Source organism: Besnoitia besnoiti, chromosome II (genome assembly GCF_002563875.1).
Source record: "Besnoitia besnoiti strain Bb-Ger1 chromosome II, whole genome shotgun sequence".
Lineage (NCBI taxonomy): Eukaryota > Apicomplexa > Conoidasida > Eucoccidiorida > Sarcocystidae > Besnoitia > Besnoitia besnoiti.
Genome location: NC_042357.1, coordinates 981,046 through 1,196,126, shown reverse-complemented (window position 1 = coordinate 1,196,126; position 215,081 = coordinate 981,046). Strand labels below are relative to the sequence as shown.

Sequence of the window (215,081 nt, the reverse complement as noted above, 5' to 3'; positions counted from 1 at the left end):
CACGCACGCAGCTGTTCGAGGAGTGTGCGCGTTTTTTTTTGGCTGTGCATCGACTCAGACACGGGAGGAGGGAAAGGAAAATAATGCAGGCGCCAAAAGAATCGAAAGATCCGGGGACGAAGAAACGCAAAACAAGCTCGTTTCGCTGAAGAGGCCGAGAGACATGGGGTTTCCGGAGACAAAACGAACTCGGTGTCTCGTGGCGAGGGCATGCATGAATCTGTTAAGGCAGGTTGAGTGACGCTCTCACGCGGTTTTAGCGGGTTTCACCGAATCCGAAAAAACATAGAAGCGATCGAAACAGGGGGGGAAACCGAATGCCACGAGGAAAGGATGGCGAAGAGAAGACACTGAAGACAGAGGCAAGCGAATGCATGAGAACCAACTGCATGCGCACACGGGGCCAGGTCGGAACCCCCGTGTCTTCACATCGACGCGTGTACCTGTCTTAGGCTGTGAAATAAAACCTCGGCGCTCATCGGGAACAGAGTCATTCGATGCGTCTGCAGGAATATGGCGCAGACCCTGCGACGCCGACGACGCAAGAGAGCGAGATACCGCGGCTCCGCGCTCCGTTACATCGAACCGAGCGCCAGCCCCGCGCTGTTGGTTGACGTGTGGGCTCTACGGGGCTTCGATTGCAAAAGAGAGACAGCCTCCTTTGCATAGAAACGTCCACAACTCACACAGCCTCAAACGGCGCGCAAGCGATGTAGCTGCCGAGTGCAGCAAGCAACCGAGTGCAGCAAGCAACCGAGTGCAGCAAGCAACCGAGTTCACGTCCCGCGTCATATTTGGGACTGCGAGTTTCTGAACACGTTAGCACCAGCGCCACATGCCCTTTTCTCGAAGTGGGATGGGAACGCAGACGGAGCCCAACCCTGTTGGAGAGCCAGATGCGGATAACTTTGACAGGGGGGATACGAACGCAACTCTTCCCGGGGGTCTGTGCGGGATAGCACCCGGACTGACAGGACGAACATAAACTGGCAACTGCAGTCACTGCGCGTGGCATAAGCAGATATTCAGCTCTCAACGCCCGAATACGCAGTTCAGCTGCGACACACACGACGGGAATTAGCTCTCAACTCCATTCCTTGCGCGCAGGGCCTGAGTCTTCTAGAGCCTACCTGATGAGCGCAAGAGTGTTTAGCAGGTCACCAAGCCTGCCGCGCCAGAGGCGGCCCGCCTTCCCCCCCCCCCCCCCCCCCCCCGCTCCCTCGCAGCTTTTGCCAGGAAGTGATGGTCGAGGCGTAAGCTCTAACGAAAGTACTAAAACTAAAGAACTCGCCAAAGTCGCAGCATGCACCTCTGGAAAATGTGCAGCCTCTCGCAGTCTGGGCCGTAATCTCCTGTCGGAGTGCAGTTACGGCGAATAAGAACTTGAGTTGACTAGAGCCTAAACAGCACGAGCATATGCAGAGATTGATCTGTGTATGCTCCCTGCGTCGTTTCCGTGCTTAACTTATAAAAATTAAAAAATATAGAATTAAATATCTAATAATAAAAAAACAAAAAGCTTAAATTTTCCCTTTTTTCCTTGTAAAGCAAAACAATTTGGCGTTGAAGGTTTAGTTTTTATATTTAATAAATTTTATTTTAAAAATATTATTTTGTTTCTTAGATATTTAAGGCCGGGGGAGCAACATGTTGCAGGCGGTCACTAATTCCCAGAAAGGGCGGGCGTGAAGAGCTTTTATCTGCGCTAATCTCTTTCCACTTACTACCGGACTCCTGGACGCAGACGGTGCCCTCTACACGAGGCTGAAGGGGTGTCGCTTCGAGAACGTTCATCTGTGCAATGGAGAATCGCTGATTCACTGCGCCGCCCTCTCCTGTCGCGGGTTTCGCACCTCACTCGCGCAGTCCTCGCCGCGAGATTTAGTGCCAGATGGAGCCAGGGGTTCCCATGCGGATGGACAAGCTAAGGCGAGAACTCTGTCGCATCTAGGTACATGTGGTTGTCCATAAAAAATTCTGCCATCTGCCCCCGCAAGACACAGCGCTGAGTTCAATGTGCCGGTCCTACCACACTGCAAACTATCTGCTTGGCGGGCCTGTTCGTCTTCCACCAGATGATCCTGGTTCTCCGAAGAAGCTACCACCCCTTTCTCATGATCCCATCGCCGGCTAAGCTGCCTCTCCACGACTGCTGCAGTGTTCGAGCCCGCGTTTTGGGCGTGCTGTGACGCGGCGACTCGCTGCCACTTCTAGAACGGATATGCCGCTTGCATCTGAGAGCGGGTTCCCTGATCCAGCTCCCAGGCTAGGTCAAGACGACGCTGTAGGCAAGCAAGTGACGCAGAAATCTGCTTTTCATCACAAGTGAGAGAAGGAACCATGCGCCATGGGCCAAGCATCTCCAGCCCCCTGGGGCGTGTGATGAAGCCTCAGCTATTTCCTGCCTTTTCTTGCTGCAGTGCAAGAACGTGTATGCAAGGAAAAACTGTAGGGTACAGAATGCGCTCTCAAATGTCTATAGTCCCCGACGAGGCGCCTCGATGTCTCCTGACCGTGGGAGACACTCTCAGCAAACTTCGGGAAAACACATCCCGCATAAATCACTTGCGTTCTGCAATGGCGTTATTCAAACGGTTGATGCGTGAAGGCTCCAGGGGTTGGACGCAGACATGAACTGCCGGGTTGACTGACGCTGTCTCACAGCATGCAGGTATTGACAAGTATCCGGAAACAGATAGCAAATTCGAGCTGAAAAAGCTGACGTGCAGAGATCTGTTCTTCATATAGAGATTGCTTATCGCTGAACTGCTCTCAAACAGAGGAGGAAATAGTCGCGCGATTCTCTTCGGTGTCTGACGGGGCTCCAACCGCACTATCGGCTCACGTTAAACAAGCCTTAGTAGGGTGGCATGGAAAACCGGGAAGCGCTAAACAGGTTAAAACAAACTCATGTTCCTCTCCTTTCCTTTCTGAGGCACCCGAACCATTTCCCTCTCGTACGCATCAGCTGGGGATGACATTTCTTGCGCAACAACTCACCGTGGTTTTCGGCCGCCTCGCGCTGCATGCTCGCTTCTCCGTCATAGCGGGGGACCTCTTCTAAAGTTGCACACATCGATATTCGTCTCTTTTCCTTTTTCTCAATTACGCCGCGCCTCGTCACCGTCCTGATTCCTGTTCCCGGCCTCGTCTTCGTCGTTGCGTAGTTTTCGCCGCGCTGCTTCCTCCTGTGGCTTTCCGGTGTATCGCATTTCGCGAGGCTCTTCTGTGTGGCTGTGTCTTTCGCAGACCATTCCGTCGTCGTTTTGTGCACCTGTGCCGAAGACAGGAAATACGGTTCACCGCTTGCCTGCATTCTTCTCACCCCCTAGTGTTCCCGAGCTTCGCCAGTGATGCACGAGAGCCGGGGGCAGTGACAAGAGATTGCCGCCTCGCCTTTCGCCGACTCGCGAACTGCAGCACAGCATTCTTCAAAGATGGTCACTCCAGCGCGGACTGGGCTCCTGCGGAACGCGTGGCTCCGCAACCGCTCGCCCCTATTTTCTCTTTCCTTCTCTCCGTCTTCTTCTGCGTCTTCGAGCCCCGAAGGCGCGCGTCTTCCGCTACGGCCCTTGGCAGGGCTCTCTCGAGCGCGCGACTTGGCGCAGCGAGTAGCAGAGTCGCGCCGGCGCTCCTCCGCGCCGGAGGGAGGAAGCACCGACTGCTGTAGCTGCGAACGTGTCTACGCTGTGGCCTCTGAAGGCACGCAGACATTGCTCTCGCAAGGCGGCACTGTCTTTACCTCCTCGCATGCGTGGACGCGCGCAGCGAGAAAGGAAATGCAGAGAAGCCGTCCCTCCGCGCGGGGCGCGCGGAAGGCGGCGTCTCCACTGGGCGTAAGGAGACGAGCGAGAGAGGACTGCCAGGTCTCCGTCCCCCCCCGGTCGCCTCGCTCGCTGTCCGTCCTTAACACACCGGCTCCGAATTCGTCTGAGGCTTCGTCTCCTGAGTCTTCCTTGTCTGGTTCGCGTCATGCGTTTCTCTTCTGGTCTCCGTCGCGCGCTGAGCAGCGCTGCAGGTGTTCGGTGAGCAGTGTTGTTTCGAAGACCCCGTCGCTCTCGACGCCCTCTGTGTGTTGCGCGTCGTCGGAGTCGCTGCGGCCGTCGCTTCACCTCGCTCTCTTTGGTCAGCGGCGGACGTTTGCGATTTCGCATTTGAATCCGTCGATCAGCAAAGGGAAGGTTCATTACCGCGTGCCGAATCCGTTCATTCCGGTGCTGCTGCGTCAGTCTGTGCCGGGGTTGGGGAAGCGCGGCGAGCTGAAGCAGGTGCGGCGCGGGACTCTACGACACTTCCTCGCGCCTAAAGGCCTCGCAGTTGTGGCGACCTGGCAGAATATTGACGAGTTTTACCTCGCGGAGAAGGAGGCGGCAGCTGGCGACGCCCGTGCGCGAGAAAACAAAGGGGCCTCCTCGGTGCATGAAGCGAGAGGGGGAAAGGGAGAAGGCGCCGCAGGTCGCGCGGGCGGCTGCGGGGTGCGCGATGGCGCAGCGGATGAAGAGGAGGGAGAGATGACAGAGCGCGAGAGACTCGGCGAAGACGAGGCACACGTGCCGATTGCGGCCTTTCTCAACAAGTATACGGCGAAGTTTTTCGTCGATACAGAGGCCGCGGATCCCACCAAGATCCGCGGCGCCGGCGTCTCCGTGTACGACATCCTCAGCAAAGTCAGCGAAGAAGTCGAGCTCGACCTTCTTCCCTCGCAGCTGACCATCGGCAGACGGCAACAACCGGCGACCGACGCGCAGGTCGGCGGCGGCGAGCTGCGAGGCGCGGGCGCCGACGAGAGAGACGAAGAGGAAGAAAGCATGAGACAGGACGGAGTCATCTCACGATGCGGCGTCTACACCGTTCGCGCCGCGATTCCCCTAAAGAACCGCATTGCCCGAAAAACCTTTTGGGTCGAGGTCCTCAGCAAGCAGGAAGCTGAAAGGTAGGCACGAGAGGCGAAGGAAACCTCACGTGGCGGACTGCACACGCTTTGCAGGCTTTTTCCATGCTGGACTATCAAAACATGTTTGACTGGCCTTAATAAATGCTACATCCGGTGAGATGTTTTCTAGTTGTGCTACGCAGAGGTCGAAAGTCGAGTGCCAAACGAAGCGAGGTTGACTCTCCCTTGACAACGCATATGGCGCCGTGTCTCTACAACTATCGAGTTCCATTGCCAGCTTGGCAGGAAATATGTCGGTCCGTGGATGGCTAGGGGAGCCTTTCGAGAGTGCTGCGCGATAGAAAGACTTCCACGCAGTTGTTTTTCTGCACGTCTCTGTTTAAATTCTTCCGCACGCTCTCCTCGAAGAGCCGGGATGACTTGCCTAGTGAACTGGGGGATATGAAATGCGTCGTGTCCATGCTCTGGCGTGCGGCAGCGTTATTTAGACTCGTTCGAATAGCGGCACGCGAGGTGTTTGCACATTTTCCACGGTCGAATCAGAGTGGATGCTCCTTTCCAAGTCACAGCCGATTCAAGTTGAGTGCGCTGATGCGGCGTGTGTGCCCAGGCTGCTGCAAGAGAGACAGAGACGCGAAGAGGAAGAAGCAAGGCGCTCGGAGTTTGCTCTGGGAGAGGCGTAAGGAGCTCTCTGGATCAAGAAAGACGCACTCTACCGACCGTCAGTCTTTCGATGCCTCGCGCTGAACAGTCTGAAAATCGTGTCAGCGGGAGCGCCGTTGCTGGTCGTCGAAACCCGTTTTGTGCAACTTTGCTGGCTACATTCGATCGGTTTTCTTTCATCTTCCAACTGCGTGTTAGTTTACGAGGATCAGTGACGTCAACTGGCAAATACTCCCGCTACATACACTAACCCCCCAGAATAAAGTAGACGCTACACATCAGATCTTTGGCAATAACTCGCTTCTGCATCACGGGAAAGTGGGCCTAATTCACGGTTTCTCGTAGACAAGCGTCGCATGAGTTGACTGCGTCTGGGAGGGCTTCTAGGCGTCTCTTCCCCACCTTCTCCGCTGCGCCTAGCATTCAATCCAGCTGCAACATATCACACTGTTTCTGCAGACCTGCACCACAAGAGAGGAAGGCGTAGTCGGGCCCTTGCATTGATGTAAGAGGTGAATTCACGCCCGTACATTTCTGGCAGGCACCGTTCCTCAATTTTGCCTGGGCAGAACATTTGATCTGCACACGCTCGAAGGAAGCCACAGATCATGCCTTTTGCTTTACTCCTTGCAGAGTCGGTCGCACAGACACAAGAGATAGCAACCTCCCAGCAGCTGTAATCCGTCGACTGTCTAGCCACACCACACGTAATGCCTGTATGGCTCAACAGAGCCGCGGTGGGGATATTGAGAGAGCGTCACAGTCCACCTTCTGCGAATGGCTACGGTAGCGCCACCCAGAGCCGGATTTGTCGAGCAAGTACAAACTCAGGAAACCGGTCTCTCAGAAAAGGTGATATCGCATACAAACCGTGCAGCTAGGTGTAATCATTCCCGTTCTACTCACATGACCCGTTAGGGCCTCAGTCAGTATCAGTTGGAGAAAGGTGGACGTGATTAACTGTCGGTGAGACTGCTCTCACGTAATTCTTTGAAAGAAAGCGAAAATCGTACGCCATCTCCCTCCAAATACATTCGCATATCCTGGTTGTCTCTGAACCCATTTACTTTGTGACAGTTCTCCACGTCAGCGTCAGCGCAAACTCTACGAAGTGCTACCTCTGCTCCTGAGGAGAGGCGCTCGGAATGAATCACGACAAATAGAATATTCATACACACTCGGATCGACTTTCCGTTCTCGATCGCGACGGGAGAGAGAACTTGCTTCACGTACACTCGGACGTCCACTATCCGCTTTGCTTTTGTGTACCCGTCTCCCCAGTCTGGTTCCGCTCGTGGAACGTAAGTTCGTGGGCACTTTGGTCAGAAAAGGGTCTGCATTCTGTTAGGATGGCTCGTAAATCTAGCTCCGGGGTCGGAACCTAGTAGCCAAACCGGCCTCCTAGGATAATGTTTCTTTGCAAGAGTCCGCAGACCGAGGGTTCCACGGCAGCGGTCGCTCCTGGTTCCACTCCATCACAGAGAGGTGGTTCTCCGTGCCGCAGCGCGTAGGTGGGCAAGTTCAAATTTAAAGTTTTCCGGGGATGAATGCTGTCTGTGGGAACGTTGTCCTTCCGGCAGCGCGTAGGTGAAAGGTGCACTATCAAGAAAACGCGTTCTTCTTCCTTCTAAATCCAACACCATCGTCATGGATCTCGCTCCCCACCCATGTACATGGACCGCGCGTTGCGGCGCGCAAGAGGGAAATCAATCGGCGGCAAGCTCACTCAGACCCTCCGAGAGCCGCTTTCCAGAGTCAGGGAAAGGTAGTCATTCGTTTGCTTTCTGGATGGCGTTGGCACCTACACTTGGGCCGCCTATGTTCTACAAAGGCCTCTAGTCGCCATGCTAGGGAACACAGAGTGCGAGTAAACGCAGGATGGATTCACATGATAACGTTGCAGTGCTTGCAAATGTAAAATCGGTCACTCTCACTGGTCATGAGACACTGAGGAATTCGACGGCCGTAAGCAGCAGTAGAACGCTCACGGCCAACCAGCTCAGTCCACAGCGGTGGAAGACTCTTCGGAATTTATGTGCCTTGCTCTAGTCCAGTCTGCTGCGTAGTTTGAAGAACGAGCGTCTTTATGGTCAAGGGCGATGTCCTCAAGGTGGCACTGAGCATGTAGCAGAATAAAGCGATGGAAAATATAGGCACACCATGTAGATAAGGGTAGTCTCGCCGTTTCAGGGACGCCTTCATCATTTTTTCTGCCATAGGCCAGCCTGAAAGTTCACACCTCTCAGCACTAGGCATCATGCGTATGTCTGCGCGTCTCCTCTGCCAGCTGACGGCCACCTCTTCCCTGATGAAGAAAATGCAGGCGACTGGCTTGTCTGTTCTTGCTTGTCTGCAGTCTTCACCATTACAAATCGCACCATCTCTAGAGAAGACATCCGGAGCCTTGTACAAGCTTTGCCGAAAGTGGCGCACGTCGAGCTCTGCAATGCAGATTTAACGCCAGCCTTGCTCTCTGAGATCACGTAAGGAACAAACAGAGAAATGCATATCGTCCTCCCACCTTCTGCTTCCTGGCGGTCGGGCTGGGCTTTTTTTGCTACTTCCATGTGGAATGGAATTAGAAGACAGGGATCGCAGCCAAGACAGAAAGATAAGGGGAAGCAGGAGATGCAACGTTTCAGAACGAGCACCTTGTTTTGCATCGTATCTTGGCGCAAAGCCTCAACTCGACTGGTGTCAGAATAATCGGGTACTTCTGCTTTGCCGCAACTGTGATTGCTACTGTTCAGGCAACAGGTGGAGCGCCTTAGGGCGCAGTGTCCTGTTGCCGTAACACGCTTCAGCTTGGATGATAACGCGATTGGCGAAAACCTGGAGGGAGAAACGTCTCTTCTTGCAGCTATCAAGGAGTTCAAAGGTGTTGAAGTGAGCGTTAAGCGTCCCTTTAGAGGGATTCGCACTTTTCTTTTCCGTATGGCGACCCCTCATCACAGCTGCGTGCGGTCATTCCACACTGTCTCTCGGCGTCACGCGCTGACTCGCCTTGATCACAGTTCACGCTCGGCGCGTTGCTCCTGCTTTCTTCCATTCCTGCCAGGAATTATCTCTCCAGAACACGGGGATTCAGGACAGGTTCGTCTCGCGATTGGCGGCCGTCATTCTACGCCTGGATGGGTCCCACAAGCTAAGGAAAGTAAGCAGCTACGCTATGCATTCTGCCGACGAGAAGCTGGCAATACTCAGAACACTGGAGTGAGTCACTTCTTCAGAGCCTGACTGGGTGTTCTCCCTCGCGCTGACGCCGATATACAAGTGTAGCTATCCACCGTGGGATGCGTCAGTATCTGCCTGGGACTCCTGTCTCCAGATGCATCTGTTCTCGTGCTCGTCTTAGAGGTTCATGGCAAGCTTCTGCCTTCCAATACAGATGCACGACTCTAGGCGTATAGACCGCCCACTGTGTTTCCTCCCGCGCCACCGTATGGTGACCGCGCGCACCTCCGCATCCAGTCGGCCCTTCTCTATGCTCCGAAGTGTTTCGCTTCTGCGAACATGAGAGTGTTGGCTGCTGGAGCCGTGCGATCCTCAAAAGGAGGTTGCACTGGCCTCACGGTCAAAGTGAGAGTTTTCAATTTTTCGGTAGTTCACGCCATATGGTAGGGGAGACACTGGGCACCCACTCAGGTCCCCTCTCCATCGATGAGCTGCATACAGAGGGTGGTTCCCAAAAAAAAGCTTTTATGAGGGGTACGAGGGACGGCAAAAAACAGGCGGCCACCCCTCCCGCAGCATGCTCGAGAGAAACAAAAGAAACTGCAAAACCTCCTGCTAGCTTCAAGCGTGCTCTAGCTCCCTCTTCTGCGCCACATGTTGTTCGCACTTCTCGAGAAAAACCGACAGCACTCGGGTACAGTCGTGCGCCCTGGAACCGCCACCTCCGTTCTGCAACCGGCAAACGAATCAAACGCTGTTGGAGGCAGCAGCATGAAGCAGATCACAGACGGCGAGAAAGCGACGCTTCATCCTTGATACAAGGGTGAAAGCCACCACGCGAACAGACGAATTCCCTCCTCTCCGAGCACGCAAGGCCGCCAGAAGGAACCAAACTGCGGCGAAAACACGTTTTCAGACATTATTCCACATTTGCTTGTGTTCACTCAACAGGTCGACCTTCGCAACAACGGGCTCTTGACCTCTGCGACTTTGGATGCCCTCGAAGCGTTCCAGCGCCTTTCCACCTCTCGAAAAATATCTTTTTTGCTCTCCTAGAAGAGACGAGCGAAACAGAAACGAACGCGTACGACTTGTGTTTACATGCACGGTACAACTGACGAAAGGCGAATTCAGTGCAAGCAGTAGTTCCTTGCCAAATTCTAGCGATCACTCCCAAACAATGTGTGCCCGTGTGAAGCTCTCCCAAACGAGGCGCACACGGAGAGAAGTGCCTCACATAGGGCCCTTCCTCCCGTCACATACGGCGAACTTGTAGAACTGGAAGAGACGCAAAGCAAGTGCAATGCATGACACAGGAAGCTTTATTCCCTCCGTACCCCTTTTCTCGTCTGAGACACACCTCGAAACCTACGTGCGGTTCACCCGCTCCCAACGAACGAAAACCAATATCCTTCCCCTCCACATTCACATACGGCGTACAAAAGGACTCTGCCTACACGCGAGACGATTCGTCGTCTCCACCTCTGTCTACGACACCCGAACTTCGCTCCGAGAAACACCAAAGCGCTCAATGTCGTGCCGCATTCCACGCAACTGGCATCCCTTCCACGTCCTGCGTTACAATCCCCTTCCTTTTCAACCACAGTGCGGTACGACGTCCGTGGTCAGTCTACGTCCGCTCACCAAACCGCGAAGCGCTGCAGCACTCGGCGACTCCCTTTCTCTCCCTTCGCTTGCCCTCGAGTCCGTTTACGCGACGAAGAGAGAACCTCTTGGCAAAATAGAAGATTACAGGGTTTGAACGGTAGGCATATCGCGCGGCATGCACAAAAAAAAGCTCTCCACACCTGCAGCTGCGATCCAAACGGAAAGACTCGAATGGCTTCGTCGCACGGCCGCACCAAACAAACCCGCTCGCCACGACATACAAAACTCCGCTCGCCTCCCACTCCGCTCCCAAAGGTACGCGCTCAGATGCGCAAGGCCTGTCTAGCACGTTTGCGCTCTCCTCCCTAACGCCGCCTGCTGCGTCCCCCCCGTTACTGGAGGACGGCTAGTACCCCGGCGGCATCTGAATCGAGTCTCGCGAGAGGAGTCGGCCCGATGGCGCCTGGACAAAGCTCATCCCCGAGGAGACGGTAGAGAGAGGATGCATAACGTAGCCGACTCCAGGATGGACGGCGTAGGCGGCGGCGTACCTGTCGCCGCCGTGCGACGGGAGACGCACAGCCGCCGGCGCGAACGCGTTCATCTCATAGGGCCCAGGCGTGGGCGGCGCCCAGTAGGCGGACGCGGCTGAGAAGCTGCGCGACCCCGTGGAGGGCGGAGCTGGCACGGGGGGGAGAGACGCAGACCGCGTGTTTGAAAGCTTCTCAGGGCCGGAGCACACGAATACATCGGGGACATTACGGCGCAGCAGGCGCCGAGTTCGGGAGAAAACGTGCGCCACGTCTGTCGGAGACGGAAGAGCCTTCCAAAAGTCTGAAACTGCGGAGACGAACGCAGCAGCACCCAAGGCGTGTGGCATGCAAAGACAAGAAGCGGACGGGAGGCTGCCAGAAACCGAAGTTCGCCACAAGGGACACGCACAGGGAGTGTACTGGCGCGGTGACGCTGACCAAGTCTCTCAGGTTCCCCGCACGCGCCACAGGCCAGAAACAGGACGCAGTGAGTGGCTTCTCTCTGATACCGTGTGCCGGCCTGCGTCTGTGCGCGCACACGTCTGGGTAACGAAATCCAACGCCGCTTCTGCGCTTCCAGCGCGGCACCTGGGTTACCTACCCCGCGTCGGGAAACCACTTACTGCAGGTCTGCGTCTCGCTGTCTGCGGTGCGAGGGAAGAAGAGCTCGTTGAACGTCGGCGCGGAGACAAGTGACATGCTGCGAGCCGTGTCGGGGATGTCAGTTTCTTGGCGCAGCGAAGACAGAGCTCTGTCGACGTCGACCGAAGCTTCCTGCGCTGCGGCCGAGTTGACGCTCTCTGAAGCCGAAGCCATGACTGCTCGGTCGCCGAGACGCGCCGCTTCAAGGGCCTCTTGGCGAGCAGCGGCAGTTGCTGCGCGGCGCTCGACGGCAGCCTTCGCGGCCTGGGAGCTGCCTTTGAGCCAGGCGGGTCGCGGAGTCTGAAGGAAGTGCTGCGGCGTGATGGGCATGCGCTTCCGCGGCAAGGCGATGATGTCAATGTCTTCGCCATCTTCTTCCTCCTCCGGAGAAAACGACAGTGTCGTCGAGTTCCTGTAGGAGTCGTCAGTGAGCGCCGCGCGGTACGCCGGAGCCGAGGCGTCTGCTGTTTCAGCCACAGCGGTGAACAGTGGGGCCGGGGGGGCGACGCGCCGAGAGAGGAGGCACGAGGCGCCGTTCTCTCTGGCCTGAAGCAGCTGCACAGGACGACTCTCTTTGGACTCCTTCTCCAGTCTAGGCGCCTCCAGAGAGACCCCGCGAGAGGGTCGGGCGAACGTCCGAGATGTACCCGAGTCCAGGGACGCAGAGCGGCCGCGCCCGCCACTGCCTGGAAGGAGATGGGGCGAGTACGGAGGCCGCATACGGCTCAGTTCCGGCAGCTTTTCCGCACGGAGAGTCTCCGACACGGACGGCGAACGCACAGCGCGCCCTACCGTTGGCGCAGTCAAGCATTTACGGGACAGTGCCCCCGGGGCTGCGAAGGCCGCGGGCGCGTCGATCGCGCCTCCCTGCACTGCAGCCGTGCAGTACAAGCCGGGCACATATCCGTACGATCCCGCCCACGCGAGCCAATCTTGGAGGTCTTCCGCCCGCTGCTCGAGGAGAAACTTGGCCTCCAAGGTCCTGCTGCCTGGAGACGACGCACCACTGGTTAGGCTGGGTGCGCCGGCCTTCTCGTCTCGTTCGGCTTCCTTGCTTCTCAGGCTCTCTGGCGTCTGAGACACGGCCAAAGTCGGCGCCACGTCGCGAACGCTGTGCGCTCCAGTCGACTCTCTGAGGGAATCTCGACCAAAGACATCAGTCTGAGATTCGACAGACGACCGTCGGGCGGCGCTGAAGGTGGGCAGCGGCGTCTCCACAACTTCTGCACCCTTGCCAGGGCCGCCGGCGGGGGCCAGAAGGGGCTCTCCAAATGCCGGAGGAGAAAGCGAAACGCGAGGCTTGCTGAGTCCGCCCTCGCGCCTCGCTTCTGACGGGAGCTCCCCGCCCCCCGGTGAATGGCGAGAGACGGCGAGCGGAGGGAGGCTCGCCACGCTGCCAAATCTGCGGGTGAGCCGCGACACAGGGCCACCCGTTTTCCCTTCCTGGTCAGCCGTGTTGCTCAGGCTCTGCTTCCTCTGGGAGCCAGCTGCGACATCGCTGTCCCGCGACGAGACGGAGCGTCTCCGCGGCTGTGCCCTTGCGGCTGAGCGCGCGGCCGTCCCTTTTTCCGCCCCCTCCCTCCTGCCCTGCGCAACCACCCCAGCGCCTGCCTCTTGCTTGGAGCCGCGTCGCTGCAGACTCGCCTTGTTGGAGCACGTCCGACTGCCGAGCGACGCTTCCGAGAGGCGCGAAGAGACGCGGCTCTCCTCCCGCGCGAAGGCGTTTTCTCCAGTCGACAGTCGACGCAGCGGCTCGAGAGACTCCAAGACTTCATCCACGTTTGCCGTCGGCAGCGCCTGCAGCAGATCATTCAGCAACCCCAAAACGACCGCCCGATTCTTCGCCCCGTGGCTGCGACCTGAGCTCTGGCGCTGCTCGCCCCCGTTCTCAACTGAGGACGCGGGGGAGACGTGTCCCGCGACCGCGCGGCGGCCCCCGAGCGCGCGGGTCGCCGGCGCAGGAAGACCGCTGTTATTCAACTGCATCGCTGCGGAGGCGCGAGTGGGAGCTGCAGAGGCGAACGGCAGAAGGGCTTGGCCCTCGTTCTTGGCGGCGGCGGCAGAAAATGAAGAAGGGCGCGAGGCCTGACTCGTCTCTGCTCCTGGGACGGCACTCGTGGCCGGCAGACCGGAAGCAGACGAGAGACTCGATTTCGCAGGCAAGACACTGCGCCGCTCCACGCTGCCGCTGGGCGCTGGGGCCGTGTTCGACTCCGCCGGAATCTGCGCATCTCCGCCCTCGAACCCATCTTCCCACCGGAGCTTCCTCTCCTTGCCAGAGGGACTGAGTCTTGTGTCGGCAATGCAGGAGAACGTGCCGGAGGAGCGTTGCTTATCCAGAAACGCCTGCCGGCGTGGAACCTCGACTTCTTCCCCGCTCTCGCAGCTGCCCGCATCGGATTTCTGCGCCTCGTCTACAGAGGACGCCCCATCTGAAGACGACCAGTAGTACGTGGACGTGCTGGAAGACGCATCGAGCGACGCGCTCTTGCACATGAGACCTGCGCCGATTTTCAGTTGATCGTTGTCGCCAGGCGCTGACGCGGCCGCGGGAAGCTCCCGCTGCCAGGTCTTCGCGGGCGTCAGCCCGCAGCGCGCCGCCTCTGCAGACCTCGGGGCCACCATGGCGAGAGGCGTGCACGCGGAACGCAGTGAAACAAAATTGAACGCCAGAGGGGACGCGGAGGATATGACCGCGCTGAAGCAGGTGAAAGGCCGAGAGCCCGTCCAGCAGAAGACACGAGTGAAGCAGGGGGTCCGTCCGCGGCGGCGACAGTCAGCAAAGGTTGCGGGCTCGCGTGTTTCGCGAAAGGCAGGCTTCGCCTGGAAGAGTCAAAATTCGATTCCAGAGAGAGAACGGAGAAGGAACGCGGCAGGGCTCCCCCGTTGCAGCAGCCTACCGCAGCAAACAGCGCGACGCGCCGAGACCTCTGCGCCCCTTGAACGAGCTTCGTTCGTGTTCTCCTGCGCCAAGAAGGCAGAATTTCAGAGAGACGGGTTGACGCGACCGAAAGGAAGGTTGCGAATGAGGTGGGAAAGGAGCAAACAGGGTGGGGATCGCTGGAAAAAGTGTGGAGAGAAACGAGCCACGTCACCCGGCGAGGACCATTTCGCTAGCTTACGGAGTCGAGAGGGCGCGCCAGACGTACCACGCGTGCTTGTTTCAGAGACGACGCAGACTTCTGCCCCCGGCTGAAAAATTCTCGAGTTCACGAGAGGTAGAGCTCTTCTAGGATTTCTCGAGCTCCAAGTGCCGCTCCGAGCGCATTCCCTAAGGCGACGGCTCTCGGTTTCGCTGGCCTCAATTGGCGCGCGACCAGTCGAGTGCGACGGCTGGAAGAAGTCGCCGGACGTCGACGCGCGCTGGGTGGAGAGGCGAGTCCGACTCACTCACGGGAACTTGCTTGAAATGGCTGTGCGGATTTGTCAAAGAACTGTCGATTCACCGCCCCTCGCCACAGAGCTGTGCACGAGGTGGAACGAGCCGCCGACCCGTCGCCGTCGCACTCACGCGTTTCTACTGCGAATCTGCGCGCTGCCAGCCTCGTGGAGCTTTCTTGCTCAGGAGTCGTAGCCGGAGGACTAGAGAAACACACGGTCCCTCAAAGCGCCCATGACAGAAATGCGGCAAGTCGAAGGGCGCGGAAATCCGTATACGGCGGAACGCGTAGAACGCGGAGGGGTGGTAGGAGTGAGGGCAGCGGATACCACACAAGAACTGGCACAGACCCGCGCCGAGCGGACGAATCGACGATGCGCCGCGGTCCTCCTCCACCCGTGTGACGCGCGACAAGACGACGTTGTCTGCGCCCAGTGGGGGAGCCGCGCCGTGGCGAGTTTGCAGGCTGTCAGCTCTGCTGCGCCAACACCTGCCCTTAACCATTTCCTCAGCCTTTCGACGCGATTTTGCGAGGAATAAGCAGAAAACGCCGGCAGGTTCTCATCCCGCCTGTGTCCCCCAGAGAGGAGAGAGCGGACTAAAGCGGACTCAGCCTTTGCGCAGGGTAGCCAGGTCACTGAGCTGCTGCCCGGCACCTGACGCGAGGCACGTCCGCCGCCGCCGTCAATTAGCCTTCGACTCGCAGGCTAATTGACGGCGCTGCAATCTCCGCGGTCGAAGTCTGGCGTGTAGCGCCGTCAGATCTCCTCGAATTCCTGCACTGACTTTCTGAAGAAGGCGCACTCAGCCATCTCGAGCGTACCCCGGGTGTAGCCTGCGGGTCCCACTGACACTGACTCGTTCTGTTGTCCGAGCTTGGGGAAACGGTTCCACGCTTGCCCACACACCCTGTGCTAAACACTGAACCCTAAACAACCCTGTGGCTGTAGTGTTTCCGATGCCTGGCCTCCGACCGGTTAGTCTCCGTCCTCCTGCGGGCGATGGGCACGACGCGCCCGTCTCGGAAACCGCACCATGTACACAAACGGTCGGGCCCTCCTGGCGCCGCATATTCCCCGGCTGATGATGACTCCGAGCCACTCCGGAAACGCAGCGTGCCCACCCCTCCCCCTGGAAGCCAAGCCGGAAACGGAACTTGCCACGAGGGCACATGATGGTACAGCTACCAACACATGCACAGCGCACGTACTGGCCTGAGTCGAGACGAAGGCCACTGCGTGTCCAAGGCACACATGCACACTTTCTGCCTTGCGAGACACTGATCATGCATGGGGACGCTTCGGACAGAGCTGACAGAGCGCTATCGGGATGCACATCGCGAGTTCTCTTCATCACGCAGACTCATGGCTCGGTGCTGAGAGGCAACTGCGATGGTATATTGTTTTGTGAGAGGCGCGGTGTTAAATGTGGGGTTGCTTCCATGAAGAAACTCTCTTCCGCTGCGATGTCGAGCTGAGGAAACACAATGCTGAGACTGGGCGTCGTGATTGTAATGCGGTAGCCCGATGCTTGAGATACGCCTATCTTTTGCAACGGATTCACGGCTGTGTGTGTACCGCGGCTCCTCACCTACGAACTGCTCAGAGTGCAAAGTCTTCCGCTCGTTTCTGTTAGCGGGACGGTGCGGGCTACAGAGAAAAGGGTAAACCGGCACGCTGAGTTTGATCGTGCGCGTGACTACAGAGTGTCCAGGCAAACTTTGAGATAGGGCAGGTCCTGCCGCCTGTTTCGGTAGTGAGCTTGCCTCTGCCTTATAAATATCTAAATGCCTGTACAGGAGACACGCGTAGCGAGCTTCGGAACCGACGCCGGGCTTGCGCGAGCTGTGACGAACGTCTGCCGGACTTTTCGGCTGCGTTCAGATTGTTTTCATGAGTCAGCCCGCACCCTGAGTCGCGAAAGCTCAAACGTGGGTGCGCCTCAGCAGCCCAAAGTAGGCGACGGTACGCCACCACGGGTCTGGCGACGTGAAAACTGGGGGTCCCACCCCGACCACTCCCACATCAGAGCAGCTACTTTGAGTAACGAATACAGAACCTAACTGCTCTCAGAAATAGGAGATCCGGACTGCAGAGAGAGCCGGAGGACCTGCTTCGCAGATCGGTTCGAGGAGAAGAGCAACTGCTGAAAACGCATAAAACAACGGTCAGGGAAAGCTAAGACGGCATGCAGCAGCGGAGCCGACAGCGTTCTGAAAACACGAAACACCCTCATGCTTGGAAAGCGTGTGACGAGAAGAACAGAAAACAGAATAGACGAGTCAACTGACTCGAAAAGCACGACCGAAAGCACGTGTTGGCAAGGCGGAAGAAACTTTTGCAGGTCTTCGCTGCTTTCTTGTCGAGAGAGTGAGGTAAGCGCCGCTTCACGCAAGAAGAGAGTTAAGGAGAGTTAAGGCCCTTTAGTGTCCTCAGGAGGGAGGACTTCGCGAGAGACTACGGGGCGCGCCGAAAGAGTCTCGCGCCGACAAGCGTCAACACGAAGACGAAGAGATCGCCGACGACGCGCATGTCGCGGATTTCCAGCGCAGCCCAGCGTCGCTCCCACTCCTCTGCTGCCTCCTGCAACAGAAACAAGCAGAGAAAGACGGTGACAATGACGACAGAAGTCGTCTGTATGGCGCACAGTGAGTATGTGATTCCCTTCCTACCTGCCACCCCCTTTGTTCCACCGGCGGAGGTTCCATCGGCGCAGGGGCCCTGCGGCCGGCTCACGCCCGACCTTCCTCGCCCGCTCTGTCGCCTTTGTCTCGTTGCCCAGTGGAGTCGATTCCGCTCGTCTCCGTCCGCACAGAGGCCCCCTATCGGCTGTCGCCCCGTCGCGCCCGCAGTTGGTGCTTACCTCCGCCCCCAGCCGCGCTCTCTGCAGCTCTCTCGAGACCATCTCTCCTCGCTCGCGCTGTCGCTCCAACGCGGCTGCAGCGCCCGCAGCCAGCGCCGCTTCAAACAGGACGCGTTCCTGCACGCTTCCGGCGTCTCGCAGCTGCGAAGCGCGCTCGAATGAAGAAGGAGACTCCGCAGAAGAGGGAGAGAAGCCGACCTCGCCATGGCTGTGATCTCCACGCGACGCGACCCTCAACGTCTGCAGCGGGTCGGTCGCTGCCTCTCGCGCGCTCGCCGAAGCAGCTCCGCCTTCTGCTCCTCGCTGTGTCTGCGTGTGCGTCTCGCCAGCGAGCGACAGACTCTGCCGTCCGCCTTGGCCTCGCTCCTCGCGTCCTGCCTCAGCGCCTGCTTCTCCTGCGGCTGCTGTCCCTTCTCTGCGCTGGGTCTGCTGCGCGCGGTAGGGCTCTGCGCCGCCAGCCGCGTCGCGTCCCCGCCGTGCGGGAGACACGTCAGCCGCCAGCAGACTCTCGAGGGCCTCCGGCGCCCGCAGTGCGAGCTCGAAGAAGACGGGAACGGCGAGTGCGGTTGCCGCAATGGGGACTCTGGGCAGGACGCTCACCACCCTCTTTCGGCTCGCGCCTCGCATCGCGCCCCCCGCCTTCGCCCCGGCGCCGTCCTGCGGCCGCAGCCCGGGCGCCGCCAGCAGCATCGCGGAAGTGAAAAACAAGGCGCCGTCGGTTCCCGACACGTGGAGTGAGGAGATGCCTAGTTTTTGGTAGGCGAGAAGAGAGAAGAGCGACGAGCCGAGGGAGGCGCCCAGCAGGCCCGCGACCGTCCTCGCGCCGCCGTAAGTCCGCTGGAGCACGGCCGCTGAGAGCCCGAGGCAGGAGGCTTTGAGAACCGACGCCGCCAGCGAGACGTCTGTCGGGAAGAGCGACGGCGCCAGCAAGCGCCAGACGTCCGCGCAGAGCGAGAGAGGCGACACCGAGGGGGGGGACTGCGCAGGCGGCGACGAGGCAGCGGCAGTCGTGTGAGAGAGGGGCTCTTGGTCTCCCGAGAGAGACGGGATGAGAGTGAAGAAGGAGACCTGATTCGCGGCTGTTGCGAAAAAGAGCCTGAAGCGCACAAAGGCGTGCGCGGCCTCTCGCGCCTCCTCCTCGGTGTTTGCCGACGCAGGGCGACGCTCAAAGAGCCAGACACTCCAGAGAAAAAGAGGCAGATGGAACGCAAACAGCGCTAGAGCAACAGACACCGACGCGCACGCCTGGACAGCGAAGGAAGCATACGAAGCAGGAGAAAAGGAAGAAGAAAGAGAGGGAGGGGAGGGAGACGAAGCAGATGGATGACGAGACGCAGAGGACGGAGACCCCGGGTAGAAGAAGTGGCGGTCGTAGTACGCCGAAAACGAGAGAAGAAGCTGAAGCAGGACGGGCAATCGACACATGACAACATAGTGGGTTTTCGCAAAAAAACTTCATCGATCCTGCATGCGTTGGCATCGCCTCTCCCGTGATTTTTGTGGTGTCTTCTCTGTATCATCAGTGTCGTGCGGCGGCTCTCTGAGTCCCATATCTTCCTTTCTTTCGCGCGTCGCCTCTCCCACTTCTGTCCACGCTGCTCCCGCTCCCTCATCTCTCCCGACAGTCGATTCGTTTCTCCTCACGATCAATCCAGATGCGCCTAGGCGTGTGCAGACTCCGATCTAGAGATGTCTCTGTTAGTCGCATCTTTGACGCCTTCCGCTCCCTACAGCGTCAGCGGACCTCGAACTAGCAGAAACGATTCATTTATGTGGCGAAGCGGGGCATACGACCGAACCTGCGAGAGATGAATAGATCTTGGATGCCTGTATATTAGCCGCTTAGCGTCAGTCAAACGTGCTGTGAAACACAGTAGAGCGTCTACATCTCAAAAAACGCTACCTTTCTAAGCAGCTCCTTCTGCGTCGAAAAGGGCGGCGCCGCGCTCACAGAGGCTGCAGACGAGACGCTTGGAGCAGCCGGCTGTGAGCGGCTTTGAGGCGGTCCGCCGAAGGCAGCGGCGGCCTGCTGCGAACCGACCGCAGTCTCGCTGAGCTTCTCGCGGCTGCCTTCTTCCTCCAGGCGAGACAGAAGCTCGCGGAAGGGCTCTGAAGCCTTTGAGGACAGAAAGCGAACGCCGCGGAGACCGGGAGACGGAGAAAACGAAGACGGAGACTCGCGCGCATGCCACGCATGCAGACGAGAAGCAGAGGAGAGAGAACGAAGGAAAGCTGAGCGACAGGAGCGGAACGCCGACGACTGCAGGCACGCCGCAGCACACGCAGTTTCTGGGGGAGGCGCGGAGACCTGAGAGACGTGTGGAGGTGAAGGGCGCGGAGGCGCCGCGTGCGGCGCAGGCGCTCGCGGCGTCTCCCTCTTGTGAAGGAAGGGCCTCTTGCCGCGCCTGCTTCCTGCAAACAGAAGAGACAGGCGTCCTCCTCCTAGGGAGTTCGCCATAGTCCTCAGCGAAGAGAGGGCGGCGCAGAAGAGCGGGGAAGAGAAGAAACGCGAGAAATGTGTAGCGCCTGTGTGCTGTGACGAGCCCACTAGGCGAGTCGCGAAGGAGAGAAGAAGACAGCTGGAAGGAGGAAGGAACTGGCGAGGCCCCCGGGTCGGCGACGAAGAGCAGAGAGCCGGGGGAAGCCTTACGAAGAAGTGAAGAAAAGGAACAGCATCGGCAGGAGTGACCGCCGCGCGAAGCAGCTGAACCCTTTTCCTGCTTTCGTCCTCCCTTCCGAGGGAGCGTTGAGAGAACAGAATCTACGAGAGGAAGACCGATCGGTAAGCGGCGCTTCCGCGTCGTTGTGCCTGCGGGCAGGCTGAGGAAGGGGAGTTGCCTCTTCTTTCTCCTTTCTGTGGCTCGCCCCTGGCGACTGGTGGGCGCGGAGACAAGAGAGACAGCGGAGCGAGGGCCTGCGTGCTTTTCTCGCCTTCTTCACTCTGCGGCGCCCAATCGAAAAAAAATCGAGAAGGGCGGGTTGAGGAGCCGAGAGACGGGCAAACGAGAAAGCCAAAGTGAAGGCAGATGCAGTTCGTTTGTTGCATGCGGTCCCTCCTCGCGTCATGCAGCGAGCGATTTGCCGGCGCGTCTCCCGCGAGCTAGCAGAAGAAAGAGAAGACACAATATAGAGACCGAAGGTCAGATCTGCTTCGGCTCTCGCGCCTCTCACTCCAATCTTGTCTCTCTCCGCCGCGGCATCTTCTTCTCTTCTTCAGTCCTCTCGATCTCTCTCTCCTTCACTGGCGGCGATCGGAGTCGCGCGCTGCCGGGTTTCTACCTCGCGGAAGGCGTCCTCGAGGGTAAAGACACTCCCATATTTCTTCGATCTTTCTCAGATCGGCGCCGTTGGCCTACGAGGAGAGCTTCAGCAGACTCAACGCGACTCTCTACGAAACGCGTTTCCTCCTGCAGCCTGCGCCGCGCCGACTTCAGTCCCGGTGAATTACGTTCTGCTCACACTGAGGAGTCAAGTAGGACAAACCGTGCAAGGATCGACTATGGTTATCAGCGCGTGTAAGTTGAGACTATCTCTTTGCGTATCGCGAATCCTTTCTAGTTGTGGAAGGCCCGCTTGTTGCCTCAGGAACGCGTAGCGTGCGTGGAGAGAACGCCGCGGATGAGAAGCCGAGAGACGGCTCGCCGGCAGGAGGCCTGGCGCCTGAGGAGAGAGGCTGAGTGCACGCTCTACACGACCCATCTTCTGTTGTAGCTCACTTCCACTTTGGTCTCTCTCTTGGTGCAGGACTCGCTACGCCTTGCAGCCCTGGGCTGCGACCTGCAGGGGCATTCAGGCCGCGGAGATCTGCTGTCAGTGTTTCAGGTTCCTCTACGCTTATCTCTCGCGTCTTCCTGTTCGCTTTCTCTGCACGCTGCGGTTTTTTTCCTCCCATCTCGTCTGCATGGGCTTCTTCTCGTCGTCTGCAGCTGGGACACTATCTTCGCTATCCTCTGTCTCCTTGTGTGTGCGCTTCCCGTGAGTTTTCTCGTCTCCTTCTCCTCCCGTGGCGCGCGGTCCCTTCAGATCGAGAGGATGAGGGCGTCCTTCGCGTCTTCTTCGCGAGCTGAGCTTGCTCCCCGCGCCAAGCCTCCTTTCCCCGCGTCGTTCTCCTTCTTCGCCTGCGCCCTCCCCTCTGTGTCGGGTCGAGTGCTCCCGCGCCTTCTTCTCCTCTTGTCTCTCTTCGCCGCCGCGGCGCTTCTCCTCCTCGTTCGGCTGCCGCTTCTGCCGCAGGCCCGCGTGTCGCCGTCACCTTCGTCGTCGCTGCCCGCGTCAGTCGTCCTGCTGCATCCGGCGCTTCTCGCCTTCTCCGTTAACGACCCTGCGGCCTCGCCCAGCGCGGCTGCGCCGCCTCCTTCGCCGACCTTTTGGTCTACGACTGCCTTCCTTCCCCCGCGCCTCCTCGCGACCGCCTCGCGGCTCTGGAGCCCTTGGTTCCTCGCCGCAGGACGCGCATGGTGGACTACGTGCCCTGCGGTAACTGCAGGGCGCAGCGCGGGGGCAGGTGGCTCGCAAGGCGCCAAAAACGACGGGTTCCACGGCAGCCCGCCCTCGCCTGAAGCGCCAGGGCGCGAGTCGCCTGCGGAGGCGGCAGACGCCGACGCGCGGTGGGAGTTTCACCTCCCTGAGCGGGCGAGAGAGGCGCTGGCGCGCTTCGCCGCGCCGGGGGGGACGCCGCTGCAGGCCGCAGAGACCGGAGAAGATGAACTCGGCAGCGCGAGAGGCGCCCTCTCGAGCTGGCTTTGCGATGACTCGCGCGCGGGCGGCGCGCTCTATAGCGCCCTGAAGGAGGTCGCGTACGCGAACGACCGCTTCCCGCCCTTCCTCGAAGTCTTCCTCTGCGTCACGCTCCTCTGGGTGAGCACAAAGAGTCGACCCGCGAGCCCTGCGAGAGAGCCGCGGCGACGGGAAGAGGAAAACTGGCGACAGGGCGGTGACGCATCGGCGCTGTCTATCCGTCTCAACTTGTATGGATTCGTGGGTAGCGTGTTGAGGTGTGTAGCGCTGCATCTCCAAGGAATAGACAGGGCAGTCTGTTGGGGTGCAGAGGTATAAGGCGTAGGCGGTCGGCAGATGTCTGCGCGTATTCCGTGTATGTGTGCACTCGTGCGCACATGTATAGGGGAAGCGAAATGTATGTATGCAGGTTTGTCTGTTTTCATTCTGTCTTTCGCTCTCTCCGTGTCCTGCCTTTTTCTCGCGTCTCGCGGCCTGTGCCCTTTCGCTTCCACCTTGACACCTGCCTGAGCTTATTCGGCGCTTTCCCGCCGTTTCTGTGCCGTGTCTGTGTTACCCCGTCTCTCTGATTTCTTTTCGCCCTCTCGCGTCTTTTTCAGTTTGCTTTTTGGCCGTTGTCGTCGCCTCCGGGTTTTCACGGCTCCCTCGTTGGCGTTTGGAGTGGTGCGTAGTCTTGCTCGTTTGCCGCGTTCCTTCTCCGCTGCGTGCAGCTGAGTGTGTTGATGTATAACTCGCTCCGCGTCTTCTTGCTCGCGGCGGGTAGGCTTCTTCGCGGGCTTTCCCGTTCCCCCTCTGCGGAAGGCGCGCCCTGTGGGCCTTCGTTTCTCTCCTCAGTCGGCGATGGAGCGTCCGCGGCGAGGCAGCGCGAAAGCAAGTATGCTGTCGCCAGCGCCCACGCGCAGGCGGGAGAGGAGGCGCCTCGCGCGTCCTGTGAGCCGCGCTGCCGCTTCCTCCTTGCGCTTCTCGCGATTCTGCCAAAATTCGTCTTCGACTTCGCGCTCCTCGTCCTGCCGGTCCTCGCGGGCGTCTGCCTCCCCGCCTCGCTCGTGCCCGCCTCCCTCGTCGTCGGCTCTCTCACCGCTGCGTGGGCTGTTGGCGCTTGGTAAAGAGAAGTCAATCCAAGCCTGCATCCGCCTGCGCGCGGCGTGCGCCTCTGGCCTCGCTTCCTCGTCACGATGCGCCGCCTTTCTTTCCGTTGCCCAGGAGACCGGCACGCGGCAGCGCAGCGCGCAGCAGACTCTGCGCGAGGGGGGCAGTGTCGTAAAGAGAGAGTTCTGCGTGATTCATTCTACAGAGACTTTCTTCTCTGAACTCAGGGCGAAGACCGAAGACCAGAGACCGCGCGTTGTCGCCAGCGCGTGTGTCTGTTTCACGAGATTTTTTTCGCTTCGTGTTCAGATGCTGCATCAGATCTCTTTTCTTTCCGTGTTTCCCTCCCCCCACTCCCCCTCTCCTTCCCCCTCTTCTGGCAACCAGGGTCTCCCTCGCTCAGCCGGTCGGCTTCACCTACTCCTCCAGCTGCATGCCTTGTGCTTCTCTTTTGCCTCAGGGTTCTCGAATTCCCTCATCGTTCGCCCTTCAAGCGAAGCGAGACTGGCGCGGTGCACCAGGCAGTCTTCGCCACCGACGAGCGTGGGTAGGCTCTCAGGGCATGCGCGCTCTCTTTCTAGTTCCGAGGCGTCAAGCGTTTTGGGTTTTCTTTCGTTGTCCTTCTCATCCTTCTCCGTCGCTCGCGGCTTCAGATTCTTTGTCGCCGCGGACCGCTCGCCTCCAGAGGATGCCGTTGACTCTCCTTGGGACTGGCAGTTCTTTTTGAATGTTTTTCTGACGCCAGCATCCGGCGTCTCGTTTCCTCGCCGGCGTGTGCATGTGTACGGTTTCTCCAAAGCACATTTTTTTCGCCGGATTTTCCTTCGCAGGCGCGTTTTGGCCTTGGAGGAGTATCGCGGCATTTTGATGATTGCCACGTGCATCGGTAGGTCTTTGCACTCCAGGCGCAGGCAGAAACAGGAAAAAATGCTGAAAAAAATTCAGAAGACAGCAGGAGGCCCCCCGGCACTAAAGGGCAAGGGGCGAAAGGAATGCAGAGGGGACGGAAACGATGAAGCTCTACAGACAGGCAGAATCGCGTCAAGGCAGCAGTGAGAACGGCAAACAGAAGCGCACATCTGCCTCTCGGATTCCACTCTCAGCTCTCGCAGCTCTGCGTGTCTCGTTTCTTTCTGTGCTTGCGCCGCTCGCGAGCCCCGTGTGTCTCTCCGCGCCTTCATCGTACGGCAGGAAGCGAGGAGACCGGTCTTTCGGACTTGCAGTTCTCTGCTTCTGCGTTCGCCGGCGTGCCTTCTCTCCTTCGTGCTCTGTCTCACGCTCTCGAGCACAAAAAGGAGTTTTTCTTCAGAGGCCGGACATCTCGGGGTCCTCTGTCGTCGCCGCAAGTCGCGGTGTAACTCGTTTTTCCTCGCGTGCTTGAGGACTCTGTAGGCCGAGGTGAAGGGACAGCGGCGCTCTGTGCGGAGTTTCTGAGTGAAGGAATGTGAAATAGTGGAAACGGTGAAATATCCCCCTTTTTCAGCGATCTTCGGCGTCGACTTCTTCATCTTTCCCAGAAGCCTCGCCAAAACGTCAACCTATGGCGTCTCTCTGGTAAGTCTTGAGTGGCTTTGTGCCGGACTGCCTTCTCGCTGAGAACGTATCTGCATCTCCGCGTTTATGTCTCTTTTCCGTACGCACGACTGGCGGCAACGCCGTGTCTCTCGCTGTATGGTATCTGGTTTTATCTCGGGATACGTTAAACCCTACGTAGAGCATTTCCTAGTGTGTACCCTCGTATGCATATATATACCTATATACATATATACATATACATATACACACAGTACATTACATACATGCATGCATATATCTGGTCCTGCGCGGAACTGAGGCTTTGTCAAACGGAGGGAAGGAGGCCAAGCGGATAGCGCAGATATCGCTGAGGCAGCCACGGGTGAAGGGGATGGGTCTGCAGGTATCAGCGCGGATGTGCATGTGTCTGGCTGCATGCATTCGGTTCGCAGATGGATCTCGGCGTCGGGTGCTTTGTCTTTGGTGGCGGCCTTGTGTCTCCGCAAGCGCGAGGTAGGCGATTGTCATCACCCTGCTTTAGAGCGTGAAACGAGCTTCAGGTAGAGGAACTCCTTCGCGGTGTCTCGGCGGATCTTTCTCGTCTGCTCCATTGGCCTCAGTGAGAAGGCGCGGGCTGCAGGGAGAGAGGGAGGGAGGAAAAAGACGATGAATCGAATGGGATGGCGGAGATCCGGGTCCGCGGGCAAGGATGAAGCAGAGAAAGAAAGACGAAGGCAGTTGTAGTTGGATTGCGGCTCTGAGAGAGGGACAGAAGGACGCGGAGAGTGGATTCGGCGGCGAGGCGAACCCAAGTCGGGAAGAGGAAAATGGTGGATCACAGGAACCAAAACGACGTCGTAGTTTCTTTTCTGGAGGCTCGCACGTCCGTGGGTTTAGAAAATCCGACGAGTTTCCTTTGTTCGCTTTTTAGCTCTCGAGAGGTCGTTTTTCGTGTCGCGACTCACGCGGCTGAGAGCTCTGCAGCGTACGCGACAGGAGAGCAAGTCTGTCAGCTCAGATGCTAGCTAGGGTCGTCGAGTCGAGATGCGTCTGAAATGACCTGTGTGCGGCTGAACGTCTTTTCAGTGCACGTGTCCCTGCGGAGACGCAGAGGCTCTCCATCGCCTCCGTTGCACTCCGCATCTCCCAGAGGCGCGGAAGCGGACTGCAAGCTGCGAAGCGGCGCAGAGAGACGCGATGAAGGCGAGCCACGCGAGTTGATGTGCAAAGATGCCGAGACGCGCGAAATCGAGAAGGAACGAGCCGCTACGCCGCCCGACACCGCATTGCACGCAGAGAGCTGCGAACGAGATGGAAGGCCTCGTGATGAAACCGCCTCGAGAGAGAAAAATAAGAGCTTCAAGGCTTTGGGAAGCGAAGAGAAAGCTTCTCGAGGGTACCTAGGCAAAGCCGGGCGAGCGGTCCGGAGGAGCGGGCTCCTTGCCATCGTGGGCGTCGGGCGCTTCGCGATTCTTTCGTTCCTCAACTACTACGTGAGCTGCGGATTGGAAAGGCGACTCAGAATCAGAGCGAATCTCTAGTTGCCCTCATAGCCTGAATAAGCTGTACTCTAGGGAAAGCGCGCGATGCATGAATGCATATTCATGTAGAACTGCGCATGTGTTCAAACGTGGATGGCGCATGCACATAGTGCCTCCTTCTGTCCGTCGGCTGGATCCTCGAAGCTGCGGAAGCAGTGTTTGAGCCAGAACCGCAACTGTTTCTTTACGACGTGCACACGTTAGGGTCTCTTCGGCGCCGTCAGACGCTTCGCCTGAGAGCCGCGCACACACTCGGCGTTCAGTTTTTTTTTTTCGATTTGCAGACGCCGGTGACGGAGTACGGTAAACACTGGAACTTCTACGTGACGCTGATGGTCCTGTATCTTGGTGAGTTCCTCTCTCTGTTGCGCAGGCCTCGATTTTGCTTCGGACGTTGAGCGGCCTTCTTGCAGACGGACTGCGCGCGCCTTTCGTGGAAGTCGCGGTTCCGAGTAGCTGTCGTGGAACGAACTCGTGGCTGATTGTCCGCCTGCCTTTTCTGTTCAGCTGCCGAGCTGCTCCTCTCCGACCTGCCGGTGAACCCCGTCCTCTGTGCACCGCTGGGCATCGGCCTCGCTGCAGGTAGGCCGCTTTGTTCTCCTTCGTTTCTCACGAGTGCGCAGGACGAGGAGCCTAGGTGGCTCACGGGGGATCTGCGTCTCTTGTGTCTCGATGCTTTTTCAGTTTACCAGCTTCTTCTGACGGCGACAGACGCGGAGACTTGGGTGCTTTCGGCGAGCAGAGACAGTAGGCCGCTGGTCCTCCGCGCTAGCGTTTCGCTAGTCTGGTCGTTTGCCTTTTGCTTCTTCCTGTTCGCGCGTTTCGTCTGTGAGTCGTCGTGTTGCTCTTTTTCATCTCGCGCCAGGTTACTCTATCCGCCGTATGTGCCTTCTCTCCCCGCGGTTCTCTTCTCGCCTCGGCGCTTGCCTCCCTGCCGGTGGCGCGTGCTGTCAGATTCTATGTGGCTAGGGCGCGGGTTGGGCTGCAGCGTGTCTGCGACTCCACTCTGGTCACCCCGCGCGTGTTGCGAACCTCCAGTTTCTTTCGCGGTTTCTTTGCGCGCCCGCGTCCCTCTCTGGCGCTGCTCCCTCAGGTCTTCTTCATTTCCTCGTCTAGCCGCGTCGCTCGCTGTCTCTCCATTCCTTCCTGGGCGATCTCATCTCCTCTTCGCTCTCCGTCCTCGGTCGGCTGTTTATTTCTTCGAGTGCTTCGCTGTTTCTTCTGAAGACTTTGCGCGCTCGCAAGGGACGACTGTCAACAGGCGTGTTCGTGGTCTTCGCCGCGGGTGTCGGCTTGTCCTATGCGTTTTTCTCTCTGGCACGTTGCAGATTAATCGCGACAAAAAGAAGGCTACTCCTGGTGTCCGTGTGTGCGTCTCCATCCATTCGGGGTGTCGTGTTTGCTTCATCAGTGCGCGCGGGCATTCGTGCTTTTTTTCAGATTTGTTCACCGCAAACAGGGAAGGAATTCTGGGCTGCATAGGTGAGTCGCCCCACTCTCCACGGCCTGAGTCTCCTAGTGAACACCGCAAACTCGGATGTTCCTGCATTTTTTTCTCATATCATTTCGTCATCGTCTTTCTGCTTCTGTCATCACCGTCATCTGTAGTTCCTTCTCAGGCAGGGCGGTTGAGTCAACTCTCGTGCTGTATCTTCTATTCTGAAGGAGCTCGCACGCCGTCTTTTGCACCTCGCGCCAGCCGTGGGAGTTTTCGGGGTTTTTCTCCTCCCGGCTCTGGGCTCAGAAACGTCTTGTGCACGGTTTTCCGTTCATCGCCCATCGTTTGCCAAAGCCGGCATCGTGATCTTCGCGTCCCCCTCTTTGTCACGTTCTTTTTTTGTTTTCTCGCCTTTTTTCTTTTTCGTCCAGGCTTTTTTGCCCTGTACATGCTCGGCGCGGGCGTTGGGACTCTCGTGTTTGACGCGACGTCTTCGTCTGCACCGAGGTGAAGAGGGTGCATGCATTCTTGTTTCGTTTTCCCAGGGCTCGTCGTACGGAATAGTGTTGCGTTGCTTCCAGGGAACAAACTGGCAGGTCATAGTTGAGTCCATATATATATGTATGCGTGTGTACACGTGTATGTGCGTGTGTGCCGTGTGGATGCGGCATACGCATGCCCCAGTGCGATACCGACGGAACGAGCACATGAATCCGTACTTCTCAGATATGCGCTCCTTTATGGTTGTGAAGTGGATAGAGGCTGTGTTGCCTTCATCGTTGTTGGGAGACGCGCAGGAACCGCTTACACACGCACACAGAGAGAAACCTCCAGGCACACGGACTAAGTTCACAGAGTTTGAATAAAGTTATATTTGTATGTGAAAAGATGCAGACAAGCTCACTCAGGGTGCTCAGTTTCATGTGTGGGGTCCAGTTTCTTGAATTTTGTGTGGGCGTCTGCGGCGGTGCTTCTGGCCTGTGTTCTGAGCCTAACCCGCGTCGCTCGGGGAGACCGTCGGGCGCAGGACTGACAACGTGTCTCTCGATGTGTTGTTGCCTGCAGCGCGACTGACGCGAAAGAGCCAGTCGAGGGAGAGCGAAGCACTCCGAGCAACGCCTCCTCGTCGTCGCGATTTCTTCTCATCGCAGTGATACTTCTGTAGGTCTGGACCGCGGGTCCGCTAAACCCTAAACCCCCAGAGGCACACACTCTTCCGGTCTTGGACGAGGCAGCTCGACACGCCTGTCATGTGTGCACACAGTAAACGTCGTTGAAGCGTGTTGCGGCTGTAGGCGCAGAGGAACCGCGCAGCGTTGTTAGTTCTCGAGTTTAGTTCAGCTGCTCACAGAGGATTTTTTTCGCCTTGCGAACAGAGACAAGAGGAGACTCCCCAGAGGCTGGCGGGCTGCTGTATGCGCCGCAGGGTACTTGAGGACAGGCTCGTTTCTGCTTTCGTGGCAAGCTGCGTCGTCGCCTTTCCTTCATGTGTAGGAGTGCCTCGCGCGGTACAAGCCTGGCGCGCTCCCGCTGCTCGTTTGTCTGCACATTCGGCGCCATATATCTACCTTTATGTATATATTGGTGCATCTGTGTGTGTATTTGACGCGTCTACTCCCTTTTCAGCGGCGCGGTGTGCTGCTACCTCGCGGCCCTAGTTTTGGCGTTCTACTTCAACCTGCTTCCGATGCGCCGCTTGGTAAGTCTTCGCCTTCCCTGGTGTCTTCGAAGCCTGACTGTTTTCGTGGTTCGTTCGGTTTTCTGGTATTCTCGAGCTTGCGCAGCGACCCTCGTCGACCGTCCAATCGCAGGCCTCCAGCGCAGAGGAGCATTTTCTCGTCTTTTTCAGTTTGCCTTCTGCTCACCGGTCTCTGCTCGCCGCGCGTGCTTGATGCCGCGCTCGCGTGTCGAGTGTGCTCACGGGATAGCGTCGGCCTCTCCGAAAAAGCGGTCCCTATTCACCGTAGTTAATCGGCTCAATTTTTAACAAACGGCTTGGGTATCCGAAGTCCGCAGTGAGCTACCTAGATGCAACGAACTTGACAAGCCTGCTGTTCGCGGCGGTGATGGAGACTGCGCGTATCGGCAGCCATGCGTATGTTGGACGCGTGTTTGTCGGGAAACTGACAGTCTGCTTCGGTGCCTCTCGCGTTTGTCCTGTAGATCAATCTGCCTTGGATTCTCCTCGTCGCTGCGCTAAACCTCTACGGTATTGGGGGCCTCTTCTTGTCTGACGCAGTGATTGGTGAGTGAATTGCCATGCTAAATCCTCTTTGTACAGAGTCGCAAGCGCACTCCCGGTAGTCACGCCGTGCGTTGCCGCGCACATCTATGTGTAGACAGGAACAAAGCAGCACGAGGGAGAGACAGCGAGACGCAGGCAGGCGCGTCAAAGTAAATGGCAATGGATCCGGCGGCGCGTAGCGAAGCTGGCGACGGGAGCGCAGAGAGGCCGTCGGGGCGAAAGGCAGGCAGACGAGGAAAGGTGAATATGCCTACGCTCGCACACAGGCAACCGTTAGGTCTCGCTGCAGCTCAGCGTACAACTCGACCTTTCCTCCTGCTGTTTTGTTGCAGCGTTTCGGTCGTTTCACCTGGTGGTGATGTATAATGTGCCGCTTTCCGGTTGGGTGCGGCTCTAGGTGCTCGCGTGGTTTCTTCACCCTGGTGGCGGTCCGCGGCCACAAGCTGTATATCGGCTTTCTGTTTTTTGTGACTGTCATGGCAGGCCGTGCAAGCTCGCGGGCGTCGTATCTTTTATCCGGCATCTCTCAGAACCAAATCTTGATATTTTTGGTCGCCAACGTGCTGTGTGGGCTGGGGGGGTTGAGTCTGAAAACGCTTCTCGTGTCTCCTTTGGTGGCATTTTCTCTGCTTGCCCTCTATGCTTCGGCGTGGTCGCTTCTGTCTTTTGTCCTCGGATACTTCAAAAAACGAATTCCTCTAATGTTGTAGGGGTGCTCCCTCTGTCGCGTTCGCGCTCTGTCGCCGTTGCTCTCAGTCTGCAATTCCTGGCTGTATAATGTGGGCGCATGACGGGAAACGACGAGATGGTGAACGAGCCTGTCCCTTCGGTACATCGTCGTTTTCCCTGATTTTCCCGTTTCCTTGCCTGTCCTGCGCGGCTCGTGTGTAAAACAGACAATGTCTGCTTGCTTCAGTATGAAAGAGCAGTGGAATGCGTTTCCCGCAGTGTATTTGTGGGCTGAGGACGGGGGTTCACAACGCTGGATTTCTCGAGTTACTTTGGGAATAACGGCGGCATAACGTCTGCGTGCAGAGCCACGTCGTCTTCCACGTCAGGTGTCCTTCTATGCATCATGTATTCTCTCTTAGCATTCCCGTTGGACACGACCGTGGCTCCCTGCCTCCAGGGGTTCGTGTGCAGCGGGGGCCTTCTTGGCTGCCCCTTTCTTTTCAATTCCACGGACCTGAGACACAGGTTCCAGTGATGTCAGGAGGAAGGTTGCCTCTTTTTGGCACTGAGTGTTTCGCTGCGTGCGGTCCCCTGTGAATTTCGTTTGCTCGTCTGGGCTCCCGACAACGTGGGGTTCCCGTGTGCGCGCTCTTGTCAAACCAGTGTGAATTTCAAATCGCACTGATGTTATTAACGGCAATATATCACCTCTTAACCTTGACCTGGACGCTTCCTCCAGCAAACGTCCTATCGACGCACCTCAGAGAGTAGCGGCTTTTGTGGTGCGGCGGAGATCCCCGTAGAGTCACAGAGCGTCTCCTCTTCGCCTGCGAAGAAGAGGAGGCTGCGAAACGCGCAAGGACGCGCATGCGTGGCGTCCGGAGGGGCACCAGGCTCGGGGGTGGCTCAGGTGGCTCACGAGTCGGAACAGACAGCTGCAGAAAACACTAAACTCCTCTGCTGCACACACTCGTTTTCTCGGAAGTGTGGGTTTTCGGCAAAGGCGTGCATATATATATATATATATATATATATATATGTGAAACGCTTTCGCCCCCCCTTCGCTTGTCTGTCTGCCCTAGCGTGTGTAAGTGTAGGCCCTGCCGCGTCTGCGCCGCCACATAACCACGGTTCTCGAAAGCAGGCCTAAACAACAGTGTGGGGAGGCAGCTCTGTGTCCTGTCTCGGGCTTTGGAGCCGTGGAGGGTCGCGGCTCCGCCACTGACTAGAAGAGTCCGCCGCAGGGCCATGCGCGTTGTGCGCTCCAAGCACCGTGTTTAGCTCTGCTGAACTGCGTTTCCACTCTTACGGCGGGCTGCGGAAAGCTGGAAAAGAGGCTCGAGCTAAAAAAAGGAAAAGTGTGCTGAGTCGGCAAACTAAGTCCTGCTCGTGAACACACTCAACAGAAGCACTAACGCGATGCCCTCCGTGGTGACGCGCGCTACACGTGCGCTGTCTCGCCCGAGTGGAGGCTGTGTACGTGGCGATAACACGCAGAACGCGCGCTGCGTCTCGGATCGTTCGCGCCGCCTGGGCACTCCTGGAAGCCACACGCGATGGCTGACGGAGAGAGAGGGAACTGCTTCCACAATTCAGTGTTGAGGAAAAACGAAAACCATTGTACCCGCAAGGGAGGTTGCCGACGGGAGAAAACGAAAAACAAGAATTCTTCCAGAAGGAGAAAGCCTGTAAGGGAGAGAATAGCAAGCGAGATCCCCCAGTAGCTCGTGTCGGGAAAACGAGCTCCACAGGATCCCTTCAAAGGTCACGTCTCAGCAGCCCGCTTTTCCTGCATCTCGCGTTTGCGCGACTCCCCCCCTCCGTTCCACTCCCCGCTTCCTCCACCTCTTTGCTCTCCACCACCGTTTGTCGATTCGAAGCATCAAAGACAACGACGACACACGACGCACGACAAAGGCACCTCGGAGAGCCTCGGCTGGGGGAGACGGGCGGAGTGGGCGAGGAATCTCGACGACACAGAAGGGGGGGTAGGTGCATGCATACATCGGAGGAAGCCTGCACCTCCCGACAGGAGTGTTTACAGTGGGACGCGCGATAGGCGAACGTCGCCTTCCTGTATATTTGTGGGTGGCGCGTGCCGCCGCGCACCGAGTCGCGTTACGGCGCTCTAGTTGTTAGTGGTCGCGTAGGGAGAGAGAGCGAAGGGGTGTTTTTGGTCGTACGAAAAAAGGCGCGCCTTCATCCACAGGCTCATCAGCGTCTGCTTCGGATCCTTCTCATCGACAGGTCGCGGGCAGAGCGCTGCGTAGGCGAAGTCAACCCGGCGCTTTTGTTCGCCGCGGCAGTTGAGGTACTGAGGCAGCGCCTTCAGCACTTCCGCGTCGTCCCAAGAAAGACTCTGGAACGCGCTCTCCATCGCCTTCGGCTCCTGCCAGCCCGCCGCCGCGTCGTACGCGGCAAACAGTTTCAAGTCGCCCAGCAGGCGATCCACGTGAGGCGACGGCGTCAAAGCCGGCGCTGCCGAGGCAGAGGAAGCAGCAGAGGGAGACATGCTGGGCGAAGCGACGTGGGAGTGTAGAAAACGAACTGGCAGCCAGAGGCAGCGGCAGAGACGCAAACGCGAGGCAGTCGGCACGCACGAGAATCCGCGGCCTTGGACTCGCGCCGCAGCACCAAGTGCGAGGAGGCGGAAACTACGAGTCCGTTCAGCGGGGCCGCGAGGCGATGTGAATGTGCGTCTCCCGAAAAGAAAAAAACGGGGAAAGTGCAGAAGCAAATCCGGCGCGCACGGCCGCAGAACGAAGACGAAATCTTCAGTGCGTGTATACACGGGCGGCTTGGCCTGACAGAGTGTCTCCTGTCCGCACACGTGGCGCATGATGATGCATCAGGTTTTTGTGCGAGCAGTTTGCATGCGTTTTCTCAGCGGTGGTCTTCCGGTTCACTGCATGCTGATCCACCCCCCGCCGCTGCCACCGCCCTGCCACCCGCGCTAGCCTCCTGTAGCTGACAGCAGCAGGAGCGGGTGCAGCTCGCCTGCTCGCTGCGGACGCAGTAAAGGGGGGTCCGTCGCCACGCGTCGGACGGGTTGGAGTGGCAAACTGCAGCTAGCAGCGTGCCTGGCAGGGGTGTTCGCCGTCGCTTCCGCAACACCGTCCATCGTAGCGGACCACAACTTTCCGGATTTGTTTATTTGTTATCGAAGCAATTCAGTGTTGTGTCTCGCGAGCCAAGCGCACGACCAGCAACAAAGATTCTTCACGCGTCGCGATAAACTCTCCTCGTTGTGCCGTCTCGGGAGTTCAGCCGCCCCCCTGCTGATCATCGCGTGCTCTCGGGTACCCAGATATCGATCGTGTCTCTGTCGATGACCACCCCGACGACCATCCGCGAGTAGCCGCAAAATCCTCGTCCGGCTTCGTGGCAACTGGGCAGCCAGTGCGCCCAATGTTAAGTGCCATACAGTTCATATATCTGTTCCTTGCAGTTCACTTCAAGTTTGACGTTTTCTGCTCAGTTTGTACCTTCCCGAGGCCTCGTCTCCTTTCCAGGATGGTGAAAATTCGTCTCTTTTCCGCGGCTACGTGCGCGGCAGCACTCCTCCCGGCAGTCGTCTCTGCGCGCAGAGGTACGAAAATGCTTCTGCCTTAAGAAGAGGCGTCCATCAGTCACCGCACGCGTCGGACCCTCTACGTCCAGGAGCTACTGCGCAGAAAACTCAGTGACATGACCAGTCGCATATGATGCCAGCCGCGACAGCTGCGGGGCGGGCGGACGCGCAGTCGTTGCGACAGCAGCCTAGGGAGTTGTGCCGGAATGTGTCGATTTCGTTTCTTTCCTGTGCTGCTTTCGCTTCTCTTGCAGCGTCCAGCTCGCCAGGCCGAGGAGGGGTCCTGAGCAACGAGCCTGTGATCCTGGCGCAGTTAAGCAAGGGTGAGTGGAGGCTTCCGCTCCATCCCACGCGTTTGCAAATCCTGCGGCGTGACGTCGAAAGGGCGGTCGTGGCTGCCTGTGTACGCGGTTCTCGCGCCGGAGGTGCCGCCTCCGCTCCAGTAGGGGCCGCGCGTCAGGGGGGCAAACGGCGCAGCCCGCGTAGTTTAGGTGACACGAAGCTGTGTGTAGACGCTTTGGAACGCCGAGTCTGGTGAATGAATGCCTCTCGTTGGTCATGTTTCGGTGGTGCAGCCATGTCTCTCACGGAGGTGGACTGCGACACGGTCAAAGTCGAAGGGCCGTTGCCTGAGGGCGCGGTTGTGAAGCTCACCGCATCAGGCTGGGGCGCAGGTCCCCTGCAGATGGATGTAGGCCAGGCGCTCGCCGACCAGAATGGTGACAAAGGCCACAGTTCAGTGGCAAGCATTACGTGTCACGGTCCAGATGCCGTGGAGTCAGACCAGGCACGCAAGTGCTACCGGACAAAGGTTGGCGCCGAGGGAGCCGTTGAAGAAGAGCAAGTGTCGCTCCCCATCACAGGCCCGGGAAGTGCATTCATGTTTGTCTGCGTCAGCACTGGACAGGCGGGACTGAAGTGCGACGTGTACGGCTACGACAACGCGTAAGTTCCGCCTAGCTGCAGCGTACTCAGTAGGAGACTCTCCTTTGCAGTTGAGGGCGGCGTGGCGCTTGCTGTACTCAACTCAACGTAGCTGCTTTGCTGCATCATGCGTGGGCAGGAAGTGGCGCCGTGCTGTGTGGTTGCTTAGCGTACAGCGAGCTTGTGGGAGCGTGTGACTTCTTGAATGGATGCTAGTGTGAGGGCAGAGTAATTTTGTGAGCCGCCATCCAGTTTCCTCTGTATCGTTTGGATGCTTCTCAGAGCCAACGATGGATGGAAGGTCAACTCGCTGGAAATCCCGCTTCCGGCCGACGCGGAGAACTTGAGTTTCCGTCTCCAGGCGACTGACCTACACACACGCAAGGCATACGTGAGTGAGGACCTCAAGGTGAACCTGACTGACCCCAGTCTGGGATGCCGCCAACCACCGGAGCCGGAGAAGTTTGTTGAAAACGAGGAGGCACTGGAGATCTAAAGGTCCGCGAGCCGTACTTTTGAAACAAATGCAGATAGAAGGCCGCTCGGCGTACGGGTGAACGAAAAGAGTGATGCAGTTTGCCGCCTGTGCCGGTGTAACCATTCAGGACTATATGTTTTATCTGATTCATGAAGAGACGGCAAGATGATGTATCTGTGGTGATTTCTGATCGCCATGAGCACGTGCTCTCTCATGCGGAGCAGAAATGAAGTGTATAGGGTTTGAGTTGGTTTTCCTGTGAGCGGCGCTTGTTCGGGGAGCTGACGCACTGTTTTTAGATTGGTGATTTGCACCGAAGCGCGGACGAGCGATCAGTGGGATAGTGCTTCTGTGGCACGGGTGAAAGTACCCGCCGAAGATGACTGTGGTGCGCCCGGTTGTCCCTACGTGACAAACGCGCAGCATAAGGAACATGGGACCCGTGGCAAAGTGCCAGACTCCGTCGGTTCACAATTCAGATATCTTTACGTGTTGGAGCCCATCGTTTCAGAGTCTCCTGCTGTCACGTCAGCTGCGGCCTACGGAGGTAGCAGTCCGCCGTACTGTCTGGAAACATGGTAGCTCCAGGTGCTTTTCAGCACAGAGCGTGTGAGGCTGTCGAAGGATACGCACAGTCACGAGGGCAAGATACGTAGGAAACGAGCAGATCGGGACCTTAACTGTAGCCTTGCAGCGTGCTTTCATTCGGGCGGTGCGTGGAATAACACAAGCAAAGCCGACTCCACCCTGCTGTGGCAGCAATGCTGCAGTTAGATTTGGGCAGTGGACGCGGTGGTATAAGAGTTGCGCTCCGGCAGTCGCAAACTACGTCGAAACCGTCGGGTGTAAACCCGGGGTCAACGGGCTGTTAGTTCAGGTTACCAGATGCCACTCATATTACACAAGGCAGATTTTCCATTATCAGCGGCTCTGCCTCTGATGTTTGAGACCCAGACAGAGTTAACCGCGTTCTTGTCGGCACTCGAGAATGAACGTTTTGTGACACTGCGGGAGGGTCCGCAGGCCTTAGCAACCGCACCGTCGCACGTCCTAGGCCTCACGTCGTAGCTGTGTACTGCTGTCTACGGTAAGTCTGTGTAGCGGTGAGACAACTCGCTCTGAGAGTGCAGTATTGTTTTGTTCCGATCCTGAGTACGCAGTGAGCCAACTAGATAGAAGGAGCGTGACAATAAGCCCTCATCGATGGTCAAGAACACGCGCTAAGAGAGCTCGCGATCTCACGGAGTGTGCCGTTGTCTCGTTTGCTTTCCACGGGTTACGCACGCGCATCCGGGCACTACCCGCGGCGCATGGCCTGCGAGGTTCTGCGCAGAACGGAAGTCACCGGGTATGCGCGCCAGAGTTGATATGCTATAGCCTATTCTAAAGCTCCGCACAATTCTCGCGCGTCTCTTGGAAGCCCCTGTTTCCCGTCGTGTCCACATCTCTGTTCTGTGGAGCTCTCTCTAGCGCTCTTCCTCTCGGCGACTACCCGAAGCCGAGAGGCGCAGCGGCGGATAGTCGGTCGGCTGCTGTGCACTGAAACACATACCGGAGGACGAGGCTCGGCGTGTCCTGGTGGTGCGCTGCGGGTTCTCTGAAAACCCGCGCTTACTGTGCATCACCACTTACTGGGTTCACCCTGCGTACGGTTCAAATATGCAGGAGGGGAGGCTAAAACTAGTGCTTGGGCAGTGCGCTCCCTGGACGAGGGGAATGTGCTCGTGACCGGCACTCACGGCACATTACACGGCACATTACTGCCGACCCACGACGACAGAAAACAAACATTCTTCCAGCCCCTTGGTCGGCAGCCTCTACGTGCGAAGCACCACCAGGTCGGTGGGCTGCTTCACCGGACTGGCTCGCGAAGAAACAAGGCACGTTGGCTCGAGCGGGACACCCGCACTGCTGCTGTGGTGTCGACAGGTCGCAGAAGAACCGCTGCTGTCCGTGGAACTGCTTTGGCTGTTGCGTACAGATAGAGGCCCCCGAATGACACCCTGTGCTGGATAAAACGTGGCGTGTGTTGAATGCCGCCTGCAAACCTCCCGGGATAGCCTCCGGGAGGAGGCCATGGACGAACACGTGCCGCGCACCCGGACACCAGGGCGACGCTGCAGCAGAGGGCAGGCGCAGGCTCTCCCTCCTCCTCCCGTCTTGCTGCCCGCGTTGAGACTGTCCTCCGATTTGTGCGCAGTGGCGCGCGGCGCCCGGAATTCGAAGACAGGCTGACGGTTGACGGAAATAAAGGCCCTTCCGCAGGACGGAGGGAGTGGGCGAACGACTTCCGCCGCTCTGTACAGGGTCTGCTTGCCGCGCGCTCTTCGCAGGGTGCCGTCTGTGGAAGACTGGAGGAGGAGGCCAGGCGCGAACGCAGCGCGAGGCAGAGAGTGCCGGTCGCGCGCACGCTCTCTCGCGGTGGCTCAACTCGTTCTCTCTGGTTCTCCCGCCCCCTCTTCTCCGCCGCCTTCTTCTGCACTCCGGGAGTCTGCGTGTATCTCGCTGGATTCGTTCCCCGGTTCCCGGACAAGCCGCTTTTGCCGTCCGGAAGTCATGCAGCTAACTTTTTCGTTTTTTCCCTGGACGTCGCGTTTCGCACCCGTCGCGTGTAGACGACAGTTGTGGATCGACTGTTTGGTCCGCCTCGTTCCGCCGTTTCCGTCGAATTCAGCCGCTTTTCTAGAAACGCACTCGCGCGCCCGCGGGTACGCCAGAGTAGCCGACCGGACAAAGTCTGCAGGCCATCCTTGCACACAAGGTATGCTTGTTCAAACGTCGTGCTGAAGGGGACGAATGCCCGCCCAGGAAGGCAGCTGGAAGACGTGCTCAGGGGTGCAAAGTACAGACGATTTCTGCATTCGCTTTCCCGTATACAAACACCTTCCCTGTCCTGAAGACCATCCCGAGGAGAGGGAGCGCCGGACGCCGTGGTGGTGTTTTCCAAAGTTTTCTCCCGCCGTTCTACTGCGAAGAGTAGGAGCCTGACCACCGCAAAGAACGCGGTATTCGCAGGTGAGGAAACAAGCACTTCTTCTATCTTCGAAGTAAAATCCCTCTCTGCCGTCCGCTGCAAGTCTCCATCACCTGTGCCACGAAAAGACGGAGAACTCGAGAGAGAGCCAAAGACCACCTGCGGCGTCTCTCAGTGTCCGGTGGCGGGTATTCGTTCCGGTCTCGCGTCACCGGTATATTGGAGGTGCTGTCCGCAGAAGTGACTGTTTTTGGTCTGCCGCCTCCTTCAGCTTGCAAAGCCAGCAGGAGCGCCGCTGCCGCCAGTTTGTTCTGCTCACGGGTGCGGCACGACTGACCAGGACCAGCGACCCTTCCGGCCCGCTCCTCTGAGAGCAGTTAATCAGTTCGTCCCATCCGACGCCTGAGGCAGTCTTATGAGAACGGTGGCTCATCTGTTTCTTCCGGATTTTCGAGGGTTTTGCGTAGCCGCCCCGTGGGGGTCACCGACAGGGCCGCGACGGCAGTCGCACAGCCGTACGATCGACGCCGAGGGCAGAAAACTGAACATGAAGGGCTGAAGAACTGCTGGTCTGCTATTCGGCTGTCACGATCCGTGCCGAGGGTCTTCAACGATAGGCAGAAAACGCCGGTCCCGCTTCAGCGCCTACTTTTCGTATCAGGGAGAACACAGGAAGAGTGAGCGGAAACACAGACGGGGTTTGATTTCTGCTGTTTCGTTTTGCTGCGCCGTTCCATACGACAGCTCTTGCGCGTCTTTTTTTTCTTTGTTCTCTTCCCCCAGATTGCTTCGTGCGCTCCATCCACGGAAGACGCCGTTCAGTCTGCTACGCCTGCATCGACAGTTTTCCGGCGCCTCCTTCGGTCTGTCGTCGGGCGTCTTCGGTGAGCCGAGCCGCCGTTCGTGAAGAGTCCTGCCATTTTTCCAAGTAGTCTCCCGCACTCAAAATGCGCGCCACAACAGCTCCCGCAGAGGAGGATCCCACGCAGAAAGCCGACAAGGTTGCGGCGGAGCACGAGGAGGACGAAGTTGATGGTAAGTGGCTTTGGATACGCTCGCCGAGCGGCGGCGTGCGTCCAACTGCACGGGTCTGCTCGTGTAGAGACCGCCTCAGCGGTGTGTTGCAGTTGCTGCGAAGGAGCCTGCAGGGCTGCGGGGGCCCAGTTTGGGGAGCAGGCGGCAAGCTCCGTCATGGTTCAGGGAAGCACATTGCTACCAAGTTTTACAGTCGCTTCCAAGTCGGCAGCGGGGATAACCGTGGTGCGGTAAGTGGTGAGCTGCGGACTTGCTTTTGCGATGCGTCGGCGAACGTCTCTTCGTCGGGTGGCGTTGTCGGCGGCCGCGCGCCGTTCTCCATGCCGGATCGATCCGTTTCTGGCGCCTGCAGAGATTTTTCTGCTCGCCGCTCACGCGGTCGTTCAGGGCTTTCAGTGGGTGGCGGGTCCGTTCTGTGGCGTGGCTGGGGGTTGTCCGTCGAGTTGACGACGCGTGAACGCGATTTTTCGCGTTTGCCGGATTTTTTTCGTCTGCAGAAGTGAGCGATGACGGTGAGGCCTACGAAGAGGAAGATGCCGAAGATGTAGGCGACGAGGAGGTTGAGGAAGTCGAAGAGGAATACGTGTCTGACGAAGAGGAAGATTTCGATGCGGCGGCTGGGGCGGACGGCCAGAAGGAGCTCGGGAACGCGCACGGGGTGAAGCGGCGGCGCGAGGAGGAAGAGGACGAGGAGGAAGAAGAATACGTGGATGACGATGAAGATGACAGCGAGGATGAGGACGAGCAGGGCGCAGAAGGCTCCGGTGACCCTTCGTCCGGCGACGACGACGAGGACTACGAAGAGGAGGAGGCTGGCGACGACGCCGAAGCGGGCGAGGGTTCGCGGTCGGAGAATGCGAATGCCTCGTTGCAGGATGAGCTCGACGAAGAGGACGTCGATGAGGAAGTCGAAGAAATTGAGGACGACGAGGAGGAACAGGGCGACGAAGAGGAAGACGACGACGAAGGCGGCGGTGACCCCGGCCCCGCGAAGAGAAGACGCGCAGCGTGAACGACGCAGTGACGTCGAAAACGCGTCTCCTCCTGTCTGCGAAGGACTTAACCACAAACGTCCAGCGCTCCCCCCTCTTGGCGGATACCTCTATACGTTCTGTCCACGTCCCTATGTAGATGCATGCGCAAGTCCTCACGCGCAGAGAAAACGTCCACCCGATAGCTTGAAGCCCCGAACGTCGTCTGCTCGAACTCTTTTCTGTCTTGTTTTCCCACGGTGTGTGCTTCCGTGGTGCTCGCGCTGCGTCGTGGTGTTCGCGCGGCGTGCTAGCAGCACGGGGGAGCTCCTGAAAGCTGTTCTGAATTTCCTCGTTCCTCAAGGTTATGGCGGGTTTTTGAGAGTCGTATGACGGACCTTGTTCCATCGGGGATTTCTGGTGGGCAATCACGCCCATCCGCCGTCTGCCGTGGCGGGAAGTGCCTTGCTTTCTCGCGGGAATCCACTTCGTCTCAGAGGACTCTGTCCGTCGGGGCTTCTGGGAATCCGAACTTTTTCCTTGCTCTCCTTTGTGCGTCCTCGCATCTTCTGCCGTCCTTGCCCGTCCCCTGTGGCTCGCGGAAACGTGATGTGTTGTTGTCTTTAATCTTTTAACGGAGAGCAACGCCAGCACCAGGAACACACCCTGCGCGCGAGACAGGTGCACACGTGAGGCGGCGCACTGCCCTGGGAACGCGGCGGCGGACGCAGGCGTTTCTGGGAGTGCTGACGCAGACTTCTGCCGGAAGCCAGTCAACGGACACGCAACGGAGCCGCTCGTGTCATCTGATGAATAAGCGGTATTGCGCGGTACCGAGACTCGACGCCAGTTTGTACCTGGGAAACTGCCCGCACACGCTGTGACTCGGCGCGGCTCCACAGCCGTTTTAGTTTCGAGCGTTTGCATCTGCGTACGAGCGTCAACTCAGCAGGTGTGAATGGGCTGGTGCAGCCTCGTTTCCATACACTACACTTTCAACTGAAGGGAGAGAGACGCCGCGTGGCGTGAGGCCTGTAGGGTGCATGTAGCATATGATGAGCCTGCGATGAGAGGAGCTCCGCGGAGATCTCGATGTCCACTGTAAGTCAGCGGAGGAGTCGGTAGTATTTGGCACACACTAAGCGACCGGCCGTGATGCAAGATGGCAACCGCGGGGCAAAGGGACAAAATTGTTTTTTCGCTATGCTTTTGTGAACTCCGGCTTTTCTTTTCAGTACGCACCGGTGCGTTGGCGGCTCCGCGCTTTCGACAGCGAGCGATGCACTTGCCGATATGACAGCTATTAGTGCAGTGGGAAGCTGAGAACTGTTGCCAGGATGCACACCAATGTGTCATGAAGAGCCCAGACAGAGTCACGCGCGAACGCTGGCATCGCGATTTTGTTGGAGCTGGCACTGCTGCTTGACATGTTACTGAAAAAAACTGACGGAATCTTGTCTAGGGAGCCTGCGAGATCAAATAGCATCCACCTGAAATCTCTTGAGCAACAGAGTTCTGCGACAGGTGAACGCCGTGTTCCACATCTGCAAGCGACTCACGCGAGGTTCAGCTTGTGGACGTCTGACTCTCCGCGAGTTTCATGGAAGTCCTAGCACTCCTGCAAAGTCGGAAGCCCTACAGTTTCTACAGATGCCAAGCAGCTCTTCGCAGTTTGGACTTGTGTCGCTCTGGAATCCGGACAACTGAACAACGAGCAACAGCTCCCGGCAGACCGGTCGGATGCAGCAGCGACTAGGCTTCGCTCACGTTGAGTTGGAGAGCCTGCGTCCGATCAGCTGCACAGAGACGACACTCGCTTTCTGCTGTGGTCGCAGCCACACCTGGTTTAACCCTGAACTGTACGCTTTTCCTGGGCTGTTTTACAGAGCTGTGGAGGTCACACGCGGCGTTAGGGCCCGATGGAGCCAGCCCTAAGCCGGAGCACAGCGTCGTACAAACGCGCGTGTAGCGCCTTTGAAGAAGATGCCTAAAAGTGTATTTGGGGTAGACGGAGGCGTCGCCCGCATCTGTGGAGCCGTGATGCGTTACAGTCAGCGAGAGCGTGACGAGGTGTTTTGTGGGAAGCCACTTTCGTCTCGAGGGGGGCGGTCGATGCAGTTTGCAGCACCACAGCTCTATCGACGCCTGCAGATGAACCGAGCTAGCTCCAGTCGCCTCTGGCTAAAATCCACGATCGAGTGACGCTCGCCTCCGGCCTGGCGAGGAGGCTAGTCACGCGAGCAGGGTTTCAAGCTGGCGAGCTCAGAATCAAGACTGCGTCATTTCGAGCCACAGCTGCACGCAACTTGTGGTTCATCATCATCTACGTAGTGTACCATGCGCTCCGACGAATCGCGAATTTTCGGTGCTCGCCAGATAGCTTGGACGATCATATCTGTGGGAAACTTCTCCACTCGGAGAATGATCGGAGTGAAAGAGGCTAGTGGAGCGACCGTCGAGGCGACGTGTAGCACTGTGCGACCTGGAGTAGTCAACCGCCCAGCCCGACTGCAGGTTCACTTACTGCTCAAGGGCAGGAGACGAGAGAGCCACGCGACCTGCGCCCAGATTTCGCTTGCTCAAGTCTGCCACTTCGCATTTTTTTTCTCGCGGAAGCGCTCTTGCCGTCCGCCGCCGGCACTGCGCCCACGTGTGCTGCAAACCCCAGCCCTCAGTGGACTGCGAGCGCGTTCTCCGGGGCTTTCTTTTTGGCTCCGCGCTGCATGCGCAGCAACGAGATCTAGCAGCACGAGGGTCCTCAATCACCGACCCCCTCTTCGACGTCCGCGGCTCCTGCGGCTCTCGGGCTCAGCGCGAAAAGTGTGTCTTTGCTCTTCTTCGACTGATACGCACTCTTCGGCTTTGGACTTCCACGCCCTCGCATCTGGAGAGAGCTCCAGCAGTTCTGAACGAACCTGGCTGGCAGCGACCGCGCTGCTCGTTCTTTGGCCCTCGACATTTTGCTCCCTCCACAGGGTGTCGACTTTGGCCAAGGTGTCCTTTTCTCCGCATCTTTGCCAGTGTGTTGCATGGATCTTCATCTCTACAAGGCCAGACTGCAGGGGACCACTGCGAAAAGACGAGGTCTTGGGGACGTCTTCTTGCGCACTGCTGACACCGATGCAGGCGCTAACTTTGTTCGTGAAAGCCTCTCGAAGTACGTTTCTGTGCGCCCTGTGCGACGCGGCGACTTCAAGCATCTTTTCCCGTCCGCTTAGTTGGAAGAAGCCGGCTACCGTTGTTGCACGCGCAATCTTGGGTCTTTTCCATTGAATCTCCAAGTCACGAGGTGTTCGATGAGACGCGAGGTCTCTATCTATCTAGCCTTTCGGCTTCTTCCGTCCCTGACTAAATACGTACCCCCCAGATATCGCAGCCTTTTGACAGAGGGGGTCTTTCTGACCTTGTGCTCGAAATCAAGGTCCTTCAGCGTTCCTTGGGCGGGTGAGGTGTCGGTGCGAGGCCGAATCCCCCTCTTCCAACCGGCGCCTTCACTGGGACTTACTCGGCGGGGGCAACCGCGGCATTCTCCCTGCCTCGAGCTTCTCGCCTCGCCCGCGGCTACCGCGCCAGCGCTTTCTGTTTGCTCGATTCAGCAGCGTATGCTCGTCTCTCGAGCCACGGCTCTGCGCGCGAGCTTTCGGTGCGCATTTTGGCAACCGTCTCCGTCGAGGCGCTCCTCCAGGCCCCCCCCCCCCCCCCCCCCCCCGCCGCCCTTGCCTCTGGCCGCCCTTTGTCGCTTCCGACCGAAGGCAAAGCAGAGACACTCATGCGCCGGTGCTCGAGTGGAACCTCCCTTTCTCCGCGGAGCCCCGTTCGCGCTCGGCGATTTCCTTCGTCTTCTGCAACTCGGCGCCAGAGGCCTCCACGGCCGCGGCTTGGCGCTCTGAGCCCAGCGGCCCTGTAGCCACCATGCGCTGCTTTTATGGTCGTCTGCGCCGTGCGGCAAGCCTTCCTGTGTTGTTCCTCTGCGTCGCCATTTCGCTTTCTTATCCGCGCTCTCCAGCGTTCCACGCTTCAGCCGAGGCATCGCCGTGCGTCTCTGCCGTTGTTTCTTCGCCCCGTCGCTCGCTGTTTGTTTGCTGTCGCTCGCGCTTCCTGGAGCGGTGAAGTAAGTCTGCAAACGCCGACGCGGGCGCGGAGGACAGGCTCGGCGTTTGCTTGTTTGGCCTCGCCTCCCTGTGTTTCGAGCACGCACTCTCGGGGCGCGCCGCGCGCTGCTTCGCCGCTGCTGACCAACGCGTCGGAAGCAAAGACTAGGCGGAAGCCCCGGATTTTCGAGCAACTGCCCGAGTCCTGCCTATGCCTTCTGGCGGGTCCTGGGTGCCTCTCCCGCCGAATCGACTTTAACGGGGCTCTCGTGTGCGGCGGGAGGCCCGAGAAAGCGAGACCGCCACCGTCCCAAGCTGCGCAAGCGGATTCTGCTGTTCCTTCAGAGAGGCGAGAGTAATCGCAATCGCGGAGGGCGAGGGCAGCCGCCGAGGACGCCTGGCCTGGGACGGGCACCTGACCCGCGAACCAGGCGCCCGCGTACCTGAGCCCGACAACGACCCGCGACTTTCCCGGCGCTGACCAGCGGCAGGGGCTTCGTTCTATTTCTGACGCGCAGACGCGCTGCGCATCTCGCGTCTCCATTCCGCCGCCCTGCCTCTCACCATGGAGTCCGAACGGAGAGACGGGGGACCGCCTCGAGACCCCATGGACTGGATGATCTACCTCGCCGGCGGCAACGTCGATGGATCCGGAGGACAATGGGACAATATCACGCGGACGTCGTACTTCTCGCGCATCACGGGCGGCAGCGTGGATCTTTGTGCCTCGCCTCTGCTCTGCCGCGGGTTTTCGATGGCGTCTCTCCCGCTGACTCCGATCGAAAACAGCGCCGTGCCGAGTCCCGCGCGGCTTTCGCGGCGCGTGTCTCCGTCGCCCCTCGCCCGAGAGCGCGCGGGCCTGGGCCTCGTGTGGGGTGAAGAAGGGACTCTCGCGGAGACGCGGCAAAGCCGCCTCCTCACGCGGCCACCCGGATTCGATCCGCCAACATTCGCCCCCTCGCCGGTGCCCTCGCTTCTCGGGAGGCGTCGGGTCGGCGGACCCCGTCTCCTCGGGTCGCCTACCCCGTCTCCGCCGCCCGGGCTCGGGTTCGTCTCTCTCTCCAGGGCCACATCTCCGTTCTGTTCGCTGCAGCCCATGCCTGTTTTGGCGGCGCCGCCGGAAGCCAGCCACGCGCCTGCGCCTGCGGAGGTGATACCTACGCCGGCTGCCCCCGGCACCTGGGGAGACGCCGAGCACGTCTCTCAGTGGCTGAGCAGTCAGGTCCCTGACCCGCAGAGCGTCTCCTGCTTGCAAGGCGGCGTCGAGCGCGCAGTCCGCGCGGCCTCGCTGTTGAATATGGGGACTGGCAACGGGCAGGGAGAGGGCGGAGACGAAGGAGAGGGGGCGGCGCGGAGCCGACAGGGCTTCGCGGATTCCGCAGCAGACGGCACACAGCCAGGCGACCATGCAGAGGGGACCGACGACCTGCGGAGGCGTGAGCGAGAAGGGGTTAGTGGACGCAGCGCTGCCTTGTCCCCCCGTGATGACGGGAGCCCCCGAGGTAGCCGCGCTATCCAGCGACCGCTTTTGCCAGCCCGCCTTGCATCCGCGGTTCAAGACAGCCGAGACAACCTCAGCTGCTTGACAGGCGCCCTCGCAGCATCTCGGCTGTCTTCGAGAGAGTACGAAAGCGACTTCGATCTGCCCTTCTTCGTCCAGTCTCAGCGGACTCGCGATCGATGCCGCCGGAGGTCTCTCGATTTCCAGCGCATGTGGCAGGAGAATCGGGCGCCCTGCTTACCCGCCCACTTGCGGATACCGGGAGTACAGAGATACATGAGGACAGGGAGCGTGTCGCCGAATCACGGTTCTGCTGAGTCTCCCAAGGAGCCTGCCGACGCTTCGGCTCGGGCCCCGCGACCTGAGGAGGCGCCCGCGGCGAGCAGCGAACGGGAGGCGGCAGCAGCTGAGACAGGGATCACCGAGGAGTTGCTGTTCAACGCGAACGCTGCAGTGGAGGGGACGACGCTGTACAGTACCCTCATGTACGAGCTGGAGACCACAGGGACTCTGTCGATTTTGACTGCGGGTTCGCCCCTCTTCAAGGCGGCCCCCAGCCCGATGGGACTGGGAAAACGCCACACTAATCCGTTCCTTCCATCTACGTTGCCGTCGCCCTTGTTTGGCACGCCTCTTCCCCAGGAAGCGCACACTCCGTCTGCGGGCTCGCCCGCCGCTTCTGCTGCAGAAGCGGCGTGCAGCAGCGACGATGAGGGAGAGAAGAATAGAGCGGAGACTGGAAGCCAAGATCATAACTCAGTCTCGAGTGAGGGCCTGCGAGCCGCACGACCAGGGAAAAAGGAAGGCAGCGACAGCCACGAGGGTCATGCAGACGAGGATTCGTTTCTGCGCAGAGCGAGCGGCAGCACCCGCGCGGAGGACGACAGCGGCTCGTCCGGAGGCGCGGGGAAGGACACGAGTAGCCGAGAGGGTTGGTCGGAAGCGAAGGAAGAAGACGACGACGCCGAGGATGAACGAGAGGCCGTAGCGGGCCTGGGCGCCCTTGTGCGCGACCAGAATGTAACCACACTCCCAGGTTTCATGGCGGTCGGCAGGTATGAATCGGGTTTGCTTCCGAGACTCCCCACGACCTCGGCTCAGGGGGCGGCAGAAGCTTCTACAACGCCTTTTCCTTCGCCCCTGCTGCCTGCCGGCGCGGACGCAGCCCACGCCGACCAGCTGGCGGCAAACGTGGCACGGGCACTGGGGCTGGAAACCAAGAGGAAGAGAAAACTCAGCGGGAAAATCGACGCAGCCGACCTGGACTACAGCGACCTGTTGGAGGGCTCTTTTTTTGCTCGGTCCGTCCACAGAGGCCGACAGATGGTCGCCGACATGAGGGGCTCACGAAGAAAACACAAGGGGGGACGGTGTCCGTCTCCGCCGCCTTGCTCGCCGGCTGCAGACGACCTCTCTTTGATCCACTGGCCTCGCAGACACAGTGGCAAGCCGAACGGGAAAGAAGAGACAGCAGTGCGGGAGACTGAACAAGGCACGGGCACAGCAAAGTCTCTGTCTTCCTCTAGTGAATCTGCAGGAGCGCTTTTTGGTTCTCTGGAAGAGAAGCAGGCGGACGGACACGAGGGAAGTCTCGGGCTGGGGGGAGGCTGTCCGCTGGCCGTCAAGAAGGAACAAGCCGAGCCGCAGGAAGGAGAGAAGAAAGATCAAGAAAACGCGGCGACTGCGGGGGCGGGTCTCTCGTCAGCGGGACTCGCTGAAGAGCTCGCGTCCAAAGGCTCGCCAACACAGACCCCGGGGCAGTCGACTGCCAACGAGACGGCGGCGTCTGCATGCAGCTCTTCCGGCCCCGTGAAGGCCTCGGGGACAGGAGGGGGCGTGGATTGTTCCCCGGACGAGGAGGGCTTTGTCGACACGACGGACGGGGTTGAGGGTTCGGGCTGCTCTGAAAAGTGGCCGCAACTACCTCGGTCTTGGTTTTTCCCCTCCTTTTCTGTCTGGCAGAATGCCGACGATAAAGGGGACGGAGGCACCTGGCGAGTCGCGGGCGGCATGCACAACGGCTGGAGGGGAACGTGCGACGTTTGGATCTACCGGAAGCTGCCGGAGGGCAGGGTCGAAGGAGACGAGAAGAAGAAAGACGGCGACAAAAAGAGGTCCGGCGGGAAAGGAAAACACGTGCTTCCTACTCTGCCGCAGCAGCCGGCAAGCGCCAGCAGCAAGCAGCGTCCTCCTGGAGCGGACGCGACCCCTTCAACCGCGGGGCGTCTGCCACCGCCCGCTGGATCGACTGGAGTGGAGACTGGCGAGGGAGGCGGCCGGGCCGCCGCGTTGCCGGTACGAGAGGAAACGCCTGCTCCACTTGCGCTCTCAGGCCGTGACAGCTGTGTAGGCGAAGCGAAGGGAATGACGGAGGGTGCCGCGGCACAGTCCTCCTCGTCGCCCCTGCTCGACGCCCAGACGGAGGGGGAGGCAGCCGGCGAAGGCGAGGAGAAGAGAGAGGCTCTCTGCGCGGCGAGCGCCGCGAGCCGAGCCTCGGAGGGCGTGGCGCGGAGTGGGTGCGCCCCTGGAGGGATGGGAGAGGGGGACAGAGAGCCCAGGGGTGCCAAGAAGGACGAGGGGACCGACGCGCGCGCCGAGAAGAAGAGGGACCTGTCGGCGCTTTCGTACGAATTGCGCGTGAAGCGCTTCTCGTTTCTCATACACGGCCATGAGAGGGCCGCCCTGCTGGCCTCCAAGTACTGCGCATATTTCGACGTGTTCGGAAGGACACGAGGCCGGCTCTCCGTGTGCGTCAACTGCTGCCGGGAGGACTGCCTGGGATGCGCCCTGCCGAAGAAGAAGGGCTCGCCAGGCGGGTCGGATGTGTCTCCGTCTCACTGCAAAAACGCGAGAGACGGGGGGACCACGTCGAGTGGAGCCGGGAAAGTCGCGAAGCGCCGCCCCGCGGGCAAGAAGGGCGCTTCCGGGGCCGGAGGCTTCGCCGGCACTGGCCTCTTCAGCGGAGACAAGCGCAAGAGAGGGAAGACCGAAGAAGAAGAGCTGGCGGGCAGGAAGGAAGACGGGGGAGCCCGTCTGTCCCCCCTCAAGAAACGCGCAGCGCCAGAGCGTCGTTCCTCGGCGAAGGAACAGAATGAGAGGGGGCTCCAGGCAAACGAGGAAGTCCGAGCGGGCTCTGAACAGGAAGAGAAAAGACACACCACGGCATCGTCGCCCTCGGCCTGCAGCAGCCTCGAGCAGCTTCATCCGTCTCCGGTGCCCGCCTGGTCGCCGCCGTCGGATGTGGATTTGAAGGACGCTTGCGCAGGTCCCAGGGGTCGGGCGCCGCCATCGCTCTCTGGCGTCTTCGCCAGAGACCTCTCTACGCGTTCGCGCTGGGCAAGCTACACCGCCTGCGGGAGCTCGAAGAAAAGCGTGAAGGCCAACGCTGAGGCTTCCAGGCCCGGAGACGCGCAGAGTCTGGCTGGGGCGGCAGACAAGTGCGACCACGGTTCCACAGAGGGGGAAGAAGAGGCGCATCTTTTGCAGCAAGCCTTCGAGGTCTACTCCGACGCAGGAGAGCCGTGGGAGACTTTCACCGCGCCTCTTCTCTCGCCTCGTCTCGGCCGCGCCTCGTGGACTATGCTGGGATTCGTTTTGAGAGGCAGCCAGACGACGGTGATCGCGCGAGCGGGCTCAGGCCGGCTGCACGAGGGCGGAAAAAATCGACTCGCGTCGGGCGCTTCGAGTTCGGGGGCCTCTGCGACGCCGAAAGGGGGGGGCAGGGGGTTGGGCGGCGCGGGAAGAAAAACAGACAGCGTCATTCTCTCGTTCCTCGCGCGAGTGTGCCGGAAGCTGAAACTCGCTGCGCTGCTCAAGTCGCAAAACCAGGCGATCGCGACCATTTTGAGCGACCCCATGAGTCTCTCAGGCCCCGCGGAGCAACTCGCTGGGGACGCTTGGCGCGATTGGAGAGGCGAGCAGACAGGGCCGCAGGCTCCCGTTGCAACGCACGACTCCGCAGCGCGCGACCAGGCGCTAGAAAGAGGAACGGATCCGCGAACCGAAGTACGCGCGGACTGCGGATCACTCAATCAAGAGAATCCACCTGTCTCGGGGTGGGCTCCGCCACCCGGAACAGCGAACTGTTACGCGCCTCCGCCGTTTCAACAGGGATCGACTCCCAGCCAAGGAGTCTCAGCGGCGAGTCCTTACGGGCTTCCGGCTTCCGTACCCGCCTTGCAGCCCAGTGACAGTGCCCTGTCGCCGCGAGCGTTCGTTGCGGGAATCCGGTCCTTCTTCGAGCCTCAGTCTCGATTGCGTGTGGCGGAAGAGTCGCAACTTGCCTCGGCGGCACAGCACTCCGCTTGGCTCTCTCCGGGTGTCTCGGCGGACGGCAGGCCGTCAGCCTCTGCGCCCGGTGCCTCCGCATTGGGAGCCTCCGCGACGGCTCCGTACGCAGGCGACGGCAGAGTTCCCGAAGACGCGCCCGCGTCATATTCTTCGTCGCTTGCCGCTGCAGCGTCTGCTCAGAGCGCAGCGTATCCGCGCGGTTCAGTCCACTCGGCGCACACGGGGACAGATCTGGGGCCCCAGTACGACGGCCGCCGTCTTGCCTTCGAGGGACCAGGGCCGACCGGCGCAGGATTCGGGGAGCCGGCTTGCTTAGGCCCGCCTCTGTCTTCGCAGGGCTCTCCATTCGTGTGTGGACCCCAGGCAGGCTTCCCGGAGGCACGCGGAGTGCGCGCTGGCGGTGTTGGTCGTTCCGCGCTGGCGGGACGCGCCTCCGCGCCTCTGCATGATCCCTCTGGCTGTCCTGGGCAGCCAGCGAGTCTCGGCTGCGGCGCGCTGCCTGGACTCGGCGACTCGAAGGCGCTTGTGGATCCCAGCGCGCGACACTCAGCCGCGGAGGCGGGCGCGTGTAGTCTCTCAAGCCCAGCGGCCGCGGCTGTCGGCGGCGGCGGGGGCGCCCGGCTTTTCGACGTGCCCGCAGCGGCGGCGTACCCTGGAGTGGACGGCAGTTTCTGGTCGAGCGCCCAGCACGAGAGGAGCGGCGCGCCGGAGGAGGATGAAAGACGGAAGGTGAAGAAACCCAGGAAGAACTCGAGGACCGCAGGGACGGAAGAGAGGTTGGCGTGGGAAGAAGTTTACGACGTCGCTGTGGAAGAGGACGCGGACGAAGAAGCAGCGAGAAGGGCGCAAGAACAGAGCGCCGCGGCGGAGGCAGGCCTGGAAGCGGAGGGTCAGGGCAAGGAAGCGAACGGAAAGGGCCTTGACCAGCCCACACAGGGCTCCGCTCAGGAGAAGGATATTCTACGCGGCTATTTCAAATCGCGCGTCCGCAACCGGCGCCTGCGAGACGGGCTCCGGCTGCGTATGGTAGGCGACGAGATTCGCATAGGCGCATTTCGTGGACGCACAGCTCTGCGCTGGTGTCGTTCCCTATTCTTTTTCGCTCTTTGGGCTCGCCTAGAACACTTCACACGCATTGACAGGGTCGCTAGCTCGTGCGAGTCGCCTGTCGTTGTATGAAAAGATTGATTCGGAAGGGTCTGTGTGTAAGCTGAACACGGGGATGCCGGCAGACACTCTTGGCTTGTGGGAGCGTTTAGTGTGAAGCAGAGACGCTTGGCAGCCAGTCTGTTTTGTCTTTCTGCCTTTTCACACAGGCTGCCGTGCTCATGTGCAAAGGCTTCTACGATCTCGAGTCTGTCGAGCCGGGGGGCTCTAGGCGACGCGGCGTGAGGGAGGACCTTGGTGAAGAGGAGGAGGAAACGGAGGAGAAGTGCCTCTTCTCGAACCCCATCTCTCAGAGACCTTGCGACTTCATTCTCTACTTTGATACACGCGAAAACCGGGTAAGCTAGTCGCTGCTTCTGTAGCAACCTTCCCTGCTGTCGTCAGGTCTCCCTCACCCCTGTTGCTCTTTCCGCGTGCGCTGTCTCCTTCGGAGTCGTGTCCTCAGCAAATGACTTCCGGCAACCACGTTCCGCTAACTTCGGTCCTTTGCAATGACCACCCCGGCTCCAGTCCGGCTTGCGGCCGCGAATTTCACGCTATTCTTTTCATATGCCGTGCAACATCGAAAGAGAACGTGTTTATTATCATTAGATGCTACGAGAGTCGGTATTTGCTATCTGGGACGTATTCCTTTCTGCTTCAAGGACAACTCAGTGGCGACTCTAAACCAGTCGTTACCGCCTCCACCGCCGAAGCTTCACCCGAAGAGTGGCGAGTCGCACTCGCGTCGCGCGCTTCGCCAAATTTATGACCACTTTCTGGAGCCCAGATGCCAAGTTCTAGAGGATGTAAGAAACGATGTCTGAGACGATTTTTTGGCTGTTCGAGTTCGCTACTAGACCGCCGTTCCCTACTCCCTGCTGCAGCCGTTCCCACTTCCTGTGTGCATGCGTTGTCTGCTGTGGCTGGTGACTCTTGCGGGGGTGCTCTGTTGCCATGCGGACCTCTTGTCTGTTTTCTGACGCTTCCATTTCGTCGGATATGAACGAATTTGGTCGCTTGATTTCTGGATCGGTAGTGAAGATGCGCGTTTGGCGTGCCCCCTCTGTTTGCAGAAATCGCTTAAGGTCAAGCGCGGCGTCATCAACCTCTTTGGCTTCCCTCGTTTCTACGTCAAGGTAGGACGATCGCAAAATGCGCTTGGTGTTCCGGGCCTCGCAGGGCTCTCAGCTGAAGCGAGGCGATCCACGGGACTGCGTGGCGCGCGCTGCGGCTTCACTGGTTCTGAGGGTGGCGGCACGTCGCGTCTAGGCGGCCGCGCCCACAGTTCCGTGGAGGTCGAAACTGAGCACACATGCTCGTGCGCATATAAATCCGTCGCAGACGTCACTTCTACTGCCCGAGCTTGAGTATGTGCCGCGGTCGCTTTGGCATCCGGTGCTTAGCTGCTGCTGGGATCTATCGCTGCTTGAGCGGTTGTGCGTGTGGCGACTGGGCGAAATTACCCAAGTCACCATGCCCGCAGCGTGGCGAGTCTGCGTATTCAGACCGTTCAGAATGCGCTGGCCTGTGCCCCCTGCGTACAGCTTCACTGCAGTTTATCATGGGACGAGCGCCTGGCGCTGTTTTCCTCGTTCCTTCACTGGCTGGGGCGTGCCGACGACTCCGTTCCGCCGCCGGTAAGACCGATCTGCGGCTTAACAAGATGTGTAGGCGCGACACCTGCATCCAAAGCTTCGGCTTGGTTATGGAGCTAGTTTTTTGGTCGCTTCCGTTTCGTAAGCGGGCGCGACAGAAAATCCGGACAGATACGTAGAGATCCTATTTCCTGATTTGTTTCCTTGTAACTTTCGTGTGTCGCATTCTGCCTTTTTGTTCTGCGCCCAGCGTGGGTCGCCTTTGTGTCTATCGTGTCTCCGGCTCGGCTGCCGCGCGACATCAGGGGCTTCGCGTGGAGTCTTTCATTCGTGTCTTGTCCATGTTCTTCCCTCTCCTCTCGCGTCGTGTTTGTCGGTTCTTCCTTCTCCGTGCTTTCTGCATTATTTCGCGTGCTGTGTTTTCTTGTATGTTTCGGTGTCTCAGTGGTCGCCTTCGGAGTTGCATCCCGAGCTCCTGGCGTATTTAGTGGACTTGGGCCGGAGGGGCTTCGCAGGCGGCGGCTCTGCGACGACCTCAGTCGTGAACGCCCCAGATCTGCCGCTCGACGATGCCGCGCTTTCCAAGAAGAACGCCGCACTCATTCGCGCCTACATGCAGCAGGACGCTGGAGCACAGGCTTCTGCCTCACCCAGCGCCAATGGAGGCGAAAACTGTGACTTGCCACGGAAGGAAGAAGACGCAGACGAGGCAGATCGCGAGGAAGGAAGTCTCGGCACAGACGGACTAGGCAAAGACAACCGAGGCGCCACGAGGAGCGGGGAGGGAGCAAAGGACGAGGCGGACGATGAGAGGGGGCAGCACGAAGAAGGCAATGGAAGCGCGCCGTCGCGCGCTCGGGAAGACGACGCCTCCAGTTCTGCGAGTGGAAACGACGCCAAAGGAGAAGGCGGCACGGCCGCAGGCTCTCTGCTTCGCCTGCCGTCTCTCGGTGCCTTCAGCTCGCAGGGAGTGGACTCTGAGCATGTGCAAGGTTCCAACGCGGCGACGCCGCTTGGAGCGGAATGCAGCAGTGCGCCCTCGCCGCTCGCTACGTCCGCAGGCCTAGACCACGTCCGAGCAGCTGGCGGCCCAGATTCCTCGCCGGCTGTCTCGGAATTCGCTCCACTCGCGTGCTCCCCGTCATCCTCCTCGACCCGCGCCGAGATATTGACTGTGCCCGGCGTAGGGCTGGTAGACTTCTCCCTTCCCGATGGAGTGAAATTCGACAAGAGCAAGCTTGCGTTCCGATGCTACTGGCGCGAAGGCCACGGGAACCTGCTCAACGCCGGCACAGGAACCGCCTTGTCTCCCTCCTCGATAGGCGCTGCAGGAACTGCAGCGGCAGGCGCGCGCCAGTCACTGTGTGTGGCGCAGAATAAGAGCCGCACCTTCAGCTGCCGCAAATACGGGCTCTACCAGTCCCGCGTTCTCGCCCTACAGGCCCGTCTCCTCTCCGAGCTCCTCTGGCCACAGCCGCCGTCGCCTGCCCGCGTCAGAGTCTCCGCCATTGCCGCGCTCGTCTACGGGTTGATTGCTGCGCCTGTGCCTTACCCGGAGCCCTGGCTGGCCGTGTGTGGGGTGGCTGTCTCCGAGGACGTACTGCGGCAGCGACGAGAAGTGTGGAGAACGCTTCTGGAGCCCCGTCAGTGTCGACCGCCGCCTGCCTCTCTGCAGCAGCTCGCGCTGCCTCCCCCGTCGATGCCGGCTGCGTCACTTCTGTGCGGGCGGACACCAGAACTGCCGAAGGGGCGCGAAGGAGACGGCGAGGGGGGTTTCTATCGAGCTGTGAACCCGTCGACCAAAGCAGAGCTACCTTACGGCGGCGAGGGAGCCTCCGCAGAGTGTGCATCTGCTTGGCTGAGGAGGCCGCCAGCGGACAGACACGTGCCTGAGCAGCACACCTTGTACCCAGGTCAGGGGGGTGTGCCAGGACCAGGAGGGGGAACTAGCATGCATTCGGCGCCGTGGCCCCAGGGCATTCCGGCGGACGCAATGGGCGTCGGATCGCGCCTCGCTCCGGCGGCCGGCCTTCAGCATGCTCTGGGGCCCGAGGGAGAGAGCTGGGGGCGTCGACCAAGTTACGGGCTCCCGCACCCCGGGGGGACAACGTGTAGGGCTCCGGCAGTTCCCGGCTTCCCTTTCCCAGGACTGCCTGATTCGAGGGTTGTTTCGCATCAGGGTTGTCCTCCTTTTTCGCCTTTCCCGACCGCGCATCGTCCTCCGTTCATGCCCGTGAGCGGGGCCGAGAACTCGGCGCCGCGAATGGACGGCGTTGTCGCACAGGTGAAGACAGAGGCGTCTCCGCACTTGGTGGAGACGTCTACGGCGTCGTTGTGCGAGCTGGAGAAAACGGACACATCTCAGGAAAGGAGGAGGAAACCTACTTCCAAGGCGAAGAAAGTGGATGGAACGAGCGAGCCGCCGTCGCCACACGTTTCCGCCTCGATGGGTCCCCCGGGCCTGCCGCCTTTGCACGGAGGTAATGTAGAAAGGCAGGGCGGCTCGAATGCCCGACAGGCGGAGACTCTCGCAGGAAGGCCTGTGGACGGCGCCCGCACGGAGGTGGGAGGCGCAGCCTCATTCGCCCCGCGAGACGCCCGTGGTGCAGAGGGAACGGCTCCAGCTTCTCAAGGAGCTAATTCTATGGCAAGAGACGGCCGCTTTGTTGAGCAAAGCGCTTCCTTTGGTGGCGCGTGCGCTCCGAGAGGGGTGTTTGCCTCTGGCGCGGCGTTTCACTCAGGCGGCACGCCTGGAAGCTCGTCTTCGTCGACTCCTCATATGTCCCCTGTCTTCGGGTGCGCTCAGAAGAGCGCCAGCGACTCGCCCTTCGCGCAGGCCTTGCCTGCCGGCTACGGTCCACAGGTGTCCCAATCGCCTGCGTTCTCACCGCGACATCCTCCCGCCCACCCGCCCGGCGACTTGGAGGACGGCAGGTTCGCCATCCCTCCTTCCGCGCGGCCGTACCCGAACCAAGGAGGGGACGCGGCTTGGGGCAGCGGCGCATCTGACGGAATGCGAGAAGGCGAAGGAGACCCTGCCGAGGAGAAATCGAGAAAGCGAAGGAAGAGCGTCACGTCGTTGTCTTCTCGCGGAGGAGAGAGTCAAGTCGCTCATCCGGCGATGCAGCCCCTGGCGTTCTCCGCAGGCGGCGGCCCAGGCGTCATGCCAGGTGCCCGGTACATGCCGCAGCCAGGCGCGCCTGTGGCGCACCTTGGACCTTCTTTGATGGCGTCGCCTGATGGGAGAGCGTCGGGCTTTCAGCCCGCGGCGTTCGTGTCGCCTCCTCTTGGACCCGGCGACTTGAGACGGCGACGCAAGTCGTCGGGGGGCCTCGAAGAGGACATCCGCGGGTCGCGCGCGCCCGGCGACGAAGGCGACATCGCGCTCGTGGGAGACGGCTCTAAAGCATGCGGTGGCAGGGAAGGCGCTTCGAATGCATCGGCGCAGCAGCTGTCAGCTGAAACCTTGACTTTCCTTTTAGGCGCTAACGTCCTGTGGGAAGAGAACGAGAAACGCTGGTGCGTGCATGTGCGGCCGCCACACGGAATGGGAGATGCAGACGGGTTATCCGGAGACAAAATGCGGAAGAGAGACAGTACCGCTTCGGGTGGAAACCAAGAGCGAGCGTCCACCGGGCAGGATCAGGAGGAACCGCACAAAGCCGGCACGCTAGAGTGGGTCTCGTACTTCCAGCTTCATCAGGCACTGAAGCTTCAGAACCAGCTCGTGGGCAAAATGGAAAGGGGAAAGGGTGACGGTGGCAACGAGGAGAGGGTGGGTGGCGACAAGAACGGAAACATCTTTTTTGACGCCAGCGACGCAGATGAGAATGCGAAGAAGGCCGCCCTTCTCAAAGCCAGACGGTGGCTCAGGCGGCGAATTGTGCAAGGGCAAATCCTCGTCACCGGCTTATCTCGAGACGGTGTCTTTGCATCTGCCGGTGGCGAACCTGAGAGGAGCAACACCATTTCGTCTTCGTCCTCATTGTCTTCTTTCCAAGGCGCGCTTTCGGGCGACAGAAGCATGCACGCCAGCGAGGCGCATCCGCCCGTTTCCACGTCCTTCTCTTCCGGCACGCCTGCAGGGCCTCATCGCTCGTCGCTCCAGACGCCCCACCCACAGGCGCCGGTCCCCGCGTACCAGGGAGGAGGGGGGGAGTGCATGCCCTCTCAGACGTTTCAGCCTCAAACAGACAGTCGCGCCTACGGGGCGATCGGCTTTTTCCTCGGGACCGCAGCGGGCCAAGTGGACCCAGCGGGGAGACGGGAAGACCCGGAACTCGCCCGGAGGCCCAGCACAGGAAGGGAGCAAGGCCACGCCTTCGCCCTGCCTGGAGACGGACATGGAAGGGGCGAAGCGGGTTTCTCTCCAGGGCAGAGCCAGCAGCTCGGCAACGAGCGCCAGCCACATCCGCAGCACGTGTCTTCGTCTGCCGCACACAGTTTCGCCGTTCCGCAGGCTGCTTCCTTTCTGCCGCGTGGGGACGTCAACGCGTCCAGAGGCGCGGCGATGGCACCACCGCGTGAGCAAGGGGTTCCTCCGGGACCGTACTACGTTAACGGGGGATTCTGTGGAGTCAGTGGCTCACCGGCCTTTTCCGCTGCTGTCCCTCGCCCTTCGGCGTCACTGTTCCCGTTCTCCCGGCAGTCACCTGCGAGTGGGGCGGGAGACACGCCTGTGTCCCCAGACCGGCCGCCACAGGGCCAGGGCTCCGGACCTCAGTTTTCGGGTGCAAAGACCTCGCACGGTCAAGAAATCCTCGCAGAGCCGCCTCGTTCGCTCGAAGGCATGCCGCCGCCTTACCAGCCTCCGGTTTTCTTTCCTCCAAATGCCGCTAGAGAAGACAGACAGATGCCTGCGTTTGGGGGACCGGGCGCGCCGCCCTCTGGCCGTGCCGCCTTCTCGTCTCCTCCGTCCAACGTGATGTTCATGGGAAGAGGAGGCAGAGAGGGCCAAGAAGCAGGCGATTCCGAGCGCCTCTCCGGGCTAGTTCAGACCGCTTTCGGCGGCCCCCGGGCCCCGGGTCCGGCGCCGATGTACGGCGCGGGCGCAGACATGGCGGTTCCACCTCCGGACGGTGACGCAAGAGCGAGTCGCCCAAACACTGGGATGTCTAATTCGTCTGGCCTTTTCCTCGCAGACAACGATGCACGGCCGCAGTCCTCCGAGTTGCTTGTGCCAAATGCGTGCTGGGGAGCGGCGCCGGCGCCGTTCGCACCATCCGTGGGTAATAGGGACGCAAGTGTGGGGTGGCCTGCTGCGCACGCGTCGTCAAACAACTTCTATGACTTTCCGGGCGAGAACGCGCTGGGGCCGGGACTCCCTCTTCATCCGGAGTGGAACAAAGTAGCGCGAGGGACGGGGTGAACGGAGAAGGGGCAAGGGGGGATTGAGCGAGCGGGGGGGGGTGGGGGGGGGGGGGGCGGTAGCGGGACGCAGTGTTTCTGTCCATTTGCCGTTCCGTTTGCTTGCAAATATGATGATGTCGGGTGCGAGAACCCGGAAATGGGGATCTGGACTTGGGGATACTGGCAAGAAGTGACGCTTAACGTAGGAGGTGGAGACAGCGGCAGTGAAGCTCGTGTTTTCAGAGACGTTTGCCGCGACCGGAGAGAGGCAAAATAAAGAGGGGGAGGCCCGAGGCGCAAGGAGAGCGGACAGGGCCGGAGGGGAGACAGGCAGGAGCGATACGGGGGCTTGAGTGAGAAGTACTGGGAGAGTTGAGCGTGAGGTCTGTCGCGGAAGCAACAGAGGCAGAGATGGTAGCCGGGTCAAACGAACCGCGCGGTAGGAGACGTGGCAGAAGGGAAGGGGGTGGCAGGGACACTAAGTGGGAATTCAGCACAGAATGCAGGGGAGCTGGGGGAGTTGACGAGTGGAGATGTTAAGAAAATATCGAGGAATGCCAAGCAATGTAGTCATATGAGTCACTTTGCAGTGGCTTTCGGAAAACGAGGCGGAAGACGGTGAACGGCGGTTTGAGCTACGGGGGTTTTTAACGTCAAGGAGGGGGAGCAAAGTGCGTTAACGACGGAATCAAATCATGAACGTGAGTCACGCTCTGAAAGGCGGTCCTCTCGCACCGAAAGGAAGACTCGCGAAGTAGTGTTGAGTCATAGATACAGTGACAGAGAAGAGCTATGACAGTGCATTTAGCTCGTTTTTTCTGTGGCTGGAGTCCTTGGCGAGCACGCCTGTCCGGCCGTTGTTTCTGTGAATGTGTAGATTTCCGAACTGATTTGTAGTGTGTGGAAGCGCATGCACTCCATTGTGATCAGCGGTATATCGCCCGAGATGGGTTTTTTTCCAGCCTTTTCGTTAGGAAGTTACATTCCCTTCGTGTTGACGCGAACGCTGAGCCGAGGTGAATTGGGAAGGCCGCACGTAGCCTTTGGGTCGGTTTCCCGCTCGGATTAGAGCTGTGAAGGAATATCTCGTACATGCCCATATGTGCTTTTAATAATCTCCACGTGTCGTGTGTCTCGGGGGATTGAAAGGCCCTGAATTCTCAGACATGGCTTCGCAGCTGGTCTGTCGTATCCGTGATGAAGCTTGAGAGACACACAAGGGGAGTTTACTGTGCGTTAACGACGAACCAAAACGTATTTTCCGTTCGTTGAGTAAGTTAAGGAATGTAATTCCGTATTCCCCCGCGTGTCCAGTTGTTGGCGGACTAATCAAAAGCCAAAGGTAGAGTGACCCGTACGAGAAACCGTAGTAGCAAACTTCCATATGTATATGTATATGCAGGGGATGGATAGCCACAGCGTTGACGTTCGAAGAGGAGGCGCACTCACTGAGAAATGGCGGAGGAAGCATCCACATCTTTATTGTTCCCGTCGATCCAAGCGTAGCCGCATAGCTGGTGTATGGCGTCGCTAGCGTATTTGAAGGGTAAGTCCGCCAATGTCACTTCCGACCGAGGAAGAATATTGGTCATTGTCCACGGCAAACGAATTGCCTTGAAGATTAGAGAGATATTTTTCGTGATCGCAAAAGTCTGTACTACGCCCACAACCCCTCTTGTTCCTTCCTGGATCCTTTCGCATAGAGGGGGAGGCGAGGCAGAGGACAGAGCCAGTGTCTCAGGCAGGGCAGACATTTGTTTGGTGTTGCTCTGGAGGGTGACCGGGTGCGACGGAGCTGCGCCCGTTCGATCGTCTCGGGCTCCGCTTGACCTCCGGTAAGCCCAGCCTTCCGCACGATAGAGTCTACACGTGGAGAACGCGTCCCTGCAATCTCTGCTCACTAATCAGCACAGTCGGCTTTGGCTGGCGAACCTAGCTGAAAGAAGACAACGCATTAACGCACTTCAACAACGCTTTCTGTACGAGGCTAGATGTATACCAGCTCACCCCGCTGATGAAACCTGGGGCGCTCCACACAGTTGTCGTTTGCACGAAACTTACGGCGCGAGAGTCTGCTCTTCTGCCATCCGCTTGCGGCGCTGTACTACCGAAGGAGCATGCAACTGCAGAGAAGCGCGTGTTGCCTCTGCTGCATCGCACAGTCGATTTGTGTAGTGTGGAGGAGAGGCAGGTGTTACGCGTCCAAGGAAAGTCTAGGGAAGCCCTTTAAGGACCCCCCTGTGGGTACTCCATACACTGTTGGCAAGCATTGCTGTGGTCTGCTGACCCTTGAATCGGCAGAGTATGGATCTGTCATCGCCTGTGCTGGCTAGGAAGGCCCCTCGTACGCACCAAAGATCATCTGCGCTGCTTGCAGCAACGTGAATACGTCATACAGTCGCTACCGACTGTGCCGGTTGCCATAATGAGCTTACTTTGTGACTCCCTCGGATCTGCATACCTACGGGTAGACGACCCTGTCATTGCGGTAGCTCGCTGCACTCTCTATTCCGGATGCTTTCTTCCCCGTGACCTGTTTCGATGCGCGCCGCGAGCCGATCGTCAGTTGATACACCGGCTTGCCTGCGTCATTCCGTTTCAATTAGCATTTTCACGCAAAGTCAGCCATATCAACACATGCCGAATCCGGGCGTTTCCTCTCTTTTTTTCTCCGCCTCCGAGCCTCTCCCCTCTCCCTCTTCTGCCCTTGCCTCTTTGCCAAGCCAGCCTGCAAACCGAGAACGTACCTTGCGACGTCTATCGGCGCGTCTTCTCTGCTATCGAGGAGAGACGCGGCGGCGGTGCCTCTCCGCTCGCCGGCGGCTTGGTCTGCCGTCTCTGTTCTCTCTTCTCTGCCCGAGCGGAGGGCCCTGGTTCCAGGATGGAGGAAGAAAAGATGCGGACAGCCTCCTTCGGTTTCCGAGGCCACTGGGCACTTGGTTCACACACAACGTGCTTGCTGGATTAAGAGACCCGGATAGTTTCTGTTTCTCTCTACGCACACGCCTTGCTGCCGGGCAGTGCACAGTCGAGAGGGTGTGTGAAACGGCACTTCCACGCGGCCTTCCGGCGCGTCGCAGCCTCTGTCTTCTTCCGGACGACGGAGACTGGAAGTGCTCAGTCGCCTTGCTTGACGGCGGCCGCTCCAAGAGACTTCTTCAAGCGTTCGAAGCTCCGTCTGAAGGGCCTCGTGTTGAGTTGAAGAGGTTTGCAGAGCGTGAGAGAGCAGCTCCGAAGGTCCCTTCCCTACTGACGGCGCGAGGAAAAATTCAGAGTAGCTCCGCGACGTCGCTTCCGGAGGCGCGACCCCCCGCGCGTGTGTACCGTAAAAATTCAATCCAGCCACCCCGCGCGCACACGCGCGGGCCATTGCTTGATCAAAGTCTCAGCTTCTTTGCTTTCTTGCCTAGTCTCGGGGGTGTTCAGGGCACGCCTCCTCTCTGTAGATCCTCTTGTTTCTCGCGTATTTCCGATCTCCCCGTTGTCTCCGTCTCCGCTTGAGGATTCGAACCCGTGCAGTGTCGCTGGACGAGAGAAACCCCACTTCCCTTCTGTAGTACGCCACCCGTCTGTCAGTCTCTCGATCCACCGCGCTTCGCTCCCTTTGCCTGCAAATATCTAGTCTGGTCTCTTGCTTCGTCTTTCTTCCTCGCCTCTGTCCTTCACTATTCTGTTCTTGTTGTTTTCGTCTTTTCCTCGTGTGGTTCTGCTTCGCGACTCGCCCATCTGCGGTGCCTGGCCTGTATTCGTCCGCCGCCAGAGGACCGCCGTCCGAGAGACAGGAGAACTTGAAGCGAGAGAAAAAAGGTCCAGTGGCTGTGTATAACATCAGATCTCCTTGCTCCTCTTCTCCTCCTCGTCTGATACAATGGTAAAGTTCACACTCGCCTTTTTGTTGGCACGAAAAATAGGTAGATGCCTTACTCGCACGCTGTGCCAAGCCCCCCGCGACTTCGTGTTTTCCGCTTTGCCCTGAACCTTTTCTTTAATCAAGAACTATCATAGGAAAAAATAGACACTTGTGTCCTGCTGTTGCGATGGAATCCTCCTTTCCGCGGTCTTCTCTGCGGATGCACCGCCAGCTCTGCCTGCGTTCTGAATCCCATCCTTGTCCTCTCTCCGTCTCGCTCGCCCCCTTGTCTGCCGTGCTGCGTCTACGCGCCAGATTGTTTCTTTTTCCTGGTCGAGTGTGTGCCTCCTTATCGCCTGCTTCCCTCGCCTCCTGTGTTGTCTTTCGCGCCGCCCTCTTCTTCCTGAGGGTTTTTGCCGTATTCACGCACACTGGCTCTCCGCCCCTTTATTCTCCTCTTTCCACCCCATCTCCGCCATAATACCAGTTGTGTGTCTCTCTCTGGTACTCTTCTGTTCTCTGTCCTTCCTCTTCACTCTTGTTTACGCGCCTGGTGTGGGGGGGGGGGGGTGGGGGGGAGGCGGTTCAATCGTAGCAGCGGGGGAGGACACGGGTTCTGCTGTGCGTTGTGCCTCTTTTTCGGGATATGCCGGATATCTCCAGCAAGCCAATCGTGCGTATTCGACAGGGGTGTGCTGGGCCTCCCCTGTCGAGAGAAAGCCACGAAGCTGGAGAGGCGCAGGAACCGACAATCTGGTCCCTCCGTCACCGCCTGCCGTCAACACACACGTATGTTTTCTCATTTTCCCTGTTTTCTTCAGTCGTCGGGTGGAGCAAGAGGGCGCGGCCGTGCATCCCAAGGGAGCTCGCCTTTCCGCCGTCGTGGAGACGAAAGCGACCAGGAGGCCCCCGTCGACGGAGGTGAGCAAAGAAAGGTGGAAAAAGGGAGACAGGGTGGAACGGAGGTGAGGCGAATAGGCAAGGGGAGGACGGGGGGAGGACACGGGGACGATGTTTGTCGCGTTCGGAGGTTGTGAAGCGCGTGCCTTTGTGAGGCTCAGTTTCCATAGACCGATACACTGCGTGCGCGCACTCCGTCGTCTTTTCGCACCCCGCAGGCCCTGCTTCTCCTCGGAGAGCGGCTGTTCGTCGCTTTCCACGCGTTGCCTGTCTGCATGAGAGCGGGCGGCGCAGTGTGTCAGTCGGGTCATGCGGCCGCGCCAGGCCTCCGTTCTTTTTCAAAATTTGCCTTTTTTTTCGTCGCCTGTCTGCAGAGCAAGGCGTGGTGCTGTCTGAGGTCGATGAGGAAGATGACGACCAGGGCAGACTGCGCGGAGGCGTCCTCGATGAGAACGTCGACTACTTCCAGGGAACCCGCGAGCTGGACGTGGAGGAACGGAGGGCGGAAGAAGAGGGCGAGAAAATCATCGATGAAGAAAATGCGGACGACCTCGTCTATGGCATGCGGTACGCGCTCGTCGAGACAGAAAAACACACAACCGAAGAGGGACTCTCACGCTCGCGAAGTGCGAGGCTTTCTCCCTGAGTGGCCGCTAAACTGCACATGCACACGCGGCGTTGCCGGAGCCTTCCTGTATCGCTCTAGATACATCTATTTACCTATCTATCTATGTCTATATTTACCTGTACCACTACCTCTACCTCTACCTCTGTCTATATGTCTATCTATCTATCTATCTATCTATCTATCTATCTATCTATCTATCTATCTATCTATCTATCTATATCTACATGTATCTATGTCCGGCTTCATGGAGATACGTGTGGCGGCGGCCTGCACCTGCAGCAGTCTTCTCTGAGGCGGAAGGTCCGTTGCAGGCGTTTTGTCGAGTCTGTTTCGCTGTTTTGTGTCGTCCGCGAAGCATGTGAGACGCATGAGAGTGCGTCTGCGCGCACGTCGTTCCATGAGTGGGGTTTTCTGTGGCCTCAAAAGTCCACCCAAATTATTCAGAGGCCGAATTTTCATGTAAGTGACTACGGTTTGGCTCACGAGAGCGCCGTCTGCTCCGCTCTGCGTTTCAGCGATGACGAGCGCGAGCGCGAGGCGTTCCTCGCGGCGGGCATGGACGCCGACGCCTTCGACGCCTCGCTGATTGACGACGAAGGGCTCGATGACTTGGATCCACATCTGGAAGAGAAGGCGCGCAGGGCCGCTGAGCGCCATTTGGCTGCGCGCGAAAAGGAGGCGCGGCGGCGGAAGCGCGGCGACAGAGCCAGAGGAGACATCTGGGCTCAGCTCCTCGGTAAGCGGGACACGTCGACGACGAACGCGCCCCTGACTCGCAGAAATCGCAGTCGTTCGGTCCGGCGCCGGCGGGGCTGCCGTTACCCGTGTGCATGCGCGCCTCTGCGATCTGCGAAGGCCTGTGGAGTAGAAGGCTCTCACGGCGCCGTTCTACTCAATGGCTCCTCGTTCCTTTATGCTGACCTATCTACTAGTGCAGAGGCACATGCATACGTGCGTAGAGCGATATGGATATATCTGTGTGGACGTAGAAAGGCACTGCCGCTCCAGGATCCGCCCGACCTCAGCTGATGTGTGGTGTTCGAGTTCTTTCTCCGTTTCTGCATGCCGGTTCAGAGGAAGATGACGAAGGCGTCTCGGAGATGGACCGCGTTCTTCGGCGCGTCGAGGAGCGCCGGCGCCGCTTCTTTTCTGGCACGGGTGTCGGGGGTCGCGGCATCGAGCACATCAACCTCCACGACCTCAATGAAGCGAAAGTGAGGCAACCTAGCGCCGTCGCCGCGGTAGCCAAGTCGCCCCCTGCATAGTCTGTCTCCGTTTCCATCCCCAGATGATTCTTTTCTTTTCCGCAGCCATCGCTAACAGTACAGCGCGCGTACGCAGATACGCACGCATACACATATAGTTTTACGTATATACGTATATATAAAGTTGAATGCATGTGCAAGAATCTGACGCTTTTCCACACCCCCCTGCCACCGAGTCTCGCGCAGTGGAGCGCTTCTGTATAGATTTTTGCAGCGGAAAACAGAGGTGCGACCGTGAGCGCTGCCCCGTTTCCTCCCACAGCTGCGTTTTGGTTCTTCGTCTCTGGTGCGCTCAGAAACTCCTGACAGAGTCGAATCCCGCACTCGTCCCCTTCGGCGAACAGCACCAGCAAGCCATGGACACGCTTTTCAAGTATTTTCTATACAAGTTCAACTTGTTCGCCTTCCGCCGCGGGCAGCAGGGCGGCGGCATGGAGGAGGACGAGGGTGACAACAAGAAGGACGACAAGGCGCTGTACTACCTCGACAAAATTCAGGAAATGATTCGCGGTAAGACGCAGCTCCACGAAAGAAAGGGATTCACGCATCTGCACATCCGTTTCTACTTTGTCTCCACCGATATGCATATCTAGGCGGCGTGCCTGGAGGTCCCCGGGTGGGGGGGGGGGGGGGGGCAGGCAGGTATTCTCCAGCGCCGGGCTTTCGAGGCTGCGTGCGTGACGGAGAGGCTCGTGCAAATTCAATACTTGGAGATATCCAGTTTTCTTCCACCGGAGGCGCCGCGATGGCTTGTGCGTGCTGTGTGGCTGCGCAACTCGCAGAGGACCGCGCGACCATGCTGGTCGATACTCGGCATCTGATCTTCTTCTCGGATCAGCTAGTCAAGTGGATTGAGGCCTACCCGCTGCCGTCGCTCCAGGTGCTGAACGACGCAGTCACAGTCGAAGCCGAGGCCTCCTGTCCTTCGCTGTACGCGACGCGAATCTGCTCAGTCGTGCTCACTGACTGGCCGTACAAGGAGGAGCTCCGTCAGCTGCGGTGCACCCACCTGAACTCGCTCATCTCTGTCTCCGGCGTCGTGACCCGGAGGTCCTCCGTCTTGCCAAAGATGCGCCTGCTGTACCTGAAATGCAACAACTGCTTGAACAGCATCACAGACATCCCCATCCAACTGGTCCAGGGCAGAAAGAACGACGCGATGCCGAGAAAGTGAGGCCGCGCTCGCCGCAGGCGCCTCTTCAAAAGAGAGGAAGAAAAAGCCGCGAGGAGGCAGGGACGCGACACTGCAGCGCTGGTGGAGATTCGACGCCGTTTTGCTCGGAGCCTGCGAGTCAAGGCCGTGCGCCGCGGGTTGAGGGAGGGAGGCGGGGTATTGGGTCGACTGCGCGATGTGCAGTCTATTCACCCGCGCTGTGTAGCCTCCGCGCAGCTGTATTAGAGGCTACCCGCGCAGTCTGTATGTCTGCGTGCGGCGTATGTGTTTTGAGTGTCAGGTGCCCGCACTGCCAGGGCTCGCGGTTCATCATCGACCGCGTGAAGACGGCGTTCGTCGATTTTCAGCGGCTGACTCTGCAGGAGTCTCCGGGAAAAGTCCCCCCGGGCCGGCCTCCTCGGCAGCGCGAGGTGATTGTGACGGGCGAGCTGGTCGACAGCATCAAGCCGGGCGAGGAGGTGGACGTTCTCGGCATCTATCAGACCAAGTGCGACTACTCGCTGAACGTGAAGACTGGATTTCCGATCCTAGCCACGGAGATCCTCGCCAACAACATCGTGCGGACGAGCGACGCGCGCTTGACCGAGTTCACTGAGGACGACCTGCGAGAGATCAAGCAGCTCTCTCGCGACCCGCACATCCGCGAGCGCATCTTGGCGTCGATTGCCCCCGCCCTCTGGGGCAACCGCGAAGTGAAGACCGCCATCGCGTACGCGCTCTTTGGAGGCGTCGCCAAGGGCCGGAACAGCGGCGACAAGGGACAGGACGGCGACGCCGCCAGTCTCCTGATGGGCGCCCACAACGTGCTTGGAAAGTCGCACCTCGGCGGCAGCTGGGCTGGCGGCGCAGATGCGCGAGGCGGCGACGAAAACGCTGCCCAGGGCGGCACCCTCGGCTCCAGTCCCCATGCAATCAGAGGCGACATCAACGTCCTTCTCCTCGGTAAGAATCCGGAACTCCGCAGGTCGACGCAAACGCCGAGCCAGAGGCGGCCAGACGTCGACCGCCGGAGACTCCACCGCGCGGCTGGCTACTCTGGCTGGTACGCCTTCCGCCGCCGGAGGTCTGGAGAGGAACCCATACGGAGATGCACCTGCGTAAGGTATATGTGTATATATATGGATGGATATATGCGTACCGTGGTTGAGAGGGATCAAACAAAGATCAGCTTTTTGCCGCAGCGGCCCGGTTTCTTGCAACCTGCGGGGGAGCTGGTGCAGGCGCCTCGCCGGTGCCCGTGTGCAGGGAAGACTGGAAATTCTGGAAGCCTTGCAAACGGTTGAAACCCGATGCCTGCGCGTACAACGCAGAGGTGGATTTGCACGCTTATCCGCAGGGACTTGCGATCCCTGTGGCGCTCGCTTTGGCGCAGAGCCTCGATTCGTGACCATCGCAGAGTTGCTGCGTCGACTCACGCCCGGCCTCTGCATGCGTCTACATGTGGACTCGTGAAGAGCCGGCGACGGTCCCGACCGGACTGTGTGTGTGTGTGTGTGTGTGTGTGTGCAGGTGACCCCGGGCTGGGGAAGTCGCAGGCGCTGCAGTACGTCGCCCGAACCTTCCCGCGCACAGTCTGCACAACCGGCAAGGGTGCCTCAGCTGTCGGTCTGACGGCCGGCGTGCGGAAGTAAGCTTGAAAACTTCCCAGCCTTACATGCGCCGTGTGAGGGCGCCAGAAGTGCCTCGCACACACGTAGAGAGCTACGTGTGTATGCGTTTTTGGTTGCATTCATATAAGCCGTCGTTTGACGGGGCGGACTAAACTGGCGCCGATGACGCGGGGCGGGCACGGGATCGGGTCGTATGCACGTTCATGCATATAGATGTATATATATATATATATGTTGAATATGTGTGTGTGGTACCTCCCCGCGCCAGAGGCCTCGAAAAACGTACATGTACATGCGTCGTTATACAGATGTGATGCGTCAACATGCTGACCAGCGCGCCCTCTGCGTGGCGCACCTATACACCGCGGTGATGCCTTTCACTGCATGCTTCCAGAGACCCGCAGACTGGCGAGTGGACGCTGGAGGGCGGTGCCCTCGTGCTGGCAGACGAGGGCATTTGCCTGATTGACGAGTTCGACAAAATGGTTGACCGCGACCGGGTGTCCATTCACGAGGCGATGGAGCAGCAGTCCATCTCGATCTCCAAGGCCGGCATCGTGACGACGCTTCGCGCGCGGTGCTCGGTCATCGCCGCGGCGAACCCGAAATTCGGTACGGAAAAAACTCCTGCTTGACTGCGGAGAGAAGCGGTGCGAGCCCCAGACGCAGCAGAGCGGCCTGCGCGGCCGTGGGTTCGCGGGCAACAAAGGGACGCTCGCGGAAAGCCGTCCACTCGACAGTCGCAAATCTTCAGAACACCGCATTCAACGGATGCCTGGGCGCAGAAGAATCATAACACCAAATGTTGCTACTTGAACTGTCTTCCGGTTCCCTGAGGGCGTGGAGCAAACGCGGGCAAAGCACAGACTAGGATAACCAAACGCGTGGGACAGATGCGTGTAGACCAGGTCACCGCCGAAAAGAAACACTGAGTGAGACGACTCTCAAATTGGAATGCGGGCGAGCAACGAATCGAAGGCGAACGGCGCGGAAGTGTCTTTGCGCTGCGTTTCTTCTCCAGGTCGCTACGTCCCTTCGTACACCTTCAAGGAGAACGTGGACTTGTCGGATCCGATTTTGTCGCGATTTGACCTTGTCGCGGTCCTCAGAGACACGGTGAGTGTCTCATTCAAGACAGACGACAAGGCACCCACTCAACTAGTTTCACTCGGCACACCGCCGTATGCACGCCGCCGGAAGCTAGCGCTGCACACGTCGCACTCCAGTGAATATGTCGTCTACGAGTATATGTAGACACGCAAATGGAGGTCTGCCTCGCCGGTAGACGGACGGAAACGCCTTTGCAGTTGCGTGAGTGTATATATGCACATGCACATCTTATAATTCTCGTCAGCCCGCAAAACGTTTCCGCGCCTTTCGTGTGTCCGCGATCCTATCGCGCCCTCGCATGCGCTATGCACGTGTCTGTGTTTATGTTTATGTTTGAATGGGGGCTCCAGCGATTGTCCATGTACGTCTGGACTGCGTTTGGGCTGTTTTGTTGCATGCGCAGCCGGACGCCGACGAAGATCACTACCTGGCGGAGTATGTGCTGACGCACCACCAGCTGGCACATCCGAACATCTCTCACTTGGAGAATTACCAGCAGCGCATGGAGGAGCTGGAGCACATCATGCTCGGAAACCAAGCCTACGAGCCGATTCCTCAAGACCTGCTTCAAAAGTATATCCTCTACGCAAGGTGAGGCGCGAGTACTATCGAGCGGCGCGCAGAAAAGTCGCAGATATCTCTCAGGGGGTGTTGAATTTTTCTGTCGGCCTCGAGTGACGCGCGAAGCAACCACCTCCTGGGCTCTCTCTTCAGCAGTCGTGCTGCCATTGAATCGGTCTCCTGGCTAGAGACCCCCCAGCGATCCTTCGATGGCGACTTGGCGTTGTTACCGGTCTCACCGGTTGTTGATCGACTCGTCCTTTTCTCATCTCGAGTCTAGCTCCGCGTGTTCGTCTGTCTCTCGCGCGCTCAGGGGCTCACGCCGCGCGAAACAGATACCACACATGCATGCATGTCGCTCAGTGAAACATTCCTGCCTGTCAAGTTAGTAGTTGAGGTCGAATAGAAGCGGATCCAAGTGCCTGTCGCATTCGCAGGCATCGGATCCCTAGACCTTAAACCCTAGGCGTTGCAGGTTCGTGTTTTTTGTGTCGCAGAGCCAACTGCCGCCCGGTCCTTGATCCCTCGCTTCCCTCGCTGGCTGCCAAAGTCTCATCCTTCTATGCGCGCCTGCGCCGAAGAGCCGCAGCGACCGGCGGGCTGCCTCTCACGCTGCGTCACGTCGAGGCCCTCCTCCGCATGGCTGAAGTAAGGACTGGAGCGCGTAGCGTCCCCCGGCGACCTTACTCGCCCTCAGCACAGCCGTGTCAGGGACCTGTCTACACGTACATACATATATCTATATATATTGTATGTACATAACTACATGGGGATTTGAGATGTCGACCAGACTTCTGCGTATCGAGAAATGCTCTTGGAGCATGCGTGTGCGGGGCGCATTCCTTTGGATAATCTTCTGCGAGCTCGGATAGAGAGTCCTGCATCGTGTCCATGCATATAGTGGGGGGGGGGGGAAGGCTCTGCAGTTCGACACACATATAGAGACGCATACCTAAGTGCGGATGCGGAGTGTCTACCTAATATTTTTCCGTCAACATTAAGCGCACTGGAGGTAGGCATTAGGCCGCGGTAAAGCTTTTTCTAATGTCGCCTTCACTTTTCTGTCCTTTATGCTTCAGGCGAACGCGAAGATGAGGCTCTCTCCCGTCGTCAGCAACACAGATGTTGACTTCGCGATTGCGTCGCTCCTGGACTCGTTCATTTCCTCCCAGAAGTTTGCCGTTCAGCAGCGCCTCGGCCGCGAATTCGCCAGGTCGGCTTCTCAGCTCCCGGCGAAGAAAAAGTGAAGCAGCAGCGTTCGCAATTCCGTATAGACCTTCCTCGGGGATCTGACATGCGCTCACACCCTAAGATATGAAAAATTTTTTCTCATTCCATTCAGCCAAATTCTGCGACAAGTCCCTGTAGCCGCGGGTGACACGTATCGTGCGAGGGTCGTATGCAGTGAGCTGAGTTGCGTGTCTTCGTTAGAGCTCCAGAACGCGCTTCGAAGTGCGACGTTTTTCGAGGTTCACGTCTTTGCGTCGAGTTGAAGGGCCAGGGAGTATCCAGTTGTTTGTTCCTTTTTCGCTTTTCTGTTCAGGTACCGCGCGCTGGCGCGGGGCGGCTGGGCGACGCTCGCGGCGTTGCTGCGACGGCTCATGCAGCAGCGGCTCCAGCGGGCGATGCTGCAACGCGCGGGCGGCATGGACCCCGACGCGATGGAACCGCTGAGTCAAGCCGATCTCGATCGTGCGCGGAGAGTCAAAGTCCACGAGTTTGTCAAGGTAAGTCCAGGGAAAACAACGCGACACACAGGCGTCCGGTCCTGAGGCCACCGGCTTTGAGTCAGGTTTATCACTCTTGTCTCAGCGTCAGCTAGCAGCGCCCGCACATCGTGCTCAGGAGGGAGGCTGTGGGGTCGTCCTCGTCTTGTCGCTCCACTGGCGGGCGCCGTGTCGCTTTCGGCTTGTCGCAGGTTGCCGCCCAGAACAAGTTCACCGCCTATCAAGTCGAAGCCTGGATGGCCTCTTCGCATTTCACCGAGCAGTTCCGCATTCTCCAAGTACGTCTCTCGCGTGACGTTTCGGTGCTCTCTCTCTTTCTCGCAGTTTCATGGTCTGCTGCACGTGCACCTCAGCTGCGTAGCTGCCACGCGGATGCTGTGTGAATTCCACACCATTACGATCGCGTGGGTTCAGCCGGGTTTTCATAGCAATTATGCGAACTTCCTGTGTCCTCCACTATGTGGAAATCTGCTTATGACTGTCTGTCTATATGTATACATGCATGCACGCTGCTTCCTAGATTCACGAGTCTGCACGTTTCTACGCCATGGTGGATACACCGTGGCACACGAGTGCCTTCAGGGGAGCGAGGAATATGTATATATATATATATATATATATATATATATATATGTCTGCGCACACCCACATAGATAATCCAGAGCGCAGGGCGCTCTTTCCCCCGATGATATCTGTATCTGTGAGAACGGGAGTTGATGAAGAGCTGTGTTTTTTCACGTGTCACGTTGCGCAGGACGGCGACGAGAAAGTTATTGTGTCGCTCAACTGGAGCCGGCCGGGGGCGGTGGCAGCCGAAGCGAGCAGCTAAGGCCGGAAAAATTCGAGGCGAACACGGTTCAACGACGAGGGCTTGAAAGCGACAGAGAGCCGAATTCTTGACCCCGCGACGCCTCTGCATGTCAAATGGCGCACGGGACCTCTTGTGCTGCTCTTGCGGCTAACTTGCTTTTTGCATTTCGGAACTGTTCCAGAACCCCGCGGCCTGCATGCAGCCCTCAGACTTTTTTTCTGGCTGTGGCGTTCTCTTTTTTCTTTTTCAATCTCCGTGGGACGTTTCCTCTCGATTGCCACGAGTCGTGCTTTGTTTCCGTTTGATTCTGTCTTCGAAACGAAGTAAGTGAAGAGTGGATGAGTGCCGGTGCCATAGTGCTGTCGAATGCGTATTTTTGTGCCTTGTCTGGCGAAGCTGAGGAGAGAGCGCAGATCCTCAGCTCTTGACTGCTGCTGTGTGAGGGCGTGGAGGCCCTCGCGGGCCGCGGTTTCGCTGCAAACTGCACGTAAGCGTTTTCATGCACTCTTAGGTGAAAGGGGCTTTCGCATGTGAGCTACACTGGTGGCGTGGCGTCTCTCCTCTTGTTCGCCGTTCTGAGAGAGCGCCCTGCGCACTAAGCCCATGCGCCGCTTCGCTAGGCCGCGTCGCCTGAAAAACAAGTAGCCGAAAAAGTTTTAGACGCCCTTTCCAGGCGTTATATGGCACTGGACGCATGCGCACAGGAAGCCCAGACCATGTTGGCACGCCGAGAACTGCCTCCGAAAGCACAGACGTACACATGCGTGTGAGCGACCCCAGGCGCCGTCCACTGAGAAGGACTGCGCCCAGACTTAGTTTCAAACATTATGCTAAGCCAACGAAGCGCAGGAAGCCTCTGGGTGTCCCGCGTGTTCGTAAGAGCCGTCGCACTGCAGCATGCGTCTGCCAGCGGATCGGAGCTCCTCGGCTACGCAGCCTCTTTCGCCGGCGCGTTTTTTCTGCGTTTCTAGCAAAAACACTGCAGCTGCAGAGCAAGACCAGTTTCCCTCTCTACACAGCGGGAAACGGCGCCGGGGCGACTCCATGAACTCGTAAGCCCCAGCGAGTGTTTCACTCCCGTTCGGCTTGAGGGCGGAAAGATAACCATAGGTGGCTGCTTGCCTGCAAGTATTTGGTGAAGCGGGCGCCTCGTCCTTGCGTTAATCTCCGCTATATCCAGCGGCATTCAGAGGCAAGCGTCGCTGGGGGTTAACCTGCTGTCGTAAGGCAGTGGCGTTCCCCCCTTGTGAGGGTGCTACCTGCCGCACACAGCCACTGCCAAAAATCACAGTGTTGCCTGTGCGGCGACGATGAACAATGATCTACCGTTTGCCTAGTTTCTTTGCATGCAACTGACTATCCAGCTTCGAGACCTTGTGCTCGGCTGCGAGTCCCCACCATTCAGGTGCGAGAGAGACTCGCGCGACTCTCCGGCGCGCGGAGACTCGCCCCGACTGCACGCGACGATCTGAGGATCTGCGCTGCGGCGACAAACTGCGGACGCGCGAGCGAAACGAAGGCGCGGTTTTCTCGGGAGGCAGACAGAGCCTAGCGTCGAAACTCGGCGGTTTGGAGACAAGCACACGCGTATGGAAAGAAGAGGACGAGCGGAATTAGGGCAAAGAAATGGAGAGACTCACTCTCTGCAGCATCAGAAGACAGTTACGGGTACAGAGGCAGCGGCACCTGCACGTTTTTCTCTGCGCCACGAAGCACATCGCGTATGCGCTCGGGAAAGAACACGACCATGGCCTTTGCAAATCGCAGCCGAGTCACAGTCGTCCCAAATCAGCAGTCTTCTTTCGAATTCTGCATCTCCTCTCCGCACTCCATTGTCGCATTTCGATTCTTCTATTGACGCCCGCGTCTGTTCTACCCTGCGGTTCGTCGCCTCTGGTCTTCGGCACATTATCAGCCCTCTTGTACGTCCACCGTTGTATTGCTTTTGAGCGTTTTATTCCGTCGTTAAGTTCCGGCTATGTGTTTCTCGACACTCTAGCACGGAAGTGTCTCGCTAGACTGCGCGAGGCTTCGTATTCAGAGACGCTTGCTCTCTCTGCTTCCGCGCCCTTGCCCCTCTGCGTCTCCCTCCCCCCGCTCCATTCCCGCTCCTCGTCTCTGCACAGCAGCTTACTCCCACGCTTCTGGGCGTCTTCTAATGCGCTGCGGGCACCTTGAATGACCGCCTGGAGCACATCCCCTCTCAGGCCTTTCTCTCCTGAGAGACTCGCACCCGCTGTTTCGTCGTTCTGTCTGCCCCCTCGCCTCCCCTTCGTAAGTCTTGAACGCGGCTCTCCCCGCGCTGCTTTGCGTTTGCTCTTGCGTTCCTTATCCCTTGACATCCCTGGTTTCTCTCGGCGCGCCTTCTCGTCTGCCTTTGACGCCCCAGCCAGGCTTCACTCGGCTCGTCACGCTTCTCTGCTGCGCGCCCTCCTGCCTCTCGCGGGCGGCTCACGCCCCCGAAGCACATAACGCGGTGGCGGCCGAGCCGCAGCTCTTTGAGTCTCAGTTCACTGCAGAAACACGCAGCCTCAAATGGCTTTGAAAGGCTGCCTGGCCTCTGCGACTGAAAACTCGAGGTGCCTCTTCCCGGTTCTCCGTGGAACGGCGCGAACCTGCCTCGCGGCCCCGCGCCGTCTATTTACGCACAACTGAATTACATCATGTGCAGGAATTCGAATACAGATATGCACGTATACATATACATATATATGTATATACATATATATATGTACTATGCGGGCTGTAAGAGCTTCGTCTACGCACCCGTGAAGACACTCAGAAGCGACCTGGTCGCCGGTCGGGCGCAACGGCAGAGGCGGAAGGGCGGGAGAGCGCCGCTCTCCGCAGCTCCTCCTCCCTTGGTATCGCCAGCGCGTCTTCAGCGGGATTGCTCGACAACCCAGCCACGTCTACAGCCGTTGGGCATCGACCGACGAGCTGCCAGCAGGGCTGCAGCTGCCAATATCTCAATCTCTCGCTCGCCGACCGCCCTGCCCCCCCCCCCCCCTGAGAGTCAAGCTGTACCCGCTTGACACGTATTCAAGTCCGTAATGCAGGGATCCTGCGTCGCGAGGCGACACCCGCTTGGCGAGAAGACGAAACGCTTCTCGCCTCTTCTGCGGCAGCCTCTCCTCTGTGCCTCTGTGCATCAGACACTTGATCAGCCAGAAGGATCCACCTTCGTGCGGGGGCGAAGAAAGCACTGCAAAAACTAACAACGATCACTGCGCCGCAACCCTGCGCGTGCTCGTGTAGGGGCGCTCCGGCCGCGACGACGCCTTCACGCAGAGCGGCTCTGCTTCTCCGCGCCTTACGCGCAGACGCCAGGCGTCTCTCGTGGGCGGCCCGGCGAGGCCGCGACGTCTGTGCGGATTGTGCTCTCTCTACATGCGGAGGAAAGGAGGCGGCGGAACCTCGTGAGGGAAGGGAATCGCCATGAACGACGGCGCCGCGAACTCTCGCGCGCCGGCCTTTGTGGCCAAGACGTCGCGTGGAACGGGTTTCTCCGCCTTGCCTTCTTTCTTCTTCGAGAGGCGCTCGCGGGCCTGCGCCTCGCCGACGGCCTCCACGCTCGTGCTTCTTCGCACCCCGGCGCGGCGCCTCTTCTCTTTGCTCGCGTTGCGGGCCTCGGGCTTCCCTCCGGCCTTCGCCGCGCCAGCGCCCAAGCGCCGCTCGCACCTTTCGCGCTCGCCCAAAACAAACACCGAGGAGGAACGCGACGAGGACGACGGCGAGGCGACGGCCTTCGCACGGAGCAGCCGATCCAGCACCTCCGCTCGGCTGTCCCCCCCGGCCTCGACGAGAACGAGCCGCGGAAGGAGACTGCCAGCGGCCGGGTACGCGCTGGCTGGCGTCGGGACCAGCGGCGCGACCGCCGCATGCGCCGCGGGGGCCGGCGCGGACTTGGTTCGCCCCAGAGGTAGCCCGAGCGTCGCCGGCGGCGGAACCTGGAGGCCTGCGATGGTGTGGTGCGACCGCAAAGACGAGGCGTTGGGCGGCGGCACAGCCGGCGGCGCGAGAGCGGGCTGCAGACGCGCAGAGGGCTCCTTCAGGTCCGGTGCGGCGCCCGCGGGCATCGGGCGAGCAGCGTGATGGAGCAAGGCACGTGCGGAGGAGCTCCCCGCGAGCGCCCCCGCGGCTGCGTCGGCGCTTGGGGTTCTGTCGAGGCGCGCGGGGAGAAGCGAGAAGTCGGCTCTTTCTTGTCCATCGACTCCGCAGGCACGCGGCTCCGCCGGCTCTGCGCGCGGCCCCCCTCTGGAATGGGGCGAAGAAAGAAGAAGCGACAGGAGAGGCCCTGCCGCCGACTCCGTCTCGCCTTCAGCCCCGCGCCCCTGGAGGCGAGCGTCACCAGGCTCCTCGCCTCCCGGCCTCGTGCCGGCGCCGCGTCGCGCCGAGGGCCGCGTCAGGAGCCCAACCAGCAAGCTAGTTGGAGATACGGCGGCGTCGTTTGCGGCCGCCTTCGCTCGCGCCCGGAGGCCTCCGCCCTGGTCCTCCTGTGGCTGCTGCCTGGAGGGCGGCGAAGCAGAAGTCGACGATAGAGAGGAGGAAGAAAACGAAGACGATGAAGACAGACAGGCAGTAGAAGACGATGAAGCGGCGCGAGTCACAGGAGGGGGAGTCGAGGTAGAAGACGCCGAACCGAGGAGAGAGAAGAAAGACTCCAGGGTACCGTCTTTCCGAGAAAAAACCAACGTCTTGCTCCCCTTCTCCCTCTGGAGGTCTGCTTTCGTCTCCAAAGCGCCGCCAGCAGCTCCGGTGTGGCTCTGCGCCTCCGCCGCTACCGCGGCTTTCGCATCCCGGCCTTCCGGCGGCCCTGCGCTTCGCTGGGCGTCGGCGTCTGTCGGGCCCGCGTCCGCGCGCGCCGGGTCCCCAACGACAGGCCCTACGGCGGTCGTTTGGGCTTCATCCGGAGACGCCAAGACGCCGTTCTTGCTGCGTGCCTTCTCCGCATCGGCGCAGGCACAAGATGCGGAGAAAGCAGATCCCCTCTCGAGGACCCTCAAGTTCCGCGCGGCTTCGCGGCGCTGAAGCAGCGTCTGGAGCAGGAAGCACGTGGAGACGCTGAGCGCACTCGGCATGCCGCCGAAGCGAATGGAGCCCAACGCAGAGGGCAGGGACACGGTCGCGTGGGGCTCGCTGCGCCGCGAGGGCACACAGGGCGACACGGCGAGGTTGCACGCCAGCGCGCTCTCCTCGTGTCGCGCTGCCGCAAGAGAGTTCGACGATGACGACGCGGGAAGGGAGCACGATGACCTCGAAGGAGGCAACGACGCACCCGTGGAGTGCAGAGAAGACGAAACCGAGCGGGCCGCGCACACTTTCGCCTCACTCGTTCGAACTTTTGTCTCGCGCGAAGTCGCTGGCGGTTTGTCGGCTCCAGAGGCCTTAGATTTGGACTGAGCTGCAGCTGAAGCAGGCAGACCCGAGAGATCTTTCTTCTTTTTCTTCTTCTCCGCTTGTGGCTCGCCTTCCAAGGTTGCCGAGGACGCCGCCTGGGCGCTTTTCTTCTCCTTCAGCTTCCTCTCCTTCTCCCTCTCCCTCTCGTCTCCCGGCACGCACACAGCCTTGTCTCTCGCCGCAGGTTCACCTTTTTCTTTTTCGTCGGGTTTCGGCTTATCGCCTTTTCGCGCCCGGCCGGTGGTCACTGGCGCGGCTTCCTTCTTTGCCTTTTTCTTTGGCTTGTTTTGCTTCTCCTTCCCGCGTTTCTCCCCCGCGTCCCCATCTCCCTTCACTTGCTCTACACCTTCTCGGGGCTCGCTTTGAGACGCCTCATGCGCCGGGATTTTGTTCTCCTCTTCTTCCTTCTTCTTCTCCTTCCTAGAGGACGCGGCGACCGGTGCGGGCGACGGCGAAGACGCGGTTGAGGCCTCCGCTGCCAGGGCGTCTCCGCCCTGACCCTTCTCCGCTCCTCCGCCCGCGCCCTTCTTTTCTTCTCTGTCTGGGCCCGCGCATCGCTTCGCCGGCACGTCTTTCTTGCCTTTCTTCGGTCTTCCTCGCGTCTCCCCCTTCGCGGCAGCCCCCTGAGAGGCTGCAGCCGCGTCAGCCTGCGACGCGCATGCGGAAAGATCGACGACCGAGGAGGAACGCACACGTGCGTCTCCTTCTGTGATGAGAGACGCAGCGGAGGGCGTGCCTCGCGTTGTTATCGTCCGCGAGAGAGACGATGGCGAAGTCCGACGAACTGCGGCGCCCGTGTTACCAGATGCTCGGGGGCTGCTCTCGCCTGCAGCAGCAGACGAGGCCTCTACGCCGGCCTCGCCGCCGGCTTTCCTGTCCTTTCTGAGAGAACAAGACACAGAAAGGACGAACGCTGCGCGTGGGCGCACACACGCTTTTTTTCAAAAAATTAACTCCCGCATGCATGCAGCATGAAGGCATTTGTAGGGTTTAGGGTTTAGGGCCACGATTGCCTTTTCTTCGCGGCCCACGTCCCAGGAGAGTTCGCGATCTCACGCTGAACAACTACCGTTGACTCGCACAATCCTCCTAAAGGGAGCTACAGACAAAAGGCCGAGACAGACATGCATGCGCTACAGCAGTGAGAGCGCCCCGTGGCATTCCCTCTTTCTTCTTCGTTCTCTCCACTGTCGCCTCTTTTGTCCACATGCCTCGTCGCCTACAGAGTGGTCCTACGTCACCTCTTTCTTTTCTCCAACCTGCAAGCGCCTCGCATCCCGCTCTCATCCCACGCCGATCCACGCTTCGCCTCCACCGCTTCCTGCGCTGAGCTTTCTTACCTTTTTTTGCTGTCGAGAACTGTCCCATGTCCCTGCGGCGAGCTCCTGAGAGTCTCATGACTTCGCTGAGACTTCCCCACTGCCGCGGAGTTTTTGGAGGTTCTCTTCTCAGCTTCCTCCTCTCTCAGTCCAGCTCGGCCTCCGCGAGGCTCGGCCTCCTTCTCTCCATCGCGGCGGCGCGCCGAGCCCCCACGCCCAGCCGCGCCGCCGGAGGCGTCGAGAGACACTGTCTCCTCTTCGTCGCCTCCTCCTCCTCGGGGGCGGCCGCGGCCAGCTGGCGCCCGTTTGGAGGCCGCGCCAGACGCCGACATTCCCTCAGACGAGAAAGAAGACGAGGAAGCCGGAGAGGTAGTCGCGCAAGTCAGGCGCGGCGCGTCGGCAGCGTCGCCTTGCACGCTTGGAACAGAGTGTGGAGCGCCTGTGCAGGTTGTTCCGCGGCTCTCGCAAGGCGTTTTCTCCGACACGCTCCGCGGGTCAAGAATTCTGGCCGGCCGTGCCCGGGCGGACGCGGAGAAGAGCATGTCAGACGCGAAGGAAGCGGAGCAAGGTATGAAGTCCGTGTGAGCGAGCACCAGCACTTCGCCCGCCTCCATTCTGCGGCAAATATCTCACAGTGCGCCTCGATGTGCTCACACACGCCCCACAGGGATGACCCAGCCAAACGGCACGACGACGGGCGACAAATAGACACAAGTTAAGTGAAAACGGCCGAACGAGATACCACTTCTCCCGTGCCAAAAACAGGCCAAAGTAAAGTTACAGGGTTTGAACCGGTGAAGCGTCAATCGAATCCCGCAAAATCACATGCAAGACTTCACAGAGGCATGTCTCCTCCTCTTCCGGATCTGCTTGCAAAGCCTCGAGGCCAACGTGAAGCATCCCTGAATCTCCTGAGCCCACCGGGCCGCTGCAATTCGAAAAAGGAGCCTCGACCCGCCCTCCGCCAGGCGCATATACACACCTGAAGGTGGACGAAGGCTCGCAGCTGAGGTCTTCCTACACCCGCGAATTCGGCAGGTGTCTTGCCACCTGCGACGCCGTCTCGGCTTCTTTCTCGTTGGGGCGTGCGCCAGACGACAGAGACAGGCGTTCGCAAATCGGCTAAACGACGGTCGACACGCCGAAAACACTGTGGAGGCCTCGTCGTGGAAAGACGGCGAGGCTGCGCACATCAGCAAGGCAGAGCGCTGCGCCTCCCCTCGATGCACAGACGGGAGAAAGTACGCCTGAAAACAGTCCCCAGGTTCCTTCGTGGAGACGCGAAGCTTTCAAACTCGCTTCTTGACACGCGCGCCCACTGCGCCGCCGAAAACAACCCCGGGGGAGAGGAGCCGATCTCCAGTGGACTCTGTAGGGGGAGGTCGCAACTAAGAACGGGCCGTCTCACAACTGCGAGGAAAGATCCTATTCAAACAAATGAAAAAGCGGACGCCGTCTACTACAGCCTCCCAGAACTGTTCCCATCACTTCGGCTGAAGATACCAGGCAACTCGGCCAGATCACGCCACTCCGGATCGGAAGTGGCGCTTTCGAGTGAAGGAAATCCGGACGAAACGGAAGAAGCGGAGACGGCAAGCAGCACAGAGAGGACATGGAAATATCTCTCGGAAGACAAACTGCAAAATGCAGTGCGCGCAGTACCCAACCCTCCGCCGCTGACCCGATCGAGCAGCGAGCCTTCTCCCTGCACCTGTGCCGCCGTGTCAGCGACAAGGCACGGCTTGAAAGACAGGCCGGCGACGACCGGTGCGCAAAAGAGGTATCACAGTAGACACAATACAAGGGAAAGCCTTGCGCGCATCAATACCCAGAAATCTCCTGTGAGACTGTCGCAGTTACACACACTGTCCCGCGAGGAAACCAAAACCGTCAACGCCGCACATAGACTCCAGGCGAGCTGCGCGTACACCCGAGAGAAACGGAGTGGCTGATGAACTGACTCACATTCACACAGGAAGCAGCCTGACGGAAGTCAGCGGGTTGTTTGGAGAGAGAGAAAAAAGCACACCTGCAGGCTCGCGTGAATGCGGATGGACACAGTGGAATACGATGCTGTCGGACTTAAATTAAGGGGGCCCGTCTTTCGCCGGCGGAGACTGACGCAAGAGAGAAAGCAACAGAGAGTCCAGGGCATAGGCGTCTGCACACTCTTTCTGCGAACCACACAAAACAATGCAGATCCCAAGCCTCCTGCGTCGTTCACTACCCTTAAGGTCGCTACCCGCAGTCCGCAAGCGTAGAGACCGGTGAAAAAAAGAGAGATGACGCCATCCCTAACGTGGTTTTTCACCAGCACGCCTTCTCTCCGACAAAGAACGACATTATTCCGCCGTTTTTTCCGCGGGTGGTTTCTCCGTCAAATCCTCGCCTGCGACCTGTAAAGGAGACTGTTTACGGGGCTCTGAAAAGAAAGACTGCGATTGACAAGCCTTGTGAAAAACAGACGGAGTGCACCGCATTCGGCAAAAAAGCCGCGGCGAACTGCTTCACGGAGATCTGGGAACAAGACTCCGTTAACTGAGTTAAGGTCAACACGCGGTCCAGGTTGGAAAGTCGAAAAGAAAGGGAACGGAGCCCGCAGGTTTGTCAGGAAAGGGCTGAGGCAGCACACGGCCAAATGGGGGAGAGGAGGAAAACCGCGCAAAAAAAATCGTAGCAGCTCTCTGCCTGCAGAGATCCAAAAGATGCTGGCGTATGGGGGTTGTACTGTTCCTTCCTGACAAAAGTCCCCAAGGCAGAAGACACTGCATGTATCCGAATCCGTTTCCGGGTATCCAAAGAATCAACGGTGGCGGATTCCCCTGAGGACGACCGTTGCAGAAAGCGATAGGGCATATACATAAAGTTGCGATACTTTGGTAACGCACGCAAAGCCGACAAAACGCGTTCGTGGACACAAAGGGTTCAAGCCCTCAGTTCGGTGGGCGGCGAACGGGAGAAAACCAGTCACGGCACCGAACAAGCGCGGGCGCCGGCGCACGTAAAAATGGGGAAGACTTGGGCGATTCGCTGGTTTTCGCCCCTTCTTCGAAAAGACAGCGCGCGGACTGCATGTCCAAAAAGAAGTCTGCACTCAAGCATTCGAATCAGGAGCAGCCCAGAAGAAAACCCAAAATGGGACCAAGGAGAGCTCGGTTCATATCGGCGCCATCGCGACGGCACACCGTACAGAAACATGTCCCCAGAGAATGAATGCCAGTCTCGTTTCTCCTCCTCCTCTCGCGCTTGCCAAGTACGCGTGCCCGAACGATTTCAAATGTCAGGAGCCGTTTCACGTGTTTTCTCTTTTTGGGAATCACGTTCTCAACCGATCACGTTCACAAACCTCTCGTCTCTCCCGAACGCTTCGCCGCGGCGCATGCAGTCAACTAGAGCTGACCACGAGCAGCCTCGAGCCACGAGCGTTCCGGACCGGCAGAGTCTAGAGAGGCAAGCGTCGCCGTAGTCAGGCGGAAAGCAGGGAGGAGGACACAACCCGGGCAGAATCTTGCCTCTGTTCTACAATATAGGACTAGTCTCCTCGTGCGTCGGCATGCAACGTCTGATGAACACGAGGCTCTTGACTGGCTTGTCCTCCTTCGGAGGTGGTGGAGAGCGCAACGCGGCGCAGGCCGGGCTTCGGAACGGCTCGTCCCGACTCTAGATACTGTTTTTGATGCGTTTTTGTATTCCGGAGAATTCGATTTGCCCGACCAGCGACTGCACGCGTGGGTATAAGCGGCGATCCTGACTAGCTCGTCTGGCGGGATCCCGCAACTGGCTCGCACGTTTCACTGACCACGTGAAACGAGCATCCAACGGTGGCTACTTGAGGGCACCGGACGCCCCCTGCTGCGTATAGTCCAAATGTAACGATTACCGAGGATATCGCTCCGGAGGCATAGTCCACTAACAGCAACTGTGACAACTGCACGAGGAACTGCTGCGACGGCCTCCAGCTACGGCCGGGCTCAGCTCAGAGTCTCTCCGTCAAAGGGGAAGTCAGCAGGAGGCTTCGCGGGAGAGGAAGGGGGGGGGGGGGGGGATTTTTCATAGGGTAAGATGTAGGAATAGTGATTTGATAATGCGGGCCCCTGCTTGGGGTCACCTGAGTGTGGTGGCGGACTAGAGGACAACGCAGTTTACATGACATCGGGGTGCGAGTGGTAAGTGCGCAATCTGTGGAAATTGACATGCCCGCTCGGCCGAACCGCGGTCGTCGCCGCATTATAACTTCTCGCACATCACCGAGAACACGTCTGAACCAATAGTTATCACAGCAGTGGCTCCTCCGTGTACAAAAGGCGGAAGCAAGCTTTATAGGGTGCTCCCTCCCTCAGGTGCGCTGGCGGGTAGGCTCGCGGATGAAGGTGATGTAGTAACGGAACTGGAGTCGCGCTGAGGCGTCGGCGTGGTAGTGATGGCTGCTACTACTTTGATGAGCTCAGGCACGAAAACAATTCAGCCTTGTTCTGAAGCTGCGGTTCATGCGTGCACGCATGCCAATTCTGCTTCCACCGCTAATAGGCGAGTCCGATTTCTCGGTGCCCTACGACCTTCGCATCTCCAATTCATTCCTCGACCAAGAGAGCGAGCAAGAACCACGCGGAACTATCCCTGACAAACTCCTCTCCTGTCTTGGGGAGGCTGCTGCCATATCCCTAGCGTACCACGGCAAACACACCAGTGAACGCCTTCAACATGAGGTTTTATGATTTGACCCAAGGCGGTTGATGAGGCCTGCTTGCGCAAGCTGAAGTTTAGTGAGTAGCGAGTCTAAGTTGCCTGCAACCGCATACGCGAGTTGCGGATGCTTATCGCAGGCGCAGCACGTCGTCTAGCGGGAAACCAGGAGGAGAGAGTTCATCGTTGCATAAGGAATGTCGCCGACTGCCGAGCCTTTCTGCTGGGCTGCACTCGGATGATGCGAAGACATAGCGCTCGAATGAGCGTCGGGCATCTCGGTGAAACGCACATTCCGTAATACGGAGACCGGCGTTGCGTTTTCATAGGCTCCAATTCTGGAGCTCGGAACTATGTTCTATACATCCGGGCTGGGCCCCGTCACAGGGAGTCTAGCTTCAGTATTCGCGGAGCTTCAAGGCAAACGCTACTGCTTCATTCCACTGCGGCGTGATCTGTTCGTTTCTGGTGAATGCCTCTTGGTTGGAAACGGGTGCGCCTGCAACCGCGCGCAAGCGACGGCCCCTTTTCTGTTCTCCCCAGACGCCAGCGAGCCCTCGACAGCTGCAGATAAAATGCGATACTGATTCCAACATGAACGTTATTCGACAATGCACGTGTCCTGACCTGTGTGGTGTCTTTCAAAGAGCACAAAAAACAAGCGGCGAATCGTTTGCGGGGAGCCGCTGCGGTGTCGAGCGCACAGGGGCCCTGCCGACCGGCACCTTGGAAACTACGGAAAAAGGCACAACCAGAAACGCGTGTACGCCACCACACAAGTCGAAGCAAGAACAAAACAGGTGTCGCACGCCCAGACCTTTGCAAACCAATACGAACAAAAAACTCACGGAAGCAGGAGCCTTCCCGGCGGGTCTTGAAACCAATAAAAAACAACGGAAACGGAAACATAACTGCAAGGGCCCTACTCCTCACGAGGAGGCGCCTCGCGTCCCGACCGCCGCGTGGCTCCCCGTGCGGCTACCCGAGGCAGGAGAACGACGCCGAGAGGGGGTATGAGGGGTTAACGAAAGAAGGCCAAATGGCGAACGCAGTTCCCCTCCGACCTTCACACACTTTCGCCCAATACCTGTGTTCCAAACGTGAAAAGGGATCTTGCACGCCACCGCACCTCCGCTATTTCGCGGAGAGTCTTCTTTTTGCATCTCTCTTTCTCCCTCTTCTGCGGACGCGGGGAAGAGCGCAACCACGGCGCTCACAAGTGAAGGCTGAGCTGAGGGAAAGACCGCCCGTGCGTTCGCCTCCCTCCTTCGCTTGCCTTCCACTTTCCCCCGCCGAAGTCTCCATGCATGCGTTCTGCTTCACCCTGTCTCGCTCCTCCTGAATGCGTTTCGAGAGCGTTTCTGCATCTGCCTCTTCCTCGGTGCTGCGTGTGCGGACGCGGTACGACAAAAAACCGGATGCAGGACCCAATTCGCATGCCTTTTGGCAGCTTCTGCTTTACCAGCCCGCCTTCGGTGCGAAGAATAGGCGCCAGTCACAGAAAAAACGAAACACACAGAGAAACGACGCACTGAGAAAAACGAAACAGAGGGAGAAGCAAAAGAGCCAGGGAGACGGGAGACGACGCGGCGAATAGGGAGCAAGCGATAGAGAGCTGCAGGAATCACCCCTCCTCACACCCAAGGGCCTAGGATCGGCGTCGCCCGTTCTCGTCTCCAGAGACACATCTTGCCAGCGGTTCAGGCCCCTCCTCGCCCAGCCGCGGGGTCTCTGAGCACCGGTGGGCTCACGACCTTCCGCAGCAGACAGAAACTGCGGAGCGAAGAACTTCTCTTCTCTTCGCCGCCCCAAGTACACAGAGTGAAGAGCGGCTTCGCTGTCGCTGCGGAGTGCCTTGCGATGACGAATGCGCGCCTGCCGCCAAAAGCCCGCTCGCGGGGCCTCCCGGCGCTGCAATCGAGGGCGAGAGCCCCTCTCCACGTTGGGTGCCGGCTCACTGCTTTCCACGACCGCAACACGAGAGAGAGCGGACGCTCATCCGACTCCAGCGCCAGGGGAGTCACCTGCAGACCTATCGCACCGAATCCCGACCGGAGGGAGAGACAGAGCAGCCCGCCGTCCAGCCGTCCACGTTCTGGGCCGCCAACACTGCGCCCGGTCGGAGACGAGACGGCGTAGAGCGAAGAGACCCGCATCCGCAGCATCGGCGCCTACGAGGGGGGAGGCTGGGCAGCACTCGATCCAGAAGAAGCCTCTATGGAAGAGAGCATCTGAGGGGGAAACGCAGAGACAAACGTGACACGCGTAGTCGTTCGACTCGCTCATGCGAAGCAGCAAACGATCCCCACCTCTGTGTACCTTTGGAGATGCATGCGAAGGCTCCCTGTTAAAAGCTACTACAGTTCACTCCAGTGCCGCCCCTAGGGCCACAGCGTCCCTCTACTGGAGAGATCCGAGGAAAGTTATCTCCTCCCCGGCGAGCGCGCACCAGAGATTCCAGTCGTGAACACATTCTGTTTGCAGCCACCTTTTTTCGCTGTGCATAAAAAACAACGTAGGCGTATAATCACTTGGATGGCGAATTAGAGTTTGCAACGATCTGTATCTGCTGGACAAGCGACGACATACCCCAATGAAGGATTCGAGAGAGGCGAGCTGCCGTTCGACGCGCCGGTTTGTTGCGGAAGCCTTTTTCTTGTCTCTTTTGTTGGTCGCGGTCTAAAGGAAACGGACACACGCACGAATCGTTCCATTTCTGCCTTCGCCTTGCCCCCGCCACCTCAGAAGAAGAGTCTAGACGTTTCACAGCGTAGAATGGCTTCTGCCTCGCGCTTGACGTAGTCTTGCACCTCTGCGTGCGCTGCTTGGCTGACACGGCTGGGCCCATTCCAAAGTGACTCTACATTGTGTCAAGTTTTGCGTGTTCATGTTCTTCTCTATCTGCATCGGACGCTACGATTCCGCATTCTGGTTGCCTATCTACATCTCAGCACTTTGAGCGAATTCGACAGCTCGCTTCTCTCTCTACACACTGCCGTTACTGCCGCGGATGGCGCCGTCTGGCTCCACCGATGTGGAGATGTCACGTCTTGGGTCGACGCTAACGACTCCGCAACCCGCTCTCGGGGCACAATGACAGAAGGCAACGCGCTTACGGTCCACATGAGGCTCTCTTGGAGTTCTGCGAGTTGCTGTCTGCTCTGCTCGAGCTCCGCGCGTCGCTCTTCTGGGCTCATCGCAGACAGCACCTCGGGCCTCTGCAGCAGCGCCTCACGCGTCCACGAGCCGCGCACGAGCCGGCCCTGCGGACTCGTCGGCGAGGGGCCGTCGTCTCTCCCGTCGGCGTCCACGCCCCCTCGGGTTCCGCCCTTCTGACCAAGCTGGAACGAAGACGAACTCTTGCGCCTTCCGCCGCCTGGTGCACTCAGTCCGAACTCGGCGCCCGCGCCCGTCGCGGTCCTGTCGGCGAACGCAGAGGGGGCTCTCCGCATCCCTTCGCTCTGCCGGCGAACGTCGTCTCCCTTGCCTTTGGAGACACTTGTCTCCGCCCCCTTGGAGCCCAACGCGCCCATTTTGGCGACCCCGTGGTCGCTGCCGAGGAAGGAGCGCTTTCCTTCGTCCGCGAGAGAGAGCGACGCTCGCGAGGGCCCCGCGCCACCGCGGGCCGCCTGGGTCGAGGCGGTGCTGCGCCAGTTGATGTCGTCTTCGATATCTCGGGACTTTGCGGAGAAGAAGGCCTTCCGCGAAGACGCGGACGGCGTGCGGTTTATGCCCTCGCTGCGCCCCCAGTCCACGCCGCGCGAGCCGCCATTCGGGCTCACTGCGTTCTGAAGAAAGACCTGCTTGCCGAAGCTCCCTGTGCCCCTGCAAGACGGAGTAGACCAGGAGCCGTCGCCGGGCTCTGCGCCGCCGTCGCCTCTCCCGTCGTCCTGTTCGCTTGGAAAAAGCGACAGCGCTCGCGCGTGTCGGTCCCTCTCTCCCCGCCAACTCTCGCCCTCCTCTGCGCCCTCCTCTCCGCGCACAGACGAGGGCGAGTACCCCGCGGAGGGTGCAGCCGACGGAGAAGGCGCCTGGTGGACGGACCGGGGTCCCACACGCTCGGCTTTTCTCGGCTCGGCCTCATTAAGGGGCCCAGAAGCTGAACGCCGCACAGACGAAGCCCAAGCATCTTCTTCAGGCTTCACGCTTGACGTCTCGCCTGCATTCCCTGGAGACGCACCCGCAGACAGCGAAGGAGAAGCTGAGGCCGGAACAGAAGCCGGTCCGTCACGTGACGACGCGAGGTCGCAGCTGGAGTTTTGGGGCCCTGGACTCGACGCGGGAGACTTTCGCGGCTCCGATTCTTTCGCGGAAACTGAAGGAGAAAGCGCAGACGCCTTGGGAGAGCCTGACACACGCGAGAGAAGCGAAGGCCCTTTCGTCGCCCACTGCCCTGCAGAAGCCGGGGATGAAGCCTGTCCTCCATTCTCTGCCGCGTCCTTTTCTCGTCGCCTGTCTTCGTCCTCGCCTTTCCCCGTGGTGTCTCCTTCCGATAGACGCTGGGACGCTGCGCTCGAGCCCTCGTCGGCCGGGACCGCAGACGAGCGAGACGCGACAGCCGCAGCCCTGCTCGACATCGCCGAGCCTGTCGACGCCAGAGGCGGGTCTCCGCCGGGTCCCGCGGGTGTCGCCTTTGCCGCGCGCGCCTTGGAAGTACCAGAGCCGGCAGACCCCCCCGAGGATCCCTGCCTTTCGGCTTTTCAAAATCACCTGCTGAATTCGCTTTGTCTTTGAGAACCGCGGAAGCGGCTGGGGCGTCTCTCCCCTGCGAGGCCTTGGAGGGCGCCGGGCTCGTCAACACGACGGCAGCCCAGTTCCGCTTCGGCGCTTGAGACGAGCCGGTCCCCTCAGGCAGCTGCACAGACCCCAAAGACACCTGCGCGGAGAACGACGGCGGAGACGAGAGAGTGGAAGTCTGAGAAGAAACCGACGCGCGACGCGTCGCCGAGGACGGCGGACGGCCCTCGCGGCTGGACGTCTCATGAACGCAGTCCGCTGAAGCAGCTGATGACGCCCTCTTCTCGCGGTCGCCTCCGTCGAAGGCCGATCGCCCTCCCTCTGGAGCCCCACCATCTCCCCTGCGCCTCTCTCCGCTCCGGTCGCCCCCAACCGGCGTCGCCCTTTCCTCCCTGTCTTCAAGCCCGCTCGCAGCTCTCCCCCAGGCTGCCTGCCTGCGGCGCGACGCACCTTCGTCGCCGTCTGCAGACGCCGCCGCCGGGGCGGTGCCGCCCCGCGTCCTCGCGCCCGCACCCCACGGGAAAGCGGGGCCTTTCGGCGCGGCCTCTGGGCTGCTCGGGTTCGTGGCGGCGGCGGCGGCCGCCGCAACCGCGGCGAAGGACGGAGCCACAGGGACCGCCGCGGGAGATGCCGCGCCAATCGAGACGGCCGCGGGCGCGGAGACGAGTCCGGAGGGGAGAATGACGGGGACGACAGAGCCGGGCTTCTCCTGATATCCTGAGGACGCGGCGGGCAAACTTGGGGTCGCACTCCCTTTCCCGTCCTTCTGTATGCCCGCCGTTCGCGCGCCTCGTCGGCCTCCGTGCTGTGAGGCGCCTGTGCCCGCGGCTGGGCTCGCATCGGTGAGAGACGAGCTGCCCTTCTCAGCTGCGCTCCTTCGAGGGAAGGCCGCCTGGTCAGCGCTCTCGCGCGCAGCCCATGAACCCTCCCCTGCGTCCCCTCGCTCCCGATTCCGGACGCCCCCCCCACGGCCCAGCTGCTCGACTGCCGCCTCTGCGACCAAAACATGGCCTGCCGCTGCGTCGTTTTGACTGCGAGCCTCGCTGGAACGCGGAGCCCCGCAGTTAGGCACAGGCAACCTCAACGCGTTATTACGCTCAGCGGAGCCAGGCTGGAAGCAGGAGGGCCTGTCGCGGCTCCCGAGCTCCTCTTCACCTCCTGTCTCGTCCCCCGCCGCGCTCACTGTCGCCTGGGACTCTCCCTCGGAAGGTGAGAGCGCCTCGCAGGACTGAGACCGCCAACCCCGCCCGCCGCGCTCGCGGGCATTCGCCGCATCCTGCGCCGCAGCTTTTTCGAGGGGCTTTTCCGAACGACGGCCGCTCGGAGACGCGGCGGCGGGCGCGCTAGCGGCAGCGTCGAAGCTCCACGCGTTGGGTATGCAGTCGGCGCCCCGCCTTCGGTGGACCGGCGACGGCAGCTGCACAGGCACGGCCCAAGTCGTCTTCTGGGGCCCCTCGGCGTCCGCGAGCTTCTCCGCGGAGCCTGCGCGCGAATTTTGTTGCCCAGACATGCTGCTTGCTTCGTGGTATTTCGGCTCCGCGGCGCGACTCGACACTGCGTCCCCGGCGCTGCTACGGCGCTCCTTTTTGGGAGCGGATGCAGAGGACGCGCCACCCCCGCGAGGTGGCGTCCGCGACGCAGACGCTTCGCTCGCGCCGCTCACCGGGAGAGACGGCCACGAGAGATTGTCGTGCTGACTGAAGTCGGGAAGCGTTTCTGGCGGCCCCCGACTGGAGAAACCCCGCGCGACGTCGACCCCGAAACCCTTGTGAGCCCCCAGGCCCTGCGGGCCGCTGCTGCGCAGCAGCGGCCGCCTGCGTGGCGACGCGCCTGGCTTCCGCGGGAACAGCTCGGTTGCGGGGGGGTGGGTTTCAGGTCCACTGGAGGCCGCGGAGCCTGTCGCTTTGTGTGAAACCACTGCACCCGAAGAGAACGAGTGCGGCGCCTCTCTGGCTTTGGCGACGTCCTCAGCCCTCTCCGCCGCCCGCAAGTACGGCACCGACCGCGACCGTGTGGAGCCCGACGTCTCGGCACCTGTCGAGGGACTCAAAGAGAGCCCGCCGTCTGTGCCGCTCGCGTCGGCGTGGGCAGCCCCCCTAGGGCCCCCAGCTGCGGCGTGGAAGCCGCCGCGACCTCGCACCCCCGGCGCCCCTTCTGGAGACGCGTCGAGGCCGCTCACCGGGTCCCTGGCCTCGGCGTGTGCACCGCGGCAGGACCTCCCGTCCTCCACATGTTCTGCATTCTTCTGCGGTAGCGCCCTCGCGCTGCCGCTTTCCGAATCCGCCTTGCTTCGATTTCTGTCGTCTCCGCCACCACCCGGCGTGACCTGGGCGCTGCGCTCGAGGCCTCGCAGGTGGAGTCCCGCGTCTCGCGCCTCGGCCGCAGTCAAACGCGCGTCTCCGCTCCCCCTGGATGCCCCTGCCGCGCCTGCTCCTGCGCGAGCCGCGAAAGAGCGAACAGCGACATCCGCTGTCTCACCTGCTGAGCTCGCCGGCGGCGCTAGGGCGACACCCGCGAGACTGCTACTCCGCTGTGAGCGGGGTTTTAGGGCCTTTCCGTTAACAGAACTGAGGGACGCCGACCCTGCGCTGCCTTTGCCCGAGCCGGGTGACGCGCCCCCCGCGTGTAGATCTGCGGTCGCCAAAGCCGCTGCCGCCGTCGCCACAGAGGCCCACGACCGCCCCCGCGTCGAACTGGCGCTGAGGCTCGCGCGACTGTCTCCGTCACTGCCGAGGCCGTCACCGGACGAGAGGCAACCGGTGCTTGCAGCGCTGGTGAGTGCAGGCAAGTCAGAGTCCGCGCCGAGTTCATCGTAACCGCCACCCGCCATCGGGGGCGCTGTCCCGCCCCGACTTCGCGCTCGCTCCTGTCCCCGCGCACCGGGGCCGACTGTCTGCCGCCCCAGCCCCACATCACTGGCTGTCCCCGCCGCCGTCCGGGCCCCCACGGCCCCGCCGCCTCCCGCTTCCTGCCCCGCGTCCGCCGCCACGGCGCCCCCCTCTGAGCCTGCGTGCGGGGCGGGGCCGTGCCGCGACCCCTGAGGGACTCGCCAGTGGAGCCCTAGGGCCGCTGGCTCAGAGCCTGCAGCAGCCGGCCCTGGCGGATGCGCTCCGCCCTTGTCCACCACGCCTGCGCCGCTCACAGCCTTCCGTCCATCTCCACAGCGGCTCGAGCCGTACTCGCTCTCGGAGCTGCTTCGGCGTTGCGAGGCGCTGCGGCCAGGCGTCGCGCCTTCGGGGCCTCCTCCTCCCGCCTCGCGCTTAGCGCCCTCGGTGCCGCCGCCCTTGTCGCCGGCAGCAGCTCCCGTCTGTGAGCGCCGCGCGAGCGGCGCTCCTGCCAGCACGGAAGAAGGCGCCCCAATCACGCCCGCAGCGTGTGAGACAGTCCAGCAGCGGGTCGCGGCTGCCGAATTGCGGCCTGCGTGACCCCCCCGCGGCGCAGCGGCCTCCTCGCTCGCAGAGCCGCACTGGGTCATCTGCTGGGTGCTGCTGCTCCGCCGGCGGGAGCGTGGCGGGTGGGCGGCTGCCAGCGAATGCGAGACGCCGTGGGCAGCAACTTGAGCAAACGGAGCGGCGCGGAAGTGCCCCAAGGACCCCGTGGAAGCCGAGCCCGCCGGCACGCCTGCGGCTCCCGCCGAGTCGCCGACCGAAGGCCCTGACGAGGCGAGGCCCCCCCCGCCGTGAGTCGAGGCTCCGCCCTGGGCTCCGCGGCGGTGCCCGTGAGCGTAGAAGTTCCCTCCTGCCGCCGGGACCGAAAGCGACGCGTACACGCCGCCTCCCGCGTACGCTGAGGCACCGGGGCCGAGGGACGAGACGAAGCCGCGGGCGGCAGAGGACGAAGCGAGCCCGCTGTGCACGCTCCCTGCCGCACCCCCCGTCGACCCGCTGGCGTTCAGAGCAATCACGCCTTGCCCCCCCCCCAGCATCGTAGCGGGGCTTGTCCCCGCAGCGGGGCCGTGGCGCCCTAGAGTGCCTGCTCCGAGCGCGGCCGGAGCCGCACTGCCAGCTCCCGAGGCCCCTGGGCCTGCCGGCGCGCCGAAAAGGCCAAACTCGGCCTGAAGCGAGTGGCGGGCGCCCAGAAGAGAGGCGTCCTGCCCAAGAGGACCGCCTGCCTCCCCAGAAGCAAACCCTGACGAAGCACTCGAGCCAGTGTAGGGCCCGAAGGGATACAGGCGTGGAGAGGACAGAGGAAGCAGGAGCTTGAGACGGGGGTGAGGCGGTCGAGGGGCCTTCAAGGGCGAGGCACTCGCATCAGGAGGAAGAGAAGTAGAAGCGCAGTACGGCGCAGGATCGCTGCTGGCGCTGCCCTGCCGCCGATATTTCTCGCTGCGCCCTTTGTCGTTGTCGCCTTCGCCTCGGCCCTCGGCCTGGCGCGGCCTGCCTTCGCGTGGCCCTCGCGACGCAGCTCTCCGCCCCAGACCGCTTTGCTTCTCTTTCGACATGACGGGAGCAGAAAAAGAGAAGATCCGGTCCTCCGACGAGATTGCTGAATCTGCCGGTTGGGCTGAGGAGGCCGGAGGCCGCGAGGCGCAATCTGGCGTTGCCTGCGAGTCGTTTACGTCCCGCTTCTCGTTCAAATCGTCAGCCGCCGATTCCTTGTCTGTCGACCGCTTTCTGCCCTTCCCTTTTCTCTCCCGGCGACTCTCAGAGGCATGCCTCCCGCGTAGCTCTTGCTGCTTCTGTTGGTCATCACCCCCGACCGGGGCCGTCGGGCGCGGCGCGCCCTCAGGCCCTTCGTCGTTCGTCTGTTTTCCGCTCGGTTTCTTGGAGTCTGCCACGCAGACGACGCTCGCCTGTTGGAGCGGCGCGCGGGTCCGTTCACCGTTCAAAAACCCTGCAATCTGTTCCAGGCGCCGTTTCCAAATGTCGAGACCTTCCTCATCGGTCCGTCCGTCCCCTGCCTCGCCGCCTGAGGCGCCTTCGACCGCGGTCGGAGACAGGGGCAGCAGGCCTTGCTGGCTCTCGCCGGCTGCGCATGTGCCGGCTTCAGCCCCGTCGCGAGAGAGCTTCGAGGGACGCGACACAGGCAGGGACGGCGACGCCGCACGGGTGCCGGTCACCGCTGGGACCGGGCACGAAGGAGACGCGGACGCATGCAAGAAGTCCGGCGGGAGGCAACTGGGTTGACGCAGGAGCTGGCAAAGATCGAGGAGGTTCGCGACCTCGAGGTCACCCAGCGCCAGCGCATCCTCCAGGTTTTCATCCTCAACGAGGGTGTCCTCGACGACCGGCTCTTCCTCTGCGCCGTCCTCCTCCCCCGTGCTGGTCTCGCCCGAATCGCCGTCGCGCCTCTCACACTCTTTGCTCGAGGAGACAGGCGACAGGGCTCGCGCCCCCGCAACGTCGAGGTCGCGCGCGCGCGACGCCGCCGAGCCGCTCGCCTCCGCCGCCGCACGGCTCTCTCTCTCACCCTGCCCTCCTCCCTGCCCTCGCCTCTCCTCTGCGCTTCCGCCTTGACGCTTCCCGCTGTGTGAAGCCTTCTCGAGGTGCCCTTCGGCCGGTGCGCAGCACAGCGACAAACTCCTCTGGCGAGGTCTGCCGGCGGCGGACCCAGCCGACGGCGAGCCCTCGCCTACCCCTGGTTCCCCTCTCTCCTTCTCCGCGAGGGTCTCATCCTCGGCACGTTCTCCACCTGCCGAGACAGGCGTCTCCGCTTCACTCTGCTCGACTTCGCCGATCTTGCCACGGTGCTCGAGGCCTCGCAGCGTCGGAAAGTCTCCCTGCTCCGCCCCGCTTGGCTGCCCTGAAGCAGCGCGACCGGACTGAGGCGGCTCGACCGCGCCAGAAGGGCACCCGCCCGGCGGATCGGGGCGCGCGTCTCCGTCCTCCCTCGTCACAGCCGCTTCGTTCTGGCGCGCGTCTGCCTTCCCCCCTCTATTGCGTGACCCTTCTCGCTGCGGGGCGCTTGCCGGCGAAGGTGGCGAACGCAATGGGGTCGACGGCGGCGCGCGCGGAGAGGACGGCGAGGCGTGCGTGCGGTCTTCTGCGTTCCTTTGCGCGGCGTCCTGTGGAGTATCTCGCTGCGCCGCCGGACTAGGCGACCGCCGCTTTCCCCTCTCTCGCTTGCCTTTGGGCTCTCCACTGCCTGCCTTCTCGGTAGCGCAGGCAGCTGCTTTCGCAAATTCCGGCCCCGCGGCGCGATCCTTCCTCCGCTCCTCCTTGGCGTCTCCCCGCTCCGCGGCAGCCAGCGCCTGTGCGTGGCGTGCGCATTGACACTCACAGGGGGCGCCGGACGCCGACGGCGGATGCCTCAGACTCGCTGGCTCCCTCCGGCCTTCCTCGCTCGCCCGCGTCGTCGTCGCCGCAGCGCCCGCGGGGCCTCTGCGGAACGCAGATGCCGTAGGCGACGCAGAAGCGCTCGGGCCTGCGTGAGCCGGCGCCCGGTGGCGCAGATCGCGGCGGGACGCGCCAGGAAGCGAGAAACACATTCCGGGCGCGGCGCCGAGGCGCGGCGGCGGCAGGGGAAAGCAGATGAGCGGGCGCAGCGCCGGGTAGGCGACGGTGGCGAACATGATGCGCTCGAGGAGGAGATACGAGTTGGGCAGGAAGAGCGTGCGGAACTGCGCGGTGTCTCCCGAAGTCAGGATGCCCGTGAGCGCGCGGAGGCCCTTCTTCATCGCGTGCAGCAGCCGGTAGAAGGCGGTTTCACTCACACTCCTCGCCAGATTGTTGCTATTGTGAAGTGGGTCCACGACGTTCATACTGCGAAACAAGAAAGGGCACCTCCTCCGCCCGTGAGCTCCCGCAGGGGCGCCGGCCCCCGAGGCGAAGCCCGCGCCCGCGCCGCCGCCTCCCGCGCCCCCCGTTTGCGGCTGCGCGCGTTTGGTGGCGAGACCAGAAAACGCAGCAGGCCCCTGAGAAGTCGAGTGCGACGGCGTCGACGACGCGCTCGCCGCCGCGCCGCTGCCTACCCACCACGGCGCGGCGGACGACGCGCCTCCGCCCGCAGCCGCGGAGAACGGCCGCAGACCGGCGCCCCGCTGGGCAGCCGCGGCGGCGCCGTACGCGCCGTACGAGTGGCGAAATCTGTACCTGCACTCCTCCACGAACTCGACGCTCTCCATCATCCTGGCCATGTTCATCGAGGGGCCCTGCGGCTGCAGAACGACCTCCGCAGGCGCCGACCGCCCAGCAGCGCCGCGACCGCCGCCGTGCAGCACTCCCGAGGTGGCCTCCGGGGTGCCCGCAGAGGCCGGGAGGGCGAGAGGCGTGGGGTGAGGGACCAAGACCATGTTGCGCTGCTGCTGTTGCATCAGCAGCATCAGCGCAGCTGCGCGCTCAAGCTGCAGGTCGTCATCCTGGCTGCCATTCTCTTCTTGCTTCTGCCGCTGCCGCGCGACCAGCCACGGGGCCTCGCAGCCCTCGTACTCGACGCCGACCCAGTGCTCGCCCATGAACCGCCCGCCAGAGGGCGCCGCGGCACTCGCGGCCGCTGGAAGCCGCCCCCCCGCCGCGTGCGGCGGGGCTTCCTCTGCGCCGTCTGGACGCGGCGGCGCGAGGGAGGACGGGGAGGCTGCAGACGGAGAAGAGGAGGGCTGAGGGGGGACAGACGACGCAGGGGCATGCGAAGCTGAAGAAGAGAAGGAGGTGTTCCCGACCCCCGGCACAGAGCGGCGAGAAGACAGAGCGGGCAAAGGCGCCGCCCCCCCTGCCTGTTGACGCCGATCTCCAGAGAGGGAAGGGGAAGACGACGAGGAAGCGGCGCGAGTGATGAACGTGAGAGGCAGCGCGCCGCAGCAGGTGACGGCGTAGCGGTCCCAGTGAAAGGAGGAGTAGTACGAGAAGAAGTGAAACAGCAGATGCAGCGGCGTCGGGAGCAGAGAAGCGGGGAACACGTGAAACAGATGGAGCACAAGGGTCTCCACGCAGTACGTCGCCAACAGCCCCGATCGGCTTCCAAGCAGATGTGACTCGTAGGCGAACCATGACTGCGAACGCGAAAAGACGCACACAAGGGAAAAAAAAAACAGTGACGCACCAAGCCGGCCGCTCAAATTTCAGGCCGACAAAGAGGCTCGCAGAGAAGTCTTCCAAAGGCAGACAAAGGTGCTTTTACACCGAGAGGCAAGCGGTCGAGAAGAAGACAGCCAATCGCGAAATATAGGAGGTAGAAACGGAGTTGCAGCAGCCGAGAAAGAAGGAAGGGAATCTCGACCAGGGGTGAGAGAGAACAGACAAATACGCGGAAGCGAGAGGTGAGGAGTGAAGACCCACGAGGGGGGTCGGCAGAGACAGAGGTCATCGCCCTTACCTTGATGAGAAGCACAGAGCGCTTGAACAGGTGATCTCGCCCGATTCGCCTGTCTGCCAGCTCGAGGAAGACGAGCGAGCAGCACCCACCGACCTGTGCGGCAGCAAGAAACGCAGAGAGAGGAACGAAAGGAGTCTCACTCAGGCTGTCTACGCTGTCTGTGTTTCTGTGTGCGCACTGCTGGCTGTCCATGCCGCCTTCGCCCCCGCTCTCGTCTTGCAGCTCGGTCCCTTTCCCGCCTTTGCCTGTCCATCTCTCCTCTCCGTCGTCGTCGTTCGCCGCCAGCTGTCTCGTCGCACCCTCCCTTTCCTGTGTCCTCGCGCCTCTGTGTGTGACGCTCTGGAGCCCTCTCCTGGTGTCTCTAGTTCATCGCCTCCCGCCCCCAGGCCCTGCTGCGGAGAGGATTCCGGCCCCCGTGCGGGCGCCCTTCCGCCCACGTTTTCCGCGTACCTTGTTGACAGACACGTCAACCGCGATCCCGGCGACGATGCATTTGAGGATGCGGACCTCGGCGTCAACGAGTGAGGCTTCGCGGACGGGGAACTTCTTGTTGTTCTTGACGCGCTCCTGCTGGAAGGCCTCCAGGAGCGCGGCGAGCAGCGCGTCGCTCTCTTCTTCACCCTCGAGGACGCCAGTGTGCCTGTTGAAGGTGATGATGCCAATGTCCAAGTCGCCGTCGGGTAGGAACGTCCGCAGCGGAAAGGAACCGTAGCGGTACACAGCGACGCAGATGTCGTCCTCCTCGGGTTGGTACTGCGCGGCGCGCTCAGCCGCCTTAGCTGCCGGAAGGCAAGGCGAAGAGCCACACGAAGAGGAAGAAGAGGCAGAAGAAGAGGAGCAGTACACACAGGGAGCGAGAGAGAATGAGGAGGCACACGTCGACGACGAGGCCGTCGCCCCGCTTGGCTTTTCGCCGCAGCCCCCAGACGTCTCGGGCGCGCCTTCAGGCCACGCCGAGGACGACGACGGGAGGCAGGACGAGGAGGAGGAAGAAGATGACGATGCAGGCACAGTTCTACTCGAGCTCGTGCGCCTTTCGCGCGCGCTGGGGTTCTCACGCGGGCGCGAACCACCTAGGGAGTCCCCTTCGCTTCCTCGTCTCGCCCGTTCGCGTGCGGTGTGGCTCACGTCGCCGCCGGCGCCCGCTGCGCGTTGGCAGCAGTCGCGGGAGCATGTCTCCGCGGGAGTCTCTCCAGCGGCAGGCCCTGAGGGGACGGCGCCCGCCGCTTGGGCTCCACCTGCGGATACGCCGCCGTCTGCCGCAGTGGCCTCCGCGCATGAACACCCTTCGCCGCTTTGACAGTCTTTGGCCGCCGAGGCGCCGCCTTCTCCATCCTTCGGGCCTTCGCTAGACTGTGTATCTAATTTTCCACTACTCCCGCGAGAGGAAGAAGCGCCAGCGTCGGCGTGCGCCTGCCTGTCTCCTTCCGCGGTCCCCTCTGCCCCATCTCCCGGGCGCGAGGCGTCGTGCGCCACGTCAGCGGGGGCAGCGACCCATGTGTGTGCCTCGCCACTCTTCTCGCCCTGACAAGCTCCGGGTCTTCGCGATCGCCGGCATCGTGTGCAGACCTCGGTCGGCACACCCCGCCGTTGTCCCTGAGTCGGTCTCTCTCCGTCTCCTGGCGCCCTGCGACGGCCTTCGCAGCACCGACAGCTGCAAGCTTCGCCTCGCTTTCGCGCATCAGCAAGCGGCGCCTCTCCAGCGCAGCGGCCGCCCCCTGCCTCCGCGCCGCCAGAGTCTCCGCGGTGGGCTTCTTCCGCACGCTCTCCGTGCGCTTCGGACCCAGGCTCGGAGGCGCGCGGCGGCGCAGCGGACGGCGCGACGGACGACGCGAGTTGCGCCTGGCGCGTAGCTGCCCACTGCCGCGATCTCCACTCGCGGAAGGTTTCGAGTATGAGGCCTCGCAGGTGACGAAAAACCTGGCGGCGGCACGCGAGGCGCTCTGCGTTGGGCCCTGCACAGACGCGACACAGCAAAGAACACACGGGCGCGGTTAGAGGAGACACAATCATAGAGAGACCCAGTCGCGAAGACGAGGAGACGCGAAACAACAAGCGCAGCTTCGCCCTTCAAGAGAGAGAGCTTCAAAATTTGCGCTACGGACGCACGCGCATCTTGGATTGCACACGAGGCCGCTTGCAGACGCAAAAGAAGCGATTTCGGGTCGAGGGTTGCCGCGTCGTTCAGAGACTAGAAGGGCCTGCGCCCAAGGATTCAGCGGGCTACTATCACGGCGTCTGCAAAGCGCTCAGTCCAGAGACGACGCGACACGCTGTATGACAAGTCCTGCCACTGCTTTTTCTGTGCAGACAGGCCCCGTGTTTCAGGTTCAGCACCAGACAGAAAAGCCTCCAGCCGTCTGGACAAACGCCAGAGCCGAGCAAGGGGGGTGAGAGGGCGGGGGGTGGGGTGGGCACCACGAGACGGCATCGGAGCGAGGAAGACGGGAGTGAGGGCACGGAAAACGCAGCCAGGAGAAAGGCAGCCCCGACCCAGAGAAGCGACGCCCCACAAGCGGCACTCTCGTGGCGACACGGAGTGAGACTCCACGGCCAGGCCTGTCGGCGGCTGCGGCGGGAACCCGCAAGTGTGTCGCTTCGAGACGGTACCCCTTACCGATGTCGACGATGAAAGTATCAGTAAGGCTCTCCAGTCCTCGGGTGTCTGCAGGCTGAGGCCTCTGCATTTTTCCACCTGAGGCCGCGAGACCCCTTCCCTGCTGCCCCCAGACGACAGCAGCGGCTTCGCTCCTCTATCCTTGCACACGCCGCCTCCCTCCTCGTGGCCCCGGGTCGCCTCTCTCCCTGCGTTTTCCTTCTGGCTGTCTCCGGCGGGTTGGGGGTTGCAGAAAACCTGTCTCTGTGGCCTAAATCTTGGCGACACAACGCTGATTGACCTGCGCGCCTTGCTGGGAGCCTCGCGGGTCGCTCTCGCTGCGAAGGGCTTGGGGGCGCCAGGGGGAAAGGGTGAAAGCGGGGAAAGCGAGAAGAAAGGAGAAGCAGAATTGTGGAGAAACGCTCTGCGCGGAAACGGGAAGTTGGTTGCATGTCAATGCGATACGCGGCAGACGCCAGACGACGCGAACTTGCCACGGACTGCATGTGCGAGAGGCGCGACGGAAGCACGCACACAGAAATCATACGATGGATGACGCCGGAAGGGGGGCAGCACAGCCTCGCTTTCCGCGGAGTTCACAAGTCCAGAATTCAAAAAGAGAAAGCGCGTCAGACAAAGAAACAGCAGGCACAACAACGCCGGGAAACGGCTCACAGCACGGACCAGCCTAGGCCGCTGCGAGAGGGGAGGGGACGAGACAAGCAGGAGGTTCAATTGATAAGATAGTCAGGGAGTGGGGATTCTGGAAAAGGCAGAATGTGGAAGCGGACATACAGCAGACACTATGCGAAAACTTCTCTACTCGGCGAACCTCACACTCCAGGTTCGCGCGAGCCGAATTCGGCTGACGTCCCGCGCTGGCGACGACACGTCGATGAATTGAGGCTTTTTCCGGCGGAAAGGGGCGGGACATTGGGAGCTCCAACAAGGTTCGCAGCGTTAAAATCCGTTTCGAAACAGGAGTGTGGAGGCGCGGTCTTTGCTCGCGAAAAGTGCATCCCAAAAAGCGATCCAAGGGCGTCAGACAATGCGCATGCCCCGCATTTGAGAAAAAAAGGAGCGAACACTGAAGGACCCTCCAACTGCATGTCACCTCGTCCTTCCTCAATTGTCAGCGCCGACTCCTTGCCGCTTCGCAGAGCTTCGCCGCCTCTCCTACCTCCTTCGTTTCCCTCCAGGCAGCATGGCGACTACGGAAAAATGCTGTCTGCGTGTTTTCCTGGTCACATGCTGGTCCCCATTGAGCCGCACGCAGTGGACGGGAGAGACCTGCCGTGGCTGCAGGAAGCGGCAGCGTGGTGCGCGTCCGCCGTTCCTGGGAACGTGTGCAGCGAAGAACTTTCCGCTGAACTTTTTCGGAGGAGGCAGAGGGGGGGCGCGGGGGGCTTGCTGCGTCTTCTTCCTAGGCTGCTGAGCACCGCAGTTAGATCTCTCCTCACTTTTAGATCTTTCTTTCCGTGCGCGAGCGGTAGCGTGTTCGCGGCGGAACAAGGTGGCTGTGTGTGCTGCCAAGGGCGAACTTGACGACTGGCTTACAGCAGAGAAATAGAGCGAGACACGCGGTACCGCTCAAACACACCAAACGTTTCAAGTCTGCGAGTCGACAAACTAGCCTGTCGAGCCAGGCCTATATCAAGCAGGCGGAAGATACCTTAGGCCGCTTCAGTGGAGCGCTAGCAAATGCGCCGCAAGCTCTCGGCACCCCAGTCAACGTACGAAATGGCTCTCTATGGGTGCGGGAAAGCGAAAGACAACGTGCCTATGGCATGGAGGTCACTTCCACGCTTGGTCAACACGGAACAGGCATCTTTTCCGGTTCAAACGAGTAGCTAGAATACGTTCTGTGTCGCGCGACACCGCGCGTACATCAGTGCCTTCTACGGAGGGAGCCTGCCGCATGCTGCCTGACTGGCGCGCGTGTGTATCATTTTCCTCACAAAGATAGCACATTGCATGGCAAAGAGTGTGGAGTAGTCTTTCGCGGGTAGGTAGTCCACTAGAGGATGCCGCCGCAGTCCACCTTTCCCCCCCCCCTTTCCCCTCTAAGGGACCCTGCATCGTTCTAAGGACCCTGACGCGCCATGCACCACCGACACGTTTCCCCCTAATAATATTGGGTACGTTTTCTTCTCATTTTCGTGAGCGAGCGTCAACGACACCTCCCTATCTCGTAGAGGTGTCTACGTAAGCGCACCGGCGCCCTAACCACTAAAGCATACATCGTCGGGTTCGTGTAGGGACGAAGTCTCGACGCTCCGAGTGGGCGGTGTGCGAGAGATGCCAGATGACCAGACAGGCGGGGTGTTCGCCCACTACTATTTCTCAAGGAAAGACAAGCTTGCCTGGAGTGTTCAAAGCGTCATGCTGCTCGCAGCGTGGCTTCCTTGCTTATCTGCTATGAATCCGATCCCCGCCCCCTCCCCCCAAAGCCTAGTGCGCGTCTGGTTCTGAGCTGGACCAGCGCCACTGCTTTTGTTCAGTGATAGCCTCGCCTTCCGTCCGTGTGATGGAGCTATTTCAAGAAAGCATGCTGACTTCGGCGTGCGGGCAGCCTGTCAGCATTTCCTCGAGTAGCTGGCAGCCCAGAGCGAGCGACAGACGCGCTCGTCGAACGATGCCTGCATGACGCCATTGTGCTACGCTTCGAGTTCGCGCCTCATTTGATGGGATGCGCCTTCCTCGTGTTCCTTCCGGCTAACAACAAATCTTCTGCACGTTCTCATTCCTATCGACCGCAGTTGGTTCCCAGTAAAGTTCACCATCTGTTGCGGTGGCTGCCTGCAGTACGTCGGAGCGGAGACTTTACTGAAAAGGACCCCGTCCTGGTGAATCTGCAGCTTTTCTGTCGCATCCTTGCTTGAATTTTGAATCCGCGTGCTTGCCGTCGTCGTAGGTCTAAGGGGCTAACCCATATCACAACGAAAAAGTGACATCACGCGCAGCCGAGCAGCGCAGCGGAAGCCAACGCTGCTGTGTTGGCGAATCGGCGGTAAAAAAAGAACGATCGTGTGCCGCTAGCATCGCAACATAACTCTTTTCAGACAGTGGCTAAGGACCGTCTTTCGTGAAGACACAGAGACGCGGAACCGGAGACAGTTTGGTGAGGAAGACACGGCGAGAAAAGCGGCGAAGAGAAAGAGGCAGGAAAGTGGCGGGCATTCAGGCCATCGGGCTCCCAGGGTTTGTCTGGCACATAAATGGAGCCTTACCGTGGACAGAACCCGTTTTGAATCCGTGGATGGAGTTTTCTATCTCTTTTGTGCCTTTTTTCCACGGTTGTTCCCGTCCGTTTCTCACTGCATCTTCGTCCCCGTTGCCACGTTGGGGTCACTCGAGCCGCTGCCTCTCACCTCATGTTCACTCTGCAGCCTCTGCCAGCCCGCCCGAAATTGCTTTTTTGTTTTCCCGGCACGTCAGCGTTCTGGCTGGCTTCCGCGCGCCCCTCGTGCGTCTTGTGGTGCTGAGTTTTCTCGCAAAACAGTGAACCGAGTTTGCGAGGAGAGACAAGATTGCGGATGCGTATAGGCGTGGAAGACTCGCTCTCCGCGCGAGCTTTCACCTCCCTGCCGGAAGTGCACAGCGCCCGGCCTCTTGACTCTCGACCGCAATCTTTCCCTTTCAACTCCTCCTGCAACTTTTTATAAGATACAGAGTGGGCGTTTTTTGTTTTTTCTCTGTTTTCTGTCTTCCCGTTTGAATCTGTGCTTTTTTGACTGCTCACGGCAAGCGCACGCGCTGTCGCGTGCGCCGCGCCTTTGAGCGCTGCTTGGTGAAATTTCCCTTTCGCGGCTGGACTTCTCCAGCCGCCTCCCGTAGGCACACCGCCTTCCTGGTTCATCATGCGCAGGAGTTCATCGCCAGTCTCCTGCGGAACTCTGGCGTCCCACTGCCGCCAAATACATCCTGAGCGACACGGCGCAGACGCGACGTCTCTCTCCTGACGCGCTCGCCAGCGCGGCCCTGCATTTCGCCGTCACACAGAGACTCTCCTGCTTTCTGCCTCTTGTCGTTGAATCCGTCGGTGGCGAGCATCGAAAAGACTGCCGAGAAGAGCTCGCGTGCGAGGCGGGCAGGACAGGGGAACGCGACGAGCCGAAAGTGCAGGGGCCGGCGAAGGCATATGAGCATAGAGCATGCAGAGCCAACGCCTTCTCGATCTCACTCGAAGACAGCAAGCTCTGTGTGCGCTAAAGACTGAATCGACCAGCTGGGAGACTCTCTGCCTTTTCCTCCTCTCCCTCTGGTGCATGCCTAGCGCTCGCTTCATCTCGCTGAGCTGGGCTCTCCGCTTGTTTTTCCGCATGTTTCGACGCGCTGTGGACGTGGGCATCTCACGCCGCAGCTTGTCTGACACATGAACGGCCTGAGTACTCTGCGTATACCACACTGTTGATCGTGTACTGCCTGGTGTTTCCCTAATTTGTTTTCTGAGCTCCGCGACCAGCGCCGTTGGAAACTCTCATCGCTGCGGCCACGTTCCCGCCCTCCGGCTCCCCTCAATTTTCACTTCCTCTGAGTCGCTTTCTGCACTCGCGGCGACCACCGTTGTTTTTACTCTCTTTTTCTCCTCTTCGCTGTTCCGTCCGTTTCATGGAGCGCCGTCAGTAGTATCTGCGTCTTTGCCTTCTCCGAGGTTTGTGTTCCTCCTCGCGTCTCCGGCCTCGCTGCTCCTCTATCACCATGCCGGCTCTGGCTGCGCATGCCTCGCCTCCTGTGTCGCTTCCTGCTTCTTCTCACGCGCTCTCCGAACCTAGGTCTTCCGCCTCTTCCTCGTCTGCGGCGCGTCCGGCCGCCGTGTTGCCGACCTTTTCTGCATCTGGAGCCCAGATGGCGGGCGGGTCTGGGTCTCTTCCGACCCCGACCGGGCCCGAGCCCGGAGGGCTGTCCCTGCCCTCGTACGCCCCCGTGCCGTACGCTCCAGCTGTCTACGCGCGAGCGGGTGCAGCGGAGGCCAGTGGTTCGCCCGTTGTGGCGAGGTCTTCGTCGGAAAATGGCGGCGCGAGCGTGGGAGTTGTGGTTGGTCGTGAGAGGCGCGAGGAGACGGTCCGCGGGTGTCGGTGCTGTCTGCACACGCTCTCTCCGATGCTTCTCGTGACTGCAGCTTTCTGGGCCTGGTCTTTCAGGGGTGCGCTGGCTGGAGAAGTTGTCCTCTTCATGGCTGTCGTCCCTGCGATGGTGTTCGTCTACGGGTGAGGCGCTGCGCGTTCTTGGAGAGCCAGCCAGAGCGATTCATTGATGTATACCTCTAGCCACACAACTCCCACTTATAGAATTTTCTCCTGCATGAAACATGCACATTTCTACACGTGCGTGCGGTTGGGTACCTTTCATGTGTGTGGACGCAGTCGAGGAGTTACATATGCGTATCTATCTATTTTTATAGGTATATAGTCATATTCAATCTACGTGGCGGGTTGCGTCTACCGGCTGTATTTGTGTGCGTCGGTATCTCCACGTTTGTCGGTTCCGGGGCCTTTCTGTGGGTTTTTATTTGTCTCTCGTGTGTCCGCCTTGGTGTCCTGCCTTGTCTCCTTCCTTGCGGCAACAGGTGGCCTCGACCCCGGCGACAACAGTCAGATGGACACGTATACATCATATATACATTTGTATATATCTTCTATTGTGGGTGTGAATGTTGTGTGCGTGCCAGTGCCTGAACTCGCGTCGTCTGTTCCTTCTAGCGCGCGGCCGTCTTGTATGTTTTTTCTTCTTTCAGGCTGCATACGTCCGTGGGACGGCGAAGCTTGCCAGGCGTGACATTGTTGGAGTTCTTTTGGCTGGGCGCCTTCCTCTCTGTCTTCATTGCCATGTGTCTGGAGCTCCTCGCGAACGCTTTGTTCTACACGACATTTCTCTCCTGTCTGCCGCCTCTTCCATCTTCGTCGTCTTCTTCTTTCGTCCCTTCGTTCGCCTCTAATGACCTTCTGAGCGCGTTCTTGTCGTCTCAAGCTCCAGAGGTGCATGCGACGCCGGAGCCGCCCGTTGCATCCTGGCTGGCGACGCCGCTCTTCGCGCCCCTTTCCCTGCCCTTTTACCTTCCACTCTTTGGGTCCGCTCAAGGCGCGGGGCCCTCGTGTGTTCAGAAGCGCCAGGCGGCGCTGCAGACGGGGGTCTCGGCAGCCTCCTTCGCGGTACTTTCCCCCCTGTCTTCGTCTTTCTCTCCGGCGACTCCCTTCTTGTCTCCAGAGGCCGAAGAAGGCGGCTGGACCGGGTTCTTGCTCAAGGTCTCCAATAGAGTCTTCGAGCCGGGGGCATTGCCCTCGGTGTGGTGCTCTCTGGGCCTCCTCGCATGTAAGGAAGTCGGCGGACGCTTTCTCGTCCGCCTGGAGGTCTCGCCAGTCTTTCTTCGGTGGACCGGCAGGCAGCTCTCCACCTGCGCATGCGTGCCAGGGGGTGTGTACCTCTCCTCATGTCGATGCAACCTTGCCCGCCTCTGTGTACCTGCGTCGGCGACTCAAACACACGTGGTACTCGCGTGTCTGCCTCGCCGTGTGAGTCTTCAGAGTGCTTTTCTCGTAGCGTGCGTCGCGCAGCATCGCAGCTGTATATGGTTATTTCTTGGGGTGTGCCGGGTTCCTTTTTTTTTGTGTGTTTGCAGTCATGATCTTCTGCGTGGGCTTGGTCGAGGAGTTCGCGAAATTCGTCGTGCTCCATCGCCTGCGCATCCTGCCGGCTGCGGCGGTCTGGGCAGGCGCCGACGAGGTTTTCGCCTCCGAAAGCGACGAGGGGGGGGAAACGCGCGCGGAAGACGCCCGCCCGGGGGGTTGCTGCGGGGGCTTCTGGACCCGCTACGTCAAGTACCCCGTGGGCATCTGCCTCGCCGGATGTGCGGCTGGCGCGGGGTGAGAGGACCGGGGAGGGAAAAAGAAGACTCGCGTGTCAACCAGAAACTCCCTCTTCGTGCCTCAGCGAGTCTTCAGAAGCGCACAAACCGCAGAGGGGAGGAGCAAGGAGACGTTGGATAAAGCTCAGATGAATGCGTTTGGCGACGGCAACTCCATATACATACGTGCTTATGTATGGATATGTATGCATGTATCTATGTATGTATACGTTTATATTCAGTTGTGGGTTCAGTAGTACTCAGGAGGTCTCGGCTATGGGTCCAACGTGTTTCAACCTGGAAGGAAATTCGCGGATTAGGCGTTTTTGCGTGGGGTGCGTGACGGCGGCCTCGAGCAAGGCGAAGGCCAGCGTGCAGCTGTCGCAGCTGTCTCGGCGTGGGCAGCGGACCGGAGGCGCGGGCGTAGAAGAAGTCTGCTCTGAACGCTCTCTTCTTTCGTGCGGTCGTGCTCCCGGATTCCTTCAGATTCGCTATGGCTGAGAATATCAGCTACACCCTCGGCAGCAGGAGGCCGCTGGTGGAGGACTTCGTCGTTGCGTTTGTCCGGTAAGACCCGCAAGGGGCCTGGTGACCCGGGGGCAGTCTAGGGTTTACGGCTTCTCGGGCTTCGACGCGAGCATGCGCCGAGCTTTCGAGTTCTCCGCGTGGTGGCAGGGTTCGTGTCGGGCTCCCTCTCCGTCCGCAGATCGCGGGAAGGCAGTTTTTGTTCCCCGGACTGGATAGAGCCGCTGAGTCGAAGCTGGTCAAGGAGCCGCCATGCGCAGCGAGCGTCGGGCCCGCCCCTCTCTCCCACGCGCAGCTGTGTCTGAAGGCTTGATCTTTTTTCTTTTTCAGGACTTTCACTGCGGTGCCGTCTCACATCGCGAACACCGGGATGGCGGCGGCGAACCTGGCCGTTGCTCTGCATGCGGCGTACGCTCCGCCCGCGTCGTCCCCTGCGTTCTTCTTCCCCTCGCACTTGGCGCCGCACCAGCAGCCGCTCATTCCGTCCTCGGGGGCCTTCGCGGCCGCGGCGCCCGCGGGGGAGGGCCGCCCGCCTTCTGGCGACTGCTTTTCCCCTCGCTGTTTCTGCCCTCGGTCCTGCATGGCACATACGACGCGGCTCTCCGGCTTTCGGCGGCGTTCGCGCAGCCCGGCGCGCCGTTTGACGAGAACTCTGCGGTCCTCGCCTCGGTCTTCCTCATCGTCTCCTTCGTCGCCTGGCTCATGACCCTCATCGCCTTCTGGCGGCGCTGGCGCTGCGTGCGCGACCTCCCGGCCTTCGGCGCCGACGCGACCCTCCGCGCGGTCCTCCCCACGCCGGGCCCTGCGGCGGGCGGCCCGCTGCGCCACGGGCCTCCTGCCCCGTCCTGGGCCGGGGCTGTGCCCCCGGCCGCCATCTGCGTGTACCACGCCGCGCCGGCCTCCGTCTACGCGCCCCTGGGCGCCCCCGCGCATGCCTCTCTTTTAGGCGGGCGCGGGGGGAGCGCAGTGGCGGGCGTCCGCGCGGACGTGCTGCTGTGGGAAGAAAGGCGCCGAAAAGAAAGCGAGCGCCTCGCGGGGGCCATCGCTCAAGCCGCGACGGCGCCAGCCGAGGCCTGAGGCCCTTTCTGCGGCGGCGAAATCAGAAAGGAGAGAGCCGAGCCGCGAGAATGAGCGGCGCAAGGCTTCTTTTCTGACCTTCTTGAGACTTCTGCTCCCCGCGTGCGTCCAACGGCGCGCGCGTGGGGTGTGCGCTGCGTAGGCCGACGCGCACATGATCTATGAGCGCATGCATGTTTGTAAAGCTTGCGTCGCCAGCGTACGCGTCTGTAGTCGGAGTTTCGTCTCGCTGCAGGATCTCTGGATACGCATCTGCACTGCAGCCTAAGCACGCTTCAATGCCCCTCCTCAACGAAAGCGCGTGCCCGAGCTGTAGCTCTTTTGTGAATGTTTTGTCGCTTGGAGCCTTCAGTAGGCTCGGATGTGGCGTTTCCACCTGCCGCGACGGAGAATCTGTTTTTAAGGGACTCTGCATGTCTTACCCCTTTTTCGGTTACCGCACACTGGCCGAAGACCTTTTCCCCACAAAGTGCCGCAGACAGCGTCCCGCCAGGAGCATCCTTCGGGCGGTGGAGACCGCGTCGGCTGTCTGCTTGCGCGGAGAGAGACTCCAGCGCCTTCAGACTTCACTCAGCTATCTATCCCGCGACTCTCCGGTATGGTGGCTCCTGTTACACCGAGGAGATGTGCATTCATTATCTATTTGTCTATATCTATTTACGTTCACGTACATATATCTCTCTACAGATGCAGGCTCTTCGCAGACGTTGAGGGGCTGCAGAACGTAAGACTAGGTGTTCCGCTTCTTCGATAACAACACGCACTCGCATATAGACGTACAGGTACACGCTTGCGCTTCCTGCTCGTTTCTTTCTGCCACTCCCGCAACCTAGCTGTTGAGATTCGCCTTTTAATTTCGAGTTCCGACGAAGTCTGCTAAGACGTCGATGCTTTCACTGAACGAATCACTACACTTTTCCCTTGCGGGCCTGTCGCACCGAGCGCGACGTGGAAGCGCGGCGGCGAACCGAAACCGTACGCCACTGCTGGTGAAGAAGCAGACGCGCCAGCGTCTCGCAGAGAAGAGGCTAAAGAAGGAGTCGCAGCGCGCCTCCACGCAGGCCACAGACTCGCTGTGGGAACTTTTGCGTTCAGTAAGTTGCGGGGTGAAAGGAAACTGAGGAATCGCAGAGAAGCGAAGAAAAACCAATCATGCGAGAGCGATCCCAGCGGAAGCTTATCCGGCGAGTCAGTCCGGTCGTACACGCAGTCCGCGGAACGAAAAGAAAGGGCCGGACACATCCGTCCGTGCAAGAAACCAAAAGGCGAAAGGGCGAACCTGAAACAAGAACTCGCCAGAGACGACACGCGCGCCTTCGAGTGAAGTGCCGGCGCGCGCGGAAAAAGAAGATGGCTCGCGAGCGCAGCTTTCTGCTCTCGATTCGAAAATCTAGAAGACGACTTTGTCGGTCGGGTCTATCCAATTCATCACCTTGATCTTGGCTGTGTTGTGCACCGTCACGTCCACGTCAACTCGCTTCGGCACAGGATCCCTGAAATAAAGAAAATTTTCAAAAAAAGCAGACTTCGTTCTCCATGTATTTTCTTCACTCCACACCTTCACCGGGTCGACCGCAGCTGAATCAGCAGCTGAGGCAATTCGGTTCGAAAGGCTTCTTCTCAAATAGACAAATTCGTTCAGCGCCTGTCTCTCCTGCGAGATGAAGTGTCGGGAATGAGGGAAAACCAGAAGGCCCTCCGCGAGAGCCTCGCTAGAGGCATGGAGCGCTGTTTTACCGCTTCACTCCCTTCTGGCCTGTCTTCACTAAGAGTCGAGCCGTTCGGATGAAAGGTGTTTTCTATCTTCTGGGACGCTTAAGCTGCAAACGGCTCTGTGTCGAGCACGCGAGTCTCTCTTTCTTGGCGGTTCTCTGTGCCTGCGTGGCGGACTCGAAGCCCACGTCTCAGCCCCCTTTCAAGGCACTCGGCAGGACGAAAGCGCACGCATCTGTAGTCTGTGTGATGCGGAAGCAAGGAAGAGCACCGGCCTCGCAGAAAACCAGAAAACCGTGTCGTCTGTGATTATCGCCCCCCCCCTTCCCGTCGCGAACCTTTTGGCCGGAAGAGGAAAGGCGGACATCATCTCGACTTCGATGTTCTGGCGCTGAATCCAGTCCTGCGTGCTTCGGAAGCCTGAGCAGAGGCACACGGGACAGTACAGCTTGCGCGAGAAAGACCCGAAACCAAAAAGCCAAAATGCGAAATGACGAATCGAGACCCCGAGACGGGGAAGAGACACCGGAGCGCGACGCCGAGAAAGCGCAGGCAGACGCAGAGACAGCAGAGAGCCTCGCGATGGGGAGAAAGACACGAAGGAAAAGGCCCGAGGAAGGCGCGGCGCATCCGCAACGGGCCTCTGAGGGAAGAAACGAGACAAAGAGGGCGGATGACGAGCGGTAACTCGAGGCACTCACAGAAAGAAAGCAGGAAAGACAACAAACTGCGTAGGAGCCGGAGAGAAGAAAACAGAAAAAGCAAAGTGAGAAGAAACGCACCTCTGAATTCATGCTCTTCCTGCTCATCGAGATCCTGATCCCCCAGCTGGTCGTAGCCTGCGTGACGCAGAGAGAAAAAGTCAAACGCCCACGCGCGTCACAATCACACGAAAGCGCGTCCACAGCGACAGACAGCAACTCATCTTAACACCGAGGTGAAACGAATACTCTGTGAAAATTTGTAACTCCGCATCACATCGGACATCCGCGACAAACTGCAGCCACGCGACGACCAGCGAAACAAGAAGCCCCGACTCGAGAGGGCCGCACAAAGGCACGGAGGGAGATAGCGCGACTAGAAGTCGTGTATGTCCTCAGGACTGGGGTCAGTTCGCCAGCTTTCCAGAGGACTGCAAATTCCGAAACAGGACACGACGCGCAGGAAAAAGCTCGCCCGCGCGGCACCACTTCGGCGCCCCGGTGTTCACCGGTTTCGAACGAAAAGCAGCATCGTCCTCGTGGTGTCCGCGGCGTGCGAGATGGGCTTGGGGTTTTATGGTTCATGGTCGCAGCCTGCCGCCTCTTCCGCAGCCTCAGCCCACAATACATCGCGGCGATGAATGAACAAACATACTGGAGTTTCGGTGTCGGTGTTTGCCGGAGCCGCCTTTCGTCCTCCCTCTGTGCTTCGCCCTGCAGCTTACCAAGCTTCAAACTGAAGAGAGCTTCCTTCATGCGAAGGACAGCCTTCTCGCGACTCAGCCGGCGGGTGTAGGGCGTCGCCAGTCTGCGCACAGATCGGGGCAGAAAGCAGTTTTCCCTCCGTTTCCGCGTGCGAACTTCGATTAAGACAACACCTCTGTTAGTTTGCACTCAGCGACAGCATCTCCGCGACACTGGAAAAAGAGAGATCACGCTGCCGGCCGGCTGGGAAACGCCAGCGCATGCATGGGGGAAAGATCCGCTGCACGAGTGCGGAAGGGAAATGAAAAAAGAAGTCGGCAGATCCGCTCCTTTGAGAGGACGCAAGGCGAAGCAAAGAAAGACTGGCGATCTACGCGGCTCTGTCGGGCTTACTCTGTGCGGCGAAGGAACTCCGCGACGGAGAACTCGCGGCAAATCAGCTCAACGGTCCGCTCTCGCAATCTGAAAACCAGGGGCGAGCAGGAAACAAAAATACGCAAACACATGCAAAAAAATACACAGATGAAGGGATTTTCATGCGCGCCCCGGCACACCGCCGCGAGGTCTCCTCTTAAGGCTACGTTCGTCAGCGCGGCCGCCTCGCAAGTTGAAACCGAGGGATTGACGCACGCAGCTAAGCTGACAGGGGATGGATCCACACGTGCGCCCATGCATGCGCGTAGGCATGGCAAGGATTGAAAAAATTATGCGGATCTTCTATATATATTAAATGTATATGTATATATGAGGTATATGTATGTATACGGAAACCATATACATACATATATATAGGGGACATTTACATATAGTTACGGATACAGATACATAGATAGATACCTATGGACATGCATGCATATGCATACAAATACTTAAATACATAGAAACGAACCGTCGAGTTGCGAGTTCAAGGACGCGCTTAGGAGTTTACCCGTATCTTTCGCCGAGTTTTCGCGGAGAGAAGCGCGCAGGGTCCATGGAGTGGAGGAAGTAAATGTATTCTCGCAGCAGCGGATCGATACGGCGGTGCGCGGGCAGTTTGACAGGAAAAACACGCGGGAGCACCCTGTCGAGGCCGCGATCCTGCGGAAACGGCAGGAGAATAAAAAATCCACACTAAACCCACGAAGCAAGGGCTCGCGTGATGAAACGAGATGCAAACGCAGGAAGCAGGGAGATGCAGCTATCCATCTCGCACGCAAAAACTCGCATTTCTTGCCTCTCAGCACAGGAGCGACACCCACTGACGGACTGTTTCTACTTCTGCTTCAATACAGAAACGCATGCACGCGGGAGGGAGGTGAGTATATGTGAATCACGCTTGCACGCATGCGTGGCGCAGGCTTTCGTCGCGCGTCCCCTCGGCATTCTGGCTCAAGTCCGACCTTCCAGTAGCGGAAGTTCTCTGCGGTGTTCAGGACGGGGAATCGATTGTGGGAGAAGTCCACGTAGCGATCGCCAGTCTGCGTGTTGCGGTTCAGCGGCCCAAGGTTCTTCGGGACTCTGGGAAAACAAAAGAAACACCACGGCACATTAGCAAACCTTGAACCCTAATCCGCCTTGAACCGCGTGCACAGCATGCCTTCCGAGACTATTCTGCGGGTTGAGGAATCCGAGAGAACGCCCTCCTCCCGCGGCGCCTCTCAGTCAGCATGTCTTCCCGTTATCTAGTTCTTTTTGGGCACTCCGTTTCCGCGGCCTTCTAGAAGGCGACGCTCCCATGACCAGTATCTATGTGTATATAGCTATATATATGTTTATGTATATATGCATATATATGCGTACACATATGTCTAGGAGTACGCCGTCGTTGCGCGGTCGATGCGGGAACGCGCGCCTCGAGTTCGCCTCAGCAGGCACTCGCGAAAGCCATCGGAAGAAAACAGAAAATCGCCGCGAAAATGCAACTCTATGATCCAGCTGGCCGCGACGCGGCCGCTTGCGGCTCGCCACTGCGTTCCTCCTTGCTGGCGAGTATTCCGTGGGCGTTTTTTTCCCTCCAGATTTTGTGGCAAATCTTACGATTTTGCGACTGAGATCGGGTCGATGATGCGGAACTTATACGGCACTGTGTAGCCCGCCAGATGCCGGCTCCGGTTTTGGTCAACGACGCGCCCGACGGCGAACCAGTTCAGCTTCGCCTCCTTCTCGCGCGTCTCGTCGGAAGAAGAAGAAGAGGGAGAAGACGAAGAGGAAGAAGACGGCGAGTCGTACAACTCAGCCAAGTGACGCGTGCCGTAGCCCGTGAACGTCGTTCGCCAGCTCTCGCCGCCGGCCGGCAGGCGCGGGAAGCGCCAGACGCGCCTGACAGTCGCGAAAAAAGGCACGCAGACATGAAGACGAGAGAGGAGAGAGGCAAGCAAGCGGGAGGCAAAGCTCTGAAAGATGTGAGGCGAGAAGACCGCGAGAGAGTGCGACGCGAAGACGATCGACAGGAAGCAGCGGCACACGCGACGGCGGCAGCGAACGAGCAGACGCACACAGACACGGATATCTGACCCCCACGTGGGCAGATAAATCGACACATACGATATATATCTCCTTCTATACCTATCTATCTACATAAAACATATATATAAGTTGTATGTCACGAATAATATGTACGGAGGACGGCGAACCTAAGTCTTCCACTTGGGAGTTGAAAGGGGCCCTGGTGAGCTTCGCGCAACCCCATCGTTCTCCCTTTTTCTCGAGGTCTCACCTGTCCTCTCCGTTGATGTTTGCGCGGAAAGGCTGGTCGCCGTCTTCGATGACGGTCCCGCCTTCCGCGCGCCTCGTCTGTCGACCCAGGCGTCGCCCTCGCCCCTCCTGAGTCTCTGAGAAGGACGAGAAGAAGGCCTGAGAAAAACGTGGAGAAAACGCGCCAGCCGACACCGAAGGAGAAGCGGAAGCCGGCGGAAAAAGGCTGCAGGTAGACCGAGAGAGAAGACGAGAAGAAGCGGAACTGAGAGAAGGGAGAGAGACCGAACGCGGGGGGCGGGGGGAGGGCGCCACCGCCGCCGACCCGCCGCAAGCCAGGCCTCTACCGGGCAGCGCCCTTCGCACCATCACGTGCCAAGAAGAAGCGAAAGGGAATAAAAAAGAGAGAGAGGAGACGAAAGGCAGCAGCAAGAGTCCAGTGGAGGAAGGAGGCGCCGGTCGGCAGTGCCGCTTCCTCCGCTTGAGCGAGGGCGAGTAGCCGCAGGAAGGGAGGAAAAGGCCGAAATTCGTTTTAAAAAGTTAGAACACTTTTACGTGTTGATACAGAGTCACACGTTCTCGTCAGAGCGGAAGAAAGCCAGAAAACGAGAGAGAGCTACTCCTCTCTTCTGGCGATTTCATTTTCCGTCTCCATGCATGCGCAACGAGAACACGAGGTGCGCATATTTGTGTCTTCTCTCCCTGATTTCACTCCTGAAACTGAGTGAGAAAAGAAAAGAAGAAGAGATATACGTAAAGAAAGGAGGAGAGAGAGCGAAGAACAATTCGCTCTGACGCAGTCGAAAAGCGGCCTTGGTTGATTCGGCCGCATGCAGTGTGTAGTCAGGAACGCACACTCGCTGGCGCGTAGGATCCGCGTGACGTTGTCATTTATTTTAACAGACGTCTCCTCTTGTCTTCCTCCTTTTCGCTCTTCGCAATCTTGCTTGGGTGCGGCCTTTACTCTGGAGCTGGCAGCGCCTCGATTTCACTCGTTTTCTCGCCGCCTCGGTTCCAGGGTTTCGAGTCCTAAAACAAGGCTTGCGCGAAGGCGTGCTGCCGCGGTCTCCACGTTCTCTCCTTCCTGCTTCTGCTTTTCTGTTGAGTCTGCTAGGGCCAACTCCCCGTTTTCGCTTCTCTTCTGTCGCTTTCCGCCTCTTCTGCTCGCAGGGTTGGCTCCCTTTCCTTCGTTTTCAAGGACAAGCAAAAACCATCGAGTAGTGCCTTCGTGCCCCAGCTGTCGCTGCAGATCTTCTCTTGTCTCCGTACATCGTTTGTGTCTACTTTTTGTTTGCTTCACTTTCCTCCCCTTCCTGCTCTCTTGTCCGAAGTTGCTATGCGGGCTCGGCGCCGCTGTTCTTGGGCTCGGCCTCTCTCTGCGCGTCTCTCTGTCGCCCTGTCGCATTCTTGCGCGCCTCCGCTTCATCTCGACTCTTTTCCGCACTGTAACGCTCTCTGCTCGTCTTCGCATTGACTTTGTGAGTCGTCTTCGGTCCCTCTCTCGCCGTGCTGTGCTTCTATGGGTCATTCTGACTTTTCCTTCGGTCTCCTTCGCAGTTCTCGACACTCAGAGTGCTGCCACCTTCTCCTTTTTCTCCCAGGTGCGCGCGCATGCGCTCTGCGCGTCCCTTTTGTTCTTCTTCGGCGCAGGTTCGTTCCTTTTCGACCGCCAGCTTGCCGCGGGCTCCTCGATGTCTCCTAGGCCTCTCTCAGCTGTCGCGGCGTGCTCTCCTCGCAGCTGACGCGCGATAGAGCTTCGCCGTCTCGCGCTTCGTCTTCACTTTTCACTCCACTCTTCCTGCCGCTTCTTCATCTTCATCCTCTTTTGCGTTTGTTCGTTCTTTCTCCTTTTCGAGACATGCGAGGAGGGACGCGAGGCGGAGGCGAAGATGGAGCAGCCTCTGCGTCGTGAGCCGAGGGGTGTGGTCGGCCGGGGCTTCAAGTATCCCCTCGAGCGTCTCTCTGGGCGATTCCTGCCCCCGTCGCCACTTGCAGAGAACCTCAGCCGCGCCTTCCTCTTCGCTCTTGCCGCCCGCCGGACGCTGCTCCTGCCAGGGACGGCCTCCGGCGCGAGCGCGGGCGGGCGCAGCTTCGTTTTTCTACCTTGGCTCCTGCTCGAAGCCAACTGGGGCGACATGCGGGTGCCGCAGCTGCCGGCGCCTCCGTTCGTTTGCGAGGCATGCGCGCGCGCCGAAGCGAAACGCGCGAGCGACCCTGCAGCCAGCGCCTGCGGCACTGGCACTGAAGCGCGCAGCGAAGACGGGAGTCAACGCAGCGGCGCACGGCGCGGCTCGTCACCCCAACGCGACGCCACAGAAAGGCGCGTCGACCGGACTCAGGGAGGGACGGGGCGCGCGACTTCGCAAGAAAAAGCGTCGGGATCCTCTGCAGCCTCTGCGGCGGCCGTCGCCGCACGAGAAGCCGCGACACGCATCGAGAGACGTCTGGGGTTTTTTCGGCGGCAGGACGCAGTCCGCGAGCGGGGCGAGGCTTTGAAGGCGTCGCTTCGCGCGTCCGCGCGCCGCCGGGGCCTGTACTCAGGGTCTCCGGCCTCATCGTCTTCTTTTCTATCTCCTTCCTCGCCAGCGCTTTCTGCGTGCCCTCAGTCCCCTGACGCCCTCTCGTCTCTTCCGTTTCGCCCTGCGCCGCCGCTGCCGTCGTTTCCCTTTCTCTTTGCTGCAGAGGCGTCGCCGGCGCCCCTCCGGCGCCAGCGGATCGTGGTCGCGCTCGAGAGTCGCGCGACCGCGGTCGCGGCGGCGCAGGAGGTCGCACGGGCCCGCGGCGTGTCCCTGGGGACGGAGGTGGGCGTGGCGGTCCGTCTGGGGTTCTGCCTCGACCCCCAGGAGACGCGCCTGCTTTTCACGACGACGGCGTTGCTGCTGCGCCACCTGCTGCGCGACCCGCTTCTCCTCGACTGCAGTGTGTTGCTCGTGGAGGTCCCTCAGGTTCGCTCGACAGCTGTCGAGCTTCTCCTCGCGGTTCTGCGAAAAATCGTTCAAAAAAACGTCTTCCTTCGACTCCTCCTTCTCCTGCCGGACTACGCCGCCTGCGAGGACGTCGTCGAGCTCCTCCGCGCGGGATTCGATGGAAGCGACTTCGGCGGGGCTCCGCGCACGAGTCTCCCCCTCAGGCAAGCCTTGCGAAGCGAGCCGACTCAGCTCGATGAGCGCGAGAGTGCACAAAGAGGCGTCCGCGTCGCGGCGGAAGAGAAGGATGAACAAATCGATGCAGGCCGCCTCGAAGGACTCGACGCGAGCCGCGCGCGATGGCAGATGGCGGGCGCGGAGCAGCCCTCTGTCGTCCCCCAGGTGTCCTGCGCGGGGCCTGCTTCGTCGCTTTCCTTCTCTCCCTCCGCTCTTTCTTCCTCTTCTTCTTCTCCGTTTTCTTCGCCGTCTGCCCCCCGCGCGCCCGCGGCGGGGCTTCGGCGGCGGCGCTGGGATCTGCGACCCGACGGGGTCTGCGTTTTCGGCGCGGAGGAGATTCACCGCCTCCATCAGCTCGCCTATGGCAAGGACGTGAAAGTGGATTTGCGCGTTCGCCCGGCGACTTCCGCGGCGGCGTCTTCCCAAGCTGCTGCCGTGTCTTCTGCGTCTCCATCGTGTGCAGCAGCTGCGTCGCCGTTGTCGTCGGGCCCCTCTCTCTCGTCATCTTGGCTCGCTGCCTCGAGGCAGACTCCCCCCCCCGTGGCTGCGGAGGTGGAGCGCAGGGCACCTCCACAGAGGGAGGTGGCGGGCGAGCGAACGCGGAACCGCCTGCGGGGCGACGCGGCAGACGCCTCTGGAGCCCAAGAGGCCGGAAGCGCGGTGGGGGATCAGGAGTCCGCAGAGGGGGGCGGAAGGGGACAGCGAGGCGGCGAGCAGAGGGGGGAATGCGACGCCGAGCCCGTGCAGGAGGCCTCCGGCGGCGTCGGCGCGGGGGGGGGAGAGGCTAAGCGAGAGGACGTGAAGCGCGAAGGCGCGGAGGAGCCGCGAGGAGTGGACGAGGCGCGGGTGCGGGAGACGGAGCAACAGGTGGAAAAGAAGGAGGCGAAGGAGAGCTCAGTGAAGAAGGAACGCGGCAAGCGGCTCAGGTCGCCCCGCGCGATGACGTACGCCGTCGTTTCAGATTCGTCTTCATCCGAAGCGAGAGACAAAGACGACGACGTGTCGGTTATTTCGCTCTCAAGCTCCGAGTCAAGAGGCAGCGCGACGTGGGAGCGCGAGCTCCGCGCGGCGGACTCAGCGTCTCGCGCCTCGGGCGACGACGACGGAGCCAAGCGACACAGGAAGAAGAAAGCGAAGCGGAAGCACAAGGCGTCGAAGAAGGAGAAGGAGCTGAAGAAGAAGAAAAAACGCGGAAAGTCCCCTCGGTCCACGTCGTCTTTCCGCTCGCCCCCAAGAGAGGCTGTCGTTCTCTCCAGCAGCAGTGAAGACGGAACGCCACAGCACCCTGGCGCTTCTCGCGGTTCTGACCATCCACGCTTGCTCACTCGCGGCGACGTCCTCTCCTTGACCTCCAAAGGACGCCGCGACGCCTCTCTACCGGTGCCCCCGACCCTCGTTCCTCCGCCGCCGTCCTCTTCGGCGCTCTTTCCCTCCCTCTTCGCCTCCTCTTCTTCTTCCTCTTCTTCTTTCTCCTCCGGTGCTGCCATCTGTGGCGACCCCCGCGCAGAGGCTGAGGCGGCGCTGCGGGGGGCGATCGACGAGACCTTTGTGAGCCAGCACGGCTGCGCCGAAGAGGCCCCGCGGTCGCGCCGAGGGAGGCGGAAGAGCAAGCGAAGCGTCGCGCAGCGGCGCGCGGTGGTGAAGATGCGCGAGCGCCGCATGCAGGCGCTCGAGGGCGAGCTCCGCGCGGGAGCCTGCAGCGTGATGTTTGGCACGAGTCCCTCCGGCGGTGGAGACTCCGTGCGGAGACTGCGTCTGGGCTCGCAGGCCGGCGACGACGCGTCCGAGGAGGACGAAGATGTGCCGGGGGCGCGCCACAGAGCCAGGCACGAAGAAGCCGAGGCACCGACGCGGAGACGCGTTGTCGAGTTTCAAACCGCAGGCCTGCACCTACGGCCGCCGCTCTCCGACGGCGACGCCGACGCAGGCGAGGCAGACGCCCGCGATCCCCCGGAGTCTGCGGGAGGGGGAGGAGACTGCGACACGGAAGGACGCCGAGGCGGCGGCGCGGCGACGGTCGCTTCAGTTGCTCGTCACGGTCAAGTGCCCGCTTCGCAGGAGAGTGCCACAGACACGGTCTCGCTGCGGGGCGCCGCTTGCGCCCCTTCCTCGCCTTCGCACGCGGGCGAGCGGCGGAAGGCGGAGACCGCGACTACTTTGGCGTCGTTTCTGCCAGCGGCGTGTCCGCACAAAGACCGGTGGCTGGCGCCCTGCGTTTTCTCGTTCGAAGAGCCGCTGTTCCCCGTCGACATCTACTACCTGCGTAGAGGGAGCGCGACGCTCCTTGACTCGATACTGCAAACAGGTAGGCACGCGAACTTGGGCACTTATCGATGCGCAGGCCCCGTCATGCTGTAGGGGTCACGCGGCCCGTGGCGCTTTGAGATCTCGCATGCCTGGGGACGACGTGCGTAGGGCTTGCTCTACACACATGTGCGTGTGGAAAAATGGGTTTACCCGGCTCGGTGTGGCAGCGCAGGGTCCTGCTGGCATGCGTGTCGCCTTCTTTGTCTGTTGCAAAGCGTTCCTGGGGCGGATGTGCGGCGCGCTCGCGGGGGGCGGCTTAGGTGTCGAGGCTTCCGCTGACGCCTGGTGCGTCTGCTTGTGCGGGCAGCGTTGCTGACGCTCACAGGATTTTCAAGTCTCCGCTGTATTCCGTTGTCCTCAGTCTTGGCTCTTCATGTCGCCGAAGGGAAAGAGGTGACCGGCGACTTTCTGCTCTTTCTGCCGGCGCCAGAGGACGTACTGCGCCTTCAAAAGTCGCTCCAAGAGGCGGCGGAAAACCTCCTCGCCTCCAACGAGACAGCCACAGCGGGACTCGACATTGTTCGTCTCTCCGAGACAGGCAAGACAAAGATTATATATGCACGCATTCTGGGATGCAGGTGTCTATCTCCTTTCCCACCTTCACGTGCCTACAAGGATGTGTATCTCGATTGGAGCTTGTGCAGAAAGAAAGAAAGAAAAAACACTCAACTCCTTGTCAGGTTGCCCTAGTTCGTATTTTCACCGTTGGATTGCGGAAGACGCTTCTTGCTACAAGATTAAGCCATGGCGTTCCCTTTACATCCATGTGGACGCACTGATACATTCAGGCGGATGCGTCTGCATGATGAACACGTTGGAGGGCCTAATCCACGTGTATGAGGACACAGATACCGCCTTTCACGTGGGGACGTTAACTTATGTTTCAGGCTGAAAGCAGCCACGGGCGAGGGTTCAAGCGTGCGCACGTCGCGTGGGTATCGGTGTTTGCAGCCTTTTCGCTTCATAGATATATATATCGAATTGTATCACTAGAGTTTCGTAAGCGCGTGCGCAGAGAGATAAATGAGACGTGTCTGTCGCTGTGCCTGGCGCGGCAGCCGTGAGGCCCGAGTATTCCTGCGTGTTTCGTCTGTTCTATTCGTTTTCTGCGCTAACCTCTTTCTGGTCGTGGCCTGCGCTGCCGTGGCCGCATGCTCTCGCGTCGCTCTCACTGTTTTCTCGCAACTCAGCTGCCGAGGCACCCTGCGTTGCGTTCCCCTCAGATCCCACGCTTCCCGTGCTGCCGTCCTCGCTGTCGGTTTCCTCGTCGGTGTCTCGCCGCGTGTTCCTGACTTCGGCGCTGCTTCCGCCGCCGCTGCCCGGTGCGGCGGACCTCGCGCGGCTGCGCGAAGTCGACGAGCTGCGCGACGCGGTCTTGCCGCAGATCACGACTGTCGTCGACTGTATGCGCACCCGGCGGGTGTTGAGCCACCCCGCGCACCCCGAGCTCTCGCTGTCGCTCAGCGTCCCCGTCGACGCAGGCTCCGCACTGCTGCGCGCGAACGCCGCTGGGCACCTGCGGTCCGGGGGCGCCTGCTACCGCCTGATGGCACCCCCCCCCCGCCCCTCGGCGAAAACCCGCGGGGGGGCTCGGGGGGCGCGAGGCCCGCGCGAGGCGCCGAGGGGCGCGAGGCCCGACGAGGCGGGGGCGCGCGGAGACGGCGAAGCGCCAGAAGCCTTGGAGACGGCGGCGCCGGGGAGAGAGCTGGACGCGTCCTCAGGACTTTCCCTCGGGAGCGAGGAGGCAGGGGTCGCTGCGGCCGGCGCCGATGAAGGCCGGGAGAGTGACGCGCGCGCGACCGGGTCCCTCTCCCTGCCTGCCGCCCCCGTCCCGGAGCTTCTGCTGCAGCCACTGGCGCCGTCTCTCCTCTTTCTGCTCACGCTCGGCCTGTCCTCGCTCGCCTCGCTCCCGCTGCTCTCGCCGCCGCTGCCGGGCGCAGCGCGGCGCGCCCTCTCGCAGCTCCGCGCGCTGCAGATCGTCTCTTGCGACGACGCGAAGGATGCGGAAGACCGGAAAAGCGGCGCTGCGGAAAGCGGCAGCAGCGGCCCCGCGTGCGACGCGGGGAAAAGGCCGGGAAAACGGAAAAAAGAGACCTGGCGGCTCACTGAGCCCCTCGGCCGGATGGCGGGAGAAATCTCGCTCAAGCCCATGGTCGTTCGCCTGCTCTACATCAGCAGCCAGGAGGTGCGCATGCGTGCGTCTGCAAAAATGTCGCACGAACAGTCTCTGCCGGCGTCCTACTGAGCCGAGCTCTGAGACGGCACGAGTTACCCCTCACGTAGTCACGCTTATCGGTGTCAAGAGCGTCCGGCCTCGAAGAGCGTAGATGGAAGCTGTTTCGGTCCGAAAAACTCGTTCCCCTCTTCTTGCGCTGTGCATCCGCTTCACTCACGGCATCTATCTAGATGCGGATCTCAGTGTGTGGGGAGTTCACGCCGCTGCGTAGAGAGGAGAGAGTGTACAAGAGAGACATCATGGAAGCGAGAAACGAGCCACACGTTCCGCCGCTGGATGCCACTGTGTCTGTCAATCTGCTGAGATGCGTCATGAATCATCTGTTTGTCGTTTCGCTCTTGTCTCGTCCGCATCTCTCGCGCCTCTCAGCCCTTCAGCTGCTCGGTGGAGTGCCTGACGATCGCCGCTCTCCTCTCCTTTCCGTCGCCGTTCCTTGCGCCGGCCGCCGTCGCCGTCTCTGGGCCTGCGCAGGGCGCAACCCCCGCGGCGGTGCGGCGCGCGAAGCAGAAGCTGCGGCTCGCGAAGGAGATCCTCGGCGTGCTTGCCGGCGACGTACTGACGCGCTACAACGCGTTTGAGCAGTGGCGTCTCCACGAGGAGGAGCGCGGCTGGGCCGCCAAGCACTGCCTCGACACCGCCGTCCTAGCAAAGGTCCCCGCCATGATCGCGTACCTGCGTAGATGCATGGAGACTTTCCAGCTGCCTCTGGTGAGGAGCGGAGAGGCGTGCGGAGACCGGAAGCCCAGAACAGATGCTTGGCGCGGCGCGTTTGGTGCCATTGGAGTTGAGGGTTGTGACAGCACAGTCGACGTCTAAGTTTCGACTTGTTCCCCTCTCCTTTGTGGTTCGCTTTGCATGAACTGTCTGCCTTCTTCATCTTCTGCTAGAAGTCTCTTGGCTGTCAAACCCTCTGAGGCGAGCGTCGCCTCCTCCGCTGCGTGTTTGGAGCGGCGTCTCAAGTTCCGTGGGGTGTACTGAGTGTCCTGTCTCTCATCCGGGCGAACAGTTAGATATCCTTCAAAAGCGTCACAAGTGTCGCGGGTTCGCGGCTTGACGCTCGTTTCCCTCTCTGCAGGTGAGCTGCGGCGGCGACGGCCTGCGCGTGCAGAAGGCGATCTGCGCTGCGTTCTTCCTCAACTGCGCCTTTCGAGAAAACTCTGGCTTCTACTCGCTCCTCTCGCCGGTCCGGGCGGCTCGCCACGGGCTGCTCCTGTCAAGGCAAGTCCCTCTGGAGGAAATCCACCAGCACACAGAGGCCGACCGCGACGGCGTGGGCGCGCCCCCCTTGACGTATTTCGCTGTGCATGCATGTGTGACTATAACGGTGTGGGCACACATGCAGAGAGCTGTCGCAGTGTGTCATGGACGCTTTGGTCTTTGTGTATATGTCTATATGCGGATGAGGCTGCAGGCGTACGGTGGCAGAGCGGAGTGCAGTTGGCGTTTGTGTCGAGCCAGTCACACTGGGCGCCGGTCGTCTGAATCCACGGAGAGCCCGCATGGGGTATTCTGTTCACTAGACGCATATGCCTATATATATACATATATATGTGCATGTGCAAACGTGTGTGTGTCTACCCGAGTCCACTCACGTGTTTCTACGTTTTCCCTCACCATGTGCTTTCTCTTGTTTTCTGCCGTTGATTCTCTTGTCCAGCACTGCTCGCGCCGCTGAGGGGGACTGTCAGGCGGCGTCTCCGCGTCTCGCGCTCCATCCGTCCTCAGTTCTGACCAACAGCCCTCCGCCGTGTCTGGTTTTTTTCTCGGTAATGCAGACGAGTTTTGCTTTGACTCTGCGCACTCTTCGCGCCTTCCATGGTTAGATGTCGCCTCTCGCTGACAACTCAGTGGAGAGTTCCTTCGCGCAGGAGAGCACTTGATATCCAATGTGTTTCCTCCGCTGAGAGTGCGAGGCTGCATGCGCGTGAAACGCCGCGCATCTTCCGTGGTTCACACATGAATGCCCGTGTCTCGTGTTCACTTCTGACGCGCACCCCTCAGCATTCCCATCGTGCTTCTCAGGGCGTATGAATCAAGTTAGCCGAACTCTGTCTTCCCAGCCCTCGTCACGTTTTCTAGGCGCTGCCGCCTACCTGAAACTTTCTGGCAACGCAGCGGAGAAGGGGGACCTTCTGTGTGCTGTCCCTCTGACTCCGCGCCTCTTGTCTTCAAGTTTGCTTTGCGTGCGTTTCGTTGCTTCGCTGTGCGTTCTGTCAGGCGTTGGGGAAGAGAAGTGCTGACGGCCAGCAAGTCTTCTACATGCGCGACGTGACTGCGATCGAGCCCGCGTAAGCTTTTTGCTTCTCTGCTGATGCACGCTGCCGGTTTCTTCCGCGGCCGTCCCGTCCTGCGCTGAATCACGGTTTTTGATCGCCAGACGCGGCAGAGCGAGTCCGCACTTGAGTTCGGCCTCTGCTCGTGCGGGTGAACCTGCGAAGGCGTCCGCCCGGCGCAGAGAGAGTGGAGGTTTCATGCGCGCGCTCTGGGTGCGCGCTTGCGTAGCGAATGTGTGAATGCGAGCCCATGTAGACTGCATGCACTGCGGGCTATCGATATATATATATATATATATACATATATACACATGTATATTCATCTGTATACGTATGTTTGGGCCGGGTGTGCGTGCAGACGCGAGTAGATGTGCAAGTGTTCTGCGTGAGTGGACTGAGGGATGTGTTTGCCCAGAAGCTGACAGCCTGCCGCGCTGCGGCTGCTGAGGCCAAGGAGGCCTCGGGACTTGTGGATTTTCGCGTTCCTTTCTCCGTTGCAACGCGCCCTCTAGCCTTGCCTGCGCCTGCAGACGAGGAAACGTTCTCGCGCAAACAGTCCAGCGGTTCCAGTGGCAGCTGTGTTCGGTTCCCTCTCCTGCGCAGGTGGCTGCCGGAGGTCGCTGGTCACTGCTTTTGTCGACCCGCGGACGAGTGGTGAGCGAGGCAAAAGGACAGATGGAGGTGGCGGCAACGAAGTGCGCCACGTGCTGCCGGCCCGGGCGAGCCTACGGGGTTGGATGGCGGCTGCGAGTCTGACGGCGCTTGGACCCCGGGTTCTCTGCTGCGCGCCTCAGGCGAGCGGAATTCCGTACCGCCCGCGAGCCGTCGTGGCCGCCTCGGCACTGGAGAAAAAAACGCGCAAGTGTTTCTTGTGTGCCGAGCGCGTCCGGATTTCTGTGCGGCGTCGCGGCAGCACTTTCAGATCGCGGAAGTGTCTTCTGACAGACCCTGGCTCTCTCTGCTCGTCTCAAACCGGCGACGCTGGGGCCGTCGTGCGAGGAGCGTCTGTCGTGATCCCGCCCTCGGTGTTGACGGACTGGGCAGTTAGCAGACGCGTAGGACTTGCCGCGTACAGCCACTAAGCTGAGCTTGGGAGAATGTCTACGCGGTCCGCAGCGATTGATACAGGGGACGCGAGTCACGGTATCAGCGGTCGCGCGCCATACCATCCGATGAGAAGGGAAGGTGACGCAGAGCTGTGAGCGCTTGACTTCCGACCCGTAACGCACGCCACATGCGAAGCTCGGTACAGCGCGCCGCTGACGTGTTTCTTGTTGCAGCGGACGCCACAGAGTGGGGAAGCGTAGCGGCGCTGACCCGTCACGCCTGAAAGCAAGCACTGAGCTGGCGCTGCCCTATTCTTGAATTGCGGGCGTCTCTAGAAACGCTAGCTACTTGTTGCTCCACGCCCGGATATGCCCGTGACAACATAACAGAGGCATAGGCACGTGCGTGTTGACGCTCGCTTCTGAACCGCACGCCAATGCTCCGGGAGTGTTTCTTCTTGCATCTGAACGGAGTGCGCAGTGCTACGGAAATGCTGTCAAACATATCGGGTATGCGAGGCGATAGACTCATAGTATTATCTACGCGATCCTCTGAGACAGGGCAATGCGCATGCACGTACCCGGACGCTCTAAAGGCTCTCCAGGCGGATGGAAGGCGTCCCCGCCTGATATAAATGCATTCACTCCGCAACAACAGCTCTGCCACTCGTACGACCATTGGGGAAGTCTCAGATAAGAGGCCTCGTCTAGCTTTTCTTCGAAGAGTCAAAACCACGGGTGTGTGAGAACGTGATCGTTGTCGTAGCAAACGAACGCTGAAGCAAGAAGCGAAGAGCAGGCTAGCCGAGCATGCGTAGCATATGGCAACACACGCTGACAGACGCCATGACAAAGGCCGAATTGGCGCAAGGCACATCGCCTCAAAATGGTGGGCACGGCCGCGCGGTACAGATAGCGAAGGCACCGTTGTTGTCAGGCTTTCTTGCGAGCAGCAGGTGCGCAAGGAGCTGCGCCTGTCGCGGTCCCTTGCACTGCTGAGTCCTCGGTACGAGCGACACGATTTGTGTCTCATTTAGAGTTGCAGTGGCCAGCACAATCCAGACAACGAAAGGAACGAACGCAGCATGCTTAACGCCATTGTAGTCAGCCTCGGGAAAACTGTCAATGAGCAGAAGGCAGACGCCACTATAGCGCCAAAACCTAAACCGCACAATGACTACTGGTTAATTCCAGTGTCGCTGAAGGTCGCATGCTGGAAGGCGGGCCGGAGGCTGCGTGTGGGCGAAAGTCCGCTGTGAAACACATACAGTGCTTCTATTTCGGGTCCACGGGTGATACAGTTTCTTTGTTTACCCTTCTATCAACACTGAGTGGGAGACCAATACATGTCTAGCGCAAGAGCCCACTCACCCGCTCCCTCCCTGGGATTGCCGGCTCTCTCCCCAGACTCAACTTGTTACTTGGTACCTCAGCAGAAAAGCAATCAGGCCGCCCGCAAGCACATGCCTACTACTGACTGCGGAAGGGAGATTCAACACGGATGTGTGATCAACTGGGTAACAGCCTCTCGCGCCTCATGCTTCGAATCAGCGCTTCCCGACAGAAGCACTGGCCGCCTGCGGTTGAAAAAAGAACGCCCCGTCTGAGACGGGTAAACACGGAACGGTCACGCTCAAAGCAAAGCCCTCAGAGGATCATCCACCATTCTTCAGTCTGCCGTTCTACCTTGGGCTGGATCGTCGGTCGGGACTGGGTCTTGTCGACTGCCCGGACCAACTGGACGCTGCGGGCCTGCCGAGGCGGCTTCAGGGCTTGGCGTGCCTAATGTCATCCCGAAGGGTTTGAAATATCCTAAGGCAGCTAGCAGCGCAGCGGCTCCTGCGGCCGCCGCTAAACTCAAAAGCACAGTTCCGCGTCGTCCCCGCAACATGGCGCCGCGAACCCGTCCACCTGCAGCGCCGCTGCGTGTGGGAAATGCAACAGAGTCTTCCTGTGCCGGCTCCTCCGGTCTACGACCGTCGGCCCCGGCTGCGGCAACTATGCCTGTTGAAGCCGGCATACTGGGAGCGAGCAGCAGCAGCAGTACACCGAAAGCAACGACACCATGAACCGCCAAGAAAGCGAGCCTGTGGCGAAAGCGTGCCTGGAAACCTGGAGCCGCCATTGTGAACTCCGTCTCGAACCAAGTGAAAAAAAATCCGTCACACAGAAAGTTTACAACTTCCGGAAAGCCAGAAAGTGGAAAATAGAGCTCAGTCTTGGGTTGCGCGTCACTGGAGGTCCGAAGACACATACCGACTGAAACTTGGCTGACGTCTTCCGAGGACGACATGCTTGTGGCAAACGGGCCCCGCCTCGTGCTCTGGAGACAGGCCACAGCGTCTCATTGCCGTCGCATGCTGCGTGTCAGCTGCGGAATGCAGCAGAGCGGCTGGGCAAGGCCTGGCACGGCAGCGGTATAAAAACCACCCCTCCCCCTCTCCCGTCCAAAGACGCTTTGCTGTTCGCCCCACGTAGTGAGACCTTCCTCCCACAGAAACCGGAGCCACGCAAGCCAGCCGGAAGAAAGGCTCCTCATAGGAGAACACGTGGCCACCCGACAAGCCAATGCAAGACAACGTGGCGCCAAGTGCGGCAGAATCTCCCCCCAGTTGCATTCGGGGTCCCACCGAACACAGGGAGTGGCTGCAACCGGCGCGCCCGCATCACGCAATTCGGACCGGAGCACCCTTCTGCCGAAAGAAGCGCGGTCTCTGCTGCTGTCGCTACATCCGCGAGCAGCGCGGCCAGCATATGAAAAGCCCGCACGCGCTCTTGTTCCCGTTTTTACGAGTTTTGTTGCGACGCGAGTGGTGGTCATCCCTCTGCTCAAATCTGACGGGGAACTAGACCTGCATCACTCTAGCGGGTTTCAACGGCTGAAACTGGAGGCCTGCATGGCCTTCGAAGTCAACGCTATGGCTTGTGTCGTCCACGAGCTCTGTCAGTTTCTCCGGGACCTTCGGTGAAGGCCAGACCCCTCTCTATCATCAATGCTAACTTGGGGAAATTAGTACAACAGTCGCCAGACGAAAAGCCACAACGAGTGCAGGACGTGCGTGTGGCGTGTGAAAAGCTACACAGAAAAGAGTTGAACGTCGTATAAAGTTCAGGAAAATCTTATGGGCTCGAAATATCCGCCTGCAACCCACTGGCACAGATGAAAAATTGCACACAGCCAGTCTACGACGTGCAGCTCAAATTCGAATCGAGGGACTGAGTCCGCCGCGACTTCCAAGGAAAACGACGCTGCCGTACCAATACACTGCAGTATGATACAGAACGGCACACAGCTGTCCAGAGGAACACCGATTCGAGAGAGGTCCCAGCGCAGTTTCAGTTGAGACGTAGGACAACGCTTATAAGAAAAGATAAGAGCGAGCTGGTCTGAGCTGGCGACCTCACCATCGACCTCGATTTGGATTGGTAGGCCATGCTTCCTTTCTCCTGCGTGGCACTTCATGTGCATCTACTGGAACGGGCCACGCGTCAAAGATGTAATGCTTGCATTGCTTTCCTCCCATATCTCTTCCACGCGTCCGCTATCCTCTGCCTGCTCGGGTCCCTGGAGGGAGGCTTGCGGACCGAAAAGCATTTCCCTGTTTTGTGCGCGAAGAAGACAACAGGCACTGCATCAGTCGTGAGTGTGGTGAACGCGGACGCAGTGTGCAAAAATATGCTACCGTAGCGGGTACGCCTTGTAGATGTGATTCTCGGCCTTCCTGCGTCGGGTTTACTCTTGGCGTGAGGGGCATTCCCCGCTGGGCCGTTAAGCATGCAACGCCATACGTTTGCCTAAGCTGCATCCGACAAAGACACCCTTAGAGCGGAAAAAGAATGTAAAGACCCACGAGTCATACCCTGGCATACGCCTCCGACGCCGGCCGCGCGATGGGTGAGAGTTCGTAACCACAGACGCGAAGCCGCTGCTGAGAGTCCTTCTCTCGGCGTTCCCGGTTTTCAATCATCATCCATGAAGTACTCCGCGACGAGCTGTTGAATGATGGGACGCGAAAAACTGATCGCCCACGTCGCCAGTGCCAGACCTATAATGATTCGGTACCGTTGCATCTTTTTCCGTATGTCGGTAGTTCGGGCAGATCGGACACGCGGACGAGCTGGTTTGCCTTCTTTGTCCTTATCCTCTGCAGCAGCGGGCTGCTCAACATCCGCCGCCTGACGTTGTGTCTTGGTTTCCGTCCGGACCTCCTCATTATGCTTCTTTGCTGGCACGGGCAGGCTGGGGGAGGCCGCGAGCACAGCAGCCGCGAAAACGAGACTTTGGATCACCAAGAAGGCGAGCCGGTGGCGAGAGTGCCCACAGACACCTGGCACCGGCATTTTGAGACGTTTCGCCAACTGGAATGGCGCAGGCACGACTGCTGCGATGTACGAGTTCAAAAGTATGACTATAAGTCAATCTAGCCTCGTACTAGCAGTTTACTCTCCCTCTTCAGCAACGCGACAACCGGGGGGGGACCTACGATAGCTAAGAAAACGCTACCGCACCTTAGCTTATGAGAACAATCCGACACCCACGCGTTGTGTGCGACGTGTCTCAAGAGAGGCGTCGCAGTCACATGGCAGCGTCGCGGGCTCGCTGCTCGGTACCTCCGTCCCTCCGTCTCCGCGTAGCGAGGAACACGAGGTACCGCATATAATACCTGCTGGGCTCACCAAAAAACGTTGGCATTGGCTATATAATCAGCGCCAAACGGTAGCCTGTAAGAAAAGAAAACGAAAGGTCCCATGGAAGGGTGCAGTCTCTCGCACGCTATTACGAGCCGCCGTGGAACCGGCTCTTTGTGTACGCTTTCAGCGACCCCCACTTGTGCTGTTCCCATCTGCGCGCTCCCCATTGAAACATTCGCGCCTTAAGCTGCGCATAGCCACGGTTTTCGCTTCGCGGTGAAGTGCTGTTTCCGCGCTATGACACCTGCGCTTCACTAGTCTCAGACGGCGGGCGGGAAACTAGAATTATTCAGCTGCGCCGATGCCTGCCACACGGCTTCCGCGACGGTACTCACGAGGAAGTGCGTTTTACATACTAGCCTCACGCCTTCCCGTGCATTCCCGCGCTACGAATAATATCTGGAACAATAGGTATGGTTAGGTAGTGGAACTTGGATCCGGTAAACAAAGACCTTCCAGAGCTTTCACGCTATCGCTGGTGCCTGTCGAGTCGCTCAAGGAAGATTTGATCCTGTTTATGATTTAAGGGATGTAAAGGTGCTCAGGGTCTAACCGTCGGGCCATCTGGATCCTTCTTTTTGCCTACTTTCTCCCTCAACGCAGAGAGCTGGTGCTTCTGCGCGTGCGGAGACCTCACTTGCGACTACGGAGGTCAGGGTCCTCGTGAGTAGCCGTGTGTGCGGCGTCGCGGGTATCTTCAGCGTCCAGTGGTAATCGATTTAGAGTCTGTAGCCTCTATAGCTGGGGCGCCTAACACTCAACATGCCTTCCACTGCCAAGCTGCAAGAGGCCTCTGTGCAGACAAGAGTATCCGTTCGTCTTCTGCCGTAGGCGCTCCAAGAAGCCGATGTGTGCTACGCTAGTGTGAGCAAACGGGGGACGCGAAGTCACTGCTGCCCAAGCGCCCTAGATAACATGGCCAACTGTGTGCTGCTTTCTCCTCTGTCTTGTCGCATCTGGCTACGTTCTTTTGCTTCCGTTAGCTAGTACTACACCAGAGGATAGTACGAAACGGAAACATCCTTCTTGGCATGACGCTGTGTAGTTATTTTTTTCCCCTACACGCCAACATCCGCACTGTCCCGCTTCGCTTGCAGCTTCGTCAGGTAGCCAACCCCGGTTTTCATCGCAGGGCAGAGCCATGGAACGATGAATCGTGCATACGCGCAGTCTAAATTTTACACGTCCGCGCCTCGCCGCGGAAAGGAACAGTGCGTGCATCACCCACAGCTGGCTTCCAGTAGCTTCATTTTGACTTAAGATACAGTCATAACTCCTGACCCTCCGCGCCTCACTGCTGGGGAGTACAGGCGAGGATTTCCTGCCGACTGTTGACAGGAAAAACAATGGGGAAATGTACAGATCGATGCAGATATATACGCGATCTATGAAACGTAAAGCTATCTCGAACCCGCCTGCCAAGGTCCTAGCGGGATCCTATGCGGGACCGCAACGCTGCCTTCGTCGCTGCAAGATCCTGTCAACTTAAAGTTAACTTCCTGGTTCGTTTCGTTGCCCATTCGGTGTCTCGTTCCCTCCCGCTGTGCTCTTTTCCTTTCTCTATTTTCCCTGAACGCGCTGCCTCGCTGTCGCGCCTTTGCTCCCTCTCTCTCTGTCTCTCTGTGCCCCTAAGTCGCTTCCGCGTAACTTTTGTCGTTCCTCTGCCTTCTTCGCCTCGTTTCGCCTTGCAACATGTGGGCTGTCCTCTTCCCGGCATTCTGCCGCTTCTGCGGCGTTTGCCGTTCCTCCTCTTGTTCTCCCTTAGCCTGCGTCCCTCGTCTCTTCTTCTTCTGGTCGCAGAGGGTCGCGCCCGCGCTATGGAGGGCCGCGCGCGCGCCTTGCGTCTCGTGCCCGCCGCCCACCTTCGCGGCTCGCCTCCTGGGCGCCCTCCGGCGCAGGCGTCGCGTTTCGCGCTGTGTGCGCGTTCATCTGCGACCAGCGCCGCCGAGGCTGTCGCCTTCTTCGCCCTTCCTCACGTGCTGCCAGACCTGCAGCAAAATCGGGTTTTGGAGCTCGCGCGCCAGCGCCTCTTCCCAGAGGGCGCCGGGGCGGGCGGCGGTCGCATCTGCGCGCCCCTCCTCCTTCTTCGGTGCCGGCCGCTGGCTGACGTCATCCACGATGTAGTACGACACGCCGCCGCTCTCGTCGTGGACTTTCTTCATCGCGGGAAACGCCTTCGCCGCCGCGGCTTTCGCCTGCGCCTCGGCGCAGACCTCCTTGCCCTTGCCGGCGCCTGCGGCCCGCGCCTCGCGGCCCCGAGAAGCCTGGAAAGCCACGTCGAGATGGTGCATGCAGCGAATCCAGACGCGGAGCAGATTCATCTGACGCTCCGCCGTCTCAGCCGCCGTCGCGATGCCCTCCGCGGACGCGCCGACGAGCGCGGCTCTATGCCGCTGGAGAGACGCCGCCGCGCGGCTCACCAGATGCTCCAGAGGCCCCGCGGCCGCGTCCGCCAAACTGCACAGCCACACCACAGCCGCGCACACCCGCGTCAAGCCCGTTCACGACACAGGGACACTGCATCCGAGGCGCCCCTCGCGGGCACAGAACACGTCTCCGCGTGACACCGAGGCGCAAGCTGTTCAGGCACGCCGAGGAGACTGCGACGGGTGCGTGTGAACCGCGGACGAACGACAAAGGAGAGAGTCCACACAGACCCAGCAGACGACGGATTCACAAAAGCCAGAGAGGGGGGCAACTTCGCGTGCACACGAAGAGGCAAGTCGCCAGCCTAGCGCTCCACTAGAGAAAGCGGTAGGAGGTCCACTGTGTGAGAGACACGTGGCGGCGCACAGAAAGCCCGCGTCCCCGCGAGACGAACACGGAATTGCGCTATACTCAGCTGACCTTTCAGTCCAGGGTCAATACACGCGAATACGCCTGTACGTGAGTCAACAGCAGCGACGCAAGAAGCGTGGGGAGAGGCCACGCGCCCCGCACACGCCGAGTAAACATCTGGAAATCTGTGTATCGCATAGAAGCAGTTCGAAATGGAAATGAGCTACAGTATATTCAGTAGGTCGTGCGTCGTGCGTCATGCAGTGGGTACTCAAGCACCCGCCGCGACGCGCAGCGCCTTTCCCCTAGCTGGGGCCTGGGCGAGAAGGTCGTCGCCGAGGCTTTTTTTCGCGTTTCTTCGGTTCGGTTTCAGCTGCGCGCGTACCTGACAATGAGCGCGGCCTGCCGCGAGGTCACGCGGCGCTTGCTGGTTTTCGCGGCTGTGGTGACTGGCGCCGCGAGCTGCGACACAATCGCTGCGGCGAGGACGGTTGTGTCTTCGTTCTCGTCGCTCAAGCCCTTCACTGCGAACTCAATCAGACGCTCGCGCGGGACTGCCTCCTCGAGCGCCACCGGCGCGGCGGCCGCGGCGGGCGACGTCGACGACCTGAGCAGCGCCCGCAGAAGCGCGTAGGCCGCTTTCCGCAGCGGCAGACCCTCGTCCACTGTGTGGCGGAAAGGCCCGAGGTCCACTTGCCGAATGAGCTCGGGCTTGACCTGCACAGATGCGTGGAGAAAAGATGAGTGAAGCGCAGCGGGGGCAGAGACGGGCGCGAGGCGCGGGAGGGAAAGCCGAGAGCACTGGAAGAAACAGACGCAGCGAGTGTCCAGTGGACCCGTAGACAACCTTGCCGGGGATGAAGCGAAAAAGAAACAGACCGAATCGTTCACTCACGCAGTCTCTGAGAATGGGCTGCGCAGAAGGGCTGCGGAGTGAGCCGCGACGCACCCCGAGCACGTACGGCACAGCGTGTGCGACTGCGATATCATGTTCGCGCAGGAGTCTGGACGGCGCAGGACACGGCAGAGGGACACACAACGGCCGCTGCCGCAGCCGGAAAGCGCGAGGAAAGGCCAGCAACACGCAGGCTTGGGGAGACGCGCAGACGCGCTCTCCTTCCCGCTGCCTCTCGGTAGGTTTTTCGCGCGTGTCGCGCTAGCGGTGTGCGCTCACCGCCCCGTTTTCGTTTGCATACTCTGCGACTTTCTTACGTCGATTTCCGCCGCAAGCGCTTCGAAGATCTGCTGCAGCTCGTCGCGCGAAAACCAGCGGTATGTCCATTCGCCGTCTGGGAGCCCCGCGAGCGCCTGCAGAGCTGCCATGAAGTCTCGACGCACCTAAAAAACAAAACCGGAATATGCAGCGGGGTTCATAAGAGGCAAGAAAGGACGAAAAGCGACGCGCGAGCAGACGCACAGACGCAAAAACGTAAGTGAGAGCCAACGGCGCGAGGGGGTGACGCCGCAAGAACAGCGCACGGAGGCAGAGAGAAAGAGACGAGCAGGAGAAGGGAATCCTACCAGAAGACACAGCGCAGGAAGCGGCGCAAGCAGAGGAGCAGCGCGTGTCGGTGTTCTTTTCAAACGGCCGCAGCTTCTCTCTGAGGCGGCCGGCAACCCGGAACTCTGGAACGCGACGACGGGCTTACCGCAGAGTCCGGATGCGCTTGGCACGCAAGAAAAGGAGCCTTTATCGCCTCCCGCTGCTTCTCGTCGAGCAGCGCCCGCGACGCCGCGAGGTGTCTGCACACAAAAACGAGACCGACCGCGACCACACAAGACCCGTTCTCCGCACAAACCTCTCTGTGCAGTGGCATCTACTCACCAAGAGCCTGTGTGAGCACGAAGCTATACTCATGTCGCACTTACGCATTTGAAAAAGCGTGCGCAGGACAATGGACATGAGACAAACACAGATACATGTATACATGTAGATTCTCCAGCAGGCCTCCGCTCGTGGGGAGGTGCGCATACTGCAGATTGATAGATCTCGCGCGTGCACGTCTGTGCATGAATACGCAAATTTATTACACACGCATGTTCCAATATTACACGGAAGTATGCGTGGACGCGGCCGCGCGCGGCCTCGGAGACAAGACGGGTAGCGAAAATCGGGAAAAAAGAGAAACAAACACGCGACGAGAGGCCTACCGCATGCATCCAAGGGCCGTGCGTCGTGAGTCGGCGTTGCTCGACTGCAATAGAAGGAGGAGCGTGGGCATGACGGCCGGCGGGTCGAGGCGAAGCAGGGCACCGAAGCACTCCGACACCACGCAGCGGTCGCACTCCTCTGTACACGCGCTCAGCTGGGTTAACAACGGCAACACCTGGAAAAAGAAGAGAACGATCCCACACGCGAAATTTAACTCGGGAAAACAGGACGCACGGGCTGCATCCGGAACAAGCAGAAAGCCTGTGCTTGCTCTTCTGGTCGCCAACGCTGCAGCCACGACCGCGACGCCAACAGATATGCACACACACATATTAACACGCAAGAACAGAAATGCAAAACAATGCGCAGGTACGCCGAAACGGCCAAGCAGGCAGGCGCTTCCTGTGTCTCCCACTCTCCCGCGCGGCAGCACGCCAGACGCCGGCCCCGCTGCTCTCTGCGCACTACAGGGCCTCAGTTTCGCGCGGCGAACTCGACTATATTCTGACAGACATCTACACATCGAAGTGCAGAATATGCAAAGACGTCTGTAAAGGAGCTTGAGTTCAACGCCAATGAGGGTCAGCGTTGTACGCGCTGCCGGTGCTGCTGCGCTCAGCCTCAGCCGCCCCTTGCGGAGCCTATGTCCCGATATCCCGAAGGCAGACGCGCAGAGAAGTGCGTGTGCCAATTCCACTCACGGTCTGGATGTGCGGGCGCATGAGATCGGCTAGGAGCCCCGCGTGGCAGGCGTCTCGCTCCTCGTGTTCCGCTTCACTCATGACGACTTCGCCGTCGCCTTCCCGCGAGCGCTTTTCGGGATCTCCGCTGTCTCTGCCCTCAGTAAGCACGCGCAGGAACGGCTCGGGCGGCGCGAGTGCGTCTCGCAGCGCCGAGAGCACGACGTATTGCTTGCAGCGGCGCCCTGCCGCCGCCGCAGGCCCGTCTGGGCCCACAAGTGTCTCCGCAGGCTCGTCGACGCGGTGAGCACGCTCAATCAGAGACACGAGCGCGAGCAAGAAGCAAGCCAGGTCGCCGGACACGAGCGCGCCGAGAGCCCGCGCGGCGATGCGCTGAGACAGCGAGTCCGACGAGCTCTCAACGAGCGCCGCGACGGCGTTGTACGCCTCCTCAGCCACCGCAGCCGGGACGCGCGCCAGACGAGCCAAGCGCCCAATTTCTCCTGAGAAGAAAACAAAACAGATCTCGTGCTGCAGGCGGCCCCATGGAGGCAGAAGCGTCAGAAACAGTCGGCTCGCGCATGTGGCATATACATCACATACACACATATGTGCACACGAGCACAGTCGTTAGAAGTAGGCGCAACTGCCATGCACAGCGCACAGTCTCGAGGGTGTTTCCTCTTAGGTTTTTCTTTTGTAGTAAACGAAGTATCCAAAACAGATCCTCACCTGCGGTCAGAAGCGCGAGCAGAAATCGCGCGAGGTCCGGACCCATCAGTGGCTGAGCGTGTCTACCCGCCTCACTCAGAATCTGAAACCGAAACAAAGCAGTTACATCACCAACAAAAAGCTTCAGATCCACAGTCGGCGCTTGCACACTACATACGAACCGAGCAAAAAACAATTCAACTAGCTAATTAGATGAACGCATCTTTTAAGACAATAATTACCTTTTCAAAGCAGGTTTGAACAATATATATATATATATATATATATATATATATATATATATATATATATATATATATATATATATATATATATGCGGCGCGAGTCACGCGGATGCAGAGAAACGCTCGCTACATGCCTAAACAAGTGTACATAAATGCGGACACAGGAAAAATAAACATAGATACAGATATACGCGTAAGGGCCTGTACATGGTATAATCACTGCTTTCGTGACCTGCAGAAGCACAAGGCGCTCTTCTCCGTATGTCTGTTGTTTTCTGTTTGGCTCCGTTTGCACCTCTCTTGACTTCCGGAGGCGTACCTTGACTTCCTGTTCGAGTTTTTTCTGGGAAAAGTCGGGGTCGCCTGCGGCCGCAACGACGACCGCGCGACTCCGCGCGAGCGTACCGAGCGATCCCAGAAGAGCGGCCGGAACCGCCGAAGACGCAGACAGCACAGGGGCGACCGCAGAGGGTTTCGAAGAGACAAACGACGGCGCGGCGAAGGCGCACGAAAGGTCCGCTCGCGCGGCAAGACGAGAAGTCGTCTGCGCCAGTTTCTCCGCCTCCGCTGCCACGCCGAGGACGGCCTCGACGTCACCGAGCTCCTGCAGACGAACGAGTCGCGAAAAAAATGCGAAAAATACAGTGCAGTGAAAAAGAGCGAACGGGAAAGGGGAAACAAGCAGTACGATCACGCCCGCGGAAGGCGCGACGAGCAATAAGGACCCCAACGACGAAGCATCAATCGGCAGAGCGAGCGAAAGGGTGCGGGAAAACGACAAAAGGAGCAACGCGCGCCACGTGCCCTGCGAAAGCGATCGCAGGCCGAAGAAGTTGAAGGACAGCCACACGCGAAGGAGAGAACAGCAAGGTCCTCTCTCATGAGTGCCCTCGAGACCAACTGAATCGAGTGCTTTGTCGCCGACAGTATCCCCGCCGTAGATGCCCTCACCTGAAAAATCTGCTCACGGTCAAAGACCTGCGGAAACTGCGCGTGGCAGACGAAGAGGCACTGGAACGCAGCGTTCAACACTGGACCGTCCAACAGGGGCGAGCGCAAGAGGAGAAAGAGATGCGGGAAAATGACGTCGCGCGCGAGGCGCGCAGAGGCCTCCGGCTGATTTCGCAGGGCGAGGAGAAGAAGCAAAAGGCAGGCCTCGCTGAAGGTCACGTCCGCGGGAGTCAGCTGCTGAGCGAGCGCCCTGTAAAACAGAAAAAGCAGAGACACCGCGATGAGGTGGAGAGGATGAAACACGCGCGCAACGAGAAGAGAGAGAGGATGCCGAAGACGGGGACGGGAGAGAGACATGCGAGGGGTTTGCGAAAGCCGCGGCTCGGGAAGGGCCTGCTGCGGACGAGGTGAAGGAGCGCGCCTTGTTTGCAGTCTGGGCATGCTAGGGACTTCTGCGTCGCCCTCCATGTCCTACCTGATCATGGTCGCCAGCGCATCATTGGAGAATTGCTTCCCGTAGCGCACGACGAGAGCCGAGAGAATCTCCAGGCAGGCCTGGCGCGTCGCCCGCGCTTCCTGCTGCAGCGATAGGAACGCGACGAGCGAGCCGACGAGCGCCTCCACGTGCGGCACCAGATCCAGACTCGCGTGCGACAACAAAACGACCTCCAGCGCCTCCAAGCCTGAAAAACGAAAAAGAAACCGAGCATCCCTTACAAGCGGCAGCCCACCACCTCCCCACGGGGGACGTCGCCACTAGTTTCATGTCAAAAACATTGGAAAATCATGTCAAAGAAAGAGCAGAAATTAGATGCAAAGCGGGGTCGCACAAAGCCTCGAGGCGTATATCCACAAAAAAAATTAACTCACACTACGGAACTCTCTCACTACGCCCTCGAGCACGAGGCGTGCCAAATCATACCACGAATTACGTATGCAAACATAAATGTATATATAAATATATGTAAAAATACGGAGATGAAAGAGACACATACGAGGAAACACGCATTCACGCACATATGTATATATACATATATATAAAGACGGCACAGAAAGACGAGGCGACAGACATATGCGACGTAGACAGACAACAGATATATACCTAACTAGATGAGCGAAGACCGTGATGTGGATTTCTGCCTCACCTGTTTGCCGAGTGACTTCATTTTTGATGCGGTCGATGAACGGCGGCCAGCACTGGGTAAGGAACGGCTGCGCTTGCGGGAACTCTCCGCCGGCAGCGACGACGAAACCTGCAAATCGAACACACGCGCGGGTCGGAAGTTTATTCTCTGTTCGGTCTAGCCCAGGATCCATCTCACGCGGTCGACTCCTGCGCTGAGAGGCAGAACGCGGACTCCCCCCGAGGTTCAGACTCCCTATGGCCTCTTTGCGGCACCGCCCAGGCAGGACGTGCGCTAGTTCACCATCTCCAAGAGCGGATCGACGCCAGTTTCTTCTTCTACGTTTCTGCCTCGTCCCCATCCTCGTTACGCATTGAAAACGCCTGCGCGTTCTCTATTCCGTTCGCTTGTCGGGCCTCGCGGCTCCATCAGCTTCCCTCTGCTGTGTCTGGTGCCTCACCGAAGCAAATCAGCGACGCGCGCTTGACATCTTGATCGATGTTCGCCACCGATAAAACGTTCCTGAGGACCTCGAGCGCCTGTCCAACGAAGGACGGCAGAGACACAGGCCCAGAGCTCGTACTCGCCTCGTCGCCTCCTGTCTCGCGCGCGAGACGAAGGAACCTGCATACGAAGATCAGAGAGAGAGTCATGGGTAGCTATATGTCGCGTGAGGTTGGCCGCGCCGAGCTGAGAACGGCCCCAGGCGCCGCGCCGTCGCGACGTTTCAGGGCGCTTTCGTCTCTCACATCGCGTGGCTGCTTCTTCGCGATCCCCTCGACGCTTGCTCGCACGCTGCTGCCTGTTCGACGTTCGCTGTCTCTGCTGCCGTGGGGCGAGGTTTCGGGCCTCGCTTCTCGCTCTGACTCTAGCCCCTGCCTTCGCTCTCTGCCGCGCAGCCCTCGGGTCCCGCCCTCCCCGACTGCCGCGAAAAGGACCAAAAAGCTGCAGGAGATTTCTTCGATCGCAAGCCGTGCTGCGTGAAGCCCGCTGGACAGCGAGGAGGCAATAAACTGCATGAAACTGCATGCGTGTGTACGCTTCGTAGTCCTGTTTCCTTACGCAATGGCGTGTCCGGTGACGAGGAGCGCCTGGCCCGCGATTTGGTACTGAGGGTCTTGGGTCAGCAGGAGGACTGCAGGGAGCAGGTCGAGGAAGAACTCTTCCTTCTTCCGCCACGCGAGTTTATCGCGCGCCTCTTCTTCCTCCATCTCCCAGTCTGCGTCGTCGGGCTCTTCGCGCTCGCTGAGCGCCGCTTCCTCCACACGCACTTTCCCATTCCCGGGGCGGTGGCTGTGAGGGTGCGCCAGGCCGTGCAGGGTTCCGTGCGAGGGTTTCCGCGGGCACTCTCGCCCCGAGGCCACGGGCGGCGAGCACGCGAAGCCCGCATGCAGGGCCTTCAGCGCGTCGTCGCCGTCGCCGTGATCCTCTCTCTCGAGAGCGTGCGGGCACGCCTGGGCGACGAGGCGCGGGTCGACGAGGTGCGCCAGCAGCGCCGTCGCTCCTTCCTTCCGGCGAGCCGCGACGATTTCGCGGCCGCCCTCTTCGCGGAGAATCAGGCGTCCTCGCTCGCCGCCGTCTCCCAGCGACGAGCAGGAGAAGGACGCGAAAAACGAGGGGAAGAGACTCGCCAGGAAGCGGCCGCCCCTCCCGGCACCGGCGCTCCCTCGCCGCGCCGGCGACGAGTGGGGCGTCGCAGAGGCGGGACTCGAAGCCCGCAACCCCGGGTGCGCCAGCAAGAAGGCCGAGACAACCTGCAAAGCCGCCAGCCGCACGGAGCCGTTCGACACGTCGCGCAGTGACGCGAGCACGAGCTTGCGCCACTCAGGCAGCGCAAGCATAACGTCCTCCGGAACTGCGAACAGTGCGTTTTGCAGCGCGCCCAGGCACGCCAAACGCAGGCGCACACACCGCGACGTCGCCAGCACCCGCTGCAGCGCCGCCAAAATCTGAAGAAAAAAACACACGATGTGTACTCTGCGACGATGAAGCTGGTACAGAGATCTTCAGCCAAGCGTTCGCGCAGAACGAGCTCACAGGGCGCAACCCCAGTCCGCAACTCAGACGCTCTTGGGCACGTGCAAGCATCCGTGAGCCCAAACAGAGCACTGTCCTCGACAGGCCTTTGAGGCTTTTCGAGGGTCGCCTGAAGTGCCGGAGAGCGCCAGGTCTCGTCGCTTCCTCTCCGCGTTTTCGTCCTCCTGCTGCGCGCCCAGCTGCACCTTTCTAACTCAGCGGCATGAGTCGGTAAGTTCCTCACCGAAGGCAGCGCGCGCTCGAGGGGCTTGGCAGTAAGTCGGATGCGCTTCAGAGACCGCGACTGCGCCTCGCGTCCCCCCCTGTCCTCCGCAGGCGCTGGCGACGCAGAAAAAGGCGACGCTGATGAAGACGGAGAGGTCGGCAGGGCAACGATATCGTGGCACTGACAGCGCAGGGAGGCGCGCAGCACCTCGTCGAGGGTCTCCAGAGCTTCGTACTGCAACGTCTCGTCCTGGTCGCGCGTCGACTGGAGCAGCGCCGGAAGAAACTTTTCATAAAAAATCGCCTCCCGCTCAGGAAACGCCTGAGCCTGTGCCCGCAAAACCTGAAACGTAAGCAAATCGACAAACAAGGAAAATAGCGCTATACCAATACATATATATATATATATATATATGTATATATACACATACATATAGATATGGATGAACGAGCGGAGCGGCAGGGCGCTGGTTGGAGCGGAAGATACGTCGCTCCTGCTCGAATCGAGAGACGCACAGATCTCATTGGCGGCGCGCATGCAAAGGCGTGAGCACGGATATTCAGAGATGTTTGGGAGCCTGTTCACTGAAATGCGAGTCGCCGAAGGCACGTGAACTCTCCGGCTTGGAAACGCAGTGCAGGCAGTGAAGCGGAGCGCATGGACCTGAAGCTGCCCCTCGTCCCCGTCCTGCGACAGGCACGTTCATCTCTATCACGTGATCCTTACGAGGCAAGGCAGCTGGCGCCAGCGAAGCAAAGAAGCCGCTAGAGTTGCGTTCGCGGCAGCGCTGATGGCAGGGCTGTCTGCACGTGTGTGCGCGTGTGTACCTTGAGGGCGCCCTTGCGGACTCTCCAGGAGGAGTCGTCGTCCTGCTCTTCATCGTTGAAATCAAAGTCCTTTTCGAAACCGAGGGTTTCCTCGTCCTCAAAGTTCTCGCGGCCGTCGCGGTCAGCCTCCGAGTGCGCGTAGACGTTGGGGAAGTAGGCCAGCAGGCGCTGCAGGAGCGGGTCGAGTGCGTCCGCGTGCGTAGCCATGGCATCAGGGCACCGCAAAAAAAACGCCTCGAGCGACGCAAGCGACAGCTCCACGACTTCGTGCCGCGCTTCTGGCGAGCAGAATGCCGCCCCCGCCGCGCTCTGCGGGCTGCCAATGGGCCTGCGGACCTCCGCGTCGTCGCCTGCGGCGGCCTCGTCCAGCTGCTTGCTGATGAGGGAGAAAAAAAACACCGCGAGCTTGTCGACGTACGGCGCCAGGGCCGCCGCCTCCAGGTGCCGCACGACGTGCGCGAGAGCTTGAGCAAAGAGAAATGAAGAGAACGCGGCAGCAGCCGAAGGCGACGAAACCTCAGCCAGCAGGAAGCGGAACAGCGAGTGCCTTGACGTCGACGGAAGCTGACGACAGCCGCACACGCACGACCGACGGGGAGACGCAGTGGAGGAAGTCGCCGGCGTTTACCCTCGTCGCACGACGTGCGCATGCAGGGCCTCGGCCCCAGACGGCTGGAGCCCCGCGGGGCAGAAGACGCGAGGCCCTGACGGCCGTTCGTCGTGTCGGCCTCCTGCCCAGTGCTAGGAAGCTAAAAATGAATATGTAACTCTATCGCGCCAATCGTGCTTGCTTGAAAGCAGAAACAGTGTTCGTAAAAAAGATCTCACTGTCAAGAGCCCTGGTTCCTCCGCAGGCTTGAACGCGAGCGAGTTGGCGCTGCCCTCAACCCTAGACTTACCACGACGGCGAGAGGCCCCAAGGACGTCAGCGCCTTCTTTTGAACGGCCAGCGGAAGCGTCGAACTCTTCAGAATGTCAAGCACCGGACCCAGAAAGTCCTCGCCCGCGCGGCGCCACATTTCCGCTCGAGAGCGGAAGCGCCGCAGCGTCTCTGTGAAAATCTCCAGGGCCTCCTCCTCGGAGCCCCGCGGCTGCCGCGCGGCCGTCGCCAGCGCCCGTTTCAACCTAAAAACCCAACAAGCAAAAACACAGTATAAAAACAAGTCAACTTCCGGCAACGAGCCGCATTGAAGGCAAAAGGCATTGTAGAAAGTTGAACGCAAATGCTAACTCGCAACAACAGAAGTAATGCGCACCCCGAAACTTACTCTGGTAACACGCTTGCTGCGAAGGTGACCGACGAGGTATCCGGCAGCTCTCCAATGACACCTGCAAAGCATCAACAGAGAGAAAAAAAGGAAGTTTTCCCAGAAACGGCGACGAAGTGCAGGCAGAACTCTGCAGCTTTCGCTGTGTTCTTTCTCGCGTGCCGCCCCGCCCCTCCATCTACGCTGATTCAGCCGCGTTTCGAATATGTGCAGAACCTCCTCTGCCCCAGAAGAGACCGACGCCGAGTAGACGGAAAACTATACAAATATGTATACATATATATTCGTGCATGCCTGTGGGAATATATGAAGGAATCCGTATGTAGCCATTTGAGCATCTACTCACAGCCAACTCTCCCCATATAGCTGCATACATGTAGGCATACGTGCATATGCATGTAGAGAGAATGAGATTACAGGCACCGTTGGCGCTTGTATATATGAAGGATATCTGCCAGGCGCAGTAAAGAGAAGGCAGTCCACTACACACTCGAAGCATTTGAAAGCAGGCTATGTGCATGAAGGTACGTAAACACAGGATTACAGCTAACAACGTCGTGAACGCATCGGCATCGCTCCGCCCTGTGTGCATACGTGCTTCAAGAAGGCACAAGAGCATTTACACAGAACTCTTGTCTGCTTTCAGTTTGTTCGCACTATTGCACCGACATGCGCATGAAATCCGTCGACTCCGCCAGTCACGACGCTCTAGAATGCCGCGATCATACTTATGCATACATATATCACCTATATGCACCGGTATAAACAAATATATATATATATATGAATGTGTAGTAGAAAAGACGGCATGCGACCCGCGTGCAGGCATATATGAACGGGTTTGCAGCTGTGAAGCACTTGATGCCTCTACAGTGCAGTCGACCAAGAGATCAGTGAGAAACGCTTACATTTGAGGCAGGCGGCGTATATGTCGCGAACTGCGCTATGTCGGTCAAGCGCCGCGCGAATCAACTGCAGGAGGACGCTTTCCAGATGCTCATCGCTCAGCCGCGCCGTGAACATTGACAGACACTTCGCCTGCAGACAAACGCGACAGAAGTTCACACACAGACCGAATTGAGCATCCAGTTTGTAGTCTTCTTAGGTAACAGAGTCAGATGCCTTAAGTGAGCACACCGCGACAGTAGCAGAAATGCACGGGACAAGTTACTCTGCGGGTGCGAGAACTGGCGCATGCAGATGCATGACTGTCGTCCGGATCCCTACAGACGCAGGCGATCATGCACGTCAAACTATGCACAGACACGCGTAAAAGCCAAGGAAGATGTATTTAACCCTATTGCTGAGAACCTGCGTCGATCCTGAGAGACATGTTCATCCGGTAGCGCGTGCACGGGTGTCTGCTGGCTCATGGACGCTGGCTCATCGGCGGCGTAGACAGGCACGAGATCCATCTGACACCCATGAATGCTTTCAGAAGCAGCAAGGCCTGCCGTGTGTCCGCTGTCCGGCTCAAACAACAGACGAAGGTACGCCCCCATACACAATATTCGTAAAAATTTATGTATATATACACCCACATAATATGCATAGATGGACAGCTTGACGGATGGGCCCCGCAGACCTATATAGGTATATATGTGTGTATATATATACATATATCTTTATGTACATGGGATGACTGCAGCTGAAGGCACACTCTGACGCGGTCTGGCGTGGACCCCAAGTGCAAAGGACAGAAGGGAATTTGCAACGTACGGCATTTCCCTGAACGTCGATGGAGGAATCTTCGAGCTGCCTGAGCAGCGCGCGCACGACGTGGTCCTGGACGGTATATTCCACTTCCTGCCAGGAACGCGCAAAGTGGTAATAAAAAGGAATGAGAAGTCGAGGCGACCACGGCGAGTGAGACGAGCGAAGCAAAGGCACCAGCAAACGCAGACGACCATGGGCATGAAGGAAACGCACAGGTAGGTTGTGCGAGTTGCTAACGAGCGTGGAATCCTCGAAGTACAGACTGCGCGATGACAGGCACGAGTGAACCTAAGGCGGTGTAACGAGGGCACGGAGTCGGGAAGGAAAGTGAAGAGCCCGAGGCCATCTGAAAGATTGCGAGGACTGAATTCAGTCCGCAAAACAGCGTTCGTCCGCAGCTTTTCCTGTTCTTCGCTTGCAGCGCAAAAGGGACCCTTACCACTTGAGCGCCGACGACGAGCGCGGTGAGATCGCATGCGGCCATATACCTTCGATCCTGAGAAAATCGGGAGCAAACCGACGCAGGAAATCGTTCTCATTTCGCGTGCACTCCCAGGACGCGAAACAGAAACGCATCTCTCGCCGAGGCGCTCTCTTCATCCCGCCTTGCGAGAGAAACGCCACCGTCCTTTGTGAGCTGAGGGTGCAGAGTTTGATTTAGAACATGGCGCGCGAGAAAGCAATTCCTCGTGCAGTCTTCTGTACCTTGTCGCAGTCAGTCATATCCGCGAGGAGCTCGCGCAGCCCCTGTCCTGACCTCTGCCTCTCCATGGTGTCTACCGTGTATCTCCTTTTCAAGATTTCGGAATTTCTGTCGTCTGTCGCCCTCGCCTGCGTGCGCCGAGTTTCTCTCCTCTTGGCGTTCGTCTCCCCGGGAGCAGAGTCTCCGGCTGCGCGTTTCTCTGAGCGTCTTCTTGTCTTTCCTCTTTTCTAGGGACGCACTGCCAACACACACCGCTGCAGCTCACACAGATGAAAACATTCTTCTGCTCGCTTGTCTTCCTCCACCCCCGAGCGGCCGCAGGCAGAAGCGAAGAAAAGACAAAGCAAGTAAAGCTGCCGGAAGCAGAGAAATTGTTGAGTGCGGGGAATGGGAGAGACGACGATTTAGAAATCGAAGGAACGGAGAGCCCAGCGGAGGCGGACCATCCTAGAACGGTGAAGAGAGAATCCTGAGAGAGATGAACGGCGAAATGAGGGAAAGGAGCGCGCGACAGCCGGACGAGAAGTGTAAGACGGGTTTGGGCGGAGCAGACCAGAGACCAACGCGAGCGCAGAATCTCGAAAAAAGGGGGACGTGAGCGGGCAATGGGCCCTGCGTCACGCCCACGACAGACGGAGAGAGGGGCGAGACGAAAAAAGGGGGGCTGGCGCACGGGAAAGACCTTGAGGCTTGCGTGAACTGCAGGTCGCAGCTTTAGGGGGCGATGCCGACGCAGAGCCGGAAGACGGCCCGAGGACAGCAAGGGAGAAAACCCGACGGAGAAACCGCTAGGGCGAAGAGAGGGACAACTGAAACGCCTATCCAGAAGCCAAAACTCCCGATGAAGTGCGCTCAGTTCCCGTTTCTTGTCTTTTCCTTCCTCCACGCTCGCTTCTCGAGAGTCGGCGCGGGGACGGGGGGGCGGGACGAATTGCGGCACGTAACGCGGGGGGTAGAATGATGCACACGGAAAACGGCAGGAGACTCGAGGAGGGGAGTCACCCACACTCGTCGCAGAGGGAAAAGTAGAAGTAGTTCATTCAGCATGGAAGGCGAAATCGTGGGCCTCCCAGCGTCGAAACGAACCCTCGAGACACTCGCAAACCCTTGAGGAGACAAGAGGTCTCCTGAGGAAGGTCTTTTGCCGTTGGCTGTGAGTCCTCCCCTCTGTTTTCCGTCGCTTCTCTCTTCACATTTTAGAAAAAACGGAGGGACCTAGCGCCTGAGTGGATGCTGCGATCGAGTCAAAAAGAGCGGATGCCAAAGTCGGCGAACGCAGTTGCGAAGACGTGCTTTACGCGGGAGACTCTGCATGCAGTGCGACTATGAAAACCCAGGGTACCCGTTGCTGCGGCCCTAGTGCCAGTCCGAGGAAACTACAGAACCAAATGCATTACTCGACAGAACCCTGTCGCTTCGTTGCACTGAAAAGTGTGCGCTCACAGAGGGTTTCCGTGTCCTGGCTAAAACGTGCAAAGAAAAAGAGGGAGGTGGGTTCTGCTTGCGTGAGAATTTTCGAAGGAAGAGAAGACGCGGTGGTCGGGTATCTTCTAGGCGCGCTGACGCCATCGAAGAAGACGGGGTTCGAGCTTTCAAAAGAGGCCACGTTCTTTGAGAACGCCTTGAAGTGTGATATAGCGATACGTTATGTCATGTAGCAACAGCGCCGAGCCCCTCCATACAGGGCGGCGCGCGGCGGTGCAAATGCGCGTGGACCGCTGGTCGTTCGTGAGCAGGAAATCGATAGAAGTGGAGATCCAAGGGCAACGGTCGAAAAGAGACAAAGTAGCACACGCGTAAGCGCAAATCCTGTTCTCAGCTAGCGCTCTACGGTGTGTATATATACGCAAGGAACGGAAAAGAGACAGACGCAATGAATTTGCCCTGAACATGTTTTTTTTTTCGTAAGGCGTCGACCAACATAGAGTCAACTCGGTCAAATTCCAAGGCCCCGTACTGGCGAAAGGCGGCCAGTAGAAGCTCATGACTCAGGTGTCTCCTTCAGGATTCTCAATCGGCATTTCTATTGTCACACTCGTAATAGACGTTGATCTGTGGGGCTAAGACCTTCGAACTCAAGACCAATCGTACAGCTCGCAGCCGGTACTCCCGCTCGGAGCCCATAAGACCGTACGGCTCTCGGGCGACATCCATTTTCGAAAAGCCTTTCGACAGTCCCTGGACTGCCCTGGAGATTGGCTTCTCCACCTTCTATCTGCCGTCTCCGTAGGCGCTATTGGGAGACTCCCAGTGCAGCCCACAAATGAGCCGCCGTACCCGTCCGCCCCTGCGTAAGTCCCGCGTCGTCGTGTTACTTGCTAACCGCGCAGCGCCTTCCCCGAAAACCTGGTGAACGTGAGGGTGCATAAGCAGAAACGCGAAACTACTAAAGGGGAAGTCGGCATTTGTTGCCTCCCTTCCGCTGCTGAAGGCGATCCAGTTGGGAGTTGACGGCGCAGCCGGCTCGCTAGTTCACCGTCAGCCGTCACGAAGCCGCGTTGCAACAACCACATCATGCAGACACAGTGGAAACTTGTTGCGAACTCAAAGTCCAGTTGCTAGGGCTCTCCTGTGCAATAGAGGCAGCGCATGAGGAGAGAAGGGGATCGGGGTAACCAGGGCGTCCAGCACAAAGGTTCGTTGTGAACCGTAGCACTCCCTGTCTTAATGTGACACCGCAGGAACTTGGAAGGTAAATCATACGGGCACAACCCTACGTAGATGGACCACTGGATCCCTTCTTGAGATATACAAAAACATCAGAACCCCCACCGATGCGTTTTGCTACCATCGAGCCAGAGGGGCACAAATATGAAGCAACAGGCATTCAACCCCTGCCTCAAAAGGAGCCAGCAAGAAGTCCGATCAATACCGCAGCACCCGAAGCCCCGCCGACAATGTGCAACCCAGATTCCCCAGACGAGATAGAACCCGCAGCTTTCACTGTAACTAGAACCTTGCACACCGAAACACCTGGGACTGCGGGGCGTTCAGACTCGCCCTTCGCAATGCCTGAGGCCTTCGAGGCCCCCTCTACCGACATGGGAGAGCAACCGATGTAAAACTGCTTGTCCTCAGCGGGGAAATTCTGTTTCGGGATAGTCAATGTCGCAACATCGCGCTGCACTCCCTCCTCCTTCCACCAGGTTTTTGCATAATTTGGAAGAATATCGCTGTAGCTCTTCTCGCAGGAGGTCAGATCGTCACTTCCGCAGTAAACAGTGCCGTACGACGTAGGCACGATGGACCCATCATTTCCACATTCGATAGTCAGTGTACTTTTTTCTTCCGTTATTTCCACTTTCAGGGTTTCAGAGTTGCTCTCAGAGCCATATGCGCAGGTGACGACGTTGTCAACAACAACAGAAGGTCTGGCCTTTACTGTCACATCAACCCTGCAGTGCTGGTTAGAACCAGAATTCTGGCATCCAACAAAGAAGGACTTATCAGCAAATGGCAGGTCAGATTCCTTCAGTTTCAAGGTCCATGCGTTGCCGGTCTCTGGGGGCACGGGTTGTGCCTCGATCCATCTGGCTTCGCTCGTTTCCCCTAAGAGTTCTTTCAACGCAACAGCGTGTTTGTTGTCATCGTCGCTGGTTGTTGCACATTCTTTGACTGTTGCGTTTTGCTTGGTGACACATACTTTCTCGGGGGCAGTCGGTATCATCGTGCTGCCTTTTGCAACACAGTGCAAGGTTGTCGTGAGTTTCGTACTAGACAGTATCACCGGAGCCAGCGACGTCGCTGCTGTTTCCGGGTCCGGTGCAACCTTACACTCAACAGTGTCACGGAGATCTTCCACGGCGTCTCCGCTCGCTCGTCGACCCATATCACCACCTCGTCGTAAATCCGCAGAAGCAACTCCGCTCAACAACAGCAAAAGTTGTCCCACAAAGAAGGCCATCCACTTCCGGGGCTTTGATTTGAACCCCCCACGCCGCTGCTGCCTTCCCCCATCGGTAGCCATGATGGGCCCGTGAAGGAGATCTTAAAACCGTGCACGGGGGTACTCGAAACACAAGACGCAACACTAACCACACGAAGTGTAGGCTCCTGAACGCTCACCGCTGTGCCACAGGAAAAGAAACGCATTGCTGCATTATTTTCAGTCAGGTTACCCGAAAGGCCTGCACGCGTATCCCGCGGCGAATGAACTGTTTTCCCCGGATGGGTCCGATGGAGCTGCTTACCCCTGGCGAGAGAAGTGTCCCCCCATCCCCCAACCGGATACCGCGCCGGCGTGTGGTAGCAACATGCACGGGTAGATTCAAGAAGGACGCCAACCGGAGCCTTCTTTCTCTGTCAGGCTCCTCTGGAACTGGTTGTGCAGTAGGGCAAAGAAACATTCAAGCCCCTGTTCGTCTAGCTAACACCAACGCCCGGGGCGCGCCTGCGCAGGCGGAGGAGGGGGGGGGGGCCAGCGGTCGGGGAAGGAGACAGTGACGAAGGCCATGAGGTCTAATGTTCAAACTTTTCCCACATTCTCTTCGCTACTCTAGTAGTCTCGTCACATTATGACCAACCCGACCGATTGATGAGAATATCTTTTACAGCACAGTCAAATGCGAGCGATCCACGAGAACGACGAGCCTCCCACGATCCCGCCTGAAAAATGAGACGGTCAGCCACTTGAGAGGTAGCAGGAAGGGTAGGGCGCAGACAGTACACGTGGGCAACCAGAAGAGGCACTTGAATGGGAAAAACGAGGCCCCCAGGGTGCCGCGACGACAAAGACTCGCTGGCGGGCCGTGTTGCCTGGGGCTGCCCCCGGCCGGGGCCCCTTGCCACCTGCCGCAATGGCAACTATGGAGCCGATAGAGTTTTGAGGGTCACAAGGCTGCGGAAAGAGTCAGCCACCAGAACTGCGGGAAGATGGATCGTCATCGTGGTACTCGCGCGCGTATTTGGATGGTTCTGGAATGCCGCGGGACACGGGCGGTCGGTCAGAAGCATGTCTACTACCGGAATCGCGCGCAAAGAGGGCAAAATAGAACGCCCCACACGGAGACAACCTGAGCCACGCACGACCACATAAAAACGAACTGCAAACGCATCGACAACAGCGGCCTTCCTGCAGCTCAAAAGATGCCAGGCAGGAAACCAGCTACGGTCACAGCACCGGCCGCCACAGCAAATGCTTGCTCCTTGAATATCCCAACCGACGCAGAGCTCCCGGCAGCTACAATCACCATCACCCTACACGCCGCGGGATCTGTTGGATGGTCCCCCTGAGGTCCGGGAACGTTTGTTCCATTCCCTGCCTCCTTCGAGCTCACGGTGACAGCAGGATTCGTTGAGCAGGAAATGTATGAAATCGACCGGCCCGTCGGTCAACTCCATGGAGCTGCCTTGTCGGTTTCCTTCAACCAACAGGTCGTTGCGTAGTTGCGGAAGATGTCATGTGATTCTTCTCACACTCGGCTAGTTTGTCGTCCGCGCAATATTTCGTGTCGTACGACTCAGGCACCAAGGGGCGTCCTTCGCGCCGGCCAGTTTCAGGTGTCTTTTGTTATCAGGCGCACTTTAGAAGACGTTGGGGTTGCTCTCTGAACCATATGCGCATGTGACAACGTTATCGACGACGGAGGAATGTATGACCTGGACCCTCTCATCCACCTTGCATGTCTTATCGCCGGTAGGTGCTTCCTTCCTGCCAACAACGAAGGTTTTATCCGTGAACGGCAGGTCTGTGTCTTTGAGCTTGAAGGTCCAGGCCTTTCCCTTTCAGCTGAGCGCTGGCGCGACTTCAGTCCACTTGGGGCCACTATTTTCTTTCAGCAGTTGCTCCGGTGCAACTGTATTGTGCCTGCATCCCCAGTCGTCGCGCAGTTTTTGACTTTTCCATCACTCTTGGAGGACCCACCTCATCGCGCTGGTTTCTTCGACACAATGTAGTGTTACAGTGAGCTGAGCACTTAGCGTCATGGCCTGGGAATGCAGGTCATTATGTCTTGCGATAGACGCAGCACTACATCCTGCAACAGTTCCAGGGAGGTAGTACGCAGTTTCTCCACTCAACTCCGGCGCAAGGCACCATCGTGAAGTAAATCCACAAAAACATCCGCGATTGACGACAGTAGAACTCCCGTCACCCAGGCGGGCCTCAACGTGCATGTCTTTGTCTTGAAACCCGCCACGCCCAACCAAGTGTGCTTTAACCATGATGAATCACTCAGGCAAAGTTTGAACTATCAGACAGAGAAACGGTTGGGGAATGATGGAAACACCAAGGCGGTGAGAAATATAAAACATTTGAAACGGTGGGGGAGCCACGGAGACCAAGACAGTGAGCTCCACATCGTCGAAGGAGTCTGCTGAATCCAGGAAAGATGGGCCTCGTGCCGCGCGTAGGCCCAGTCGTGGTCGGGGAGCGCGAGCTGCCGACGTCTCCTCGTTGCAACCAGACGAGGCTAGAGATACTGGGCGAAGATTTGCTGGACGCGGCATTCACTCGCCTCCTGATGCGCATAATTGTTACTGCCAGCTCATACATGACACAAAAAAGAGCCACTGTAGCGTTTTACGTCTTTGAATGTCCCAGGTGGTCTGTTGGAGCTATCAGGAAGGCTGTGTATATCACTGGACCACGCCATGCAAGCTGTACCTGTATTGGCGGAGCGGACCGGCCGCCAACCCGGGACCGGGGGGGCATTGCATCGCGAGGCACCCTGGAGTTGACTCTGGAATCGTCTGAGGAGTGCGATGTAATGATTATTTGTGTATTTATGCATTAATAAAGAAAGAGAGCCTTGCAAGAGCGTAATTCATGGCAAAGAGGGGACAGTTCCAACCCGGGTAACTTTAGTACGGGGAAAGCTAAGCCCCGAAAGCAAGCTGAAGCGATTGGGCACGCGTCCCTGTATTCCGCCCCTGGGAGCAACATACACTCTACAACACTTCCAGGGAGATCTTCCACGGTATCTCCACTCGGGTTTCGACCCCAAGAAACACCTTTCAATAAGTCCCGAAAAGTGTTTCAGGACGAATATATGTGAACTCTGCGCAAGACATCAACCTGCGGGCGGGCCTTTGCTGCGTCCTCCTGAGTCTTGACATGACAACCCCTCCTCGGACAAAGGTTCAAAAAGGGGCGGCATCAAAGCGCTACAGAAACACGACGGCGCATGAAATAAGCAAGGATGATAATGAACCTCATTCGCGTCAGTTGGGTCTGCCCTAGGAACAAACTCTCTTGTTCTACTTGGCGTGTAGCCTGCTCTGTTTGGAGTGCCCGAGCGACCCGATCTCGCGTTTTACGTGCTTCGCTCGCTCCGTCGCGGAGGCGTAGAGGTGTAGCGAGGCAGTAGCGAGACTCACAATTCCACACGCATCGGAATCATGGTCAATGCCATCGGATAGCTGTCGGATCAACGTCGCTAGCAGATAAATACATGGTGGCGAGTCTGCTCTGGGACCGCTCTCCAGGCGGTGCAAAGCTAAACGGTCCACACCAACCCTAAACTGAGTCACGCACTCCAAAGATACAAACAAATTCCAACGCCTGCATCGGCAGCAGGGTGTTCCTGCACCTCAAAACGCGCCAGCCAGGAAACTAGTCAGGGCCACAGCAGCAGATGCTGCAGCAAAGACTTGGTCATGAAGACTCCCAGCCACAGCAGAGCCCGCGGCGGTTACCGTCACCATCACCCTACAGTCCGTGGTTCCTTCTGGCGACTCAACCTCAGGTCTCGGAGAGGCACCTACAATCCCCGATTTCTTGACGGAAGTTGCAGCGCATCCAATATAGAACGTTTTCTCTTCCGAAGGGAAGCCCTCCTTGGGGACTGTCAACTTCATGGGGCTACTCTTGTCGGTTTCCTTCGACCACCAAGCCGTTGCGTAGTTGGGGAAGAGATCTTCGTATTTATTCTCACACTCGGATAGCTTGTCGTCGACACAGTATTTCGTGTCGTACGACGCGGGCACCACGGAGCCGTCCTTCCCGCAAGCCAGCACCAGGGTGTTTCTTTCTTTCCTCAGGTCCACCTTCAGGATATTAGGGTTGCTCTCAGCGCCATACGCGCACGTGACGATGTTATCCACGACAGAGGAGGGACGCGCCTGAACTGTGACATCGACCCTGCATGACTTTGTCCCGCTGGATTGCTCCTTGCAACCAACAAAGAAAGATTTATCGGTAAAAGGAAGGTTGGCTTCCTCCAGTGTCAATGTCCAGGCTTTGCCTTTTTCCTGGGGCAGGGAACTCACTGTTGCCCATGTTAGATCGTCCCCGTGCTCCAAGATCGCATTCAACCCCGCCACTCGATCGCCTTCACCGTCGTCCGTCTCTGTTTTCGAGCACGTGTCTATAGTATCGTTTGCCTTCGATATACACACCTTCTCCAGTGATTTGGGGACACTCTCTGTACCGTTATCAGCACAGTGTACTGTCGTGGTCAACCCCCTCTTCTTCGACAGCGTGACCAGGGTAGAATTCTCAGCGCTTCCGCCTCCAGAGGCAACTTGGCATTTTGCAACGATTCCATGAAGGATTTCTTCGATCTCTCCAACCTGCTCTCGGCGCACACGTTCACCGATAACATTGTTCGCAGCGGCGCCTCCACTGGACAGCAGAATAAATCCCCCGATGCAGAACGCCACAAGCATGCGCGCCTGTGACATGAAGGCATCGCGCCTTCCCCGCAAGGACGCTTGCCTCGCCATCGTAATACCCCAATACGGGACGCGAAGAAGTCTGGGTGAAGACGGGCCTACGAAAAGAGAAGACAATAGTGCACGCTCATTCGCGTTGGAATAATCGGAGAATAGTCAGGTCCACCAAGAAGGTGCAAATCGGCGGTCGCTGACCTCCATTGTTGTGGTGGGGGCGTCTGGGGTACGGCGGTCGGGCAACTGTCCTGTGACCCGAGCAAGCGGAGGACCAGAGGCCCTCACCATAAATGCTGGGCAATATCCATCCAGCTTTTTCCAAGGGCGCCAGATATTAGGGTAAAGGAAACGGTCGTTGAGCCATAGAGTGGCCGGAAATGCCTTTCTTTTCATCCACCGCCCTTCGACTCTGCCAGAGACGGCAGCCTTGACGTAACTGCGTTAAGCCGACGCGTGTGTTTCTTTCACCTTGATGAAACGGATTGTGTTTAGACGCCCTCTCACTGTGCCCTAATGGACATCGAAAAGTCGTGGAGCGACACTCCCTGCTCCGACACTGCTCCCAAACAGCACAGGGTTGCGGACGCCTGTGACTCGGATGCTGCGAGATACGGAGCACACTAGGTGGACATACTTGTTTGAAGGACGTGTGCTATATGCCCAGCCAGATGCCGCGGGAAGAAGGTCGAGCCACGCACGGACTGCGGCAAGGCAGGGCGCCACGAAAAACAGACACAGTTCGATCCGTTTACGCGCCGAAGGGCCTGATTCATGCGGCGTGTCGAAACCAGGTAGTGGTGGCTTCAACGATCAGCCCTTCGCAGACCAACTGGCGACCAAGAGCAAACGCGCCCATGTGTGTCCGCAGTACTGCCCCCGCAGCAGAACTCACGTTTCGTGGACTGCTCCGGGGGAAGGTATGCGGCCGGTGACTGTCTATCAGGTTGGGAAACAGGCGCTGTTTGGAGTCTGGCAGCAGCCGCACGTGCGGGTAGAAAACTGTCGCAGAGGGATGTGTGCCCCTAGGAAACAACTCTGACTAGGATGCGAACCGAGTGACTTTTTCTGCGGTGTGAGAGGCAGCTAAAGCGAATTAGTTTGCGACGCCTCTGTCTCCTCTGCCCATGTTGTGAGGCGCTACTCTGGGTAGGCCGCCAGGGCGATTCGACACGTCACTCTGTCGAGCCGCACCAGCTGCCCTCCAAGGTGCGACGGCTCCACAAACGTCACAACAGACGTCTGTACCAGCAGGACAGTGCTGACTGCACAGACCCTGCTGTGGAGATGGTCCGTAGAACATGAAATTTGCATATTCGACGGCTACACGATCAAGCAGCAGATGTCTAGGCAGAGCGACAGAGTGAGCTTGCGACGGGAGGCAAGTGGTGTTGCCCCTCTCGCAGAATGCGGCGGAAACCACCTTTCATGGGCCTTGCCCATTGTCCATAAGCATCACCGTGAAAACGCCTGGGCACGACTGTGCAACCGCCGCGAGTAGCGTTGATTCTGAAGTGCTTGCAGGACTCCCTATTGTTCCTCCTTGGTTCGGCACTCCGCTTTTTTCAGTCTTCAGAACGGCACCTATATGAGCAATAAGTAATCCGAATGCAAAACTGGTTAACAAAAGTGCGCTGGGAAGTAGCGCGGTTAGGAAGACGACGGAAGACCTCCTCTTAATGCAGCAGCCCGGACGGAAACCGGTTTAAACTAACGCGGCTCGTGGCGCAGACAAGGGTTCGCTCGCAGCCTTCACAGTTGCCGTCACCTAGCACGGAGTAACTGTAGCAGTTGGACCCTCGACTGCAACACCGACTCCACGAGCTGCATCCTTGTTCTGTTCCTCTGACTTGGGAAGACATCCAACATAGAATTTCGGTCTTCGGATTGAAAGCCCTCCATGGGGACTGTCAGCTGCACGGATCCCTCCACCTTTGCGTTTGTCGTTCACGAGGGCATCTCCTACGTCGGGAGAATGTCGGTGCAGCTCTTCTTGCACGAGGTCAGATTTCATCCTCGCAATAGTTACTATCGTCGACTTCAGGCCTAGTCGACCATGCTTGCCGCATGCGGGAGTAAATGTAGTGTGCTATTCGGATATTTCCACCCGCAGGGCTCTCGGGTTGCTGCCCGAGCCATAGGCACACGTGACGACGTTGTCGAAAACAACTGAACGCCGGGCCTCCACCTTTATATCCACCTTGCGTGTCTTCGTAGGCGTGGCTATGCTCTTCCATCCGACGAAAAAGCGTTTATCCGTAGAAGGAACGTCCGCATGTGTTATCCGCAACGTACGTTTCTCGCCTTTCTCCAGAGATGCAGGCTGGTGAGTCCACACGAAAGCACCGTTTCCGGACTCGAGGAAGGCTTCTAGTGTCTCGCCCTCCTTGCGCCAGTTGTTCACTGTCATGTCCGTTTAAGTACGACAGCCATTTGTTAAAGTCTCGGAACGGGTTCACTGTCGTTACTGCAGCCGAACGCTCCGGAGCGTTTGTCCCTGGACAGCGTTATCGCGTGGGGTCCTGCCGGTTCATTTTTAGCGTTTTCTACCGTATTGCGGGAGCTTCGAGGGCCTCAGCGACGGGTGTTCCATTTTGATCCGGTTCCGAGCTCCATCCTGGGAAAAGTTTTCTGTGGCATGTGCTCTCGAGATCGGGAGTAGTCCACCTACACACCGCGCTATCAAACGCTAGTTCCTAGCTCAAAGCCACCAGTCGTCCCGGGCATCGTCCCCGCCCTAGACATTCTCGAGGTAGGTTTCGTCCACGAGTCTCGGGGAAACTCAAAGACTCGGGAATCATGATGCCACACCGTGCCGAGTTAGTCTGTCTACAGGAAGAGACAAGCTGTGCACCGTTTTTGGGTTACGGGCCACGACGCGTGTGCCGCGTTCGTTTATCGAAGCTGTGGAGTTCCACTTCAGCGGGACGCGCCGACCCCGCGCGAGACCCGAGTGGGGAGTCCCAGGGAGCGAGTACGGGGAGCCGCCCGGAAAACTGAGCGACTTGTGGTGCCTACTCGTTTCCGAGGAAGCGCTAAAGGCGAACACCTGCTGCATATACCTCTACTAGTTCTGCGTGTTCTGTCATTTGCAGCTTCAAGAAACCCTACATATATAAATAGATCCGCTTTTACTTTCGTGCGACGGCGAGATATGCAGAATTCCGCAAAGCTTCTCGATCCGTCAAGAATGACTTCGCTCCCTCGTAAACATGTTTTGCGTGGCTAACGGGTTGTGCTTGGGCTTTTTCAGGTCCACGCTTCTACTCTCAAAGACGAGCTTGCGGAGAGAGCAGATTCAGCGATCTGCCCGGAAACCTTAGAATCCTCATCCATTCCGCGCGGGCAGCGGGCGCTCCCGAGAGCCCGGGCAGCACTCGACGGGCTCTCGTTTCCCCGATGGGCGGACTAATGGGTGACACTGGCGTCGCAACCCGATTTTCAGTGAGTCCGCTCTCTTCGCAGTCTTGTCGTTGAGCGTGGACCTGAAAAAGCCCCGAAGAGGTTTGTGTCAACGAAATGTGTGTGCACGTTTGAACGCCGATAGCAATGTGTGTGCAGAAACGGCAGGGGCCTCTGCGGTTTTGAATCCGCGCGGAGTTCTGGCACAAGGGGTCAGACTTGTTGAAGTCAGACTTGGGGTCTCCTGAACGAGACCAACCCACCTCGGAACCTATCCTGCGGGAAAATAATGCCTCTTCATCGGCGGATAGCAAATGAAGCAAAAAGGGAACTGGCAGGAACCGCGGATGACGCAGTTTAATTCGTCATGACGTCGACCTGGGGGGCTGAGATGCTTCACACAGACTGACACTTCCTCATCACCAGGTCTGTCCATATCTCTTCTCCATCTTTATGAGCTCCATCAAACAGGATACAGTGTGTAGCGCGGTTCGCTGGTTGAGATATGCCGCTTTCATATTCTATAAGACTCTGTACAGAGTCGCCTTAACGCACCGGCGGCCGTTCGCGGGGGCGTGAGCGGACCCGGCGCCGTCTTCACGGAACAGGGATTCTGCCGCTATTGCACTCTGCCACTGAATTTATGTTGTCAGGGCCGCTGGCCAACAGAGGACGACTGTTCGTCAACCCCGCAGTGTCTAGAAAAAAAGTTTTCGACCTTTTAAGCCGCCGTCCAGCAACGTGGAATGCGTCTGCAGGGGGATCTGAGCCTTGCTGTTATAAAGGCTCTCACCACCGACCGTAGTATTCTGACATCTACGGCGCCCTTCAAGCACCCTGAGCACCTTTACATCCCTTAAATCATAACAGGCCTGAGGGTGCCTCCATTGCACGACGCCGGCGCAAATGCTATTCACACGTCAAGCCCGCAAGAGCCCTCAAGTGTGCATTTGGACGAAACCTCTTCGCCCCGTAGAGAGCGGGGAAGTAGTCTCACCTCGTCACAGTTCGAATACGTTTGTGAAGAGACACACGACGCACAGTAACATCCTGGTAGGTAGATAGAAGGGCAACACACATTAGTGTAGATGAGCCTAGTGAATTCCACGAAAACCCGCAACGAGGCCTGCCAGAGCTGCGGCTCCGCAGGTGGCTGTTCTCACCTGCACAGAGGATCCGACCGGGGCAGAATTCGCCGCCTTCACTGTGACGGCCACCTTGCACTCTGTTGTGCGAAGGACACCTAAATCTTCGGCATAAATTGCAACATCTGGCTCCATCGGAGCGTCAGTTGCCGTATGGGGGGAGCACCCGATAAAGAACTTAGTGTCCGTTTGTGGGAAGTTCTCCGTCGGAATGGTGAATATTGCCGGCTCTTTCGGCTTTCTCGTCCATAAAGTTCTTGCGTACTCGGGGAACATTCCATCGGAGTTGCCCTTGCAGGGCTTTAGCATGCCCTCACAGTTGTTGGTTTCGTACATCGGGGGTGCGACCGAACCCTCGACTCCACAGTCAAGTGTGAGCGTGTTTCTCTCTTGCGTCATGTCTACTTCCAAGGTCTGTGGATTGCTGTCGGAGCCATACGCGCACGTGACGACGTTCCCCGCGACAGACGAAGCCCTCGCTTTCACTACTACATTCACGCGACATGTGGTGTCCTGCGGAGCGTCACCGGTCTTCTTACACCCGACAAAGAAAGCTTTATCAGTGAAAGGAAGGTCTTCGTCTTTGAGGCGCAGCATCCACGCCTTGTTTCCCTGGGACGAACGTTCCAATTGAACCCACTGTGCATCGCTGGACCATCCAAGCAGTTGTTTCAGAGTGACGACGTCGGCCGAGCCATCTTTCGCTGTTGAGCAACTCTCAACAGTCGCCTCCTTCTTCGCGGTGCATACCTTCCTGAGTCCCTCCGGGACTTCCTCTGTGCTATCTTCGACGCATTCCAACATCATGGTCAGCTGCTTCTTTGACAGCGTTACAGCGATGGGAGGGGTATCGGCCCCTCGAGCACTTAATGAAACTCTGCACTTACTCACCAGTTCGGGGCCGATTTCCGCCTGGACTGTGTCCAAAATACGGCGCGCTTCGCCTTCCCCTGACAAATTCGCGAATGATCGTGTACAGGACATCAATAAAACTCCCCCGATGCAGCCAGCGACCAGCTTCCGGGCCGCTGGGATGAAACCGCCACGGTGTCGCAAGACCTCGCGGCCCTTCATCGTTGCACAGCAGTCACAGATGAACAACGAAGAGAACCAGTTGAATGGAAGAATCGCAGCAGATGCAGTAACTCAGTGACAAAGAGCCAGCAGGGGGTATGCCTCTGCTACCAGATATAAGAAATTTTTTTAAAAATAGGTCTTGGATGCATCTGGACTTCTCGTGCATGCAGCCAGAGTCCGTGGAACGGCGTGAACCTGGTCGGCGCTCGCTGCCCTTTGGAAGCTCTGCTACGGGGGTCTGCTTTCTCTGACCAAAAGCAATCATTCTGTTCAGCGAAGTGAAATGGGTTCTTCCCATCTTGCACGTCATTATCCATGTACAAATCCCGGAGGACTTCATCGAGGACCTCGGACCCCGGGTCTCTTCCCCCCGTAGGAGCAAGACACGCCGCCATGTCGGAGGGGGGCTGCTGCCAGGGCCAGGCGAGAACACCAAGCTTTGGCTGTTGTATCCAGAGCGAAGCATAACAGTCACCTGCCGCGTGGGAGGAGAGACACACGAATGCTCGAAAGTCTCATACGCATCAAACCTCAAAACGCGCAGGCCAGCCTGGTCAGAATCACTAGTCTACCAAACTACTAAATCGGGGCGGCTGTCGGAAAGAACGCTGGGTACGCGTCGGTGATCTAAAAAAGAGCCGGTAGGTGATGGAGAGAAACGCGCCTATCTCTCGTTGACAGCTGAGTTAGTATTTGGGCCCTGTTTTTTGCAACGCAAGAAGAGTTCCGAGCCGTCGACAGCGGCATGCGAGTCCTTGTGTCAGCTCCGATACGCTGCAGTGCTAACGAGGACATACTAGGCGAAGCGAGGACCTGCAGCTAGTTTATGTCCCGCACGCTCGGAGTATCCCTCCTTCCAATCAGCCTTCAAGGCTAGCGCCGCGACGCGGACAACAATCGCTTTTGCTCGGCACCGCTGTCGGACCCAGAACATATGCAGCTCTATAGCTGCGGATCTGTGGCAGCTAACTGGCAATTCTAAAGAGATAATTTGTCATTCCTGCAATATATGCGAGGATCGAGATGCATGAGGTCTGGTTGCTACCTGACACAAGAAGCACTCCGCCGAAGAGACGGCCGCAGCGGGCTGGAGGACTGCGTTAACACAATCCCCAGGATGGAAGGAACACTTCAGTACGCTTGTACCTAGTCGCGGAACTCGCCACGGAGATCTGGACCTTGGCCTCAAGAAAGCTTGGTGGCGTCAACAGTGGAACCGGGAAAGCAGTCGATTGGCAAACTCAAAGCATTTATGCCTGAATGGGCGACCGCGGTCACCGTCGGCGTGAGACGACACATTTGTGAAGTCCAGTATCTAGGCACTTTTTTGATGCGTTTCCTCACCAAGGCTGAACCCTGTCAGCAAATCCACTTAGAAGAGAAAGCTGGTATTTGTAGGCGAGAGCAGGCCAGTTGGTGCTATTCACCGCAGGCGCTCAGACCCCAAAATTCAAGAATCTCCTGCCATAGCTGATAGGGAAGCAGTTCCTCATCCGAATGGATCTTACAGATACCCCACCAAAACCAGGAGACCAGAGACTGCAGACACTACAGCCAAAGATGAAACTGCAGGTGAAGCGGAACTGGCGGCCTTCACAGTTACCTTCACTCTGCACGTCGATGCGCCGGCAGAGGTTGAAGTGTCAGTCGATGGACCTGTAGTCCTCGCGATAGGCTTCTCTGGTTTGGCCGCTTTCGGCACGCACCCGACGTAAAAGTGTTGCTCCTCCGCTGGGAAGCTTCCTTTTGGAATTGTGAGCTTCACATGATCGGTCGTGTCTGATTTGCCTGCCCACCAAGCAGACGAGTAGTTTGGAAGAATGTCGCTGTAGCTCTTCGTGCACGATGTCAAATTTTCGTTCTCGCAGTAGTTTGTGCTGTATGTAGTAGGATTGATAGATCCATGCTTGCCACACGCGAGAGCCAGCGTGCTCGTCTCTTCGGTCAGCTCGACTTTCAACGCCTCAGAGTTGCTCTCGGCGCCGTAGGCACACGTGACGAGGTTATCCATGACTGAGGAAGACCTGGCCTTTACAGTCACATCCACTCTGCAGGTTTTACTCGGATGCTCCTCGTTCTTGCAGCCGACAAAAAACGACTTATCTGTGAAAGGGAAGTCCGTCTGTTCAAGATTCAGTGCCCACTTCTCGCCTTGCTTCGACTTCGTGATGGGGATCTGGGTCCATCGGACTTCGCGGTTGGACTCAAGCAGCGCTTGCAGAGTGCTGCTGCATCCTTTATCTTCGCAGTTCTCTACAGTCACATCTGTTTTTGCTTCACAAACACTTTTGGCACCTTTGGGTACCATCGTGCTCCCTGGTTTGATGCACAGGAGCGTTGTGACGGGATGGGTGCTTGACAGGGTCACCTGGTTTTGCGTTACGCCAGTTTCTCGTAAATCCGGACTGACGTCGCACTTAACATCAGTATCTGAGGGGCCTTCGGCAGCCGCTCCGTCTTCAGCCTCTCCGTCCAAAGCCTGTGCAAAAGCATTTCCGCTTGACAACAACAAAACGCCCCCCAGGCAGATTGCCATCAGCTTGCGCGTCTTCAGCCATATGCTGCCGCCGCGCCGCTGCATCGTCGTTTGCCTCGACATGGTGAATGTACAACTGGATTTGGAAAATCAGTGCAGCCGGAAAGGCGAAGTTCAATCCGCACAACACAGGCAAATCCGATGCCTCACTCTAAATAATGCCATGAAGATATATTTTGCACGTCGTGGCTGGTTTATTTGGGGGAGCGCGCCCAACCCATTCCCGGTGTCAATGCCGGACGACCACGAAATATCTGCAGGAAGAGCCGGCGGCGCTACGCATTATAGCCATGGATATGTGCGAGAGTTGATAAGGAAAACATTGGAGGACAAGGCAGCAAAATCTCCGTATCGGACGAAAGTATCCACGCGCACCTGGGGTCACCTGTCTCGTTGTAGGGTGACCAAGAATCCTTTGAATTCCTCAGGCGCTGGCTTCAGGGAGCTGTTTGCCGTACAAGAAGAAGCTGGGAATCCTTACATGCTACACCTATGTCGTCTTCCCACCGTACACGTGTTCCCTCTACTTCTTATAGTACTGCGGATACCAGCCTCGCTTTCGTTCCAAGAAAAAGGAAACCGCCCAGTCATATTTGCAGTGAGCTCCGGCGCAAGAACATTCCGCCCTGACGAATGGCAACCCCCAATGCTAGGAAGGAATATTCGTAGACTGCTCTTGCTGCCCGCCAGCCAGCCTTTTGAAGACAAGGTAGAGGGAAGAGGTCCGTTCTCTTTTGAACCTTACGATTATAGGTGGAAAAAGGTTGGCGTTCTGTCACGGGTGGCAACCCAGATACGTGACAAGCAAGCATCACTGGAAGGAAAAATCGGGGCAAATATGCCAGCAGGTATGGCAACCCAGATACGTGACAAGCTAGCAACACTGGAAGGAAAAATCGGGGCAAATATGCCAGCAGGTAACGACGGTACTCACTTCACCAACTCGTATAACTGCGACCATGAATCACAGGAGACATAGCCTCTTGCAAGTCGCGACACGCGGATTGTGATGAAGAACGAAGCGATCAATACCAGATTGCTACCCGAGGTCCCAGGGCGCCGTCATCTTATCACAAAGCAGGATGAATACGCGGCGCCGACTATATGACTGAAGAAGGGTTTGTAGTCATCGTGAACTCTAGAGTTTGTTCCATACTTTAGACGCTGGTTTGAAGTATGCCAGGGTTACCGTGGCCTAAGAGCGAGATTGGATGAGCTCGACGTGATCTGACCAACCTGGCCGTGCGCCTCTACTAACGGGACTCCCTGCAGCGTGCTAAACCACAGTATAGAGGAAAGCAGCATCCCTGCTCGCAGCACCCCTGCTAGAGTTTTACTATGCTTGAAGAAAAAGACTCGATTCCCTCAACATATTCTTCCATGTCAGTACGCTCAGCGACCTCATGAGAGCCCACAGATAAGTCGGCCCGCCCGACCAAAGTCGTGAGCAGCAACACGTGAACCAGAAAATGCATGCCTCTGCATAGAAGGTGTGTACAATTGGCGAGCGCCTTTGCATATGGCAAGACAGGCTAGTGAACTAATTGGCGACCTCCCTCTGCATATGACAGGATTTCTGTCATACGGGTTCAGCAGCCTAACACGCGCTCCCGGAGAAAGCAGGGCGCGGCGGGAACCTGCAATTGAAGACGACTGGAAGCACATCCTCAACTCAGTGCGCGCACATCGTCTGCCTGACCGACCAATTTGCGCAGCAGTGGATCTGGTGGAAATGTCCGGAGATCAAGTTTGCCGGAGGCAGAGAGGCACAACACCTCCCCTTAAACTGTCACTGAGAGAAGTTTGCCTAAAACAACAACACCGAAAAGTGGTAGGCCGACTCGGGTCGCATCCGCTACAAACGATCCCGAGCTTGCAGCCTTGACAGTCACCTTCACCCTGCACTGCGAGACCCCTTTGGCAGTATCGGATTCAGGTCTGACGGCGGTCCCGGCTCGGCCAGGTTTCTTTGTGCCCAACGAGGTGTGGTTGCAGCCAACATAAAACGTTTTGTCCTGAGCCGGGAAAGCTCCTTTCGGCACGGTTAGCGTGACAGGGGCACTCTGTTTCTCTTGGTTCCACCAGGTCTGACTGTAGTTCTGGAAAATGTCACCGTAGCTTTTCGTGCACGACGTCAGCTTGTCATCGTCGCAGTACACCGCGTCATACTTAGTGGGCAGTATTGCGCCATGTTGTCCACACGCGAGGGTCAACGTATTTTTCTCTTCCGTTATCTCTACGTTCAAGGCTTCAGGGTTGCTGTGCGAGCCATACGCACACGTCACGGCGGTGCCGGTAGCAGAGGAAGCTCTCGCCTCGACGGTCACATTCACACGACACACGGTTCCTCCTGACGCAGAAGGCTTTCTCTGGCAACCCACAAAGAAGGATTCATCAGTGAAAGGCAGGTCTGTTTCTTGCAGCTGCAGCACCCACGCGTTTTCAACCGTTTGTGTCTCAGAGCCTTTTTTTACCCATTTGGCGTCGCTCCCCTCTCCAAGCACGTCCTTGAGTGCGACAACGTCGCCGCTTTCGCCTGTCCCCTTCGAGCAAGCATCCACGGTAGCGCCATCCTTAGACACGCATACGTTTGATAGTCCTCGTGGGACTTCTTCTGTGTCCGCTTCAGAGCACTGCAACGTCGTGACTAACTGGTTCCTTGACAAGGTTACTGGGATAGGATCTGGATCGCCGCCACCACCCCGAGCAGGTGCAGCTGGAGGGCATTTTGCCACAATTCCTGGCCAACTTGCAGCTCCAGTTTCACCCGTCAACGGTTCCTCAACACCCTTCTGCAAGGAAGCTGCCATGACATGCTCAATGGAGAACAGCATCAGTCCTCCGATGCAGAGGTGCATCCACCTGTCCACGTTGGGCAGACAGTCGGTACAATGCTGCCTTCGTGTTTGTCTCGCCATTGTGAAAAACCGGCAGAGGCTCGCATGCCGAAAAAATATTATGCAACCAAAATGTCAAAAAACGCGGCGAAACGACCAGAAAACTGTCTTCTCGGCCAATTATGTGTGTGCATTCAACGCGTGATATCTTTTGTGAATGCGGGAACAGGGGGGAGGCAGCGGAGTTCGGTGGAAGGGTCAAGTTGCCCGGGTATAAGGAATGGAGGGTAGCGATATGACAGGGGTAATTGACGGCTTGTCTTTGCCGCTAATGCACAAATTCCTGATGGCTTCAGCTGCAACGGTTATTCTGGCAAATGTGGCCGAAACCACTTTCATTCTTATCACATTACTTTACCGTATGCTAGTCTTGCTGCATAGGCACAGTTTGGCGGCATGTGCGTATCACAGCACCATCAGGAGAAGAGGTAACCCTGCTCTGCGGACGACTGCCGTTCGCTGTCCGCTGGCAGGTTCCCTTCGCACTCCAAGAAACATACGGAACCTGCCTTCCACTTGGGTGCTGTGCGTATAACGAAACCACGAGATCTCGAATGGGGCTAGAGATGAGTAAGGAAACACAGCTTTGTTGTCGTAGATTCAGCGGGACACGACCTGAAGAGCAAAAGATGGGCAACTGGACTGGTACAGTGTAGAAGGCCGTGACAAGACGGCACGCTTGAGCCCGAAGCTGTGTTGACACGAGAAGAAATCCCGACATAGGAGAGCAGCAGGCTCTATCACCGGGGGCGTAGCGGCAGCCTCTAGTACAATACGAAGCGAAGTTACAAAACGGTGTCCCGAGATGGAATCATCTGGGTGCGATAACTCAACATAGCTGTAATGTTAAGGAGAACAGCAGACGAAACAATTTTTAGCTGGCTCTGCTTCGACATGAGTACAATTCCAATAAACGCGGCACTTGCAAGATCTTGTTACTATTGGCTCATATCGTCTGCCTGCCATCTGCATTGCCAACATGGAACTAGTCACATGTTCCTGTCTCACTGGCGAATACAAGACCAGCCAGCTGGATCTGCGACCCTTGGGAAACTGATGACGTCTGCTGCCGTAGCCGACCGTGAGGTAGGGATCAACGGAGAACCCCGTGGTGCAGGCCGTACGGCAGAACAGCGCCTATCGGATATGGCAGCAAGATCAATGCTTCGTTTGAATCCTATTGTGTCGCTCAGCGCTCTGAGCACTGAATTGGCAGCATGTGCGGCACTGGCCATTATTGAATCAGAGCTCCTTGCTGCTCTTTCGCAGCGTTAAAAAAGAAGTGATGCCCGGCCGGTGAGCGAAAAGCAAAGCGTGGTTCCTCAGGAGAGGCCTCAGAACCAACACGAGGTGGCGTCCACTGTGTAAAAGCTGCACATAACAGGAAGAAAGATCCGCCTTTTGTGGTGAGCACCTTCGATTAGCAGGCCCAGATGTCATCACGCGTGCAAGCATGTGCACGATGCCGTGGAATCATCGCGGACGCCACAGATATCCCGCCGTCAGCGGCCCAGGACATCCCGGGAGTCCGACGCGGACAACGGCGAACCGCGGTCCTTCTGTCTGGTGGACACAAGGCAGTTTCTCTCAGCAATCGAAATGTTTTCTGGGGCAAGTTCTTCAATATAGATATTCCACACAGCATCGCGCAAACGCTAACACTTCGCGAATCTCCGTGGAATGCTGCTGCGATGCTTTATGCACTTGACGTGATTCAGAGTCTGTACTCATCGAGAACAGCCGAGGAACGCAACGTACCTCTGGATGAAAACCTTCCAGCATCTCGGAGCGACGCGCACACATGAATGGACGACTGGGACAGCCTATTTAAGCGGCCATGTGTCCCTGGTGACACACACGCCTGCGCCATATTGGCGACACATGGGAAGTGCGGTGAGACACCCATCCATGCATGACGTGCGACGGGTACGATCCCTGCAGCGACGCGCTACCGAATTCCCACATGCAAACGCATCTCGCACGTCAAAGGCTATGCCTCTATACGAGGCGAAGCGGATGCAGACATTGGAGGTAGCAGGGGAAGGGGAGGCCCCGTGCGTACTGCCAATCCATTGTCTTACTTCACTAATAGCAGCAACGGCTCGAGCTTTCTAAAAGCCTGTTGGAGTTCAGGTGAAGATGGAGAGGTGCCCTAGGGCAGCCGCAGCACCTGCCAGTGGAAAGAGCTGACCAAAAGTGGAAACTTTCGAGACAGATCCTGCAGCCTTCACTGTCACCAGCACCCTGCAAGTTGTGGGACCCGTGGAAGGTGCTTGAGCGCCATCTCCTTCCAAAACGGAGGCTTTCGGTTCGACGTCCGTCGATTTGGGTGAACATCCAATGTAAAACTTCTGCTCCTCAGACGGAAAGTCCTCTCTAGGGATCGTCAGCTTCATGGCGGCAGGCGGCTGTCCCTTCTTAGTCCACCACTGGTTGTCGAACTTGGGAAGAATATCCTGGAAGCTCTTTTCACATTTCTCCAGCTTCTCGTCCTCGCAGTAGTGCCCTTCGTCAGTCGCCGGCTTGATGACGCCATCCTCCCCACAGGTCAGAGTTAATGTGTTCTTCTCTTGTGTGATTTCCACATTCAGTGCGTTGGGGTTGCTGTCTGAGCCGTATGCGCAGCTCACAGCGTTATCAGCTACGGAGGAACGCCTCGCTTTCACAGTGATGTCAACCTTGCATTCCGCTGGTGCCCGTGAACTATTTTGGCAACCGACGAAGAACTTGGCATCCTTGAAAGGCAGGTCTGGGTCTGACAGCTTCAGCATCCATGCTTCTCCTTGATCCTCCGGCGGCGGATCCATCTTCTTCCATTCAATGCTGTAGCTGGTTCCGAGGAGCGTTTGCAATGTGCTCTTCGTTCCCGACGTGCATGTTGCTAACGTCTCCAACTGGGGAGCACACACTTCAGTCGCACCACTCGGCACTTTCGTGTTGCCTGCGCCATTGCAGTATAACGTTGTGGTCAGCGCCTCACTAGATAATGTGACAGGATCTGGAGCAGCAGCGTCACTGTTGGACACGGGGCAGTGGACCACCACCCCGAGATTCTGTGCATCATGCCCATCCCCGCTACGAAGAAGACGCCCTTCCTGAAGTGGATGCCCGTGGGCTGCTTCGCCCGACAGCATTAACACCCCCCCTACACATACGGTAAGAAACTTGCGAGCCTTTGGCTTGTAGCCACTGGTCTGGCGTTCAGTTCCGCCTTTTTGCGACATGGTGATACGGCGACACCGCTGACGATATGAACCGCGAGAAAAACAACGGGACAACGAAACTTGCAAACGCTTCAAACGCACTCATGCAGGACGTAGACGTGTATTTTCTTTCGCGTGACGGATACACGTCGTCTTCTCCCCCATTCAAGCCGAGCTGCGTCTGTCTGGACGCGCGCCACGCGGCGGTGAGACGCGCAGCGCTCGACTCGGCGGCTCGCACCAGGTCTTTCCCGCCACTGGGCAGGAGCGAACCTCCGCTAATGGTGCACACTGAAAAATGAGTTGCTCTTTGCCCGTCAACTAGACAAGACGCGTCACGGCGCGGGCTCGCGTCAAAGTGGAGGAAGCCAAGCATCGATATTCTGGCAATCCAGGTGAGCCGTGAGCGCCTTCAGTGCCCGGCGCAGATCCCTGTTCGCTCTCTAGACGCACTGGGGCGAACGGGGTGGAGGGAGACACTCCATCGTTTCAGGAATGCCCCGCATGGAGCTCCCGAGCACGCAGTGTCTCGAGTGGCGTCCAAGCGAACCTCTTGCTGGAGGGAAGGCGGCCCAGTGGCGAAGGTGAGACCAGCGTGTGGCGCGTTGAACCGCGAAGAGTCGAGAAGGCGCGTCAGCAAACGTAGTTGCTAAGGATCGACTGGAGGGGGAGAATGGCGGGAGAGCATAGAAACAGTCAAGGGTCGAAGCCTGTAGGGTCCGGATATGACCGTCAGCAGGCTTGGTAAGGGTGACATTGCGGGAAGAAGCGTGAAATAACATGGCCGAAAGTCTCAGTCAGATTCGGCATCCAGATAAGCCAAAACGGAAAGAGATACTGAAGGTGTTGTGGTACCCTTGTCGGTCGGGGGGGGGGAAGCAGCTCAACGATCAAAACTGTTGGCGATCGTTTTGTATGATACATACTGTACGACTGCCTTCCTCCATGCTCTGGCTCAGTTCAAAATCGCGCGTTCTGAGCACTGGGCAAGTGAGCACCTACTTCTGGTATGAACTGTCCAAGAGGATTGAATTACAACCTTGATTTTTGGGCAAAGGGCCATTCTGATACTCCGGCACTCGCAGTCAGTCCCTGGCGAAACTCAGTCAACCCCGTTCAACTCGTGTCAGGCGAATGGAAGTACTCCATACGATATGGGTTCGCATGAGGTTCCGCGGCGCCTTCATACAGTCAATAAAAAGAAGACGAACAAGTTAAGCATGCGAGAGGGGGACCCATGTTCAAACGCATTCAGTACCTGGTGGATTCGCGTGAGAGTCTTACACAACAGCGTCCATACCCGGGAACTGCAGAGAGAGGAGTTTCCTGTCAATTCCCGCAGGATCAAACACTGTATCACTGGCCCTTCTGTGTCATTAATGGTACTCATAATAAATAATTCGTGTGTATTCATCGAACGAGGCGGAACCGGTGCACCAGGACACTGGAGGTCCGTCGTACGTGTGTACACTATAACCCATGCAAGAGCATATAACGAGCAAGACGCCATTCGTACAAACAACGACTGAAAGATAGAGTTTCCTGATAGTGATGTTTTATCCGACCTCCCATGGACGGGGTTGGCAATGGTGGGTCTCCTTCGCCGGCACTCAGAAACGGATGATTCGCCCGTACGGATGCATACCGGACACCTGAACTCCAGCTCAATTCCGCGGTGCACGCGTTCCCCTGCAGATCCCTGCAGCCTCACGATCCGCGAACATGCCCACCCTCTTGCGTGAATAATCCTATCTAGAGGCAACCATAAGGCACCTGCGGTGCCGCAGTCGCTCAGCACTCCGAAGTTTGTCATCGACTCGTAAAAGAGGAGCGTCCTTATGCGCACGAGCCCAGCAAATCAAGTGCGGTCGCGGAAGGACGCGGCAAGTCTCCTTTGTCCTCAGCTGTTCAACAGCATGACGGTGTCACCACACTGAAATTCGGCTCACAAACTGGTACTGTGATGTCCCTCACAGAGCACCGGCAAGAAGTGCTGTCAACGCGAAAATAACAGATGCTGTTGAAATTATTTGCCTAGTTTCTGCTCTGGAGACCTTTATCGTCACCATTACCTTGCAAGATGACTTCGCTGGGGAGGAATTCGTTCCAGACTGCTGAGAGCTAGAGCCGCTGTCGCCGGTGGAAAAACCGTTCGGCGCGCAACCCATGAAGAATTTCAGCTCCTCACTAGGAAATTCTGTCTTTGGGATTGTCAGTATCGCCCGACTGTTGTCTGCTGTATCCTTTTTGCACCAGCCTTGCGAGTAGTTGCTCAGAATATCTGTGTAGCTCTTCTTGCATGACGTCATCTGCTCGTCCTCACAGTACGTAGTCTCGTAGGATGCGGGATTGATAGACCCGATGATCCCACACGCAATCGTGAGCGTGTTGTTTTCTTTTGTCATCTCCGTCTTTAGGGTATGTGGATTGCTGTCCAGGCCGTAGCCACAGGTCACGACGTTGTTGTCTACGGAGGAAGGTCTCGCCGTTACAGAGACATTCATTTGGCAGAACTTATTCTGAACGCCAGACTGACAGCGAACAAAGAAGTTTGTATCGGTCAGCGGAAGATTCGAGTCTATCAGCTGTAGTGACCATGCCTCTTTGCTCGTGTCGTCCGCGGGAGTTCTGCGTATCCATTGGACATCAGAGTTAACGTTGAACAACGTTTGGAGCTTAATTGACTTGCACTCCTCCTTGTCAGAGTCTTCGTGCACAATGCAGACCTCTGACGGATCTTCGGGAACTTTTTTGTTCTCCTCGCCAACGCAGTGCAATGTTGTGGCGGGTGTCTTCTTCGACAATGCCACAGTCTGTGTCTGCTGAGTTTCCGAGTCGCCTGGCGTTGGACACGTGACCACCTCCCCTGGAAAGTCCTTAACGTCTTGTACACTCTCAGACTGCGACGTGGATTCTTCGTGAGACGGGGATGCAAAGACCTCTCTAGATGACAGCAACAAAATACCTGCCAGGCAAAAGATCATCACGTTTTTGCTCTTACACGCGCCGCTACTAAGCGAGGCTTGCATGCTCTCCGTTGTAGCCATGGCGAGAAGCTATGACTGTATCGAAATGATAATTGGTCACGAGGAGAAAAAAGGCAAGAAACATCTCTGGCACATATGCATTAAGAAGATGGACGTAAAATGTAGGAGCTCCCCGCTGCAGAAGACGCGTTTGCGTTTTATGCCAAGACAAGCGCATGTCCGTTCAGGACAAGCAATTGGGCGCCTGGGGGGCACTCCTTCGAGCGCCGGAGCCCAGAGCGTGACTGCTGCCGCCAAAGACAGAGGCGGTCTGCTAACTACTATGAATGCTGTTGTATCCTCCCGAAGCGAGCGGCTCGGCAAAAGGGAAGTGTAGTTACTGTAACTGCTCGGTCGTTGCTCCCATTCTTTGTACCTGCTAAGGTGGCTTCGACTGAGAGACGAAATTTCTCTCGTCAAACAGTTGTCTTTTGCGTCACGGGGGCCGTCTAAACACATTTGAAAGGGCTCGTCCGTGTGAGGTATGACATGATGATCGAAGTTTCTCTAACGGTGCCACTCAAGCGCAGAACGCGAGACACGCAACGCGGTTCAAAGCGGTCATGTGGAGGCACGTCCTTCCGTCCGCTTGCCTCCGGGCAGCGACGATTGTATGTGCGGCATCATGTCGACATGAGGCCTGTCAGAACGAGGAAGTAGAAAGGTGTGGATAATCTGATGCATAGGAGACGGGATGCTGGAAAGAGTGCAAGCCTCAGGTGTGGGCTAGGGTCTCCCGAGCAACGGCGATGATCCACACACTTCCGGAACCACACACAATCTCCGAACACCCTGTGTCATACGGCTGTGCCATCAGCACTTTCACGTCCAATATGACTGGTGCCTCACGCTTTCTGCTCTGGAAGCGACATGCAGTCAGGCCGGTAACTCTTGAGCCCAATGTAAAGATTATCTCTGTGCATCCCCGCTAAAGAAGTGCATAGCAAGGTCACCGGCCTGGCAGCGAAGATCATTGTAGCCCTCCACAACAAGCTGCCGTGTCCGGCTCCCGAAGAGGAGGATGAAACGACAGAAGGCGTATACCTTTTTCGTGTCTCCAGATGCATGTCTGTGTAGACGGTGCTACCGAGATGTCGATCAGGAAGGGAAATAGTGGTAAGTTGTTATTCCCTAAGATATACTGGAATGGGGCGGACTCAGGAGCAATAACAGCATTGTTGTTTTGTTCTAGTGAGTGTTGTACAAACTCTTTTTCGTGGACGAATCCATCCTGAACCCTTCAAACCAGAAATGCTGCGCGAGCAGATAAAACCCTGCTAAACCTCTCTCCATATGTTTAATCCCGCCGTGTTCAATATGTCATGAAGACGTCTAGAAGACATCCGCGAAAAGGCCCGCCAAAAATGCCGCGCCGAAACCCCCAGCGGCTATCAAGGCAGTGGAGCTTGCAGGCAGAGCGGAACCTGATGCCCTCACGGTCACATGCACCCTGCAAGTACTCTGGCCTTTGAGAGAGGCGTGGCTGTCATCTTCCTCGACATCGGCGACGTCAGAGACCTTCTGGCTGCCACCCTTAGACATGGGAGCACAGCCAACATAAAACATCTGCTCCTCAGCTGGAAAACCCTCCCTAGGGATCGTCAGCTTCAATGTGTCAGCCGAAGCTGCGTGTCCCTCCTTTGTCCACCACGAGCTGTCGAACCTGGGCAAAATATCCTTGTAGCTCCTGGAACACTGCGATAGCTTCTCGTCCTCGCAGTAGCGATCTTGATAGATCGCCGGCTTGATAGTTCCATTTTTTCCACACGCAATGGTGAGTGTGTTGTTCTCCTTTGTAATCTGGACTTGCAGGGCACTGGGGTTGCTCTCGGCGCCGTAAGCACATGTGACGACGTTTTTGTCGTCGACGGATGAAGACCTCGCCTTCACTGTGATGTCGACTTGGCACGGAGATTGTGGCTGACCTGATGCTTGGCACCCCACGAAGAAAGATTTATCCGTGAAAGGCAGGTCTTCCTTTTTTAGGGTCAATGTTCGCGTTACCCCTGCTCCCTGGGCCTTGGCGTCCGCAACCGTCCATGCTAGTGGGTTGTTTGTTTGGAGAACGTCCTTGAGATTTGTCCCGGCCTCCCGGCAGGCATCCATCGTTTCGTGTTTAGGGGCGACGCACACGTCTGTCAACGCCGTTGGAATAGCTTGGCTCTCCTTAGGGCATTCAAAGGTGGCACAGAGCTGACTCTCCGATAGCAGGAGAATGCGGTGCTCAACACTGCTGCCCCCCGTTTTCTGTGCCGCTGAACACGACACAGCATTGCTGGAAGGCTGAGCCGACCCGTCGTCCAAAGTCTGCAGAAACTGTGCCGCTGCAAGCGGGTCCGCGAACGCGCTGCCGCTTGACAATGCCAGAACTCCGCACGCGCAAAGAGCCATCAATTTGCGACTCTTCGACTTCAACACTCCGCGCTTCTGCTGCAGTCGCGCCATGGTGACGAGGTTGACGTTAGTGAAGATTGTTGCCAGTGTCTCATGCAAGAAAAATGATACAAGCAGTAGGTTAGCGTCAGTGTGTAAGACCAGCGATTCATTGCAAGTTAACGGAGCCTGCGGTGCGGGAAGCGCTGCTGCATTGTCTTGAATGCATTGAGGCAGGCGCGGTGCGGTTTCGGAGCGCGCTCGAGTCCGCGAGATGTCTTCGTGCTGCCAAAACACGGGCTACTGGGGCGCGGGGAGGGACAGGGTCACTCTCCCCGTGAACCGCGTAAGAATGTTCCCGCTGGAGAGATGCACCAGGAACCAGGCAATAGTTTTGAAAGCCTTGTCCTCCCTGGACGTGCGTAAAGTTCTACGATGTTATGTCCGAAACGTTCTGACTAGTCTGTTGCTTTATTGAAACGGTGGTGCTGCCAGGGCATGGTAGGGCACACAATAGTTCGCGGCGCGCCGCGGGAGCGCTGTCTCTCAGCGGAACAAATTACGTCACTTACCCGCCCAGCCTAAATGGTCCAAGACACGGTGCTGAGAGAGGTTGGCGAGTCCGATTCGTCAGCTCAGAAAGTCTAAGAACGAATGGCAGACAGCAACACCTGGTGTGGGGTCAACAGGTTCGCCTTAGTGGGAAATGCCGGAGGCCGGCAAGCAGCAGTCGAGCTCGATAAATGCGCTTCTAATTCAGAACACACGACTTTGTTGAGCGTGTCTCGATGGCGACCGTCGCGCGGCAAATCGACTAGCTGCGCAAGAGTGTGGATGGCGTTTTGCCCTATTGCATAGCAGTAATGAAAGACGGTATGTCCTGGTACACGTAACGACAACCGCCGCGTCCACTTCCATGTGCTCTTCGAATGAGGTCACCCACGGACGGTTCAGCCTTTGCAAAACTAAACATGAAAACCAGGCGGAAGAGCGAGTGGCAGTCGCACACGTCTCAGAGTAGAAAACAAGTGGAACAGCAAAACTGAAACAAAACGACTCTCCCAATGATGGGAGCGACATATTCCCCGTGCGAATCTGTTCACGCGCATGAGTTTCCTCACTGACAACTCGGCTAAGCAGTCACGTGCATAATCCAGCGCGAAAACGATTCACGCCCGCTGCTGGACTGGGGAATCCTGATAAAAAAGTCCCATGCGCGCGTCGCATGTTGTCCGAAAAAACGAGAAGATCGGAGATGCTGTTGGAGACACCTTTGACCAATTCAGCTGTCTGTCGGATCTCTGCGTGAACCTGTGCGATGCTACACGAAGCTTCCAACAGCTGCGAACATCCGTGGCGCACATTCGGGGCGCTGGCAAGCTCACTCGTACTCACTCCCTTCCGCCGGAACCTGCCCCCCCTCCTCCACACGCGTCAGAAATCAGAATTATGTGCTCACTCAGAAAAGAGCGGCGCAAAACCCGCCACACCCGCAACTCCAAAAAAGGCACTGCCCGTGAGCACAGCAGGACTAGCCGAAGATGTAGAACTCGCTGCGTTCACCGTGACCTGCACTACGCAAGTGGTCAGCCCCTCGATAGAGGTCTGACCGTCACCTTCCTCGGCATCAGAGGCATTAGAGACCTTCTGACTCTGCTCCTTCGAACTGGGGGCACAGCCAACATAAAACGTCTGCTCCTCAGCTGGGAAATCCCCCCTCGGGATTGTCAGCTTCACGCTAGCACGCGACTCTCCCTCCTTCGTCCACCACGAGCTGTCGAACCTGGGCAAAATGTCCTTGTAGCTCTTCCCACACTTTTCCAGGTTCTTGTCCTCGCAGTAGTGACGCTCGTCAGTCGGCGGCTTGATGGTCCCGTCTTTTCCACACACAATGGTGAGTGTGTTGTTCTCTTCAGTCATCTCCACTGGCAGGGCCCTGGGGTTGCTCTCCGCGCCGTAAGCACATGTGACGACGTTTTTGTCGTCGACGGATGAAGACCTCGCCTTCACTGTGATGTCGACTTGGCACGCTTGGCTACGTTTTACGTTACTTTCGCAGCCGACGAAGAAGGTTGTATCTCTATAAGGCAGGTCAGTCACTGCAAGCTGCAGTGTCCTCTCATCTCCTTTGCCACCAATCGGAGGCTGGCTTTGAACCCATTCGAGATTGTTGGAAGTCTGAAGGAGCTCTCGCAAATTCGTCCCATTTTTCTTGCACTCCTCTACAGATGGTTGTTCCGGGTGATGACACACCTCTGAAAGCTGCACTGGTATAGCTGTGGCACCCTGCTCACACTGCAGGGTCGTGGAGAGTTTTGTCGCGGACAATACGATGCTATTCGGCGGGGACAAGCTTCCCCTAGCCTCGGGTATCGTGCACGACACAACATTTGCAGAAGGCTGTTGTGAATTACTACTCAAGCTTCGTGGGAGAAGCTCATCCTGGAGCAATTCCGCCGCATCACTTGAGCTCGAGATCACCAAAACTACACATGCACAGAGGGCGATCAGCATTCCGGCCTTTGAGCTGAACGCGCCGCGCCGCGCTTGCTCGGTTGTCATTGTGAACAGGGGCAAACCTAAACACTAAACTCACGGAAGATGGATATACCAGGTTGCACTTCAGCAAATGGATGGGTTACCGATGTGGTTTCTTCTAGCGTGGCCAAGTCTCCCGCATTGTCGCGAGAACCCACTGCCGCGTATGCCGTTGCGCGTCAAATACCTAGCTCTTTTGACCGCGGTCAAGACGGAAAGCCGGGGAACTTCGTTGAGCCGTGCATGCACTTGGTCAGCTCGCCCGATGCTAAGCAGCGCCTCCCCAGCTCCGAAGTAAACACAGTATTGATAAATTTTGTGGGCTTTCCTTCTACAGTGCTGTGTTTCCTCTTGATGTCGTTAGTCGCCTCACCCATGGCGCCAGGCCTGCACCACCGCAACCGTTTCTGGTTTTGTACAGGCGCGAAGGAACGTAAGGGACACCGATGAGCCCCTGCACCACGAGCAAAGAAAAAGGACTCAAAACACTTCAGAATGTGAGGAACAGATTCTGTGTTCCCCCATGGTTCACAAACGGACTATTTCGAACAGTCTTGACATGGCAGGCTACTTCACGGGTCAGTCGCTTGAAGCACATACGCAAGACTCGAGACAAGGCGCAGGCGGCCACGACACAAGACACGCACGATCGAAGCGCACTCGAGTGTCGATAACAAGCAATTTGGTAAGAACACAGCAAGACATAAAGTGGAGAAAAATGACACACCGAACATGAGCCCACCACGGATGTAGAGGAGCCTTACATAGAGTGAAATGCGAACAATGTGCAGGAAACGAGCGGCTACCGGGATTACCAGCGTTGCCTCCCTAAATGTCAGATTTGCCCCATTCGAATTGCCGTGGCCGCGAATTGTTGTCTGTGTGCAGTGCAGCACGATCGCTACTCAATGTAACGAAGTCTGTAGGTCACGAGCCCCCCGTATCAGCTGGTTTACGCCTCGTGCATTGTGGTATACGCGGCCCAAGCCATCGATTAGCCAAGCTAACAGACCTAAGATGCAGGACTAAGACCTCGCCTCAATTCTGCATCTGCGTGCAAGGGTGAAGCCTGGGTGATTTGGACATGCTTTGCGGAGTGAGCAGAGACGTGTTAGTGGGCGGTACGCGTAAGCAAAAGAATGCCCCAGTGGACCAACGGGCATTCCTGAATGTTGCTTCATCGGCACCGCAAATTCGCAGCAAATGCGTTGTCCAGTGTGCGCTTAGTCGCTCCTTGGAGGAGAAGAAGCGTTTGAAAGCTCTTTTGTCACGAATAGTATGCTACCGTTTCACGAGCAGGGCCGTATTGGATAGGGCTCCTCCCGCGCGACTTCTGCATACACAGATGCAGTTACATGCCTCCACTTACGCGTCGGTCAGGACCCTCGATCATGCGAACGCCGAAAGCAATAGGTCTTTGGACTGCTTCCAACGCGCATGGTTCCTGGAGAGATGTTGGCCTTCCACCCAGGAGAACCGCGTGCGAATGATGTATCACGCTCACGCGTACATGCGAAACCATTCGTAGTTTATGCTAACACTCAAAGAAGGATCGAGACTTCACTTCTGCAGGCGGTGCTTGATGGAGGGTTCGATGGAGGAAGACGAACGCATAGCGCCTCCGTGGAGCAAAACCGTGGCGGTGCCCGGGCGCCGCTCAAAAACAACTCGCGGCAAGATAAGCCAATGTCGCTGCCACGCCAGATGCCGCAGAGGCCGCCTGGATCATTGATCGAGAGGGGCTAACAGAGCTCTCGGCCTTCACCGTCACCAGCACCTTGCAATCTGTGAGGCCTCTTGAAGCAGGAATGACGTTTCCATTGGCCTCTTGCGAACGAGAGACCGGAATAGTTTTGTCCCCTTCACCCGGAGAGCAGCCGACATAAAACTTCTGCTCCTCAGCCGGAAATTCCTCCTTCGGAATCGTCAGCGTCAACGTCTCAGTCGCGGGTGCATCTCCCTCCTTTGTCCACCACGAGCTGTCGAAACTGGGCAAAATATCCTTGTAGCTCTTCTCACACTGCGAGAGCTTCTCGTCCTCGCAGTAGTGACCCCCTTCAGTCGCCGGCTTGATATTTCCATCTTTTCCACACTTAATGGTGAGTGTGTTGTTCTCTTCTGTCATCTCCGCTTCCAGGGCTCGAGGGTTGCTCTCGGCGCCGTAGGCACATGTGACGACGTTTTTGTCAACGGAGGATGCTCTGGCCTTCACAGTGACGTCGACCTGGCATGCGACCGTTGGTTGCGATGTCGTCTTGCAGCCAACGGCGAACGATTTATCGGTGAAGGGCAGGTCTTGTTTTGTTAAATTGAGTGTCCTCGTTTCTCCTTTTCCCTCGGTTGGGGTTTCCATCTTCACCCACGCCACAGTAGTGGTGGTCTGGAGAATATCTGTCAGGCTCGTGGGCTTCTCGTCGCACGCATCTATGGTACCTTCTTTCGATGGCTTGCACACCTCAGTGAGCAGCTCTGGCACGGCTCTGTCGGCTTTTCCGCATTGGAAAGTGGTCGAGAGTTGACCCTCGGACAGGGCGACTGTGCGACGCACGAGAGTGTCTTGCTCCTCGTCCCCTGTTAACGAACAAGACACTAGGTTCGTGGGATACTGCGTCGAGTCGGCTGGCGAACTCTGAGGCAGCGGTCCTTCATCGAGCGCATCGGCGAATGTTTTGGTACTGGCCACGAATAGAATTCCACCTGCGCAGAAGGCCATCAATTTACGGGTCTTCGACTTGAGCCCTCCTCGAAACCGGCCCAGTCCCGCCATGGCAGGAGGGGTGATACAATAGTGAAATACGCGTATTCACGGATATCTGCCAGCAATACCGCTCATATGCGCCAGTTTCCTGGGCAGTTGAAAAGTGAAGGATTTACCCAAGGGCGAGTACAGGTGCCCTCTCTTCGGTGAATGCTGTCTGATTGTCTTGCGTGAGCATTGGAGGGCGGTCGTGTTTCAGCATGACGGATCCGGGTGTCTTGCATGTGCCCTCTCGTTGCGCAAGCACTGCTAGGCCTTCCCCGCTGCATCGCGTTCGCGGCTTGGCGCCTGCGTAGACGTTAGCCTGAAAAAGGCTCTCCAAGCTGTGGTGGTGTTAGCCTGTTTCTTCACCGCAGTCACTCACCTGGATCAATGTACATCCATGCTGTTGGTAGAGGAAAAGATTGGCGCCGGCACTTCCAGCGAGGGGGCTGCGAAAGCGTTACGGAGCCCAGTGAGGGGCTCAACCTCCCAAGGATCGAAAAGCAAAGCGGTTTGATTTGCTATAAGTGCTTCAACCTAGACTAGCGCTTCAACGATCGCGAAGAACTTGTTGGAGTCGCCAACAGGGAATTCTGCGCCAGCTCGCAGGATAAGAGATCTGGCGCGCGGGGGTGGCAGAGAAGCAGAGAGAGGCAGCTGGCTGGCTAAGTTAGTGAAGACAGGGACAGCACTGATTCGCAATAAGAAATGAATTACTGGGGGGCTCGGCGGGACCCAGAGAGCCCGCAACGAGGGCTTGTGCAAAGCAGCGACTAGACGACGGACGCACGATGACGAAAACAGTGCCAGCGTCGGCGAGGCTGCACGCCTTCCCCGCCTGAGGTTTTGAGGGTGCAACAGTGTCGCTGAAGTGCATGCTGAGCAGCGTTCTCTAACTGGGATAGTCTGTGAGAGGTTCCATGGCTTTTCTCTTTGAACTGGACCACACGAATCCGTAATGCAGCTTGCTCTCATTCATGTACCCGCTCTATGTCTGCGCACGCGGACCACGGCTTCCCTAGCGGCCATCACGGGTTTCCACTCAGGAAGGAATGATACCGAAGTGCCACCCCACTATGGGAAGTGCCTCAACGTTCGTCGGGGCTGCCTACTGTAGAAGGACTCCACATGGCTCCGCGGAAGGCAAACAGAGTTCTGGGTTCTCCCTTAGCTCATGCCCCGTTGCCAACGCCCTTGGCGAGTGGCGACATTTTGCCAGAGAGGCTCACATTCGCGTGGGACTAGCGCTGCCTCACGCGCCGTTTATATGAGTGCATCCGCACTTGAACGATCCTCATTTCTGTGAAAGTTTGGACCGCAGGCTCTGGTCATGCAGCGCACTGGAAGTAGTCACGTGCAGGCCTGTCGACCTCTCTTTCCGTACCGCAGTAGGGACCAAGCAAGGACGGACTGCTTGCCGCTCTGGTTGTGGTGACATAGAGGCGCATGCATGCACGCCGGTCGAAGCCAAACCTCAGATCCGTCGTTAAGAATAGGTGCTTAGTAACATCGCCAAGAAATTCAAACACATGCAAGGAGGGCAGCACCTGAGCGTGGTTGCTAGTGCACATTGATGCATGCAACGGCTTGACGGCTGGTAAAGAAATACCTCAGCTTCACGGCATCATTACAAAGCGTTAGACCACAAACCTGCGACGGCTGTAGCCGCACTCACAGCAGCAACAGGATGCAAAGCGGAGCCTGCATGAGACGGAGTGGCTGCAGTGCTTACAGTCACCAACACCTTGCACACCGTCGGACCCTTGGCGGAAGCCTCGTTTTCCTCTCGGATTCCCTCAGAGACAGCAGATACTCTCTGGTCATCTCCCTGAGAAATGAGAGCACAGCCAACATAAAACTTCTGCTCCTCAGCCGGAAATTCCTCCTTCGGAATCGTCAGCGTCAACGTCTCAGCCGCGGGTGCCTCTCCCTCCTTTGTCCACCACGAGCTGTCGAACCTGGGCAAAATATCCTTGTAGCTCCTGGAACACTGCGATAGCTTCTCGTCCTCGCAGTAGCAATCTTGATAGATCGCCGGCTTGATAGTTCCATTTTTTCCACACGCAATGGTGAGTGTGTTGTTCTCCTTTGTAATCCGGACTTGCAGGGCACGGGGATTGCTCTCTGCGCCGTAGGCGCATGTGACGACGTTTTTGTCAACAGTCGAAGATCTCGCCCTCACGGTGATGTCAATCTGGCACGGTGTGTTCGGGGCTTCCGACTTGTCGCAGCCGACGAAGAAGGATTTGTCGGCGAAGGGCAAGTCTTCCTTGGTTAAGCTCAATGTCCTTGTCGCTGGTTCACTCTTCGGCTCGGGCTCTGCCCATGCCACAGGGTTGTTGGTCTCGAGAAGTTCTTTCAAGACCGTTCCACTAGACTTGCAGCTTTCAAACGATTCCTGATTCAAAGGGTAACACACTTGTGAGAGTTCGGTTGGTACAGATTTACCGCCAGGTGGGCATTTGATCGTGGTGGAGAGTTTACTCTCGGACAAGACGACCGTGTGGCGCTCGACAACGGCGCCCCTCTGTTTCGCTGGTGCAGAACAAGTCACTATCTCGGGGGGAGATAACGGAGAACCCTCGCTCAACTTCCGCGCCAACAGTCCTCCGCCGAGAGTATCCGCGAATGCACTGCCACTGGACAGGAGAAGAACTCCACCTGCGCACAAGGCCATTAATTTGCGAGCCTTCACCGTGAACCCGCCGCGCCGTTGCTGCGGCCTCGCCATTGTCAAGAGGCCAAAGCAAATAAGAAAAAAACAAAACCCCGGACCTGTGAAAAAAAATGTATACACTGGGTTCATGAGGAGGCCAACGACTCGATGAGGCTTAATATGTAGTGTGTTCGTAAAAGGAGCCCTGCTCCCCATTGTCTTGAGTTCATTGCAGCGCGGGATCGCAGCTCGCCGCCGCAAGTGGGACGTCAGCGCGTTGGCGGGTGATTCCTCCACGGGTAGTCGCCATCTCTCCTCCCCGTATGGCAGTATTCGCTTGTCGCCAGCATCGATGATTGGGCAGGAAAAAGTCGAAGCTCAACCAGAGTCCGATTTCCCTCATTAACATAGCAGCGGCGCCTGCAGTAAACAGATGGAAACGCATCCGGTGTTGCCCAGAGAGGGCATGACGGTAGCAGTGGGGCTGTGGACGACTGTACCTCAGAACGCACCCTCACTCGTTGTTTATTAGATGGCCCTGACGGACGAATAAAAATCTGGGAATTCTGGAGTGGCTAACTCTCTGGGTAGCAGCATCAAACACCTTCGGCACTTCGGACCAGCGTCTGGGGACCACCGCCTGGGAATCTTGTCCATCCGTGACCCGGCAAGCCACAGGACAAGAACCTGAGTAGTACAGCAGCTAAAAACAGCTTGTAGAGAATGGGAAAATTCGGAAGGGCGGCGCGAAACTCCAAGCGATCGGCAGGGTGTATGGAGACCGCAAAGCCAGCGAACCGCGGGGATGGAGTGAAGCTACTCACGGCGGTTCGTACGCTGAGACTGCATGAACACAGAAACAAACAGATTCAACCTATTCACGGTTCGCCACAAGTTTTTGCGCCAATTTTCACCGTGCAACATGGTGCCGGGGTCCACTATCATATACCCAGACGAATATGAGCCGTGAGACCACGGGGAGCACGAGAGGCAACGGCATCTTTCGTGGCGTCCGGGGGTCTTGCGCAGGGAGGAGTGACTCAATGCGGCCAATCAGTGTCAAATGACCTAAAGCACTGCGATACAGCCACTGTCGAAAGCGGCGAAGAAGATACTGAAGGATCAAAGGCAGTGCGGCGGGGGATGTAGAGTAGCTCTTCCCCCGCCCGCCAGACAAGGTGGCCGTCGATGTTTTCAGGGAAGCCGCCTGTATCCTACGCCCAGCGTCTTAGGCGTCCTCTGGTCTGAGCAATTGACGGTGACGAAGCGACCCAGATTGCTGCATGCAACCCAGGCGACCTGGTCGGGCTGCAACGCTCTGTCCGCAAACTAGTGTGTCCTTCTTCGAAAGCTACAAGTACTCATGCCTTGCAGCTCGGGATGCGGTGCCGTTCCGCTTCATGAATGCGAATGCGCGGATGGCGGCCGCAGACGAACGCCGAGACTCTGCTGCGGAATAGCAGATTAGCACCGCCTTCGGGAGTTGCCGTGGCTGCAGCATGGGGTAGCAGCAGGGCGTAGCTACCCTAAACTAGTAAGCAGTCGCACGGAACTACAGCCACGCAGAGACATTAACACCGAGACCTGGCTTAGAAAACGTAAAACAACAAACCCGCAACGACTGTGGCGCTCGACACAGCAGCGGTCCCAAGAACAGATGATCTGAGAGTAGTCGCAGCGCTCCCTGCCCTCACTGTCACTAACACTCTGCACAGCTTGGGATCCGTGCGAACATTTTCGGGCTCCTCTTCCTTGTCATTCAGGGCCTTCTCTTCACCGCCCTCCGAACTGGGAGCACAACCAACATAAATCTTCTGCTCCTCAGCAGGAAATTCCTCCTTCGGAATCGTCAGCGTCAACGTCTCAGCCGCGGGTGCCTCTCCCTCCTTTGTCCACCACGAGCTGTCGAACCTGGGCAAAATATCCTTGTAGCTCCTGGAACACGGCGAGAGCTTCTCGTCCTCGCAGTAGCGATCTTGGTAGTTCGCCGGCTTGATATTTCCATCTTTTCCACACTTAATGGTGAGTGTGTTGTTCTCTTCTGTCATCTCCGCTTCCAGGGCACGAGGGTTGCTCTCGGCTCCGTAGGCGCATGTGACGACGTTTTTGTCAACGGAGGATGCTCTGGCCTTCACAGTGATGTCGATTTTGCACGTCTTTTTTTGAGGATTTGACGTCTCGCAACCAACGAAGAAGTGTTTATCCGCAAAGGGAAGGTCTGCTTCCTTGAGGCGCAGGATCCTTCCTTCTCCTTGACCCGATACCGGCGTGTCTGTTTTCGTCCACGCGATCTTGTCGGGCGCCTCGAGGATCGCCTGAAGAGTCTTTTTTCCGCTTGTTGCGCATAAGTCCAGGGTTGCAGTCGCGACACAAGCGTCCTCCACGGCTGTCGGCACGGGCTGGGTCTGTGCTCCAACACACTCCACCGTGGTTGTGAGATGCTCCTTGGACAGCGTCACGCTAAGACGTTTAGGGTCAGAGCCTTCACTCGGGCTTCTCTCTTCCGAATGACTCCCCGTGGTCGCTCTGCAGAGTTCGGCGGCGCTGGGACCAGAGGGCCCTTGTCCCCCCACTACTTCCCGGCGAAGAGACCCTTCCTCAAGCTTTCCTGCAAGAGCCTGGCTGTCAGCGGACAGCAGCAGCACGCCACCGACGCACAGGGCGACCAGCTTGCGGGCTTTCGCCCTGAACCCGCTACGCTGCCGCTGTACTCCCCCTTTCCTCCCCATCGCGCAGCGTCAAAAAAACTGAGAAAGAGGCCTCCGAAGAAGCTTAAAACCCACTAGCGGCGCGCTTTCCGCCTGAAAATGCATATGGAACACATCGTTGGTCCAAACGCGGCCTGTTGCCACGCGAGTGGCAAGCAAACGTCCGGGAGCGGCCGGTGGGGTTCCCAAAAATCCGCCAGTGCCTCCAGCTCACCGCGGGGTCGCGACCCCGTCGTCGTTGGTCGGTGTGATTCCAGTACTCCAGTTGCCCTCTGGGGGGCGCGTGGAACGGCCGTATGAGCTCGATAAAATCGCGCGTGCCGTCGGCGGTCTGGCCGCTTTCGGGCTGCTGCAAGATTAAACGATCTGCTTCGCTCTTCATTCCGAACGAAGCTCCCCTGCACCGTCCATGCCCATCAACCCCAGGGGGAGATCTGCAGAACCGTGCCGGGGTTCACACGCAACCGAGAAACTCCCCTGGCATCGCGATAGGGGCTCACTAGCCGACTTTTGCTTTCGCTCTCAGCGCGCAGAGTTCGTTGCTCGCGTCGCATCGCAGTCTCCCTCCTGGACTTTTCAAACCGTCGTTCAGCGTCCCCCGTGTGGATGGCAACTGGCTAGACATACATCCGGACATACATCCGCTGTATTGCGGGCGACTGGCCAGGCAGGGGGCTAGAGGTTACACAGCCTGACAGGTGTGGTGAAGACACTAGTCGCGGCACGCTACAGGCGGTGAGAGCCAGGACGGCGCAGATGACAGCAACTGAGCAAAGGAGACCTGACCACGCCGGGAGGCAATGAAGGCTCTCAATCATTTTCCTTCTAACCTCGCCTCGCTCCGTGTCTGCGATTTGGTGGTGGGATATGGGGACGGAAAAACGAAAGGAAAAGGCGAACCAGCAGCGCGCATTTTTTGCGTACACCCACCACACCTGCTAAGGCTGTGCGTTTTCTATGGAGACTTGCCCCCCAGAAATCGGCGTCGAAATTAAGGTCCGAACTGTGAGGGGAGTTCTCCTTCCACTGGCCAGTTTCAACATTTGTCTGCCCCAGAGGACTAAACCGTAACGCCCAGTTCCACCCTTCAGTACTGTCTCCAGCTACTCTAGGAAGGCACAAGACGAGGAGACGGAAGCGTTTTTGCCTTGGACACCCGCCCCGTTGCAACGGTGCTTGTCCCAAGTCGCTCTTTAGGAAAGCGTGTTCACCAGAATCAGGTCGTCAACGCAGACGCTAGCACTCGGAGGCGCCGCTGAGAGCTAAGCCCACTCCACACCGACCGGCTGATCCATGGGGTGTGCCGACGCACCTGACCGAAGGTCAACCTCCACAGACTCGAACTCTGTAGTCTCCTCGGGGTCTCCGCAGAAGGAGGCCGCGATGGCTTTGATAGAACCCACAGCCCGAACATAGTACGGCGTGTCGGCTTCGAACGCTTGGGAACTAGGGGTAGAAGCGCGTGCCGAGGTTTCAAAGACCCCGCGCTCGGCCGGCAGGGGCGCGCCTCCACCGTCCAGCAGCTCTCTGCTGGGGTGTCTCCCTCCGCCCCCACAACTGAGCAGACGACCCACGAAACCTCAGCCCTTGCAGAAACACCACCCCGAGTGGAATCCTCCTCTCTACAGCGAACCAGCGAAGAGCCCGGTCAGCCCGCTAGCCGCAGCAGCTGCAGCGACTGCGTGGAGGGAATGACTCGCGAGCGAGGAAGCCGCCCCAGCCCTCACTGTGACCATCACTTTGCAGCGCGTGGGCGAAGCTGCAGGAGCCTGAGTCTCCGGACCTGCGCCGGCGCGTGAACCCCCACTCGAGCCATCTCCGTTTTTCTTCGGTGAGCAGCCAACGTAAAATCGCTGGTCCTCAACTGGAAAGCTCTCCTTCGGGATGGTCAGCTTCACAGGCGCGTCGTCTTTGCCCGCCTCGCCACTCCACCAGGTGCTGTCGAACTTGGGGAAAATGTCTGTGTAGCTCTTGTCGCACGACTGCAAAGTGTCGTCGCAGTAGTGCGTGTTGTACGAGGGAGGGGCGATGGAGCCGTCGGCGCCACAGGCCACGACCACCGTGTTGTTTCGGCTCGTCAGCTCCACTTCCAAGGGGCGCGGATTGCTCTCTGCGCCGTAGGCACATGTCACCACGTTTTCCTCAACTTTGGACGAACGCGCCAGCACGCTGACATCGATTCGGCATGTCTTCGCTGCGGCCGGTGCAGATTTGAGCTGACCGGCCGCTGCGGATTTACATCCGACGAAGAAGGACTTATCAGTGAAGGGAAGGTCGTCCTCCGTGAGTTCTAACGTCCTCGCTTTCCCCTGATTTTCATCCGGCGGGTCCTTTGCATCAACCCACGTGATCTTCCGTTTAGCCTGAAGAAGATTCTGCAGCGTGTTCTTCCTGTCGTTTTCGCATGTACTGACATTTGCATCCGGCTTTACGACACAAGCTTCATCGTCCTTTTGAGGCACCGCAGTGCTTCCTTGACCAACACATTCCACAGTTGCAGTGAGCTGGTTCTTTGACAGAGTCACTTTGTGAATGTCTGTATCGGTGCTTTTGGTTCGAGATTTGTCGACACTGGCAGACGGGGTGACAATCCGGCAAAGCGTGGTTTCTTGCTGGTCCTCTGGCACCTTTTGCAAAGCACGTGGAACAAGAGCTTCCGTCTGGAGCCGACCCTCCACGCATTCGCCACCGGTCAGCAGCAAAACGCCACTGACGCACAAGGCCATCAACTTACGGGCCTTCGACGTGAAGTCGCCACGTCTGCGCCGCACAATCTTTGTAGTCATTATCGTGAAAACACTAAATAACACGCAAGTTGACCTAAGGATAGAAAGTACAGGGGAAATGCTACGAACCCGCTCGCGTGGGTGGGTAGGCAAAGTAGGTAAAACCGGCACATTTTGCGGGGAACCCGCGGTCGTGCAAGGACCCCAAGGGGTTTTGGCGGGAACGCGTCTTCGCTGGGGATAGGGCCCCACAAACGCCGCCCTATCCCGGCTCGCATGCGGGGTCGCGACCCGTCGTGGGTCCCTGCGCAGTTGGCTTCAAGCTTAGCAGGCAGGCTCCACGCAACCGGGTCTGTCACGAAGAAAGAGAACAAACTTCTTGCGATATCTGAAGGGTTGAAGGGGGATGAAGGCTTCTCTGTGCTTTCCAGTCGCGGAGGGCAGGGGCGGGGGAACCGCGGGCCGTGGGGACTCGAAATGCAACCCGCGCGCGGCCTCACGGTGCGATCTGTCCACACCTTTCAGCCTCCAAACGAAGACACTGTGCTGGCTACTTGGAGACGGAGCGGGTAGCCTGCGAGCCTCTCTCTGTCATGTCCTGAAACTCGTCGTCGATCGACAGGCAAAGTGGTCATCGACCACATAGGCGGTGGGGTCAGCGCAGAAGGGACAGACACGGGCACACACTCCAGGGAACAAATCGGTGAGTGTACGGCTGAGAGGAGCAGAAGATAGCTGCAAAGAGAATGCTGAGACTTTAATCCGGAGCAGATCTTCCTGTGGGCTTTGGAGTGTGTGAGTCCATCGTTTGCTGTCAGGGGTTACTTACCCGGACAATCACCCCTGCATTTACTTCGCAGCAGAACGCGCGACGTCTGAAGGTGTGGAAATGCACAGAGAGAACGGTTCGACACACACACTGTGGGCGCCCAGGCTGTGCAATGAATGGGTTTCAACGTAGCTGACTTGAACCCCGCGGCAGCGCAGAAACCTAGTATCTGATTTCGGCGATGAAACTCATGTGAAGCTGCGCGTACCGGCGGCGGCAGAGCCAATAACTCTAAAAGGGAATATTTCTGTACGCCGACTCCAGGAACTCGGCCGCCGAGACTTGGATCGAGAGATAGAAAATCTGGTAGTTTGTCACCAACCATGTATAAACCACAGGAACCCGTAATGTTGCGTTACGTCTACAACGCACAACTTGCCCAGAACAAACGGAGGAGACGCCACTGCACGCACTTCCAGATCCACTTTTTAAGGCTAGAGCCAACTGAGGCAGCAGCAAACTCATTAATATGCAGGCTTCGCGCGCTGAAGACGAACGCCACAGGGTTCACCCCGCACCGCACCTCGGTAAGGAAGACATGCGGAGAGGCCAAGGCCAGAACAAACTGAGAGATTTCGGTTTTCGCGCGCAGTGTGGTGTTTGTAGCAGGCGGTGGAGTTCCACTCGGTAGCCTCGAAGGGAAAAAAAACGAAGCCGATGGTAGGCGCGTGCGCAAACGTTGCTTTGCACGTGGGGAGGTGTTCTGTTTACGTCGCTGAGTCCCGACAGGTGTGCGGGCAACAACAGCCGACTTGTATTTCGCTGCGCCGGCTGACGTCTCAGACTTCGAGTGTAACATGATGTGGCTGCCTGCGTTTTTTCCCGTATACAGAAGACATACATGGAGCACGCTACTCGCACCACACAGTGCTGTCATCTCTGATACCCTCAACGCAGCTTCACGCTAATGCAGTTGACCCTTAGCGGCGAGAATTTGGGGACGCAAAATCAATCTCGTGGCGTGAACCCCCCCTCAACCGCTGTACAGTCGCTTTGCTTCGTTGCGTGGAACTAAGTGCTCGGCAACTACTGTGTGGGGAATCCGAGCCTCGAGTTGGACAATCAAACTCTTCGTGGAGTCAGTGTTCCCGGTGTGCACCCGTAATGCCGCCAGGAGCAGTTAACGGTGCTGCCAACCAGCGACCTCAGGAGCATGTGTAATGCTTGCACCACTCATTTTAACACACCGTCGTCGGGTTTTCCTCGATGCGATGCAGGTAGTACAGTTTCTCTAGAGGCACATCCGCGAGGCGCGTTCATGCCTCCACATCTAGCCTCGCATTTGGGCGTACGACCCTATTGCGCGCAGGCTTGCGAACACAGACCCCTCCTCTTCTATTCGGTAGCATGCGGTAATGTGGCTAACAACTGGCGAACATGTACAAGCACTTGAATTGTAGTCGGTGCGCGGATCTCGACTGCCACCGCCGAAAGACATTTGCGGTCATTCTGCATTATGTGGACGGCGGGCACGACACGAGAAATAACGAGACATTTCAACACGGGAACCCTGCACGCGTGTGAGCTCACGAGCGACTAAAAAGACCAGCAAACCCAACGGCGCCAGAAGCGGCTGCAGTAGCTGCGCGTGCGATCGAAGGTGCAGCGGAAGCAGCGCCCGCAGCCTTCACCGTCACGTGCACCTTGCAGGGCGTCGGAACCTTGTCAGCAGGGGACGGCGCCGGTTGGTCGGCACGAGAGGAAATATCATTTCCTCCGACTGGATTAAGAATGCATCCGACGTAGAACTGCTGGTCCGATTCCGGGAAGCCTTCTTTCGGAATCGTTAGCACAACCGGGGAGCCCTCCTTCGTCTCTTTGGTCCACCAGGTGTCTTCGAATTTGGGCAAAATATCTCTGTAGCTCTTCTTGCATGGCTTCAAGGTGTCGTCCTCGCAGTAGTTGGCGTCGTAGGACTCCGGGGTGATAGAGCCAGCCTTACCGCAAGCCAATGTCAACGTGTTCTTCTCTTGGGTCATTTCCACCGTCAATGTGCTACGGTTGCTGTCTGAGCCGTAGGCGCAGGTGACAACATTCTCAGCGACAGAGGAGGATCTAGCTTTGACAGTGATGTCAACTTGACAGTCCTTATTTGAACTGGAGTTTTGGCAACCGACGAAGAAGTATGTGTCAGTAAAGGGGAGGTCGGAGGCTGTGAGCTGCAGCGTCCTCCTTTCAGCCTTATTCTTCGGCTGCAGGTCTACGCTTTCCTTTGTCCATGTGACGTTGTTGCTAGTCCCGAGAAGTTGTGTCAGGCTCGTCCCCCCACTGTTGCATTTGGCCAGCGTCTGGGATTTGTAAACACACACTTGTGTCGGCTCCGCTGGAACGGCATTGGTTCCAGATGCGCACTGGAAGGCGGTAGAGAGTTTTCCCTCGGCCAGTTCGACATTGTGGTGCTCGATGTTGTCTTCGGTCCTGGCCCCTGCCACTGAACACAACACGACGTTGTTGGGCGACGGTGCCGACCCCTCGTCCAAGGTCTGCAAAACCTGTTCCGCCTCGCGCATCTCTGCGAAGGCGCTGCCGCTGGACAGTGCCAGAACTCCGCATGCGCAAAGGGCCATCCATTTGCGGCCCTTCGACTTGAGTCCTCCGCGCCGTTGCTGCAGTCTCGCCATTGTTATTATATTGATGTTGATGAAGAAAGCTGCCAGTGTCTCATGCAAGGAACATTACGCATGCAGTGAGTTTGCGTCATTGTCGAGGACCAACGTTCCACTGGCAACTAAAGCGTAGCCTGCTGTTGAAGGGAGCACTGCTTCATTTTGAATGCGCATTGCGGTGCGCGCGGTGCGATTTCGGAGCGCGCCGCGGCGGCCGCGTGTCTGCCAGGAATCCGGATACAGCTAGGGTTGCGCAGGTAGTCGGCGGTACTCCTCAGTCATAGAGCGTTAGTGCGTTCCCTGCCAAAGCGACGGAGTCGTCATCAGTGGGAGCTATTCAAGGGACTGTCGTGTCCTCATACCGCGGCATGCAGGGTGCTTCAGCGTAGGGGGAAACCAGTAAGGTTTCGCCTTCGGGAAGGCTATTGATGCCGGGGTTTCGACTAGTTGCGCGCCGGCTGGCATTTGGGATAGCACTACCAATAATAATCAAGAAGATCATACTGTATGCCCAAATAATTACACATCCACTGACTACATTTCGAGTCATAAAAAGTTGTCGTATCAACATCGGGTATTCAAAGCTCGAATTTCAGATAAAAGAGCTAGGTTAATGAGAGAGGACATAAATACTAACAAACCACCGGTTTTGGATGGGATTACTTTTAACACCGTATAATATGCTAAAAAGTACCATTCAGCTACGATGCGAGCGGAGTTACAAACCGGTTCACTGGTCGCCGTGATTGCAGTGTCGCACTTTGCAGTCCACTCTCACGAGAGAGCCAGGTGTTGCAGTTGCATTTCATGGTTTTGTTCCTTATTGTGATTCGAAGGCATGCCGGCACAAAACGCGTAAGAAGCAGCGAATCCCGTCGGGGGCCAAGTAAACTCCCGCAGTGCTCGGCACAGTGCGACACGCGGTGTAACCAGCGTCGGTTTGGCTGAGAGACGAAGAAGATCTCTGACGACAGAATACGCTGTAGACTAGTAAATGCTTCTTCAACTGAAGGAAAGACTCCTGTGGCCAGCCCACTCTCTCATAAGGCACTCCAGTAGCCATGTATAGGGGATGCAGAAGAGTGGACAGGCGTTGATTGCGCCTTGTGTCGGCGGACCATTAACAATGCTTCGCGAGCGGGTGCGCTCCCACATCGCAGTGACCGCATGCCTACCAGCGTCGTAGCGCCTTGGTGACCGTGCGAATAAGTAGACTCCCCACTGACAGCTCGTCGACAGCGGGACAGTATTTGGGGCCGACACCAGATGGGGCAACAATGTGCTCTTCCTTTTCGGGCATGCATCTGAGGAACGTAAGGCACACGCGGACACAGTTAGCGATTGAAGGAGTTGCTCCTTGAAGTGAATGAGACATCCCCTGCAGTGAATCATGTTCCAGAGTGAGTCCCCATTCACAATATGTGTTTGCGCAGCAAAGGCCCGCTGTGATACGATTCCTGCCCGTTCTAGGAGGAGTGGGAAGCTTCCCGAGGATGGACGGTTTGTCTGTCCCAGGCACGCACACTATCGATGTCACTGGTGTCGGTGCATTCACCGCGTTTAACCAGTACGTGTAGGCCGTAACACGCCCCACTACACGTGGAGTAAAAAGGGCATACTGGTGGACCGCGGGACCTGACCAGGCGCTCCTCGTAGAGCTCGGACCAGTCCCTGCGTGTGCACCAGAGGCGGCGTCTGAGAACATCTCACTCGTAGACCGACATCCCTCCGCCAAACACGTGCAACGAATAGTTACAAGTTTCGTGTGTGTTTACGCCCTGTTACAGTATGCTGAATACCATAAAACACACACGCAAGTAGCCAGTCCAGGCAGATGCGAACGTATGGACGTGGGCGCCCGGAAGGCCTTCCTGCCACATACACGAGAATAAACCCCCTTTCCCTGCCGCACGCTAGTCTAAAAAACCCCGTGGAGATTATGCGCGTATCTAAAAGAAATCATTGAAAAGAGCCCCCATAGCTGCAGCACCAGGAACTGCAGCGACGACGAAAAAAGTGGAACCCGCGAGAGAAGCTGAACCCGACGCCTTCTGTGTCACCAGCGCCGCGCGCGACGTAGGACCCTTGGCACAAGGCTTGCCGTCTTCCCCGCTGTCACCCGATGCATTCTTGTCATCTTTTGTCGCATTGGTAGTGCAGCCAACATAAAATGTCTGGTCCTCCACCGGAAAGTCCTCTCTCGGGACCGTCAGCTTCTAGACAGGCGCAGCTGTCTCTCCCTCCTTTGTCCACCACGAGCTGTCGATCCTGGGCAAAATATCCTTGTAGCTCCTGGAACACGGCGAGAGCTTCTCGTCCTCGCAGTAGCGATCTTGGTGGTTCGCCGGCTGGATAGTGCCATCTTTTCCAGACTTAATGGTGCGTGTGTTGTTCTCTACTGTCATCTCCGCTTCCAGGGCACGAGGGTTGCTTTCTGCGGCGTAGGGGCATGCCACAGCATTTTTGTCGGTGGACAAGACCTCGCCAGCACAGCAGTATCAATTAGTGCGCTTCTCACAGCCGACAAAGAACGTTGCATCGCTGTAGGGAAGATCGACTTTGTGAGCTGTAACGTTCTCTCTTCTCCTTTTCTCGCAGGTTGAGTCTGCATGTTGGCTCATTTGACGCTGTTGGTAATCCGGAGGAGTTGCAGATTCGTCTCCTTTCCCTGGAGCGCGTCTACAGTGTTCTGATCCGTTGGGTAACACACCTCCGTCAGCTGCGTCGGTGCAGTGTTGGCGCCATCCTCACACTGCATAATTGTGGTAAGCTGAGTCGCGGATAGCACGACGCTGCTTATTTCGTCAGAGCCTTCTCTAGTATCACTGGGTACTTTGCACATGACATTCTACGGAGTTGGCATTGGCGCATCGCTCAAACTCCGCCGGAGAAGTCCCTCTTGCACAACCTCAGCGGATGTTTTTCCACTGGACAGCACTAAAACCTCAGGCGCGCAGGTCATCAGCCGGCTGGCCTTTGACCTGAACCCTCCGCAACCTGTTCGCATTGTCGTCATCATGACGGTGTCCTTTTGAACGAGTAAACACCTACTCGGAAAAACCGGCAGGTGCACGAAGCGTAACAAGAAGGGCGGGACGAGTCAAGAACAGTTTATTCATGTGCTGTCCCCCAGTTTGGACACGACTCTGCATTGTGTCTAGAGCTCTTTGAGGTGTAACCCGCCGCGGGCTATATCTACGGCATGTGAGAGTTCACCAAGATACGGTAAGCCTTGGCAGGTTCGAACTCGTAGCGTCTCCTGGCTGTCCCTAGCGCGGCCTAATAAGGCCTGGCATATTTTGTGATCATCCAGAACACTATACGGCGTGTCTGTTGGTCACGTGGAGGGATCATTTTGTCGAGGTCTCAGGGAGACGCTCGGTCACCCAGGTCACTCCTCACACTGGCACCACATCGGCTCTCCGGCAGAGACGTCTGCCACCCGCTCCCACTACTGAGCCAGCAAAACTCATTCCTACAACACGCCATATCATTCGTTGGGCCTCAGCGCGATTAAAACAAGCCGCCGACGAAACTAGCAATTGCGGTAGCACCAGCAGCCGCAACAACATCCCCCACAATCGAGGACACAGAAGAACTAGCGGCCGCGGCCCTCACTGTGACCATCACTTTGCAGCGCGTGGGCGAAGCTGCAGGAGCCTGAGTCTCCGGACCTGCGCCGGCGCGTGAACCCCCACTCGAGCCATCTCCGTTTTTCTTCGGTGAGCAGCCAACGTAAAATCGCTGGTCCTCAACTGGAAAGCTCTCCTTCGGGATGGTCAGCTTCACAGGCGCGTCGTCTTTGCCCGCCTCGCCACTCCACCAGGTGCTGTCGAACTTGGGGAAAATGTCTGTGTAGCTCTTGTCGCACGACTGCAAAGTGTCGTCGCAGTAGTGCGTGTTGTACGAGGGAGGGGCGATGGAGCCGTCGGCGCCACAGGCCACGACCACCGTGTTGTTTCGGCTCGTCAGCTCCACTTCCAAGGGGCGCGGATTGCTCTCTGCGCCGTAGGCACATGTCACCACGTTTTCCTCAACTTTGGACGAACGCGCCAGCACGCTGACATCGATTCGGCATGTCTTCGCTGCAGCCGGTGCAGATTTGACATGGCCGTCAACTTCGGATGTACATCCGACGAAAAAGGACTTATCAGTGAAGGGAAGGTCGTCCTCCGTGAGTTCTAATCTCCTTGTTTGCCTGTGTCCGTCCCCTGACGAGAGTACTGCGTCAGTCCACGTGATCTCACGGTTAGCCTGGAGGAGACTCCGAAGCGAGCTCGACCCTTCGCTATTGCAGTTCTCTACAGTTGCGCCAGGCTTTATGACACACGCTTCTTCTTTCTTTTTAGGCACCAGGGCCACAGCGCTGCCTTTACCAATGCATTCCACAGTTGTACTGAGCTGTTCCTTAGACAAAGTCACTTTGTTGATGTCGGCGTCGGTGCTCTTGTTTCGAGTTTGGTCACCAACGCCAGGCGCGGGGACGGTTCGGCAAAGTGGGGTTTCCTGCCCTGCCAGTGACCCCTGCTGCAAATCACGTGGAAGGAGCCCATCCTGGCGACGACCCTCAACGGCCTCATCACTTGCCAGCAACACAATGCCACCGACGCATAAGGCCATGAAGGTGCAGGCCCTCAACATGAAGTCGCCACGCCGGCGCTGTACGCTCTTTCTAGTCATCATCGTGAATACGCTGGCGGAAACGAGAGTCGATTTCAGAAGAAAGGGTGGTGTAGAAAAATTGATTCGATCCGGCTCGTGCGGGTTCCTACCTACAGTAGGTAGATCAATCGTCTGGCAAACTGTGGCCGTGCAAGGCATCCAACAGAGTTTTCGGGAAGGCGCCTCCGCCAGGGTCAGGGCCCCACAAATGCCAGCCCCTCCCCCGCAGCCCCGACGCGTGGGACGCGACACGACGTTGGGCTCCTACGCAGTGGATGTCGGCGTAGCCGGCGGGTCTCTACACAATCCGGCCCGTTACCGGGATGTGAAATTCTTATGTCAGTTGAGTGTCCAGGGGGCAAGACCTTTTGTGCTTTCTGTGGCCGTGGCAGGGGTGTAAGTAACGTTTGCCGGGCGGCCAAGTCCAATTCGCGCGCTGCCCCATTCAGTTGCAACCTGTCTGTGCTTGTCAGCCTCAAACAAAGATGCCGCGCTGTCTGCTGCAGGCGGAGGAGGTTGCCTGCGCGCCGCACTCCGTTGCTACCTGCAGCTCGACATTGATTAAATCTGACAGTCAGTGGGTTTATTGGCCGAGGAGGACGGTAGACTCGCGGTGCGCAAGGACAGATGCTGGCACAGGCAACAGCGACATCTGAGTGACTGTGCAGCTTAGAGCAGCAGAACATCGCTGCAACGAGGCCGCCGAGACGTCAGCCCGTTCCAGGTCTGAATGTGGGTTTTGGTGCGTCTGTAACCATCGCTGGCTGTCGGAGGCTACCTGTGTGGCGATCGATCCTGCAGTTATTTCACGGCAGAACGGGCTATGTCAGGAGGAGCGGAGACACGCCAAGAGGACGGTTTTCACGGACAGACTGTGGACATTTACGCTGTGCGGTGGATATCTTCCAGCGTAGCTTTTTCGAGAACCCTATCTCTGCAAATAATCTACGATGTGGTTCAACTCATGAAAATCGAATTAAGTCGCAAATACCGTCAGACGCATAGCCAACACATCCGAAAGGGGATATTTCTGTGCTAAGCAAGAAACATAAAATCAGCCGGGCGCCAACCTATTAAGCATACATCGCAGGACCCGCTAAAAGATGTAGGAGTACCTGCTTTTCGCGCGTGAAGTTGACAGATGCAGCCCGGCGGCGGTGGAGGCCCACCCTGCCAACGCAGCCGTCCCTAGGCACGTGCACGTAGTCTGCCTCGGTGCCGTCGGCTCGTGTGCTGTGTAGCTCACCGAGCCCGGACAGGCGCTTCAGCTCCGGCATCGAAGAACAGGCGTTTCTCTGCGTAAGATGGCGTCTGCACACTGACGTGTCGGTCTGTGTGTCTGCCTGCTACGTCCCGTACACGGACGAAGAATGTGGAACACGCTAGGCACATCACGTATCATACACCTGTGAACTCTCAAGGCAGCCTCGACCTAACGCAGTCTAGACGGAACGACCAGCGCAGACTCATGCAGTGGTGCAGGCTTGACGAGTCCGGCAAACTGAACCGCGAACCCCTCTCTCGCCCGTTCGGAAGCCGCTGAACTTCTACGCGTGGGATACAAGACATGGCACGTACATTGCTGGTAGTCGGAGCTCTGAGGTGGCAAATAAAAGTCCTCTTGGAGAGCACTAGATTTCTCCGTTGCGTTGTTGTACGACCGGCAGGGCAAAATGTGTCTCGCAGGGAATCTTGCTGCCAACAAACGACCTCAGAATGTTGAGCGATACGTGCAATATTCGTTTTCGCTTAGAGTCGTCAAGAACTTCTGTTGCGAAAACGAGGGCATTCCAGAGCTACACCGCAGGGCGCGGCCGTGCTCGTGCATCTACACCCGCAGTAGCGTCGGAGTCAACTTCTGGCAGGCATCCGTATGCTGAATTCCTGGATGCCTACTCAAATGCGAGAAACCCGCTTCACACGCGGAGCGCACGCGCGCCCACGCTTATAATGAGTCCGTCCCACAATCCAGGGAGCTCTCTATCAACGACAGCTGCGTGCTTCATGCAACGGGCGACAGCAGACATGGGACCAATCACCACAAGAAAAACTGCAGCGAGTACTGCAGACCGAGACATAGCAGAGCTCACGATCTAATAGAAAGCCCAGCAACTCCAATGGCGCCAGACGCTGCTGCAGCAGCTGCACGTGCGATCGAAGGTGCAGCGGAAGCAGCGCCCGCAGCCTTCACCGTCACGTGCACCTTGCAGGGCGTCGGTGCCTTGTCAGTAGGAGACTCCGCCCCTTCCTCAGCACGAGAGGTAGTTTCATCTCCTCCCGTTGGTCTGGGAGTGCATCCGATGTAGAACTCCTGGTCCGATTCCGGGAAGCCTTCTTTCGGAATCGTTAGCACAACCGGGGAGCCCTCCTTCGTCTCTTTGGTCCACCAGGTGTCTTCGAATTTGGGCAAAATATCTCTGTAGCTCTTCTTGCATGGCTTCAAGGTGTCGTCCTCGCAGTAGTTGGCGTTGTATGACTCCGGGGTGATAGAGCCAGCCTTACCGCAAGCCAATGTCAACGTGTTCTTCTCTTGGGTCATTTCCACCGTCAATGTGCTACGGTTGCTGTCTGAGCCGTAGGCGCAGGTGACAACACTCTCAGCGACAGAGGAGGATCTAGCTTTGACAGTGATGTCAACTTGACAGTCCTTATTTGAACTGGAGTTTTGGCAACCGACGAAGAAGTATGTGTCAGTAAAGGGGAGGTCGGAGTCTTCGAGCTGCAGGGTTCTCTTTTCTCCACTGCTCTTCGACTGCGGGCCTTCCTTGGTCCACTTGGCGTTGTTGCTAGTTTGGAGCACATCCTTCAGATTCCTGCCCTTAGTCTTGCAGGTGGTAAGCGTTTCGTCTTTCGAGGAGTCACACACTTTTTCCAGATCTGCTGGAACGGCTTGGTTCTCCGCTGGACATTCGAAGGCGGCAGAGAGCTGACCCTCGGCCAGAACGACCTCACGATGGTCGACCGAGTTTCGGTTGATTCCTATCGCTGAGCACGACACGACGTTGCTGGACGACTGCGCCGAGTCCTCATTGAGGCTTCGCGGAAGCAGGCTCTCTGTGAGAGTATCTGCAGAAGCACTGCCGCTTGACACTGCCAGAACTCCGCACGCGCATAGAGCCATCAATTTGCGGCTCTTCGACTTGAACCCTCCGCGCTTCTGCTGCAGACGCGCCATGGTGACGAGGCTGACGTTAGTGAAGAATGTTCCCCGTGTCTCATGCAAGGAAAACGACACATGCAGTGAGTGTGTGCTACTGGCGAAGACCAATGACACATTGAATGCTGCAGTGGAGCATGCTGTGAAGGGTGCGCTGCATGATTGTCTTGAATGTGCGCGGGTGGGCGCGGTGCCGGTTTGGAGCGCGCCGGGGTCCGCGGGTTGTCTTGATGCAGCCAACTCTATCGTTGCGCGGGCAAGCAGGATCGTTCTCGTCCGCAGAGCGTTAGGAAGTCCCCTGCTAAAGGTATGGAGCCGTCATTGAAAAAGTATTCGGTGGGCTGTCGCTTGATTCCGCGGCGTGCACGGCGTCTCAGTTTAGGGAAAGTACCAACAAGGGTTCCGCCTTCGTTGGGAGTATTATTGATGTGGGCAGGCTGACGAGTCCCAGCCCGCCTCGAGGATCACGGTGACTTCAGTGCCGCACCGCATTTTGTACCTTCTTCTCAAGAGAGATTCGTTCGTTTCATATCAGACAATCCTTCGCCATGGTAACTCTACGGCGCATTGCCCAAAAGAGTGTCCGACGCAGTAATCCCGGTCGTGCGCCACGTGCTCTCCCACACGCACGGGCATAGTACCTCACGTTGTGTGACTGAGACAGGATCGCTTGAGAGACGAAGAAAGTCGAGAACGGAAGCAAATACTTGTGGTCGAAAGATGCCTGTTCAACTGAGAAGGATAAATTGCAGTGGAGCGCCTACTCGCTCTGAAGGCGCCCCCGCAGTGAAGTATACGGGAGGCAGAAGAGTCAAACGAGGGGTTACCTGATACGTAGTTGCATTATCACCGATTCATCACGTGCGGGTGCGCTGTTATAACGCAGTGAATGGGGATCAACCTGGGTTGGCGCGCTAGCGGCCGTGCGAAGATGCAGATCAACGCTGACTTGTCTGCTACCACGGAACCGTATTGCGGACCGACGCGAAGCCTCAATGGAGCAGGAATGTGCTCTCCTTAGGCGGGCATGCGTCGGAGGTGTACGACAATCCTAGAGTGCGACATTCTCGAGATGAAGTTTGCACAACAAACGCCCGGCATGATACGGTTGATGCCCAAGAACGGACAAAGACTCTTTTTTAGTCTCTTTTTTAGTGCATGGCTGTCCACGATCACGAGCAGCATGCCTTAAAGTATCCACCGAGTAACCAAGGTACTAAATATGGTATTGGAGAAAGGAGGTGGCTGCGGGTGCATTTACCGGATAGCTGTCAGGAATAGGCGTCACAATGCATTTGCCCGTCCCACTATACATGGAGCAAAGATGGAAAACAACTGGACTGCGGGACCTGATCATCCGCACCACACAGGGCTCGGATCCCGCACCTACATGTCCACTACAGCTGCAGTGTGAGAACATCCCACTCGTGGACAGAGGCCCCTCTTTCAAACATGTGCAACACATGAATAAGAAATCTCTGTTTGGTTATCCTCTAGTCTAGTATGCTGAACAAAATAGAACACAGATGCGAATAACATGTCACGCAGATGCAAGTATACGAACGCGCGAGCCGGAAAGGAAAGGATTGTCCGGTCACACGCCCTCACTTCCCTTCCTTCCCCCGCTCATGAAGATCATGTGCGGGTCTAAAAATAATCAGCCAAAACAGCTCCCATAGCTGCAACGGCGGCCCATACGGACAAGGTGAAGCCTGCGAGACAAGATGAACTAGACGCCTTCACCGTCACTACCACCTTGCAAGACGTGGGACGTTGCCGGGGTTTTTGCCTTCCTCGTCGCCAGCGCCAGAGTCACCAGAGGCCTTCTCGGCAACGTTCTTCGCATTGGTAGTGCAGCCAACATAAAACGTCTGGTCCTCCACCGGAAAATCCTCTCTCGGGACCGTCAGCTTCAAGACAGGTGCAGCTGTCTCTCCCTCCTTTGTCCACCACGGGCTGTCGAACCTGGGCAAAATATCCTTGTAGCTCCTGGAACACGGCGAGAGCTTCTCGTCCTCGCAGTAGCGATCTTTGTAGTTCGCCGGCTGGATAGTGCCATCTTTTCCACACTTAATGGTGAGGGTGTTATTCTCTTCTGTCATCTGCACTTTCAGGGCACGAGGGTTGCTCTCTGCGCCGTAGGCGCATGCCACAACATTTCTGTCGACGGAGGAAGACCTCGCCAGCACAGTAATATCTACTTTGCATGTCTGTTTTTCCCGTTCCGTGCTTCTGCAGCCTGCGAAGAAGGTTGTGTCGCTATAGGGCAGGTCATCCAACGTGAGCTCCAGTGTCCTCGAGTCTCTTTTTTCCGACGGCTCTGGCAGTGTTGTGGTAGTCCATGTAACCTTGTTGGTAGCCTGCAGTAGCTCTCGCAGATTCGTACCCGCTGCTTTGCACGCCTCTACATTTTCCTGATCCGGTGGGTAGCACACGTCTGTGAGTAGCACCGGAACAGCTGTGGCTCCCGTCCCACACTGCAGAGTCGTGGAGAGTTGCTTCGCGGACAGCACAACGCTGTTTACCCCAGCAGTGCGTCCCCTAGTATGGTCGGCTACTGTGCACGAGACAACCTGTGGAGGTTGCAGCGCAGCCTCGCTCAAATTTCGCCGAAGCTCAGCAACCTGCCGGCCTTTGACCTGAACCGACCCCGTTGTGTTTGCATTGCCGTCATCGTGAAGAGTTGCTCCAAGACGCAGAGACACTTCCCCAGGAAAAAATGCTAGATGCATGAAAGCCGAACATAAAGAGGGTGGCGGGTCACGAAATCAATAATTTATTCATGTGTCTGGCTCCAGCGTGGCCAATGCTCTGTCTGGATTGTGTGTCTAGGACCCGTTGAGGAGGCGAACCTTCGGCCGGGGTCACCGCGGAGGACGATGAGTCGAGAAACGCAGTGGGATCGTGCAGATACACAGTCATTCGTGCCGGATGCTGAGTAACGCTTTTCTGGCTTAATCTCATAAATTTTAGTTAGAGAATCCCTCTGAGCGTTGCATTTTACAGTGCTGTGTTTCTCTGTTTGAATCCCGTTAGCAAGACACGCCAACGACACAGTTTCTGGCATTCGCGCAGTGAGGGATGAAGCGTCCCGGCGCCACGCGTCAAAAAAAATGGCTTATACTGCCGTAGAAAATACGAGTATGGTATACTTTCTGCACGTTCTACAGCGCATTAGTTGGCTCATTTCGCGGCACCACTAGCTGCCTGTGTGTTGTGTAGTTTGAAGAACAGCTCACACGATACAGTAGGAGGCGCAAGTGGCGTTGTGACTCAGACCCCCCCAAATTCGGCGCTCAGGAGCATATGCGAAATGGTGCCACAGCTGTCCTTTCAAGCGCGGTAGAGTACTAATTTATAATGCCCGGAAGGATCTTCGCCTTGCGTACCAGCACCGGTGCAGTGGTGCTTGCCCCGAGCCGCTCATTGTGAAGGTGCGCTCAGGACAGTCCTGTCATCCACGCCGGCGCTAGAAATCTGAGTAGCAATTGAAAATTGGGCCCAGTTAACTCCGACGGGCAAATCCTCGAGAGTGCCAAATTTTACGACAGCAGGTAAATCTCCACCGATTCAAACTTTGTTCCCTCTCCTGGCTTCCACTGACGGCCGGCTGCGAAAGCTTTAATAGAATTCCATGTTCAGGACATGATACGGCGTGTCTTCTTCGACTGTGGAGAAACCTCTGTCGAGGCCTCAGGGAAACGCTCGGGCAACTAGGGCACACACCGTACAGCAGCAGCTCTGCCCCAGTGACGTGGGCCTCCGCCCCCAATACTAAAGAACTAAAATCGACGAAATTCAGCCTTAAAGCAATCGAAACAAGACAACAGCGGGAGCATCAACTGCTGAAGTACCAGCAGCCGCAACAACATCCCCCACAATCGAGGACACAGAAGAACTAGCGGCCGCGGCCCTCACTGTGAACATCACTTTGCAGCGCGTGGGCGAAGCTGCAGGAGCCTGAGTCTCCGGACCTGCGTCGGCGCGTGAACCCCCACTCGAGCCATCTCCGTTTTTCTTCGGTGAGCAGCCAACGTAAAATCGCTGGTCCTCAACTGGAAAGCTCTCCTTCTGGATGGTCAGCTTCACAGGCGCGTCGTCTTTGCCCGCCTCGCCACTCCACCAGGTGCTGTCGAACTTGGGGAAAATGTCTGTGTAGCTCTTGTCGCACGACTGCAAAGTGTCGTCGCAGTAGTGCGTGTTGTACGAGGGAGGGGCGATGGAGCCGTCGGCGCCACAGGCCACGACCACCGTGTTGTTTCGGCTCGTCAGCTCCACTTCCAAGGGGCGCGGATTGCTCTCTGCGCCGTAGGCATATGTCACCACGTTTTCCTCAACTTTGGACGAACGCGCCAGCACGCTGACATCGATTCGGCATGTCTTCGCTGCGGCCGGTGCAGATTTGAGCTGACCGGTCGCTGCGGATTTACATCCGACGAAGAAGGACTTATCAGTGAAGGGAAGGTCGTCCTCCGTGAGTTCTAACGTCCTCGCTTTCCCCTGATGTTCATCGGTCGGGCCCTTTGCACCAACCCACGTGATATTCCTTTTAGCCTGGAGAAGATGCTGCAGCGTGCTCTTCCTGTCGTTTTCGCATGTACTGACATTTGCATCCGGCTCTACGACACAAGCTTCATCGTCATTTTCAGGCACCGCAGTGCTTCCTTGACCAACACATTCCACAGTTGCAGTGAGCTGGTTCTTTGACAGAGTCACCTTGTGAATGTCTGTATCGGTGCTTTTGTTCCGAGATTCGCCAACACTGCCCAGGCGCGAGGACGCTTCGGCAAAGCGTGGATGCTTGCTCTTCGCGTGTCACCAGCTGCAAATCACGTGGAAGAAACACCTCGCGGGGTCGACCCTCGACAGCTCCGCCTCTTGCCACCAGCTGAACGCCACCGACGCACAAGACCATCAACGTAAGGGCCCTCGATTTGATATCGCCAGGCCGGCGCTACACGCTCTGTGTAGGCATCATCGTGGAAAGAAACAGTGGCGGAAACGGAAGGCGGCCTCAAGAATAAAAGTGTAGAAGATCTACCACAAGCCAGCTCATGTGGGTGCCTACGCAAAGTAGGTGAAAGCTGGGCAATCGTCTGGCAACCTGTGGTCGCGGAAGGCATCCAACGGTGTTTTGGGGACGTGCGTCGGCCGGGGCCAGGGCCCCAACTAACCCCACAAACGCCGGCGCCCCCCCCCCCCCCCCCCCCCCCCCCCCCTGGGGCGCGACCGCTGTTGCGCCCCCCGGCCAGCTGACAGCACGCGTAGCCGTCTCCATAAGCGAACCTGCTGGAAAAAGGAAAGCGATCCTTTGGTTAGTTGATATGGCAAAGAGGAAAGGCTCTGTACGCCTTCCATGGCGGACAGAAAGGGTCCCGCCTTGCAAGCAACGCTTGCGGCGGAACCCAGTTGCACGGGCACTCGCGCTGCCGCAGTAAAGTGCGAGCTGACCACGCCTTTCAATCGCCAAACGAAGATACTGTGCTGGCTACTTGGAGACGGAGCAGGTAGCCTGCGAGCGTCACTCTGTCGTGCTCGGCAAGTCGATGTCGGTTAAATCGACAGTCAAGAGCGCCAATGGCCAAGTAGGGCGGTGGAGTCGATTTACACAAAGACACACAAGAGACCGCACAGCAGACACAGAGTCGGGGAGTGTGCACTTGAAACGGGAACATTGTCGCTGCAACGAAAGCGCCGTCGCATCTCTGTATGCTTTGGTACTTGTGACACCATCGTTGGCTGTCCGGGGCTGCCTGCTGGCGATGACTCCGACATTACGCGTTGTGCCGTGAGTTAAATAGGGTCGATCACAGTCTGTGGGTCGGTTCCGTTCTCTCGGCGTATTCCACGTCTTCGGACAATACGCGTTGTGCCATGAAATAAATATAGAAGGCGTCGAATACGCCGAGAGAACGGCGTCGACACACAGACTGTGACTGGTGACCGGTTAGGCTGCGAACTGGATTAAAGTAGTTTTGACGGGAGAAAAGAAGCCGGTCGTGGGCACGTCTACGTAGTGGATTTTGAGTTCGTCGGCTGGTTTTACTTCGCCGGGTCCCGACGGGCGCTTGAGCACCGACCGCCGACTTGTATTTCGCTGCGCATGATGACGTACGTCTTTGATATCGGCGGCCTTTGTTACCCACCGTGTACGGAGTAATGTGTCGAGCACGCTCAGCGCACCACGCAGCACAGTCATCTTGAAATTCTGTAGCCAGCGTCGCGCGAATATAATAATTTACTGTTAATGGCAAACTTTCGCTCATGCAGTCGTGTTCCCACGGTCAGTCCCGCAAAGTGAAGCTCTCTTTCATCCTTTGGGCAGTCGCTAAGCTTCGTCGCACGAATAAAGTACATGTCAAGTACTGTGTGAGGCGTGTCAGTCGAGCTGGATAACGGTAGTCCCCGTGGCGTCAGTCTCGCCGGCAGCCAGGGGTGAATGCGCCTCGCACTTAATGCTGCTGTGATCCATCCACCTCATGACGTTTGAGCGCCTCTTGAAATACTCGTTTTAGCTCATCGTGGTTGGGATTTTCCCCAGCGATGTACAAATTGCAGTTCCTCCGACGGCATATCCGCGGGATGAGGCCATGCAAATGCATTTACACGGTACTTCAGTGACTTTAGCGCAGCCATGCGTACAATGACTTCTTCGTTGTTCAAGTAATCGCGCGCGAGGAACCTGTTTCAGAGTGGAGCATATGCACGCCTGCGCCTGCACAGATTCCGCATCAGAATCCGGACAGCCGCCTCTGAACGGTAGCTGCATGTCTCAGGCAAATGGCGAAAGCGATACTACACCAATGGCGAAAGCGATATAACACCAAACAACCCCCGAAAACTGCGGCGAGACCTCCCAGGTTTGCATGCGCTCACAACTTATGGAAAATAGCAGCAAATCCAATGGTGCCAGACGCTGCTGCAGCAGCTGCGCGTGCGATCGAAGGTGCAGCGGAAGCAGCGCCCGCAGCCTTCACCGTCACGTGCACCTTGCAGGGCGTCGGTGCCTTGTCAGTAGGAGACTCCGCCCCTTCCTCAGCACGAGAGGTAGTTTCATCTCCTCCCGTTGGTCTGGGAGTGCATCCGATGTAGAACTCCTGGTCCGATTCCGGGAAGCCTTCTTTCGGAATCGTTAGCACAACCGGGGAGCCCTCCTTCGTCTCTTTGGTCCACCAGGTGTCTTCGAATTTGGGCAAAATATCTCTGTAGCTCTTCTTGCATGGTTTCAAGGTGTCATCCTCGCAGTAGTTTGTGACGTAAGACGTAGGCACGATGGAGCCGTCCTTCCCGCAGGCGAGGGTCAGTGTGTTGTTCCCGTCTCTCATCTCAACTTCCAGCGGTCGCGGATTGCTGTCTGCGCCGTAGGCACATGTCACAATGTTATTGTCGACTGTGGAAAGTCTCGCCTTGACAGTGACGTTAACTTGGCAGGTCCCCTCGGGGGGATTCTTGCTTTTACAACCCACAAAGAAGGTTTTATCGGTGTAGGGAAGGTCATCCTCTTTCAGTTTCAACGTCCGTGCCTCTCCTTTAAACTCCGCCCCTGACCCCTGTGCCGCGGTCCACTTTACACTTGAACTGGTCTCAAGTAGCTTTGAAAGTTGTTTTGTTCCTTGAGATGAGCATGTATCCACAGTTGCCTCAGTTCCCATCACACACCCTTCTTCCATGCTTCTCGGTACGGCAGTGCTTCCCTCGCCACCACATTCCAGCGTCGTCGTGAGCTGGTCCTTTGATAGCGTCACGCTCAGGGTTTTCGCCGCAGCACCATCCTTGCTCTGTGCCCCTGGCGCGGTCATGTCTCTGCCCTCACCAGTAATAATTTTACAGAGCGCTTGAGAGATAGTCAACCCAACTATCCTGTCCAATTCGCTTCTTAGAAGTCCCTCGTGAGGTTCCCCTGCAAGAGCCTGGCCGTCGCACAGGAACAGGGCACTACTCACGCACAAGGCGATCAACTTACGAGCCCTGGATTTGAACCCGCGACGCCGTTGTTGCATTCTGTTTTTTCGCGCCATTGGGGTAATATAGAAGAAATCCGCCAGCAAAAAAGCCACGGAAAAAGTTCGTGAAAAATCTGACTGCGTCTACGCCACAACGAAGAAGGTACTCTGACAACACGAAGGCCGTGGGCAGCATGCTTGATCATCTGGGGGGCGCGCACGTCGAGAATTGCAGTCTTGCGAATACTTAACGGTGCTCCGCGGACTCTGCAGATCGTAATCCGTCGCCGGGTTTGCTGGACGCGCGAGCCACCGCTGCTCAAAACCGCGGAGGAACTAAGTCTCAATTTGAAATCGGGAGAAAATAGAGTTGTCTAGGATCCTTCCAAGATTAAAGCGAAACAAAGTGAGGCCGAGCCAAATGAATAGCGTGAAGAGCTAGCGTCGGAGGTTCGATTTCAGTGTAAGCGAATCGGGGTGACGGCCGTCTCTAGAGACACTTGGGTCACACTGCCAGCCTCAATCAAGGGGGTCTCACTCCTCATGTCCGTCGAAGTGGCTAGCCCGGCGAGCGGCAAGGGGATAGTGACATATGGTCACGCCGACAGATGTGAACAAACCAGCTTGGAGGGTAGCCGACGATTAGGAGCACACGAAGAGCAGAGACCGAGTGACCAGGGAACTGGGCTGTTTCGGAGGGAGGGTTGTGTGTCTGTCCTGTTGGCGAGTCGGCCGCTTTCGAAGATGTGTGACGCTGCAGACTGGCAGCATGGTTGTCCCTCGGTGCCTTGCAGGTGAGCGGCGACTTTCAGATAGGTGTTTGGCGTGGGGGTTGAACAGGCGCGAAGCTGAGCAGGTGTCGCCGCCGGAACGCAGTCGGTCAGAGCCAAAACTGTCACGATTATGCACTTGTTTGTCTCAGCCGACGAAACAGCGAGCGTCAGGCGGACTCACAAAGGCCGTGGCCAGCCAGAAAACTCAGCTACAGTCGACTGCAGCCTAACGGAACGGTCAAAACGTAATACTTTTGCCGGCACCAGCCGCACGACGTGTGCCAGCAAAAACTTGCTACAGTGTATGCAATCACGTATAACCCATACGCTACAGCTTAGCCATATCGGGCGGACCGCGCCACCTAACTGTAGGTTGCTTGTTTGCTTTGGTTCGGCGCGCTAGGTTCGCCATGACACCGACTGACCGCCTATGGCAGCATCAAGTGGTTGGGCAACTCAGGTGTGTAGTGGCATTCCGTCTCAGTCTTATCTCCACCACCGAACAACGACAGTGATATGTCTTGGTAACAGCCCGGCCCCCGGTACTGGCCCCCCGTTGTTCGCCTCAACACCACTCACAAGTCGGCCCCGGTTGGCTGTCGGAACAAATTTTCGATCCCGCGGATGAGATAAAAATGGCAAGTTCGCATCAAGGGGCATGCCCACGAGGCTTAGTCATGCCTGTGCGCTCACTCTTATTCATTTTTGGGTTCTGCGACAGATGGAAAGTGGATATCTGCGCCTCCACAGCGTATTTGCTGTAGCACGTGAGGAGCTTTCGGCCGTGCCCGAGGGTAACGCATACACGTGTAGAAAGTACCTGTCTAACTCGGGCACAGTACCGACAGAACTGGGTAGGGAGCTTGGCATTCCGTATCCCTTTCCATCAAAATCAGCAACTGGCACTCGAAAAGCCGGCAACACGAGACGGTGAACAACCTTCGTCGAGGCTTTGCTCAAGCAGAGCCAACGAAAAAGCCAGTCAGAGCGGCAATTCCAAATACAACGGAAATCATTTCCGTTTCCGTAGCCGAAGCTGCAAGCGAAGCAGAACCCGCCTTCACGGTCACCATCACCTTGCACGCCGTGGGACCCTTAATTGCAGGGGTCGCATCAGTCTCCCCTTCGCCACCGCGAGAAACTTTCTCCGGGTCGGTAGTCGACGTCGGAGAGCAGCCAACGTAAAACGTCTTGTCCTCCGCCGGAAAACCTTCCTTCGGGATCGTCAGCTTCAAGGGTGCGTTCTCCCCGCCTTCCTGCTTCCACCACGTCTCTTGAAACGCAGGCAGAATATCCTTGTAGCTCTTCGCACACGGTTTCAAAGTAGCGTCCTCGCAGTAGTAGGCGTCGTACGCCTTCGGTGTGATAGTACCATCTTTGCCGCACGCAACTGTCAGGGTGTTCTGCTCCTGTGTCATTTCTGCCTCTAGGGGTTTGAGGTTGCTGTCCGAGCCATATGCGCATGTCACAACGTTGCCGTCAACTTTAGAGGTCCTGGCCTTTATTGTAACGTCGACCTTGCATGTCGCTTCCTGATCCGCAGATTTCTGGCAACCAACGAAGAAGGTTTTGTCGGTGAGGGGGAGGTCTGCGGCTGTCAGCTGCAGAGACCAAGTTTTCTCCGGTGCATTGGATGCAGTCTTTGGCGCCCATGTGGCACTGCTGCTTTCCCCGAGAAGCGCCTTCATCGTGATCGTGTCACTCTGCTGTGAGGCGCACGACTTTACAGTCGCCCCCTTTTTTGTGACGCAAACCTTGGTCAGGTTAGTCGGTACTTCTTTCACCTCAGTGTCGACACACACCAGGGTTGTAGAGAGCTGGTTTTCTGACACGGTCACTGGGATAGGAGCTGGCTCCTCCACGCTGACTTGGGCGGCTTTACCCGTGCATCTGGTCACTGTTCCGGTGATGGCTTCATCGACGACGGCGTTCAAGCTCCGACGCAACAACCCTCCTTGCACCGAATTTGCGAAGGCACTCCCGCTGGACAGCAACAATGCTCCAACCACGCACACGGCTATCATCCTCTGAGCATTCGAAGTGAAGCCTCCACGGCGCCGCGACAACGCCGCTGTCCTCGGCATGATGAACACTCGGCTGTGGGTAAAAGCCACAAAATTCCGAGAAGCGCAACCGATTATGCTCCCTAAACCGCCAGGTGAGGTCGTGACTACGGGAGTTGACAATTCTGTATCTCGCGGGGTTGGCAAGGCAATTGTAGAAGAAGTGGGCGCTGACTGCTTTTCAACACACAACAGGGAACCCAACTGCGCAATTCCGATTGCTCCCTTAGCTCGAGCGCGGGGGGCGAGGTTGGGCTGGTGAATTCCCAGCGCGGGGTTGAGCTGCCCGTTGCACGAGCCAGCAGACAGCCTCCTATCCTCCAAATACGACTTGATCCAATAGTACGGAAAACTAATCTTGCGTCGATGGCAATTTCCCGTCGATTCTACTAACTTGTAGGTAGGGGTGTGGCGCTTATGAACAGAAAACCACTACTCTCTCTCGGCTAGGGCAAAGAATGGACGAGCTGTCTGAGGCGAGGGGGGGGGGGGGGGCGGGACCGACGCCAGGACCGCAAAAAACGAACAGTTCTATTTCAAATCGCATACACTGCTGTCCAGAAAGAAGCAAGGCGGACCCGGCTGATGCGTGCCCCAGCCCCAAAAACGCAGGAGTGACTTCTTCAGATCGTGCCAGAAAAAGCGAGTTCATTAACGTTAGGTCGGGTCAGTCTGTTTGCCGCTCGCGAGAGCCTAAAGGAAAGCCGCTTTTTTACCTCGTGGCAGAAAAAGCGTGTTCATCAACGTTATGTCGGGTCAGTCTGTTTGCCGCTTGCGTCAGAGCCTCAAGGAAAGCCGGCGCGCCAGCACTGAAGAGATGCGCACATGCGTAACCGGGCGATGGAAACGGCGAGCGCAGGGGGTGAAAAACCCCTGGAGGCAAGCCGACGCGAGCAGAAGCAGGCGTGCGGCGTGCCTGTGCCCGTTTGGCCACACCTCTTGGACAGCGCAGGCGCACGATACATCGAAAAAACCGTGCATGCGCTACACAGCAGAACTATGCGCCGAAAGCAGCAGATTCGGTAACTTTACGTGGAGAAACACAAATTCATGTGCCTTCATTGTACGGAGGCTGACATCTTTATGCCTGTAAATTGAGGGAAGCAGACACCCAGTTGCAGTGACCCCTTTATGCCAGTGTGGTTGAGCAGTGTACCATGTCCATTACGCCTGCGGAGCTCGGGAGCTCCGCAGGCGTAATGGACTCTCAAGTAAGCCAGTGGACACATGAACTGGACTCGCTCTGTTTGTATTGCCCGGCAACTTCCAGGGAGGGCGATGGAGTCCAGCACAACAGCTAAAGCTGTAAAGATGCTGGAAAGCAGGCAGCTAAGAGTACGTACAGGCTTCGCATCGCGTGTGATTGTGACATTGCGGTGTTAGTCTGCTATCTCCACCGCACATCCCGGCGAAAGTAGCAGCTCAAAGAGAGGCAGGGGTTGTGCAGTAACAAAATGAACGACATGGCGGCTGCGTTTGGCGTCGCTGAGAGCTGTAGTGCATATGTGCAAGCCACGCACTACCACGTGCGTGGAGAGCACCGGTGATCCAGTGAACCGGGTCCACCCACCTTCATACGAAGGTGAGCAACAGCTATCTGATAGGACTGGCTTGTCGTGTGTTTGAATACACACTACGAGTCAGTCCTACTTGAGCCTACATGTCTATATAGGAAGGCAACTAAAATAACCGCATTGTTCATTGTGTTGAGAGAAGAAGAAACTTAAGATACCACCGCATCACCCCAAAAAACAGCGGTCCGGCAATTCACTACGATGTTGCGTCTGGCTCTTAGGTTTTCGAGCAGTTGCCAAGGAACCGCGTGGATGCTCATCACGTGTGTGGTTGCCACAGTAAGCGTCAGAGTAAGAGACGCTCCTTACCAACAGCGCGTACACACGAAATGAATCCCTGTTCTCAGAAAGGCTATCGACGTGCCATTGGAGCACACCACATGGAGAGGCTGATGGGCGGTGCTCCGCGGATCCGGCGCGGAGCACCGCAGCCGCGGAGGGTGATCCCACCCCTCAGCGTGCCTCGAAGTACTTCTGCTCGGTGGGTCCTCTCTGCATAGCCCAGCTACGTGGTGCGGTGGTCGCTCGGTAAGAAAAAGAACTAAGTTGCGTTCTGGGTGCAGGAAGAAATAGAGGTGTGAATGTAGCATGTGCATCATATCTACAGGCCAGAATCACGATACGCTCTGAACTCTTGAATTGGAGGGGGGAAAACGGCGCGTTCAATGAAATCGGAAAATAAGAAAGACAGCAGTGTGAGGGCATGTCCGGCGTCATGTTCGACCGGCGTCTTCGTGTATGAATCTCCGGTAGACCGCCGGGAATGTCGCTACGCGTTCGAGCGTACAGGCGGCGTAGGCAAGACCATGACGGTCCAGTGGTTGAGCGGCAGAGCATCGCACAATGAAGGTGACAAAAGTGCCGAAATTGAAGGCATGTTGTTGCGTACGTGGCAGACAAAGGACGTAGAGCAGGAAGGTAACCAAATCTTCTACACGGGTGGGCGAGTGAGGCGCGCTAAAAGGGGGGGATCAGCGGGTATCGATCGTACGCATGGTACCGGTACAAGCATGAAAAACTAAACGGGTGACCGCCGAGGTGTAACCAAACGGCATGAAGTACATGAGGTTTTCTTCAATTGCATAGAGAAAACCTGCCAGAGGCGGCAGAGGTTTTTGCACACACAGCTGAGCCGCTCCACCGACAAACACAGACGCGGGTGACCCGCTATCGTTCTGGTTGCTTGAGCAGCACACCAGGTCCGGCAGCCTGATTGCTTTTGGCTGCGCTGCCGCTGAACAGATTGCCTTTGTGACTTTCTGAAGGTGCGTGGTGGAGGTCTTTCGTCTTTCTACCGCTGTTTGTGGAAGTTAGCGGCAGTGCTAGAGATCTCCGGTCTCGAGGAGTTTCCGTGTCTTGTGGTGGGGATGGGAGCGCCGCGTACTTTTTACCTTAATCCACGAGTGCTCCACGTGTTGGCCATAATCTAAACCCGCGACCACGCCAGAGTGCGATGCGTAACCTGCCCCTACGTCCTTCTATCCTGCCAGCGAGTTTCTTGGAGAAATATGCGCTGCGTCAGCGTGGCTGAAAGGGCTGCCGAAATGCTGTTTCGTATGATACGATGGCCCGATCTAACGCGCAAGAAGAAGCCTCGCATGGAAGAGTCTCCAGCGTGGTGGCCCCCGACGGCCGGATAGGCGTAGTTCCCTTACGCGACGCCCTGTTGGCATTTACATTTTCATAAAAACAGAGAGCCATAAACGGATGGCATGGATCACCAGGTGTGCCCATGCACGAAACGTCAGCAAGTCAGGGCACGCGCTGCGCCTCATATATCGATTCGAAATAGTATGGAGGTGCCGCTCCGCAGTACGTCCACAGAGATGTAGGCCGCCGTAAGGCACTACGCGCCAAGTTCACGAATTATGTACGGAATGACATATATACTTGGATGTCAATGTCATACCTCCTTTCAAAAGGTTCCAGTAATAAGCCAAGTCAAGGGGGCAATTCCAAATACAACGGAAATCACTTTCGTAGCCGAAGCTGCAAGCGAAGCAGAACCCGCCTTCACGGTCACCATCACCTTGCACGTCGTGGGACCCTTAATTGCGGGGGTCGCATCAGTTTCTCCTTCGCCACCGCGAGAAACTTTCACCGGGTCGGTCGACGACTTCGGAGAGCAGCCAACGTAAAACGTCTTGTCCTCCGCCGGAAAACCTTCCTTCGGGATCGTCAGCTTCAAGGGTGCGTTCTCCCCGCCTTCCTGCTTCCACCACGTCTCTTGAAACGCAGGCAGAATATCCTTGTAGCTCTTCGCACACGGTTTCAAAGTAGCGTCCTCGCAGTAGTAGGCGTCGTACGCCTTCGGTGTGATAGTACCATCTTTGCCGCACGCAACTGTCAGGGTGTTGTGCTCCCGTGTCACTTCTACGTCGACGGTTTCGAAGTTGCTTTCTGAGCCATATGCACACGTGACGACATTGTCGTCCTTTTCGGAGTCCCTGGCCTTTACTGTTACATCCACTTTGCATGTTGTCTGCCCGGCGCCCTTGGCCCCCTTCTGACAGCCGACAAAGAACTCTTTGTCGGTGAAGGGAAGGTCCTCCTCCCTAAGCGTTAGCTCCCATGTTTGTGATTGACTGACATTCCCACTCTGTCCCTGCTTTGACCATTTAATATCACGCGGAGAACCAAGGAGCGTTTTCAGCTGGACAGTTCCATTTGATTGACAGTCCTGTACTGTCTGGACTTCCTTCGGATTGCAGACTGTTTCTAGGTCGGTAGGTACCGCCTGGCTCCCGTCGCCGCACAGCAACGTTGTGGTGAGTTGGTCGTCGGACAGAGTCACTTTGAGGGGGGCGTCGCCCCCGGCTCTACCGCTGGATGTCACTCTGCATAGCAAGTTTAGCTGAGGACCTTCTTCCCCGGCCACGTTTTGCCTAAGAAATTCGTCTCTGGATGGATCAGGAAGGGCATTGCCACTGGCCATCAACAAAACTCCGCCCACACAAAATGCCATCACGTGGCAAGCCTTTGACTTGAAGGTCCCACGCTGGATTCTCCAACTGCCTGCCATTGTGGAAGAATCGATTCGAAATAGAGGGAACCCCCTTGAAAAAGTACGCCAACGTCAAAAGATACCACGCGCGAGGCAGCACGGGGGAACTGTCTGCTCGGAATTCCCAACATCCGACGTGGCAAAGCGATTCACAGCTCGAGGGCACGGGTTCGGTTGGGGCGCGCCGATGTAGCAGGGGCACCAGTGGGGTGGAAGAATTCTGAGTCACGGCGCAGTGCACCACGTATCTTCAAGAGGCGAGTAAAGTTCTTACATCCTGCAGGAATTACCCGCTCCATAATACTAAACTTTCACGCGCACTGAGTTTCTTCTGCGGGAGCCCTCCTTTGCTTCGTATGGATATGTGTGTAGCGAGTTCAAGATGAGGTGGGGCAGTAGCGGCCCGTGAGCGACGGATCGGACGGCTGTGATGACGTTCTACAAAGAAACGACACTAGAAATTCCACCGCAACTTTAGAGCGGAAACACGATAATTGGTTGCGCGCATACGCGACGGAGGACAGTTCGTGAGCTGCCGGGGTGGATTTTTCCCTGATGTAACCCGAAGTGGCGTTTTGAGCGTTTGAAGTCAAAGCACACACACACACACACACACACACACACATGTATTCACGACAGTTGCTGACGCTTGCAGAAGAAAAGACAGAGGTCCAGGCAGGGACGTCTGGAAATGAAACTTTTCATTGGAGTTAGCGACAGTGTGCATGCTTCCTGACACACAAATGCGGTTGGGATCTTTTCTGAGACGCCGGAACAAAGACACAAACCTATGTGGCGTGCACAGAGACTGCTAATGCGGCAGGATCTGGACTGCCTGCATGTCTCCCCGAAGGATCAGTTAACTTGCGATTCAGTGGGGGGACGGGGGGGGGAAGTGAACAACCTGAGCCGGGTCCTCTGGGTTGGGAAACGACACAACGCGCTGTTTGATTAGTCAAGAGCCTCGCGCAAAGCCAAGCGCGAGAAAAAGTGACTCTGCATGAGGCCCTCGCCCCAGCATTATGTTCCAGCAACGTTTTTCTTAGTGAAGGGAGTCAGTATAACGAGCGTGAGAAACGAAATCCAGCTGACGTAACTTCCGCGCGGTAGTCGTGGACGCAAACGCCACACGACACACAGGGAATTCATTTTAAGTGAGGCGACGAGTGTCGCGCGACTACGCATATTGGCCCGTACTCCCAATGGAGGATAACGGAATCCCCGTTTACGAACATTCAGCGACATGAAGAAAACGTAAAACAGCTCATATGCTGTGCGCGTGCAGGGGTTTTATGCAGCATTGGGGCGCGCCAGTCAAGCTCGTAGCAGACCCGCGTTCACTACGATGAAGCGTATCTGGAAGCAGTGCGAACAGCCGCATACCTCCCCTGCCCTGCACTACTACATACAATCTAGGAGTCCACCGTCCGTTCCCCACTTCTGATTTTCGCTCTTTATGCAGCCCTCAGCCCCTACAGGCGTGCTCGATCGTAGCTACTCTCGTTTGAGCAGATAGAGAACGGAGGTCCTCATTACTCGATGAGACTGTCTATTTTCTCGTTGCTCGCAACTCATTCGAAAGTCTGTCTCGCCACAACACTCGTCCGCCATGCTTATGGGCAGACACTAAACTCGGGGGCGAGGTAGGCCGTATACCCTCTTCAAAGGCCTGATTCGCGCTGAAACATGGGACGTGCCAGGTGAGCGCCTCTTCATTTCACTCCTTTTTCTGAAAAGACACGCCCTGCTGCTCGTGTTCGTTTCACTCTCACGTTTCTGCATCTATCACACACTGCACCTCTTGCTTCTGCCTGTCTCGCATGGCTCCAGGCGGGCCACCGCCACCAAAAACGAAATGAAAAAGTCAACGAAGCTGGGTCACCCGGCGCAGCATCTTTCGGTACTCTGAAATTCTACTTCGACGCGTGTGCACGCCAACCGTTTGAACTGGTAGTACAGGAAC

The 215,081-nt window shown here is 58.2% G+C and overlaps 38 protein-coding genes across 38 annotated transcripts; 8 read left to right on the top strand and 30 right to left on the bottom strand.

Annotated features, from left to right (window-relative positions):
* Positions 1 to 3,437: 3,437 nt before the first annotated feature.
* BESB_035270 (ribosomal protein L9, N-terminal domain-containing protein) lies at positions 3,438 to 5,577 on the top strand (the record flags this gene model as incomplete). The annotated part of the gene is made up of 2 exons (XM_029362113.1): positions 3,438 to 4,933; positions 5,505 to 5,577. 2 exons carry the CDS (start codon positions 3,438 to 3,440, stop codon positions 5,575 to 5,577), a joined length of 1,569 nt encoding a protein of 522 aa, XP_029221078.1.
* A 5,168-nt stretch (positions 5,578 to 10,745) lies between these two features.
* BESB_035260 (uncharacterized protein) lies at positions 10,746 to 14,139 on the bottom strand (the record flags this gene model as incomplete). Its single annotated transcript, XM_029362112.1, has 2 exons — positions 10,746 to 11,179; positions 11,496 to 14,139. 2 exons carry the CDS (start codon positions 14,137 to 14,139, stop codon positions 10,746 to 10,748), a joined length of 3,078 nt encoding a protein of 1,025 aa, XP_029221077.1.
* A 3,210-nt stretch (positions 14,140 to 17,349) lies between these two features.
* On the bottom strand, positions 17,350 to 20,213 carry BESB_035250 (uncharacterized protein; the record flags this gene model as incomplete). Its single annotated transcript, XM_029362111.1, has 3 exons — positions 17,350 to 17,475; positions 17,756 to 19,153; positions 19,659 to 20,213. The coding sequence occupies 3 exons, from the start codon at positions 20,211 to 20,213 to the stop codon at positions 17,350 to 17,352; spliced, it is 2,079 nt and encodes a 692-aa protein (XP_029221076.1).
* Positions 20,214 to 21,787: 1,574 nt separating this feature from the next.
* Positions 21,788 to 31,027, top strand: BESB_035240 (putative GPI-anchored wall transfer protein GWT1; the record flags this gene model as incomplete). The annotated part of the gene is made up of 16 exons (XM_029362110.1): positions 21,788 to 22,609; positions 23,200 to 23,591; positions 24,039 to 24,125; positions 24,409 to 24,464; positions 25,062 to 25,132; positions 25,546 to 25,606; positions 26,180 to 26,586; positions 26,919 to 26,982; positions 27,142 to 27,216; positions 27,319 to 27,381; positions 28,075 to 28,116; positions 28,504 to 28,579; positions 29,138 to 29,233; positions 29,699 to 29,771; positions 30,236 to 30,317; positions 30,801 to 31,027. 16 exons carry the CDS (start codon positions 21,788 to 21,790, stop codon positions 31,025 to 31,027), a joined length of 2,694 nt encoding a protein of 897 aa, XP_029221075.1.
* A 2,090-nt stretch (positions 31,028 to 33,117) lies between these two features.
* Positions 33,118 to 33,501, bottom strand: BESB_035230 (uncharacterized protein; the record flags this gene model as incomplete). Its single annotated transcript, XM_029362109.1, has 1 exon — positions 33,118 to 33,501. The coding sequence occupies one exon, from the start codon at positions 33,499 to 33,501 to the stop codon at positions 33,118 to 33,120; it is 384 nt and encodes a 127-aa protein (XP_029221074.1).
* Positions 33,502 to 34,502: 1,001 nt separating this feature from the next.
* On the top strand, positions 34,503 to 35,980 carry BESB_035220 (MIC2-associated protein M2AP; the record flags this gene model as incomplete). The annotated part of the gene is made up of 4 exons (XM_029362108.1): positions 34,503 to 34,578; positions 34,815 to 34,883; positions 35,136 to 35,505; positions 35,767 to 35,980. The coding sequence occupies 4 exons, from the start codon at positions 34,503 to 34,505 to the stop codon at positions 35,978 to 35,980; spliced, it is 729 nt and encodes a 242-aa protein (XP_029221073.1).
* A 3,903-nt stretch (positions 35,981 to 39,883) lies between these two features.
* BESB_035210 (uncharacterized protein) lies at positions 39,884 to 40,983 on the top strand (the record flags this gene model as incomplete). The annotated part of the gene is made up of 2 exons (XM_029362107.1): positions 39,884 to 39,971; positions 40,469 to 40,983. The coding sequence occupies 2 exons, from the start codon at positions 39,884 to 39,886 to the stop codon at positions 40,981 to 40,983; spliced, it is 603 nt and encodes a 200-aa protein (XP_029221072.1).
* A 4,615-nt stretch (positions 40,984 to 45,598) lies between these two features.
* Positions 45,599 to 58,936, top strand: BESB_035200 (uncharacterized protein; the record flags this gene model as incomplete). Its single annotated transcript, XM_029362106.1, has 6 exons — positions 45,599 to 51,850; positions 52,141 to 52,329; positions 52,636 to 52,779; positions 53,047 to 53,109; positions 53,518 to 53,610; positions 54,014 to 58,936. The coding sequence occupies 6 exons, from the start codon at positions 45,599 to 45,601 to the stop codon at positions 58,934 to 58,936; spliced, it is 11,664 nt and encodes a 3,887-aa protein (XP_029221071.1).
* Positions 58,937 to 63,558: 4,622 nt separating this feature from the next.
* On the top strand, positions 63,559 to 72,571 carry BESB_035190 (putative DNA replication licensing factor; the record flags this gene model as incomplete). Its single annotated transcript, XM_029362105.1, has 16 exons — positions 63,559 to 63,688; positions 64,042 to 64,234; positions 64,811 to 65,031; positions 65,370 to 65,509; positions 65,857 to 66,070; positions 66,343 to 66,730; positions 67,015 to 67,676; positions 68,244 to 68,361; positions 68,739 to 68,956; positions 69,366 to 69,460; positions 69,858 to 70,045; positions 70,513 to 70,663; positions 71,095 to 71,228; positions 71,559 to 71,742; positions 71,934 to 72,020; positions 72,497 to 72,571. The coding sequence occupies 16 exons, from the start codon at positions 63,559 to 63,561 to the stop codon at positions 72,569 to 72,571; spliced, it is 3,198 nt and encodes a 1,065-aa protein (XP_029221070.1).
* A 3,368-nt stretch (positions 72,572 to 75,939) lies between these two features.
* BESB_035180 (uncharacterized protein) lies at positions 75,940 to 79,886 on the bottom strand (the record flags this gene model as incomplete). Its single annotated transcript, XM_029362104.1, has 2 exons — positions 75,940 to 78,835; positions 79,294 to 79,886. 2 exons carry the CDS (start codon positions 79,884 to 79,886, stop codon positions 75,940 to 75,942), a joined length of 3,489 nt encoding a protein of 1,162 aa, XP_029221069.1.
* Positions 79,887 to 86,126: 6,240 nt separating this feature from the next.
* On the bottom strand, positions 86,127 to 88,039 carry BESB_035170 (uncharacterized protein; the record flags this gene model as incomplete). The annotated part of the gene is made up of 4 exons (XM_029362103.1): positions 86,127 to 86,186; positions 86,545 to 86,634; positions 87,072 to 87,693; positions 87,738 to 88,039. The coding sequence occupies 4 exons, from the start codon at positions 88,037 to 88,039 to the stop codon at positions 86,127 to 86,129; spliced, it is 1,074 nt and encodes a 357-aa protein (XP_029221068.1).
* Positions 88,040 to 88,096: 57 nt separating this feature from the next.
* Positions 88,097 to 99,629, bottom strand: BESB_035160 (uncharacterized protein; the record flags this gene model as incomplete). Its single annotated transcript, XM_029362102.1, has 4 exons — positions 88,097 to 96,619; positions 96,943 to 97,035; positions 97,393 to 98,897; positions 99,560 to 99,629. The coding sequence occupies 4 exons, from the start codon at positions 99,627 to 99,629 to the stop codon at positions 88,097 to 88,099; spliced, it is 10,191 nt and encodes a 3,396-aa protein (XP_029221067.1).
* A 4,610-nt stretch (positions 99,630 to 104,239) lies between these two features.
* On the top strand, positions 104,240 to 107,984 carry BESB_035150 (uncharacterized protein; the record flags this gene model as incomplete). Its single annotated transcript, XM_029362101.1, has 6 exons — positions 104,240 to 104,748; positions 105,276 to 105,850; positions 106,158 to 106,401; positions 106,869 to 106,949; positions 107,058 to 107,172; positions 107,238 to 107,984. 6 exons carry the CDS (start codon positions 104,240 to 104,242, stop codon positions 107,982 to 107,984), a joined length of 2,271 nt encoding a protein of 756 aa, XP_029221066.1.
* A 1,390-nt stretch (positions 107,985 to 109,374) lies between these two features.
* On the bottom strand, positions 109,375 to 114,148 carry BESB_035140 (uncharacterized protein; the record flags this gene model as incomplete). The annotated part of the gene is made up of 9 exons (XM_029362100.1): positions 109,375 to 109,477; positions 110,036 to 110,117; positions 110,480 to 110,536; positions 111,124 to 111,206; positions 111,497 to 111,565; positions 112,032 to 112,183; positions 112,486 to 112,603; positions 113,123 to 113,404; positions 113,802 to 114,148. The coding sequence occupies 9 exons, from the start codon at positions 114,146 to 114,148 to the stop codon at positions 109,375 to 109,377; spliced, it is 1,293 nt and encodes a 430-aa protein (XP_029221065.1).
* A 1,520-nt stretch (positions 114,149 to 115,668) lies between these two features.
* On the top strand, positions 115,669 to 124,820 carry BESB_035130 (uncharacterized protein; the record flags this gene model as incomplete). Its single annotated transcript, XM_029362099.1, has 9 exons — positions 115,669 to 119,227; positions 119,591 to 119,767; positions 120,453 to 121,414; positions 121,835 to 122,173; positions 122,541 to 122,677; positions 123,123 to 123,231; positions 123,683 to 123,753; positions 124,342 to 124,392; positions 124,652 to 124,820. The coding sequence occupies 9 exons, from the start codon at positions 115,669 to 115,671 to the stop codon at positions 124,818 to 124,820; spliced, it is 5,574 nt and encodes a 1,857-aa protein (XP_029221064.1).
* A 3,924-nt stretch (positions 124,821 to 128,744) lies between these two features.
* Positions 128,745 to 129,125, bottom strand: BESB_035120 (uncharacterized protein; the record flags this gene model as incomplete). Its single annotated transcript, XM_029362098.1, has 1 exon — positions 128,745 to 129,125. One exon carries the CDS (start codon positions 129,123 to 129,125, stop codon positions 128,745 to 128,747), a length of 381 nt encoding a protein of 126 aa, XP_029221063.1.
* Positions 129,126 to 131,401: 2,276 nt separating this feature from the next.
* Positions 131,402 to 144,941, bottom strand: BESB_035110 (HEAT repeat-containing protein; the record flags this gene model as incomplete). The annotated part of the gene is made up of 21 exons (XM_029362097.1): positions 131,402 to 131,933; positions 132,640 to 132,971; positions 133,467 to 133,592; positions 133,904 to 133,997; positions 134,406 to 134,581; positions 135,108 to 135,589; positions 135,819 to 135,900; positions 136,362 to 136,646; positions 136,994 to 137,243; positions 137,469 to 137,676; positions 138,139 to 138,246; positions 138,578 to 138,741; positions 139,180 to 140,066; positions 140,378 to 140,701; positions 141,187 to 141,750; positions 142,086 to 142,311; positions 142,455 to 142,515; positions 143,363 to 143,492; positions 144,174 to 144,260; positions 144,610 to 144,666; positions 144,876 to 144,941. 21 exons carry the CDS (start codon positions 144,939 to 144,941, stop codon positions 131,402 to 131,404), a joined length of 5,241 nt encoding a protein of 1,746 aa, XP_029221062.1.
* A 2,771-nt stretch (positions 144,942 to 147,712) lies between these two features.
* BESB_035100 (SAG-related sequence) lies at positions 147,713 to 148,840 on the bottom strand (the record flags this gene model as incomplete). The annotated part of the gene is made up of 1 exon (XM_029362096.1): positions 147,713 to 148,840. The coding sequence occupies one exon, from the start codon at positions 148,838 to 148,840 to the stop codon at positions 147,713 to 147,715; it is 1,128 nt and encodes a 375-aa protein (XP_029221061.1).
* A 3,563-nt stretch (positions 148,841 to 152,403) lies between these two features.
* On the bottom strand, positions 152,404 to 153,537 carry BESB_035090 (SAG-related sequence; the record flags this gene model as incomplete). Its single annotated transcript, XM_029362095.1, has 1 exon — positions 152,404 to 153,537. One exon carries the CDS (start codon positions 153,535 to 153,537, stop codon positions 152,404 to 152,406), a length of 1,134 nt encoding a protein of 377 aa, XP_029221060.1.
* A 1,711-nt stretch (positions 153,538 to 155,248) lies between these two features.
* BESB_035080 (uncharacterized protein) lies at positions 155,249 to 155,494 on the bottom strand (the record flags this gene model as incomplete). The annotated part of the gene is made up of 1 exon (XM_029362094.1): positions 155,249 to 155,494. One exon carries the CDS (start codon positions 155,492 to 155,494, stop codon positions 155,249 to 155,251), a length of 246 nt encoding a protein of 81 aa, XP_029221059.1.
* A 2,482-nt stretch (positions 155,495 to 157,976) lies between these two features.
* Positions 157,977 to 159,101, bottom strand: BESB_035070 (SAG-related sequence; the record flags this gene model as incomplete). The annotated part of the gene is made up of 1 exon (XM_029362093.1): positions 157,977 to 159,101. The coding sequence occupies one exon, from the start codon at positions 159,099 to 159,101 to the stop codon at positions 157,977 to 157,979; it is 1,125 nt and encodes a 374-aa protein (XP_029221058.1).
* A 1,507-nt stretch (positions 159,102 to 160,608) lies between these two features.
* Positions 160,609 to 161,703, bottom strand: BESB_035060 (SAG-related sequence; the record flags this gene model as incomplete). The annotated part of the gene is made up of 1 exon (XM_029362092.1): positions 160,609 to 161,703. The coding sequence occupies one exon, from the start codon at positions 161,701 to 161,703 to the stop codon at positions 160,609 to 160,611; it is 1,095 nt and encodes a 364-aa protein (XP_029221057.1).
* Positions 161,704 to 163,421: 1,718 nt separating this feature from the next.
* BESB_035050 (SAG-related sequence) lies at positions 163,422 to 164,558 on the bottom strand (the record flags this gene model as incomplete). Its single annotated transcript, XM_029362091.1, has 1 exon — positions 163,422 to 164,558. The coding sequence occupies one exon, from the start codon at positions 164,556 to 164,558 to the stop codon at positions 163,422 to 163,424; it is 1,137 nt and encodes a 378-aa protein (XP_029221056.1).
* A 2,108-nt stretch (positions 164,559 to 166,666) lies between these two features.
* Positions 166,667 to 170,769, bottom strand: BESB_035040 (SAG-related sequence; the record flags this gene model as incomplete). The annotated part of the gene is made up of 2 exons (XM_029362090.1): positions 166,667 to 167,779; positions 169,813 to 170,769. 2 exons carry the CDS (start codon positions 170,767 to 170,769, stop codon positions 166,667 to 166,669), a joined length of 2,070 nt encoding a protein of 689 aa, XP_029221055.1.
* A 1,329-nt stretch (positions 170,770 to 172,098) lies between these two features.
* On the bottom strand, positions 172,099 to 173,211 carry BESB_035030 (SAG-related sequence; the record flags this gene model as incomplete). Its single annotated transcript, XM_029362089.1, has 1 exon — positions 172,099 to 173,211. The coding sequence occupies one exon, from the start codon at positions 173,209 to 173,211 to the stop codon at positions 172,099 to 172,101; it is 1,113 nt and encodes a 370-aa protein (XP_029221054.1).
* Positions 173,212 to 174,594: 1,383 nt separating this feature from the next.
* On the bottom strand, positions 174,595 to 175,701 carry BESB_035020 (SAG-related sequence; the record flags this gene model as incomplete). Its single annotated transcript, XM_029362088.1, has 1 exon — positions 174,595 to 175,701. One exon carries the CDS (start codon positions 175,699 to 175,701, stop codon positions 174,595 to 174,597), a length of 1,107 nt encoding a protein of 368 aa, XP_029221053.1.
* Positions 175,702 to 177,334: 1,633 nt separating this feature from the next.
* BESB_035010 (SAG-related sequence) lies at positions 177,335 to 178,444 on the bottom strand (the record flags this gene model as incomplete). The annotated part of the gene is made up of 1 exon (XM_029362087.1): positions 177,335 to 178,444. The coding sequence occupies one exon, from the start codon at positions 178,442 to 178,444 to the stop codon at positions 177,335 to 177,337; it is 1,110 nt and encodes a 369-aa protein (XP_029221052.1).
* A 1,600-nt stretch (positions 178,445 to 180,044) lies between these two features.
* BESB_035000 (SAG-related sequence) lies at positions 180,045 to 181,148 on the bottom strand (the record flags this gene model as incomplete). The annotated part of the gene is made up of 1 exon (XM_029362086.1): positions 180,045 to 181,148. The coding sequence occupies one exon, from the start codon at positions 181,146 to 181,148 to the stop codon at positions 180,045 to 180,047; it is 1,104 nt and encodes a 367-aa protein (XP_029221051.1).
* A 1,514-nt stretch (positions 181,149 to 182,662) lies between these two features.
* Positions 182,663 to 183,802, bottom strand: BESB_034990 (SAG-related sequence; the record flags this gene model as incomplete). Its single annotated transcript, XM_029362085.1, has 1 exon — positions 182,663 to 183,802. One exon carries the CDS (start codon positions 183,800 to 183,802, stop codon positions 182,663 to 182,665), a length of 1,140 nt encoding a protein of 379 aa, XP_029221050.1.
* A 1,601-nt stretch (positions 183,803 to 185,403) lies between these two features.
* BESB_034980 (SAG-related sequence) lies at positions 185,404 to 186,567 on the bottom strand (the record flags this gene model as incomplete). The annotated part of the gene is made up of 1 exon (XM_029362084.1): positions 185,404 to 186,567. One exon carries the CDS (start codon positions 186,565 to 186,567, stop codon positions 185,404 to 185,406), a length of 1,164 nt encoding a protein of 387 aa, XP_029221049.1.
* Positions 186,568 to 188,862: 2,295 nt separating this feature from the next.
* On the bottom strand, positions 188,863 to 190,407 carry BESB_034970 (SAG-related sequence; the record flags this gene model as incomplete). Its single annotated transcript, XM_029362083.1, has 2 exons — positions 188,863 to 189,986; positions 190,305 to 190,407. 2 exons carry the CDS (start codon positions 190,405 to 190,407, stop codon positions 188,863 to 188,865), a joined length of 1,227 nt encoding a protein of 408 aa, XP_029221048.1.
* A 3,048-nt stretch (positions 190,408 to 193,455) lies between these two features.
* Positions 193,456 to 194,625, bottom strand: BESB_034960 (SAG-related sequence; the record flags this gene model as incomplete). Its single annotated transcript, XM_029362082.1, has 1 exon — positions 193,456 to 194,625. One exon carries the CDS (start codon positions 194,623 to 194,625, stop codon positions 193,456 to 193,458), a length of 1,170 nt encoding a protein of 389 aa, XP_029221047.1.
* Positions 194,626 to 196,690: 2,065 nt separating this feature from the next.
* Positions 196,691 to 197,779, bottom strand: BESB_034950 (SAG-related sequence; the record flags this gene model as incomplete). The annotated part of the gene is made up of 1 exon (XM_029362081.1): positions 196,691 to 197,779. The coding sequence occupies one exon, from the start codon at positions 197,777 to 197,779 to the stop codon at positions 196,691 to 196,693; it is 1,089 nt and encodes a 362-aa protein (XP_029221046.1).
* Positions 197,780 to 199,509: 1,730 nt separating this feature from the next.
* On the bottom strand, positions 199,510 to 200,493 carry BESB_034940 (SAG-related sequence; the record flags this gene model as incomplete). The annotated part of the gene is made up of 1 exon (XM_029362080.1): positions 199,510 to 200,493. The coding sequence occupies one exon, from the start codon at positions 200,491 to 200,493 to the stop codon at positions 199,510 to 199,512; it is 984 nt and encodes a 327-aa protein (XP_029221045.1).
* Positions 200,494 to 201,565: 1,072 nt separating this feature from the next.
* BESB_034930 (SAG-related sequence) lies at positions 201,566 to 202,676 on the bottom strand (the record flags this gene model as incomplete). Its single annotated transcript, XM_029362079.1, has 2 exons — positions 201,566 to 202,425; positions 202,478 to 202,676. 2 exons carry the CDS (start codon positions 202,674 to 202,676, stop codon positions 201,566 to 201,568), a joined length of 1,059 nt encoding a protein of 352 aa, XP_029221044.1.
* Positions 202,677 to 204,633: 1,957 nt separating this feature from the next.
* BESB_034920 (SAG-related sequence) lies at positions 204,634 to 205,910 on the bottom strand (the record flags this gene model as incomplete). The annotated part of the gene is made up of 2 exons (XM_029362078.1): positions 204,634 to 205,671; positions 205,725 to 205,910. 2 exons carry the CDS (start codon positions 205,908 to 205,910, stop codon positions 204,634 to 204,636), a joined length of 1,224 nt encoding a protein of 407 aa, XP_029221043.1.
* Positions 205,911 to 207,433: 1,523 nt separating this feature from the next.
* Positions 207,434 to 208,561, bottom strand: BESB_034910 (SAG-related sequence; the record flags this gene model as incomplete). The annotated part of the gene is made up of 1 exon (XM_029362077.1): positions 207,434 to 208,561. The coding sequence occupies one exon, from the start codon at positions 208,559 to 208,561 to the stop codon at positions 207,434 to 207,436; it is 1,128 nt and encodes a 375-aa protein (XP_029221042.1).
* A 3,468-nt stretch (positions 208,562 to 212,029) lies between these two features.
* Positions 212,030 to 213,136, bottom strand: BESB_034900 (SAG-related sequence; the record flags this gene model as incomplete). The annotated part of the gene is made up of 1 exon (XM_029362076.1): positions 212,030 to 213,136. One exon carries the CDS (start codon positions 213,134 to 213,136, stop codon positions 212,030 to 212,032), a length of 1,107 nt encoding a protein of 368 aa, XP_029221041.1.
* Between the last annotated feature and the right edge of the window lie 1,945 nt (positions 213,137 to 215,081).